At 37.9% G+C, this 234,708-nt stretch overlaps 16 protein-coding genes and 2 long non-coding RNA genes across 34 annotated transcripts; 8 read left to right on the top strand and 10 right to left on the bottom strand.

The window, feature by feature from the left end:
• Positions 1–51,712: 51,712 nt before the first annotated feature.
• Positions 51,713–54,637, bottom strand: LOC100651231 (trypsin-7-like). The gene is made up of 7 exons (XM_012319408.3): positions 54,543–54,637; positions 53,729–53,835; positions 53,550–53,659; positions 53,299–53,437; positions 52,550–52,663; positions 52,292–52,475; positions 51,713–52,105 (listed from the first exon to the last, which is right to left on the bottom strand). Exons 1-7 carry the CDS (start codon positions 54,625–54,627, stop codon positions 52,002–52,004), a joined length of 843 nt encoding a protein of 280 aa, XP_012174798.2. The 5' UTR covers positions 54,628–54,637; the 3' UTR covers positions 51,713–52,001.
• A 6,970-nt stretch (positions 54,638–61,607) lies between these two features.
• Positions 61,608–65,915, top strand: LOC100646811 (trypsin-7-like). Its single transcript, XM_003402868.4, has 6 exons — positions 61,608–62,273; positions 62,348–62,436; positions 62,557–62,698; positions 63,485–63,598; positions 63,860–64,009; positions 64,201–65,915. Exons 1-6 carry the CDS (start codon positions 62,088–62,090, stop codon positions 64,348–64,350), a joined length of 831 nt encoding a protein of 276 aa, XP_003402916.3. The 5' UTR covers positions 61,608–62,087; the 3' UTR covers positions 64,351–65,915.
• A 3,686-nt stretch (positions 65,916–69,601) lies between these two features.
• Positions 69,602–73,522, top strand: LOC100651109 (trypsin-4-like). The gene is made up of 6 exons (XM_048406541.1): positions 69,602–69,612; positions 70,268–70,364; positions 70,997–71,085; positions 71,216–71,357; positions 72,257–72,520; positions 73,228–73,522. Exons 1-6 carry the CDS (start codon positions 69,602–69,604, stop codon positions 73,372–73,374), a joined length of 750 nt encoding a protein of 249 aa, XP_048262498.1. The 3' UTR covers positions 73,375–73,522.
• Positions 73,523–74,400: 878 nt separating this feature from the next.
• Positions 74,401–82,752, bottom strand: LOC100646569 (trypsin-4). Its single transcript, XM_003402866.4, has 7 exons — positions 82,423–82,752; positions 81,937–81,989; positions 81,365–81,453; positions 81,134–81,272; positions 80,356–80,472; positions 79,342–79,488; positions 74,401–74,772 (listed from the first exon to the last, which is right to left on the bottom strand). The coding sequence occupies exons 1-7, from the start codon at positions 82,466–82,468 to the stop codon at positions 74,617–74,619; spliced, it is 747 nt and encodes a 248-aa protein (XP_003402914.1). The 5' UTR covers positions 82,469–82,752; the 3' UTR covers positions 74,401–74,616.
• A 1,555-nt stretch (positions 82,753–84,307) lies between these two features.
• On the bottom strand, positions 84,308–88,013 carry LOC100646690 (trypsin-2). Its single transcript, XM_003402867.3, has 5 exons — positions 87,884–88,013; positions 87,044–87,212; positions 85,935–86,070; positions 85,072–85,179; positions 84,308–84,782 (listed from the first exon to the last, which is right to left on the bottom strand). The coding sequence occupies exons 1-5, from the start codon at positions 87,927–87,929 to the stop codon at positions 84,486–84,488; spliced, it is 756 nt and encodes a 251-aa protein (XP_003402915.1). The 5' UTR covers positions 87,930–88,013; the 3' UTR covers positions 84,308–84,485.
• Positions 88,014–112,334: 24,321 nt separating this feature from the next.
• LOC100646449 (beta-1,4-glucuronyltransferase 1) lies at positions 112,335–148,631 on the bottom strand. Its single transcript, XM_003402865.4, has 4 exons — positions 148,166–148,631; positions 131,348–132,327; positions 130,837–131,017; positions 112,335–117,050 (listed from the first exon to the last, which is right to left on the bottom strand). The coding sequence occupies exons 1-4, from the start codon at positions 148,274–148,276 to the stop codon at positions 116,844–116,846; spliced, it is 1,479 nt and encodes a 492-aa protein (XP_003402913.2). The 5' UTR covers positions 148,277–148,631; the 3' UTR covers positions 112,335–116,843.
• Positions 148,632–148,826: 195 nt separating this feature from the next.
• On the bottom strand, positions 148,827–161,970 carry LOC100650988. Of its 4 annotated transcripts, none has more exons than XM_020868038.2 (7): positions 161,201–161,970; positions 160,699–160,865; positions 159,756–159,972; positions 158,095–158,483; positions 153,887–153,976; positions 151,493–151,555; positions 148,827–151,139 (listed from the first exon to the last, which is right to left on the bottom strand). In XM_020868038.2, exons 1-7 carry the CDS (start codon positions 161,367–161,369, stop codon positions 150,858–150,860), a joined length of 1,377 nt encoding a protein of 458 aa, XP_020723697.1. In that variant the 5' UTR covers positions 161,370–161,970; the 3' UTR covers positions 148,827–150,857. The 4 variants fall into 4 exon arrangements, 2 of the variants coding, with proteins under 2 accessions (XP_020723697.1, XP_020723698.1); XR_007224381.1 differs by having other exon boundaries at positions 151,073–151,139; positions 152,226–153,976; XM_020868039.2 differs by lacking the exon at positions 148,827–151,139 and adding an exon at positions 151,234–151,409 and having other exon boundaries at positions 161,201–161,968.
• Positions 161,971–161,991: 21 nt separating this feature from the next.
• On the top strand, positions 161,992–164,212 carry LOC100645970 (ribosomal RNA-processing protein 8). Of its 2 annotated transcripts, XM_003402861.4 has the most exons (5): positions 161,992–162,140; positions 162,256–162,445; positions 162,609–163,495; positions 163,574–163,810; positions 163,922–164,212. In XM_003402861.4, exons 2-5 carry the CDS (start codon positions 162,368–162,370, stop codon positions 164,133–164,135), a joined length of 1,416 nt encoding a protein of 471 aa, XP_003402909.4. In that variant the 5' UTR covers positions 161,992–162,140; positions 162,256–162,367; the 3' UTR covers positions 164,136–164,212. The 2 variants fall into 2 exon arrangements, with proteins under 2 accessions (XP_003402909.4, XP_048262677.1); XM_048406720.1 differs by having other exon boundaries at positions 161,995–162,445.
• Positions 164,213–164,449: 237 nt separating this feature from the next.
• Positions 164,450–169,427, bottom strand: LOC100645305 (helicase POLQ-like). The gene is made up of 16 exons (XM_012319399.3): positions 168,551–169,427; positions 168,170–168,455; positions 167,886–168,064; positions 167,613–167,789; positions 167,418–167,517; positions 167,143–167,339; positions 166,905–167,050; positions 166,595–166,829; positions 166,383–166,523; positions 165,858–166,275; positions 165,610–165,767; positions 165,436–165,531; positions 165,197–165,370; positions 165,004–165,117; positions 164,793–164,927; positions 164,450–164,717 (listed from the first exon to the last, which is right to left on the bottom strand). Exons 1-16 carry the CDS (start codon positions 168,890–168,892, stop codon positions 164,628–164,630), a joined length of 2,988 nt encoding a protein of 995 aa, XP_012174789.2. The 5' UTR covers positions 168,893–169,427; the 3' UTR covers positions 164,450–164,627.
• A 13-nt stretch (positions 169,428–169,440) lies between these two features.
• Positions 169,441–170,462, top strand: LOC100646087 (succinate dehydrogenase assembly factor 2, mitochondrial). Its single transcript, XM_012319401.3, has 3 exons — positions 169,441–169,606; positions 169,690–169,841; positions 169,930–170,462. The coding sequence occupies exons 1-3, from the start codon at positions 169,574–169,576 to the stop codon at positions 170,198–170,200; spliced, it is 456 nt and encodes a 151-aa protein (XP_012174791.1). The 5' UTR covers positions 169,441–169,573; the 3' UTR covers positions 170,201–170,462.
• On the bottom strand, positions 170,461–178,899 carry LOC105666877 (Bloom syndrome protein homolog). 5 transcript variants are annotated; one of them, XM_048406715.1, is made up of 16 exons: positions 178,770–178,899; positions 176,707–176,804; positions 176,383–176,500; positions 175,719–176,306; positions 174,780–175,611; positions 174,604–174,705; positions 174,362–174,519; positions 174,020–174,241; positions 173,577–173,938; positions 173,229–173,487; positions 172,771–173,154; positions 172,542–172,692; positions 172,277–172,464; positions 171,853–172,177; positions 171,587–171,755; positions 170,461–170,799 (listed from the first exon to the last, which is right to left on the bottom strand). In XM_048406715.1, the coding sequence occupies exons 1-16, from the start codon at positions 178,770–178,772 to the stop codon at positions 170,715–170,717; spliced, it is 4,044 nt and encodes a 1,347-aa protein (XP_048262672.1). In that variant the 5' UTR covers positions 178,773–178,899; the 3' UTR covers positions 170,461–170,714. The 5 variants fall into 5 exon arrangements, with proteins under 5 accessions (XP_048262672.1, XP_012174792.2, XP_048262674.1 ...); XM_012319402.2 differs by having other exon boundaries at positions 174,362–174,516; XM_048406717.1 differs by having other exon boundaries at positions 175,719–176,301.
• LOC100645856 (ethanolamine kinase) lies at positions 178,784–181,300 on the top strand. Of its 5 annotated transcripts, none has more exons than XM_012319405.3 (7): positions 178,784–178,900; positions 179,095–179,233; positions 179,888–180,025; positions 180,104–180,369; positions 180,453–180,679; positions 180,840–181,062; positions 181,207–181,300. In XM_012319405.3, the coding sequence occupies exons 2-7, from the start codon at positions 179,108–179,110 to the stop codon at positions 181,271–181,273; spliced, it is 1,047 nt and encodes a 348-aa protein (XP_012174795.1). In that variant the 5' UTR covers positions 178,784–178,900; positions 179,095–179,107; the 3' UTR covers positions 181,274–181,300. The 5 variants fall into 5 exon arrangements, with proteins under 5 accessions (XP_012174795.1, XP_012174796.1, XP_003402908.1 ...); XM_012319406.3 differs by having other exon boundaries at positions 178,819–178,916; XM_003402860.4 differs by having other exon boundaries at positions 178,858–178,999.
• LOC125385301 lies at positions 181,290–182,280 on the bottom strand. Its single transcript, XR_007224382.1, has 2 exons — positions 182,161–182,280; positions 181,290–182,087 (listed from the first exon to the last, which is right to left on the bottom strand). It is a non-coding gene; the product is annotated as an uncharacterized LOC125385301 (long non-coding RNA).
• Positions 182,036–186,394, top strand: LOC100645428. Its single transcript, XM_003402856.4, has 8 exons — positions 182,036–182,924; positions 183,212–183,385; positions 183,487–183,610; positions 183,729–183,909; positions 183,999–184,206; positions 184,306–184,456; positions 184,535–184,674; positions 184,823–186,394. The coding sequence occupies exons 1-8, from the start codon at positions 182,802–182,804 to the stop codon at positions 184,943–184,945; spliced, it is 1,224 nt and encodes a 407-aa protein (XP_003402904.2). The 5' UTR covers positions 182,036–182,801; the 3' UTR covers positions 184,946–186,394.
• A 407-nt stretch (positions 186,395–186,801) lies between these two features.
• LOC100645546 (eukaryotic translation initiation factor 3 subunit M) lies at positions 186,802–189,063 on the bottom strand. Of its 2 annotated transcripts, none has more exons than XM_003402857.4 (7): positions 188,876–189,063; positions 188,476–188,655; positions 188,289–188,383; positions 187,980–188,198; positions 187,632–187,900; positions 187,414–187,557; positions 186,802–187,094 (listed from the first exon to the last, which is right to left on the bottom strand). In XM_003402857.4, the coding sequence occupies exons 1-7, from the start codon at positions 188,918–188,920 to the stop codon at positions 186,871–186,873; spliced, it is 1,176 nt and encodes a 391-aa protein (XP_003402905.1). In that variant the 5' UTR covers positions 188,921–189,063; the 3' UTR covers positions 186,802–186,870. The 2 variants fall into 2 exon arrangements, with proteins under 2 accessions (XP_003402905.1, XP_020723694.1); XM_020868035.2 differs by having other exon boundaries at positions 188,476–188,669; positions 188,876–189,006.
• A 158-nt stretch (positions 189,064–189,221) lies between these two features.
• On the top strand, positions 189,222–191,627 carry LOC100645661 (serine/threonine-protein kinase RIO2). Of its 2 annotated transcripts, XM_003402858.4 has the most exons (6): positions 189,222–189,447; positions 189,756–189,897; positions 190,032–190,410; positions 190,490–190,774; positions 190,869–191,197; positions 191,288–191,627. In XM_003402858.4, exons 1-6 carry the CDS (start codon positions 189,382–189,384, stop codon positions 191,536–191,538), a joined length of 1,452 nt encoding a protein of 483 aa, XP_003402906.1. In that variant the 5' UTR covers positions 189,222–189,381; the 3' UTR covers positions 191,539–191,627. The 2 variants fall into 2 exon arrangements, with proteins under 2 accessions (XP_003402906.1, XP_012174784.1); XM_012319394.3 differs by having other exon boundaries at positions 190,869–191,627.
• Positions 191,628–193,769: 2,142 nt separating this feature from the next.
• Positions 193,770–197,497, top strand: LOC100645107 (sorbitol dehydrogenase). 2 transcript variants are annotated; one of them, XM_003402855.4, is made up of 8 exons: positions 193,770–193,933; positions 194,695–194,728; positions 194,832–194,992; positions 195,272–195,435; positions 195,585–195,769; positions 195,875–196,074; positions 196,306–196,427; positions 197,041–197,497. In XM_003402855.4, the coding sequence occupies exons 1-8, from the start codon at positions 193,880–193,882 to the stop codon at positions 197,192–197,194; spliced, it is 1,074 nt and encodes a 357-aa protein (XP_003402903.1). In that variant the 5' UTR covers positions 193,770–193,879; the 3' UTR covers positions 197,195–197,497. The 2 variants fall into 2 exon arrangements, with proteins under 2 accessions (XP_003402903.1, XP_012174783.1); XM_012319393.3 differs by having other exon boundaries at positions 193,772–193,933; positions 195,896–196,074.
• A 261-nt stretch (positions 197,498–197,758) lies between these two features.
• Positions 197,759–228,075, bottom strand: LOC125385302. 2 transcript variants are annotated; one of them, XR_007224383.1, is made up of 3 exons: positions 225,880–228,075; positions 225,576–225,803; positions 197,759–199,089 (listed from the first exon to the last, which is right to left on the bottom strand). It is a non-coding gene; the product is annotated as an uncharacterized LOC125385302 (long non-coding RNA). The 2 variants fall into 2 exon arrangements; XR_007224384.1 differs by having other exon boundaries at positions 225,576–228,075.
• Between the last annotated feature and the right edge of the window lie 6,633 nt (positions 228,076–234,708).

Raw genomic sequence — 234,708 nt, 5'->3', positions numbered from 1 at the left:
AATGTATCGAAAGCTTCAATGGATTTTTGTAATCTAGGATAAAAAATACTCCAATTAATCTATTTTTATTAGTCTCTTTTGTTTGAGCTGAGAGAGCAAGTTCATTCTAAATAATAAGGAAGGGTATATCTGAACAAACAAGTAACAAACTACAATATTAGAAGAACCTGTAATATAGACGCCAAGTAAAAGCAGATTCGTACACGATTGATGAAAGGACTGCAACTAAGTTTCTATTGGTCTGTGCTGTGTTTCTCTACAAAATGTATCCAAAGTTTTCGTAGTTTTGATTATAGACGGTGATTAAGAGAAATAATAATAGTCTCAAGTTGAACAACAAGATGAATGTACGAATGTAGCTACGTTGCAATAGGAACAAAATTGTGGAAAGAAGCGACGAGTTAGCAAATAACGTATATAATGGACCTACTAAGTATATCTTTTGTTGATCATGGTATTTTTGAGGGTTAGAAAACTTCAACCGCCAATGAATATTCCTTAAAACGTTAATACGTTTATTGCAACTATGTGCTCCGTTGCAAGATCTCGAAATTTTTCTGGCTAGCAACCGGTCCTTTACGTTAAATTACTATTTTCGATTACGGACCAGCCAGCATGATAAAAGGAAGAGGGAGTCGCGCGATTCAGGAAACAATATACCACATCAGGGAAGGCTATCATATTCCGATATTGTTTCGCCAGTGAGGTGAATTCTCGTTTTACCACGTTCGCCGATAATACGCGGATAATGCGCTAGAGACAATGTATTTGAATTTAATACGACGTATTGTGCGTATGTTTGCCGTCGACGTTTGTCTCATTGATTCGTCAGCGTCCCAGAAACTACGGCTGGGAAACGCGTCTCCCGATCGGCCGACAATTAGTCCGAACGCGAAATTGTTCCACGTGGACCACAGTTACGAAATCGCAGCTAATTTCGCGGCCGCTCGAATATCCCGCTGGCTTATTACGCTCGACCATTGTTCCGTAATTGTTTTCGCGATCGTTCCACCTCTAATCGGACTCAACTATCTCGCGGCATGTACTGTTATCGCAGTGAACTTACGGCCTGTTCTTTTTGTACCGTGCGCATATGAAAGAGCTTTGTTCGGCCTGATTTATTCTCCGCGCTTCTGTCCTCCGAGAGCACTCAGCAAGTGTATGTTTGAAGTTTGTTACGCGGAGTATCTTGCTTCTATGTAGCTGTTAGTATATTTCGTTGCAGATTGCTAATCAACCGATTATATCAGCAAATATTTGGTACGAACGGAAATTTTATAGCATTAGGTACGAGAATTATAATGCGATTGTAACGATCATCTACGCGTCATACGGTAAACAAGAATTAAATTTTCATTTGCGTGTTTCTAATAATTTGCACGTTGTACGATAAGGGAACGTTCATTCTGAAAACATCGCTAATTCTTAACTGGTCTATTTAACGTTAAAACGTTGTCTTCTTAAACGTTGCTTACCATTTCATTCGAGTTAAGAAAACGTTGCGCTCTTAACATCGCGTTTATCCGATTGCTAGAAAGTTTAGGAGCAGCAACGGCAAGAAAAACGTCACGAGCGGAGAAAATATCGCGCCCTGCATCAACGTGGAACGACGAGAAATTCCGTAACTTAATTAAAAGATAATCAATTCGGGAAAACGTGAAACATTCTACTCTGTTTTGAATTCGCCTTAGTTTTACTTAGTTAGACGACTTTGTAAGATAGGTCAACTATGCTCTCGCATAGTTTTCGAATCGTTTTCGATGAACGCAATTATTTTCGTTGCCCATGTCGGATTCCAGAAATAATTAAATTGCCAAATCAGTTTCGCACGGCGTTGAAACGCGTGGGACAACGGCTTTATCGAGGTTAAAACGGGAATGGTCTCGTGGCTGGAACGCAACGAAATTCCATCATGTTGTTCAGTGTGTTCCTCGTGTTTTCGTTTTGGTCTTCCACAAAGCGAACGCGCTGTGCACCTTGACGCGAGGAGAATAAAGAGACCGACGAAACATTGGTAGAAAATGAAACGATCTCGCTTTATCACGAGAGAGGTGCCGAATATTAATTAGAAATTTCAGTTGGTAATCGTTGATTGCATTATATTACATTATTGCGTTAACTATAAATCGCAGTCGATCGCGGTTAATTATTTATTAAAAATAAATTATTATAAATAAATATTGAAGTTCAAATTGTACAAAAGTGATTACGTATGGACGGTGTATAATGAAAAAATAATTATTTTATTTTCTACTACGCAATCATCATACAGATATCTATCTGAAAATAATTGGTTTCTGACAAAAAAAAAAAAAAAAAAAAAGAAAGAAAACTATTTGTTCAAAACGAATACGCTAAACTTATTAACAAAGTTGATAATCTAAAGCATGTTTGCGATGTAAAAGATTACTATTATTAAATTGAGTCGGTCTCAAAGCCAGGATGTGATACATCGTATTTCGTATTACTATTAAACCAACGTAACTTGTACTTTAACCAGCCAGTTCAAAACTCGGCTTGGTTAATAAATGAAAGGAACGCGGCAATGCTTATTACGCGTTTCTTTCTTCTTTCTCACAGACGCTCTCTTTATACAATTTTAAATAGGACGTCAGTGAGTGTTGCCGCACGAACGATTTCAATACGAAGCAGGACACCAAAGTGGAACGCCGGCATCGGGGCAAAAGTGGTATTTCTCGCGTCGACGTCTCATCGACGGTGCCATTGAAAAGGAGAGACGAGCCTCGAGGAAACTCTTGATTCGCGCGCGTGGAAACGCCGCTTTATGAGGCTCGTCCGTTTGTGTCCGCGCGCGATTCACCAACGGAATGCAAAACGATAATGGTGAATTCTATGAGCAAGCCATGCAATGTGTAGTTTAAGAGTAGTCGACGGTTTTAGTGACAATTTTGCTGCTGTTGAATATTTTTCTATAACATTGCCTTTTATCTTCGAATCGAGTTTCTTTATTCTTCTTGTCGACATTTCTTTCGATAAATAACTAACTCAAATTCGTATTAAGATAAAAATTTGCTCGAACATCGAGGGAGCCAGAAAAAAGGATAAATGAAAAATTTCGATCGACGGCAACGGTGTTGCAACTTCGTAAAATCCGGCTTTTCACGCTGTACACATAAGAGAGGCACTCGCCAGAAATCACGGGATCGTTTCGTAGCGATACGACAAAGTCGTGAGCTTTCTTCGTAAAAATTCGCGGAAACAGGATTTTGCACTGCAGCTGGAAGAAAACGCGGTAGAAAATAAAGGTGGCTCCAACTGCGCTCACATGAAATTGAGTTTTGCATACGAGAACTGAAGCAGTCGGGTTCCATGTATACACGTGGATCCAAACGCGTTTACAAATTTCAGTTACAACACGTTTCTACTTACGGCTTGTTACCTCCGCAGAAAACGCGTACATTTGCATCGATGTAATTCTACAACTTCCATTTCACTTCGTTGCGATCTTTGCTTTATCACTTTGTTGCAACTGATATTTTGTCGAACTGTATATTTTGTTGACGTGTGTTATTAAATTTAGTATATTTTAAATTAGGATAATAAATTGTAACGGGAGAAATAATATCGTACTTGTAATTAACGTTATTTAGTCGAATCTTATCTTGCCTTTCATTTTGCTTCTCTTTTATCTCGACCTTTTCTTTCTTCCTTCCCTTGCCCTGTTGTTCTTCCCTCTTATTTCGATGTTTCTTTCTTTCCACCATTCTCTCCTCTTTATCGCTTCATTTTCCTGTTTCTCCTTTATTCGTAACATTACTTTTCATAGAAATATAATTTTTGACACTCGACGCTATTTAACCAACGATAACTACGATTCAAACAAACGTAATCTATTGTCATGATCTGTTCGTTGCAAAACTTGTAACTGATCTGTATACGATTGTTCGAAAATAGGAGGAATAATTAATCGAATCGGATTAAATAGAATAACACGTAGACCGATGTCAATTCAGTAAGAAGCCACCAACGATGAACAGTGATAACTGATATCAACGCGTCCCTACATCGCACTTAAGCCGCCATCGCGCCTTCTTCCTTTATCAGATGACCCAGTTTGCTAACTTTCTTCCTGGCACCACCAGACGTACCTCCGTAATAGATTTACCCGGACTGAACTGTGCAGATAGTAGCTTGCCCATCTACGATAAGAACTTTCCTGTTTTCTATTTAGACTGTCGATGTTATATATAACTGGCAATTTATACATGTACGTATAGGATAGAGCCGTACGATTATAAGCATAATATTCTTCAAATAATAGTTTATAATCAACGATGAGCGCTATTCTATAATACAAGTATTTTAATTCTATCATAATATAACAATATCAATGCATATCGTAATATATATGATGAATTCGTGATTTCTTATTGTTCTATATTGCAAATATTTAATTTAATTAGAACGTAAAACTTTAAATATTTAAATACAAGATATCTAATCTTCCTAATTACAGAAAGAAAACCATAGGAATTACACGTTAACTAATAACCGTCCAAAAAAAGACACAGTTCAACTTGGAGCTGCGTGACTTTAAGTAGATTAAGCGTCGTGTAGTCAGACAACTGTATTATGAAAAATTTGACTCCCATATCCTTCCTATAAAATAACGTTATTAAATATATTTCTTATACTTTGAAGTACTTTACATTTTTAGTTCGACTAACGATCAGTGATTATTAATCACGGGGACTAAATTTTTGTCCATTAGAATTAATGGATACGTTTTCAAAACTTTCACGGGCCGTTGTCAAAGTTCGTCGCGCTAACGAAATTATAAGTTATTATTACCGAATACTTTTAATTGATTACTACTGATTATTAATAAAGAAAAGTTTATAAGACTTTGTATTGAGTTTTTATATAAAACTCTATACACAGGATTTGAAGAAGTTTATATTCATGACGATCGTGACTCACGACAAAAACAATCGTATCGTATTCATGAAATCCAATTTATATAGTGGTACATTTGTGAAAGTCAAAGCGGATAATATCAAATAATTCACGTATGCTTATTGTTATTACTGGTATTAGTACATTGCTGTACTTACATAAATATATGTATGTATATTTGTTTAGTTTACCGAACGAGTTTACGTGGTCAACATAAACGACAGCGGATTACGAAAATAAATTAACGCTATGGAATATAAAATGTATCACAAATAGTTGATAAAAAGATCCGCGTAAGTCGACACGCATAATCACATACATATTTGGGTAACGTACGGATTTTTGTTAGCTTCGAATATGACGAAACTATCGTAGAGATCGGACCACGAATCGGACGTCGAATGATTCAATAATCTAACGGATTTATGGTAAGTAGTAGTCGAATGCTAGTCTCCTGAGTTCATCTAAATTTGGAACTACTCGAGTGTAGGATTTTCAAAACCTCAAGAGTATCGTTGGATTCTATGGGATCAGCGGTTCAGGATTACTGTAAAATTCTACAGCTTCGACTCCTCCATATGATAATATTACCCTGGAGAAATAGAAAATTGAAGTTTCATCTAATAATTGAAACTTTGCTCAATGGAATATTACAGGCATATAATTACAGGCCGAATTTGCAAGTTGCTAACGGTAATGTAACTTTATGGTAAACCAATCAGCCTGTCTGAAGTAAATTATATTCGTTACTCGTAAAACGAAAATTTTTGAAATTTAATTTAAAATTAAAACGCTTTACCGTGCAGACTGTACTCGCATGCACAGATTATTAAATTATTCAACGATAGAAACGAACGGCGCTACTCGACTGTGCAACTGTGCGTTCTGCGCAGTAGCATTTATCGGCGGAATAACTGCAAGTGATAGAGAGGCAAACATAACAAGAGAGCACACGAAACGTGAGAAAGTATTCGACTGTTTTGTATGTCTATTAATTTCGGCCTGTCCTTTACACGCGTGCTTAATTTCAAGAGCGACGCATCGAATACGTTGCCTGGCGTTCGGATAATTCTGTTCTATTAGTCCTCTTTATTCGTCCGATCCGATCGTCGAAACTCGGTTCGAACGAAACACGGCTTTAATAAGTTTTAGTCGACTCGCGAGAAAGCAACTTGTACGAATCTTCGCACCTGTTTCTCGTAGCACGTTTAAGAATCGATACAATGGACGATTTTTACGAGTCAAATCGCGATCGTCGAAAAAGGATAGAATTTTCAAGTTTGTTCGAAAGTTTGAACGAGCCATTAGTTTAGCCATTGCATGAAAATGACATAAATTATAGTAAATTCTAAAATAAGTGTACATAACATAACTATTTCCCTGAACTATTCGATGTATCCAATTAATCAGTGCGACTTCTGAAAGGTTCGATTATCGAAGAAACAAAACAAGAAATTTTGACGAAATATTTTTTTCTCAACGGTTTAATTCAAACTTTAGGAAATCGTTTAAACTCATTTTCTTCTTCTTTCACGAGTGCAACATTTAGTGGCAGCGAAGATCATAAACGTGACAGTCGAAAGTTTTGAATTGTTCTAGAATCACAGCAAATAATGATTTGATCCAATCGATAGGATCTTGATATATATACGTGGACGTATGTAGACAAATTGATATATTGTTTCATACGTTATGGCTCGTATTCGCTCGTAATAGTTCGCGGATATAAAACCTTCTAATACAGAATGGAAATGTATCAAAGTACACAGTTTCGATCCAAAGCTCAGAGAGAGGGAATGTAATATTGGATAAAGCAGAGTAAAAAATACGCTTACAAAAATATTGGATCATTGAATGATTGAAAGAAAATATTGCACCTATCAAAGATTTGAAACCTGGTTTTAAAACTTTTGAAGGTTTAGAGTTTCAAATACTATTTTTCAAATGTACATATGCACTGTTCAAATGGATCTAAAATCTGGAAAAGGATTTCGTTAAAAAACGTAATCTCTTCTGAATCTTTTAAAATCTAAAAATAATACATCGACCTCGAAAATGTTGGAATTATAAATATATATCGCATTCCTACTGAAAAATAGAGTTTTAAATGATAAAATAAAACAAATTATCTATTTTTAAGAAAATCTTCTATGTATTTAAAATGGACCTTTCAACGAATTCTGTCTTATCGAATGCTTTGAAATCTTTTTCAAGCTATCAACTTCGTGCCCGCCCCTTTTCGCTTATTTTATAAGTTGGTATGTTTGAACGTAAATTGGCGAATCCAAAGATGCGACCATGCTTGCCTCGTTTTTTGTAGATGCTGTCGGATTAACGGATCGGTAGGTCCGCTATACCAGCGACCACGAAATACCTGCCTTCGGACATTCGCCTAGAAATCGGTGATTCACCGCGCACGGCCCATAAAACTCACTACGATACATTCCATAAAAATATCCGAACCGCGAACGCAAAAAAAATAGGCGGCTGCCGACAGGTCCGTGTTCGCGCTGCGTTTTATTTCCAGTGATCGCGAGTGATTCGGGATTAACTCTGCGTGTACTAAACGTTAGACACGCACTTTCGTTTCTTCCGGTCAGAAAGCCATATAAACGCCAACAATGCGATTTTGCTGATAATTCGTTTTGATTTTGCGCGTTAACGTGTAAATTAGTGGAATTTTCGGGAACATCGGAAATTAGGTCATACGAGGTTGTTCCGCAGAATTTTTGAATATTTGATATTTCGCGATGCCAACATAGTCCACGATCGATTTCATATTTACGCACTGTTTTATCCGATCGTTTAAAGACTGCCGCTCATTATTATACACGTTGTTGTAGCTAATGTTTGAGAAAATAAAGCAATTCTGTTTCATTTCCTTCTTTTTTTCAAAATTCTAAAAGTCTATGCATACACAATGTACTGAAATTGTACGTTACCAGTAAGTTGTAGCATAGATCATCTTCTACCGTACATTTTACCGATTACAGATTTTATAAAGCTTCGATAATTTGATAAATTACGTATAATGTTTATATTATACCGCGCGTGTATTTTTTTGCACTTGGTTTTTTGTATGCTTGCACGTTTAACGGTACACAAGCAGGCGAATTTCTTAGGTTGAATATCGATTTCGAAAATGCGACGGGTTGTACGCTATTCGTGAGGCCGGAAAATACATATAACGGAACGATCCTGTAACCATCCTAAGCGTAACTTGAATAAAAAATTATCCTTGACGATGCAAACGATGAACGCGGTGGCGGATGTAACGCGTTTTACGAATGAACGAGTCGCGACCCATGATACAAATTCCACTCTCTCTGTACGTATATGACTTATTAATCCCTTTGCGGCCTAGCAAACAAGAGCTACCGCGATGCATTTTAATTAAACGCAATCTCCGCACCGTGAAATCGACCGTTGCATGGATGACTGATCGTGAAAGCTTGGCGAAAAATAATGCAAAAGTACCGTTGAATGGAACAGCTATTCAAGTGCCGTCATCGTAGACCCTTAGGTTACCGAAGCTACTGCTTTGGATGCCTCCTACTAAGCCTGGTTTTTAACTTTTTTATTAGTAGCTGAGCATTTTATGATAAGACGATACAGTAATACGAGTAACCATAAGTTTCTTATGAAATTTTCAAAAGCCTTTCGCCTTCCGATGAAGGTTTCTTTGATAAAAGAAAAGTAGAAAAATGAAATAATTAGGTTAAATAAAGAATTTTGTTGCGTTTCAAAGTTATTTCATTTTGCTAGCCATACCTCTTTCACCGTATCGAGTTAAACGAATTATCATAACGTAATTTATCCGTAATTGTTTCCGACTTTCGACAAAGTATTAAAACTTGAATCTCAAGACTCCTTGAAAAGAACCTAACATTGTATTGTTACAACTAAGAGAATACTAATATATTAACTTTCTCAATCACGGGTAGAAAAAAGAGATTTCTGTTAGAAATTGTAAAAACCTATAAAAAATTCAAGAAACCAGAACCGCAAGTCCACAAGCTCCATATTCTTATAAAATAAATCTTCCAACCGAATGCAACATACATATGTATATTCGTGTATTCAAAAATTCATAAATTCGTAAGCAATACAAAAGCTGGCAAATGTATCCAGCTATCAACGTCGATAATCATAGAATTTCGAAAATCACGCAACCGTAGAATGTAGTTGACGCATCCACGAAGAAGCAACGAGATGTCTTCGTAAACACCGACGATTACGACACGAAATTGCAACAGCATTTCGCGAAGTGTCGATTAATACTCGTCGAGCAGACGTGAGACGCGTTTAATTTGCGACCAGAAGCAGCGGGACATAATTCACTCGAGATGCTCGCACGCAACGGGCCGACGCAAACGAACAAGCCCGGAAACTCGAACAGGCTGAATGACGGGTGTTGGCGGCAGGTGGCGAGACTAATAGGACCTTTCTTAAGGTCGAGTTCAACCGGATTGGAATATGAAGCGGCAGCCACTTAAATTAGGGGCTCGATCTGCTAATGGAGAAGCTACTTACGGTTATTACATCAATTCGAACGTTAGAACGTCGTGGCACAAACGTGCATCCGTTCGTGCAATTAAGACGTTAAATTTTTGCAGCTAGAAACACGATAGATCATAATACGAGCGAGCCATCCGTTCGCCAATAATATTTTTCGTAGCGACGAACTTTCCGAACGACTACCTTCGTTTCAGGTAATTATCTGTGTTTTGCGCCTCTGACTTAATATTACCTCTTACGGACCATAAATTCGTGTCGCGTGGAAAAAGCTCGGCCAATGGAATGTCGTTTACCGTAATAAACGTATCGGAACAACGGTTCGATGGCGCTAACGATCTTAATAAGCGTACTCCGGATTATCCGTTACACGATGAAGAAACAGAGTTCGATGATAATAGGTGTTCGATGTAGCGTGAAAATTTATTTTATATTATAAGCGGAAATGTACGCGTACGAAGAGATCAAATCCGAGAACGAGAAATCGATGATTTGTTTTTTTTTTACATCATAGAGAATTATATCGTTAAGGTAAATTTGTTCTAAAAAATATCTCGAATAAAATATTTTAGCGTGAAAGAAGAGATTGTGAAAGCCGGGGTATCGAATTTACCCTCGGACCGCTGAAATTTTTAACTTGCATGATATCCCGAAAGTAACGTTAGCGGCGTAATTTTACTGCGACGTCATTCTAAACCAGGTAAGATCACTGTCAGATCGACTTATCTTGGTTCATGAAAAAATCTTCGCTGGCAAACGTTTTATTGCCAGTCAAATTACGAGTTAAGCTCGTTCTACCTATCAGTGACGCCTTTCTCAACGTATGCGCGTAACTCGCTTCTGACCTTATCCGTTTCGACTTACGAACAATATTACGTCGCATGTTGATGCTTGTACTTGGTACTATTTAACCAGAAACTGCTTACAAAGCTTTTGTACTGGACGGTTTCGAAGGTTGAAAGAAACTTCATGGAGTGTCTCGTAAAAACGGTCCATAAAGGTGCTACTATCGTTGCAGAGTGCGTCTGTAACTGACGTGGAGGTCCAGTCTGCTGCAAAAATATATTTTATCCACGCCAGCGCAACGTGCTTCCACAATACATTATATTGCGTTACGTGTTCTCAGACATCAAAATGACGTTTTTATTCGCATTTATCAAATCCCCTCCACGTTAGTAACACGCCGTGCGAAACGTTATTTAATCAGATTCTGAACGATAACGGCGATATGGTAATCATAAAAGTTATTCGCGAAAGAGCAATAGCAACCGAACGATTTATTTCGATGGTTTAACAGAGAACACCCTGTACGACGATTATCGGGATCGATATTTCACAAAAACGTCTGCATCGGTGATGAGTAGCGAACGGATATAAGTTATGGATTCGACAAGAATCCTTCAGATTATCGACTCAAAGCTCATCAACGATACATATGTTAATTAGCTATGGCGAAAGCCGGCGTAGCACGTTCGACTGATCCAGACTTTGTAAACCCGCGCTGCATATCAAAATGAGCGAAGGTAATAACAGGCCAAATTAAATCGATGTCGATCATAAGTTACACAGTCGAATGGGGCGCCGCATCGAATATTCTGCGAATAATTCGCCAACCTTGCGTACAAACAATACCGACGAATTTCGAATAAGCTTAAAGTCTACCTCGGGTAAACTGATCGTAACATACTGCTCCACAAAGTTGATTTTAAATCGTTATATTTTCACGTCGATAGAAACTTGGAATTTTCCACAGCAACACTCGACTTCAAAAGTAAAATGTATTAGGTTGTACGATAAACGCTTTTTTATTTCTTTAAAGCTGCTGCGAAGGTTGTTACTTTTGTATAAGATTTATTTAATCAACGAGACGTGTATTATTTTATTTCATTATCTCTTGCAAATAATCGTATCTACTCGTTAACCTATCGAATAATATATTTCCAAATATTGAAGCAACTGATATTTCAATATTAATAATAACAATAAATATTTCAGTAATCTCGAATATCATAAACTCAAATGGAACTCTAATCATTTTTATTGGACGTTACTTTCGTATGAGATTTATTTGATCTACGATGCATGTATTGTTTTATTTCATTGCCTTTTGCAAATAATCGTATCTACTTGTTAACCTATCGAATAATATATTTTCAAATATTGAAGCAACTGATATCTCAATATTAACAGTTCGATATAAATAGATATTTCAGTAATCTCAAATATCATAAACTCAAATAGAACTCTAATAACTTTTATTGAACGATTCACGAAACAACTGTACTAATAAGCAATTTTTTTACTCAACACTTACATTCATTTTCTTCCTGAATCGTTGTCGCTAAACGACGTTCGTCCATATTGTTTGTCATATGTTTGTCCATTACAACTAACACCTGTATAATAATCCACAAGATGTAACGCTAAAAGACAAACAAAATCCAGAAAATCTTTTCTCACGGCAAAACGATACGGTAGGATAATTCCCGAAGGAAGAAGCAGGATCTCACAAAATCAAACGTTACGCGAAGAACACAATGGCAACTCGATATCAACGGCGATTCTATGAGGGGAAGCAGGTTTCTGACGACATGATAAAAAAAAGCTCAATGGCAAGCTGCAAAAAGCGCACGACACGGGAAATAGAGAAGGCGATTTGAAACTGAAAGAAAGATCCGGGTGGCTGCCAGGTGTATTAAGACGAGAAAGAGGAAGAAAAGACACGCTATGTATCGCCATCGGTTTCGTTCGCCTGGAGAAACTGCGAAATTTCCCTCGATGCTTTTAACGATAAACGCGACGCGCCCCTACCGTGAATGTTATCTCGCCACCTGTCAACCCTCATACCCACCGCGAGCACCGCCTTATATTCAGCCTTAACGTTGCACTTACCGGGCTATCAGATGTTACGCCCGAGACGTTAAGGCGCCGTCGTGCACAGATAATTTGCGTACAGAAACGCGAACAGAAATTCATGCCTCCGCCAAATCAGCGTCTAGCATGTGTCGCCGTGCCAGAAACTCGATTCCTTATTCGAACAATATGTTATGGGTAATCGGAAAGAAGCCATTTATTAGAGGATTTATTTGAAGAACACGTAAGGAAAATATGGTACACGGCCCTCCTTTTCTTAGTTGAATTGCCTTATCTCATATTTTTCTCATTTTTCAAAATATGTTGAAATATATCCTCGCGCTTTTTATCTCTGCAGCAATGCTATATTATACGGACTATTGTGAAATAATGACTACAATCGAATAGACGAAAGGCAAGACACGTTACGGCGATAAATATTTCGGAAATATTCAGAAATAGATGAATAACAAAAATACATATTTAATGGCTAAATCAGGTGTTATCGCAAAACAAGTGTTCAAATTCAGTGAATTTGTTCTTGTAGATGTGGTTGTAACAAGATGGTAAAAGACCTGCATAAAATTATCTTTAGTGGAAGATTCGATTTTGACAGTGTTGCGAAGTCACCGTACGGGTCATCGCGAATCAGTTAATTATGCGAACAAGAAGAATCTCGTAATGAGAAAATCTAAAAAATAATAGTATTCCTCTAAAGACAGCATGTTCCAAGGGTGAAAGAATCCGTTTATAACGCCGAATAGGACCATGCATCTTTTCGTCCATGCATTAACACAGGATAAGTAGCTTTACAAAGTAATGGCCATGAATTTTTTTCGCCAAAAGCAATTAATTAATCGCACGACCTTTTGACGTACCGTAATATAAATTACGTCTCCATTCAACTAGCTCTCAGGCGAGGTCCCAGAGAGACCACAGAAATTTTTAATGCATCAGAACTCTAATGTGTCTTGCGCCAGTATGTAATATCGTAGCAGAGAAAAAGAAATTGAGAACGTTAGGATTAATGTTAACACGAGTTCGTTACGTTAAGTTTGTATTAAATTTTATAAGAAGTACATTGAGATTTTTCTCTCAAAATGTATCTACGCTTTTCTCGAGAGATCCTACTATATTCTCTATATCTGGAATTCATTTAACTATGTATTACACTTGGAAATCATTTACATCGACCAATTTATGTAGTATGGTGGACAAAAAGGCCTAAGATATCGGTCGAACCATAAACAATGTCGCGAGAGCCGAGGCGTCGTCGGGTCCATCAATGTGTCGTCGGTCCTTCGATGGAATAGTTTCATAGAAAAGGGTTACCTACGTCACCCTGGCCACGGTTGTTTGCGGAACACATGCGTGGTGGGGCGAAGAAAGGACAAAGGGATGCTAGAGCAGTTAGAGTTAGTTGAGAAGTCAGAGAGTGTCAGTGCAGAAGCCGCATAGTGTGAGTGGAGGAGCCGGAGAGTATGAATCGGGAAGTTGAGAGCCGAGTATGAGAATAAGACGTACGACGATATTGTAATCAGTTGTTGTATTGAGTATTGCTTATTAAACGAAAACGAAACACAACTCTAATTAAAACATCCTCACTCGTCCTTACTCTAGACCCATTTTAGATACTACATCTATTTCACATTTTTCTAAATACTTGTTACATAAATCACGCAAATAAAGTCACTGTTCGTAAGCTCATCTTTATTCCTCTTAAAGGTATTAAAACACATTTAACATAAAGTTGCAATGAAACCAGAAATTCTCCCTTAACTAATTAAATGAAAAAAATAATCATTTATGATAAGAAATGTATGGAAGATCACACGTTATCCAAAGGATAATTGAATTCCACATGCCCTAAGTTAATTCAAACAATCAAGAGCAGGTTCTTTGAGCGCGACACTGTATAGCTGTAAATCGCCAGGGGATGCGAGGCTTCCTCCGCCCTTTGCTTTTCTCTCTTATCTACATTAATCTTCTCCCCCATTGGGACACAGTGCAAAAGAAAATAAGATTGATGAGCAGCATGGCTTAATTAATGCGAGGCATCCGATGTTAGAAAGGTATATCGAGCAACCGAGTCGGAGCTGAAGTGAACAGCGGCTTGATTCATATTTAAAGCTGGGATCTTAATGGCATTGTCGCCATTCATTCACCACCGAGCTTTTCTCTGACAGTCGTCAACGACGCGAAGTGTATTTGGGTCACATTTAAATTGAGAACCACGGGAAACAAAACTGGAAAAAAATGAGAAGATGTTCGTGTATCGTCGACTGGTTAAAATAAACGTTGGTGTGTCCCCAGCCATTCATTTCTCCTGACCTAAATACTTCGTCGTTCGTTTCTCTTCTACGATCAAGATTTTAGAAAACACTTTCATGTAAGCTTCGAAAACTATCTCTCGCTTCCTTTTTTTTATTACGCATATTTTTTATAACATACACTATTTTTGTGGCAGGATTTCTCAGCTTTACGATAACGTTTCATAAAATTTAGCGGAGATACATTGGTTGTTCTGTTTATATTTCAAACACTTCGGAAAATACTTTGAAGCCCGAAAAATAAGTATTTGCGAATAACATTTGCTTGAATAATATTTATATTAAAATTAATAATAGTTGATATTTTCTTTCGTTTGTAGCTTTTTATTCCGACTACTACCGTTAATTTTTCCAATTCCAATTTTTTCTATCGGTGCCCTCTACCTATTTCTTTCGATTTAAGAAATTTCTATTAGAACAGGATTTTCCCTTCAATTATAAGCGAGCAATATAATGATTGTTATCTCTTCACTTGGTACACTTTATATTATCCATAATTTATCATAAGAGGAAAGGTTTTCGTCGCGACGTGACATCTGTTTGAACAGGAGGAACCTATCAATTTCAACGAGGTTTTGTTTTTCTTTGCCGTTTTACCGAAGCATAACCGAACAAAAAGCCGAACATGATACAATGAAAATGAAATGCAAATATGGTTGACCCAAAACGAAAGGAAGTAATCAGTTTTCGATGAAGCCGGTGAATAGAATTACCAGGTTCCATAAAAGGAAACCGCTGATATATAAACGGGTTATGGAAGACAAATTCCAAAATCGCTGGCTTCGTCCCAATAAAGATGATCGATCTAACGATAAACATATTATTCTGGCCGGGTATCGTTCTCCAGAATTCACAATGTTTCTGATTAAATAATATTGTAAATCCATCCTCGCACTGTTTGTCTTCTTCCTTTACCATTTGTAAATATTCAGGATTTCGGAACTTTACATTTCCTTCAACGCGGACTTGAAGATACTATTGGAAAATCTTCCTTCGTATGAATTTCATGAAAGGTAAATTTGAATTTACAGATTGAGAAAATTAAATACCTTTCCCTTGGATCACTTTTTCTATAAAATAAGCTGTTCAGAATATCTCGCGATACTTCTGCCACAAGAAGCTATCGCTGTTATAGTATGTGATATATTCTAATATAATGTCATATAAAGTACAAACTATTTTATGAAGAGAAAAATGACAAAAAACTAGAATAGCTGTATTATATATACATATTTAACAGATATCGTATATTTTTACAGTAAAAATATTTGGTATTATCTCTATATCCGCACGAAAAATTATCTAATTTTATCATAATATCGAAACATTCTCAGCACATCATGCATATATTTTGTAAATACAATATTTAAGTTTGTCAAAATTCAGTAAAAAAGAAACATTGAATCGTAGTAGAGAACAAAACGACATGAATTATATGAAGAAGAAAATACGAAGAAAAATTTGCTAATTTCAAACGAGTTAATAAATTCTACAATCTATCCTTTAGTCACTAACATGATATCCTCTTCATGTCGAGTAATTTACACGCTGTACGACCAAGCAGAGCTTGCGAGTTACAGATAAAGCTTCTTCGGATGTTTTAATGAAGGAGCAGGCTACTTCTGATCCGCCCAACCTCGCACTTATTACCCTAGACAACATAATACCGACGTGCCAAGGCAGCGAAAACACGAATGCAGAGGGTAGAGAGTGCATGCACACCGGGGGATATCCATCTCAAGAGCACAAGGGTTAGCAGAAAGCCGATGTCAAGAATCCAGGACACGAACGATATTCCATAGATTCCATCAACAATTTATTTGAATCGTACATCGAGAGAAGTATGTCAGACTACTCGTATTTATACACCTTGTTAACAAGAAATTGTTGTGTATTTTCAATTATCAGGCGACAACGTTTTGTGCAATAAGCGTAGTGAAATGTTCTAATTAGTTTATTTTATAAAAAAAAGTAAGCCTACGAAACAGATCTAATTCTCTTAATTTCTGACTCATAATTCCCATTTACCCTTTGAAGCTTTTGTAACCTAATATATTTCTACCAAATATCAATTCTCAATAATCGTACCTTTGATTCTTGCAAGAGAAATGCATCACATTACGACAACAGAGAGGAAACGTATGCCTATGAATTTCAACTGTTACACGAAAACACAAAACCTGATAACTCGAAGTTCCTTTGAAATAAGTGAAAGTATTAGAGGAGAGAGAAAGTGGCAATATCTATGAACGCGTTGTATTCAGCCTCGTAGCTATATTAATTATAGTTTAAGAGTTCGGTGCTCATTTAGCAAAAGCCGAAGCAAAAACAGGATGCACGTAATGCCTTCCGAAGTTTGATTACGTATGTCGATGTTTCTCCAAGAGTTGCGAATTTTCGAGTAGGGCCAGGTCGCGTAGTTTTATGCAATCAAGCAGCCCCGGATCTTGCCGCTGGCGCTGAAACAGTAATTTGAACTTTGCGCCGTTCACGCTTGAAAGCGTATCCCATGCGAAAACTAATCGAAAGAAGTTGATTAGGTTAAAAATTATCTGCTATCGTTGATCTTATTGTTTTTGATAAATACTACGAGAAGCATTCGTTATTTCTGATAGAAGAAATAATAGCTTATGGCGACCTTGATGGAATACATATAATAACGTAATAAAAAATATCTAGATATACGTACACAATAGAAAAATAATCAGTACATTATGTTTCCTACACTAAATTCCTATGTATACGTTACACATATAGTCTGTTATTACTTTATATCTATGCAAAAAAATGTGTAAATGTTGCAAGAAGCTGTAGATAATAACATTTATTTGTGACAGAAATTAACATCTCAAGCATTACCCTCAAGAATTAACGTAAATGAAGCAAAATTATTATTGTCACTTACCTTTTTGTAGATTCGATGAGTACTAGCTAGCTGTTGTCATATACTGTTCTGCATTCACGCTACTCTCTAACTGCAACTGAAAATACAATGAACTCTTTTATTTGACATTCTTAATGATATTTCGCAATTGAAAATCGTTTGGCATACCTCTTATGCTGTTTTCGAAAGAAATCCAAGACAATCGAGAAACACGCGCGAAAGAGGTAATTATAGTAGGTAACCTTAAAATGTCAAGTGACACAAACCACGGTAAAATACGACTAATAGAAAAAATTAACGACTGCATTGTGGCCAACGTATTATAGCTGGAACTGATTAAAAGTAACCGAATTCAAAATCTATTTTGAATTGGACAATGAACCAAAAAGCGTATAAAAACATTTGACAACAGTAATAAACGTTATTTACACTCAGGACACGATGCTCACTAACGATTGTCGCGTCACTACGAAACTTCGAGAATCGCGCGGATCGAGAATCGAAAGAGAATCGAATCATTCACGCAGCGACGCTTTAGCAAATTTCGGCAATAAAGGCTTGTTGCTTCCGGGAAAATGCAAAACGTTCACGGTAGACAGTTTGTAGGCGTCGAAAGTCAACCTATACGATTGTGAATTGCAATTTTGTGTGATGGTAACGTTCGTCTGGAATTCGCGACTCGGTAAACTTCGTATCAGTTCGAGAGTGATGCTTGATAATTCTGGAATAATTTACTCGCTGGGCCGACGACCCGTGGAAAAGATACGAGGTCTCCTGGAAGAATCGTAGAAAATGTAAGATGTATAAATCTTGTACCCTCCCCTGCTCGCAACTTCAACGAAGAAAGAGCATTATTCTCAATACACGCGGGATTGAGGAAACGGTTTCCTTTGTTTTACGTCACGTTACTTATCGATTGTTTGAATTGATGTAATGTGAAGTATGTCGAGGAAGTGCGCAAGCTGTTGCATATCCTGAGTCGACCAGTCTTCAAATCTTCGATATCGAGGTAAGTTATTAAATTCTGTGTCATATCCTAGATGGATCTTACGCATTATACAATACTTTCAAGAGATATGTAATAATTACGTATACATCATATAAACAAAATATATAAATACGTATAAAAATCATTTCTGCTTCACTCAGATGTTCATTGAATATCTTTTTATATATTCATATATTAAATTTGCATGTAATATATTGAAATTTGCTATTAACATAGCCTTAAAAGGTCTTTGTTTCTGATCTATTACTACAAGGTGGCAGCACAGTAGTAACATACGTGATTCGAATAATTCCTATGTGCACAACATTACTGTTGATTTACGTAATATTTTGATACTTTGCTTTTAATAATTTTAATTTAAAGAAACGTCAACATAGATATTAATTACCTCGTTAATTTTCTCCTTTCGGACATCGTAATATATTCACCGATTGACTATAATCAATCTCATCGAGTTAACCTAATCGAATAACCAATGCATAATCAAAAAATATTTACAAAACCAACTTGACGTCTCGACGTATTATTTTAAGACCAACATTAACTTCTCGATTCCTGAGTTGTCGATGGAAAAACAACATCGAGACTGTTTCATCATTTATACAAACTTAGACGGCGTTATTTTATTCGAGAAAGAGAGAAAAGATAAAAGAGAAATGTAAAGCGTGTCAAAGAGTTTCTTCGTGTTACCTTCATTCAGATAAAGCGTGTATTTTTCTAAGAACAGGACGTCAGACGTAATACAGTTTTTCTCGACGTTTTCCTTCAACGATTCTTCGCAGGCAGCGTCGGCGATTCGACAGGATTTTCCTTTCATCTATGCTCCTTCCACGACTGCGTAGGTATTTTCTTTGCAACACGATGTGTTCTGCTAGCGGGAGAACAGACTTATACCTACATAGTCTCTTATACGTAGCCTAAGTGGAGAGCTTGCTCATTTTCATGGAAACGGACGTGCTTAGGAATTTTCCCTCCTTGAAAATAGCAACCGTGTTCTATTCTGCAACCGTGTGCTGTATCGGTGTTCTCTGACGGTATTACTTCGAGGAATCGTATCATAAAGCACATCAGAGTTCAACTTTTTTTAAACGCGCCTTTACTGCATTCGCATCACCCTGTCAAATGATTACTTTCGGTTATGTTCCCAGCAACTTTACACTCGAACGATATTATATTTTTTATTATACCTCTTGAATTTGGTTTGTATCGCTACTTTAACATACTTGGACAGATTAATTAAATTTATTAAGAGTCATAAATATATCATGCATTTTTGTATCGTAAAATTCTTATCTACGGTTGAAAAATGTTTCGATATAATAATAGAGGAAATTTGGAAATAACAGAAGACATTCTTTTTCTCGATAGACGTCTCTGTCGTTTGATAATCACACGTACAATTTAGAGATGAAAGAAATTTCATATCTTTTAAATATTGTAATTGTGAATAATTGCATTCTGGTCAATCCAGTTCTAGAAACAATTAACCATCAAATCAGAACCAATCACACCTCAAATTACAATCAAAAGCAATTCAGTACTAAATACATCCACTAATCAGTCCAACTTATCGCCAGAAATAAAATCATTTGACATCAGACAGTTTTCCAATACTCTAATTGGCCTTTCAACTCTGCGGAAACGAATCGGACTGTACCGTGAAACACCCTACCGTACAACAAACTTCAGAATCGCCCTCACAACTTTAACATCACAGTTAACGTCGATATTTCGTTCACCTTTTGTCACATATTTTGCTCTCCGTGAGATTATTATAATCTCGTGCTTGCCAACGGGTAGTCTCGTTCATCTCTCTCTTTCTCTTTTTCTTTTTGTCATTGGACAAATTGTAAAATGTTTCTTGACCCGCAATCACGAGATAGCAGTGGAAATGTATCTAACCCGAGTTTCTCGGAACACTGGTCACGAGCGACACGTTTTATTGGCCAAAAAAGAACCGCGTGTACGCGCGCGCACGCGTTCGCGTTTTTTCTGCCAGCGAGGTGACTTATTGCGCCACCTAAAGCTTTTAAAGTCCCCTCTAATCGCCGGTCCGTTGAACGAGTTTTCTCGTTTCTCTTGCTTACCCTACATCCGATAGCCTTCTGTGCGATTTTTCAACAAACCAAATGTTCAAACCGCGCTTTTTTCACGCGTCCATACATTTTCATTTCTCTGTTACTCGCGATTCACTCGTAAGAATACAAACTTTTATTTAGAATTTATCGCGAAATTGATTGCATACAGATTTTTTATGTTAGAATGTTTGTTTGCAGAGTGATTATGGTACACGTTTGCTTGAGATAAGTCAAAGTGTACAGATAAGCGTGGGTATTTACGCTGTCTCTGTTTGAAGATTTTTACTTAGAATGAAATACGGGACAACGAATAAGTAGTGTTACGGAAAAGGTTCTAAGACTTTGAGAACTCGATGAAAAAATTAATGTTTAGATATTATTTTGACATTCCACGTATCAAGTTTCACTTTGTTAAATAATAACTGGGAGTAGGGAAGCCCTTATTCCAGGGCTAATACTGTAGTACTGTAGTTAGTTTATTAATGATAAGTACATTGAGCAGGTATTAATTGAACAGAAAATAATGTTCGTTAAACACGAACTAATCGCAGCAAACGTATAATAATTAACACAACTAAGTAATTAATCAACGATCCTTATCAACGCAATCCGCACTCTTTGACATCTCAACTGGTGCTGCTGTTAATTCGTTTATTGTCCCTTAGCAACCCCTTGTCTTTTGTCTTAGCTTCACTACATACACGCTCAGCAACCGCTTGCTTATAATCCGCGCAACACCCCCCAGACCCCTCCTCATCCATGATACTACAATACGATTATGGTATTCGCGCTCACGTGCATGATCATTAACCATATAAACAATATAGTGCGTAAGCAACACGGAAAACACGAAGGTTTTATGAGCAAGTATTTGAGGAGAATAAATGGAGAAGTAAAGTGGTATACTATATATCGCGATGATATAAAATAAACGTTAAACCAATGTCATATTAATTATAAAGAATAGGTATAATAGAATATAAGGTAATATAAAAAAATAACTCATAATATATGGAGAGGGAAAAGAATAATTCTTGCGTGTGTAACTACTATTGCAACTTACGTTGAAATGTGACCTGATCCTGAAAATACAATGCACACACACTTACATATATCCCGGGAACATCTTTTACAGTACGTAGTTATATAATTTAAAAACTTTCTGCATAATTTCATATGTAGTGACCGTTACTAAAAGGAACCAAGAGCACAATAAACCGACGTACGTACGTATGTACCATCTCAAGATGAAACATCCACTTTGGAATGGACGTCACGCGCACGCCGCGTAAGTGCAGTCTACCATTAAACGATAAGATTTAAGATTCGCTGCCTTAGAATAGCCCGATATTGCGGCGTTATTCAACCGTCGATTTCCAAATAAAATAAGAGGATCTTTTCTTCAAAAAAAATACTCTTGACTCAAGTGAAATCCGATCAAAGGCACAGAAGCGAACCTTAAGTCAATGGTCCCAACCGAGAACCGAATGAGTAATTAATCTCACCTGATCCTCCTATCTACATAAGCCCAGATTACCGACTACCTGGCGAACGAGACATCGATGAAGCTTAGTTAAACTAAGCTACTAGATAGAAACAAGACTACACTTACTCGACCATGTTTTCAAAGTGCGTATATTAGAAGATTAAGGCACTCTGCATGAATGATGAAGTGGCGATGTATCTAAACAATGAACGCACAATATTGCAAAACGAACACATTGAAAGATTAAATTACCGTTTGCGTTAATTTTACGTAAAATTGGAAATTTTATTTAGAAATGGTTTCGTGCGAAACCAGTCCAAATGTCTTAATGCTCGTGAACCGGGATGTACGTCTGCTATCACTCGTATTATGGATAAGCGGAGGAGTGTACTTTTTGCAAGATTCGTTGCCTCTCGTCCATAAATGTCACGGTTGACAGGAAATGTTTCGTCGATGCGTTGCATTTGATACTCTCATTTATACGTAACGCGTTTTCGACGCGCCAGCGTCTGCCAATAAATCGTTGCGCAGCGAAGCCGGGCGATTTCTGGCGTATACAGCAGCAAGTATGCGATGATCAACGTGCTCGACTGGAAATTAATAATGGCGATCCCTAATTCGATCTACGTGAGTGACGATTTCGCTCTTAATATCGCGAAGCGACTGATTCCATATCGAGTGTCAACGTTACTCTCGTTATTGGCAATCCCATAGAGGCGCTTGGATGCTCTTGGTTGACGCGGAAACGGTTAAGGCTATGGCTTTAGCGGATGCGTGTCCCGATCAACTGTCGTTCTCGCAAATATTCTAGACCAATGAAACAGATGAATTCTTGTTTGTTGTACAACACGTGTAGGACCACACTCTGTTGGTCAGTTTGTGACGTTCGCTATTGTTTGTTAGAGACAATATAATTTCGTTAGAACATGTTGGTTGATTGAAACGAGTTTCATTTTATTTATATATTGTTGGTTGATCTTCTGTCTATTTGTAATTTCTCGATTATTATACTCGATTATTTGGAGATAGAGTAAGGTGGAATTACTAAAATCAGCTGAGCTTCAACTTTAAATTTTCTACGAAATAATCACACTTATATTATGAGACGCTATTGTTCCTTAATATATGTAGCAACCAAAGAGTAAACAAATTTTGTACGCTTTAAGTTCAAGGAAATTTAGAAAAAGATGACTCCTATGGTAAAATTATTTGAGTCTACGAGCAAGTATTATGTAAACAAAAATAAAGAACAAAATAAATTCTAGAAATAATTACGATAATTATTACCGAAAATATTAATTTTACTTGAATAAACTTTCTACCTCCTTGGTGAGTGGAAGTAATATTCTCGTAGAGAATGTTTATTTCTTAAAACTCGTACGCATCTTTATCCTTTATTATTATCCGACTGATACGTGTCTTAATCCTGAACACAGATACGTCATTCATTACAACGAATTAACTTACAAAAATTTCCCTTCACTGGATATCAGTCTTGTGGACGAAGCTCACCCTTGAACGCTCGAAGAAGTTAGCGCGAAAGCCAGAGGGGTTCGTGCAGAAAATACGGTAAATTTGATAACACACAGACATACACACATACACATATAGATAGTATTAATTTGGTAACAATTGCTGGCAAACAATTCCGTGCGTCGACCTTGCCCCGTCATGCGTGAAATTGCAACCGCGGGCTATCGGACAACGGAGCGCAACCCTCAAAATTTTAATTTGGCATTTCCAGTCCACGTGCCACCGGTGGAATTTAGTTGCGCGTAAAGATCCGATGGTCGTTTGATCGTCTGACATCTACCGCCTCTAGTCGAGGCAACAGAGGAATTTAATTTGAGGATCTGTTTTCGCGTGAACGCATCGCGACCTCTCGCTTTGCTCTGTGTCGTTTCACTAATATTTTTTAACGAACACACGTTAACTTCGTACTTCGTTAGTGTTGTTAACAATTATTATAATATTAGCTTTCGTGTTAGGTAACAAGTTGCTACATATTTAACGCTGAACAAATTTTTTCTATCAAGTTTGACGACTATATAACGCTACTCTATTCGTATTATGTCTCAAAATATAGGATTTCGTTAAAAAGAATGAAAATGAAATTAAGAATTCACAATTTATTCTATCCAAAAATGTATAGGGTACATATTATAAATTATACCATTTATCATCAGCAATGTATCTTTTGTAACAATTAAATTTGTAAGAAGTTATTTTTTGATAACTTGTTTTAGAATTTTAAGATTCAAATATTTCAACGTATCTTGAAAAACGAAGAAACGTTAATCTTCTTTGACCTTTTCCCTGATAGAAATCTCAACGAGAGCAGATAACTCGATCAAGGCCCGAAACGTAATCAAATACACGTACCTTAATCCACGCATTGTACGCGACAACCGCTCAATTTTTCTCGAAGAACAAACTCCGTATAAACGTATTTATACGACCGCCGCGGGCGAAGAAAAAAGAAAAGGGAGATTCGTTTCGCAACACGAACGTTACGGCGACAAACGTTTATGGCATATACGAGCGACTAGAAAGATTTGATTGGAACGCTGTGGCAAGACTGCGCGAACGAATAAACGAACGAACGAAAACATTGAATATTCAGGTGGACGACAGATGAACCGAACGGATCTGGCGGTGAATATTCAAAACGACCGAGGCAACGATAAAAATTATTCTAACTAGAGAAAACGTCGTGTCTCAAAGATCACCGTCACCAAGATACTGATTCGACATGGCACTGATTGCGTGATGAATTCCAAATGACTCGGCCGTGTAAAGCTTTTCAAACTGAAACGATTCATAAATAGAATGGTTGACTGATGAGAGAAAAATGCATCATTCAATGGTTCATACTCCTGTTCCATATTTCATAACCGTATTCATCTTTACAGCTGTTAAAAAGTCATCCAAATGGAGAGCTAAGTATTTAATCCTCTTATACTCAGAATAAAGCATCGATTAAACAGTTAATTGAACATCGTGGGATTTCGAGAGGTGGAACCGTGTATAGAAACAGGTGTATCGCAGTTTCGCATGGAAATATTGTTTTGGAATTATTCAGAATAATTTGTCGATACATTTACACGCTGTTGGGGTACAATTTTTAAATTTACCAGATGTACAATAAATGAAGATCTATAATAGTTTCACGTGTGTAATTATATAGTCACCATGAATAATCAGAATATTTGTATGGCTTTCTTCTATCAACTTATACTCTTATAATTTATATAAAAATTGCTGGGACAATTTTTTAATGCAGCAATTATTCTATCGAAAAGAACTGTAGCAGCTCTTTTCTAAGAACTTTCGCAATCTGAAATTGATCATTTTTATAAATTTCATATCTAAAATAAATTTGGTTATCCATCTCTGAAGAAGTGCACTGAGTCACGTCAAAACTATTTTGATTAATTACACGATATTTTGAAGAAACTACGTTTGCGGTTAAAATTTCAATTATAAAAGTGAAATACGTTTCATAGCCACCAACCTAATAATAATTAATTATCAAGATAAACAATATCTCCGCGTCAGCTTTCGTATTTGAATTACCTTCGCGAAAGCTCCCTAGAAAAAAAAAAAAAAAAGAAAAAAATAACCGAGAACTTCTTGTTCAAACGAAAACGACGAAATAGTGTCAATTTCACGGGGGAATAGAGCGAAAACGTCGAGGCAAAAGCGTCGATATTTTTTCTGTTAACCGAGCGTGATCGATGCTGAAGAACTTAGGAGTCCCAAGCGTAGAGCGAGTCTCGTTGAATGTTCGTGCAAACACCTTAAGGGCATTTCGCCATTGGCAACGGCGGGATTAGGGTGTTCGAGCCGTAAGGGAAGCCATACTCGTGGGTCGACGTAATCAACTGAATGAGCAAGTGACTCTAGAGAACCGCGTAAGCCCGTCGCTAGCTACGAGGTTGGTCCTCTCCAGTGTGGTCATCTGAATAAACCATGAGTGCTGCCTTAATGACGGAATCGAAGCTACAAACGGTCTTGCCGTGCTTGAATCGCCCGTGCTGGACGACATAGGTGGCAGAGATAAATTGCGGTACGTTCTACGACGTGTTAGTGTCGAGAAAGCCAAGCTTACATCCAGTCTTGATGCAACGCTTAAGCGTGACTGCTTCGATTCGCGTGACACCATGAGAATTATCGTACGTGGCTCGCTTCATGGCGAGATCGCGATTTTCGTTGCGTATTGGGTGCGTGTTAAAGAACCGATCATTAAGGATCGTTAGAAATTTACCTCGGCGGGATCGAGATTACGTGAACTTGATGCTTAAGCCGACGCCATTTTATGGCCGGCAGGAAAATAATAGCGTAATTGAGCAGCCAGTATATATAAAGTTGAGGGAGTTGCTTTTTATTTAAGAAAAAATTGCTGCAGATTTTATTACATGGCAACGAATTTTCGTTTGGTTGTGTAACAATTTGTCGATATGTTATATCGTTATAATAAATGTGACGCGTTGGTCGTAAGTATTAAGACTCATATTTCTCGTATTTATTGGGAAAAGAATGTGATAAATTGTACGTTATTTGGTACTTTATATTGTAAAACACGTATGATGAAAGAAAAGGCTGTGAAAACAGTATCAAACAGTACTAAAATGGCTGCTTTTAAAAGGGACTCGATCACCGAAATATTTAGATTCGATTTCCCTCTGGATCGTTTTTCTTCTCATGGGAAAACACGCGATTCTAAATTACATCGCATCGAAGAAACAGGTAAACAAAGCAACAGCAGCAGGACAAAAAATCCTCATTTAAATAGATTTCTTTCGCGATACACACATGCCAGTCTGTTCAGCCAGTTGTAATTAATTGCCGGCCGTGCGATCCTCATTAACTGCAAAAGTTCATATTGCTTAAATTACCGGCTTAATTGTCTTACACCAGTCCGCTTTGAAGCATCAACGCCCAGAGTTCACTAAAGCGACGATTTGTTCGAAAACTTCCACCCCCTCCCTGTTTTCCCCACTCCCTCGCTACGAAATAATTAAAATACTTCAATTAGTCGGTTGCCTATTTTCCTGACTAAAGTTCGTTTCCTTCGGGTGGAGGCACGCGTTCCATCGCACCGTGAAAAACTTACTCTAAAAATCGATTTGTTCGTCTCTATTCGCGTGCTACGTCGTGAGAATAGGCCAAATATAATCCGTTTACACGGACAAGCTTCGCTGTGTTTGACAATTGTTCATATATGAACAACGATGATCTGATTTTCTGTCACTAGGGAGTGCGAGCTAAATCGAATTAGACTTAGCTCATAAAAGTAGTCAAACACTACTACAATGATTTATACGAATGTGTTAGTTATGTTATTAATATTATATTCACCATTAATGATCATTGTCAATCAACCGTAGAGTTCATTTCTTAAACTTCAGCGGTATATTTATAACGTGATGCTTGTCAGGTACTATGTAAATGTCAATTTTCTAGACGAGGATAGTATTTTAATTTCTCTGCTAACTTTGAACCGAACGAGGATCTTCTGTCAAGTGGGGCAGGAATTGAAATATAAAATGATGAAAAGTACGGTTGAGCGAAACAGGATCGAGCAGATTAAAAACACGTGAATAAGTACTTGACGAATAATTGATGGAAACCATTAACAAGTTGAACGTTGAATGAATTGCTTTGGCTCTTCATTAAACGAACGTCACTATAAATTTACCTGGAATAATTCTATCAATTTTAACAGAGTCTTGATTTATATCTCAGTTATATTAGCTGTATTACATCAGATTGTAGTTAAATATTATGTCATTTATCTTCCAATATATCTTCGCTAATTCTACGATCAATGGTTCATGACTGAATCCTATTGCATATTACTCGAACAATATACGTGTTTTGTAAAAGTAAGCAAAAAGGATATAGCAACAAAAATGAGACAGTCTCGTGAGCAGCCTACCAACTTCCTCGAGTTTTGCTAGTCCAACCATCGACATCTTCAGATTCATTTACGCCTATAAAGCCGATTCTTCGCGAGCAATACCAACTATAACCGGGTGTCTTTTGCTCCCATGTCACGATACAATTAACAGTCGGCGCTCGGATTTTGCGACGGGGTTACGTTTCCCGTGGCATACGTCGGACTTGCGGGCGCGAGCGTATATTACGGGCCAAACTCAAACATAATATCCCGGGAAACACTCGTAACTCCATTCCGCGGGGGCCACCATGGAACTCATACATTGGCTGCCCTGACTCGATCCGACTTACCCTCGAATCAACCCTGCTGCCGGTTCATCCCTCTCTACCCCTCTTGGCCGCAACAGTTTGACAGGTGTTTAATATTACTTGAAAGTTTTGAGCTGCGCTCATGCACGGACGATACTCGCACTTGTCCGTGACGAATGCACCGCAACTATGTATAGTACGCGGAGACGCCTCGACCGAGCACAGTCAACCAACGAAGGGAAAAAAAACATTTGAAGCAAGGGAGGCGATGTGTTTGACCGTGCGGTCAGCAAACTCTGGAGCTGAATATTTTGCAGACACGCGTCACCGAGACTTTCGCGCGACCGATTTAAGCCGGTCGTCTTCCTTCCCTTGGATCGCCGGTTCGTGGTTTTTGTCGCTCGCTGGCCTCCGATCCGTGGTTTTCGTTGTTCGTTGGCCCCCGATCCATATAATCGCCTCTTAACCCGTGAATTATGTTACGCCATGGAACGAAATTTTTGTGCAACTTTTCATTAATGCCTCTATCCTAACTTTAGCGTATATTTGGAAATGGATAAAGTTGTATTGGTTGGTGACCGTCGGAGAATCGTTTAGATGTTGGTCGTCTAATTAGTAAAGTACGTTTGAGGTGAGCTTTTTCGAAGATTAGTTATGACATGCTATGGTGATTGTTGTGTGTGTTGATAATGGCTATACCGGTGACTATGATGGATATGGTGAGTGATGCGTTATGAGAGATGATTATTATGATTATATTGGTAAATGTTGAAATTAATTTATTAATTAATCGATTAAGGTAATCATGTGGATGATTACAGTGCTAGTAACATTTCAAAATATTCTTTTTTTTCAGTGTTCAAACATTTTGGTGAGAGTATATTTGTTGATCTTTATTTATCTTCAAATAATCGTAGAAACGTGTAATTCGTTGCTCTGGAAAAAATCGTATTTACGTTTTGATTTCCCAGTACTACAAAATTATCGATCCTTTTAATTGTCATATGCGCAAAATGCACAAATTTCATCGTACTCTTCCGATATTCGAGCGTACCAAAGTGTTGACGTGAAAATTTGCGTTGGTCACTATGCCATAGTGAGTTCGCAGTTATATAACGTGTTTACGAATTTACATATTTTGTCGATGTAACGGGACGAACGTAACGCAGAGGCAGATAATTTTAAAGTAAATAGAGATGTTCTGAATGTTGCTTCCGCGACAGAAATCTGCTACAGCAGAGTGTTTCTCTTGGTGTTGAGACAGCGTTTGTGTTGCGCTTAATTGCAAAAGTAATTGACGTTTCCATAATTTTACTATAAATCTTTTGTAAATAAAAAATAAAAAAATTGAAATGCTTTGAAGAGATCGAAAAAAATTGAAGTAGATTGGAAGAGCTGGAGATTAATGTAAAAAGCGTAGATAACGTAAAAGCTAGATTTTTGTGTCGAAATTTTTATCAAAGAGATATTCTTGAAATACGAGAATAAAATAATAGATCGTTTTTAATACATTTAACGAGTCCAGTAGATTTTCCAGGCTTTCTTCTATTATTTATTACAAGCCACCATTTATAGATAATTATAAACAAGTATTTTCGTTTGTGTTTACAATAACTTGAATGCATGACATAGTTACGATATATTCCTATATTTTAATTTACAAACATTACAAAACGTCTTGGTAACTCTTAATCGTAATAATTACAATGTACACATGTACGTATACACGTATATATATGTTATTATTAAAATATTCATCTCATATATTACCTTACTGTCGATAATGCGTTAAGCGTAAAGAAATGAAAATAAAATTTAAAAAATGTCAATAACTGTAACATCTAATCTTTCATGATTCTCATTAACCATGATTCTCGCCGATCATGTCGCCGTGTTTAATCTTTCCTGAACGTAGCGTGTCGATACTCGATAAATATAATTAAACAACTGCTATACTTATCGAAGTATTGAGCGAGAGAGAGAGAGAGAGACAGACAGAGAGACAGAGAGGAGGGGATTCGACGACTTCAAATTATCTCGTATAAATAACATGAAACGGAGTTCGTAACTTTCAGACTTCCGATGTCAAACTGTAGTGTAATCTAATTAAAACTAATGCACAATTAGTGAAAATAATTTGCTTTCAAATACGATACGAAAATAGCAAAGAAAAAAACAATTAGATAGAAAGTAATTTCGCAAATTAATCACGAATTTTCACGAAGTAATTAAAAATGTTCTAACGTATTTCTTATCGTTCATTGTAAATTCCTACCGTCTATACAGACTGCTGCTGTCGATATCTATCGTCTTCAATTCCAACGAGTACAAGAGACACTTGTAAAAGAAAACAACATGAAATATCAGTGAACTGAAAAAATTAAAATTTTTACTTAAGATTAGTTCCTCGGATTAGTTTTGAGTCCCATTTAAAAAAACAGCAATTCAGAAACAGAGAGACTACAGAAACAATATTTGAAGAAGTTTCTTAATTCCGAAAACAATCATTTATATAAACGTACATAATTATCTGCATAAATAAATTATTTTCTCTCTACAGTATTCCCGTATTTCTTTTCCAGCTTTACAGACGTTAGAACTGTTTGGTTATCTAATAATTTGTATTCTAGTTATTTGTTCAACAAACATATTTTACGAGTTGCAAAGCTCAAAAGAAATCGTTTGTTAAATCGTGTCGATCATGGGATGTATGTATGTAAATCATGTCAGCGAACATACAGGATCAATAAACTTGCATCGTTGGGGTAGAATACTTAATTTTTCCAAAATCGACGAGGGAACAGCTTACGAGATTATTTATTATAATCGATAATCGAAGATAGTTTGAACCTGTTTAAACTTACCAATGATAATCTAACAATCGAAGCTTCAACGTATTTCGTGTCTACCAAAGTTTACATTCTAACTTAAGAGAGTTTTCGTAGTCAGATACCCGTACATATATATCTTGTTTTATTTATGGTTACAAAACATTCTGTGCTCGAGAGTTTACTTGCAAACATAATATTAAGTATAAAATTAATTATGGCAAACTTTTGAATAAATACTAAACAAATGTTTCAAGTTAAATCATCGCGAAAGTTGTTGTTCGTAAAAGATGAAATTCTAAGACAACATGTTCAAACGTGGCATAATTTAATTAAATGTGTATTCCTTGCTTAGGAAATTTATTATATGATAAATGATAATAACTTATTATCATACGATGAATAGATTAGATACACTAGTGTAGCTTTTAAACTAGTGTAGTATTTTACCTTCACTACTAAATTAACATTCTTTGCTAATTCGTTATTAAACTAAAATATTTTGTAATTTTTATAATACTATTAAATACGTTTGTTACTGTTCATTTATTTTTAATTCTGAATAAAAAATTAATATATTTAAACAAGCTTGGAATATATAAGATATAAACAGAATTCTGTAACGTTACTGCGCTTGATAGAAAGACCTCTACGAAAAAGCGGAATTAACTTACTGAATTTTACACAATTGCGATAGAATTACAGTAGGATGCCAAAATTTAAGAAGCGTCCCACGACATCCCGCTTCACTCTTCTTTTCGTCATAACGTCATAACATTGGAACTTTTAATCCTATCTATCTCATTCGCCATACATAGCATCATCAATCTATCATTTAGTGTAGTCTTTGTGAAATATTTTTCTATAATAAGAAGCTCGATACTTTAAACTCTAGAAGTGTGCGAAAATTACTTCAGATAATTCATCGTTCAAAATAATAAATTTTTAGGAAGAGCGATCATGAAATTACTCGATGTATGGGGAAAGATAACTACAAAAGATGTGCACATATCGTTTTATAAAATTCTGATGCATCGAGAATATACCGGCCCAAAATTTTTCTTAAATTTCGCAATAACTCAATAATCGTAGATTGTACATCATGTTCTGAAAACACGTCGTTTTTCGTCAACCATACTCCGAAAGCGATTCGGATTCATCAGCCGTGGTAACACCCAGGCTTATCCAGTGCAATCGACTTAACCTGAGCTCGATGGAACTTTCACGAAGTAGATTATCTTAGCTGGTACTGGGGTAGACTCGCGTAGTGTGTCCTAGGCAACACGATCTTCAAATCGAGGAATGGGAACTCCAAATTAACACGGTATTGTCTGTTTACGAAGTTTTGTTATTTTACAACGGCGCAACAGTTTTGATTCGATTCGATCAACAATCCCATCATTCGCTAATCCTTGCGTCCGAAATAATAGTAAATGCACGAAATCACCTGCCATCCTCATAACTTGAGATGAATAATTTTTTAATACTTAAATGACTATTGAAACGAGGGAAGAATTTTGTTATACCGGTTGCTTTGTAGTTATCAAATTCATTTAAATTGCTAAAAATGACTTTTGTAGTCGTATACTTTTTTATTTTATATCATTTTAGAATATATCATAAGTTTTTTTTAGTATAGTATCGTATATTGAACTGTGTAACAGGAATGCCTTTTTCGAGAATCTGAATTTCGAGGGTAAATATGATTAAACAGCTTGTTACATGATTTTGTACGAAAAAATAAAATATATGTGAAGTAATACCGAATTTTAGGTAGCTAGTATCCTGTTAGAAACCTTTTTACATGATTAGGTTAAAAGATCATTATCGAAAGTCGAGCAGAAATTGAAAAGTAAATAGTTGTATCGAATTTGTTCTTGCTCTAACGACAATCCATCGTATATTATTTTATTAATATTTAACATGATTACTCGTGAAATGGAGAAAAACATATGATTTAGTGGAACAATGGAAAACTTGGATAGATATGTTGCAATCTAGGGATTACCAATAGGAAACGATGTTTCTTTGGTAAACTTTAGTAAATGTTATTGTGGCGGAAACCCTGTTCGACGTCGAAACATTAAAATAACGACAATATTATTATTACGAGGATATATATGACATCGAAGATATACGGATTTTGTAAACAGTACATTGAAGAAAACAACGATAATAAATCTGGTATTGATTTGATTTCGTACGGCATACTGCACGCTGTATTTTATGTATGTGTGTTTCTCGGTCTTTGGCGATATAATACATTATATTCCGTACTTAAATAAAAACAATATTTCGATTTCATATAATCCTTTGAAACTGTATTTTAATTTTAGATGTGTCTCATAGAATTTTGTTGAAATTTAGGTATCTCCAGAAACTTTTCTCTCCATAGGCAGACTTTAGAGTCATTTGTGAGTCAAAGAAACTTGCAGCGTTTCCCAGATAAATAAATAAACAAAAATATTCAAATAAACTCCATTGAAATTGTCAGAAAATTCGTGAGTTTTATATTTTAAATCTTAAAGTCGATCGATTATTTGATGTTTATGAATTACTGCAGACGATATAATATCGATAGGTATGCTAGAATGACATTGTTTCTAAAAGTGTATATTCTCTCAAGATAAGATAATTATCCGAAACAATTCTAGTTAACGAGGAGAACTATTTCGAAAACACTCATCTGTATAATTATAACGAATACAAGTAAACAATTTTCCATGAGAGATTCTTAAAACTGAAAAAATATTATCCAGATCGTAAAAAAGCAAAAAGAAAAATCTTCTATTTCAAACCAATTTGCCGGAAAGTCTTTTAGCAAGCGATCGACGTGTAAATTTATAAACGTAAAAGGGTGAAAAAGTCTTTTATAAATTTATTTAAAACGTAATATATTATACCAAACACGTACAACATCAAAATAAGCAACCTGATGAAACTATCTTCCAACATATCAAGACACATTTACATTCTATCCAACATATTTCGCAGTCTAACAATTTGCAACTTGCTAAATCAACGTAAGTATAATCAGAGCGTGCGATATAAAGCATGAGCTATTAATTATAGCAGCGACGACATCCTCTTCTTAATCTTAAGGTAACTGTAATTCCTAATCACCGTCTGAGACGATTAAAACCTCTCTGGCTACGTTTTGCTGGCACGTTCGGCGGGTGGGGCGGAGGAAACAAATAATTCGAGAATTGCTGCACGGAAGCGTTGAGACGAAAGGGAGAGAAGGGGCTGAAGTAGAGGATAAGGGAAGAGACAAGCGGCGACAAGGAGAGACGTGTGTGTTTCTGGCGTTCCACGTCACAGAAGTTTCGTCTTTGCCTTTAACGGCGTTCCGCGATGCATTATGCAGGGTGGCAAGACCCCAAGAAAACGAGAGAGACAGAGATACAGAGATTCCCGTGGTTCTGTCCTCGTTCCGACGATCGTTGGACTGATTCGCCTCGCTTTCAACGTTGGAGAAAGTTGTTTCGGTCCTCCGTGCTTGGAATCGACGAAGGTATGCATAATGATTCAAAGTGTCGGGGACCAAGATCAAACAGGAATTCTTAATTTTCGAGTTACCGAATCTTTGAGACGAGCTACGTTCAAGGGGTTCTTCGTTCCTTCCGCGAAATTCTTGACGTATCGATTACCTCTCTTTTACGCTCTAGGGGTTGTTTTATATTATGCTGAAAAAGTTAATATAAAGTTTATGTACATACTTCGTCCATAATACTTATTGTTGATCCTTTACTTGATATATTAGACTGTGTGATAAATTTGTTCATCTATGAATACGTTGCATTTTGCAAAGATATTATAAAAGCTGTGTTACGTACTCGTGGTATTAATTTTACAGGAGCAATCGTGTGTACGTCGTATCTGTCTGTGTTTTCAGATCTGAAAAAGAACACTGCAACGTTTACGAAACATTGGCGCAAAATACATTCGATTGCTGCCGTTAAACCAATAATAATATATCGTCTTACAATCGTGAAGGTTCAAAATCTAAAATTCACACACTTACGTTAGCCGTAGTGGATAAACATACAACGAGTAATACGAATAAGTATTGTTCGTAATTGTATTACTATTTTAACTAATAATACAGTAATATAAATGATAGTACATCGATATGAGTGTTTCGTAAATAAATGGTTTGTTAGTTGAAAAATTTCTTTTACGGCGTGTCGGAGATTATTAAGCGGTGAAATTTCACTGGGAAAATTCGGAACATTCCGTATATTTCTGTAAACGTAGCATAACGATCGTTGGAATCGTCGGAATCGAGATCGTCTTCACCTCGGCACGCGCTAAATTCTCCAGTGAAATAACTTCGATCTAACTACGATCCCATACATACAGATCGTATCTGCACATAAATCGAGTTGCGTGGCCGATTGGGGCAGTGTAACACGTGTCGCGTGTCACGCGTGTCGCGCGTACTGCACAGCTCGAAGGCATTCGATACTGGCCGCTGTATTGTGCGCAACGCGATCGGTGCGACAAGCTACGTGCTAATATGCATTTTTGTTCGGACCCTGGAGCATGCCTGTCTTGCAGCCTGATTTGTTCCACACGCATTGAACGGGATACGTTCTCGGACTGGTTAGCTTGAAATCTAAGTCCTTACAGCTTGGTTTAAATTTTGGCTCAAGAATATAACGATTATAAATAATCTAAATCTCATTTAAGTAAAATATGTTTGCAAATGAAAGATACGTATAACCATCAGAGAGTATAATTCGAAATACGTAATGTACCTATCCGTAATTCGAATAATTCTCGCCTAGCTTCTAACGAATAATTAACATCGCTGAAATTAACGTGGTATGTTTTATATTTTCGCTGTATTATGTTTACAACGCGACACTCAGCTCTGACTATCCGCTAAATATATTTCCAACAAATTGGATCGCTCGTTTGTTTATGAGGGAGCAAATGTTTTTCCATAGCCGCGGTAAATTGTTTATTCGTCGAAATAGCCACGGTATGCGCTTTTAATTTACACCGCCATGGTGTTGCTGGTAAATCTCGTTTTCGCGGAATGTGCGCGTGGTTGATGGGTAACTTTTAGAAACCAGCTAGGCAAAGAATCGTAAACAAATGAAATCTGCCGCGCGCGTAGACAGTTTTAATTACAAGATAAATTTCACTTAGAGAAATATTTATTTTATGAAATTTTATTTCGCGAAAGCTTGAGAGAGTCGAAATTAGGTTATATCAAGTGCTAAGTAAAAATAATTAATATTCTACTCTAGAAGTTCCAAAAATATAACGTACGTACCTATCGGTATTTTAAGTAATACTAAAATTAAATGAGATTTGCGGATCGATGATTGAATGGAACGTGAATGCAATTTCTTTCAGCATATCTGGTACATCTATAATTGATTACTTTCCCCGATAAATACGAATGCAAATCCTTTGGAATACATTTCTTTTGGAAATCCATTATTTTATTATCTCTGACAGAAATAAATATTTATTAACCCCTTGATGTATAATTTCGTTAAAAGAAACTTTCCATACGAATAGTAGTTAATTCCGTTGATATCTCGAACCAATTTATACCATCTTGAAATTAAAACGGTTTTATAAAATGAATACACGTGATTGATCGTTGTTCTCATTAATATGAGAAATACGTCGCGACGATTCTCAGACGTTATTCGACGTCAAGGATCAATTTGCTGGTAGCTTCTAGCATTAATTGTTTCTAGAAACAGATGTTGATTTTATCTAAGTTTATTCCGATATACCGAGATCTTTGGCCAGTACAGTACAACTGTTCATCTAGAACCTCAATTCCGTGAATCTGTTTTCGACATTTGTGAAAAGTTGTTCAGCCTTCGGGCACGTTTCGAGCGAATGATTATCCTAAGCAAATATTTCCTGTATCAAAATATTATATCACGTTTACCGTCAAAGCGACGGTTTTAACGCGGATTTAACGACCACGTAATTACGCAGCTAATAGGTTTTGTCATTTCGCTAATAAAACACCGCTCCTAAACGTGTCTTATCGAGAAATCCGTCGACGGTAGGTTTCTGCAAACTTTGCAGTAGGGATAGTAACTTCGTAGGCTAAAAACGAAACGTGAAAACCACAAGGGCGATAAAAACACTGCTGTTCATCTAGAAACGCGGAAAATTGACGAAAAAGCAACCTTTGTAACTGACATTAAAAATGGCTATTGACGATGAAGCAATAAGACATGCATTTTCTGACGAACTACTGTTCTTACGAATACCTACATGTGCCAAAACAATCAAATATGTATATGCAGTTGCATTAAAAAAAAAAAGAAAAAAGTTACTTTAAGATTTCGAAAACACCGCCATTGAGACAAAATTTATCATAAATCAAAATTTATCATAAGTCAAAATTTATCATAAGTCAAAATTTATCGCTTTCCCCTTCTGAAACGGGAAAAACTTCCGTCTGAAATATTTTATTGGGATATGTATAATTTTGTGTGCTAAACTATATTGGCCGCACAGTAGTGACACACATATGTGAATATGAGTGTGTGGAAATGTGTGTGTGAGCGGCGTCTCGAAAAACAGATGAATGTAACTGTGTTGGCAGTGTGGTATGGAAGATGACGAGACAAAGAAAGTGCTGAGACGCGTGCAAATGTATATCGACGAAGATCTTGGAAATCGTTTATTAAATAAATCTAAAACTATTTTAATATGAATTCTAAGTATAACCTTAGTGTTCCTTTACTTTTATTTCGGCAATTAAGATCCACAATTCTCAATATATTTTTTTAAACAATGATTAGTTCAGAAGATAATTGCATAGATGCATTAAAATAAGACACGCTGTACAAAAATTTGAGATATCAACGATAAATATACGTACATTTCCTGTGAGACATCCTAATAATTCCTCGTAACGAAAGAAAGATTTATGTAAAATGGTGATAGAAAACACGGTGTGCGTGACGTAAGTCATGCATGTTGTAACGAATGGACACAGGCAGCTTTCAACGTGTGGCACACACATTGAAAAACATATGTAGACTGCTCGCCGCGAAGATATAAAACTGCACAAAATTGTTGCTCCCCTGGCGGAAATAGTGTACACCCCGTTTCCGGAATTTGGGACGTTTTGTGACGTTCATTATTCAGTAGCGGTCGCACTTAAACGAGACCACGTAGCCACTGTGATGTATATGTCGCAAAGGAAATACTCGTTTTTCCCTCTTTCTCTTCCTCTCGCGTGGTTGTAACCACGTGCAGCAGCTCTAATAACCTATGTTCACGTAATATATTATTCACACTTGATTGCGGGAAACGTGAAAACATTGAAACGAATATTTCGTAGACGCGTTAGAACTTTAATCTACGACAACTAGAGTAGTCGCGAGTCTTTTCTACTGCAGGGAAAATTTCATTATTTTGAAGGAAATGATTCGTTTCACTTACATAGAGATTTGTTTAAATAAAGTAGTAGGAAAAAAAGTCAAGAAAGAAGAAGAAATGGAAAAATAAGAAAAATATACTGCTCGAAGCAAGCAAAAGATCGTTGTCCGTCTTACTTTGATTTTTATATTCGATCCTTATATCTGTACATTTTTTATCGTTATCTCCAAGTCAACCTTCGTTATAGTGCCCTTTATACGACATTTCAGTATTTGAGAAACATAGTCAGATATTTGAATCAGAATTTTGATTAAAAATGGAATTTAAACTACTTATTGAAACTCATCGGCGAAGTGAAGGTTACGAAAATAAATTTGATACGATATTCGCCAATCGCGATAACAGTTCATGAAGTATCATAGAATCGATAAAATTAATTCGCGCAGGTCCGATTGCAAATAAATTAAGTGCCTATGAAACAACCTTTTCCGTAAAAGCTTTTTAAATATTTTCATAAAATCATTGACCCGCTTCAATAGCCGCCAATCACCCCTGATACACGTTTTAGAAGAGTGCGCGCCTATTGTTTCGTTCAGTCTGTTAATTAAATAGTATTTTCGAGGCACGAGAGGCAACTTCCGAACGAAACGCGCCGCTGAAATATTACGGAGACGATTCCATTGAGTCACAGAGCACCCTTCGTTCCGTATGGTCGGAGAACCAAAATAAATTACAGCTCGTACCCGTCCGCTTCGTTCTGCGAGACGAGATCTTTACCGATTCCAATTAACCCTGACCTATCGCGCCTAACTAAACGAAATGTCACGAATGAGAAGCTCTATTCAATTCCCTCTTTTTCCGATATACCGTTTTTATAATCGTCGAACGAACAGTTTGTTTATAAATCTGCTAAGAATATATTATTATGTCTTTGTTACAATTTCATTTTTATGTACATAATTCTAGAAAAAGAAGGTTAAAGTACGATATTTTGGATATTTTGATATATTAAGTGCACTTTTGCGCGTTTAAATTTCCCCTTTCTGTATAAAAATTCGTAGTTCAACCATTGGAAATGATATCATCTGATATGATTAATGTTCTTTTCTTTTCTCTTATTCTAGATATATTCTTTTGTAAAAATTGGATATTCTTTAGTTTGGAATTTCATAACGACTATTCCATCTCAAGCTTATTTCTGGAATTATCGATGTATCTTCTTCCAAAATGAAATAAAACTAATACTTCGTACCACGAATAAATGTAATTTATCTCGTAGGATGTAAGAAGATGAGAAATTTAAAACGAAGCTGTTGCAGCTCACCCGCACTTGTCGCTAGAGAAATCCCTATCAGCAGAGAATTCTCAAAAGTCCTCGTCTAATCATCGCATCCATACGAATAAATCGTCTGACCTCTGCTATCGTTGCGTCTACTGATTAGTCCACTAGCTGGGCCCAGAGGAAATCGTTCCTTTTTCCTTTTCCTCCGACCCTTATATCTTTCGTCTCTTCCTTCTCTTTATTACAAGGCTGCAAGTTCAATCGCCTAAGCTTCCTTCAAATTTAAATAACAATTCACAACTCAGAAATAAATCCATTGAAATTATACAACTTGCTACAAATGGAGGAATTACTAACACAAGTTAACACTATTTCAGAAAATCTTAAAAATGTCTTTCTTCCCAATCGTAATTTGAATTTTATGGCTTTTTTATCACCTTGTATCAATACCTACTGTCAAAAGAGTAAGTAAATTATAATAAGGTTGTAAAAAGTAAAAAATTATAAAAAAGGTTACAGCTAATTCTTATTTCTCGAACTATTGAAAAGTGTCAGGAGCTTTTATTATAAATGAAATGAAAAATACAGATTACATTACTATTCTAGAACAAAATTCATTATCATTTTGATATAGTATTAGAGAGAAAAAATCACATATCTGTCACTGTACAAAACTGTCAGTGATTCGCAGAAAATAATGTTCTAAACGAACTGTGATTGAGAGCTATATGAAATTGTGCTTGTCGAGAGACTTTAGCACCTAATGTTCTACCTTCTATCGCGATGCCCCCAATGCGATTTATCTCTGTAAAGGGAACAGAGGCTTTCTACCATACGGGTGGATGAGAGGGTTCAGCATCCCACAGGGTTCGAGCTAGTCTTGAAAACCTTTAGGTATTCAGGTATCGTCGCAAGAACCTCTAGAAACTTCGTGGTTTATGACAGAGTATTTGTTACTAAAGCACGAAGAAAATAGGTAAAATCAAAGTTCATTTTCTAAATCCGATAAATAATTACAGATAGTTTATTTTTCGATGCGATCGAAGTTCTTAGTAGCATAGTCTGATACTTTTTGTGTAAAAATTAACGATCAACTTATCTATTAGGCCATGTTATAGAGCAAAATTCGAAGTTCTTAATATATATAAATTAGTATTATAATTTTATATTTATAAGGAACGAAAGAGGTACGGAGCGCAACGAATTTTCAGACACTATGAAAAATCATGAATGTCTTCATTTTTCATCGAGAGTCTTATGGCCACGTTATCCGCGAAAAAGTGATCGATCAGATCTTCGTATGATTGTAATCCTATCTCTCCGTACATACACAGAGGTCCGTATGATGTGTTACGACGATATGTGAGAGAAATTTGGTGAGATGTGAAACTGGAACGAGTAATCCCGCTTCGTAAGTGATTGGGAAACTCCGCGAAGTAACCACCGGAATAATCAAGGTTCGCGCTTCGTATGTCGGTTCTCGATCGTTCGACCGCTGCCACAGACATTCACGCTGCCGCGCCGTCAGCGTGTAACTTGTAAAGTGTAGATTGAAAACACGAATCCGATTGTGCGAAATACCAGCTACCCGCACGTCTGCTAACAAGCCAATTTCGTTTCACCTCGCAAACAGATGTAAAAGGAACTTACAATTAGTAGATTTTGCTTATTGAAATGATTTGGATAGCCTGAGAAGTAAGTTTTAATTAATACAATGCGTTTTAGAAATACAGTAGCTTGAAAAAGAATATGAACATCTATAGAAACATTTTATGAATATATTTTATGAAAATATAACATTTTGAAATTTCATTCGTGAATCAAATTCATTTACATTTCGTAATGCAAAAATGAATAATCATCGAATAATAAAACAATTCTATAAGGTTTTACGATTACAAATATCAGTCCTGTTATTGCACATTGTATATGTATAATATATTATACTTTGTGCGAGTTATAGCGACCACAATCTTCATTTGTATCTCGATTCACAATGGTAATTTTCTACCTAAAGTACATTTCTTCAAAAGTAAACGATCGTTTAAAATCTATCGCGAGCTGTAACACGTCGCTTTTTAAGGTAAACGAAACACTAGTCGCATTTCGTAGCCCTCTCGTTCGCTATAGGATAAAATCGACGTGGAGAAAATATCGAGCTGATATGCGTACATATCGGCCGTGTTTCCTTTTTAATTCCATTCGTCAGCATTTGCAGAGCCTGTCAGTTTTAATGAATTAATTTAACCGGACAATGACAGCCATGGGAAATAACTGTTCGCGATGCGACGCGATACGTGCACGAGCGGTTTGAATACAAGGGGCAGCAAATCGATCGCAGCAGCGAATAGTTGGTCGCGAGCCTCGTTGGGAATTGAAGCTAGAATCGAGGAAAAGTTTCGTAAAAATATGAGACACGACTAGTGGGCTTAACGAGGCACGGAAGCTAATCGTCGATAGCGCCATCGTGTTCAATTCTGCGTTATTACGGTAGATAGAAATGAGCGTTGCGCGATGCTACGTCAAATGTAATTTACCATCGCATATTATGCAGAAACTCGTGACATTGGTGGCTGTGGCGACGGCGAAGTTAATTAAATTTTATTACAAATAATATTACGTAATATCACGCAGATGTACGCCGAATATTTTAAGGATGACGCAGGCTAGCAGGAATTCGGTTGTGGACAACTGAAATATAAAATTGGTCGCGGGTAAATTATCTCGCGGTTCCATCTAGTAAGTCAAACGACTATTCGCTCTGTAATTAATTAGCCGTCGCATCGTTACATTTTACGTGCTTCCGGATACCGGATTGCATCGCCCTTTAAAGCATTTGCTCAGATGTTAAGATAAACGGTGACGAAAAAGTCGCGACTTTGCCAATAGATATCATCGTTGAATTCCGCTGACGCGACTTGGATTGGAATGGGACAATATTCGTGCGACCAATAGTTCAAAGTCTATCAAATATTCTGTATATATAGAGACACAGACAGGCTAACCCAAACTCTGAAGCATCGAGACATATATACCAAGTTTCGAGGATCAGTGGATCGTACGATATCTCGATGTCCCTGGAATTCATGTGAAATTACCAAAATCACTAGACCATATACGATAAAGTTGTGCGATCATTAAAATCCATAAAGTAAACCCTGAGATCATTAAGATCTGTACAGTAGGATCGGAACTTTGAGATTGTCGAATCCCAGGTATCTCCTTAAAAAATAGCTTTCGATGAACTCATGATTCTAGTATTTATGATCCACCGGCCTTGGATTGATAGTATTCGGAGTGCACTATTCCTGAGATATAGGATTCAATGACCTCGGGATTCAATGTCTTTAAATACTTACCCCTTGAATAGCAAGGTACTAATGTACTGGTACCGACAAATCGTAGTCACCATGGATATTCAAACGTTTGTCAATATGACAAGAACTAACTCAATTATTCGGCTGAACCGCAGAAGGCACGGTCTTAACATTTTCTAGCCACTAAAAATCTTATTTTCAGACCTTTTCTTACCGATGTAGGTTAACAGCACCTACTCCGAGGTAGGCTCGTATTTCGTAGAAGAAAGCAACTAATTACACAATCCCTGACACCAAAAATTATACTCGAAGATTTCTTAAAATCGTGTCAACTTCGCGAACACCAAGTTCTCCGTCATGCGGGCCACGAAACTAATTAGAAATATAACATTTTTATTTAGTCTAAATAGCTATTAATTTTATCGTGTCACCTAATCTTCCGCTAAATTTCACATTTTTTAATTTAACTTGAACGTTTTTAGAATCTCGTACACACGCAACATAATAATTGCTATATATGTATTTACTTTGGCTCTGAAATTTCTCGATCCACGTCGTAAGTAGAATAACTCAAGCTTTGAACCGCCACTATGTTCTGACTAAGGTTGTTGCCTTAAGTGCTTGGTTTCTACATCCCAGTGATAAAACTGTCCTAGCAGTGGACGAATTGTGTTAGTCGATAGTTCGTATTCCTACTGCCGAGACCATGCCATATTTCCAACAGCTAAGCAGGAGGGATAGCACTACGGAGTGGAATCTCGTCTGTGGGTATGTCACGCACGACAGGAGCCACCAAACTGCTTGGTTTTGCGAGGGTCGTTCAAGTGAAATAGAAGGAAGCAGACGGCCAGAGGCGAAATGTCGAGGGGCCTGCTGGGATTATTTGCACATCATGTCGTCGGGGAACTTTGCCAAAATCTCCGTGATCGTATACATCAATCGCGGAATCGTAAATCTTCGACTGATTCGGGTGACTGCTTAACCGCGCGCTCCCTGTCGTTGTGTACTGTTTCAAAGCAAGCACTCGGCGTGTATCGATTTCGGCACTATGAGTGGCTGGGTTGCCTTTTGACGTATCATTTTCTACGTAGTACATGCTGATAACAATTTGGAGAAGCATCACCGATAAGTTTGTAGTAATCGAAACCAAAGTACTTTGGCTGATATTTGTTCGGTTCTGTTTGATAAACGGAAATCGAATTACACAACTTTTTTTTGTTAAATATGGGACTACGACGAAAGTCGTTCGATCACCGTGTTTCTCAGATGCAAATATGCGTATATTGATTGTATGAGAGTGTTCCTGGATGAAAATTCTGTAATTAAAAGGAGACAGTTACTGTGATATAGTCGTCTTTTGAGAAAGATGTTCTTGAAAATGCAACGAAAGGTCTGTGATATAACAGAAAGACAAAAATAAGATCATTTGAATACCTGCTAAATATATTTGTGTATGGTAAATATATTTCAAGATGAAAGTGTCTTCAACAGCGTCGTATCTTGCAACTTCTCTGACACTACTACCGCATTCTAGTTTTTAAACCGTATCTTAGTCTACAGATAGCATTATATGCTTTCTCTTGCGTCCTATTATACACAAGGTGTTGACCCTATAATATCGATTTCACATCGGAGTAACGAAGAACTATTTAGATAATGGAGCGTTTAAGTAGTAGAATGTTCGAATACTGGAACATTTGGATAGCAGGAATACCAATACTGGCAGTTCTGCTGTAATTTGATCTCTACGTGCATCGAATGATAAATTTTATATCAGAATTTCCGCACATAAAGTCTACTTAAATGAACTATCCAGTAGAGGTACCATGTTTACATATCAGTTCGTACGTATGTATCTACATTAAAACGCTAACTTCGACCTAGATAGGAGGATTTGTCAAACTGTCGTCCACTAAAAAACTGTACGTACGTTTAAATTTCCGCGTATTACGTTTCTCCGTTTCGTTCCACTTTTTCAGTCGGTCTATATCGATACAGAGAGCGTAGTCCAGTATTTCAACTAATTATCCCTGCCTAAACGTACTTCCAAAGAGAAATATTTGGATATTCTCGATGCCCATTCTTTTAGAAACGGATTCGTTTCACTAAATTTCCATCCGTAGGTCCGATATCGTGTTTTCTCGCTTTCCGGATAAAGTTGCAACGTGTACGGATATTAAGTATCAATAGGTGAAACATAATGCGCAAGGTCACTGGATAGAAAACGACGTCTGGTCGCTGGCTGGCTACTTTTCATACAACATTAGGATTCAACTCTTCCTCGATGGATTTGAAACGTATGCCGATATATAGGAGCGAATTCGTCCACGTATCCGCCCCCACGGACTCGCTTCTCTCAGTTTTAATATCATGCTTATGATTTATGCATCAAAATACATATTGCATCGGGTGCGTTATGTCGCGTTATCGCGTATCGCATTAACGTCGATGTTGGTTTCGGCCGGAGGACGTTCCTCATTTTCCAACAACGGCAAATTACATGGAAGCATCGTCATTGTGGAAGAATTGTAAAAGATAAATATAAAAGCGGTATTCCGATGCTTCGAGGATTCTTCAAAGCTGGACACTTTTATTTGTTCGTACATCGAAGAAGAAATTAGATACGTTCTATAGAGAAATCAAGATTCTGCGTGGGTTTGCTTAAACGTGTAATATTCTAGATCAATCGAATAAGATTATATCGTATTATCAACAAATTTATGCCATCTATTTGAATGCTCCTATATGTTATTGAACGAAAGGATGAAATGTTTTGGTTGATATATTGGGAATATGATATATAATTGCCCAATTTAAATGCGATATATTATCGTCAATTGTTGCATATGAAAACAATGTATTTGAAACGTTCTCATTTCCGTTGATCAAAAGCATCGATTTATCTTCAAGCGACATTGAGAAGAGGACGGAGGAACGTTAAAGTCCTTACAAAGAAGCGGGCAAGCGTAATCTTAAGTAATGCGTGCCATTCGTCTGTTGTTAAATTTTTATAGCGGCGCACCGACAAACGGCCAACGGGATGGAGTTGCAAATCAGGAATTTGTCACGGAGAACCACTCTTAAACGAGTGTCCCCGCTTTCAGAAGTCGCGAGCATCCCGTCTGATAACGCTTTTAAATTTTCGTTAGCGCGTGCCGCACGCCACGCCATGCCGCATCGCCCTCGCTTAAACGACGTAAAGTAAGAAAAACGGTCACACGGCGGAGAAACACACTAGACATCCTCCGTTCTATTCAGCAACTCCGTACATTTATATTGCTCGTTCCACCGAGATATTCTCGGATCTCGAATGGAGCGGCATCTATGGACCATCGTACGAGTGGATTTTCGCGAACGGTACGAATGTCCTTTGAATTATCCAACGCGCCTCTATTGTAGCCATATACCGAAACCAGCGACATGTCGGAGCTCGATGATGCTCCAACTTGAAATGAAAGTTATAAGCGAAACTGTTGCCGCTAGACAGTAATCGTAAAGAACAGGAATAAGGGAAATGAAAATTGAGGACTATTTTACCCGAATAAAATTTCAGTCTGTATTTTTTTGTTTATCGAAAGATTTGAAATAATCGGTATATGCTATTCGTGACTTATTTCTGCATAAACGGTGTGCATTTGTATCCAATAATTTTTCAATAAATTGTGATATTTATATATTAATATCTGCAATTACATATCTATATAAACTTTGACGAATGAAATAATCAGCGATTAAAATTAATTCTTTAGAAAAGTCCAGAAATATTTACCTCTACATCACTGAATTTCTCTCTGTTCATCAGATCCTACACGAATATATCCGTATACGATATTTTTATGGAATTATTACCTATATGCCTTTTGTTGCTGCACTCGAAAATAATTGATAGCGATCGCTGTTATCCACTCAGGTTTTCTCCGTTAACAAGATATACGCAACGGCCATTCATACGAAACCATTTCGTTCTTTACTCTCCGTTCTTTGCTGCCCCATAATACCTTTTATTTGCGTAGCAGCAAATATGCAAATCTGCCAGCGAGCTGCCTCACCGTATATAACGGACCAATATTAACAGATACGTATCACGATCATTGCATGGAACCAAAAACGATAAAGCACGGCGCAACCGGAACGTATCCATTCCGTGCACTCTCAACGGGGGCAAACAGTAATTACAGAGCTCGCGTAGTCTTGGTCAACTCCGAGAAAATTCCGATACAATCTCCAGACCGTGCAAACTCTGGTCTCTACCTACAGCTTTCCTCTCTTTTATTTCTTCAGTTGCAACCGGCACCAACCTCAAGATGGCCGGTTTCTTCATTGTGCGCGTCCGCTGTTCACTCGTTGCTTCGTTTTATATTATTAAGTTTCTAACGTACCGAAAAGAGCCAGGCGAATGTGTTCCGGGCGTGGGATAACTCGAAGCAACGCTAATATTGCCGAAGATCTTGCCAAATTGTCGCAATAAGTGTCCCCGGCGACGGTGTGGCTTCTTGCGACACCGCATTCTGATATGTTCTAGTCGTGCTGTGGATGTTGCGCGCAACCTGCTTCCTTCTACGGAATGATTATCAACCACCCCGCGCTCTAGAGGTTAATCGAGCCACCACAGGAAGAAATTTCGGCTTCATTGCCCGTCCTGAAACTCCTTTCCCCTATCGTACGCTCGCGATAAAGCCGGCACGCCGACTATTTTCTCCACGGCTTCGTGACGCGACTTTCTTCTTCTCTTTGCTTTCCCCCGCGAGAAGTCTGATTATCCGCGAGATACTTCGTGAAAGATAGGTCGAAACTGTTGTCTAAGATGTTTCGTTGAAAGCATCGGTACAATAGGACGGTGAAATTTCTAACTAAACTTTACAGGTAGTAAAACATGTACAATAACTCATGAAGGTATTTATACTTTAGGTATTTAGGTATTTAGGCTTTACACACTTGTGGAAAACTTTTATGAATCTGCTACGTGTATCGTATGACATTTTTTAAAATTTTGTTATTGATTATTAAGTGATAATTTAACAACAATTATCAATCGTTGCAAAAATCGTCCTATTGTAATATTGTGGCTTATTAGTAGAATGGGTAATTGACTGTTCAAATATTACATTTTGGTGATCGATTCAAGCCCATTTCAAATTTTGCCGATATAATTACGATAGTCGTGTCTCATTACGGTGAAAATAAAATTCATAGAAAATGTCTTAAGTATTCGGATATTAAATGTCCTACTTATCTTAGTATAGAATACGAGCAAAATACTTTGTATTTATTTATTTTCGCAACAAAAGCCCGAAACGACTATCTCACGGATCTCCACTTATCAGTTTTGTAATACTAAAATTAAAAAGTTAAATATTAGTCATAAATTATTCGGCAAAGCCGATCACTCGTATCAGCACAGCTGATCAGACGGAATATCGGAATATAAAAATACGAGTATTTATAATTCAAGAACTTCGACCACACACATGTGAATGAAATACTAAATACACTAATACGGTGATTTTCAGAAATAATAACAAACATGCTTAAGTATAAGAAAGTTATTTATGCATGTATCGATCTATCAACTATATCGAAGGTACTGATATTCAAATAAATTCTTTTCCTCGCTATATCCATACTAACGAAAATCGACGGTAAAAAGTATTAATACACTCTCCAACAATAATTGTATGCTCTCCTCTTCGACTTTCTTTTCTAATTACAAATATCGACTACTTAATACACATACCCATCGCACATACGAACATTAATTTAGACTGTTTTTAATTTAAGCGATTATTTCAGCCTTTGATCTATTTGTAGATCCGAATTACTTCGGATACTTCGTACTAAAAAGTACGTACATATATGATCCATATTACGTTATAAAAAATATATATTGTACGCCGAATTTCTTTCTCAATTGTCTTTTATTATAAAAAGTTTATTCGGTTTCACTATTAAATCAAAGAGAAATTCATATATTAAGGGGTTTAAAATACCAAATTCTCAGTACAAATCATATTCAATGTACTATTCTCAAAATACGCTTCTCCGAGTAAATATCTTACAAAAAGCAATCCTCGAATCCGCGTTTCACCAGCTAAATAATTACACGCAAGATATCAACAGCAACCATTACCATAAATTTTCCATATTCTCGCCAGCAAATGTCAGTTTTTTGATACAGAGAGCAATGTTTTCCAGCTTAATGTGCCTCTTGGCTAGGATTCTTACCAAAACGAAGCAACGCTCTCATGCGCGCTACCATTCTGTAACAGGCGCGTAATACGCATTGCGTCACTTGGACGTAATAACTCTGTCGCAATAGTCGCGATGACATTACCTGTGCATTAAGGTTAATTCAATATCAGCCGTAGTTTCTCATCTTTGGCATCTTTGCTCGTCCGCGTCTCGCCGGCGCGGAGTATCGAACCGGTTCTCCTTTGTCCTCTGACGCTGCGGAAATAGTCGACCGAGTGAAACGAGCTTTCGCGACTAGCGCTCGTAAATGAATAAGGTGTCGGAAAGTTTATTGAATCGGAGCCATGGTTTTCGGATTAATCCTGCGGTTCACTGAGACGCGCCGTGTCGCGGTAACCTGGCGTCGACGAGAATTAAAACGCTCGTGCAAGATTGCTCCAACGATTTTCAATGATTTTCTCGATATAAAAAAGATCGGTCGAATCGCTGCTCCGAATTATTTGTGGAACGATTTACTTTATACTCCCAACGGATAATTTCAACACAGATAGCGCGTCGTTGGTTGCAATTGGCGCTATCGAATTGGTAGCGAAAAACGGCGAGAATGTTTCCTTTGAACGGCTCCTTTGAGACAGGAGCGATATTTCCTTCTAATTTTGTATTTTGTGCGTTACTTCATCGATTTCAGAAATTATGTTATTTAAGGGATTAAGGATTATTACAACTTATGAGATCCATATGGTTCTTTTTCTTTTGATTTTGTGAAGGAAAATTGAAAAAATCTGACAAGACACGCTAATTCTTTTTGCTCGTGAAGTTAAATATATAACTGTACTGAATAATGTACTAGAATAGAAAATTAATACATTTTTATAAAATTAATAGTCTATTTAAATAAATTCTATTCTTTAAAATCGTTAAATATGAACAATCTTCGAGCGTCCAATATTTTGACATTTATTGGATAATAAATAATAGATGACGAAAGTCGACGAAAAGATTGAAATTTTATATAAGCTATATAAGATTCAGAATCATTGAATTCGACTTTACCTTTTATTGTTCTCCAGTTGAATATTCGAAATCGTACGAACCTTAAAATTACAAATTATTTCCTTTTGTTGAAACGTTATTTGCTAAAAGATCATGCCATCAACCCCGGAAAAATAATTCTCAATAACAAAATCAAATATAAAAAATAGTTGCATCTTGCTTTGTACACAATTTGCTTCATTCTCATATGTTTACCTAATTTTCTTCTTCTTTTCCCAATTCTTTACCAATCTCGATTACTCGCGTCCATTACCTTTTACCATTAATTATGATGTCGCTTGAGCTGTCAAAGGAAATGATAATCCAGCGTTGATTTATTTTAGCTTCTCGCGTATCCGTATCCTGAGCGAATATGACCATTGGATCGCGGAATAAAAATAACAGTCGAACGGATGACGGTGCAAGCAGCCAGTGACAGAAAAGTTATTGGATCGTGTCTGCGGTTTAATAGGATTATTGCAATGGCCAGTCGAAAGCTATCAGCTCACGCCGCGACGTCTCGAGGAGGTTCGAAATTAAACATTTCTCTCTCTCTTTCTCTTTCTCTGTGTCTTTCCAATGTCATCCTGGGAAATGTTTCTCTTCTCGGCTTATACGGATTTCTATCAGTTTCCCTGCAGAACAGCATCGATATTTTGTCTCGTACGTTCTACACTCTGCTTCGATAAATCTCTCGACACACAGAATGTTTAAAACATTCTATTTCTCAGCAAATTTTCTCTCGCTTTTTTTCGAAACACCTCGTACATCTTCATAATTCTTGTTGAAGTTTTATTGATTTTCTAATAAGAAAAATGTTCGTACAAATTCACTAGATTGTAAGAATATACAGAGTATTTCTTGCTTTTCTCAACACGTTGTAGCAGCATGATCCAAAGACGAAAAAGGAGGAAAAGAAGTTACACGAAGTTTAGCTGAAAACATTTTATTACAAAGTTACAATCAAATATTAAGTGGAGCATAAAATGAATCTATACGTATTACGGAATACAAAAAATCTACCGTGTTTACTGTATCTGTTTCTCTATAATATCTCGTATCTTGAAACAATTTAACACGACTGATACCTAATATCCTTAATTTCTCATATAAAAATGACATATTTTTGCGATGCCACTGTTGACAGAGACTAGACATCGATAATATAGAATTTATCGCATCGTGGATTTCTCAAAAATTTTTCTAGAATATCAACATCTGACCGAGTCATCTATCAACTTTCTAAATATTCTGCAATACAGAATCCGTTACTTTATTACAATATCCATTGCATGCTACGTTCAATATTTGCTTATGACTTTCTAATAAAGCGTTTGCAGCCAAGCTTCGTGTAAAATTCTTTTCATACTCTCGCACGAGAAAAGCGGGAAACCGAGAAAATAGTCACGTATATCGTGCAATTATATATACAGGATATATACATATTTTATACAGTGATATTACTCATCGAAGATACCATACATCTACCTCTCTTGAAAAATTAATTCACATATTCCCCATTATTTTAAGATACATTTCAAATTCAAGACATTTCGAAGAAGACTGTTCTACTATAAAATCTACAGGAACTTGAAGTTCTTTCAGAATATCACAAAGGAAGCTGCATTACAATGCAGCAAATATTACAAGGGAGTCGTAATATATCCTACATCGCGTTACGATCTCGAATACACGGGAAATCAAGATATACTGGTTATGTCGGTGATCCAATCTTTTAGTTCTGCTATAGCTGTAAAAGCAGTTGGATACTGCCTGTCGCATGATCGACTCCAGGACACCACCCCTGTAAATGTCAACAACGTCGCTCATAATCGATAAACGTGTCGAATATCGAAATGAAACACGATTGATATTGATTTAAAATAATTAAAACACACGGCTGAAAAAACAAGTGTTTTCGAGTCAAACAGAATGTGCTGCATATTATCAAGAAAAGGGAGATCAAATTTTAACGAATACTCAAACTCACCGAATAATGTGCCCTGAAAAATGAGAGGTGAGCCAGAATCCCCGACGCAGGGTCTAGCAGTGTCCGATAAGGCACAAAACATCCTGTTGGTTAATAAGTCACCACCACTAGCTTCCTCACAGTCCTGGTTATTAATTTTCCGCATCGTACTATGTAAAAGTACGTCCGAGACCGGACCGAATAACTGTAATAAACGGCAGCGTTCCTATATACTGTTTCGAAACACGTTAATCCGAAAGTTTTTCGGATCGTAGTTACCTCGAATATACCCCAACCGAGAACTTTAACCAGCGAATCGTCGTCGATCATCGAATGTGTTTTGGGCAATTTAATGGGCTGCTTCGTGCTATCGTACGTTATACTGTCGGACAGCTACGTCAGAAGAAATATTAGTGTAGTACATGTTACAGGAAATAATAAATGATAAATGTAATCGATGATTTATTTAACGAGGTGAACGTGAAATATCTATCGAATAATTCATTTTATTATTACTGAATTATTATCACATCTTTTCAAGATGTTACTAGATTCTTGTTTGAGCTTAGGATTTATTTAAGGGGGATGCAAATTCAACGAAATCGAAAGCTACGATAGACGAAATAGTCTTCAGTGACTATGAATAATTAAGGATGTAATCCCTTACTTAAACTTAACTTACTTAAACTGTCCGTTTCTGTTTAATGCGTTGTGACGCTAAATACTATTTCACAGTGTTCAATAATTCACACTGATAAAATGAATCACGGAATTAAAATACACATTTACGATTACGAACGAAGCTAACTAACAGCAAAGTGCACATTACAACCGATACGAAGTTTCGTTTTTAACAAAAATATCAAAGATGTAAAAAAACTAATTTTGTAAATAACGAATCGATTATTAATTACACCTTTTGATACGTTCTCTGCTTTCAACGTTCGTTTCGATAATATCTTGACACTCGTAGCGGTCACTAAATAGCGATGACACGTACAGTAACGCGACAAGCGAGAATGTATTACCTCAACGAGACCAACGTCGTAGTCGTAATTAATTGCGTTAAAAGCGGGATGTATCACGACGCTTTGGACACCATAAATGTCACCACCCTCGTAATAACGCGACGTGCCCGCTCTCACGTGAAATGCCTTCACTTCTAGCCTGTAAAGCGATAAGGAAAAGGAAATAAAAAATGAAAAAAAGGAAAGACGCGTGTACGAATCGTGTGCACATGAAAATCGTTCGTCGAGAACGCGGTATGTATTAATCTTGCCTGAGAGCGCACTGCGCCGACGTTATTATCCACTTTTCCCCGACGATACTGCCGCCGCAGAAATGCTCAACTTGGTGACCGAAAAACGTACCATTGTTCTGCAACGAGACCTGCGACGAGAGGCAACGATTTTCTAAATGCCAAATCGACCGTGAAGATCGATCGCACGTTATACTAACCGCAAATGGATATTCCTCTATGGCGACCTTCTCCCCTCCAATAATCCTGGATTCTGCCGGTTCCGGGAATCTCGCTGACTCCGAGACGATTCTTTTTCCGTAATCGGCTGTACAACATTCAAATCAGACGAATCGTTTAATGCGTTTCGCGCGATATCGATACGTTGATAAGTTCGCTCGGTTAATTCCTTTGATAGAGGCACTCTGCATGTCCCTGTTTCCTTCCGCGTCTTTCCATTAATTTTCTTAATTATTTACAGAAAATATTAATTTAATTACGCGGAAGATAAAGTTACGATGCATTTAATTGAGAGTTTAAGGGATATAGACAATAGATCTAGTTACAATTTCTGCCTCCAACGGATAAAATGAAATATTTGTTAATTTCGAAAAAGATACCTCTATATCCTACCTATATTTTATGCAACTAATTAGAAGAATTAAACACGATAAGAAAATTTAACGTTGTAACTGATGCGCCGTTATTATAAAACAATTAAAACGAACATCTGTTCAACATAAACGTAAACATAGTACACATAATTAACAGCGTTACTGATTGTTCGCTTCGTTTTATTTAAAGACTATCAAATCGACACTCAAACTAATGTATCTTAATGAATCGCTACATGATATACCTAACAATTCGTTAATAAACAACACGTTAATTTACTATCGGAACGTTGGTCGAATTTAATTGGACAAATTTTCAAATAATCTGTCGCAATCTTTCAAACTTGCCATCTTACATAAAATATAATAAAATAAAATCTAACGCAAATAGAATTAATTATAAAATAAACTTCACTCGAACCATATGTGGAAACCGCACAGAATATCGGCGAACCAAAGGCAATCAAGAACAGCAAAGCGTACATCGTTGCAACGTTTGAGATCATCGAGGGAACCGGGTGTTCCTTATAAAGCCGCAAATACGTAATTTCTGCATAAACAATGTATCCCCGAAATTACTGTCTCTTTCTGGCATTTATCGGCAGAGTGCTAATGCTTTGACATTAAGGCTAAGGCTACGATATTAAGGGTTAAATCGTCATTCATAACAAACGTGTTTTCCGCGTATAATTAGAGAATGGCTCAAGTTATTAAGATAACGCTGAGAAAAAGATCCGTTGGTTGCTCTATGTCGCAACATGTCATAAATTGGATGCTTTGGTAGAACCTATGCCAATAAAATTCTGATGCTCGTTTAATCTAATCGAACAAATATTGATATAACGTCGTTGTACAGACTATTTGCGTTATTTAATGGAAGCAACTCTTTCTCGATTTGTTAGAAAGATGGAAAAGTATAAAGTTTTACTGTTTCTTATACATAATATAGTAACTTGAGGAAAATTCTTAAATTTGTTGTGCTTTTTGAATAATGATAGGCAGAAATTGAAATTGATAATTATAATTTCGTGTAAATGCATTAGCTAAATTTTGTACTGCTCTCAATGGATTTTGTAAGCGATAAATGTAGTCATTATGAAATTTGTAAAATATTTATTTGATTCTTGCACCTCAATGTCTTCGAGCTGTTTGTATCGTAGATTTTTTAATTCGATCCAATACTTCTTTTCAGACAGTATAGAAAAAATCATAGTTGTCGGTATAAAAATATACCTACATAGCTAAATGAAACTTCTAAAAATTTATACGCAAATTTACGATTTACGAGAGAAGCTGTGAAAACTGTCATCGAGTTATAAATAGCTTTTTATTTAAAATTTTCATCTTTAATATCAATATCGCGTTGAAAGAATCGTTTTACGTATACCTTGGACGATTATTCATCGCGGAGCTAATTGACCCGTGCAAATGTGGAGTTAATGTACAGGCCTCCGCCGACTTCGTAAATATGTAATGCATCTGTAATTTCCGTCGTTCTCACTTGTAATACCATTTTTTGGCCGGAAGCATCGAATTAATTAACCGGTCGCGCGCGGACGCTATTATCCCCAAAAATAATTTCAATCACACGTCACGCTGCACGCATTGTCGTAAAACGAATCGTTAACACGAGATAAATACTGGATCTGGCAACGACAGATGGAACATGCATTCCCATATCTCTGATTGTGTGTTTCTCGCGTCAACGAGTACCAAGTAACGCGATATTTATTATTAAATTAACATATATCAGGCTCGGTTGAAAATTTGTCGCGCTGATCATCGTTCGAACGTTCTAATCCTACATGTCAATTCGATCGTTCATTGTTTTTGCTCGTACAATATTCTTATTATCGGTTTCCTGGGGTTTATTTTGTTTGATAAATCGACGATATAGCGAGAATTCCCTGCGTACTGCTTTATTTTAATCATATTCAAAATATCATTGATAATCTCGTTCGTGCTCCGTTTGTGCCATTCATTTAGCAAAGTATTAATGCGAACGATCGTTGCTTCCATTGATTATACACGACAATGAGCGAATTATTATTTCACATGTTTAATTTCGACCACCGTTTTGCAACTTTGAAACGTTACGTTTCAAAAAAACGTTCCAAAAAAACGAGCTGAAATATTTTAAGCTGATTAACGCGTTCATGGTTTCTATGGTTTATAGTTTACAGTTGGATTATCAATCTTTTGTGTTTTCCGTGATGGTTGATCTTTCGCATATAAATATTTGCCGGCTATAACGTAGAATCTTTCTAATTAATCTCGAATGTATGTTAAAGTATTTCTTATTTCAGTCTTCGCGTTCTTCCATCTTTCTCAAACGTTTCATCGTATACCTATAGATAATATCGTTCAGATACAGAAAAAGATATCTAACTAAGAAGTTCAAGCAGCGATCGATAATGGCTGATAAACACGTTTCAACGATCAAACATAAAAGTACATAGAACATCGCACTCTTATATAAAACAGTAACTTCTGCAATCTCGGACAATTCAAATTTGATCGTTATTTATCTTATTATTTCGCACAATATTCCTACCCATATTTATTTTAATATAATTGAAAATAATTACATACAAACGAACAAGCCAAATATTCTTTGAAAGAGGGCACAAAATGTATTTTATGTCTTCTAATTCGTCTAACTCGTTTATTATCAATTATCAAAAGCGTCATAGTGGTACCATAAAAATTCTATCAGCAAAATAATTCTCACGAAAGCTAAAGACGCGTAATGCGGAAGAAGAAGATGCTGAACGAAAACCTTTTGATACGAGTAACGTGCCTAACGAGTCATCGACGAACGCGAAGAACCGAACGCAGACGTTGCGTAAAGAACGTCGTGTCGCATCGACGTACTTCCGATTTCGAAAAGATGGTGAGTGAAACGCGATTTAATCACCGTTCCATGGTCCGCGCGATATCGTTGACCCGCGAATGAAAACGGAGCTAGTTGCTCGATCGTAGATGCGGCAGCAATTTGACCTCACCGCCGCTCGATGAGCAAAAATTATCGCAACGATTCTCGTAACACGTCGGTGTATTTCATTCGGTTGTTTCCAGCTGGGACACTCTATCCATTTGGCCTTCGCCAACCGGCTCTGCGAAAATATTTTAGCGGGATGCGAGTACGCGAAACGCTTGAATTCCTGTAAAATGTGCATTCGTAATCCGACGTAGACGCGAATCCGCCATAAATTTGGATAAACGTCGTCCTTCTCTCCCCTGCCCCTTCCCGTATCTGTCGTTCACCGTAATTTCAATAATCGTATCGCGCCGATACGATGCACACTTCCGATCAGCGTTTTTCTTCTTTCGTTTCTCTCTCCCTTTTTTCTTCCTTTTTTATCAGAAATCGGATTACCGCGGCTGATTGTGAGTCGGAAATTGAGTAAACGCTCCGACGATAAACAGAGTTACATTATTTCTCTTGCCCAATGCTGTCATTGTGATGTGCATTGATTCGTTCGCATTCATGAACTAAAAAAGAACGTGGTTCGAATTGTAAATATACCTACATCCATACGTTGATTCGTAATTTATACATTTTTACATGAATGTTGTATTGCAGGTGAACAGCAGACAAAATACCTCTTGGAGAGGAGAGATAAAATCTCGTGTGATTTGTTTTTTATATCAGCGATATATTAATTAATATTCTTGTAACTAATTGCTTTATTTATATTTAGATATTGCTCGACTCGATATAAATATCATTGTATCAAATACAACGTTTCATCTCAATCTTCGATACTTAACGCTAAAAATATCACACCAGTCAAAGTAACTGTTTCTACAATTTTATAAATGTGTCAACCCTCCTTTAGGGATCATGGTCCCAGATAGATTAATAATACCAAAAATGTACTACATAACATGGAATTCCTTCTGTGACAAGATAATAAATCAATAAATATAAAAATATTCCATTATTACGTATTTTTTAAAGACCAGTCATTTTGATTGGTTTTGATAGAAATAGCTTCGCGTTAACTATCGGTAGTTCTAGTGTTAAATACTTGCTTCATCTTTACGAAACAGAAGAATTATAACAATACTTTAAATACTCTCAGTTCAACGATCTTTCATTGCTTTTTCACTGACGTATGCTAATTTAATAAACGATAATGAAGAAAGGTACATAATTGAATTAATAACCCGACTAAAAGAAGCAGTGAAACTGAGTTTCAAGTTTGTCAAATTTCTTTTCGAATATTCGTAAAGAAATTATTAAAGGGATATTGCTCGATGAACTTAAATTAAGCGTACAGTTTAAGAAGCTCGTGTATCAGCTGAATTCGATGCGAACATACGCCGTTATTACATATGCGTTGTACAAATTTCGCTATCGTATAGATCGCCTAAATATTATCCATTTTCTGTTAGAAGCGCGTTGGAGGCGCGTAAAAACGTATATATATATATATAGCTATCAGCGTATTATGATAAACCGGAATTTCGGAAACTTTAGAGCGTTCAAGAAACTCTTGTGTGTTATGCGTGTGTGTTCGTGTTAAGCCTTTCGTGCAGTGCGTCGTGGGTAGAACCCAAGTATTAGAAGTTGGAAATTTCAACGAAGAGATTACAACGAATTAACCTGGAAGGAAGTTCGCGTATAAGAGGGATGCCGCGTTTACTAGAAGCTCACCGAAGGAATATCGTTCTGTGAAAACTGTTATTTCGCAATAGCGAAACGAATTTCGATTAAATTGTCGGCTCGTTCCGACTATAATGTCCCGACACTGAAATAATCGGCGGATAAAAAAATTGCAAATGTTTTACGAGCGAAGATAACTATTCGTAATAAAATTATATAGTGTAATATACGGGATGCCCCATTTAAATCGGCCTTTGCAAATATCTGAAATTATTCATGATTTCGAACAGAATACAGTAGGTACGTTGTCAGTAATTTTCCTATAGGTAGAAACATAGAGGACACACGAAAATCGATTTTTGTGTTTACCATAAAATTTGTTCAGTTTAACTTTTAGTTCAATTTAGTACATCAGAATTTTATATAGATATTGAATTTTACTAAATTTACCGTATGCGGTGAAACTTTCCAATGAAATGTTCATACATAAAATTTATTAAATTGTATTTATACTATAAATTAAAATTATCCTACGATATCTGCCTTGGTTTCTTTATAATTATTGGGTTTTATTGCTTTTTTAACATCTACATTTTTCTTTCTTTAGTAGAATTTCTATTTTTCTTTTTTCACGATATAGAAATATCTGAAGCATGTAACAACTATCCCTCGCCGAGTCTATTACTGTCAATTGCTGTCTCGCTTATTGAAATTTTTTTGGAATATGAATTTTTATGCCCTTGTGTAAAATTGTAAATCGGTAGCGTAGTTCGCAATGTATATTTTTCCACGTTTTTAATCCATATTGGATATTAACTATCAAATACATTAATTTCTGCGGAGTTCTGTATACTTGATTTAATAATACATCGAATTCATCATTGCTTGGCTTTGTATATAGTATAACGAATAACGAAATTTAATACGGAAATTTCGATGGAAGTTTGAAGCTAAATACGGATCTGACGTATGTTTAATCGAAATATAAATATTTAAATACAAACACCCTGTTTCGTTTAAAGTTACATCGTGTAAATTTCCTAAAAAAATGTTAACATAATATAAAACATTGATAAATGAAACGATCTTACGATTTGCCAACGCTCTTCAGTTGAAAAACACGTTATCAAAGCATAACTATTATATGATGCGATCAAGGTTAAACAGAGAAGAGAAATATAAAAAGATAAATGAAATATATTTCGATAAGCATGATTAATCCTACGAATGGATTACTCACTTGTATAAACTAGTATTCGTACAGAATTTCGACACCTATATGTCAACAGTACCAGACTTTACATATCGATAAATTTCATTCGTCGAAATTTTCCCTCCAAGTCACTTTCGGTTCGAGAACGTTCCGATGTAACGTGTCAGAAGGATAATGGTAACTAAATTCCGGCTGAAACAAAACTGAAACAATACGAAGTGTCGTTCTCGAAGCGAGAGGATTTTAGCGCAGTTAATCAAGGGCTCTCGTCCCATCAGTCGCGGAAAACGCGTGGCGGCCGTGGTCAGGAGTGAAATTTAAATGGTAATTTTCAGCAGGATTACACGCTGTGGAATTATTCGTGGTCCTCACTTTCGCAGCCCCGGCCGGCTAATGCCGCCTTATTTTCATTGCGTTCAGTCGGCCGTGCTATAAATAATACACGTTACTTCCTTTGCGAGCCGCGTTCATCACATTTATAATACACTTGAGATAGGTATCCGCCGTGCATTCGTTGGATACGGCCATCGTATAATTTTAACGCTACCGCCTGGCCTTTTACGTTTACGAGGGTCGTTTGCCATTGCATTAATTTCTCCGTTCGTCCCGCAACGTTTCGAAACACGTGTCCGCGTTTCTGAAACTAGGCGCGTTTCGTTGTTCGCGCCACTTCGTATCAGCCCTCGGCTGCAATCGATACAACACACATCCGTACACGATGGCAAACTGTACGCGTTCATAACGTGCGTTCATTGAATAAATCGCGTCTGTGTATCTTTGCTCCGTTACTCTCTCCCGTTTTTCCTCCTTTTTTTCTTTTTTCAGCTTTTTTCGTTAGCAGGCTCTATTACGTGTGACAAGATTTGCAAGTGTTCGCGTGTACGCGCGAATAAGCGACGATACAACGACGTAGAAAATAGGAGAGAAACCGAAAAAAAGGAAGAAAGAATGATACGCTTTACCAGCCACAAATGGAACACCATTTATCGTCGTTTCAATTGTTTTATTTCCGGATCGGATTTTATTTACTGCGGAGTAATCGAAATTGCAGTCGGTCGTAGTAAAAATTATATAGAGAGCGCGTACGGCGAGAGCGGACGCTGTCGCGTCTACGTTACAGAGTGAAATGTTGCATGGATAAATCGTAACCCGTACGAGGCTAGTTCAAATATTATTTTTCCGCTGTTTGTTCCACGGTAGAGTTCACACTGAAAATGTACACGCGCGGATTAATCAAATACAAGCGAGACATGTAAAAGCGAAGTTACGATAATGTCACCTTTTCGGAGTCGTCGCGGAATTTTTTGGAATAGATAATGTAGCATTCTTATTCGTAAAAAAGAACTAGACGAGAGTAAAAGGAGGAAATTGCCGAGGATGTCTCTGGTTTTCGTCTCGACTCTAGAGGGTATCGCAGATATGTGCAAGATCTAACGGTAACTCGATAAAAGTTAATTTTTATGGTTCGAGCAGGTGATACGCTTTTAAGCGATAGGTCTAAACGCGAACCTGGCCAAACTTGGACACGGTACAACGTACCTAGATTTAAAGAAAAAGAACGCGATAGAATACAATATTGGTGTTCTCCTTACATTACTGTCGCATATTATCGTAATCGTGCGCTCTATCGTAATCGTATCTCGTGATTAACGTGATTTGATATCTATTTAAGTTAGTACTCAAGCATCGATTAATTTTCCTTCCTCTATATGTTTTTCCTCCTACGACCACATCTCCGTTTCGTTCGTCTCACCAACTCCCGATTCACTTTCTTTCTCGGCTCACGGCTCTTGTTTCACGCGAGTTTCTACCTACCGGAAACGAAGAACGTAAGTTCGCACCGTGAGAGTGGTTCGGCAACCTTTCTCGCCCGTTGGAACAAAGAATCAAGAGATAGAGTCAAGAGAAAATTTTGTTACGGGCAATCAATGTCGACACGACGTGGACCGGAAACTATCGGAAAGTTCGCAGCCGTGTGAGACAACGAAGGACGAGCAAAGAGGAAGAGACGAGAAAAATAGGGGGAGCAAACGTGATCGAAGTTTGTCACGATCGTGCGATGGCGCTCACGCCTACGCGACGCACCCACCTGAACGATATAATTTATGTAATATTTCTATGCTCGTATCAAGTCATCGTCAATGTCTTATCAGTTCCGCGAAGAAGTTGATTGTTCTGATTTAAAAGCATACGGTATAGCGTTGGATCTTCAGTCGAGAACCATGTGGCGGATGTTGTTGCTGCTCTGCACGGTGCAATACGCGCTCTGTTTCCAACCTCGGATTATAGGAGGACAGGACGCGTACATCGCCGACTATCCATATCAGGTGAATTGATCACGGTTTACGCAATTTTGTCGCTAAACATCGAGGAAACCCATGACCAAGTTTCTCTGTATTAGGTATCCATTCACGATCAACAAAAACTGTTATGCGGAGGCTCCATAATCAGTCAAAATTGGGTGTTAACGGCGGCACATTGCGTTTCGAGGTTCGTATAAGTAGAGTAATGAAACAATTCGCCACCGAATAGATAATTTACTAATTATCAGGGCGCACGATAGTCGCGTAACGATGACTACTCACACGTTAAATTGTAATTTTCTTATAGTTTAGGGGCCTGGGAACTTAAAATTCGTTTGGGTAGTACTTTTTACAATAAAGGTGGCACGGAGATCAGGCAGGGGCTTCAGGTAATTCGCCACCCGAAATACAATAGCAAGACATTGGATTACGATGTTGCTTTGATAAAGGTACGTTTCTTCACACCTAACTTTCCAAGTACATTCTAATTTTTTGAGCGTACAGTGTTTCATTGTGTTTGGTGTCTCCTTTTCGTTTATCGAAATTTATATACTTAAATCAACCTCTGTTTATTTACACCGCGGAAATTTCTTCTAATTGTTGATAGGTGTTTCCTTTTACTAGTCAAAAAGTATAAGATACGATATTCGTGTTATGATATAGAAAAGGAAATCATTTCTGATCAAGAGCATTTCTAACGATTATTCGATAACATTGTGTTAGTTTGTTTTCCAGTTGTAATACGTACGTATAATCAATCAAATGTTTCTCAAACCTGCCAAAATTTTTCTCGAATAATTTTGGTCACAAAATTTTGATGACCCAAACTAATATACCACGTACTGTGATAAACAAAATTCTACTTATCATGCATCTAAACAGTTACAAACAGTTGTAACATTTTTAGTCTGTCAACATTGATGAAAATTAATCCCTGTTACGTTCCTATCTCTTATCTACGATACATACGTACAATAGTAAGTCACGATCGAAATACAGACTTTTGAAGGAAACTGGAAGATCTTTGATCCGAACAATATCTGTCGACTACATCTTTACTTTATTCTCTCGTATCTTTTCCGCAAGAAATCACGTAATTCTACGAGTACACAAGTACTTGAAAATTTGCCATTAAAAAATAGAGTTAAATCTACACTGTCACCTTAGAGGGTCCTACTCGATCGTAATTTGTAAATTCCATAGACGTCAAACTTAGAAACGATATCTATTCGTAGTTACCTCAGAAGATACCTACAAGCCAAACCATAAAACCGGTCACCCTGGCGTCTTATTCGAGCTCGGTAAATGCCAGAGAAAAAGTAGTGGTGACAGGATGGGGATATGTGACGGTAAGTTTTTGGCTCACCGTCTTGGATAAACCCGCGTTTGACGCGATCGCTTGACAGTTTGGTCAACGTTCACGTTCGTCGAAACTGATGACGTGTAAATATTAAGATTTGTACGTCGATCGGTTGACAATATTCGCTCGTCATGGCAAATATTTGTGGCGCGAGACGCTCATTTGCGCTGCTTCGAACGCGCTTCACGGACGTTCCGCGCTTCGGAACGATATATTATTCCGAAGATAATATTCCATTATGTACTCGTAGGAGAACGGTCCGATGTCGACCTCGTTGAAAAAGTTAACGTTACCTGTCGTAGACCAAAAGGAATGCAAACAGATTTATAGTAACGCAAACATCACGATCACGGACAACATGATATGCACGAGCAGTTTGAACGCAGAAGACGCTTGCAAGGTAAATTTCTAAAAGAATTTCTTTTATTCTTTGTTTCTTTTGTTTCAGAAAGTTTTATCGTATATTATGATATCGAAGGTTTGCTAGATTCGATACTATTAACGAAACTATTGAGAAACGAGATTTATTTTTATTGATATCTTTAATATCGCACGACCCACCTTTGTGATTTACCTTTCCACGTACCACAGGGTGATTCCGGAGGGCCGTTAGTGTATAACAAAGTCCAAATTGGCATCGTGTCTTGGTCCTTGGGCAAATGCACAGATCCCAGGTTTCCCGGAGTGTATACGCGAGTTTCTGCTGTGCGACAATGGATAAAGGAGAACACGCAAGTGTAAAGTTAATGTTCCTCGGCGTCGGCAATCTCACAAGCCTTAAATTTACAAATAGAGTCAGTAAATTTTTGATAAAGACAGAGAATAAAAGTACGTCGAGGAGTTCTATCTATTATCAATCCATCAAATTAATGTACGAGTTTTAGCGATTCAGTTTTATTCGCGTCGTCATTTCGAGATACGATGACACAAATTTAACCGTATATATAGAAAGACAGGAAACGTTATATAGGGAAAATTCTCCCTACACTTAGATTCATCTTGTTCTGTTTTATTCTGTTCTGTTTCCTTTTCTAGAAACGATATATTAGAGTTCTTTAAATATCTCAAATATTGATAATTAAAGGATTCATCAAATAAAAAGGATTAAACGTCAAAGTATGATATGAAACGTCAATGATTATCGATCTAGTATCGAGTCTTTTTTTTACTCTGGCTTATATACATACCTCGCATCGAATAATCTTCTTATGGGTCTGATACGAATGGGACTTTCGGCAATTGCGCGATTCAAATGGTGATTTAGAAGTAAAAAACGAAAAGAAAAGAAAATGAAAAAAGTTAGATGAACTAGACGAACTCATCAGCGAGGCTTATTTAGCAGACTGCGACGTGAATGCGGGAACGTTCAATATTGAAAGGATTCTTCTTTCCCGAGCGTATGCGTGATTTTACTGCTGGTTTGCAAACATTCGAAATTTCGACCAAATTGAAAGTAAATCCAGTGAGTTCGAAAATTTATAGAATTGCAAACAGTTTCCGAACCGTGTGATTCAAATGATTCCCACGCTGAAAAATATAACGTTTCTATTCGTTTTGTTTCCTCGAACCTTCTGTAAGAAACTGAAGGAAAACTTTCGTGGTTTCGTTGCTCGCATTCTTTACCGGAAACGGAGCAACGTTTCTCCTTGTTACGAGAAAAAGAGGATCACAACGGATCGAAAGGAATTTAGTTATTAATAAAGTTAGAGTTACTAGAGATTGGAAATTCTATTTGTTCGTTGCAGTTTTTGATATTCAACAAACACGATGTAGCTGAAGCGAGACAACAGGCCGGCAATAACATACGCTCGTTTTAATCGCTTCGCTTGAGATCGAGACACAAGCATGAAGATTATAAACGTAACGTTAATAGTCACGTTACTTTCTATTAACACGTTGTTAACAACCGATTATGTACATCTTTATATACTTATACATACCTACGTTACAATGGTTCGCGAAAGTAGTAGACACCTTTTACGAATATAATTAATATGTTTTATAAGAGATATTCTGAGACCCGATTAACGTACCGAGACACCACTATCGTGATTAGATTCGTAAAATTTGAAATAAATCTGACAAATCTATCAAAGTATAAAATTGTCTAAATTGTTATCACAGGATAGTTTATAGTATCTGATATTATTAAGCGTTCGAAAAGTTATACAGCTGTTAAATCATATTATTGAAATTTATGTTCGATTTTTTAATTATAAATAGAAACAATTAAAAAAAAATATATAATAGAAATTACGTTATGGATTTCTGTTATGGAAGAAACATTGAATAAAATGAAAACTCGATGGCTCAAATCTGAAACATTCCTCGTCAACGTAAACTTTCCCAACGAAAATTTTAAACAATTAGCGTCGCTGCAAACTCTTCGCCGACATAATTGTTTCCCGTTTCAACAATTAACGTTCTATCGCGCAATCAAGCAATCTTGTCCGAGGCGCACTTTTCACCGGCAAGCGTAACCATCCGAAAACCGTTCGCTCGTCTATTCTCCGCCATTTAAGCTTAATTCTTGCGTTAACTCCGCGGGCGTAGAAATCGGGTTGGATTTTAAAACACGTTAACCGAAATTTGAACGTCAATTAGCGGGTACTTTCCGAAAGTTTTCAACTTAAAAGCGAATTAACCGGGGCACGGTCGATTGTCGTTGCAAACGAAAAATAACTCGACGTAACTATCGCGAAATTCTCGCATCTACGAATAATGAGACGAGCACTTTTGATTGGAAACTGGAAATTTAATTTCGGTATCGCGCCAATCCGCTAACGGCTGATAGAAAAGTCGATCGTTGTCGAGAATGAACAACAATCCCATGCGATTATCGCGATTTTCGTATCCACGAATAAAACTATTTTCGCTCGAAAAATGCTGATAACGAAGCGATCACTTTCCTTCTTTTTCTCTCGGCAAGTGAACATTTTATTTCTCGATACGATGCCAATTATGCGGAGGCGTTTGCGGCGCTAATAAATTATCGGAGGAAGTGTTTCGCGAATGCCGTGAAGCAATTAATGCTTCTTGCATCACGAAGTACGACGATTAAGCAGTTTACTTTCCATCGGATCTGCCAGACCGCAGCCGATATCGCGATACTGTTCATTTTCTTGGAAGAACTACGCAATTTTAAGTGCCTTCGAACCATATCGATGAACGGTTACGACATTATCTTAATGGCGGCAGAACCGGAAGCAATAATAAAGGCCATTCGCCGCGATAATCAATTCGCCACGGATGCCTTTGCGAAATGGTGCTACTGTTAGCTGAATGAAAAACCTTTAGCCTTATGAGTAACCATTAATTTTACAAGAATAATGCAGAGTTTCGATCGATAAAATTTTAAACCTGCTTTTTACTCACCGACAGGCAAAGAAAAAGGAGTTATAGTTTATCGTAAAAGAGAAGAAAAGATTCGAAAGAAGCGAATGACAGCTGATGAATGAAAAGCTGATCGTGCTTTAGGAAGGAAAGTGAATTAATGATAAAAAATAAAACAAGTTAATTTGCAGTTTACGCGTTTGATTTATTTGATTATTTGTTCCAAGAGGACGAGCGTTCGAAAACTTTTTCATGCACTATGTGCCTTGTTTTACATACCACAGTATACAAAATCCAAATTTTTAATCGATAAAGTATTTTTATATAGAAATCCGAACATCTAAATTTCATACCTAATTATTTCATCCTTAAACAATTGCTTTTCTGTAACGACCAAAAAAGTTCTTTTAATCCAAAAAAGATGTTAACTTTCTATTACATATTAGTAAATATTTCCTTAGTCATAAAGATATTTGCTAGTTATAATAATAAATATTTAGGAAGTTTGTGGGAAATGTAAACTCCTTAAAAAGTGTTTTCAGTTTTAAAACAGCATAGGTGCACATTGATATGAAAATATGCACACAGTTACTGAATTTCAACGATACATTTTGAAGAGATAAACTCGTTTAAATATATGAATATACGTACATTTACAAATTTCTTCCATTACATGTTTATGCTCGTAACCGCGCGGTGCGCGTTGTACGATTTATCTTTTCCACATTTACAAAATGCAACTTTTAATGGCAACAAAGTATCCGTTATTATCGTGTAACATTAATCCTCTTTAACAGCCGTCTTGTACTTCCAAAACGAAAACGTCAGTAAGTTAAAATCAGAAACCATTATTTGATGAAAAACACATTACGACATTACTCTTTTTACGGCTAACTTCGTGTTCCAACGAATAAAAATTCGTATTCGAAATCCTTATTCTATCGTTCACAATACGAAACGCTCGAGTAAATTATCCGCGTGAAATCCATCCATTCAAACACATAGTCTAAGCTTTTCAAAGCTAGAAATTATTCCGATTCAACAACTTATGCGGTCATTCGAAAGTTTGGATATACGTATATGTCCCATTTTTATTTTATATTCAAAAGAAAGAAGAAATGAACATTTAAAACGAAATTCTCAGCGTAAAATTAAAAGCATAAATCGCGCGTACCATTAACGATTCCCTCGTATTCTCCTTTAACTTGACAAATTCTCTAGTCAGAAAGCACGAATCGATCAAAAATGACCGAAAGAATTCAACGAGAATTACGATATAAAATTTATAACACTACAGTTCACAGTTTCATCAACTCTCTCTCTCTCTCTCGATCTCGATCTCTCTCTCTCGAGCTCTCCTACGAGAAAGTTAAGAAACATGCTGTACGTATGCAGCGCGATGCAGCGTGTAAGTCGGTTCTGCTCGTTCTCGCCTTTTCTTGTCGGAGGCAGAAGGCCGTTCGTTATCGAGAATTATTAATTTTACGACTGACTCGGACGTGCTTGAGACCTTCCGTCGGTATGCCGTTGCATAAACGATTTTGCAGCTTTGCACAGATGGCTGGCTCGTAAAGGGCGGCGGAAACAAGCGTCGCCATTGTACGTGCCGGCGTTGATCGGCATCTTCGTCTCGTAAAGAGAGCCCGATTCTAACAGAGAATTCACCCTGGCCGATTGCGCGTTCGTAAGAATCATGTCAGACTCGGCATACTAATGCAACGGGCATTACGTTCCCCGAGCAATCGATATCCTTTTAACAACAGTCTGTCGTTGCCTGCCAGTTCGTCGGTTTCTGCATCGTGCGCAACGAACTTGCCTAATGACTATTCGATACGTTCCGTGTATTTCGAATTTCCCTTCTGATCCCACGGGTCGGTTACTACGATTCTTAAACGAGAGTCGAATTGCTGTTGTTGCTTGCGACGTTGCAAATCGATCGTCCTTCGCGCATATTTATGTCAGATGTCTAAGGCATACGAGCAATTACGTTTTAAATGTACGCGGTACGCGATACGTTTTACGCTGTCAAATTATTTCCACTTAATAGAACGATTTCTATGGTTGGTATACTTTAACAAATTATAAATTATAAATTCGTATATAATTGTCTTGTTTCTTCAGATTCCATCTCTAAGCTTCGTTGTTTCGCGCGAAGCAGCAACGATCGTTATCTCATGTTTTTCACATACGTAGCGACAATTTCCAGAGAAACAACGTCTTATAGCGTCAAAGATATACCATAACGCTAGTGGAATAAATATACTGCAATTTTAAACATCTTTAAAATTCTATTAAGCCGATGGTATCAGAAAGAAACGCGTGAAACGCTGGTGCAGAAATTATCGATCCCCTGGTACCGTAAATAATCGACCCACTAAAATGAATCGTGAAACTCTGCATGTTACATACGTTTTTTTTTTTTTTTTACGTGTTACAATGTTTTTGAAGAAGAGAAAAACAGTTGGCTCCAAAAGAAATGACGCTATCGCGCGGTCACGGCGTTGAAATTTTACTTTAGTCTTGCTGCTTTTACGTAATCGACGTGGAATTCAGGTCGACAGTCTGAAACTTTCGTGGATCGGAAATTTTTCTCGTGTTCGGGTAAATTGATACGAACGACAATTAACCCGAATATCGAAATAAAAGAAGGGCGAGCCTGATGGCGACCAGGTAGTTCTTGAACCAGGTTCCCGGCATGTATACGCCGCTGTTGTTATTGCAGCTCGTTCTACTCGCGCTCTCGCAGAATTTTTTCATAGATCGTACGTACGATTGGCCTGTAATTCGATTAAAAAACACTTTGAATGCTTGAAGTACTTACGAAGGAAAAAGCATATCGTTATAATTCATTCTTTCCTTGCTTTCATTCATCCCACGATTTATTACATTTTGTCCGTGATTTAAAAAAGATTCGAAGGATTTTTAAATTTCTAGTTAAATAAGAATTTATTAATTCGTATGGATTTCAATTGGTTAAATCGGCAACATCTTATTGTACGATATTAATTATTTATTTATTCGGTCAGATATATTAAATTAGTGTTTTTGTATCGTTCGTTTATAGTCGTAAATTATTTGCACGTTAAATTGCCTTTATTTGTAAATCTATTAAAATTGTTCTATCGTTGTATTATTTTTCTGTACCTAGATTATTGGCTCAATTTTTGATTTATTAAACCGAGACGAGCACGCGATGCTTTTAACAGAGTACAATTGTCTCTTACTCGCGATTATTCGATAGTTCTCGATTTAAGGGAAATCATTAAATTCTATGGAAATTCATCGAACAATATCGCGCTTTGATTAGTAGTTTTTCAACGAGCAGACAAGTGGAAACGCAAATTCAACTATTGATTCTTCCAGCTGACGAGAGTCGCATCGTAGGAGGCCAGCCAGCAAGTATCGATGAACATCCGTACCAGGTAAGTATTCGAAACGATCGTTGCCGCAATTGGCGAAGATTAATTGGTGGAAATTCATCGGGTGGAAACATTTCGTCTCGCGGCTTGCGCCAAAACAGACCATTAAGGACCGATGTATCTTCGTGTACAACGATCGACGAAGTTTTACGTTCGTTCACCTTTACCTGTCGAAGAAAAACATCGTCCGTCGAGTCCGTCCCTTTCTTTTCTTCCACGTATTATCTTAAGTTGCTCCCAAGTTCCTCTTAAGTTCCCTTCTTCAAGGCGAGCAAAATTAACCACCCGGAAACCCTCGACTTGATTCTTTCTCTTCGAGCCGCGTGTCATCGGAAGAAAAAGAAAAATATCGCGAACGTTTCTACTTGCGTTTTAATTTTCAAATTCTATAAATATGAAAAAGGGAATAATTTAGCGCGAATGCAGCTATAATTTTCTGGTCGTGACCACGGTCACGAGTTCGGCATTTTGAAACCCAGTCGCTCGCTCGTTGCAGATATCAGGCACGATATTAATCCTCGTTTAACAGGCTGGTCGTGTTCCGTATTTCGACGATATTTTCTCCATCACAAATTTCACGGTTGTTTCTGGCCTGATCGTCCGCAAAATTGATACACGCCGACTGAAATTTATAGGTGTCTCTTCGATTTAACAATCGTCACGTATGCGGTGGCTCTATCATTAGCGAGCAATGGATCGTCACAGCCGCGCACTGTGTCCAGAGGTACGTACCCTTTTTCTAGTTTCGTTAACAAGCACCATCGATCTCGTTATGCAACGCGTGTCTATCTACGAATAGCTCTAGTCATGAACGATACGTTAATGAGCGTTCTTTCGTTTTGTTCTGATTTTAGCCCCTTGGTTCGTTTCTTTTCGATCAAGGCAGGCACTTCCGACCTTACGGAGGACAACGCCACTGTAGTCACCGCCGAAGAAATTATTACTCACGAGAGCTACGACAGAAGCATCGCGGATTACGATATTGCTCTGATTCGGGTGAGTAGGATTTCTCTACTATTTTTTATACGAAAACGTTGCCGTCCTTTTGATCGAAATTGATGCGATTTTAGGTTGTAAAATTGTTTGTAACTAATAGTAAAACGAAAGAAACGACAATTCTATGTGAAAGGTTAGCGAGCCACTTATTTTCTGCACCCTGAATTGTCGAATTTCATTGTACGCTACTTTCTTGGTATTTTCGTGCCTGTCTTTTGCATTTAATACTCGTATATCGCGAAATAAGATATTTATTTTTTCTAAATCTACTTTGTTTAACCAGAATGTCGACACAGTCTCATATTGCCCAATCGTAGAACATCATGTAGATTCTAAGATACAGGAAATTTCGAAGCGAATAAAGAATGAAGAGAAATAGTTTTCTACAAAGATTCAATATCTAGCCGTACTGCTTTCAAATCGATTAATCGAAATTCTGATTGATATTAAACACTCGAAAGTTCCAATAATACCTGACTGAACTTTTTAAAGAAAGGATCTTCGCGGATACCTTGTTGCATGTGATACAAAGTATGACTTTCTTAAGAATCGACACGTTCGCGTCTCAACGTATAACCGTTCCCTACAAACTAAACTCGTAAACTGTTCGTAAGACTGTAACGACGATCGAACCTGCAAAAACTTGGGTATCACGAGCAAGGTAAAAGCGTGACGACTTCACGCTCCATTTCGAGGCGGTGGAAAAAAACAAACGGTAACGAAAATCCGGGCGGTCGGTGAAGTTAGGTCTAGGGCAAACCGAGCGTCGATCGACAAGGTTTATTTATTAACGGGCCTCCGTGGAATAAAGCCGAAGAATTCAATTACCGTTTCACAATCAATTCCGCAATGCACAGCCTCTCAACGGTTGGCACCGTTCAAACCAATTACAATTTCAGTTGGAAAAGCGGTTGGTGTACAGTTCGCGGATAAAACCGATCCTGCTGGCACCAATAGCCGATCATTATACGGCTGGCAGCAATGCGATGGTTACCGGTTGGGGAATTTTGAGAAACAACGGTCCACTGACCACACGGTTACGTAAAGTGCAAGTACCACTGGTTTCTAGCGCTCAGTGTTCCCGTTTGTACGTAACCAGACCAATCACACGAAGAATGATATGCGCTGGTTATGTGAATGCCGGAGGAAAGGATGCCTGTCAGGTAATTCGATGTCGTTAATCCGTTAGTAGCTTTCTTCCATGCGAATCGATACACTCGTCATATTAATTCTGTTTTAGTCATTAAGTTAATAATGTTTCGTACCTCGGACCATGATTGATCGCTTACGATTAATCGATCAATTATATTCAGGTTTAGACCAAGCGGACGAACGTTCGCTATTCTTCCACTTTGGTATACTTTGAGAATTAAAACGCCACAAACGAGCGTTCTTTCGCCATTTGACGAATGTTCGGAAATACCGAATCGGAAATCGAGCATTCGCAGGGCGTTCGAACGCCCGGTTGCAGCTAAGAACGCACCAGAGATGTTCGTTAGATTCTTTCAGATGCTCGATTTAATCTTTACGAACGTCCGCTCGCGTCCCTGTTGCGTTCGAACGTTACGAATATCCTGTAGAAACAAGAATTCTAGCGTTATAGAAGAAACCCTAGTAACTCTGTAATTATAATTATAATTGTAAAAAAATTCCGCATACGAGAAATCTGGGATTAGGAAAAGAATCTTCCAGCGAAGAGTGACATGATTATCAGATATCAGTGTTACGTATATTGATACGACGTTCCATTGAAATAAACTCTTCCTCCAATAACTTGAAACCGATATATATATATATATATATGTTATATTTGCCGCGTTAAAGATAAGCAATTTTCTAATTTTTCTCAATAAAAGTATGATCTTGACAGGGCGACAGTGGCGGACCATTGGTGCAACATGACAAACTGATCGGAATCGTATCGTGGGGCTTTGGATGCGCGCGACCATCTTATCCCGGCGTTTACACGCGTGTGACAGTCCTTCGAAGTTGGATCACCGAGAAAACCGGTCTGTGAGCGTTTTCTGTTTATCCTAGTCGCGAACACAGAACGTTATCGAAGCAACTACGATCTCTGAAATTTTTCCTGCAAACAATTCGCGTCGCTACCACGGCCGCCATCCCCTTTGTTTACAAAGAGAGTGGAACGCGTTCCACGAGCACGAAAACCACCACGATTCGCGGTTGCTTTTTCGCAAATAATTAATGTGATCTCGACGCGCTGAAATGTCATCGCCGACTGCTTTTTGTTCCACAATTAGATCACGGGTTATGAGTATTCGATAATAAATGGTGTTCCGTAGCCCGATGTGGCTCGTTCCCCTTTCCACCACTCAATTACCGCGCACGAATCAAACGTACCAATTATCCTTACTCGTCGCAGAATTCTTCTCGAATATTTTATCTCGACGATTGTTAATAAGCGACCAATATTTACGTTACGTTTATAGAGGAAATAAGCACGAACCGAGGAATTGCTGTTCAGCGTTGCTCGTTTAAACGTGGCGAAAGCAGCGAAATCAATAACGAAACATGCGTAAATCCTAATACAAAAACGTAACAAGTGGTCCCGTAATTGATTCGGTTATTTCTCATTGAAAACGTCTATTATTTAATCGGAAATTTCCAGCATAAGAATCTTATCATTTTGCTAATGAACGATCCGCTGCGCAGCAGCGAACGAAAATAATGGACAGTTCTGTAAACAAACCATTTCTGTGTTTTACCGTACGAATTTGGTATTCGTTATAAGGTATACGTACTCGGTGAAACCCGCTAATTAGTTTGTTCGATGGATGTTGTTTCGCAGTTTAAATTCCCGATTTATAAATTCATCGTGTAACAGTTATTTCGAATTTTCCGTCTCTTCTACACAGAGTAGTATTCTCCTTGAAATTTGAACCAACTTATTAGTTTCTGTTTGTTCGTTCGAGCTGAACCAAAGAACGAAGATATAAAAGATGGAAAAATTCGACGAAATGAAAGTGTGCAGTTATACGCGCAATACAGGAGAGGAAAATCGTTCGCGAGGAAACAAAAGACGTACTTTCTAGCTTCGTTGTATTTTCATAAAGCCCTTTTACTACGTTCGACAAATTTATAAAGCGAGATAGCTTTGACATCGTCCTGACGATATACGAACGGGTAGAAGAATCTTCCACCCATTCTGCCATTCCTTTAAAACGGTAGAAGCTTCAGTTTGCCACGACTTCCGGGTAAAGGTTAGCAATGTTGACATTGTAGTTTCACGAATATCGTCTCATATATAGTGGATACCGGAATTTACCGAGATCCAAGCTAGGTAACTGCTGACACGAGTGTATACACCCGGATGTATCATAGTTTTACATCCTAATCCGTAGGATAGAACACCAATCAGCGTCTGGCCTTCCATCAGCGGAGCACCTGGATCACCCTGCAAGCAGACGAGGGTCGACGGTTTCAGTGATTACTTGTAGCTCTGAATTCTGTCTTTCTCGCGTACGATATCTATTTCTATTTGACTGAAATAGATGCACCCGTTATCGTTTGACATTTATCGTTCCAAACTAAACTACTTTGTCAGTTTATTTTTAGCTATTGAACGATTTTAAGTAAACGTTTCCGTGTTTCAATGGGGGAAAAATAATTATTTTGGGAAAGGTATTAGAATATGATAGAAATATATAAGAAAAGAAGAGTTTTTAAGATATATTAATAATAATAATTACAGAAGAAAACAAATAACCCAGTGAGAAGCGAAAGCGAACTTTGATTTCACTTGATTATTTAGATCTAGAGATGTAAATATAATTCGTAACTTTTTTCTAACATCAGTTGAAAATATCGTTCATGCGTGTAATAGAATTCACTAAAAAATAAAATTATTGAGATTGAAAATCGTGAGGGAAGGTAGATAAAACGACCGACGTGAACAATGGCAGAAGGTTATTTCAAATGTTAAAATTTAGCATCGCCTCGTCCGTTATACGTATAAGTATACTATGCATTATGATACTCGCCAATAATCTAGAACAAAGAACGCGAAAATTGCGACTGAAGAACGGTTTGAAAATTTTACTTAGTTTTGCTTCGTTTAAACGCGTTCGCATTCAAAAATTCAGCGTTCGAAATCTCCATCGCGTTTATCTGTTTTGAAAAGACGTGCAGCGTTACATAACTTTCGCGGGATTGTATTTCCAATAGAGAAATATTCATGCGAAAGGGACAAGGGAGGGATACAAAAAAAAATGGAACAAAAATTGGAATCTATTGGCGATAGAGAACCAACCGAAAGATATTTTTCTATCGCTCTGGCGAATTTTATTGTTATTACTATAACGATGGGGCGTGTAGGAATCTCCGCAGCTTTATGACAATTTTCTATTATGCACGATGAATAACGTTCACTTTCTATTCAGCTGACCGTATTCAAACGTTGCTTATAAACCCGAAGTATCTTTTGTGCATTGTATCGGCAAATCGTTAGCACGACGATTCAGTCAGAAATGGAACGCAATGTCAGATATTGGCGTCAATGATACCATCGATGGTGTTTATAATTAATTGGACTTGTTTGAGAAATTGCCAACCTTCTCCCCTTCGCAGAATGAAAAATAAGCAGGAAGATTGAAGAGTGAAGAAAGATATCTAGTAATTATATTCGAATGTAAATCTATTCTAAACTTCTGCCAAATCTTAGAAATAGGACGTTGCAGTTATGGAAGATACTTTCGGCTATGCGTATATTTGAAATCAAAGCCAAATGAAAATTATACGAGCTATTCAGAAGTCACATCGATCACCTGCATAAATTAAAAGACAAGAACGAGAAATTATTCAAAGTTTAAATCTAATTGTAGGAATTAAACTAGAAATTATTTCCAATCTCACGAAAGAACAAGATTTCAACGATGTAGAGATATATGAAATTTTGATTTCTCACTCTAGATCTGATCTATCTTAAAGCATTCGCCCGTGTATGCAATTAAAATCTCTTTCTCCCTTTAAAATACTCAAATCTAACTAACATTAACGCGCGAACGCTAAATTGCGCTTTTCCAACACACAAATGGCAAATGAACTTGCGACGAATCTATAATTATCTGAAATTCCTTGACCCAATGGATACCAAGCGTTCGCCGTTCGTTTCGCCTGCTAATTACGGATCGCATAAATTTTCAACCTCGATGGTCCGGTTTATCCGGTCTTTCCGAATTCTGTCCACGTACGAATCGTTCGAATCTAGATCACTGGATTTATCTGCCCGACGTTATCTTTGCCCTCGACTCAAAGCCTTGAAATCAAGTGCATCAGTTTGCTTGACGATTTGATTCGGTCACCGCGCCGCCCGAATTAGTCGAACGTGTGTCTCGACCCGGCAAACGTTAAATTGTTGATTAATTGTACGACCAAGTGTAAGCAGCCACAGTACGTGCAGAACAATTATGATCGACTGAGACTGTGAGATCGTGTGGAAAAATGGTACAAATGTGTCGAAACTTTTTGAAGCACAAAATAGATTGCGGATATTTACGTAAATTCATATTTTTATAAACACAGCCAAAGAGATAGAATCTATTCAGAGATTTATTTAAATATTTTAATTACTGTCTTAATTTTTAATACTTTTGCACGTTAGATGCATTTTATGCTCTTTTACATCTTCAGATTTGGCAGAAAATGCAACAAATACAAATGAAAGTTTCTAATGAATCCGAATTCTAATGAAAGATCGCATCGATTAATAGAAACGCTATACGTAAGACCATTTGTTCATTATGACCTATAAATTTTCGAGCAATTAATACGTTCGATAATTTCTTTAGATTTTATTTTATTCATAGCTTTTATCAAAACAGACCTGGTCGCTACCATGTATGTACCTCTCTAAGCTTTTCAATTACACAATAATAACAAATTCAATGATTTAATCGTTGTACTACCGATAACCATATGATTGAAACGTTAATCGAAATGTTGACTCTTTGAATTATTATCGCGAACGCGTTGTTAAGAGAAGTTTACAAAGGAAAACTCGAACGAATGCTCGTGTTAATAAACGATAAACAATGCCAATGGAATCCAAGAAATTTCAATAGCCATTGAATATTCAGAGGATAATGTGGTATTGGTGCATGAATCGGGCATTGTTGTTTCACGTATCATTGTTCGTCAAGAAGTACCGTTTCTAAAATTCCAGCTGCATTTTCGTGGTAGTTCGACGAATGGACGATTCCATATAAATTTACGATCCTAGATATATGTGTGTGATTTATGTGGTTGTCTTTTAAGGTTCATACCTTTCGGAGAAAATAGGTAAAAGAATTAGCTGGTTACACGTCGATCCTAAAAGATTTTAGAGGTGATTTTACAAGTTGTAGGTCACAAGTTACCAGTGCTGATAATGAAAAATCGAGGAAAGTTCAGAAATTTATCACGAAATATCCGAGAAATTAATTTTTGCTCTCGATTCTTTAACAGTACCTGTATCAAAAAGAGAAGTAGAGTTCGCAGACGATGCGTAATTTGCATTTCAATGATCTTCCCAAACTCTCTTGCACTCCAAAACTATGAAACTATTCGAACTCCTTAACTCATTGTCAGAACTTCAAAAACTTGAAATATGCAATTCTCAACCCTGTACAGAATCCAGTGCTTCTTCGGCGCTTCTGCCTCGCCTTCGTTTACAACGAACCATAGTAAAAATAACTCAACTTTGTTAAACGATTTTTCTTTGCCCAAGATGCTATCTTCGACGAACAATTAGCTCAACTTTCCCTAAAACATCCACTCGATCATTTATGCTGAACAATCAACCATCCTGTTCGATCCACTAATTGCACGGCAAACAATGACTACCAAAACAAAGTGATCCGTCTTCCTTACCGTCCAACCTGCCAAACCAACCTTCGGTGGCACATTTTTGGGGACTCGTGCCCTGTATTTCGGAAACGGTTGCGGCTAACATCACCGTGTCATGCAAGCAACATGTACGTAACACAGTGTCTCGCATAACTGGGTCAATCACTGTAGCTCGAAAACGGTAGAAAATAGAAAAAGTTTTCGTTAGGCAAAACTGTCTATGTTGGAAATGCTGGTGTTTCGAGGATTTTGGGCTCGCCTCTATCTTTTTAAACGAAACTATCGATCTTTTTATAGGATCGATGCGTTTTGTTATTTTCTATTTAAAATGCTTAGATCGAAAATTGATTGGTTCAAAGGATATTTCAAGTTTAACTTTGTGGAACGAATTTCGTGAAAAACAAGGAAAGACATACTCTCGAGTTTTCTGCCATAAATACTACGAAATTAAAAGTCAAAAATATCTCCCACGCTGATCAGACTTTCGATCTAAGCGTGTATTAATATTATTTTATACAGAATGCAAAATTTCATCTGTCGGTGCAGAAAAACAATTTTTTAACTCACTAATCTTTAAATCTTATCTATAGGGAATAAAAAGACGCGTCGATCGATTTACATATAAAAATAAATTTAAAAATTAATCGACTTTCATAGAGAAATCCTTAATACGTTTTCGTATTAAAAAACGCATCGATTAGTAAAAAAAAACTGGTAGTTCCATCAAACAAGGTATAGGTGACGTCAAAATCTTTGAAGCTCCACACCTGTCCAAGTATCCACACCGAGCCATGTATCATTCGAAACCATTTAACTTTGCCTAATGAAATTGTTTCCCATCTTCTGTCCTACCAAAGCTATAATCTATCCCAGTAGCATGAGATATCCTGTATAACGACATATACAGGTAAAGTGGTGCAACGTATCAGTATCACACAGAGGCAAGCGTCGAGTGGCATCGCATACGACGAGGTCGAGGAATCTCCTTAGCAAGGCCCTTCAGGGCGCTTAACTGCCGCAGGGATGTCGCGGCTCGCGAATCCACACATCTCTCCCTTTCCTCTGTCTATGATCTCGGTTTCCAACCGCTTTCTGCCCCTTGGACCTGCTTCTAGGCCACGTTCTCTGATCTCCATCTTACCTGACACGTCTCTACCCCGCGGGTCATGTTACCAGCGCAGAGCATCGTCTGGAACACTGGCTCGTAACAGGGCATCGTCGAGCTGCAGGTACTCTGATTCACGAGCGGTACAGTTGTCACCGTGAGCCGAGATTCCGCCGGACCAGCCTGAAAATCGTTGATCGATCAAACAGATCACATGGTGCTTCAGGATAGCTAAGACAATGGCTTGACTGGATAGAGCGTAGTGTGTACGATCGTCGATGTGCGTGTATCAGGATATCGATCGTCGTATAAGACTGATCCGAACGAGGCTCGTGCTAAGAACGACGCTTTGTTTATGGAGATGAAATTTTTAGAAAATTTAAGCCTCGATTTAATTCATTGACTATCTTTAAATGTCTCTTTGAACGTTTTCAAGGGAAAAATTTTCATGAAACGAATATCGCGTTGTTACGGTAGGATAAAAATCGTTTGATCTATTGCTTTTGAAAATATCGCGAAATATCGTTCGCGCAATTTTGCCCGGGCGTTAACGAAATTGAAATGCGCGTTGTTGCTTGTTTCTTTATTCGGCAATTGAAAATTGGCCATCATAAAAGGTGTATACATTTGTTTTTTCCGCGTTCGCCAGATATCGTATCAGAACAAAAATGGAATCAGATATCGGGATGAAAGTGAATATTTAGTGAACGAGTTTGCGTTTTAATGATCGCACGATGACACGGAAAGATAATCAGCGCCGAGCATAAAACGAATGTTCGTTTGCTACGATTTTCCAACGCGATACAATGTTAAAAACACGGCACATTTTCATCGTATTTTACCGTGTTATCGGTAGAAATATTTTTACCAATTTATATCCGATTGTTGAATATAAGAATCACGTGGCACGGCAACGTTCCACGATACGTCAAAATTTATAAAATTAGAAACATAGATAAACGATTAACGAATGGTGTTGACACATTTTACCAAACTTTATTGACAGCACGAAGGTTTTATTTTATTAATAACATCAGAAACAGCACCTACCAGAGTGTGCCTCCAGCCTGTCACGTAACACGTCGTTCCATCATCGAGCACGTAGTCTTTCTTTTCCGGAAGTCCTATTGGCAACAATTTCTCGCCGAATTGTACGGGAATTCTCAGCTGTGATCCAGAAAAACACGATATAATTAAATATTTATCTCCAAACGTTTTCTCAGTAGCATTTTATTTGATACGATGTTTCCCTTATAAGGATAGAATCTGTAAATATTTGTTGAAAAACTTATTTTTCGCTTTTCAACGATAATCTCGGCAATTAACATCGTAAACGTCATTGGCACGTTTCGTCTTCAACTTTCCACTAATGCATCATCGCCGGACGTTTATTGAATTTTTCGCGACTACGTTGAACCGTTCGTTTTCAAGTTTCTGCCACAACGGGTAAATATTTCTATACCATTATCCGTTTGTAGAGGAGACAGGAGATATTGGATTTAAAATCGTTGACAAAGAAAAAAAGTAAAAGTATTTCGACGATATCAGGGAAAATTAGTTTTCTATAAATTTTCTATCGTTTTATATCGTGTAGAAGATCGATAGTTTACCGTACTTAAAAATAAGTGAAATCTTCGCAAGGCGGATGCAATTTTAATGGTTTAAGAAAATCTTCAAGAATGGAAAGATACGTTTGATCGAGAACAAAGTCAAAGAGCACAGCGGTATTAAAAAGTTGAAACAAGTATATCATTTGACTTTAAAATTCTACCAAAATGTTTAGCTTTCGTTCGACAAAAATCGCGATAACAAGTCAAATCGTTCATACCTTGATAAGCGCGATATTATTGAGCAGCACGTACTTATCAAAATCTTCATGTACGACGATGTTGGCCACTTCCAATTCATCTCCTCCGACAAAAAGCGTGGACGAACGTACTCGTACGGTCATCGTAGATGGGTTCGAACTGTAAGCAATTACGTTCCGTTATTCGTTGGCTAGTTCGCGCTGATACGCAATTTCTATAAAACCGCGTGCAATTCCGTGCACGATACTCACCCAAAAACGCAGGACGCCGCAGTTATCACCCATGATTCGTGCACTAACGCTCCGCTGCAAACATGTTTCCCGTATATCTCGACGGACACCTGTATCACACGAGCAATCACCAAACGAAACATCGTAATAGCGCATTTTCTATTCGAAATTATTGTACGTAGAATCGCAAAATTGAATTAATATACTTAAATCACAATTTGTAAGTATTTGCATGCATGATGCAATTTGATCGAAAAATGTATATTTTTCTATTTTACCAGATAGCGGATGGACTTCTCTTTGCTGTTAATTCTTTGCTCTTTCTCATAGTTACGATCAAACGTTCTTCTAAATTAAAACTCAAACAAACAATGTCTCTAAATTGCTCTAACTTCGTGGTTATCTATGGTTGATAAATACAAAATATTAGAATAAATTACTTGGTTTGCACATATATGTACAACCATACTACTGAAACGGCTGACATGCGAATACATACTAAGCAAGTTGAACCGAGTTCTTTTAATCTTATCGTCTTGACTATGCACAAATATTGGCGATCTTCAAATGTTACAATCAATATTTTGACTTACATGATAAGGATACTCTATGATGTTCGCATACTTGGTGTTATCGGACGCAAGAACTGCACAGAAAATACAAAATATTTAATCTGGTAATTCGACACTATTAACCCTCGACTGTTATCATTCACTCGTAGATAATTCATCACAGTTAAGACGCAGTTTAGACGCAAATTAAATCAGTTAATTTTAAGGTACATCCTTCTAATTTATACGATAATAATCATTAATATAATTAAATATTAAACATTAAGTAATTAAAAATTACTTAAAATTAAACAACTTAATACGAATCTGGTGCAAACGTGATACAAATGTAGTTAAATGTAAGTAATAAACAAAAATGTATTTGTGATACTTAAGAGTATAGATGTTTATCCACTTATGGAAAATTTCGAGGTGTATAAATTTAACGAGACGAAATTTAATTCCTTCGTGTTCGCAACTAGCGTTTTTCCAATCCAACCGTATTCGTCTAGAGTTAATGAAACTTACCATTTCCAAGAAGGATACAAAATAAGATCAGAATTTTTGTAACCATTTTAACACCGATCGACGAGAAGCAACGAGTAACTGGTTCGGTTATAGAGGCTATGACCAGGTTAAAAGTTGTCGATACTCGTGTGGGGCCAAATATTTCGTTGATATCGCGACGTTATCGATCATTATCCGATGTCCAAGTTCGTCGTCGTTGGAACTTCAAAGGAACCCATTTCACGTAGCCCGATAAATTCGGCGGAAAAAAAACGAAACGTTCACAGATTCCTGGTAAAACAGAGTTTCATCGACGCGTTCGACCATTCGAGTGAGATCGCGATTAGCGATATCGTATCGAGTCTCGACTCGAGATAATGGAACAATCGTGTCAAGATTAGTCACATATCCAATTTGGAGCAATTTGCAACTAATCGATCGGACGTACTTGATAAAACGTATTTCTTGTATTCATCGCGTGTGTACTTTGTGAGCTTTCGAGTGTCCGACCGCTCACGTTTTATATTGTTTTATCTGTGTCTACCTTCAATAAAAGCTTTCAACACATTTTCTTATCGAAAGGTTCGATCGAACTAAACGAAACGTCGAAGACCGCTGTCTATTAGAAATAGTACGTTAAATAAAGTATATTATCTCGCATCGCTTTTCTTCGTTCAGATTTTCATAATTATAGGAATTCCTAATTTTTCGTAATACGTAGATCTCGAATGAAACTTTATACGATAAATAGACTCGAGATTTTCATGCATTTACGAGAAATGCGAAAGTGCGTAAATGCGTATGATGCGCGTGATAAAAAATACTTAGAAATATCTAAAGTAGAATAATCGTTGCAATATTTAGATAATAAATTTCTAATAAAATTTTATATAATAACTTCAGACGATAGAAAAGTAAACTAGATTAAAAGTTATTAGAAACGAATATCGAGTGATAAAGAGAGAAAAGGAGGGATGAAAGACATTTCAAAGAATTTCAACGCTAGTGCAGATCACGGTAGCAGTTATCTTGATCGAACTGTCCAACTGGATAAACTATCGGAGAAAGTTGGCGGTACTCTGGGGATCAAAGGTAGCCAAACGTAAAAAGCATTTCGCGGTTAAACAAACTATTTCATCCGTCAATCTGTCGTCGAACGTCAATATTGTATTCTCCCTTTGTGAAGCGATTGCTGTCGCTCTGTTTTACAATTATAACAGAATAACTAAGGCAAAAGTACGTTCGTACAGTCCGTTGCCATTTCCTTTTCCAAGTTGTTATAATACGAATAATATGGCAGAATATCAGAAAGAAAAATATATCTTGCAGAAAATGACATATCAGGTTTGCAAGTTACAAAGGGAACGATTAATCGTTCGACTTTTGCGTTCGTACCTGATAATGATCTAATTGCAAGAATTAATGAACCAGTTTCAGTATTATTTCTTTAAAAATTTATTACTGATGGTGTTGCACGGTAGCGTTAGTCTATTGTCGATAACGCTCTTGGTTTTGGTTAATTTTCAAACGAAAAATTACCAGCCTTGAGTTACACGAACCAACATTGAACTGTCTTAACGCTTACACAGCCTTCTCCAAACGCTAAGTTTATGTAATCAGTAACGTATAATTCGTTACAAATTGATAAGTATCAGCTGTTTGTAGTCGCTAACGTTCGATGCATGTGTATTATTGCAAAATGTTTCTTGTTCGATGTAGCTGCTAACCACCAACCGTTGGATAAAATTTAATACGTAGTGTTCTAAAAAGAACACATTCTATACGAATCAATCGGAAAATTCACCTCAAGAGAACACATTCCATTACCGTTTTGTATGCGTATAGCTCACATACATATTAAACTGGTATTTTGAACATTAAATCACTCACTCTTATTTTTATAATGATTTATATTATATTTACGCAATAACGTTTACAGAAAAATATTCATCAAAAATATAATACATTCTCTGCTTAAGATATTAATAATATTTTAAGATTATTATTATAGCTACATAGTTATATCAATATAATATTTTCTTGATTACATTGTAATTTAATCACAATTTAAGGATAATTATTTTTTAAACTCCACTGTGAGCCTTGATCCAGGACCGCAGATTAGCAACGTTGGTGTAAACACCAGGATAATTGGGTTTGGCGCACCCATAGCCCCAGGACACTAGCCCATACAGGATCCCATCACCCGTCAAAGGTCCACCAGAGTCACCTTGGCAGGCATCCTTTCCACCTGAGGTGTAACCGGCGCATAACATTCTATCGGTGATCTCGTTCATGTACTTGTAAGCATCTCCACACTCTGATTTGCTCACTATCGGAACCGATACTTTCATCAACTGTGCAGAAGTCGATCCACCTTCCTGTAACCATTCAGGAATTAATTTTCATTAATTTATTTTGCCAAGAAGATGAATTTCGAGCAATTAACTTTTATTAATTTTATATGAAAAATAGTATAGATACTACAAGTTTGGAAAAATACTGGTTAGTAAATCTAATAATTATCCCTTCTCAATATGAAATTTAAGTTGAAAATTAAGTTGATTTGAAATTTAAGAGCTTGTTTTAAAGAGTAACAGTTGAGCAACAAATGATTTTTTAGATAAATAATTTACTCTCGTTTGACAGTTAAATGGTCGATCGACATACCCTAAGCGCTCCCCATCCAGTCACGTTCACCATCTTATTAGGCAAAGGTTCCGTGTTTGCCGGTTCTATAGGTCGCACATTCGTATCAAACTTGATTGTGCCATCAATCTGAATCACAATTTTTATCGCATTAAGTTCAACAGTTCTTTGCTACTAAGTTAAAATGATCGATAGTATGAAATAATTGTATTCGAACTAAACTAAAAAATATCACAATCAGTAGGTGATATCAAGATTTGTGTATGCTATAGTGTTACAATTAATTACAATGCAATATAATATGTTATTGAAACGATTCTCTTAATTTAATTACAAACAAGTATTTCTGATTATCACGTAACAGCGATACTAATCGCAGTTAATCAACAAACTAAAAATATATTCAATGCTTCGTTCGAAATCCGTAGCGACAATTAAAATAAATATCTATAAATAAATTGATGATATTGTACTCGGTATCATTTTCATTCTATTATTGCCTTTCTCTGTTTCCTTATATCGTTCTACAGCATTGGTACAGTGTTATGTACATCTTGTATGTAATAACAAGAGTATTAAGTTTTATGCGTATTTTTTAATTTAACGCGAGTTTTATGAGTGCAAAAACGATACAAAGAATATGTTTCAAAGATACAAAGTATATGTTTACTCGATAGATATTGAAAATTCAAATTCATTTATTTCACATATATATATGTATACATCTGATATTTTATATACATATACATATGATATTTTACATAGACACATACATATGATATTTTACTTTTGGCAATTTTTGTATGGAGAATTCAGAATCGGCATCTTTCTCCCAATTACCTTGTCATAATCGTTTTATAATATGCAATATTTTTTCTACGTACCTCCAAAAGGGCGACGTCATAATCGATGGTTCGCGAATTGTACTGAGGGTGTCGAATGATATTTTTTATTCTATAACGAGTGCCCAAGTCTTTGTGACTGCTACCAACTCGTACAGTATATCGACTCGGAGCTGATCTGTAATCGATAGAGCGTCAAAATACCAACCAGCCCGGATTTCCTTCGTACACGATGTACATACAACGAAATGCACTTTGTTGGTTTTCCAAAATATGCGTACGGTGTTTAACGACCTTATTGTTATTGCATAATGGCCGGCGATCGAAATGGAACGCGAGCCACAAAGCCGATTTAATATCGCGATAGCTTTAATAATTATTACTGTAATGAGCCAGTGAACATTGCGATGCGCGAAAATACCCGGATCATCCGTATGATCGTATCATGGTACTTCACCCCGCTGTTCGCCGGATTCGATTATTCGAAATGGCAAAGTAAAAGTAACATCGACTCGTTGACAACTATAATATGGCGTCATTACAACGAAATTGTGACGTTGTCGTGTAGTGAAAAGGTCTTTAATTTTACTATAAGGATATTCGTTTTCGATGTAATTGATTAATATTTTCTAATTTTTAATTGCTATCGCGGCATCGTAGATGAAACATAGAAACCGAAAGGTCACGTAATTAAATTTTAGACAACTGTATTAGAAGTGATCGAGTTCAACAAATTCATGATAAACGAACAAAATGATTTGAGAATTCTAAAAATAACGATAGAAATTATCATAATTTACTTTCAACGGAACACGATCTTAGTTGCAAACATTCCTGCAACACCCTGGTATCAATAGAACGTATATAGATAGAATTTTATGAAAAAAAATCCCTAGCTAAATTCTTCCTACGATAAACGGTTTTCCTGTTAATTAATTTTAGCATTTTGTCCGCGAAATATCGGTTTAATGGATCAGCCAAGAGATTAACGCGCGTAGGATAAATTCAATTAAAGTTCGTTGAACGCAATCAAAGTCGAGATTACTACGTTTTGGTCCGGAAGATTCATACGCCACCAATGTGAAGCAGACGTTTATTCACGGTTGCTTAACGCACGCATTACTGTTAACTTTATGTATTTGTGTTATTACCCCACGCAATGAGCTGCAGTGATGGCCCAATTACTACTGATGATCGAGCCACCGCAAATGTGTCCGCTAGTTTGCAAACTCAGTTGATGCGGATGTTGACCTATGTCGACCTCGCTTCCTCCGATGATTTGAGAGTCCGGAAACAGAGAGACCGGCTTCGGCACAGAGCCTGTGGCATTAAATTAGAGAAAATGAAGTAAGGAGATTCATTAGAGAAAAACACGATAGATAGGTGGCAATATTTGTTATTCTTTTGTTTGTAATACCACTTGATGATTATGATTAATACGACACGATTAAAACAACCCGTTATGGATCTAAACACGCGAGTCTTTTGAAAATAGCTTAGTTAAAACTTAAAAATAGCAATTGTTGCGAGCAGCATTTTTTTTTTTTTTTTTTTTTTTTTTAAGAACACATGCACACCCCTTTCTATTTCACCCTCGCATTGATATACCACATGCAGTAATGGTATCAAATTACACAGTGCGAATCAGAAAACGAACTTATTTGGAAAATTCTGTAAAGTGTACGACGAAAGCAGTTGTAAGATTTCGATTCAATTTTTCCATCGAGCCGCAGCAATGGATTAAAGGCACTTATCATAATTAATTACTCTATGAAAACCAAAAAGTTATTTATTTCTTATAGTCTATAAAGCATAAAGCGTAAAGGCAACTTCAAAATTTCGATTCGATTATTACTCCTGTCTATTTTACTTTCATACGTTACAATGTAATTACACGGCGCGAAAAGCAAGAAAGAAATGTTAAGTTTGTAACGCGTAGCGATCGTATAAGAGAGTTAAAGGGCTGTGGAAATCCCTTTGCTCGCACTCACCGAGGCACCCGACGATGAAAGCAGCGAGTAAAACAATTCGCAACATCTTAGAACAATATGAAGACTGCGCGTAGCGAACAGCTTTTATACGAAAAACTTGCTACACTGATTCAGCGAAAAATCCTTATCTGAAGACAATGCACCGTGTTTTGTACAAGTAGCACATGGTGCAGACATTCGTAATGTCGCAGTTACAAGGGATGAGCGGGGGAAGAAAGCATAGGGGACAAGGGCGATGACGGATCGCGTGGGAGAAGAATAGCTGTGCCTTTTCGTAAACGCGATTGCAACGATATCACGAGATAAGAGTAGCGTCGTAGTATGCGAGAGGCGCGATAGGATTTTGAATAAGCGCACACTTTGCTCGATAAGGAATTTTCAATGATCTTGCTGCACGTTCTCCCCTGTGCACGTTTTCTGATCACAATGAAGCTCGGTCTTGCGACGAGCTTTCGCGACAGATTGCTCGAACCATGCTGCGTTATTACGATGAAATCTCCTTAAGAATCGAATTTTCCTTGCTGCTGCGCAAATTTTCCATCTTTTTCTTATAAGCACGCTCGCGTTACAAACGCGAATTATAAGCTATGTGGCTGGCTGTAGTGTGTAACACGTAGACTGGGGATTTTTACACAAATTCACATCTTTGTAAACACGAACGACGAAATAAATTCCAAATAGCGATTTTCTACTTTACTTTGGATAATTTATTTATTTCTGCATATTGGCTATGTATGTTCCGTACATGTTTGGATCTTTCAATTTCCTATAAATATATGTATAAATACATCAGATAGGTAATATGGAAATTAAGAGGAGAAGAAATGATAGAAAGAACATTTTTGGTTCGGTCGTGGAAATTTGAAGTTGTCGCACATTTTAATCCCCTCGTCTTTCATCCAGTTACTTTTAAAATATTCATATAAAATTACGAAACTTCGTAAGAGACTCTTGCGATAATTCATGCAAAATTTTACAGTAGAGAAATAGATTCTATGGGCAAATTATTTACTATCGTAGTATATGCTCGCATAGGTAATGATACATCAACAAGCAAGTATCGTGTCAAAAAATAATTTGTTAGTCGATGGAATTGAAGTTGAACGGAGTCGAAACGACAAACTACGAACTATGAATAAAGAAATCGATAAAAATATTACAACTGCTAAATAAATTATTATTACACTCTCTGTGTTAATATCTTCTATCGGAGATTAATTTTAGTTTGAAACGATAATTGTTCGTCTATGTTCAAGTTTATATACATATGTATATAACGATATATAAAAATCGATATATTACATCGAACGTAAGATCTGCCCTCTTACGAATGAAATTTTAATTTGATTTTTCTGGAAAAATCGTTAGAGCCATAAAATATGTCGAGCTTCATTTCTCTCTCATTTTATATTATTACATCACGTTTTCCGGCATATTCTAATTTAGCCTAATTGCTTCAACGACTGACGAAAATATACGATCTCGACATAACGACATTTTTTATCTGTAATAAAGCTAAATCATCTTTAAACGTCGTGATTTATTTAAATTTACAATTGACAGTGTCGCTATTTTCATAGGATGTTATTAGCAACCGGGGACCGATTGCTCGTTCGCGGTTGGTCGTTAGAATTTGAAGGCTAATTGCACACGTTGATTTACACATTTTGTCAGCAAATATATGGATCACTAACGATTGTCCTGCGATTAAACATCCTGCAACGACCGATTGCCGCACGCCACGATTCCATGAAATAAAGCGCAACACAACCAATGTGTATTAGCTCGTAGCAATTCTAAAAGTCAATCGCGTAATCGGTTTCCCCGGCAGCTTTGTACACTTTGTCATCGAATTTTAGTTGCTATCAAAATTAATCATGTTTTTTCTTTATCGATCTGCCTTCGATCAGTCATAGGTTACATTTTATTTCTCGATAAAACGACCACGAGATGATAATACAGCGATTTCTCCCAGGTAAAGATTCGCGCTTCGATTTTCAGAATTCTTTATCCATCTGTTTTTACGTTGTTGTTTGTTTACGAAGATCAAAGCCTCGTTAGAACGTTATTACTCTGCTCGTATCTCAACATCCTTAGCTTAATTTACTTTGTATCTACGATTCCATCTCTCGAACGCCTTTATGCTATTTTTTCTTCTTATCTTTCTGCGCTACTCCTACTTGTATACTGTAATACGAAATGCGATTATCGTTCATTGCATTACCACGGATATGCTGCGTCTAACACAGTCCAGCAGATTCGATCACCATAATAGTATCTAACGCTAGGAACAAAACACGTAGCTCGGAACATGCACCGCTCTACCCTCCTACCCTTGTCAGCTTTTCGCGAGAAAACGCATTTTCCAGAAGCCCCGTTAATCGTCAGAAGCGCGATAAAGAGCCAATGACACGTTTCGTAACCACGTACAGCTACTGCCAAACAATTATCGTATCTTTCATATTTATCTCTTTTAATGCTGAAATCAATTATTTACCGCTTAATCTCCAATTAATTTCATCTGTATTTTTCTGCCGTTTTGTTCGCCCAAGTCGTTGCAGTCAATCGAGATACTTCAATGTTATCGCTGTAATCTATTAATCCGACTGCGTACGATGCGTCGATCAGAGATACGTATCTTGTTTATTTAGTAAAAAAATCAGTCACGATCGATAAGCGAAAAACTGTCTGAAATGTTTAGGACAGTTTCGATAAGATTTCCTTTTTATAACCGCATCGAGGATTGGAGCGGATCGATCGACTTACACGACAGTTTCCTCGTGCCCCGTTATCTCGTTACTAGTTAGCCAGACGTGGCAGAAGAGGAAGATCGGTAAAATTGGTTTTCATCGATGACGATCGAAACGATGTTCGAATTCTTCGACCGGTAGCTCGATTCGTTTTCCTACTGACGTTCCTCGGGACTTTTAATCCGCAAAGAGAAGCGAAACCGTGAAGACAACTGGAAGAGGAATCGAGCGCGAGTCCCATAGCTTTAGTAGCAAAGATTCCATCGACATCGTCTGGCTCATTGCTAATTAATTAGTTTTCGATCCGGCCGACTTTCAATGGCCGCTCCATCCGCTTTTTTCCCCTTCGACGATAACCTCGCTTATTCCACGGCAGAACTTCTCTAATAGAAATTCTTGCTGCAATTATTTCACAGGTAAAACGAGTTGAAAGCCGGACTTACGATCGAGCGGAACGAGTCGCGCTGCTCCGGATAAGGCACGAAGAAACGTGAAATGTTCCGCCTTTAAGGGAACACTTTCGAACGGTCGCGTTGAAAGCACAAGTACCGTGTCAGAGAACGTTCTTAGTCGCCTTTGCTATGGCTGTTTTCACAAAGCGCTTAGTCGGTCGATGAATTGGCGAGTGCGTAATTAGATTTACGGACTCTCCATATGCCGCGATACTTTAACCCGTCAGCGAAATCGTATCTTAAACAGAAACTTCTCTAATCACGGAATTAAAAGAAAAGAACAAAGAAATAAACCAAAGAAACTACACACGTGTTAAATTCTATGCAAAAACACGAAGTTCCATATCGTTGGAAAATTACTTAATTTTAAAGATGATAAGAAAAAAATCATTATTCGTACGCGTGATCTCTTGTTTCAATTTCACGCTAAAGATTTTGTTAAAACATTGGTAGCTCTATTTTCTCCGCGCGAGGGTTAAACGCAACGACTCCCAAACGCGTCACGCATAAAACTTGGAAAACAAACTATTCGCATAAAAAAAAAAGAAAAGAAAAGAAAAAGTCCAGTATATAAATATTTTAATCGGGAAGGAAAAATAGATTCGACATCTCGTAACAATATCTTTAAAATAGCACAAACTGTAGCAAGTGAAACGTTCCGCAATACCCAGGGATATGCGGATCGCGCGACAGCAGGCAGCGCTGTCTACTTATACGCCATATTTCGAGGATTGTTACGACGGAATAAAAGAGTAACACGACAGGCTGTGCACTCGCCGACATCGGTCTCGCCACCAGCGATTAACATATAAATCAAATCTCTGCCAGTGCGACCCATCCGCCGAAAGCTCGACCCGAGCTACCCTTCCTATCCAAGCTCGCCAGATTTGCCAAATCTGGCTGATGCCAGCGTAAGATACGTGTCTCTGGCAGCCTGTGCTCATCCTTTGGATAGCTTACGAACTTTCGTCCCGTCGCAAACCCGAAACTCGTCGTCGATACAACCTACGATTCTGATTGAATATGTCACGGAGATGAAACCGGCCGCCTGTCAAGAATCGACGAGACTTTCGCGACCAAACTTCCTGCAACTTACCGCCAGCGCGCGAGAAGCTTCGCGAAAGGTTCGAGAAGATGGTGATTCGGTATTCCTAGCGATCGTCGAAAGAGGTCGTTTTTCGAAATATCGGACAATTTAGAAAGGATGGAAGCTCGAGTAGTTTGTACGTCGTAGATTGAAAACGGATCGTTCGCTATTTGGGTGTTAAGATTTTCGGGTACGACGATATCATTCGATAAACGCGGAAAATAAAGTCCATCGTCGTCGATATTTTTTACGTTTATGCGACCTAGCGACTGCAAAGAAACGGTTCTCTGATGGAGAAGAGTCGAAGAAGAGAACGATATTATTTTTCAGAATAACTGATAAATCCATAATGCTTTGTAAGAAACGAATATTAGTTTAAATGTTAATTGCGTTATTTAATTTAGTTTGGTCGTTAATAATATCCTTCAAACGTTGGCACGCCTAATCTTAAAATCAAATAAGACTGTAGTAACGTGGAATCGATCGATAGCATATTGAATTTCAAAATTATTTCTCTGTAAAAGATAAATACCTTTTATCATGTTTTTCATCTACCATTTCTATTTCATAATTGAAGGCTGAACGATTTTATATGTGATCGATCAGTCCCACGTTACGCATCGAAATTGCATACGTGGTTTTGAAGTAAAACATTCTTTAAACGTATCGAAGGTATCGAAGATATTAAAATATTGTTCGTCTTAGTAATCATACCTTTACCTTCCATAGAACTTTGTCAACTTACCAATTATTTTTTAAAAGTTCACATCTTTCGAGAAATTGTTCTTATCTTGAATCGTGCGAATGAGCAGACTTAAAAGCAATCTTGCGATCGATGTTAGTATCAACGAAATCGTCAGCCGGCAAAACGGAGCTATTGATACAGCGACGTCAAAATTTTCCAGTAGCTCGAAGCGAGAATTCGTCGACGAGAAGATTGCCAACGTAATTTGAACGGAAAGAATGGGAGGCAAAATGTGTGACCAAGGCGACAGATCGCCGTAAGTCTGCCGTGAAAGGACTAACGAGTGCCATCCTGCAAGAATTCTTCGGCCAACCGCCGCTATTTTCTGCTTCCTGCATTTTCCCCTCGTACCTGCCCGTGCGTCTTCTCGTTTCTTGTTTCTTCTCCTTCTTGTCGTCCGAAGTTTGTCTTTTCTCGTCCAGTTCGCTATTAGTTCATCTTCGATTCTGTTCCTCCGACCGTTTTGGTACTACGTCGATTGGATTCCTTCTACCGACGATGGTCAACGTCGAAGATCTCGTGATTACTACGAGACAGTGTGTAGCTACGTGATTTCGAAATCATCGTCGGTGCTGATTGTCGAAAATTTCGAAAATTTCACACGTACGTGTCGCGATATTTCTTTCTTTCACTCGTGGAAATACAAGGGGAAGAGTAATTTTGAAACGGAGATATTTGAAAATACGACGAGTAGAATGGAAATCGACACGAATCGAGCGGATCGAGTAAATCGGATAACTACGAAGTCACAGTTCATTCTTTCTATATTTGTTGCGTTATTCGCGATATAAATACCTGTAACGAAATTTTAGTCCGCGATCAAACGAGCAGTTTGTCCAATGATTGAACGTAAACTCCTATTACACGCGCGCAAAATCATTGGTAACAAGAAGAACTAGACAAATTTTGTTCTATAAACATCGGTTATTCAAACTGCGTTAAACAAAAGTATTATTTACATATTAAAATTGTTTCCTGTTTGCACGTATACGTATCCGTAAATGGCCTATTTATGCAACCTGCACTTCCATCCTCATAAAATAGCTTTTGCCAGTCAAAAAGTTTATATATTATAAAATGCTAATTCCTTTCAAACTTTCATGAGTAAATATCAAAATTTGCGTAACTTCTTGACTCGTCGAGAACTCGACCAGAAGTTCCCAATCACCGTGTTGCAAATATTTTTGCGTATTACCGAGAGCTATGTTACGTGATAGACTAACTACGTACGCTCTCCATAATTCATATAAACCCGACATAAATTATACGATGTGGTAAATGTATTAAATGGAAACTCGCTAGACACTTTCGATTCTTCCTCCACGGCGGCAACACCACCGATGCGCTTAAACAACTAAAACACGAGACATATTGAATACATAATTGGCTTGCAGGATTGTTGCGAAGTCTCGGAAGGCGCGAGGATTACCGTGAACCTGATTGCTCGGCAGCTTTGTGACGCAATTTGGATTTTCCGCCCTTATCCCCTCCCACGCTTCGTACCTCTCGAGTTTACGTCGAGGCTACACGATACTTCCAAAGCGTCGTACAGACTGAACTCCCTTCCTTATTAAACTGTCCAGTAAATTGAATAATGAAACGGTGCACATCCGAGCAGGAAAACCGGAGAATCGCGCAATTGTAGAAAGCGCGTAATTCCGATTTTCTCGGATCGACTACCAAAAGCACGGATCGACGAATGTCCGACTCTAAAACGCAACATCGGTTAATTCATAATCGGCTCGCGTAGCGTCATCGTCGTTATAGATCTCATAGAATCCAAGCACGGCGAAAGAATATAAGTTCGAAAGAGCGAATCTTTATCGCTGTAACAGCGGGCGCTTTGTGCATTAAATTCAGTCGCTGCGCGCACCATATTGCGATTTGCATGCGTTTAAGACTAAATAAACACGTACAGCTGCAGGGCCGCGGCACAGCTCGTTGCCGAAGTTTAAACAGAGTTTAAGGTTCAAACTCTTATTTTGCGGTGCATCTGTTCCGCGCTGGTGGAAGTAATTTATTACGTCGCAAAACTCGTGTCTCCCCGCGTTGCATAGCATTTTCTGCTGCACGCACACTCGCCTACGAACAGCTAAAGGCCGTAACACGCGAACAAAAACAAAGAAGAACGAAAACCATCGGAACGCCATCGGTTATTAAAAAACCAAACGAAAGAGGCGCACTCGCGAACGTATCGTTTCTTCCATTTGTAAGCGAGAAAACTTGCGTGGTAAAGTTTGCGATACGGAAATTACGCGACGAAGTAATAAATCAAACGGAGATAAACGACAGATGCTGATGTCGCGACAAGGGTGAGTAGGATAGAGGGTGAAACGCAGGACGAAAAAATATAGAAAAGCGCGGAACGTGTCGCCCGTAGGTGAAAGAAGTTGCGTCAAGGGAAATAGTAAGTTTACGGGCGGCGTGTTCGCAGAAGCGGACGAAAAGTTCCGAGAAAACAATGACGAAATAAAACGCCGTAACGTATGTACCCAGGTTTCACGGCAGCCTTGGGCGGTCGTTCTTCCTTCTCGTACTCGTACGCGAACGTTTCCCAACGAGCCCGCTTTTATGCACTGTACGACCTCGGAATGTTAGCAGTGGCAGCTACCGGGTATAGAAATTGTAAGTAAAATTCAGCGACGGTACACGAGGGTAGAATGGCTGAAAAGATCCGAAGTCAACTTTCGGGGTAATTCGTAACTGAAAATACCCCTTCAAATTCAGTTTCCGTGACGGGAAAGCGTGCACGACCTTTCCGTTCTCCGTCAAACCGTCAAAGGATGAATGCTTCCCTTCTTTCCCTTTGTTGCGCGTGTCTATTTGAATTTGTTCGATTTGATTATTCGTCTCGGATAAATTACCTAGGAGTTACGTGAAATTCGGTTTTGGCAAGGCTAGGGGCTGTACTATCGGGAAAAGAAACGCTTGATGCGACTATCGTTCGGGTAAATTATTTTGAAAATACGTGAAACGCCTTTTCCGACGAGACCTCGCGCTTCGGTCGTGATAAAACATAAATTCTAAAACTATAAATTCTCACGAAACTGAAACACACGTATTCGTGCATGTAATTGAAAACACTTGCATATATCGATCCAGACAGTTCTTAACTTTGCTACAAATTGATATTTATAGCGAATTACTATTTATATATAATCTGCCTATATTCGTTCTTGCGGTTTAAAAGCTTAAAATTTTAATTCATGAAATACAGCTACCGTTGCCCGTATATGAATATAAATAAAATGATCGCGTATAGAAATAGTCTTAGAAGGAAAGTCTGTGCAACGTTATACGAATGCCTGCATCTTCTCATAAATACGTTTACTCAATCGCGATAGTATAATTGCTCGTACAGTGAGAATTGTTCAAAAAGCTAGGAATCAAGTTTAACGAGAAGCAAATTGAATAATTAGATCGACGATTAGACGCGGTATACGCAGCTTGAACGCTCGATTCGCGGTAAGACGGTACCCTCATCGACCTCGTCTCGATGCGATTGTTAGCTTATTTACACCATGGATGATTAAAGCGAGTACACTCCGATACAGCCTTTAGCGTAGTGCGCTAAAACAATACGTTATTGTAAGTACAATGGCCTTCGTTACATCTGGCCCGCGAGCAATTAGCTTTTGTATTTCAGTCTCACGTATTGTCCGTCGTACGCAGCATATATGTGTATACTTATGGGACAACGGAATTTCTCTGAAATTTGGTCTACTAATACGCAACATCCGCAAATTTTTCTCTTTTCTCCATACCGATTCGCTAATTACCCAGTCGTAGATGGAATAACACGTATCGAAATAATTTTTAACGTAGTTGAATTTTAACGATGTATTTAATATTTTGTGATATCGATCGATCGATTGCGATATCGTTCAAATTTTCTCCCGATAATCGTTGTTTTATTCGTACTTCGATTAAAAAGTATCCATTGTAATTGATATAAATTTTCAAGCAATTTATAAGCTAATTTATTTGACTTTCAAAGAGACTGTAATATCTTCCAAGTTTAATTCATCAAGTAACACGATTTGTTTAAAAAAGCTTCAATGGCTATGACTTTTGTGGCATAGTATTTTTGGTTCAAAGGTTGCCTAAACATATAAACGCGTAACAATACGCGGAAAGAAAAATTTCCAAACTTTACTCTCGATATTTTGATTTGGTTAGCCTGCTCGCTCCGACTATCTGATAGATAATTTTCGCCTGAAACGTTGTTCGTTTTATTGCCAAATCGCAGTTGCGATCGCGCGCAATCGAAATCAGTCATGCCTTTCATTAGTCATTCGCCTGTCAATCACACGATACAATATATTTCTCATTAAACGAGCGAGAATAACATTGATTTCACGTGTATTTTTATACGTAGGTACATTTATCCGACACGGAAAAAAATGTATCGATCATTTAATTAGAATTTACGGTACAGTAGGATCCATGAAGTGGAATTATAATTTATACGCTCGTATAACTATCGGTGTATATACCGATGTATAGGCGACAAAAATTAATATTTCTTAATCACAGCAAACGTAACTAAAATAATCGTAAATTTTTTCTCGTCAGTTCAATCTTTAATTAACAAATTGATGGAAAATGCTTCAATGGCTTAAACGGAAGGTTCGATAAAACATGGTACGATGGACAATATCACGAAGGATAACGTCGATAAAATATCGTTATGAAAATTCGTAAAATTGATTGCGCTAATGATACTATTGTATACTAATACTAGTGAAATTCGTTTGATTTTTAAAATTCATTATTAAAAGCTAGGAGGATACAATGACAAAGAAGCTTTCGTCGAGTGAAAGTCGTAGGATGCTCTTAATGCTGCAACGAGAGGACATTGGAACGGCGAATGACACACGTAACTACGGAATTCCTACTAGCTCGGTCGCATAACGGAATTTCTACTCTTTGCCGCAACGGGATCGTCGCAACGACCAGGTAAACTTTTAATACGAAATTCCTCACGCGACGATGGCGTCGCACCGATACGCCGGAATTCTTTGCCAACGCAAATGGACACGGAATTAACTTAGCTTGACGCGAACCACAGTCGTAATTAAAACGGCTGCGTGCGATGAGCCTCGTCTTAGGATGGATTAAACGCGATTTAGCACGAATCGAGGAATTTAAATAGAGAATATGAGAGAGAATGGATGCCGATGGTTAACAATGTATAAAGCTTCAGACCATAACCTGGATTGCTCCTCCCCTTTCTTTCCTTTTTAATTTAATACAAATATCTTTTGTTCGTATCGTAAGTCTTAGCAAGTTTAAATTAACAAGAATAACTCGAGTAAAGCCTTTAAGAAGGATTATTTCTGTTTTCGAACGAACAGCTCGTATCCGTGGATTTGTCTACGAATTGCGTCTGTAAATTATTTCTCGATAAACATAGTATTGAGATTTCACTGTCGTCAGAAAGGATAAAAGCGTAAAGGATTAAGGATAATGGAAGTATATTTCACATAACGTAAAAATCATAAAACTTTGAATTTATGGTTTTGCCATATCTCGCACGATTTCGCAAAACATTCGCAACGATACGAAAGCTAGCAATTATTTTGGAGGGCGATTACAACCCTATGAACCGTTTCTTTCCGAAATAGAAAGTGGTTTCGTTTATTAACGTTAGCCGGGCTACGTCTAAAAAACAATTCAAATTTTTCTGAATTTTCGAGCTGCCAAACTTGCCTTGTCGATAATAGCGTCTATATTGGAAAACAATGTACTTTTAATAAAATAGTATTCTTATCGTTACACTGTACGCCTATACAATTTCAACATATTGAAATATCGTACGATATTATCAAGATATGTTTCAGAAAGTTTAGCTCGCATGAATGAAACAACCAGAGTAAATGAAAGTAAAACTCGTTAAAAATAAAACGTAGAAACAAGGATTTCGAATCGACGGAATATTCCATACGTGCGAATCTCGTTACAATTTTAATAACTCTCTTATACGAGGCGGTATTCGTTCGGGCGCAACTTTGATTATCACAGACAGGAAATACATTTTTTTTCAGAGAGTATCGAGTAAATTCTCTTAGCGATGCATAAAGAGTTAATGTCTCGAGTTAAGTAGTTGGTACCTCGAGGTAGTCAACAGAACGGTCGTTAGCCAAATATATACGCGGAGACCTGAATAATTTCCGCGTTTAAACTTCGCGTACCACGGAATTTAGACTTTTATAGCCACTTTGGTATATGAGTTAACCAGTATATTTCTTGATGTATTCCTTGAAACGCTATTTAAAAACTGACTCGTACGAAGGCAAATATCATATTTATTGCTTTGTCGCATACTATCCGTGCATATCGTCATAGTTTATTGCCTCTGCATTATACGAATTTAAACCGAGAATGTTGTTTTCGGAAGATCAGCTTTGCCAAGATTATCCTATTCGACGTTCCATTTTATTTCAGAACGACGGAACGAATCAAATTGCATTCATCTGTAATCTACAGTCCAGATATTGCAACACGATTATATTCTATACGTCGTAAATATACCGATTAATATAACTCGAGTTAAAGTAAATGTAGAAACGCAGAGATTCCCAGAGACACATACGTAATTGATCCATCAAGCTCTCCAGACTCGCCTAAATATCCCCAGAAATAAACGGATCTCATGAAACTGAAATAGAATACAGATCGGTACGTTTTATCGAAACGCCTAAAGATAATATGAGCAGAAATTTGACCCCACTACGTCTTACCTTTAATTTTTACGTTTGCGTTTCATTACTGTTCGACATTAGTTGAAAGGTTATCGTTTGCGATAGTTACGAATAATATCGCGATAGCTCTGGATATCAGGATAACTTCTAAAGATTAATTTATATTACCATTTATCCTATTAATCGATAAATATATATCCCCCGTACATATGTATAAAACCCACAAAAAGAAACGTATATTTTTCTAAAAGAAGACAAAGAACGAAAGGGGGAAATCAACAGATAAAAACATGTACAAAGACACTGATTAAAAAAAGTAAATCACCTGCCATTATCTACAGTCATATATCATGATCACAATCTCAATCAACTGATTCTATTGAAAAGAATAATCTGCGAAACATATTATATCCTCTTGAGGCCACAATTCTAAGAATATGTCTGCGAGTCTGTACACCGTTCCTCGTATCAACGATCTCGCAACATCCCTGCGGTAAAATCGAATCAAACGACTACGTATAACAGAGCGGGAAAGGAGAAGTGCATTGAAGAAACGAACTGAAGAGAGCTAATGACTAGCTTATTGTTAAAATGCAAGAGGTCTGCGAGGTGTCATCAATAGCAGCCGAACAATTCCCGTTGGAATTACCGCATGCGCCGTATATAGCGCACTCTATTTCCGAGTACAAGGCCTTTGGGAGGTAACCAGCAGGTTGGCCCGAAGCTTACGGAACCGGATGGCTAACCGCGATCCAGACCTCGCATCCGGCCAACCAGTCCCCTCTCGATAACGTTCGAGTTTCTGAACTTACACGGTTCGCTTTTCTATTACTAGCTGCCAAATGAATTTCAAACGGCCGTGACCAGGCTACTGCACCTGTAATTACCACACCTAGCGCGTATACAAACACGCGAAACGACGGTGAACGTGGCACGACCACTGCTTCGTTCGATATCGATACACGGTAAATACACATATCGCCATACTTTCGTTTGTTTTCCATTTTCGGATCGGATCAGTATCGAGGAATTCAATTACCATATCTCTCGTTTTCTTTAGAACTAGCTGCCACGCTCGACTGCTGCTGGGTTTGTGAGAAACTTTGGCGCAGTTGTTAGACATGTTGAAAAATTATCCGTAGACTGAACTTTGTGCATTTATGGGAAATTTAAAGGTAGATACGATACGTAAAAGTATACAAAATAATCAAACTACAGTACTTGTTATAATATTTATTAGATTTCCTGAGTTTTATTTATAAAGGTATGGATTTGTTCCTTCTCGTGCAGCAAATTGGAATATTGGCGAAGAAATATAACTCTTAATTATAGCGACTGAATATAGGCTAATATATATATATATATAAAATACATTTGTTTATTAAAAGGTCATACGTTGATGTATTAACCGCGATATTATTTTCCAATAAAATTAATTTAGTATACACAATTATCGAGCAAAGTTTCGACAAATTTTGTTAAACTCTATCGAGGCTCGTGTAATATTTTCCTTTATGATTTTAAATACAAAAATAAGAATCAAAATATTATCGATATATGTAGAATTGATACAAGTATTTCTTTGCTAATATTTCCAGAGGAAATACACATTATTCGTATACAGAAACGTTATAACCATATATGTTACGAATAATTATTAAACATTCCTAGGCGTTGTATTGTTTCATTCCAATCGTTTATAAAACGTACCCATGTTAATCAAATTTCACATGTTTATAGAGGAAACAAGTTTAAATTTTACACAGTACGTTCTATTCGCTGTAACGAGTCTCCAAAAATCAAATTTTCGCCGCTATTATATCGCTCAAAAGAAGCAATAAGATTTCGAACGAACGTTTCGTAAACTTTCCTAGAAATTAATACACCGCATCATTACTAAACGTATAATACTCATTGTCGTACAAATATATTATCAAATGTCAAATCAATTTACGAAAACAAGTTTCAATTTCAAAAAAACGGGGAGAGAAGTTTAAATAAAATTCGACTGACCAAAAATTACGCAGATAATTTTATTGTTAAAATGGTTAAAACGTTCCCGTAATACCTTATTTCAGCTTCATTTGAAAAACTTTCCCCGGTTTGGATAAAATCCAATTGCTGTCATTGAAAAAAATAGTCCAATATCGAGGACAATTCGGCAAGAAGGAACGACCGCGTAATGGTATTTTCGCGCGGGATGTCGCGCTGCTGGATACATCGCGTGCAATTATCTGCCTTCGGATGGTGAGGTAATCAGAACCACGGTAATTACCACGCTCAGTAATACCGCGAGTTGCGAGTCGGAGGTCGGGGACCGTAAAATGGGTTGGCTCGCGCGAAGACAAGCAACGAGTCGGTGAAAGGGTGAAGATACGCGGCGAAACGCGTTGCAAGAGACGCGTGCACGCGGTAATAGAAAGGATGCATTCGATGTAAACAATGAAACGAGAATTTGTACGTTGTTCAAATGCTTAATGCTTATATACTCTATTCCCTAAATTCTGCAACTTATTTCGGAATGTACGAAAAGCGGGTCGACGCTGTTTCTTTCGCGTTCGCTGAAAAACTATTAATTAACTAAATAGATTAATCCTTCTGTTTTCGACAAAAATGTTCTCAAGTTGTAGTATAGTATTTCCTATTCAGAATATCACCGAAGAAAAAATTATTTCTTCGCAATCTAAATGGATTTACGATGCAATTTATATTTCTTTGCTATATAGAAACATCTTCGAAGGCTATATATGTAGTTCGTAAAATATATATATATATTTTAGACGTAAACTTACGGGGTAAGAGTAATTTGATTGCAAAAGGAACTATTAAGAATATTTGATTCGTGAATAAGAATATTCGACCTTTTTTATCCCTTTTCTTTTCATTTCCTTCTTTTTCACATTGTTGTTCTTCCTCTCGGGTTTTGTAGATTTTATACAAGCTCGTCTGCAAATCTATATTTTCCTTTTGATACGAAACTGCGTGTTCGTTGAACAAAAAATCTAGCCAATACACGAAATTCAAAAGCAAACAAATTCATCCTATTCTAGACACCGTATCCTAGAGACCGTTTCGATCGAAGCCACCGTGGTGTTCGTAAATCGCGCGATATGTGTACACGGATAAATTAGAACTATATAAATATTAAATATTATTCTCGGTTAAGTATGATAAATATCATGGAGTACCGCAATGACCACTGGCAAACCGCGCGAAGCGATACAAAACAATAACATTCTCTTGTTGCGAGGACATAACGTACAGAAAAAATACGAGACGTGTATAAATCTTGCGTTTTAATTGTTTCTCGCGAGCGTGTTGGCCGATTTTCAATGTCTGGCATGAAAGCGAACGCCAAAAACGGTCGGTGTTATCGCGTCCCGCTGAAAGGGTAATCCTAGCGATCGCGGGCTGCATTTGGCACGACTCGTGCAAACATATTTACTCGTGACTCGTAATTTGCATTTTAATTACTCATTGCCAGGACAAATATTGCGGGCTTCGTTCTGTGGCGGAGCGTAGGTTTCACTCGGACCGCGTCATCTCCGCTCGCGGCCAACCCACGGAAACAGCATTTTCACCTACCATTCCCTATGGAATCTGACCAGTTTACGGTCTTCCAAAAGACACTCATCGCATCGTGAGCGTCGTCGATCGTTTGTTTAAATTCGATTTTACAGATCGATCCTCTGCTGTACTTTTATCAACGATCTATATCGCTTCTATATCGATGAAATGAAATTGAGACTGGTTAAGATGATAAATCGTAATTTTCGAGCGAGGAAATTGGACTCGATATCGTTATGCCAATAATTGAGACGCAACTTTCAATTTAATTGTTTCGACGGTTTTCGTTAAATCAACGATAGCTTCTTTGTTACCAAAACTGAATTATTATAAATGGCTAGACTCGTTCTTGTAATTGTTTGGTACGAAGAAAGACAGTATTTTCTAGAAATATGTTGTATCATGCACCACGACAAGCCATGGTAATTTTCAATAACACTTCGCTATGGAAACCATAAATGAAAATCCTTATTTGATAAACATCGTCCAAGAAACCGAATAAGCTATCGAGCTAAATAATCGAAGCTGTCTAACAAATACTGGCATAACGACGACGTTCGATTGTCAGAATCGTTCGTACCACAAAGCACGCTAGTACTTGCTACAGACTTACCACTACCGATTATTACTCGAGGAAGCTGTACTTGCACGTTGATCGTTCGATCGCAGAATTCACTTACGTAAATTCATCTCTAAACGTATTAGGCGTCGAGAACGATCCAGTCCGACGCGTATCGATATCAGTGATGACAAAATTGCCCGGGCAAAAGTTTCAATTTACCAAATGCATTATCATAAAGGAAGAGCCACGCGGAGAGAGGTTGGAGAATTTTTGAAAAACGAATCCAGGCAAATATCGTTTCGTTTGGAGGGTTGGTAGCACGTTGGCCGAATCGAAAGGAGGTCGTTCGTTCCGGTACGATTTCGCTGACTCGATTATCTGCCGGGGCAATGCTTTTTTGCATGCACAGGGTTCTCTGCGAAACACAGATTTTTACAGCGGAAACGTGGGCGTTGGTGTAAAAATCTCGCCGCTGTCTGTTCGCTTTTGGACGAAAGAATCTGCCGAACGGGAATTTCGTTTCTCTTTTTACCAGAGGCGACGATAGAACGCGACCTAGACGCCGTATCGTTGAGTGATCAGCCGTAAAATTCAAAACAAGATGACGTTCCCGCACGAGCTGCTACGAAATCGCGCAAATAAAATTGCGGTTTCGCTTCTCCGTTGCGAGAACCCTCCCGAACCAGCGAAATAAAACTGTCTAGCTTCTATTCGCGCGGATCCCCCTTTGTTTGTCGCTTTGGTCCTTTGATCGTGATTCCGCGTGGAAACGATAACGAGTAAGTTGAGACGGGAAAGTTGAGAAGTGGAAATAGAAGAAACAGCCATATGGCGCGACGATTCTGTAACGAACAATGTGTAATTGGTACATCGTACGTACGTCGCCATGCGAAAGAAAGTCAAGAAGGAATATTAAAGCAAAATTTAAGGGAACGATCTACGGAGAGACAAGTAGCGATTTTCACGAAGCGAGGACAACGGTACGCGACGTGCACACTTTATGCTTTTATATTAATTTTCCGATGAAAAATAAAACGTTTATGTAGAAAAGGTGTGCTGGTTTCGAATCAAGTAACGATACTCGCTATCTCGTTCTGACGTTACGATTCCATCCGCAAATCATTGCTCTTCCCATCAAATCGGTGCTGTTATGCAAATGAGGAAGCCAGCGAGCTCCTTAAACCGGAATTAACCGCAGGAGAGCTCGTTTCTGGAGAATTTCCGGTATAATGCGCAAACGTATGCGTCATTCTGACAAATCGTAGGACATGGCCGATAAGGTCGAGCACGGCTGGCCATGCTACCCGGACAGAGGTAACCTTACGACCGATATTAATCGATCGGCCGACTGTCGAGCCACTAAGGCTAGCGGCGCATAATTCAGGGAGGCTGCGGACCACTTTAGAAATTAGCCGCATAATCCATCGAGTTACCTAGCATCGACGATCCCTCTGGAATCGTGTGTGTCTCGAACGTTTCGAGCGTGTACGCTTTACATGCATGAACGTACGTACGTGTGTGTACATATTCAACAAGGAAATCGTGGCACGTGCACTTGCAGCAGCTATCCGTGCAATCGTGTTTGCGAAACCTTACGGAAGACCATGTGGCTGAGGGTGAGCAGAATGGAGAAAGGGAATACTTAAATGCGAATAGGAAGAACCAGCGAAGGAAGAACATCGAAGAACATCGATGTGGAAGAACAAGGGATAAACCAAATTGGGTAAGAGAAAAGGTTGCGAGGGTCGTCGGGGAAGAGAAATCGTCGGAGAAAAATGTGTAAACACGACACGAGGTGAAGAAGTTAAAAAGATAGACGGCAGTAAGGCGGAAGTAAAACCGACTCCGATACGAAAATATGGAAACGAAGATTGCAATGAAAAGAATGGAAGAGCTTTTTCAACAAAAAGTCAGCAAGGGGAAAGGAATCTAAAACCACGGGGTAGAAAAAAAGATATTGAAAAGTGATATAAAATTAATTTTATCGATGCGTCGAATCTACTAGAAAGAATCGAGATGAGAAGAAACGCGAGCACGGAAGGAACACGAGTAGATATCAAGGCGAGCAGGACGAAATAGAAAACGAGCAAAATAAAAAATGGAAAGGAGGAAGGACAAAGAGAGAAAAGAGCAGTTCGTACAACAGGTATATACGCGACAGCGACAAGAAGGAATGGCGAGAGAACAATCGAGGCACTCAATTTCTCTCACTTCCGGTTGCACGGTAGGCGGTAGCCCGGTCGACAGCCGAAGGAGCTCGAAACTTTGACGTGCAACCAAGTTCATGTAGTTCATGCTCGCGGCAGCACTAATGGAATGGTATTTACAAACGCGAACAAACACTCCTATCAATTACAAAACGATTCCGCTGCTGCAGGCATCGAGGCCGTCTTCCACAGCCCCGAAGGCCGATCCGCGCGCTCTACCGCACAGCCACCGTCGTTTCCACCCCTTATCCAGCAACCCCCTTCGCTCACCTATCAACTCTTCCACTGTTCCTCCTCCTCTTCCTCCTCCTCCTCCTCCTCCTCCTCCTATCTACCGCCTCCCGTGCCAGCGAACGTCCCCTCCCCCCTTTCTACACGTCGACGACGAACTTTTGATCACCCGCATTCCCGTGTAATCTCGAGAACGATCGTGCCGAGCTCCGGGCTTCGCAAATATTTGACACTCGAAAGCCGGGAAAGAAAAGGACGCGGTCTTTCCACATCGAAGCAGACTGAGCGGATGACGAGCAGCCGCCTACGATGAAAACGGAAATCGTTAGACAAAAGGACGAGACGACCGTGAATCGGTGGAACGAAAGAATACGAATGGATGAGAGAGGGGTGCGTTGGATGTAAGAAAGGACGGCGAAGCAGGTAGACAGGGTGGATGACCAAGATTAATTTCTCCGAAATCGACCGAAAGACAAATACCAAGGTGGAACGGAGCGAGCGGAGAAGCGATGATCCCTTAAATTATTAGGTAAGGCGGCGGCCACCGCCGGAATCCGCAATTGCTTTAACCGCATCACCGATCGACCGATCATGGTTTCGGATCGTCAGCTTGCTTCCCGGTGCGTTCGAGCGAACTCTATGCGCGTTACGTTCGAGGGCTACGAGCTTCACGGCAATAGAATGTCGGCTAGCGATCCTTGGTGAAACGTTCGTTGGCCAGACAACGTGGAACGAAAGATTCATTTCGACGTTAAGGATAATTTCGTAAAACGATCGAACAAATTCGTTGAACGAAAAACAGTACGTTTCGATTAACACCGTCGAGTCTCAAGTACCAGGCGAAAGAAGTTGCATTATGCAGGCAACAAGTCGCGGTATGGAAGCTTGCGCGCCGTCTCCGCCAAGTTCCTTTCGGCTCCATAAAACCTACGACACCGGTTCGTCCGTGGATCATTAAACGTCGCTTTCGGTACGCTCCCACCTTGGGAAAGTTCACGGTTAATGGACTCGGCCCTAAACACGAGGGCATCCCGATCACGCGACTGATAGTCTCGCGATGGTCCGTGAAACTCGGATTAGAGCCTTAATTCAAAGTTGGAGGTCGTGGTAAAGTGGGAAGTTCCGTGTCGTGAATATTCGTCCTGGCAATTTCTCGAAAGACGTTCGTCGTGGCTGACATTAAATGGTTCGCTGAGATTCCTCGCTATTCGTCGTCGATGTTCGCCGTCTGACGGAGCGAAACGAACCTAGGCTCTGGTCGAATCCGACCGACGAAACCGAGCATTGTGCCCACCGCCTTTTCTCGTCTCTTTGCTATTCTTCGTTCCCGACGAGCTCACTGGCATGGGGCTTAACAATTGAAATCCTAGAGCGTTGGACAAGACGTTACGGAGGTATTATTCGTAACAACCATGCCGGGATCTGCTGCGTTTCAAAGGAAACCTCGAAACTCCCGTAAACGATGCTTTCTCTTACCTTGTCTTACCGGAGAGAGAGGGCGGTTTTTCCCAGAGACTTTGCTCTTTTTAATATTTTTTATACTTCTTAAGACACTCTGCCACGGACCAGACGATATAGGGGACTTGTTTAGTCTACAGATCCGCTGCGTTATTAAACGTGAACGTTTAACTGCGACGAAACATCTTTAACTTATAGGATGAAATCAGTTTTTTCGTCGCCTGTTTCACGCGTTCCGTCGTTATATTTTTATGTCGCGTGATGCGCTTTGCACAAAGTCGTCTGGGAAATTATCGAGTTAATAGAGCGATACTAGAAACTACGAAAATTATCGGTGTATTTGTCTTCTTCGTTTGTCTGTTGTGAAATGTATTATTCTATTAATACGATATTTGATGTAAAAAAATTGTAAAACGAACGAACAGGTATCAAGATATTGTTGCATAGAGTTTGAAAATATTTTGTACATACGTTCATAGATTTCACAGCTATGGAAAGAAATAAAAGTCCGAAAGTTTTTTTGCCGCTCGGAAACGAGAAGACTGGAGGCGAGCAGTCATCAGCTTCGTATTTTTCAGCCTTTTCGAAAAACATTCCACGCGTCGCTGCCAGCAGTATTCCATTTTAATTGAATCCTTTTCTCTTCGTTCGACCGAACGGATACAAATTTACATCGCGATGAAATTAAATTCGTTGACAGAATTGTTTGTGCACGCAGATCATGTTTTCCTTCCATCGCGGCAACTTTTCGACGAATTTCGCACGCCTCTCCGATGAAATAACGAATTCCACCAAGTCTCACGAAAATTCCGACCCGAATAGATTGAAACGAACGCTTGTCATACGGAATCGATCGCTTCCGTTTCGCGGAATGCGCTGCGTCCATTCTCTCTCTCTCTCTGTGTTGCCGCGCGGCTAATTTTACGAAGCAACATTTTTCAAGTTTTTCTGTGAAAAAATACGCGCGCATCGATACTGTCCTTCCTTTCGCTACTCGTTTCACTCTGATTTAATGTATTAAATCACATACGTGTGTATATATATATATATCGAAGAATTCGTTTAATTAATTTCTCAGCAACTTTGAATAATTCGGAAGAACGATCAACCCTCTGTAACCAGAACACTTCTCCTTTGATCTTTGTTTACCGTGTGATACTTTAAAGCTAATTTTTAATCAGAATTATATTCCCTACACGCATAGATATGCAAACACCAGAAACAGCTTGTCAGACCGTTCAACGTTTAGACGGAAGTTTCACGTTCGTAAGACGTGAATGGCGGATGAACGCGTGCCACGTTCAAAGGGACAACGTTTAGCACGATTAAATGGATCAGTTCCATTTGTCAGCGGAAAATGCCGGCGCGGAGGAAGAGCTCGGTTTGTCGCGCGCGCAGTTTTCGTCGGAACGGAAGATCGACGTTCCGTTTGAAAGCGGGTCGTTCCTGACGACGAATCGATCGACCGACGATTCCAGCGACAGCGGTGCGCTGTTTCCTTTGAGTCTGGGAGGAAAAATTCTGAAAATCCGGACGAGCATATTCCTCGGAGGATCGTTGAATGCCCTTCCCGTCGCCGTTGATTCCGCTGCACGAACAAAGCCCATTATTGCACGGTTCGGAGGAGCACTTTCCAGATTAATATTAAAGGATGTACTGAGATAAGATAGGAAACCGCGATTACACGGTCAATTGTTGCACCCTTGGAAACCTTCGTCTTCGTGAAAGCTTGCCATCCGAGCAACCCGCTTCTGTTCAGTCTAACGAACTCGGGAGATTTCCTATGACTCGAACTAACGAGGAATTACGTAGATACCTCGATGTTAAGATTGTACACCATATACGGCGTGTGTACGGGCTTGGTACGATTGTCGTACTTGTTGAATGCTCGCAAGCATAGATTATGTGTCTGTGTCGATAGCACGCAAAGTTTACAAGTATTCCACTCTTGCGAGAATTTTTCTTTCGACAATGCCCGCGATTTGTTTCGTCGACAGATTCGCTGCCAATCGATCGCGCTTTCAGCCTTCCTCTCAGTCGGTCGAGTTTTGGTCGATCGAACGTAGATGCCATCAAACTCTCTCTAATTGAAAACGAACCTATTGCGGCGTCGTCGCCCTACGAAGCTGTCGTTAGATTGCACAAGATTAGCGAAGATTATTCGAGATTAGATAGAATTAGTCTGGTCCTGGGACGACGACGACGTCTACACCTACAACCACTCGCGACATCTTCGTCTCGTGTTTCCTATTTCATGTTCCCATGAAACACGTCGATCCTGTGGCGCGAGTGGCAAAACGAGCAACGCGACGCGAGGCAAAACGGAACGGCGTTCGTTTCGCTTGGTAAAGCCCGGTGAAAGCGGCAAAGCAAGCCGAAATTGCACAAAGCGACGGGAACCGTGGGAACAACGGGAACGACAGAAGTATGGCCCGCTCGCATTCTGGTATGATCCGCGTAACCGCGGTTTGGTTTCATTCGATTTTGTGTTATCGAAACCTGCGGATCGTCGTGCCGATTCAATGGCGATGAATGTCGCTGATCGTCCTGCAAGCGTACACGCGATTACTGGTTCGTTGCTAAATCTTAATCGCTCGGTTTCATTCGTTATCAATAGATATGACAGCGCCGCGATGTTTAAAAAGCGTGGAAATCGAACGTGAAAAATAGTGGCATTTTTCCTTCGATGAAAATATAACAAAAGCCTGTTACATAGACACAGATATCGTTCTTCCTTGCAGTTATATGTATAGTTGTAAGCTTTTCTTAAGCCAACTGAGAATTTACTAAGATATCGATATCGAATTAAATCATTGAGCTATAAAAATATGAAAAGTTAGAGATTAGGACGAAAAGTCTTGTCTTCGAGATTCGTTTCTTGCGATCTAGTTTCTTTGCTTCGTGGAACCCTTAATTTATAAAACGAATCACTTTGACATTTAGAAAGTTTTATTTATACGTCGCGAAAAAACAAAAAGAAAAAGTAGCGAGTAACTTATAATAGACAACAGACGTCGAATTTACATTATCGTATAAGTGTATGAGTAAAAAGAAATTCCTCTGTGTCTTACGTAAAAACAACGTGCTGTGTAAAACAAAAGGTATAGAAAAATCCGCTTATCGTTTACGGATTGGAGATGCACGTAACAGGACTTGGTAATCGCAACAGCATCGATCGTATCAGCTCGACCGCAGTACCTTTGTGAAATACGTTAAGTGCGGAGTTTGGTTACAACAAACTATTGTCGTACCGCGTTCCTGTCGTTCGATATTGGCACGGAACAAAATCGGATTACCCAGCATTATGACAATTTCCTCGAAAATAGTCTGACATCACAACGTGTTCCTATTTGTCTCGTTGCAAGAATTGAAATCGAAACGTCTGCTTCCCTCTCTGCGCACCGTACATACTTGATAACTGCTTCTTACTATATGGTATACGTACTTAGTTCGACCGAAGAAGGAGCATTACAATGAAGATTAACGATCGAATTAACTCGATAGAAATAAAGGAGGATTAGAAAGAAACAATTACGAAGTTAATAATTGTACGTATAAATTGTGAGTTTATAGAAAATGTTCTGGATTAAGAGATAAGCGATAAAGAATGTCAGAAATGATTTTCTATAAGCCGATAGAGAAAGTCAAACCCAAGGTTAATATCACGTAATCGATCGATCGATCACCTCCGTTTATAAGTATTAGGACACTTGTAGAAAACGAAGTAAATCTAGAAATGAAAAGCGAATGAGTTCATTGCGAATTTCTCATCCTTATCGCGTTAAATAGCCAATAAAGGCAATCGTTCAAAAACACAAAGGATAAGAAAAGATTCGTTTTTTTTTCCAAATTAACGCAGTAACGATCTATTGTCTATAGAAAGAAAAATGGAATCGAATTACCAGGATATTCTTTCGTGTTCGAAAATAATAAAGAGACGTTACGTCCCTCGACTGTTCATCACCTCGGAGCACGAAGAGACGCGATACCTTATCGATATCCGTAGACATTCTTCGCGTTTCGATAAGCGCGGTCTCACGATGTACCCTGGATGCAGCACGGGAAAGAAGCGACGAAAAAAATGTAATAAAGCACATTCTTTGGAAAGTTTACATACCACCTTGACTGAAAACACTTGCCCCGAAACCAATATTCCGAGCGATTACAAAGTTTTCGCTTCGAAGTTACATCGAGTCGGTGGTGAAGTTTGCTAGTTACCATCGGAAAATAATCCGCGTATCATGAGCGCACCTCGACACCGTGTATTTAATTGCTTGTCCTTTTTCAAGCCGTTCTAGTTTCCCAACTAGGCGAAAGAATTATTCGCGAACACGTTATCAAGCATAGATCAAGTTCTGCGAAAATAAATGGACATTAACTTGCAACTTGTAGCCGTTTCTTTTCTGCTTGAAGTTCCAGCTTTCTTTCTAAGATCTCTATACGTTAAAATAATCTTGTATCAGCCATATACGATATATCGTACAAATTGATTCGCTATGACGTAACAATATTGTTCATAAATGTTCTTTTCGTCCGCCTACGATATTTTTGGTTATTTTAGATTTATTCCCAGCCATATAATAAAACACATTTTACGTACAACGACTGTCATTCGAGTGGAAACGATTTTTCATTGAATACGCTTGTAATTGGTTGATATCGAAATGCATTGAAGAGAATATTTCATATCCATGCTTCGTACTGATTTATTGTGCCTCACCTTTTAACAGTAATCATCTCGTGTTACAATCATTTTGGCGGTTTACACGTATTCGTAAAAACATTATAATATACAATAACTCTGTGTCATAAAATGTTCCATAAATTACACAAATCGGTTTACTAGTGACGAATCGTTGAGCAATGTTCTTGCTGTTGAGACGAGACAACGGGAAGGGAAGGGAGCTGAATAGGATTCGAAAAGACGCGAATGCGAATAGCTCTATCAAAATCTCACTTTGTCTCATTTTTCTCCGTATTCTCGTTTCGGGAAACTTGGGATAATTCGATAACATTGGAATGTCGCGTGATAAGTGGCAATAGCATCACCGAAGAACCGGATAAAAAGATCGTTCGCTGCACTTTCTCGTTCGCCGCGATATCGCGGCCTTTCGAATACATCACGCGTCGATCTCGTTTGTATTTCACTTGCGTGTATGCTTTTTGATCGAGGATGCGCGTACGATGATATTGGAACGGTAACAGCCGCGGCTGTATAGATAATTCAAAAATGAAATCGGAATTTGAGACTTCCATTAGCGTCACTGCCTTACGAGTACCGCGTAATTTCATTTTCGAATCGTCAGCGAGGATCGCAAGAACCGAAACACGAAGATTTGTTTCACGAACTTCTAACCTTTTAACAGCGTATTCTGAGGAAGATTCGAAAAACTTGCGAAATATAGTAACTATAATCGAGGGATTTGCGGCAATAAGGAGGCAGTTCCAACATTTCATTTTTAAAGCGAATTTATCGTAAGAAAAAGGGAAGTGTAAGTCTCGTATTCCAAAGCGCAACAATTTATAACACATTCCGAAGAATGATTTGATTTTCATTGCTTCTGAATTGACTTTTGTTGGTTTACTCGAATTACTGTAAAGTGGAGCTGTCTTCCTATTATCAACAACTCTGTCGATTACGAATAATATTTATTTTCTACAAGAAATTCAATATGTACGTATGTTCGTATCTGATACCAAAAATGCAGGAAACCTTGAGAATAAACAGATCGTTATTTTCTAACATTCATTTCGAATTCTTTCCTATTTTATTACACTATCAAATGGTTGATCGATTAAGAAATTCGTTGACAGCGATCTTTTCGTAATTTTGTTAATATACATGTCAATATATATACATGACAATTATACAATTCCGTTTCTTTCTCTGACAATATCGTGCGTCGAATATAACGACACATCGTTCTCCGTGACTTTTCGAATGCGCGCTTGAAAAGCTTTCGCGGCTCCTTCTTTTCAGCCGAGATCGATCCGTCGAACTTAAAACTCTTAAATCACAGATAGCTAACGAGGTACGTTCGCTTAAGTTCTACGACCTCGTTTCCCCGTTCGTGCACCGTGTACGTGCCGCGAAACTCACCGGCAGATATTTATTCCGCGATCCCGCATGGCAGTCTCTGATGACTCTGGGAATCCGTGAGTGGAAGCAGCAAGCGAGCTTAGTTTCGTTTAGGACGAACCGATGAACCAGAAGCACCCATAAGTACGCCACCATCCCCTCGACGCTGATCACGGCTACTTGATTGCTCTACCCTGCATCTCCACACGCGAACTCCTTTCTTCTTCTTTTGCCTTCGTCCAAGTTCTCATTCTCCTCCCTTTAAGGATTCTTCTCTTCGACACAAACAAATACGAAATATTCGCAACGATTCGCAACGCCTAAGCGATCCTTCGTGTTCCTTTCGTTCGTTACGTTTCTCTTTCATTCCTTTCACCTTCTTTCGATCCTTTATACTTTTCAATAACGCGATTAACACGATCCAATCGTTACACCGACTCGTTTAAGCTGTTTGTCATTCGCATCTTTCACCAGCGATTGAGACACGCTACGTTTATCCTTATTTTCTTTTGATTTAAATCGTAATTCGATGTTGTGTTCGAACAATTCGAACCTACTTTCGTCCAAATGCTTTGTTCCTTAACTGGCATTCCCTCGCATTTTTCCGATCACGGGGTAGTGGGTTTGGTTCCATTGGTAAGGTTTGCTAAGTGCTTTCGCTACTAAAGTGATTCCGTGAATAGAAAATGGACATTGTCGTATCGATATGTAACATTAAGTAACATAATCAATATCAATCATAATACGCGTCTTGAATAAAGTGAAAATACTTTGATCTTAATAATAAATAGCATTCTTCTTCGCGACAAGTTCCCAAACAGATGCTCGTTTACGTGGAACCCACTGATGTATATCTATGACAAACACCTTAGGCCCTGGAATAGCATCGATCGTGTCAATTGTCTTAGTCTGGTCTGTTGTATGTTGCGAAATCGATCGATCATGGGCTAAAACCATTTCATTGTTATCATTACCTACGACGTTTATACGGTGCGACGTACAATGGCTCAGGAAAGTGTATTCGTAGAAAGATCTTGTCAATATGTTACGTGCGTTATACGAAATATTTTGAAATTTCGTCAGCGCTGTGACTAAGCCCGTCTATAGCCATCGTATCGATAAAGTTTGAAAGAAATCTGAAAATTTACATAGAAGCTGCAAGATGTTTCGCGCAAATATATATTTCACAGAGATCGCAAAGGTATCGAAAACTATCAATTATCTACTATATCAATATATCACGATATTTATTGGGATCGTACTTAACACTCGTTAAGTACTTAAGGTGTGACTACTCATCTTTTATTATAAATATGTGTTACTGTAACAAATATCTTGCAATTTCCATGTACATTTTCAGATTCTCATTAGAGATCTAACTAAATCATAAAATCTTTTGTATAATACATACAATATATATATATATATAGCAATTTTTATGATAAGTATTCAAATACTTTCGCGAGCCGCTGTATATGCAGGATTAAAAGTTGTCGACACGATCGAAACACAATCTTGACGTACGACCTGTACATCGGACTGTACCAATGTTTCTCCTTCGAGCCGACAGAAAGACAGCACGGGTCTCAATTTCTCTCCAGCTTGAGACGATCTATATACACGTGATATGTCACCGATTTACCGGGACGGATATTACCGGAATGACCAGCGAAGATATCAAACGGGAACGAGGAAAATACTATTCGAAAACGAAAGCTTTCGGGCTATGATTTCAACATCCATATGCGCATGATACAAAGCGGCAATCTCTGTCCAACGTATGAAATAGCACATGAACGACACGTATATCGAACTTTGATAGCTTGAAACGTTGCAGAGGCAAAAACTGTTCGTGGGTTAGCTCCTATTTCTGTATAGAAGTATTAAGAACACTGAAATCGATATTGATCCTGCCTCGTTAACCGTTGTTTTAACTGAAAAGGAAGATTTTTTACGGCTTAGTAAAGTCGTTAACGTGCAATTTAAACGAAAAAGTCAAACGTATCTTAATAGATTCGGACGAAGGTAGACCACTTTCCATTTTCGACGTTACAACGGCTGGTATATAACTTGAAAATTCACAAACGCGAAGTTTAATGGACTGGAATCATACGCGAACATCAAACTCTTTGCAAGCAGGAAACGTCGGATACGGGTGATCACCCAGTAATTGATTATTTTGTCGATAATGACAACGGAATATGAAGGGCTATTAAAGCGATCCTTTAACGTACAAGGAACACGCGAAATTCGCCGGGATAGCAGGAAGGTTCGAGATAGTTGATAAGGTCGCTTTGAATAACGATCGAATAACGACACATTAAGTAAAACCATCATGTTCGAGACGACAAATCTCTTCATTTTTCAAGGCCCGTGAAAGGTTAAAAAGGCCATAAAACTCGCTACACAATGGATGGATCAATTTCTCGGCTCGCTTTGCACGATTGAACTAGTTATTAGTGAAATTTTACAAGTCACAAGTTACCAGAACTAATAAACTCTCTCTCGTAGCGGTAACAATTTCCGTAATGTAAGAAATTCAACTGTAGAAATAAATTTAAGAAACTACACGCCGTACGATTATTCTACGTGATGCGAAATTGCAAAGTTGTCAAACACAAGTCTATAATCTACTACCTGTGACTTGTCAATTTATTAATATTCTTAGTCAGTAAACTATTATGCAGAGGACCTCGAATTAAACGTACACCACCGGATGTTTGCGCGCAGCAACGCGGACAGACGTTTTTCAAACTATTCGTCTTCCAGTATTTAATACTAAAATCACGATATACAAGTTCACTGATTGTTCGAAGTTCATGATACGATACAAAATATATAGAAAACGATCTGGTCTCGGTTACAGTGAAAAATAGAGCAATCGATCGATACGTTCCTAATCGAATCGTTGACACGGTCGATGAAATTGTTCGTCCGTTTAAAAACTTAAACCTTATGGCACCGTGTCAGGTAGAGCAATTAGAGCCCAGCATCGCCCTTGAGACAAAGACGCTGAAGGTTGTCCCGATTGGTTCAGTGAGAGCCCCGCGCGACGAATAAAAAGGACGGCGATCAAGATCTCGCTAATAAATTAGCGAAACCTTCGACGAACTTTTCGTCAGTGAGGGTTCTTCATCATCTTCAAAGGATCGCGCATGTAACGGGCGAAAACTTCCTTCTTAAACGTCTCGAAGTGCTTCCTGTTGGCACTGTTCTGTCGTTCGCGCCAAGCTGGTCTGGTCTTTCTTGTCTGTAGACCCCAGTGACCCGTGAATACTGGAGAGAGAACCTTGAATTGATATCCGGCCACGTACATCTCGTATACCTAGTCAGAAAAGAGAAATCATTCTTTAAAGGTAACAAGTTTGTGACATTCTGTCGTCGTTGATATTGACAGAGCTTCGGAAAATAAGTTTCGGGAACTTTTCCTGGAGATTTGAAACTTATCGAGTTCCAGAGTCCGAGGACTTATCGTAGAAAAGTCTGACGAATATAATATACGTGTGAAATTTCGATTATCGGTGAAATTTCATTAACGCTGTAGTGAGATACACTACTAACCGGCGCTATTATACATTTGGTAAAAAATTAGTATTTACACTACATTGGTATAAACAAACAAACAGATGCTAAAGAAGGCTCCTCTAAATATTGAGATTTATTAAAACAATGGATAACTGACGGTCGAATGTATCTTTTTCAATGAAAATCTTGTAACTCTTGCGTATTTAATGTCAACAAATTTTTTAAATGTTTCATATAATACATGTAATATATTCATAAAATGTCGCTATAAGTTTTTGAAGTATCTTTGTGGCTCACTGTCACAAAACATTTTCGTAAGCTTCCTTTTGGAAGAAATATTCCAACATTTTACAAGCATATCAAGGATAGAATGATATTGAATACAAACGTGATTTGTATCCAAGTACCTCAACCTTTTACAGTGTCGTAAATTTATACAGAATTTTATTTACAAGTAGCGAACGTACGATATCGAAATTTGTATTCTTTGTAAGTCGTTGTAAGTAATTACTTCAAGAAAAACTCTACATCTTTACTTTTGTATATCCGTGACCTGGAGATCGCTATTACGAAGAGAATAGAATTTAGAGAAAATTTATTGTGTGTATTATTGAATATAAATTATGTTTTGGATTACAAGGTCTAAAAACAAAGAAGCTACAAGTAGATTTCTATTGCTGCTTCTTGTAGCCTTTAGCTAGAGCTACAAGGTTAACTTTTTTGGTAATATCCTTTGCTATAAATATATGAACGTCCTCCCTATCGCTTCCATTGTATTGTAACACTATAAGAGCGAGGATCTGGATCAACATACATTATACTTACACTTATACCTTCATTTATTTCAATATATTTTTCTATTACAAATTCATCCATTCGTTCTTCTGTCAGTCAACCTCAACATAAGCGATACGTGAAGACCACAGGGCTCATTTAGTATTGTTACATGGAATATCTTGTTACACGCCTCCGAAATCCAATTTTAGGATCGTATATTTTAAGATAAAGTATAGAAGAAACATATTAAATATATTGAAACATATGTGATAGAAGCGTGTATGCAAGCATGCGAAAGAGAACGAATTCGATCGGTTTGCTGGACCGAAATTCGTATTTACATTTTTCGTTTACTCGAACACTGCTCATGACAATCGGGTTACCCAAACCCGATAGTTAGATTCACGGTAAGCCGAATATTTTAGACGACACAAAAATATAAATGCATCGTTTCGTTAAAACATATTTTAAATAAGGAATTATGGGGAGATATTAGAAAAGAATGGATATTATGGTCAGAAAAAACCCACAGCTTTGAAATTTCTTGTTGATGTAAAGTATTAAAAAATCAGTTATCTATAAATTATAAGAGTTCCAAATGCTTAGTCCATATATTCATTGTAATTAACATTGATCTAATTTTTGTTATACTTTATATGTCACTGCTGATAGAAGATAGATTTATAAATACTTGCTTACACTAATTGTCCATGTATCCAAAATATATATATATATAACAAAATCATCAGTTTCAATAACACGTCAAATATCTAAGTGTTCCACAAATTCACCGCTCTTAGATTGGAACGTAAAATAAACGTTAGCAAGATATTTGTCAGAAACAATTCGTTGCGCTTCGTGTCCTCGCGCGCTTTTAACTTCTTCGTGAAATTGAAAAAGTAGTTTTGCGCGTGCTGCATGCACCATACACGAGAGAAATACTATGGAAACGTAGCTACACAATGGCTGGCTAAAGCTAAAATTATATTGCCCCGCAGTTTCTTCCGCTTAGTGCGTTTCGTAAGTTTTTTGCATTGTGGCGTGGAAATCACGGCGAAAGTTTGAGAAAATGTGCCGTAGATATCGCTCGAACAGTGACATTCCCACGGGAAACACGGTGTTTCCGACATTACAGCAACAGGAATAGTAAGGAGGAAGAGAACACGGCTGGCAATCTCGCCCCCGGTCCGCCAACCGAGACAGGTCAGACAGACCTAACAGACGGGATCCGGCATTTCTCTTCTCCGGTATAGATGCGTCTTCGTGAATAATCATACGTAACAATGGCGAGTCATACGTGACAGCTGCACGTAAAGCTGGTAGACACGTTGTGATTATCAAGACGGAAATGATATTGTAGCTGTTTCGACGTTTGATTCGTAATTGTACGAAAGTTATAGCTGTACAAACGTACCGAGCAATACGAAATTGTGCTATTGTAATACATATACAAAATAATTTTCAATAACAGAATGTAACATACATATGTGAATCTATCGATCGGTGTAGGTCTTAAAGTAACATTTTCTTTGTCTAGCAAGATTGGTCAGATATTTTTTTTTTTTTTTTTTTTTTTTAGAGATATGTTTATTGAGATATGTATAATTTTTGTGCTGGACTAGATCGAATGCGTAGTTGAGATGTTTGCATGTGGATATCAGTGTGTGGAGATATGTGTGCTGAGAAACAGACGAATGTAAACAGTTCGGTCGGTTAGCAGTCTACAAAAGGTCGGGTGTGGAAGAAAGTGCTAAGACGCGTGCAAGTGGGTATCGATGAATATTCTAGAAATCGTTTATAAAATAAATATATGTCTACGTTAATAGTAATGCCCAATGTAAATTTAATGTCTCCATAACAATATTTCGGCCATCAAGATCCACAATTCTCAACAATGTTTCGAAAATGATTGTGATCGTAAACGTACGTAACAGGGTTAAAAGTGCGTTCAAAATTATAAATAATACTGTAAGTATAAAACGTCGTTCATATCGGTGCACCGATCAACGGAAAATTCGAGACTGGTCTCTTGCAATTGAAAGTGAAGAATAGAAATTGGAAAATCTGCCGCAAGCGTGTTTATTGCGTATATTTATCGCGTTAGTTGTGTTTATTAATACTTATAACATAGTTTACAATAAATGGTAGAAAGAAAGTTATTCGATTATTCGAACAGAGTATTATCACGATTAGTTCAGATATAATCTGGACTCTATATTAATAACTAAAATTTAATTTATAACTAACAATAAGCTGAAAATCTAGGTCGTAATCATATTCAAACTTTTAGACGATACAAACGTTACCGTTTTACATCTTCAAGTTCTAATCTGTTTCGTCCAAGAAAACAATTAACGACAGACTTTTCTCATATCACAGTGTATTTTTAAAAAGTATTTTTAAAAAGTTATAAATTAATAATTCATAATTACAAAAGATTTCAAAAGTTTCGTAATGCATCGCGAAGAAAAGTATGGTTCTATGCAAATAGTTCTTCAAAACAGATTTTAACGAATCGCGAAGGAGATAATGAAAAGAAGACGGCTCCAGAAGGATGATATAATGAGATTCATTAGACCGCACACGACGTGGGTATGGTCGTAATTAATGTAGAGAAATGCAGGATCCGCACAGCGGAAACGCGCCAATAACGCCTCTGACGACGTCCAAAGTAATTGATAGACGGCGTCTAATCTTCAGTTCACTGTTTCGGAGACAACCAGTGAATAATTATATGTACGCAGCGGCAGGATGACATAGTGCTATGGTTTTCGAAATGAGAATTGTATTAATCACGTCAACTTTGATCGTAAGAACAGAGAGACATCGTCGAAACGTCATCGTCCAATCAACCGAACGTAACTTCATCGACGCATCCATAAATGCTAACAAATTTTACTACGAATAATTGATAACGATTTATGGGCCAAACATTAATATAATTATAGAATATAGGTAACAAGTGAGAGATATGAAACAAACTATCAGAATTAATTAACTTAAACAAAGTGAAATTAAATATCTTTCAATTAATTAATTTTAGAAAGTCTGCTTTTTTATTGCTTTAACTTCCGGAAAACCTGAAATATAAATTCTTGGAAAATTTTGAAATACTTATCGATATTATATATTTATTCGTCGTTATATTTCCATTGCGTTAAATATTTGAAAGTTTCGATAAAAGTAAAACTTCCGAGGTAAGGAATTCAAGAGTGAAATTCTTCTTAGATCCTCGATAGCCCAATTTGCCTTCAAAGAATTAATAAATTATCTAAAATTAAATTTAAAAAATCAAGTCAAATCGTACAGTTAAACTAAATTTGATTCCTAGATTAAAACGATGTGTTCATTCAACAAAATTTACTAAATTATCAGTAGAATTTCTAGGTACATTATGAACTTTAATCAGAGAAGTCTGATGACTAGGGGTCATAAGAACAGTATGAGACTGGAAATATTAATGGCGTACAATGGTCAAGGTGAATTATGCCCGAACCTCAGCCTTGATGTAGGCACTTGCTTCGTTGATTAGTAAAACTGAATTACCCACATAATGAGCATTACACACGATTATTCGTCTTAATTAGTCAGTGGACGAGAATTAATTCCCTTTACAGCATTCCCGCGGGACACATTCTTGCGGCCACGGTGTAAAACATTTCTGGCTCTTGCAGCACAAGCTACTCATGGGGCACCTGTTTGTGCCGAGTTTCAAGAGAACACAGATTGCATTAAACAACATAACGAGTTGACGTATCTTCCTAATTACCGAGACTGGACACTTTGCTTTGATCGAAGAATCCCATTTCCGCGTCACCAGAGTCTGAAATAATTCCACACTGACATGACACGACGAGGAAAGTTTCGAGTTAATCTAGTAGTAACGAGTTAACAGCACGATTCTCTTCTTTCACGTAGAACATTTAGAAAAAAGAGTGACATACGCAAAACGCTAATCCGCAAACATTACACGCAAAATAACAAATCAATTACTATTTACATATTGATCGTTTCATAATTTGACGACACGTTACATCTTTCTTTCGAAACAATCAATATATGCAAAAGTATAATTGGACAAACCGCAGGAAGCAAATATCGTACAGAATTGATACATTAAAGTATAATTTATTGATAGATAGCTAACTATTAACTATTATTTGTAAGGCCAAATTAAATCGTATTAAAAATTTTCGCATTTTATATTATTTACGTGTGTATACATATGTATGTTCTATTGATAGAGAGAAAAAAGGAGAGCAAAGTAGAGATATAAAAATTGTATAAAAAAGGGAAATGAAGTTCGTTCAATCAGACCAATTAAAATGTCCGAAATAACATAAAAATATTATACAAACATGGTATTTTTTAGAATGTTAGAAATATATCATTTCATGAACTATTTACTACGAATCTCGAATCTTTATTTAAACGATAAATATTTACATTTATCGATAACCTAGCTCCGAACATGCACGATTCACAAAAGAATTTTTCTTCCTTTCTACAAACAAACAAATTATTCATTCCTACCCGCTCGCGTAACGTAACCAACAAAGCTTTGAATATTCGAAATTGCGGTTAGAACAAGCCACTAAAACTTTTGAAAAGCAAACGGAATTATTCAAGGAATTCAACACATACTTCCACCTTCATGTGGCAGTATATTCAAACGATATTCAGCCACTGTATTAATGTAAATTTACACAATTTCCGTAACTGGTAATCGTTCTTTCGCACGGCCACTAAGGGCATACTCCATTCGGTTTTGCTTGTTCCTCTCTGGATCTCTGCATTACGAAGAGAAATACAGAATGCCGAAGCGGTTTGTGTTCTCGCACTAATCATTAACCTTCGCGCGCGCACACACACGAGCACACGTGCTCACGGAATACCGAATATCCTGATTATTTACAAGTATTTGCGCGTATACTAGTTGGCTGTGTGCATGAGATGCGCGTAACATTATCAAGCGGAACATGGCGAAATTATTTCTAGTCTAAAGGGAAAGGATGCGGATGACGAAACGAAGGAAATTCCCCGTTGTTACGCTTTTGCTCCCAAGTATTAAGAATTTGCAGAGCAAGTGCAGTCGACGCGCCTAATTTTCAAGAAATTACAGCTGATGATGAAGATAGTTAAGCGCAAAAAAATATATATATTTTAGAAGAAGGAAAAATTAAAGAAAAAGGAAATGAAAATGAAAGCTATAATCTTTCTATTGTATTCTTTTATTATATAGTTGGAAATCTCTGCATCTAGTTTCAGTATACACTGCATCTCATAGGCCGATATTCCAGCTTTAAAGTCTCGGGACATTTACTATAATTGTTGTAACATTAGAGAAGGCTATCGATGGATTGTGTTATAATCATTAAATCATTTAACTCGATGCTTTATACGATAAAGGAAATTTAGGCTGTTAATATATTAATACTTTTAGTAAAAGATGCGTGCAATTTAAAATTCATAATCTACGCCAAATATACAAAAAATAGAAAAATTGAAGATGCTCTGAGACTTTTGTGCGGGAATGTAGATACAACGCGTCAAAATCTCATTAGATCAATGCAAAATCGAGTAGATGAACTTATTTGAAAGTGGAGTCACGTAATACTGAGCTACCCTTAAACAAATTTGTTTCTATCGTATCCCGAGTTCAATATTTGAATAATAAAATATTTTGTCATGCTGATTCTATAGTCATGAAACTAGAATAAACTTCCGCCTCTCTTCTATCCAGGGAATATAGTCTTCGTCTTTCTGGAGACAAAAATAATAAATTATTTCTCAACATCTATAAATCTCAGATACGGAATAGTTGGTTCCTTATCGTATTAACCACAACATATAAGAATGGAAAATCTTTGAGTGATTATAGTCGTGAAACACGTCGTACTTGATATTCTAAATCATCGAAGAACGAAAGTAGTGCTGCTAAAGTTCAACAGGTTTATAACATGCGACTCCTTTTGGCCAAGCTTGAAACTCAATCTTCAAAGAACCATAAAGTATAAATATAAAAGTACAGAGAGCAACAGAGTATTACTTTTAAAAAATCGTAATCTTGGAGTATAAATTGAAATGTTTTACGACTACTTCCATCAATTTTATATCAAAACCATTAAATTAACGTTCTTTAAATTTAAGCCTCAAAATATCTATCATTTAAAACGATCGATTATCAATAGTCTATATCTATCGTCAACGATGCCCTGCTTTAGAAGATAATATTAAAATCAGATTTTATAAAAGAAAAAATTAAAAGCAAGACTTTCTAAGATAACGATCTTCAAAGAAACAATCTTAGGTTTATGAGTTGCTCGATAGTCGTTGACAAGAAATCGCAATTTTATAGCACTCGTGTCTGTCGCAGATGAAATATAAAGGAAATAGGATCGAACGTGGGTTGTTTTACATCGCGTGTGCCTTGGGGAAATGTGTTTGGGTTAATTTCACGGTTCAGCATCGACGGAGGCCACCATTTCCACCGCGGTCCATTACGATCATGACATGCCACGCTACCACTCAACACACTTTATTCGATTCCTGTGTTCCTAGAATTCGGGTGACTAAATTTAACGAGGGGATAAAGACATTATCCGCGTTTAGAGGATTATGTTTCTGTCGGCTTACAAGTTCGTTTGAACGAAGATAAAAATAACGATATCCACGATAACATATGATCGTTTCACGTTGCGAACTTTGAAAATGGATTTTTGATGCGATAAAAAGAAGAAACACGTAGCAACACGTCGGTCGTACTACTCCAAAAAATTTAGATTTTTTACTTAGATACTTAGGGATCGTTTACTTTCAATCAGACGTAAAGTTCAATATCCCCCATCCTCTATACCGTATTCGAAAAAAATATCCCATAATCCGAGCTCACAGAAACCTCGTCTCATCTCATAAACCACGCAAGCCCACGTAATAATTCAAATCCAAGCTAGAAATTTGTAACATGTGCCTGAAAAACTTGCGTTTAACCGTAGCAAAGTTCCATTTGGTTGATCTACGACCATGTACTCAAGCTAAAGCAGAAAATGTATTTTTTTCTTTTTTTTTTTTTTTCGAAATGGCGCGACCCTCGCTCGTCAGAGTTTCCCGTATGAATACGTTCGTACGGAGGCCACGCATTAGGGCCACGCGTGACGATGCATTCGTAGGACCTGGGAAGTTTGGTAAACAGCGACGCATAATTTTTCAACGGGGTAGCAGAACGGCGAGGGTGAAGGCTACGCGACTAAAACCGGCGAGTGAAACTGGCGAGTGAAACCGGCGAGTAAATCTGGTAATTGAGTTTTATGCGATCGCACGTCGGTATAAATCCTGGCGAATAAGGCGGCTCCCTGTAACGTGTCTACACTTATCTTACATTTCCCACCGACATCAACGAACCTGGAGGCGGAAGGTGTGCCGATGAATAAAACCACCACAGGCAGAAGAGCGGACTGCGAAACCCCTGCATTTCGTCCGGTTCGACGCGATGGATGGGCTTAGATCTCTGCGTGTGATTTTAATGCGGGGATTTCTGTCGGTAAACTCTGTTAAGGAGATATAAGCGACTATTCTTGATGGAATCGAATAATTGGAAAAGAGGATAAATTGATCCATTATGGTTCGACGTGAATGTATAATTAATTTGGATGAATGTAATGGAAGAATTTGACGGAGAAATATAATTGAAGTTCCGTTGTGTTCGCTAAGAACCTACACCGAAGCTTTGCGCAAGTATTTTATTACTTGACAAGCGTTTTATCTTCCGGTTCTTTAATCAGTAGATGTTGAATTACATTCAAAAAAATTCTTCTAAACTGATACGCTGTTGCCGCGACCATAGAAAATACCAAATTGCCAATTATTAATTCATTGTTAATTTTTACATTTTGATCAAATTAATACACCGTTGATACGAATCGAGTAAAGTGTTTGGACACTTACAAACGACATCGTGTATCGAAATGATTAAATATAATAAAATACACAAAACGGTCGTTGTGATAAACTCTTCGATACATGAATTCATTACTGTCATTATCACGGCCGTGTATAATTAGAACAGATCTCGCACTCGGTAATACGTAGGAAATACGACAGTGACGAATATGTTCAGGATGGAGACAATTATTATTTATCAACAATGATTTATATCGAAGTTAATAAACATCGTACGATGACGATAACAATAAGCTATTTTTCGTGACGAAACTAATTGCGAGCAGGAGCATTCGGATCTATCGAACACGATGGTTAAAGCATCTAGTACGTTCACTGAACGACAATAATCGAATATCCATCAGAGTTAGCTTCTATATAATATACGCGGGTTATTCATACACGAAAGGAGCGTATTGAAATCAATTTTTTTCCCCCTAATAAAACTTGCTAATAACGAGAACCATCGCGTACGATTACTATTATAGTCAATCTATAATTATCAGGCACAATAAATCTTTCGTTAAATACGTCGGACTCTGATAATTAGTATCGATCGTTCGATTTCCATCGAGAACCTTCATTAAACTTCAATTTTCACGAGCATCTTTCTCAACCGCGTCTGTTCTTCGCTCGAAAACACTTGGATCATCTGTATCGATGTATCTGAAGATACTCGTGCACGGTTCATCGTCAACAGTAAAGTCTTTATCGGAATCGAGTTAATTACAACATATCGATAGCAGCCGGCATTCAACTGGCAATTTTATCCGACTAATAAGCAGAAAACAGAAAAGAAAGGAAAGGGATATCGTGGAGAAATGGATGCGTAAGAGCGAACAAAATGCCTCGCCCCGGGTTTAGAAACAACGAATCAACCCGGTAAGCGTTTAATATAGTTTTAATAGTTAATTTTTTTCACGAACTTTCATTCGCTAGACACCTACGGAAAAAAAGAAAAAAAGAGAGAAAAGGTGAGGGAGGGGGGAAAGAGAGAGAGAAAGGGAGGGATTCCCTCGATCCGTGGAAATAACTTCGTGCTTCGTTCACTTTCAATAAACTCGAATCGTCGAATCGTGCCATTGAAGCCGAACTGCTTCCTGATTGAGGACTCGCGCCAACGTAATCGCTCGATCGACGAGCACGAGCGAACCAAACGAGGCCGACCAGCATCTTCCTTTCCTTCGAATCGCGCTACCTGCACGCGGCCTGACCGTACCACGGACACGCTCGCGTGTCTCGTCACTCACGGCTATGGAATGCCGCGCTGTCCAATCAATTTCATAGCCGATCGAAAGTCAATCTTCGAAATGAACGTCGAAAGATCAATATTGAAACGAGTCGCTTCGAAATTCATTGAGACGACGAGACGTTTGTTGCGAGAGTGCAATATTTTGAAAAGCATAGCTCACGAGCTGTTCCTTCGCGTGTGCATTCGATCGTATTGTTGGGACAAGAGTCGCGAGTAAAATGTTCCGTTGTTGGATTTTCATTTTTCATAAAGATGAATCGATAACACAGACTTTGAGTGAGAAATACCGATTGAAAACTCGATGCATAATTCAGAACGCAATCTTTGTTTGTTGTGTAAATTTGCCAGATCAAAGATTGACAAATGCAATGCAAAAATTGACTCTGAAGATTTCTTCATCTCCGTGTTATTCGATAGTTAAAATAATGTGCTTGAAAGTCGCATAATTTAGAAGAAACAGAACGAGCTGTTCGGTTCGAAGATACGAGCTTTTAGCGGTAGACGATATTCACGATGTTTTGTGAAAATACTAGTAGCATATCTAATATGGAAAATGTGATAATTAATACTTCTGAAATCGATATATTTCGAGAGAGCTGAGATTTTAATATTTTTGATGTAAATATTTTTCAAGAGAACTCCATAACCAACTGTAATAAAAAGACAATTTAATTCGTGTGTGACTGGTTGACAAAGTATTGGATATTTAATCGCTCTCATATGAAGAACGAAAAATGTGACATATCATATTTCTCGCTTGTGGTCTTAAAATAACGTTAGCTTTTGACAACTTACAAATATCATTTAATGTGAAATATTTGATCAAATATTTGTTTAATTTATTCATATTATTGAACCGGTATACCATTGAACCGAACTAATCAAAAACGTTACTCCAATAATTCATTGAAACGATTTCTATTAAAAGACTCTATTAAAAGACTGCCATCGATCGTATTCACGAGCCATCTAATTGTCTAACCCAACATACAACGAGTCTCGTGTCGAATCACCGACCCCGAAAAACCCGTGGCAGTCGATTCGATTTTATCTCGGCGTTCGTACGCGAAGCGCCGGAAACGTGTTGCTCTGGTCGGAGGCGGCGAAACAACGTGCGTGCCGAACAAAAAGGTGAAAAAAGCTGGTGTGCCATGCGTTTGGCGACGGATGGGAACAGGATAGGTGCGGCAAAACAGGCAGGAGGGAAAAGGACAAAACGGGGAAAACCGAGGAGCACGAAAGTCGAGGAAAACTGGTTGCTCGGCGAAAAAATAGCGCTACAGGATTGTATCGGATCACGAAGGTGAGAGACGAACAGGCGGGCGGCTGTGGGTTCAAGTACAACGAAATACAAGAGGGTAGGAAAAGCGAACGATATCCATTCTCATTCCTCCATGGGGAGTGGATGTTGTGCGAACGAACCGCAGAGAAGACGCGAATACCAATGTACGGGGCACGTAGTTCTCGGCACGAAGAGCGTGTTACGCTTGCAACCGTACACCAGCTTACATTCGCGCCTGTGTACGCCTGTTTCGCGCCGGTGTTACCACGTTACGTAGCCATGTAGATTTATACCCGTTTTATTGCCGTCGCTGCGGCATACTTGCTTTTACGAATACGGCGAACTACGGTCGCCGTCCGGATTTTCACCGCGCGATGGAATTTCGTTATTTCCACCGAGGCAAGCCCGAACGGCACCATTCCGTGAACGTCGACGTCGTTGGAAAAACTTCGATACTTTATCCCATTGGTACGACGCATCGCGCGTGTCTACATGCGTTTTCACGTCTTCTCTTGTATCGTTAGGTTCTGCGGTTTAGTTTATCACCGGTGATCGGTGATGATATCGCGTTACGAGAATACCTACCCGTCTTAAAGGTAAAGGCAAGGATCTCGTAAGAGAAAGCTTACGACAGAAAAGTAACTTAGAGAAATTTTTTATTTAGAATTCGCTGTAAAATTATTGTAGAAGGGAAATCGCGTGGAAATCAGTGTGGAGTAATGGTGCCAGAGAGTGGAAGATTTATCGGTCGAGATACTACTGCTACGCCGTCTGACCTATGCGACCTTATTCTACTGCAGTGCGAGGAACGAGAGATATAGAAGTTTCGTTCGAGTCTCGGATTTTTTTCTATGATGCATTGAACGTAACGTAGAACACGTAGAACGTCTCATTCATAGTCTCTAGCAGCACTGTGCGTGCGTGTTAATGTGTGTATGTGTGTGTATGGCACTGGCACAATACGGAGAGGTACGGTACTTTTTCATTTTGATATAATATACCAATGTTTTCAGAAAAAAGCATACAAATGGTATTTTAATATACAGCTCAATCGTGCGTAGTAAATCTCACTCCAATAATAAACAAACCATTATGTACAGAATAAAAATGGTTAAACATGAAATTTGTCAATTTTTCCAACAAAAATGACCTATACTCTAACTTTCAAATGAAGCGTTTTTCTATCAGATTCTACTTTTCACTATCATAGTACCAAATTTTTGTAGCCATATGAAAGTACCACTCGATGCTACGAAACTTATTATTCTCGAAACTAATAAATTAGTATCTGAATGCTGTAAATAATAAATAGGATAGCGTGTCATTTAAAATCCAATCAAAGTCACGTTTCTAAACTATTCGAGGAGACTGGGAGAGTCCCCAGTCAACCTAAGTTTAACAAATTACTCGATGCTCCTTCTAAAACATCAACGAACAACGAAAATGCTGTTTGGAACGCGAATTAGCTCGTTTCCGGACACTAAAACGTAAGCAACGTCCGTACTCGATATACAAGCGTTCAGCGGGAAACGTATCAACTTTAAATTGAATAATGCTTGTACCGTAAAATGGGCCTCCATAGCGCGATAACGCCTACAACGATAATATGAAATTCGATTAATATCCTTGGCGCGTGGGAGTTGCTCATACTCCCGAACTATCGCGTGTGCCTCTCGTGTACTCGATCAGTTTCCTCCCGATATTCTTCCGATTCTCGTTAATCGTCATTCTCTCTATGACGACGGTTGTGCAAATATGAATTTATGTTATATTATCATTTCATCAGGTTTTATGATCGCCCGGTTCATGCACGAATTTATACTCTTTCGAATTTCCTTGACATCGAAGAAGTAAAATCGCAGAAGTAATTACACGCTTTATATTTTAGTTCTTTTACGCCCGATGCTACATATACGCATAATATTAATAACATTGTACTATATACAATAACGTTATACTTTAGCAAGTTGTTGATTAATTAAAGGAGCAATGTATTTATCGTTGATAAAAACTGGTTTCGTGTCTCAGTGTGTTATGTTTTCCTTGCAACATTATCCAAGCGCTATCCAAACACTGTCCGGAGAAATAGACTTCTGCTCTTATTAAGTAGCGAGCAAATAATTTTTCACTCAGGTCAAAAACAAATTTGATCGTAAAAGAATTAGAACCGTCGAACGAAGGAGTTACGAAATTCTATTTAATATTCGATGACTATTTGGTCGAGTCGCAGATGCATAATTGAAGTTCGATGTCTTAATAATTGGTTACGCTAATATGACGTCATCGATTAAAGAGAAATACATAAAATAGAATAAGAGCAGCATGAGGAATACATACCTGAGTGTTTCTGGTATATCCATAACCCATAAACCTCTCGTCATGAGCCGGGACAATATCCTTTGCCACGTAAAATGGCTCGTAAAGGAATTCAAAGTTCGTCACATCGTGACTGATGTACACCTTGCCAGTTTTTACGTTGCCGAAGTTTTTATGATTCACAGATGTATCTAGTATCCACCTAAACGAACAAAAGTATGCACGTTATAAATATATAAAATTATTCGTTATTTGGGAAGAGAGTAACAAAAGACGTAAAAACTAATAAAAATATTAGCAAGATTAACGCCGATATATAGCCCTTTTCGTATCTCCGTCTGATCGCGCGAAAACTTTCAACGTTTGAAAAAAATCTTTTGCATAAAATTTGAAACAAAAAATTACGCATACCGATAACAATTCCTTTATACTTTCTTCGAAGTTTGCAAACTTTTGAAGAGTAGAAAAAATTAATAGATAAAATTGCAAACGATCGAAGGACTTAAAAGACAAACGATTAAAAAGTACTGACCTGGTAAAATTGGTGGCAAACTGATTGTGGATGAAGACCTTCTGATGAAAAGGCCTGGCCAGTCCCTTTCTCGCTAGCCTAACCAATTCCGTCTTGTTTTGTGGAAATCTGACGCGCGAGTCCAGCTCGTACGTTGGTATCACGTAGGCGCACTTATCACAGGTATCAGTCCTCAGAAATTCGTCCAGAGCGCCGGTCAAATTAAAGCTCGGCACGATATCTACGTCCGTCAAGAACACGTAATCTGACTGGCAATTTTTCCTCGCCAAGTTCCTCATGTGGTTCTGGGGATAGACGTTTCGTATCCGCCAGTTTGTCTGCTCGTTGGAAATCCCGTTCATCAACTCGTTCAGTGTTCCCTCTGGTTTGGCACAATCTACCACCTCTGGCAGCTCGAATTCTCGCGGCTGCCTCTTCGGCGGTCTAACCCTTGGCACAGCCAAGGAAAAAGCGACTCTTTCCCGTATCGGTTCGTAACACTTCCTAAGGTAAATCAGGTACTTCTGAAGAACCTCGAACTCTTCGTCACCAGCTGCGTACAAAGCTACCGACATCGGCCCCGTCCAATGATGAGCCGCCTGAACGACCGAATGCAGCTTCTCGACCGAGCTCTGTGTGGCCAGGCAAACACGATACGCCTGTGATAACTCGACGAAACTAGATCCAACGAGAACGTGGTCGAACGTTCGAAACATTCTACGAGCGTCCCATCTGCCGAGCTTTATGTTCAATTTTAAACCATTCGCGTCAGCTGGCAACGGTTGGTAATCTTGTGTAACGCAGTCCGACTGCTGTTGCTCCTGCTGCTCTTTGATTAAGGTAGCGAGGTTCCATTCGCTTACAGCGTTTGATTCCAAATCCCTGGGTACTTCGTCCGGGATGCAGGTTTCCGACTGCAGCAACAGGAAAGTCAATAGCATATTTGAGAGAGCCAGGACAACCACGCTGGTCAGACTGAGGTTCCATGGTCGACATCCCAACTGCATATGAAAGTCAGAAAGTTCGCTAGTTTAATAAACCGTCGATTACCTTGACGTAATGGTGATCAAAGAATATGCGAAAATGAAGCAATTAACGCGATCCCGTTCCCTGCAAACTATCGGTTCGCGGACGAATAGATCTTTTATCGAAATATTATTTTCTATGTTGCTCGAACAAGGTACACTGGCTACAAAAAGTATCTGGACGTATCCTCATTTTCCGATGGAATGTTTTTTTTTCAGGTTCTACATCTCGCTCTCCTACTATAAAATTTGCGTAGTCACACGGGCAAACTATCAAACGATACGAAATTCAATATATGTACTTGAACCTAAGCAGTTAGTACGTAAGTATCGTAGTAAAAACGATTTTCTTGATTGAACACTTTTTATTGCAAGCTTTTTCAAATATTGTATTATTGTAGTATTGAAACAAGTTAAAAATATGTTGGTACGCGACAAGAGAACGAAAATACGCTTATTCTTAGCAATAACAAGCGTAAAGAGAAAATAAAGAAAGTGTATCGTTTATATCATACGAAACTTAAAGGTCGAGCGAAATATGAGCTGCGATTATGACTTTCGAAGTTTGTTCACCGGAGTTGCCAAGCAAAAATCGTGCCACAGCTATTTCACTGCAAAACACCGAATAAACAAGTTTTACGATAAGGAACGAAGTCTTTGGCAACGGTATATTGGGTCTGTCTAAAACAGAGTCAGCTTGCCTGTTTTATCGTCCTAATTACCACGTCGTCAGTTTCTTGTTACTACCAGCAGAAACGCAAGAATAAAATATCGAACATTCGTAAACTGGGAGATGTTAAAATCTAACTCAACATCACTGCATTTTATCTTCCTTGCAATTATCAAACTTCTCTTCCCCCAGTTCTAATTTTTACTAACAATTTTTACTCTTAACAAATATGATGTATGTGTTAGATATGCTGCATGATATATAACTAATTATAATCAAATATATCTATTAACACCCTCATAATTAATAACAATCCGCATGATTAAAAGCATATATATATAAATTATTAAAAATTCGATAAATAAGAGATAGATAAACAGTAAATACGATCTAATTGAAAGAACGTAAAACGTATGGAATAAGTGAAATATATTTATATTAATTTGCTTCATTAAATATATTTAACTTTAAATTTAAGCGCTCGTAGCGATAAAAATATCGTGTCTGAGAAGATGACTGATGAAATGTGGAATGACTTTTATAAAATCGTGTTTCAGGGGAAAAAACAATAAAACAGAACGTACCTACGTAACCTACAGGGATTGCAAGGTTTAATGAAGTTCTACTACGCAAATAGTATCTTTCTCTTCCATGATAAGACTTCATTAAACATTCCTCGTCTCAAAGGATTCTATTTCTGCTACCGTGCATAAAATAAAAAGCAGCTTAAACAATTACTTTGCGCAAATTTTATGAACACCACTCGATCCGATCTGTTTAAAAAAAAGATAAGAACGTAGCATCGGAAACAAAATAAATTTCTAACGAATTCCTTCATGTTATTATTACCATTCCCCCTAACATTATATTTTCGTTTCATTTTACAATTCTTCTACTTTACCTTCTCTATACAAGAAACTAAAGTCTCGCTATACTACACTTCGCAATACGAAAATACAATATCTTTCCGCTAATTGAAAAATGAAAATTCTATCTCCATTTTAATTATACACATTTATAACATCATTAAATGCTCTTTCAACGATACTCTGACGTTAAATCGGTCCGCTAACAACGAAATTACTTCACTCTGGAAGAATACTCGAGGAACAAACACACGCATATGTATGTACGTACAATGCACGCGCATTCGATAATTTGCTAGAAAGAGTTTGCAACCGCATAAATACCTTAGAAATATGTAGGAGTCGTACAGATGGACCGCAACATTCCTAATAATAGCGCAATTACGTTGCTAATCGGAAGAAACAGATTGTAGGTATCGCGGAGCAGCCACCAAAATGCACGGCAGAACTCCCGGAGGAATTCAGTGAAATTTTGCTTGGAAACAGAACGGTGGCTAGAACGATAATGGATCGTACGACTTCCCAGGGCCCGTTAAAATCGCGCTCATATATAAGCCGTGACGTCAGAACAGGCCAAGTATTTAATGAACAAAATAGTTTGCACCTCGAGCAAGATAATCGCCATGTCCAACGATGCTATCTTCATTGGGTTAGGTGTAAAGCATCGCGTATAACTTTTGTACCGCCGATCGCACGTGCAGTATATGATTCCATTTACTGACAATCTTTACGCGCTGTGTCTGTATTAACACGTTGCCTTCCACACGACCCATTGGAGGATCGTGCTGTATTTACCAGACTCATCAACCCTGGATCTGGGAATTGTTTTCCTTTTATGAGTCATTCGTTGTCCACGATATAATAACAACTGCCCGTGTAGGTTAATAAAACAATCCTTTGTTCAGTTCTGATTATCTTCCATGTAATTTATTGTATATTTTGGAAGTATATGTATACTATACGCGTGGAATTTTGATGTGACAATTACACATTTTGACGGCTAACAAATTGAGATTTTTAACTGACGTTTTCTACGATAGGTTTTCTAAAATAACATTTTTTTTTTTTTTTAATTTTACAGATTATAAAAAATGTATAGATAACTGTCTTTGTAATTATGACGAAAAAAATCCGTTTAAAAAAAATTCTGGCGCATTAAACAAACGCAGTTTTAATTAACTGAACTGTTTAGTTAGTCAACAGATTCTTTCTCTAGTTTCTCGCATTGAGAAACTAAACAGTTTATTAATTTAATATATACTAAAATAAACTGCAAAAATAAGCAACTGGAAAAGTTACTTTATTAATTGAATTATAACTGGTCATGAGTAAATTTATTTCTTTAAATATAAATATAAATTGAAGATAGAAAATTTTAGAGCTTTCTTTTATAACTGTCGACTGTACTTGAGATAAATAAATGCAATTATGAAATATATACTGAATAAAGTAACAGATGAATGTAAATATTTATCTCATCTATATATAACTCAAAGATATCGTCGTAAAAACGACGATAATTTTTAATCATTTACTATCTTTATCCTTGTCGCATGCTCGAACTTTTCGCGCTTCTCGCTGACTATCGCAAGCTCGCGTCAAACGTGCTGGTTAGTAACAGACGCTAACTCAACAGCTTTTTTTCTGGAACGATATACGCATTTCCTGAAAAAAATGTAGATCACTTCGCTCGCAAGGCCTTAATCCGTAAGCGATATATGGACACACGAGACACTTTGAGCGTACAGAAAGGTAACTTTTGATTATAAAACCTTCACTTCCCTCAGGCAATTTTTATACTCAAATTTGAAGTGTTTTCGTGACTTTGCTTTTCGTTTTTCTATCGACTTCTTCTTATGATTTAACCTTTATGTGTGCAATCAAAATGCTGCAATTATCTAGCCAGTTCTCTCTTCGACGAGCAGAACGATTCTGCCAGGTTTCAATTTGACAGGCTTACTAAGTTTTGTCCTGTTGACTACATTATATACCAGGCACATCGATGAAAAAGAAATTTGCTATAAATGACATATACTCAACGTTATAAATAATCAAAATGTTAATGTAATTGTCTTATATAAGCCTATGAAAAACATAAATGTAGCATTTCATTCGCACTATTTTTTAATTCATAAATTATTTTAAATGAAGCTGCAAACGAAGAAACTATATCAACTTTACTTGAAAAATTTCTAGATTCAATATTCGTTAAACGTGACGTTTCAAAGAAGCTACATATGTACCTACGTGTAGCACAAGCTTTATTTGAAAGAACGTTTCATACGCATCGATTTAACGTCGCGAATGGAATATTTAAAAGTTCGTTTCCGTGTAACTCGATATGGAAATATTCCCCAACAATACAATTACTTACCAAGATCATTATCCAACATGGCCCAAAACTTTAACACGGTACTATATATCCGTACGTGTCTATATATGTATGCATGTATGTACAGTGGCCACAGGAATGGTGACATTACCTTAACACTGCAAGCAGTCGCAGTTCTGCCTACTTGTACGCGATCCTAAGGAGAGAAAAGTGGAAAACTCGGTTGCGTCCGCTACAGCCGAGATTTTTACAAGCCGAAACTAACCTGCCGTACAACTGTGCACTGCACTGTAAAACTGTGAGAAAATTTCTGCCGTTCCTCGTACTACCTAAACCTTGAGAGGCGTTCCCATCGTGTTTACGCAGACTTATTAACTTATTCTGACGCGACGTGAAAAAAAAGGCTGCCAGTGGAAAATAGAAAGAAGAAAGAAAGACAGACGTCTTCATATTTAGTTTACGGTATTTATTTGCATACTATTTACGGGGTATTCGTTTGCATACTATTATGACGTGACGAACGGCTCGACGAGAGTTGCTCGTTATATACATATATATCATATACGTATGTGAGCGTGCACGTTGAATGAACCCACACGGTTTTTTAAAAAAAAAAAAAAATACAACACTATCAAATAATCAATATTTATGGAGATGCGCGGAAATATTACACGTGGAAATTTCGTCATCCCAACTTGCCGATAAATTCCATGTGAGATCACTATTAATTAAAATTTGTTATGAATCCTTTTTATTAACATTGGATTTTTATTTATTACATCTAAAAACCATATATATTTATATACAATATATATACACACACATATAGGGATACGATAAAACATTTTTATTGATTTTTTGATTTCGATGTCCCTCTATGGAAAGAATATTTTAATACGAAATAACTACAAAATGAAAAGAATTTGTTAGATCCAAAGATATAAAAATATGATAATGCAATATCTTAATATCTTTTAAACTTTTAATGTTATAACGAGCGATATTTTTAAATGTTATACAGAGGCTGGAAAGAAGTGGAAATTATATATCTAGTATTCGTATATTTGTATAAATTGAAGACAAAAAACAAGACGCAAAACGAGTCACGTGTTTCTCTCAATAAAAAAGACAGATCACGAATATTTATTAATTCTTATTAGCCTTAGTCGGTAATTAAATAAAATCGACAATTTGTTTACCTATTTCATTATTCTCGCGCGAAAACAAATTCCAGAAGGATAATATGATCTATCCTCGGTCATGCACATTTCAAAACATGACACCGTAACAAGACGAAGCGAGGAAGAAATAGGAGAAAGGGCATGATTGATTATGCAAACACGTTGTTATTACTGATTCAGTGTGCCCTGAGCACCGCGTGTAACACGGCTGGCAAATGTGTGCACGTTACACAGCTAACCCATTATCAAATTGTGTACTTGGGCTTTCGTTAGGTCACACACGAACCACAGTGCAGGCTTTACCGGCGCTGAATGTACGATGCAGGACGAAAGCTTGAAAGCACGATTCACTATACCTGTACCTCCCGTATGTTTTCGTGCGGAACTCTATCCTTCCTGTAATCGCAATTTCACCGTGTAATCAACGATACAGGAAATACATGCAACGACGCCAAAGTGCGGTGTCGCGCATTATCGAACTAAACTTTTGCTACACGATAGAACGATATCATACGTTGGCCGTTTGTGTCGTCAAAAAAGTAACAAATTGAACCGCGCATACGATACAGGAAATACGAATATATTAGATAATTCTTTCCATTAGTATTATGAAATTTGCTTCAATTTGTACGTGTATTTCATTTCTAGAAAAACGCTTTATATGCCACGGAAAAATTAATTAACTGGGATTTTCGAAATTCTCGAATTTTGTAAAATGGAAATATTTGGATCATATCCATACACGACGAAGTAAAGTAATATGTAACTTTCGAAAACAAAGTAAGCTATTGAAGATGAAATTTTATATGTTTACAAATTTTTATATGAATTAATTGATAGAGCATAATCGAAGAAAAGATTTGCAGAATTAATCATCTACAAATAACATTGACTCGCAATTCCAATTCCGTAGGTTACTCATACGTATAATATTTCCTAAAAAAAATGTTGAGTTGTAAATAGAATTCTACTCGATTGTAAAGTAACTGCAACCATATACGAAGCAAACAGTGGATTCGTACAATTGAAATCGTTTCGCAGAACTAAAAATTGAATTAACTAACCAACAATAACGAAGGGTTAGAAAAAAAAGAAAGTAATACTGATCGCTACAAATTTCTCTTAATTTTCCATTGCGGTATCCGAAAACTCAAAGCACCTCTCTCATGTACTTCGTTCACCATATATTTCACGGCAAATAGAAGTTAAATTTGGCCCGAACCAGAAAATCTAACGCGTATCGCGATGATAGACGGCAGCGCAAAGGAGGATGATTCCGTTAATGGGAACCACATTCACGGGGAGTTCGGTTACCCCTTGAAAACCGTGCTCAAAGGCGCTAAATGGAAAACACATCGAGTTTTTGCTCCACGTTTTCGATTTACTCGTTAAGACAGGAGAGAACGAGAGAGGGAGAATCGCATTCGCAAGAAGAGCGCATAAGTACCCATAGAAGAGCGACAACGAAAGGGAAAGAAGACGTAGTAGAAAGTGGAAGGAAAAAAGAAAGGAAAAGGGAAGGGATACGAGAGAAGGAAGAGTTAAAGAACCGTTATAGGCTGGGAAAGGAGGAAACGGCTGCGAAGATCGGAGCCAGGGATAAAAGGTAAATTCCGCCTTTCAATTTTGCTACAGTCCCATTTTACTTCTAGTTCGGTGCTTGGATGCCGGTACCGACGCGATGCAACGTCGGCGGCAGCGTAACTTAGCCCAGAATAAACTGAATACCATTCATTACGGCAGCTCTCCCTTCGACCACCATCAACCTCATCCCCATCCCTTCCAACCTCGTCCCATTCCCTTCGCCTCTTCCTGTTTTACCACCCTTCGCCGCTCTTCATCCTTCTAGCTCTCGCGCACAAACGAAGCGTCGAAGGCGGTGGCGGTGTTGAAAAGCTGAGAATTGGAAATTCTTTGAAACTCCCTCTTCCTCCTTTTCTCTTCCACCTTTCTCTTCCCGCTCCCTTCTCGTTCTTTCTCTCGCTACGACTGAAACGACGTAACCACTTCTATGGCCTCGGTCTCTCCTCTATTTGGATACACCCGGTGAAAGGGGTAGGTATTGGGAAGAGATGCGGTTTGTGATAATAAACGAATTGCACCCGTTCCCTCCGTGCCACTTTTCGCCCAGGAGATAAGCAAACGTGCGTATTATCGAACTCGCGGAAAATACCTCAGGCTGCAAAGATAGCCAGGAGAAGATTTCACGGTGAGTGGCGTCGAGACGTCCGTTTAAAAAGTTCGTGAAACGATTTCGGCGAGAAGACTGGATAAAGTGACATAGAATGATATGGCGATAATGAATTTGTCCGATTTTATGGAACTAGAAATGTAACGATATGGACTAAAGGTGTAGTTGCAAACCGACAGTGTGAAACGTAACCGATTCGCGTTTTGTATATGTACAATACGTATAATATATTCATAAAAATTTTCTGTGACAGATGTTCAGATGTTTTCAGATGTAAATTACTGTACATCTCTACTACTGTACTGTTATTGATTTACCTCCTTTGAGGTATCAAACATGTATCAAAAAGTTTAGTTGACCCTGTCGATTAAAAGATATTATTAGTCGACATTAAGTGAGAAACTACACTATAACAACATGAAGAATCAAGTACGAAAGTAAATGAAACGAAGAAATTACAAATGTAATATTCATAAATGTACCTACTTTGACGAATCATACGTAAACCACTCGTAACAAATTAGCATACTCCACAACGACCGATAATAAACGAGCAGCGTAAATGCGAACATTTCCATCCGTGGTTGAAGGTTCTCCTTCTGTCAAGCTAATTGCAAACGCTCAATTCCGGATGTACAAAAAGAATCGTGGAACAGAGTAGAAAAAGAAAAAAATAGTTAACCGTCCTCGATGGAATCTCAAAAAGGAATTTCTTTTCATAGCTAGGGGTCAGGCATAACTGTCGTAGTCCGGAAAGCACGAAAGCCACTTTTGTCGAGTGGTGAACCGCTGCAATTAAACGACTGCCCTTCTTGCCCCTCCTCCTTCCGCTCTCATCCGTTCGTGTTCCTTTTAGCCTAGTTCTTCTTCTCACTTCTTCTCCTTCTCTCCGTTTTCCCCTTTTTCCTCCTCTTCGCCTTCTTCTTCTTCTTTCTTACCTGCACTTCCTGCTTCCTTTCTTACATCTTTACGCGGTAATTAGCAGGTCTTCAATTTTCCCCCTGGCGCACGTATTTGCTTTGCATAATTACCGAGATAATTAAACAAGCTGTGATTCTCAGATCTGCCACGAACAGACCAACGCTGGAACAGGAAGAACCGGAGAAAAAGAAGCAGACAGACTGTCGTCGTGAAAATATGCGCTCGTACGAAAACTCGTGTCTCTCCAACGGACAACCTTTTTGCTATCTGGAAGTGTAAATCGTGTCAAGAGACGCGGCGTGGCGCGTGCTTCCTCGCCGAGTAATTAGCGAGCTTTGTTATGCACGGAAACTAAGTAAGCGGGAGTGGCGTTTCGTAGAAGAATACGGAAGAAACAGCTGTTCAATTGCGTCTTGCTTCGATACTCGCCGTAACTTGTCAAGTATAGAGCAAACAAAACGTTTACAGAGAACAACGATCAGAAGACACCGACACGAAATAAGATTTTTCTAGTTGGTGTTAATTAACGTTCTTTAAGTAATTGCAAATATTTAGACGAAATTGCGTAGCAACGTTCTTCAACGGAAGTATTTTCGTTCCATCAAAAGTAATTTGACGAAGATATCGTATCTTTTTAAATAGCGCCTTATTTTTATAGTATTTTTATAGTAGTCCAAAGAAGCAATTTATCACTATTTAATTCTCGCCTGTTGGGGACGTGGACATGGAATATCGAATGTTTCGTTTTATAGCGAGCAGAAAGCCAAACGAAAGGAATTTGTATTTCTCTGTGATAATAAAAATTAGTTTAAGAATGAATTTATTTGAATATCGTAACTTAGGAAATAATAAACGTGAAATATTTGGAAAAGTGTGAAAATTTAGCCCGCTTCCACTCTCGGAGGGTTGATAAAATAAAAGTTGACGAACAAAAGATGAGGCTAAATGTAGAAGTCAAAGGACAAAAATAAGAAATGTCGGAGAGAAAGATAAGAATGAAACGAAAATCGTGTCACAGTGATGAGTATAGTGAAAGTAAAAGTTATGTTTGACGTGATTCGCGATTGAAGTGATCTTGAGTGGCTAAAATCCTTAATCTCCGTTACAAGGAGTCTGAAGAAACACTTCTCCTTACTTTCCCTTTCTCCCCTTTCTTTCTGTATGTCAGTCATCAAATTTCAAAAAGGTTTAATTTTTCTATCGTTGTTTAAATATAGATCGAATCCGTACAACCACAGAACGGTCATTAATTTATTTGTCATTGTAAAACATGTAAATTTTGCTATTTCTATACATTGCATGTAAAATATGAAACAGTTGATTCCGAACTTAATTTTTCACTTTAAGTAAACTTTAACAACGTAATTTCTTTCAAGTTCGTTTCTGTAACAACTCTAATAAAACACCGATGTTCTCCCTTGGCAGCACGAAATAACCAAATGAGAACTGACCTACCAGCAAAGTGTATGCAACGTATTCACAATTGTATATTATAATTTGATAGCTAAACAGTTGAAAAACTACATTTTCGGTCGATTGTACAAAAATAAATAGCCATAAGAGTGGAAGCTAATGAAAAGCAAACGTAATTAGCCGCTGTCTATGGTATGCATACAAAAGTAAGTGAAACACTGCCAGTTTAAGAACAGTTAAAAACAGTAATGACTGCGTCTCTCTGAGGATTTGCAGACAAAAATTCTTATAGTAATTTATATAGTGATAACGTATATCGAACATACGCTCTCTTTCGTAAGATTGATTTTCTAAATGATTTAACCATATTTAAATGAGTTTTTAAATGTACAAACATAGAATTTGACGTAATAAAGTACAAAGATGATTTGAGAAGATATTTAAGATTAAATTCTAAGATATTGTTATCTGTCATAATAATCGCGTTCTTTAACCGTAAAGTAAAATAAAATAGATTAATGAGAAACGTTTGGTCCAAACAGATCGTACAAAGTCCAACGTTTCGTCAAGGTGAGCGAAGAAAAACATACCGCGTTTCACGGAAAATCCATAGACGGTCTCCGTTCGATGAAAAACATTGTATGAACGTTGACGAGCGGCGAACGTCTCACTGCGAAAATAAATGAATACAGCGTGACGGAGGCGCGAACCAGCGAGCGTCGAGAAAATGATTCAGTGAGAGTGCGTGAGATTATATCAGACGATACCATTGGTACGCCATGGGACCAACGGCAGTAGATGTAATTCAACATTTTCGATTTGTATATACGGCACGTCGATCCCATTGGAAACGCTCGGAAACGATAAAACAATATACTCCGGTAGCGTTGGCGGCCTTCCAGTTAAAAACACTTTGAAAATCTATTGAAAACACTTGAAAATGATTGAAATCAAACAAGTTACCAAGCGGACAAGGGAAATCTATCTATCGCGTCCACCCTGTTCGCACACTCTGGTCCCGTACGCGTATCTGGTCGAATGAATCATTTCGAATACTCCAACCTGACGAGATACCATCTGTGAGACGAATAGATTGCACGCACAACGACTGATCGGGACACGTTCACCGAATTTCAAAGTATTCTAGTTGCCAAATGATCGATCGTTCCCGCGTGTCTGCCGATGAATCGTTGATCAGCTGTGAATCCTGAGTTTTGACAAGTATTTGTTTTTTTTTTCGAGAAAAAGAAGTATGTCTGTAGAGCTGGGAAAAATGGTAGAGTTGAATATTCAGCTTAATACAGATTTTGCGACGGACGGATGATAAATTTCTGAATTCGATACCTACTGTTGAAATTGGAGCAACAGAGGTGAGGGACAGGTTATACGGTAATAATGAGATTCTGCGATAGAGTTTGTTCGAAGTACAAAATCGAATAAACTCGATCATTTTTGGTAGAGACTAAGCACAGTAAATATAAAATTAGGTATTAAACATTTATCTAATATTAGCCAGAATTTCATATCTTATGTAGCTATAGTATTGTATTATTACCTGTACTATTTATAACTATTCTCCTATTTCCTTATATTTTAACGCGTTTAACAACTTGTAAGAATATGGCTATTAACAGAAAATATGGTTAATTTGTACTTAGAAAATATACATTTAATTTCCAAAGTATCTAATATATTTTGATTATAATTACATTTACAAAAAAAGGATACCGTGGAATGTTAGGAAAGAATAACAAGAGAACAGTTTATAACAGAACAGAAAATATGGGCAAACGAAAGATGTACAACATCTATCGAGATACGATATTTTCTCTGCTATGGTCACGTGTGACACGTCTGATATATTGGATATTCGTTGATTTATAAAAGGTGATGCTATCAAGCTGAATCGATACTGTGAACGAACAGATGTATACACTCTTTATTTACGTCTAAAATATATAAAACAGTGATACGTTCCTAATTTTCCTTTTAATTTTGTTTCAATTAATTTATAGAGCATATTAACGTTAGAACAAAATAACGAATTTCAAACCTTTTTCTTTAACAATTACTTGAATTATGTAGATGCTTTAGTAGCAAAGCTAATATTAACTTTTATTCGGATAAAAACATAATCGTGTACATCTACTTATTTTTATCATATCTTTTTAATTGCAATTATTTATGTATAGAATATTTAGTTATACTTTACAAACCGGTAATTTCAGTATTAAACGACATTTGAAAATATTCATTCAAAATATGATCGATAAAACAATTTAGCCATACATATTTAAATACTTGCTAATCAACTACCAGTCATAAAGACTGAAGCAGAATCATCGTATCCAATTCAATGTACAGCAAGGTCTATTTATGCTGCGCGAGCAATTAATACGTTGCCACCAATTATTTTGATAGGGAGTCATTAAGTAAGCTGCCATAACCATAATCTGATATGAGGCTGCTACTAACAGTAGGAGTCACGCATGGGATTACAAGCTGCTACCCCTCTCTTTCGCTTAAAGCTTTAGTAGGATCCATCACTGAAAGAACGACTTCAGTGCGAATTGAATCACGTTGAGAGACAGGCACGATATTTTAAATATAAATATCGGAAAAATAACAAAAATAAATAGACGAGAACCATTCATCGGCAGACATTGATTAACCAATTATACAGCTTGAATGAAGTTTCTAAAATTGAACGACATTTCCTTAATATGTGATCCCATCGTATTTTGTATTTTGTATTTTAAATAATTATCACCATATGTCGAAATATTTATAAAATTGTATATATAAATAAGATATAAAGTTACGTTGATTACGAAGAGTTGCTTTGGAAAATTACAGATTTCATATAACTGTCAGGAAAAGAGATTTTAATCGGATAACAATAACTGAGATTCGCTTTGCTCGTGTAGATAGCGTATTTCATAACGAACAACGCGAATTTTTTTATTTCGTTTAAACGGATTTACCTCTGAAAGAATGATTTATACAGCTCGTTTACCAACGGAATCCCTTTGCTCTATTTCTTTTTATCAAAACACGTTTACTGCGAGCATTCTCTGTTCCGAATGTTTCGTCAAGAATTTATTAGAAGAAAAGATTTATTTCTTGTTAATTAACAATTGCTACGCAAGGGGACTCGGATAGAAAGCAGAATTTCTCACATTATTCAATTCCGCAAATTCCCATTCCCCGAATCGAGCGAGCAATTTTCGATCCGGGCTGAATGTACCAACTGAGAATGGCATTTGCGCTTCGTTTCTACCCATAATTTTATAGCTATATCGATGATAGACGATCATTCCGTTTGGCTGGCTGGCCACAATAATTGGCGGCGGTCACGAGAGGACACACTTCGATACTTCTCATCCGTCAATTCATTAAGATCGCTTTCATACATGCTTTTCATACATGTTGCTCGCTATGATTGTTCTCTCGCCCGAAGCGATTCAATTATAGACGTCAGCTTGCGCTTGCGCAAATATTTAGATATAAACATATACAGTACGTGCACATGTACGAGCATGAAAAGGGGATGAATATGGAAATGCAAAGGCTACGAAGACAAAGAAGGAAATGGGAAGGAGGAAGACAAGATAATTCTCATTGTTCAGCAGTGGACGCCCTCGAGGCGTCCACCACTTCAAAGCTATTCGACTCTCCGTAGCTCTCATCGAACCAGAGTCCGGCAGTTAATGAACTGCCCTTCGGCGTTGCAATGCAGGTTGGTGGTGATACTAGTCGTCTAGGAACCCGGCCAAGTGCTGGGGAGATCTATTATCCATTTACATAAAGGGCCGCAACGAGCCAGCTAAGAGTTTACACTGTTCCCTTAATCCCCAAGAATTTCCGAGGAGTCACGCCAGATTAATACGTAGACGCGTCAAATCCACCGATACGACATCATTATTTTTCGTCCAGCTTCCAGTCACCCAGCCTTTGAAATATTTGCGGTCGATCAGCTCGACATAGTCGATGTTCAACGAAAATCGTTCGATATAATGATTTTTCGTTTTAAACGACGATATCGCTATCCCAGTATCGGCCATGTAAACAGGTACCATAAAATCACGATTGTTATTGGCCGATATTCTCGCTACTTGTCGGATATAGGATAACTGTAACTAGTCTGAAAAATAAACAGTTCGCTGATATAGTTATATGTATAACAATAGTTTCGACTGAAATATTCTTTCGGAGAATTGCCGTTTAATGCAGATTAGATGTTTATATGGTAACGATAGCGGGGAATGAGTGTAAATAATGGCAGATTTGGATGCTATGCATGAAAAAGAGAAATTTACTTCATGTCGTTTACTACTTTAGATAATTAGATTGATTAGAATACGAAGTGGGCGAAATATTCGAATCTAAATTCTAATCTATAGTAGTCGCTTGTTTTCTTCTTGCGCGTACAAATTGAGTTGTACGTTACGTTCCAATATATCTCCAATTAAATGAAACATCGCCAAATCGTTTTCTGCTACTTGAATGGTTTTGTTCAATACTTCTAGAATATTTGAATTTAGTCAGATGGAAAGATCATTTGCTTTTCAGAAATCTGTTCAATCCTTGTTAACAAAACTATAATTTTGCATATCGTAATAAGTAATTTTAATCGTAATTAGGCACCACCTTTTTGTTAAAAAACAATTTGACTTACTCATAAAAGTAACGATATTTTTCTTATAGTTGTATCGAATGTCATTATTATTAAGCATATTGCAAATATTTCATTGTTATGGTTTCTAACTGATCTTTAATCGGTACTACCAAATAGCCTTTCAACGTCTTACTCTGTTTAAAGAATCTTTTAATCAATAATACAACATAATATTACTATGTCACATTGGAAATGTATACTCTACAAATTACAACAAAAATATACTAAACGTTAAGTAGAAATACGCGATAGATGAAAAAGCAAAGTTGGATTAAATTGCACAGGTCGAATGGATCCAATCGATTTTTTGATGGCATCTATTGAAGTGGTCACCACTTCTACGAAAACTCTACGTCTGGTCTTTTTAGTTTTCTCAAGCGCTGAAGCCATCGACGGCATATAGACAAAAGACTAGCATGAAGGCAGACCATAAACAGTAGACAGGCGACGTTGTCTTCGGTGTTTTCAGTTATAAGGTAACACTGCTAGCGTGCGGATCTGGACCAGCTCAAATTGTATTCCTACTTATTATTACAATTCTCTATTAAATTAAATATATATATTTTGGACCTTACACTTTATCCACGCGTTTTCTCTCTTTATACATCTAATAACCTCAACAGCATCGAAGCTGGTTTGAAGTAAAATTAGCAAGTGTCGTGAACGAACGCTGCGACAAACTCCATCACGAATTCTCACACCAGTGTGCTAGACGATCACGCGATACAAGAAAAAACATGAAACGAATACTGTAACAAGATCAAAGACTAGCGTTATCAAATCGATTGAAGAAGTCTATGTCAGTAGTCAGGAAGTACCTGCAATAGTTACAACTTACAAATTGCGAACTAAAACCCAACATCATTAATTGAAAATAAAGTGCTCTTCAACAAAGAACGTTAATATCAGAACTATCAAACTGATCAAAATATTATAACTGGTAACGATTTTTTGTTTTTCCAATTACTAAAAATATACAAATGTTTTGTTATTTGTCAATGTTATTTGTTTTAATTTCAATTAGTTGTGTATATTTAGATACATATTGTAAAAAATAATAAAAGTCCTGTGTTAAAAAATCTAATGCAGCTTCCTCATGTAAAAATCATGACACTTATCAGGACATTAGGAAAACGATCCAGAAACGCGAATATCAAAAATCGTATACCATTCTTAAAAATGCCAATACATACAAAAATTACCACACCCTTACAGTACCCTTAAATTCCAGCCTAAGCATAACAACGAAGTGATCTACATTTACACAAAATGTTTTAAAAGGAAACCCCGGCGAACACCCTCAAAGTTACCCACAAAAGTGCAATGATACGAAGTCAGTGGCTTAAAGCCACGTGACGCAGTTATACCTTCCATCTCGCGGCTGCCGCAGTGGCGACATCTCGGACGCGATGGTCGTTTATTCGCGAAGCAACATATGACAACAACGTTCCCTCGTAAGCTAATACCGCGCGAAGAGTCTCGAAACATCGCGTCTTACAAACATCAGCGATTAACTTCGCCGTGAATCGTTTGAAAAGTAAGGAATCACTCACGTCACTCACCTGAACCATTGATGTGTGTTGGCACGCGAGACAGACCTCCCCGCTTGGCGGCAGTCTGATGGCGAAATCAGTCCGTGCCAACCCCTGTCGTTGGCCTTGCGCCCCGTGCATTCAGCATCAGGCGCGCACAAACGCCGTTACACGCACGCACGCACGCACGTGAGCACTATTCACGTCACTACCACGACCACGCCCACGCGCCACCGACTTTTCCTTGTCCACGTAGATAGTTCACGTAGTGTTGTTAACTACCACTAGAGGTGCTGGCCGCGAGTCGACGGCCGCGCGGGCGCAAGCAGGGAAAATCGATTGTTTCGACGCTCTCTCCTAGGGTCAATCTTAATCTGGTCGCGATAAATCTATCCGGGATGCATCGCTAATTCACGCGCACCGGCTTCTTTTCAGACAGCTCGCGGCGCGGTGCCACGACTACTAGTTAAGATCCCCTCGCGAACCGTCGCGTGTCGAGAATTCCACTACCGATTCACGCACCCTCGACGAATATCTCTGTTTACTACGGAGACCAGTGGACAATTTTTATTTTTCAATTAGAATTTCTACTATAACATGAATTGTTTATCAGATATACTCTGAAACGTGGAAATTAGAATATTGTCATTCCAAAGAGGGTTGGTAATTATAATGAGGTTAGGGAGTTAAAATGGGAAGATTTAAAAATGAAAATTGAAAACTTATCGATCGCGATGATCATACGAAAAGTAACTAACGTCCGAATATATGTTATAAATTTCTATTTATCGATGCGAGTGAATTTTCTAGATGTAATTAAACATTTTTTAATTATTGGATAAATCGTGGATTCTGCGAATTTACGAATCTTGAAATTCATCGTTTTACTATACCGAGAGATTTATATTGTTACATATTAGATATTTGTATATTAGGTTAGAAATTTAAATAAAATTTTATATTTAGATATTATTAAACATTTATATAGACAGTAGAGATTAACAAAAAAGATATTTATAGTATTTAAAAATGTACTATAGAAGAAATGTACTATATAGAATAAAGAATTAATTTTAGATGCATTTACTATTATCTTTTTTTTTGTGCTTAAGCATTAAATTAAACGATCCATTCGATTTCAATTCAATTAGTCTAGTTAAAATTCAATTTCACCGCCTCAATACTTTCACGCTCGAATTTCAGTACAGACATTTCCAAGGGGATCTCTCTACGCCGGTATCCTTTGAATAAATGTCGAGTCCGTATTCAATTTAACTTCTGTCCAACGTTTAAAGCCTTAGAAAACCATGGACAGGTGTTATCGTATTTGCATGATTACCTTTCTCCTATCCCTAAGATAACACGTTAAAACTCGAACTTGATAATAACAGTCCGCCACGCGGAAATTAAATAGCTGCGTCAGAATCCAACTTTTCAGACAGTTGTTACCCGTTGCATGTTCAGTTTTATCAAAAATTTTCGCCAATTTCTTGACAGTTTCCTAATAATTAATGAACATCCGGTCTTAAATTATTAAGAAAGTGGAATAAAAAGAGTTAAAACGTTCGGCACGCCTGAATTAAAGTTGTTTTTGCAATGACAATTTTGTGCAAACCCAATTACCTATTCATGAAACCGCTCGCGATACACGAGGAAACGAACTCGCAGAAGAAGGAGACAGATCGGAATTCTTGATCTCGGGAACCACTAAATTCTTTTCCTGCGGATAATCCGGTGGATGATCGCGGATAAAAGTGGTCCGTGAGTCCGCCTAGTGAAGCCCTAACACGGGTTAACATTTCTGGCAAACCAGACCGCCAGGTACTCGAGACGTCAAAAAGTGTTGAATAATTTCTGAATTTGCCGAGACAGCTTGCGGGATCCCGCATTCCCCGGTGTATCATACAGTCTAGTTGCCGGTATGAATAGAAAAGTATACATAGTTATGCGTGACCGGCTGTATAAGCGCCGTCATGGCAACTAGTACCTATACTCCATCAACCATGAACCCTGAGATAACATTTAATGAATAAGTCATCTAGATGGAATTAAGTTTAAATATTTCATCGATGGACTAATCTCTAGGGTGTACGGCATTGAAGTGTAATTTATTTAAAAACGTCTTGTCCCTGATAAGAGAAGACGATTGGAACCGGAGATCCTTGCGCAAGAAAAAGAAATTAGAGAAATTCGGAAGCAGCCGAAGAAAAAGATGGCAGCTAACGAATGTACCCGTCAGTGGAAGTTGATTTATGTAAATGCTTTCACAACCGCTTTAAATGTTTAGCGAAACTCGTTTTTCAGTGAAAATGTAAATGTATCCTTCATTGAAATAATCGATATTTCGTTGTTATCGTAAAGAAAACTTATAATAATAACATAGTTCCCGTAAACGAAAACAAAAGTAACGTAGTTTTAATTATCGAATATGAAGGAAACTTCTATTAAAAAAGAAAAATGTTATATTAAAGTCCAACTGTGCTGTTTTATAAAAAAGAGTATCTCTTTTATCATTTATTAGTATCTACTTTCCAATTCTTTTCTATCTACCATTCCAATTATCTCAGCCTTGTTAAATTGCTTGCCTTGGTCTGGGATTCATCCTATTAAATGAGTTAAAAAAAAGATATGCTTATGTGAAATTTTTCAATTTCCACACATCTCGTATTCGCAATTTCTCGGAACAGGAACTAAATTATTCACGATGTTGTGTTCCCTATAGTTAGGAGCACAGTGTTTGGTTTATAATACGGTCTACCATCTCCTTCTCGTAAAGATGACGTTGCCTTAGGGATTCCAAATATGAATCTTCAATGATGTCGTACGAATTTAACGACGAACAGAAACTCGACGTTCGTTCGAATTTCCTAGACGACCTCCTTGATGACGATCTCTTGCAAACGTCGCGGTTCTTCTTTGAATACCTGTCACCATCTATATTACTATTTTTTTGTGCAATTTCTTGATCCTCGAATATCGCCAAAGACATCGAATCATCCTGTATCTATTATAATAGAAATTATTGTATCGATAATATTACTTCGTGTAATAAAGCAATTATTTAGGTAAGATTTGGAAAAACGAAATATATTTCAATATCAAGGAAGTAAGAGATAAATATTTATTTAAAAATATAAAAATAAAACCGATGGGATTTTTATTTTCCTTTTAAATGCACGGCATAGTCCTGCATTGAAATGCAACGACCACTATCGATCTACCATCAAACCAATAAAAATGCTAAGATAGTTGAAAGCATCTCAGGAAGAATCCCCTTTTTTGGACAATCGTACAAAGAGATATCAGAAAAAGAATCATTGTTGAGCGTTCACAAGAGAGTAAGGACTCTTGATTTACCTTTGCATCGATCTGCTGATCCTTCAAAGGCAGGAAACATTTTTCAGCGATAGTATCCTTCGTCTGTGGACATAAAGGAAAAGTCAGTAGTTAAAACGAGTTCAAAAGTCTTTTCACATGCTGTACCAAAATAAAGCAGAAAGATCAAAAACTTTCAAATATCCTCTGCACTCTGGCAAAAGGTGAAAAATCAAAAATTTATCTATACAATACAATATAACACAAAAGTAAGTAATTTTCAACTTTAACTAAAGTAACTTCCTGGAGTCCTAAAAGGCAACGAACTTCCACTAATGATAACGTTAGTTCCCGAAACTATTCCGATGTCAATAAAATCGATCGTTTCCTTAAAAATTTCACGTCGCACATGGAAGTTTAGCGCGAAATTATTTTGGAATAGTTCCCTGTCGGCGGGATCGGTATTGAGAACCGTCGCGAACCGTTCCAAAATTCCTTTGTAAATTGTTTTGCAGTGACCGGTACGTCGACGCAACGGGAGAACATAGAAAGTTCCGAGCAAACATGCATAAAGAGCGTAACTCGTTGAAATTCAGACCGCGATTATCAATAGAGAGAGACGGGCAGGACAGATGAGGATACAAGCAGGGACCACTCTCACAACGACGAAAGTAAGCAAAATCTAATTCCGGTAACGGTAGGCGAGTCACGGGACCCGGTCGCCTTTTCAGAGAGATGTAACGTAGGTTTATCCACGTGTAGAGAATTTCTGTACCTTCTCTCGCCCTCGTATCCTCAATTCCTGCCCTGTCCTTGTGGTAGTTGCGGCGTGCAACCCTCGCTTTGTGCATATAATTGGATTTAGCTTCGGATACCGGTCTCTACTTTGCCCGCCAGCATCCACACGGCAACCCTTCCTTCGTCCTTTTCCCGCCCTTTTCGTCCTTCCTCTTCAACATCGGCGTCTTATGATTAGATCTAACTCCACCTAACGGCTAAGGACTAATTTTGCATACCGTATCACCGATGAACGACTGCTTGATAAGGAGCGTGTAATTAAAACAAACTACCAAACACGTTTGCACCTATCCTACCTGTATTTCTCTTGATTTCCTAAACTCGACTGAATTATCATTAAGGAAACTTAATTTCCTTCACGATGAAAAGGAACGTAACGTACTCCGACGATGGATGCGTATGGAACACGTATATCTCCGATGTAATTACGATGACGAAATCAAGTAAATTTCATATTATAAGACCAATGAGAAGCGATAAATTAAAGAGTCACGATTCATTGTGTAACAATTATTACATCGGTGTAGTATTCCAGAGGTGCACTCTCCAGTCCTCCGCGAAAATAAATCTAAAAGCCCAATGACGAGAGTTGTATGACGTTAACGATCCTGTAACAAACGTTGGAACAAAACGCGTAACCGAGGGAAGATGAAACGAACGACGAGTAGAGGGGGAAAAAACGAAGAGGCGCTCGCCATTGTTAACGCGAAAGTGATACGTACGTAATTAATTTCGCTTATAAATCTTCCGGAGGACCATTACGAGGCTTGACTTTCGCACGCTGAACAAGTAAAACGAATCAGTTTTCGTCACGATGCCTCTTTGCGTTCTCTAATTGGCAATTAAGTATCGAGCGTAACGCGAGCAAACGGCGAACGATGTTAATTCGTCATCCTGTCATACCTCGGTTGTCCTTTTTCTACGTTATTATAGTTTCGAACACGGATAGTTGATTTTAATTCGCGCGGCTACAACTCGATTTGGTTTTCAAATTTTTATGAATTTAGGGTCAAAATAGTGATAATTTTCCGCGTTCGAACCGAAAAACGTTGATATTACGTTTTGCAAAAATTGTTACAAATTGAAATTATCACACGCGTATGTATCGAATATTTCCAAACTTTTGCTTCAACCTTCTGCATTCCGGTAACGTTTTTGTATAAAATAACAAAAAACTGGTCGACGATAAAAGTAATTAAATGTGTACAATTATTTACGAGCATCCTCGAGTGCAAAAATGTTGCGCGTTTTAATGTTTATTGCAAATTAATTTCGAGTAAAGTGTAAAACATCGTCAAAACAAAAAAGCAAAGGAATAACGCTCTTACGTAGTTTGTTTTCATTTTTTCACAGAATTTTTATTTCCGTCCTGACAGAGGCTAGCTTGTTATCTTTAATAGAAATTTAGTAAATAATACAAACGTAAACACTAAAACAAACTTGTCTATGTTTCTTGTACAAGTTCGCTACTAATCACAACGAATAACGCAAGATTATGATCTTGTATTCTAAACAATGTTGCAAAAAATAATACTCAAAACTGAACAAGCAAAGAATCAATCGTACTACTTTGCCTTTGAACGTAGCTGGCAGATCTCGACCGACGTTATACATCAAAATTGTGCGCATGACCCGTACCTTGATCCTGTGCGCTCGTAGCAGTATCCGTTGGCGATTTCGCGCGCTAACTGAGTTCCCGTATGACCTTCGCCGCATCAGCCACTCTCTCTGCAACAACAAACAATCCCTGAAGCTGCCATCGTTTCGATGAAACTTTCAAAAAACTAAACAAACCGGGAGGTTCGGATGGACGCCAAGGGTTTTATTTACCTTTTACGAAAACCCCACGTTGCGATCTCCGTCACCTCTCGACAAGTTCCCGGTAGCGCGATCACGTACACGTACAACCTCTATATCCGAGAAGCGTCTGACAACGACATACTTCTCTACCGTCTATATGCGTATATGGTATCTCTTATTTCTCTCATCCTCTCTCTTTCTCTCTTTTCCCCTTATTCCTTCCTTCTTATTCTTGCTTCCCGCGCACGCACACACACATACATTCGCAACCACCGAACATCCGGCGCGGGTTTGCCCGTTAAAAGTGCAGTAAGATCGATCGATCGAGCTACACCGAAAATCGTCGAGTGCCGACTCTTCCCCGGCCGAATCCAGCGAGTAAAGTAGATTATGCAAATGCTCGTCGAAAGAGGAGGACGATGCGAAAGGAAAGGATAGGGAGGATGGGTGGGAGGCAGGTGGTAACCGGACCGGATAGAAGGGAAGAACAAAAGAACCCGAAGAGGAAAAGAGGAAATTGTATCTGGCAGAAGAGTCAGACTCGATCGCGTTGCGTGAACTTATCCTTAAAAGTTAAATAAGCCAACAAACGACGTTTCAATGAACGACCTTGCCTATTTCATCCTCTTTTCCTCGATCGTCGTTTCGAGCCTCCTGTTTTGTCGCGCTACTCTGTTTTCCTTTGTAGTATATCCCACTATTCTTTTGTTTCTCTTGTTCACACGTTGTGCCTCTCGCGAAACCACAACGTTAATGCATGTCGGTGCAGTTAATATCATGGAAAGTTAAACCGCAGGCAATATTAATACAACCTTTTGGGTGTCTGTGTAATTATGGGAATTATGGTGTGCCTCCGCTGTCCCCTTGTTCCAGTCCGCTGACCTCCTCCGGCGCGGTGTTTCATTTAAACTGTTCCCGACGGTGCGTCCACCAAGAACAAATTTATTCCCGTATATCGGTGTACTTATCTATACCGGTACCAAGTTACTCGGTAATCCTGGATAATAGCGAAAGTATGTACGACAAATGTGCGGCTGTAAGAAAGATACTCGAATAAAGTCGGTATTTTTCACTGGGAGCAACTTGCGGCCTGAAACTTCTTTTTGTGTCGTCCACGTACGTGCACTTCCTTCCCTCGAGGAACCTTACTTCCTTCGTGTACACTGGTTTAACATGAATCTTCCAGTTAGCTCGAAATGTTTAACGCAATTATGCTTGGTATCGCGACTCGATTCGCTGTGTTTAAGAAATTACAAAGCGATAAATAAAGAAATATAAATGTAAATTTTGCACATATCAAAAATTCAGTTCACGTCTACGCATCGGTGAATGATCAATCTCCTAAATGAATACTGACAGCTTCTCTCCAACAGTTCTCTCGCAAAGTATTATTCAACGGTGTGCTTGCCCGAATTCATAAGTTTGATTTTGCTCGCAACTGAAGACTAAAATTATCCTCTAGCTACTAAATATTCCAAGATACATCTTCTAAAACTATACTCCAGTTTAAATAGAACTGCTCCGCTGTAACGCTTCGCCCGTATTACAGTTCCGTCGATTTGATATAACTTTGTGTTGCAGTAGGTTAGTGAAATATCGTTTATTGTTGCAAACAATACAGTCTTCGAAACTTTTGTTTCTATTCTAACAATATGCTGACAACAATTTACATCTTCGTGCACAAAGAGGAAAATATAACAAGATAAATTTGATGTAACACAATTTCTGTATTCCATAATAGAAATTTAAATATCTCCGCATTTCACGAATAAATCTATTCGGATGTTTCAAGAAATCTTCATTCCGTCGTTCCTTTTAAAGAAAAAAGACTAAAATTCCTTAAATAAAATTCTCGGTGGTCACCCAAGCGTTTTTCTCAAACCGTAAATAATCGTAACTGAAGCCTGCTTCCAGAAGAATGAAAGAAAACGTTTAAAATTCATATGCAGTTTTGATCAAAGAAACAGAAGAGTACCCAGGTAAATAAAAGTTGATGAAAAGTCGTCGCTGAACCAATGGATGAAATTTTAATTTCCAATCCGCTAAAATCGTTGCGGTAATAACGACTCGTGGTTGGACCAATGGAATTCCTTCTCCTTAAAAGCGAACAAGAATGCGAATACGTGTCTGCAAGAGAATGCGCGTGAATCCACGGGTAACCATAGCTATCCACCTTCCCCTTTCCCTCATTCTTCAGTCGAGTTCCAACTCGCGGTGCTAGGAACTCTGAAAAATTTACAAACCGACCTTCTACCTCTCGAGTATTTAGCTCAAAGGCTTCTGGAATTTACTGTGTCTCCGAGTACGACGGCGACAACTATTTCCTCGTCGTGTGGCTGGCGTCGCGCGACTGTCGAAGCTGCACCGGCACGCTCGACCAAAATGCCATCTCAGAGGAACAGCATTACTGCCGATTTTTCCAAAGCATCCGCCGCCTTACGGCGCAGCACCATCTTATTAGATGGTGTAATAACTTAGTTTTCATTACTTCAAAAGAGTGTCAAAAATCGTTGCTTTCATTTACGATCTTGTTTCTATAGAAAGCAAGGTAAACCTAACGAATCGTTAAATAATTAAAATTTTTAGGAATTATTACTTTATTTTTTATTAGATCGTAGAGAAGTATGTCGTGTAACTTAGATGATATTTCCCTAATATTGCAGAAAATATAATATCGAAGAGCGAACGAACTTATTGCGCAACTTAGATAGAAGTTTCGAATATTTTACAAGTAACATGCTACATATAATATAAACAGCTTGGAACGTTTAAAGATAAAAGTTCATCCCACTGCTGATGTGTACATCGATGACATAACTGACGATTTATATACCGGAAGTTTGTGTTAAAAGGTACCTGGCCGGAAATCCATGAAATTCTCCACGTATCGTTCGATGTACGAATTTGATAGGACTCGCACGAAGAAAATAGAGGACAGGAAATGATAAGGTAGCTGCAAGGAAACGGCCGCATGTTTATTAGATTGAAGTTACGAAGACGGGCGACAAGCTAACTCGCTTTAGGTCTTCCGTGAAATTGTAAACTGTGATGGGTCGACGGAAGCAAAGTTTCTTCTACTTCGCTTTCTCGGCTCCGGCAGGTTAACTTCCGGTGGGACAAGGAAACGAGATTGCTAGATGTCTCTGTTCGAACTTTTGCTAACTCGACTTTAACCCGAATAGCCGTGCTCATCCACGAATCGTCAAAAATACGATTCATGTTTTATGAATACGAAAATGCATATCGAAAAAGATTCCTTCTAATGGAGATATATAAGAATTGAATTCCTAGTAACAGTGGATTCTTTACTAGAAGCGTTATTCTCGAATATCAAGATACAAAGGGAAACTTTTAAATTAATTTAATTAGGGTGGATAATTGTAGCGAAATAATTTTCATTTCTATTGTGCATCTAATTATTCTGAAAGTTTTCGTACCACTCACTGAAGTACAATGAAAATACCTTGCAGTAATTTTTAAAGTAAAAACGTTGAGTTCATACGACTGAACTCCTAATAGGATCTAATTGTAAAACAAGCAGTTAAATTTATTACTTGATTGTTGTATCATATATTGCTACTTACCAATAAAATAGGCAGAAACTATCATATATCATATCTTGTATCTATTCTAGTATACACATATGTATATTTTTCCCACTTTAGTAAATACATATAATACACCATGTAACTACAGTATTGCATAGGGTCTACCGATAAGTTGTGTTTTAATATTTATAATTATGTGATATTAGCATAAATACTATACTGAATAAAAATCCAAGTTCCTCGTAAATCATAAAAGATCAAACATGGGTTTAAGAAGTCGTCAAAAGGAATACGTTTAAGAAATACGTAATAAAAATCACAACTCGTACGACCTTGAGTTACGTAAGGTTGTTAGCAGAAATCCTAACATTTTCAGCCAATCTGTTTCCAATATCAAACTCCTCCATTCTCCGATCTCGATGTCGCAATGAATAAATCCCAGCTCAATTAAGTACGGTCAAAGGATGTACTAGAAGGGAACAAACGAAACACACCTACCTTCGCTTGCATCTCAACTTTATCGGGCCCAAGAGATCGATCGAGCTTCGGTATCGACAGAGTCTTGTACTCCTCGATGGTATACGGCCTGTAGCCGAGACTCTTCGATTTATCGTCAGACGTGTTGTGTTTAGCCATTTTCGAGCTACAGAAGATAGTGTTCGTGTCTTGGAACGCTGATCCACGCACAGTTTTAGTGGATCGGTTGGCAAGGGCCGTAGGATCGGTAGATCCCTCGATTATACGCCGATAAAAACTCAACTCGCTTTGATCGTCCCTCGGGGTTGCCAACGAACGTGTATCGTCGTCACTGAGCTCCTCTCGTTCGCTGTCGCCGCAAACCGACAAGGTGGAACCCTCTGGGGATCGAACCTTGTATTGTGGTCCATCTGCGAACAACGAGAAACGAAAGATACATCTTGGTCCAGACGTTCTTCAACCTACCGGTTTGAAATTAAAGTAACGATCGCTATTTTGGATACGACTTGCAGCAAAGACATTTCCAAATCTTTTGATATTTAATCCTCGGACACCTAAGGATAGGGCAGTTTTGGCTCTTACAAATACTTCGCCTTTCTTATTAGACTGTTGCACACAAAGATCGCAACAAAAAGACGTGATAAATACGTTTTTGTTAACTTTTTTCGCTTTAATACCATATTATGGCTAAAAAGAAATATTTTAATGTGAAATAATTAAAAGTAAAAAGAACATAGATGACGAACTTTTGGAAGCAAACGATGTCTTAATTTTTTCAATATTTTCACATTACAAGAAGCAATATTTAGAAACTTACGAAGAAAACTATACATTATACTTTAATTAATATTATTTTCGTGGCAAGTTTTATCAAAGATTTACCCATTTCATCTAACACTTTTTGAGTTATACTTACCTACTTTTATTCTATCAAATTATATAAACGACTCAATTTTCTAAATTAATTTATATAATAACAAATAGTTATATAGGGATTGGGTAAGGGAATATGCTAGTAGGTTGAGCCAGTTCTTTGCATAATCGCTACAAAATAAAATATCCAACTCTCGTGGCAACGGTAATCTATCCTATGCTAGACGAGGGTTAATGATCTTTACATTAATAAAGATCAGTCTACATTTACAACAAAACTTAAAGCAAATATTTGGAGATCGTTAATATCAACCTGACAAATTCTTCGTGCTTCCACCTATCTCAAAGCTTTCGAGTCAAATCCCTTCGGTATTAAACTACAGCAATTCTCGCGTAATCTCCAGGGCGTTGTATATACTTTGTCACACGTAACCTTTTAAAAATAGCCACTCTCTCAAAAACAACGCTTCTTCCCGTGGAGAACCGGAACTAGTGGACACACCGCGCTTTGAATTACAAGAAAAATTCAACGCGTCCAAATAACAATAAAGCAGGACCATGGCTGGACCATGGGCAAACAAACAAGAAAGGACGGTCCTGAGATGACCATCGTACGTTCTAATCCTCCGCGTAGATATATATCACCGGCGTCGAAAAGACATCTAATCACGACCAAAGTAAACGTTCTCTGAGGAAAATTGCATCGTTCCGGTGGCGTTTCGAGCGGCCTCGCGTAAACGTATTCTTCCCGCCCCTTGTGTCGGTCACGAAGCAAGAGGAAGAGTAACATCATTTCGTTTCGGACTAACTGAATCTCCGACGATAAAGCTCCAAATAGGAGCATGGTTTCCTCGCCTGCTGAATCTTCGGGGCGAGCACGTTTCCGAGTTTTTTGTCCGTCTTCATAGCCATCGGTATATCCTTCGGACAACTTCGTTTCGTTGTAAACGTTTTGGAGAAACGCTTGGTACACCTTGCACTGACTCCCTTGTTGACGCCGTCTTCTCGTCTTGAACTGTCCGTGTTCTAAAAAATAGGAATAAACAAGTTTGATTTAGCGACCGAACTCCGATTTGAACTCATTTTGGCTCGAGTATCCCACGGTTAGACGATGTCAGCTGTGGTCGCGTCGCTGCAACCGTGCTTTCAAAGCTCGATCATACTCTTACGTTCCGCTACCGAGGCTAATGATCTTTCTTTTCTTCGGATAACCGCTACCCAGTTTTCGTCTTTAACTAGGTAGCCGTTGTCTGGACCCGATCGGTATAATGTATTACACATGTAATACATTACAGGACATTCTTATTTAAATACAAATCTGTTGTTAAAATTTCTTAATGGCGAGGGAGTGTAGAAAGTCTGAATAGAATGGAACTATTTGTGTCATAAACAGATAAATAATAATGTTTATATATTTCACCAATAGAAACTTTGAAATCTAGCTTGTTTATGAAAAGTTGTCCTACGATCTGTAAGCTAGAAAAATTTGTGAAGTGGGAAATCATCCTACGATCTTTAAATTAATAACAAACCAAGATTTTAAAAATATCTTAATTTAAACAGTACAAGTTCGCAACAAAAGAGATGATTTTACCTATCAAACAGTTGAAACGAATCAAATAAAAGATAATAAAATAATATAAAATTGAAGTCCTTGGTTTATATTATAAAATCATCAAAATGTCTCATCTGAAATGTGTTGTAACCTCGAAATCGAAACGGTGCCTCATCACGCTACGCTCGTGATCTTACGTTTCTCTTAAGCCGATCCGCGACGTCTCGCTTTCCGTTCCTCGAAGACGCCGGGCATTGTCGCTTGGACGCGTCTACGAGTCCTCTGTTCGCAATTATTGCATTCCTGCCGCTGGCTGTCCCGGTGTCTTTGTGGGTATTCGGCGTAGTTTCATTAGATCCAATATCTGAAACGTTTCCGGTAAAAAAGAAACGAGACGAAAGACAATACCCTCGTGTGAATCGATCTCACCTTTTCATGACTGTTTCTTAGCAAAGGTATTAAATATCAGAGAATAATTATGTATTACCTAAGAACTTAAACAATAATTGGAACATAATCTATTTGAAACAACAAAAATTAATACTAGCGTTTCAATATCGCTTAATGATATTATATCATAATGATTAAGTAGCTCTTAAGCTATTTATAATCAGTATTGTAGTGATTAAATGATATTAAGAACGTTAGAAATTATAATTTTACTGATAGTAGACAAATGTAAACACTGAAATACTATACATGTTTTACCCTTCCCTCGTTTCTGAGTTAATGACAGATCAGTGGGTAAATCAACATTACAGATTTTAGTTGGCTTTAGGTTAGATCCACTTTTACACTTTCCGTGTAAAGAATTCCTTGACGAGATTTCTTTAGCATCCTCTAGCGAATCCGTAGAATACTCTGACATTTTAAGAACAGTTTCGATTTATTTACTTGACAAACCCGCTGAAAGCCACGTAGAAAGCTATTGCAGATAATTATACACTACATCGCAGTACAAATCAAGCGAGCAAATGTAAATTGGTTACGTAGCTCAATTCAAACAGTCTCTTACGAGTATTTTATGACAAAAGGATCATATGGTCCAAAAGTATGAAGATATTTAAGTAAATATGAAATGTGAAACGAAAGATCCCTAAAACAGTGAGTTTTATCAATATTACTATCCAACGATCAAATCGACCAATCTACGTGTCACACATTGACATTGATTTCAATTTTAATATCTAAACAGATATTTTTAAGTATAAGGGGCATATGATTGAATATATTTTATAGCTAAATATACATAGTAAGGATATATAAATAATTAATATAAATAATAAAAAAATAAACGTTACATTCGAAAGAAATAATGTCCAAAAGTAAGTTAATATTATTTATTATTAACATAAAACAATAAGACAGATATACATTGAGTATCGTTTACTTGTTCTACATGGCAGCACCTACCAATTACTATAATAAACGCCATCTATTGTGAAAGAATTAAACATTTTTATGATATAAACCATAGCTTCGGAACTTACTTCGTCTGTTTGATGATAGATATGATGCTAAACGTACGCAGCTAAACAACTAACTATACGTAACTTTCTTCACTATACTATACTATACTTAACTATACGTAATTGTTTGCTTTAAAAAAGCAGGTTTAAAGAGAGGGAAATTGTATTAAGTATGTTAATCTTCTTTTGAACTCTCCATTCTTGTAGCAATAATATGTGGGGGGGAATGAACCCGGGTAAAAAATTCCTTCCACAGAACTGATATAATTTATTCATTTGTTTAAGAAATTAATAACGACTGTTACAACGTACGTATACTATAGAAGGTGAAGAGTAGAAGTACTTTTTTATTAATATTTATAATTGTGTACAAAAAAAAGTATAATAAAAAACTAATATGGCTAAAAAGTTAAAGAAAAATGCCACTAATGCAAAAAATACTGGTAAAAATGTTAGCGCAAAGAATAACCGTCAGGTGAGTTAGAATAGGTTATACAATATATATATTTAGAGAACATTTATATATATTTATACTTTTATACACGATATAAAGTAGAAAACATTTGCAATCACATCAAATCATAAAACATCCGCTTTATGCCTATTATATCTAGTTACATTTACTATACATATTTTAGACAAGGAAACAAACGGAAGCTGACAAGAATAAACACAAATCCGCTATTATTAAAGATCACAATTTGAAGTTCAAAAACAAATCTACGAAAAATAAATTAACTAAAACGGTCAAACAAATACACAAGAATGGAGAAAAACGTGCTTTCATTAATATTTTGAATTCTGACACTGTAAAAGTCGTAAATGTAAAAAACAAGGACAAAGGTAAAATAAGTAGACAAGTTCAAAATAAAAAGAATAAGCAAATTGACGACAAAAAACTAAAACAGCAAAAACAAAATAAAAAGAATAAAATTTCTGATCAATCTAAGAATAAACTTAGTAATGATAAAGAGCTTGCAAAAAAAGTAAAATCAAAATCTACAGGACTTGAAACAAAACAGGAGCAAAAGCTTAATGAGAAAACGAAAAAATTGAGTAAAGTATTAAAAAAATCAAAATCTACAGGACTTGAAACAAAACAGGAGCAAAAGCTTAATGAGAAAACGAAAAAATTGAGTAAAGTATTAAAAAAACAAATAAGACAAAAAGAGAGTAAATTTTCGACAGTGCCAAAAAAAAAACATAATGATTCACAAGTAATTATAAACCGTAACTTAGATATCAAGCATTTGGAAAAATTGCTTGCTAATAAACAAAAAGAACAAAAAAAGAAGGAAATAGATATGAAACCACAATCTTTAAGACAAAGAATGATGACTAAATTAAAAGCTTCTAGGTTCAGATATCTAAATGAAACACTTTATAATAATGAAAGTTCAGAGTCTAAAAAATATTTTAAAAATGATCCTGATGCATTTAAGGCATATCATGAAGGATATAAACAACAAGTCGATCAATGGCCTGTAAATCCTCTTGATATTGTAATAGCTTCAATTAAAAAAATGTTAGTATATTTATTACAATTATAAATTAATATATAATTGTTACATTGAACATTATATAAATATTAATCATGCCATAGGCCAAAGGAATACATAGTTGCTGATTTTGGATGTGGAGAAGCAAGGCTTGCTACTGTAGTTCCTCATAAAGTACATTCTTTTGATTTTGTTTCTTTAAATAAAAATGTAACTGCTTGTGACATAACACATACAAACCTATTAACAAGTAGTGTAAATGTTGTTGTATTTTGCCTATCACTTATGGGAACTAATCTTAAAGACTATATTATAGAAGCAAATAGGGTTCTTAAAAAAGGGTAAGTACAAAAATAAAGGTAAATAATATAAATGAATGTATTTTGAGTATATATATTGGTAAACTTTAATATAAATTAAACTCTTATAACAAAAATTTATTTGCTTTGCAGTGGCATTTTAAAGATAGCTGAAGTTGAAAGTCGATTTGAACAAGTAAAGGATTTTATAGATGCAATTAATAGTTATGGTTTCAAAATTATCTGGAAGGATTTATCTCACAACTTGTTTTACTTTTTAGACTTTGAGAAAGAAAAAGACATTAGAGGTAAAAGAAATAATCTACCTCCTATTACTTTAAAGCCATGTTTGTATAAAAAACGTTAGATAATAAGTAGTGATTAAACACTATATTTTTTATATTTCATAAAAAATTGTGTTTTAATAAAATTATTATTTTGTTATATTTACTCTATTTCGTCCAGCCACAACAGTTTTATATCAACATAGAAAATGTTCCATAATGTTTTAATATCAAATGACATTCTCCAAATGACATCAGTCACATTTTGGACATTTAATATATGTGCCAGCTTAAACAATGTATTATTCTTAAAATACATTGATCTGTTTGGCACATTTTTAAAAACTTGGAGATAATACAGTTAATAATAAATTATTCATAAGTAACTTAAATAATGTATTATTTTAAAAATATTAATATATTTCACACAGTCTGCAGGAACTTCAGAACAATGAACAAATATATCGATTTTATTTGTAATTAACAAAATTTTATAATTAGATTATATTGTAATATACTATATAAATCTTTAATTTTTGTTTATATATATATATCATATTTAAAAATTATACAATTTAAAATCCCTTTAAGGCATTCATATGTATACCATCTAAAATATCTTCTCTTTCTTCTTTTAAATCTTCTATTTTTTCCATTATTCGTAACTGCAAAATATAGTGAAAATAAGATATAATATAATGTCATTAATACAAACATAATCCAAAATGTAACTTATTTACTTTGGCAGCCTCTATAATTCGCCTGGCAGTTTTTTTACTTAAATATGGAATTTTTTCTTGTAAATCCATTGGTTGAGCTTTAGCTATGCACTGCATTGTTTTAAACCCGGCATTGTACAACTGACGCGCTCTACCCTATAAAACGAAATTGGTATCATAGTATAATTGAAATAAATTTTTATTTTATCCCTTAAGTAAAAAACATTCTTACAATTTTGACTAAAGGCAAATCCATCAATGCCTCTAACTCTAAAGGGCAACAATACGACAATCTTTTACTAAACACATTCAATAAATCCTTAAATGCCCAAAATTCATCCAATTCCTGGAATATTCATCCACTGAAGTTTTACGAAATGTTATACATACTAACTTGCTAACGCTTACCAACTGCACTTACTAACCTGACAAAATCGAATTACAGAAAATGCAAACGATGATACAGCAGTCAAAAGATTTTGTATAATACCTCGATTTATTTCATATTTTTCTGCTATATCATATACTGCATGTTGACACCACAAATCATACAGTATTAATGTTATATAAAATCTATGTATCACTCTCGGTTCCACATTCTGTCACATACATATAAAATATGAAGATAAATTCAATGCAAACGAACTGAGTTTTATATACATACCTTAGGCATTAATCCATCACGTATTTTACCTATGTTTACTTCATTAATTCCTAGAAGTCTTGCTGTTTTCATTTGTGTTTCTGATAAACCAGTTACCTACAATTTTTATAAAAATATTAAAAAGTTATCGTTAATAACGATAAACATTAATAAAAATTATAAATTAAAAGTTACCACATCATAATAAATTGTTCCTGTCGGCTTTATCTGAGATATTAAATTATAAGGAGTAACAAGATATAAAAGATGCAAATAATCAATAAGAATTAAATGTTCCTGAGCTTTTTTTAAGTCTTGGTACAATGTATATGCACACTGCATATCAATGCAACCTTCAACGTGAAAAAGTACACATATAAAACTATTTTATACGAAAAAATATCTTATTAAATGCTTAGCATTTAATTTAACATTATTTCTACCTTTCATAGCTGCACGTCCGAGACTACATAACTCTAATTCAGTTTCATTAGTAAGCTTTAATATTCTTTTTCTTTTTGTTTCTATAATTGTGTCATTAGAAGATATAGTTTGTGATGGAAAAACAACGCTTACATTTGGTTTGAATATATCAAAATTTGTCTCTTTTTCCTTTATTTTCATTACACTAGCTTTTAAAAATTCAGTTAGTGCATCATCCACGATTTGTTTAACATTCACATTTAAACGTTTTTGTTGAATATTAAGTAATGTTTTTTTCGCTATTTTGTGTAGTTCACATCTAGTTGTTGCTATATGTAATAATATAGCACTTAAAATTAAATTATTTATACCTCTATCTCTGTCTATATGTATTGTGCTTAAGGAATCATCCATTTTAGATTTCAAAAGTTCTGTTACCTATGTGGTAAATATATATTAATACATAATAATATTTTTCTTTTATATGACAGATATTTATACAATAGGGGTACATGAAAAGATACATAGAGATACGTTGTTCTTACCCTTTCTAATTCATTATTTTTGCATATTAGTATACTTTCTCCTACATCTCCCATACCAGCACGACCAGCTCTTCCTGTCATTTGTTTGTATCTACTTAAATTTAGAAACTGATTGCCAACATATGGACTTCTTAATATCACCTATTAAATTTTTTTGATGAGAGTGAAATATAATTAGCTACCGTTTCAAAAGCGAATAATGATTAAAATACCCTTCTTGCTGGTAAATTTACTCCAGTTGCTAGTGTTGATGTACAGCATATTACAGAAAGAGTCTCTGCTCTAAAAGCATCTTCCAATAACCGTCTTTCTTCAGATGTAAGGCCAGAGTGATGATAGGCTACACCCAATTTTATGGTTTTGTGTAAGATAGGACAAAGACCTTCTTCACTTTCAAGTGCATTTAATAATTTTTGTTTTTCATCTCTTTTGTAATCTTCCAATGATCTACAAATTATTACGTATATAAGTAATAAAATCTATAATAATATGTAAATATTTAAAATATAAAAAAGTTCTAACTTGAATAAAAGTTTAGATAACAATAGAGCAACATTTTCACAATTTTTACGACTTGAACAAAATATGAGACATGAATTTTTTGGAATTACATCCATTACCAAACCTCCAATTCGATCTGGATCTATCATTGCTGCATCATTTGAATACTTTTAAAACAAATGAATAATAATTATTGATTGCTTAATAAATATACAAAAAAATATAGCATTACAACATACGACAAATATGTATTTCTTACACGATAATTGATCTTTTTCATATCTGTCAGCACATCTTTTGTTTTTAAATCAAGTAACCAAATATTTTCTTCACATTTCACATATTCTTTAATTTCAACAGGACGAAAATTTGCAGTATATAAATCTGCATTTAAGAATGTTGCTATTTCCTCTAAGTTACCTATTGTTGCACTCATTCCAACAATATGAACATTACCTAAAATAAGTATAATATATAATATATATAACGATTTATATATAAACTAAATATCAACAAAGTTAATATTATACCTACTACTAATATACAATACTTTTGTTAAAAGAACTTCCAATGTAGCTCCTCTTCCTCCAGATTCTCCAAGAAGATGTAATTCATCAATAACTATAATACCAATCTAAAATATTTTAAAATAATCATATTATACAGTAGTGTAGTATAGTATAGTATAGCAAAATTCGTATTGCCAAATTTCTCAATGTTTTTACCTACTTCATTAAAACGATTTTCTTCTATTAAACTATTTATCAAACCCAATGCTTTCTCTATAGTACACATGTATATGCTATTTTTTTTACGACGCTTTTTTGGGGGAAAAGTTCCTCTTGATGCTGCATATTCTTCAACTAAAAAATCTAATTCAAGTGCAAATGGTGTCATTGCTTGAACCTAAAAGTTATAGACAAATATGTATTTCATATAATTAGTTATCATAAAAATTGTATAGTTACTCGTTTTATTGTATTGTATAAGTATTACGCTTACTTTTTCTTGTACTATAGCAACAAATGGCAATATAAATATTGCATTTCTTTTATTACATATAAGCTCTTGCAACATTAGTATTTCTGCAACCAATGTTTTACCCCCGCTAGTAGGAAGTGCATAAATTAAATTTTTTCTATTCTTTACTGCATCTAAATTCAAACAATCGTCTTGCCATTCTAAAGATTAGCGATTAACGCAAATGTAGTATAAATAAAAATGAAACTTATAAACAAGTCATTAACAATGAACTTCATTATCTTTTTAATAAATGAAATACTTACGATATAATGTACTAATACCCCTTATTCGTAAGAAAAGTTCCTTTGCTTTATTTGGTAGACCATAAAATGTATCATTGTTTATTGAACTTTTACGATGAATGTTTGTACTTTGTTTGGTCATTTTATCATTTAAATGACATATTTTATGTGGGATTGCATTACTATAATCAATTGAATTTCTTTTTAATGATTTGATATTTTGTTGTTCATTATTTGTCACATGTACTGAACTTATAATTTCTGTGGGAAGTGTTTCTTCCAAACAATTCTCAACATTTTGAGTTACCTATTTTAAAGGATATAATAGTCATATGAATTTAAAAAATTTTGATATTAAATAGCCCTACAAATAATTTTACAGATATTAAAACTATTAATAACCTGCTTAAAGCACTCCAAAACATTATCTTTTACATCGTAAGAATCCAATTGTGTAAATGCATTTAAAAATGTATTGTCCTGCCAATGAGTATCTGTTTCATTCTGAGAAAAAGTTGAAGTATTTTGTTTGACAATTTCTGTTTCTAAATCTTTTTCTTTTTCTTCTTCTTCTTCATTAACAACATATTGTATTTTAATATCATTTTCATTTCTTTCAAATATATCACAGGAACTCCATTCATGTGCAAGACTATTTAAGGTCTTTTCATGTATATTAGGACTAAGAGCACACATCTTGCTTTCATCGTCATCTTCAATATCTATTAACATTGTATCATCCATCGAAAAAATAGAATCAATGGCTTTTAATGATTTATGAAGCAGTTTATTTCGCTTGAACTCTTATTTATATTTACATAACTAAAATTATTATAATCATTGTTCAATAAAAAATTTGTATTTGGCATAACAATTACATTAACAATCGCACAAAATTTATCATCAATTGCATAAATAAATTATTGCCCTAAAATACACAAATAAAACAGTAGCACACCATTGATTGATAAAAGATGCTAAAAGGTACAATTATAATTTATGAAGTAAAAAATATTTGCATCTTCATATAATATAATAATACCTAAATTATTTTGTTTATAATTACTTGAAGAAATTACATTTATTATACATAAATAAATCTAAAATAACTACAATTGTAATTAATTCAACAAACGTGATGACATTATCAACTGTGTGTCAGAATAAGTTAAATTTACTCATTTATTTGACAAACGTTAATTGTATATAAGCGAAAATAAATAACTCAGTACATGAATATTAATGATTATTGATAATATAGGTAGGTATAATTAACACAGAAATATATTTAACCTACCACTTGATTTTATGTATTGCCTGGCATTACGAAAATATAGCTATACATATACATACATACAGATTGTAAAACGACGTAATAAATTTCATAAATTCTAAATTTTGAATATAAAAAATAAAGAGACAAAAATGAATGTTTTTGTAAAATCTCTTGTACCAGTAGTAAGCACAAATAATAATATGTCAACAACAATTATATTATTATCAAATCGTGTAATTAAAATGTTCGTAATATGTAATTTAAGGTTAAACCAGTATCTCTGGTAAAATGTATTTCAACAACTTGTGCGCATTACAAGGCCGATTTTCAGGATGTAATTCATCCAGAAAGCCAAAAACTTGACATACCATTATATGAGAAACGTAGTGAAGAGAATAAAGATGTTAAAAAAGCTCGGTAATATCAAAGATACACAGAGGTTAAATATTATTTGTATTAAAATATAACATATTTCTCAATATAATTTTATTTTTGTATATTTCAGACTATTATATCAATCTCGTAAACGTGGTATGTTAGAAAATGGTCTTATTTTAAGTACATTTGCTAAGAAATATTTATCCAGCTTTGACGATAAACAATTACACTTGTATGATTGTCTTATCAATCTGCCAACAAATGATTGGGATATATTTTACTGGGCGACAGGTGCCAAACCCACTCCACCTGAATTTGATAATGAAGTTATGGATTTGTTAAAAAAACATGTCAAAAATGCAGACCGTCAGACAAGAATAATGCAACCTGAACTATGATTATTATAATATTTAGTTATAAAGTATTTAACAGCCTAAATTTTTATTTTAACTTCATGAAAAAATAAAGTTATACTGTAATAATAAGTTATTTATAAAAGTTATTAATTTAATTAACGTTATTTAGCATTATTTAATTATTTAAAATTGTAGATAAATATGTTGTATTTATGGTAAATATAACATGTAGAATATAAATAAATGATAGATAATGTATATCTACAAAAGTAAGTTGTTACATCAATAAATAATTGGAAAAGTACCTTTCAATAGTTTATTAATCAATATACATAATTAAAGTCAGTCATTATTAAAAATAAAACATTTTATTACAAAATTCTGTACAATTCTTCTTTTAGAGATTCCTTACGAAAACAACATACATAATACTGCTGCATTATTTTGAGATAAAATGGCAGAAATGCCAATTTCGTATTACAGATACATTGTATCTTAAGTTATACAGAGCATTACACTCTTATAGATACAAATATACAATTCAAAAACGAGTATATTAACTGAAACTCACAAGTCCTGGGCCTTTATTTGAGTATGTGGTTGTATTTTTTACTTTTGTTGTTGCTTTTCCTCTTCGCGAACTAATAATAAAGTAAGAATTATTAAAAAGTAACATGATTTATATTAAAACTATTGTAATAATCATTTTATTAAATTTAATATTCGGTGACCGAAAAGATCGGGACAGAACTTATACTACGTGCTAATAAAGTCAAGTAGGTAAAAAAAGTTCATGTAAACTTACATTCGAAAATGCTTTACTGAAGAGTTGTAAGAGTTCAAATTTTTTATTAATTATTTTGGCAATTATAATAAATGTTCCAATCCTTTTTCTATTGTAAAAACGCAGGCTTCCATTTGTCAAACTCTTTCGAATATTTTTACCGTTGTAGAAACAGTAGTAAATGTATTTTGAATATATTCCGAAATTTTCTCAACGTTAGATCTGTTGACTTCCTAGGTCAACAGATTTAATTCCTCTGGATGGCTATTTACGGGCTCTAGTGAAACAGTTGACTTATGAAAATATGAGAGAAATAGAAGACCATTTTGAGGAAATATCCAAAATACATTTACTACTATTTGTACAACAGCAGGAATATTCAAAAGAATTTGACGAATGAAAGCCTGCATTCTTGCCGAAGGAAGACATTTCGAACATTTATTATAACCGCCAAAGCAATTAATAAAAATTATTAAACGCTTCAATGAATAATTTTTCGAATAAGTTTATAGTAAGTTAGCGTTATTTTATCCCAACCCTTTCAGATATTGTATATATACGTATATATATATATATATATATATATATATATATATATATATATATATACGTATATATACAATATATATATATATATGTCTTACTTTGACGATGTCCGCTTGTACTTTTTATTTGTATTTCGGTAACTACTTTTACATTTACGTTTTCTACCACGGACTGTGTTGGATTTAGCGGTAAAAGTAGTAGTATCGTTATACCATGTATCATCATCAGCGTCGTTATTACTGTCTTCTTTCTCTTCATTCATTAATACTATTAAAAATCATAGTTATTAATTTCAGTAATTATTATACTATGTAAAGGTATTGTATTTATATATTCAAATCATTTAAGTATAACAGCATTTTACCATATTTCTCTGCAGCATATTTTTGTGTAATATCTAATAGTGCTTTTCCATATTTTTCGAAATTTGCTTTAGTTACATGTGGGATTCGTAACATAGCTTCTTCACTATCTGGGAGATTTTGACTCATTGCCCTAATTGCAATCATATTCATAACCGAGGATGCTGAAATATCGAGCGCTCCAGCAATTCCTTTTATTATTTCCATCAATTCTTGGTAACATCGTTGTTGTAATTCCAGAAGTACTTTGTCAATCTTTTTCGTAACTGTAGATACTGTTGCTACAGCAGTAGTACTATTATTGGACGATTTCATAGGAAGCATTACCTATATTATGAAACTATATTTTAATAATCTATTCTTATATTTCATTTTTAAGAATTAAGATTTGTAAAATAAAGTAAATCTATGCATTTGTTATTCTACCTTTATATCTTTTTTTGTCATGAGTTCACTGGCATTCGGTCCAATTTTTAGATAAGCACAAGCAATTTCATTGTTTATATACATCTGCTCCTGTAAATATTCTTTAAGTACCATATAATGAAGTAAACGTTCTATATCGTGCCTATTCCATGATCTTCCACGGCCGTATAAAGGATTCTTAGTAAGACCTACATAAATATTTGATAGCTATATTACATATTACATAAATAAGTAACATACAATAAAAAATTTGAATTTTGCTTACCTGATTCCCTTAGTTTTTTGAGGTCACTTCCTTTAAATATGTCTGTAAGAAGTACTAATGTAAGATTAGAATTTCTTGATTGATTAATGTCACGTACAGCTCTCAAAATATGTTTTGCTTCATCTGTTGTGTCTAACATAGTGAAATCATCCTAAAAATTTTTATATAAGTTATAAAATATTTAAAAAGTTTTATTTAACATATATTTTATTGTTTTAAATGTACTTACTTTACATCTACAATTGTCACATGATGTAGCTTTGTTTGCAATGCATTGTTGTCGGTCAAACATTTCTCCAAAGTAATGAAGTTGTTGTGCTCTGCGACAATCTGTCTTATTTTCACAAAATGATACCATTTTATATAAGTTATCTATATGAGTCTTTGTTACGGTAGGGTTTGGGTTGTCTAGTTCGATCATTTTTCTAATTCTGTGCATATCAGCATAATTATAAAATAATATACAGTCTGCATTTTCTCCATCGCGTCCAGCGCGTCCACTTTCTTGATAGTAACCTTCAATAGATTTTGGAAGAGCTGCATGAATTACAAATCGTACATTGGGTTTATCAATCCCCATTCCAAATGCTATTGTTGCACAAACAACTTTGATCTAGAATTTATTTGCAATTAATAAATTATATAGTTATAAGAAAGAAAGTTATGAAATTATTTGTATTTTCATACTTCTTCTGAAATCCATCGGCCTTGAATATCAGTCCTACTACTATCTGTATGACCAGCATGATAACTCAGTGCCTTAATGCCATTTTTTCTCATTTGCATCGCATAATCATCACAATCTTTGCGAGATAAACAGTAAACAATACCGCACTCATTCTTGTACTTCATTTTTAGCATAGCTATTACTTCATCTGAACAATTTTTTCCTTTTTTTGCAATTATACTATATCTTAAATTAGGCCTATTAAAACTTGACATAAACCTAGACAAAATAAAAGAAATGTTATTATAAAAAGTTATAAATTAGTTAGAATTATATGTAATAAATATACTTAAGATCAAATTACATACCATTTAGGTACACTGAGACCTAATTGATGTAATATATCAGTTCTAACTCTTGGTGTAGCTGTTGCAGTTAGTGCAATCACTGGTACTTTAGGATAATTTTCTCTGAGACGATTTAATTTTTTATAATCAGGACGAAAATCATGACCCCACTGACTAACGCAATGTGCTTCATCAATAACAAACCTTGCTAATAATCCCCTTTCATATAATGTAGTCAAAAGATTGCAAAATTTTTGAGATGCAGAAATTTTTTCTGGTGTTACATATAATAATTTAAGAGATGGTTCTTTTTTTGAAAGTTCTCTATATATTCCGCTTGCTTGACTATCTGTTATTCCACCAGACATATGTGCGGCTGGAATCTATACAAAATTTGTTAATAAATTATGTGTATCTAACAATATATAAGTATATGTATATAAAATAATACTTGGAAAATTTACATCAAGAGAAGTAAGTTTTTGAACTTGATCAAGGATGAGACTTTTCAATGGTGAAATTACAATTGTTACTCCAGGTAATAAAAGTGCTGGGAGTTGATAGCATAGTGACTTTCCTCCTCCAGTTGGCATTAACACAAAACAGTCAAACCCTAAAATTGCAGCATTAATTGCTTGCAATTGGTTTGGTCTAAATGAATATAATCCAAATTTTTGTCGAAAAACCTTAAAAAGGTATTATGTTTGATATACAACAAAATTTAGAATGCTAAATTTATGTATATTATCATTTTGATTAATTCAATTTTACAAATTAAAATAACATTAAAGAATAACATATTTTACCTTTAACATTTCTCGTGAATGCGGATATGTTAGTCCATCAAATTCACCACTAACACCATCATTCTTATAACTTCCAGTAAAGATACCTATTGCTGAATTTATTTTATCTTTTTTCTGTTCTTTTTTACTTTCATTATCATTATTTTGTGTAGCACCTGCTTCAAACAAGACAAATTAAAATAGGACTTGTACAATAATAAAAATGTAAATAAATAAAAAATGAGTTTGTGATGCAAATTTACCTGATAAATTCAGCTTTATATTGCAATCTTTACTCAATGTGGGAAATTGATTAAATTCTTGAGTTAAACAATCAACTATCTCTTCAGAAAATGAAATTTTGTCTGTAATAAATAAATAATCATATATGTACTAAATTGATACATATATACATATAAATATAATGTATTAAATCTACCTTTCATATATGGCACATCCGTTACATTCCAATCATCTGATTTATTTTCACATCCTAGTTTTTCAGAAATTTGAAAATTTTCTCTTTCTTTCCATTCAGGACATGCACTTTCACTAATTTGTACTTTTTCTATATTATATGTATTGTCAAAACTGGTATTTGCATTTAAGTTAGAAACTATAGTTTTAGTATTAGTAACTTTGGACCCTTCTTCCTTTTTCCATATTTCTCCTATTTGTTTAGAAAGTTCAGAACCAGTTGCTTTAATGGGCCTTTTCAATTCAAATGTACTTTTTTTTCCTTGAACTGGAGAATCATCTGATTTAATTTTTACAGAACTCTGTAAATCAATACCGTTCTTTTGATCCTTTATTTGTGATTCAGTTTCTTTTTGTAAGAAGTTGGGGAATTCTTTTACTGTTGACAAGATCGTTTGTGTCTTCGCAGTACAACTTGATTCTGCATCTAATAAATTAGTATTAGATACACTAAAACTATCATTATCTGAAATACTTATAACTGACTGCTGATTTAAAGTTTCAGATGTTTTAAATAATGGAAAATTATTCGTAACATCAGATAATTCGTTGTCAGCAACTTTTTTGTTTTCATCAATTTTAATATGTGCTAACTTTGTCTCAACTAAACGAATTTTGGCTTTAACGTGTTGATATAAAATTTTTAATTCTTGAAATGAACGTGCATTAAACTGTGGAAATTTTTCTAGCACTGGTAGTGGTATTTGGTCTAATGCAGTGTAAAATTTACTAAGAATTTCTATTTGAAAATCTTTTAAATGCTTATGTCTATTTTCCAATTCATCTTTTGTAATCTAAAAATAATTGCATTATATATACTTTAATTATGTATTAATAATAATATTACCAATATAATAATATATTACCAATTATATTATATAACAATTATATTGATACTTACCGGTATTGAAGCCATTATTGGTTTTCCTTTTGTAGATTGTATCCATGAATCCAACTGTTTTCCTAAGCCTAAAGGTTTTAAATCTAATTTGAAATCTGGCCCTATCCATCCTTTTGTAGAGGTTCTTTTTAAACTTTGTTTAAAATTTGGGCTGCTATCTGAATCTGATATTATAATATTTTCTTTTTTCTTGAAGTTTGAACATTTTTTTGGTGTTCTTGGACTATTACTTCCAATCAAATATTTTTCTTGTGTTTCTGTTTGCATATTATTGCTCTCGGTAGTTGTATGCAAAGATACATTATCAAGTGGTTTATCCCCTTTTGTAGATAATAAACTTTGATTTGATATTTGTTCTTCATTGCTACTATTAAGAACTTTTTTTTTTCTATTTAAACTTAAAGTTGATTTTATCACTATATCGTCATCACTGTCTGATAAGTAACTATGTCTAATTTGTGATTTTTGTACATTTCTACATGAATTCTCTCCTTTAGAAGTTTCTTCATAATTATCTTTCATATTGCTATCATTTGCTTTTGTGGTACTTTTAGTAACATTGTAATACATTGAGTCCTCAGAGCTATTCTAAAATACATAATTATATTAAAATTATATTATATTATAAAATGACATATTTTACATATAATAAAGATATTCTTACAAGAGATATGATAGACATTTTATCATTTGTTTCTAATTTTTCAGTATTGATGAGTTTAAAGTCCATAGATGTATCTAAATCACCTGGTTTTACATTTGTATTTGATGACTTAGGAGTGCTATAAATCGAACAAAACATTATACATTTATCATATTTCATATGTAGTAAGATATATATTAAATGTAATTAACACGTTTAAGGTACAAATACAAGTAGAACAAAAAGGTTATATCTTATGTAATACTTTATTCTAACTTAGGTTGTATCTTAAAAACTTTTATTAAATGTTGTTGGTAGATTACTTTGAATAAATATTTTTCTTACCTGGATTGTACATCACGTTTACTTTTCATACGTGCAAGAAATCCTTTGAATGTAGGTTGTATTTCATTCTGACTAAGTGGAACCTTTCTTGACATTTTCTTGAAATTTTAGTGAGCATTAAAGATTACAAAATTTTGAAAGTATATACAACTTTCACGGTAAACGAAAGTTATTGCTATATTTATTTATTATGTTATTTACGTATATATATAGAATGTGATATTGAAGAAGAACACAAAAATAAAACGCAATAAACACCAAAGATGAATGAAATATTTCTAAAAATATACATTTTTCTTAACTTCATATATTTTTTCAACACGCGCAATGCAATATTATGATGAATTTTATGAAAAAACACAGATTGTATATAAATTCAAAGTATTAAATTAAACAACTAATTAAACATTTAAAAGTATTTGTTAAAAGACTTTTAATTTTATGTATAACATTTACACTATACAAAATAACATTCATAATTTATAATTTTACGAGTTCTTTTTCACATGACTGTGGTATTTTCTATATTCTAGGCGCCAGAAATTAATCACAAGCATCACTTGATTTAAACTGATTTGAAGTTAGCCGAATAAATAACTACAAATTTTTCATCTTTGAAAAAACATGATTTGTAATGCTTTATAATATGTATTATACTTGTACATAGCTTGATAAACTAAATACGATAATATTCTTAAACTTTATATTTTCTAAATCAATAGTTCGTAATCTTTGAAATTCCTAAATATATACTTTCCACAATAAATTTTTATTCTTTGCAGTTCTATAAACCTCTTATAGTAGCAGTTCCTATTTCAATATTAATTTAAAACATATTTAAAACTGCTATTCCATCTTAGTAAATTTTATCACCTATTAAAGCAATTTAAATTTTGTAATTCCCAACAAAACTTAGTAATAGAACCTATATATTAATAGTTTTTTGAAGAATAATATTTGTAAACAAATGATGAAATATAAAATATCGAATAGTACATTATAAGATCTTTGTTTTCGGTTAATAATTCTTAATGAGACCTATATGGTCAAATAGTCGTGCAAATGCAATCTTATTTTCATCGAGTAAGAGTGAGTTAGTAAGTTTTGATTAACTGGTTTATTTTCCTCTTCTGACATACATCATTGAGTCAGTGAGTATGTGATATATATTTAATAAGCCAATTTTATTTAAATATTAATAATTGTAATACATATTAAAATTAATAAAAAAGATTTTGTTCTAAAAATTATTTATAATACACCCTACTCTTTTTATGCAATAGGTATTAAGAGTTGCATAATTTATTAAAAAATTAATTACCAGTATTGAGATAATTGTCTTAACATTTTATAATAAAATTTTTGATATCCATTATAAAACTGAGATCAATATCTATTTTCAGGGTGATAAGTTATGTACTATTGCAAAATTTGTTAATCTTAATCTTCTAATTATTTCTACTTCTAAGTAGTAATGTTTTATTTATTTATAAATATCAACAAAAGATAATGTTATTACAAAACTTACTGAATTCATTGCCTAGGTGTAAAATTAAATACAAAATAAAAACAACAATTTTCCTATTTATATATTTTAATTTTTAACCATTCATAATAGTAAACAAACTAAATTAAAATTTAAATTTCTTGAAATTTTGCGCATTTATGAACAAAGCATCTAAAATATAGTCTAAAATATACTCGGTCCCTATATTCCTATGTTCGTGGGTAAAACATATTACTCTTGCGCAAATTATAAAATCAAATGAATATATGAAAATCTATATCCTAGATATCCTATATCAGAACCTATATGTATGTGAAAATATAAAATTATATTTCTACATATTTTAAGATCTAGATGAACAAACAAAATCCTGTAATAATTTTATTATTCAATATGATTAAAAATAATTATAATAGCAATATTTATGAAATAGTATTTTATAATTTTTATTTTTATGCAGAGATACATATGTAATGTACGAAGTCATTTAATATGGTAAATGAATATAATTTTCGTAATCTAATGGAATCATAATGAATTCAAGGTTTTACATTACCATAGTCTATCATTGCTTATTATGTCATTATTATCATATACGTAGCAGTGGCAGTAGCTGGTAGTAACTACGTAGAAATTCACATGAACATCTCAGCTCCAGTCTCTAGTACAGCAGAATAATTCTACACTGTACCTCGTTTTCTAAGTGACACATATATTTCAATGTTTTGATAGATCATAGATATCACTAGTGTTAAGAAACTATTTATTTATTTCTAGCTTATAATTGTAAACAAGATTTATATTTTTAGTAAATTATTTATGATACAAAATTTAATCCTTAAAAGTTGATCCGCAAATGAAGTGTCATTTACGCGTTACAGATAAGATACAACTATGGACCAATTATGCGAAGAGCAGCATCTTGACATAACAATTGATGAAAGTGAAATTGTTGATGGTGCTAAAGAAATAATTAAGAAAATCAGACCAACATGGCCTTTGGATAAATTGCATTTTAAGGTAAAACATTTTATGAAATATATTGCAACTTATATAGTATTTTTTACATACATATATGTACACACATATATATATATTTTATAAAGGTTTGATATTATGTACTCATTTTTTCGATTTATTATAGCTTCAAAATACAGTAGCTGTAAATTTTTAAATGAAATACAAGTTGTATTTAAGTATTTACAGTAAGTACTAATATTTGTTATAACTATATCTTCAAATTTTTAATGCAATAAAAATTTAGAATTATTAAAATTGATGCTATAATAATACATAATAGTGTATAATAATGTAGTAATGTAATAATGTAAAAAGGATATAAAATTTAAGATCATTTTATTCATATCTTGTGATGATGACCTTATCTACTGATAAATGTGTTTTTCTCGGATTTGTTATTTAAGAGCAAAGATGTATCACTGTATCATCAAATATTTTCATTCTTCTGCATCTTGATAATTAAATCTATTCATATATCTATGATTTTTGTTCACTATTAAGTCAACATTCCATTATAATCATTGTTAGTTATTAAGATTTATATTAATTCTAATGAATTTAAATTTGATAAATATTAATTAACTGATGTATATTTTATTGCAGGAAGATAAATAGAAATATGTATTTTAATACCACGATAAATTTTATTTTTAGATATTTACAGATGGAATCACAAATAAACTTATAGGAGTATGGTATTCTGAGCATTACAATGAGATGGTATTAGTTAGAGTTTATGGACATAAGACAGATCTGCTCATTGATCGGAAAGATGAAACAAGAAATATTCGAGTAAGTACAATATTAGAAAAGATAAAAGTAAAAATATATGCATATGTATGATCAAGAATAAATTGATTATTTAAACAGGTATTACACAAAGCAGGTTTTACACATTCCATTTATGCTACATTCAATAATGGTTTAGCTTACCAGTTCATTGAAGGTAATATACTTACAATAGAAACAGTCAGAAACTCTGACATATATGTATTAGTTGCTAAGAGAATGGCTCAAATGCATAGACTTAAACCTGATGATACTGAGATGCCCAAAAATGCTTGTATTTGGAAGAAGTTAGAAAAATTTATGGAAATTATGCCAAAAGAATTTTTAGATGTTAGCAAACAAACAAGGTAATATACTGGATTATAAATTCAAATATAATTATATTTATTTGCAGTATTTGCATTATAATTATTATTTATTATCACTTTAGGTTTGAGAAGCTCATAAAGCCATTTGGTGTGTTAAAACAGGAATATGAAGCATTGAAAAAGGAATTGATAAATTTGAATAATGAAGTAGTGTTTGCTCATAATGATTTACTTCTAGGGAATGTGCTTTATAATGAAAAGGAAATGTCAGTAACGTTTATTGACTTTGAATATACAGGATATAACTATCAAGCTTATGACATAGCTAATCATTTTGCTGAATTTGCTGGTAATTTAAGTATATGTTCAAATATAATACTACAAATGATATTTTTTTACAATATAATTTGTATAATCAAGATATATTTTCATTTATAAAGTACGAAATAGGTATATGAATAATAAAAATAAAATTTATTTACTTATAATTATATACAACTTAATTTTAGGTATTGATGATCCTGATTATTCACTATATCCTGAAGAACAACTGCAGAAAGCGTGGTTAAATATATATCTTCAGGAATATAACAATGTAAAATGTGTACCTGAAAATGAAATTAATTTACTGTATTTACAAGTAAATAAATTTGTTCTTTTATCACACTTTTTTTGGGGTTGTTGGGGACTCATACAAAGTGAACATTCAACAATTGACTTTGACTTTTTAGAGTAAGTATATGTGAAATATATAGCTTCAAGTCAGTTCCATCATTTTTATCGAAATCCACAATGTAATAAATATTCTGTTTTAAAATCATCTTTTTATCATGATACTTTTAAAAAAATTATTTTTACCTGTATAATGCTTTATAGGTATGCTGCAATACGATTTAATGAGTATTTCAAATGGAAAGAAGAATGTCTTAAGATAAAATTATAAAATTAAAACTAATTTGTTATATTTTTATTGTTGTACTGTTATGAAACTAGCATTCCAACATTTTTATTGTTTGTAAATAACATTCCTGTAGATACATTCCGTTTTAATTTGTTACATAACAAAGATTTAATAAAAAAAATTTATGATTATAAATTTATATATAATGCTACTGTAAATTTATACAATTGACAGTATTATAGAGAGTAAAAGGAGTAAAAGAATATATATATACATATATACATATTTATAAAGTAATATATGTAAAAATATTATACGCAAAATATAACAGTTATTTAAAATAAAACATGTTGTTCCTTATAATTCATTTATAAGTATTTTTACACAGCGATTAATATCCCTATTTACATTTTTGTTGTTAACAAGTTGATAGTTCACACTGTGTTCTGTTTTATTATTCTTTTTATACATGAAAATAAAGTTGGAAATAGAATGTTTTGAAAATAAAACTCGAAACTGTTTCAGCTTCCGAATACATTTACATTAGTTACTCGTTTCAATCAAAAGATATCTTTTTAGCATTTTATAATATCATTGAATAAATAAATGTCTATTTCATTAGTACTATTCTCGATTATAAAAAGAAATAGAAATTATTTAATTAAAAAATAAAATTTATATATCGTGTAAGTAATTTCAAATAACCTTGTACCTGTATCTATGTATATACATATATGTATAAGCATTATACTCTTATACTGTCAAGATCCTATGTCATATGGTAAAGTCAGTCAATTGACTAGCAAGTGTGTTTTTGTCTGGGAGCTGGGGTGATCACGTACGCATCTGCACATACCTATAAATCAGTGTTTATTTTTAGTAGAGGTTCCGAACATTTTCAAAAATACTTGTAAATACGTGTGTTATACCTAAGAAATGTAGAGATAACTACTTAATCCAAGTGTGAAGAATCTTTTACTATCAGTTATACAAAAATTCGGGATATTAATATCCAAAACTATCTCTTTATACGGTGAAAACGAACTCTCAAACATAAATACATATACATGTGCATGTATTCGACAGAGCCATGAGCTTCGGTAATTCGTTTACTTGGCTTTGAGTGTGTGAATCTGTCACAGTATATAAATCAACTCTCCGATCAAATCAGATAATAAACTAATCCGTCGCATCCAAAATATAGATAATGTGCTTAAGTTACCTTTCTCGAAAGTAAATAGCTTTTCAACAAGGTCTTTAACTAAACAAAAACAACATATTTGAAATTTAATAATAGCGCGAAACTTGTGATATTATAACAATATACTCCTTAAGTCAAACTATCGTTTTATATTTTCTATTGTTTCGTTGTAATTATTTATGAAAGTCTCGATTAGTTTTAATTGTAAAAGTCGAAAGTGGTTAAGGGAAAATTCTGGAAATTTATTTCGAACATTACGAAAAGTACTATCGAGTGAACTGTATACGTGTATATGAGTCCCGGCATAGTGAAATAGTGTGCTGGTTTTTAAAGTTTCTTTTAGAAAACATTGTATACTGATTGTGTAAGATGCATATAACATGCAAATGTTTAAATGTGTCCATAAAGTCCAGGGGCACTGAACTGCAGAAGGTCAACATCAATGATATTGAATTGACACCAGAAGAGCAGAACGACGGTTTCTTTCAGCAGGTAAAAATTTTCCGAACAATTATCATACATTTTTACAAAACACTCAATTTCAAGACGAATTCATATTCTAATAACAATTATTATTGAATGTTTTGGACTCAGAAACTTTCCTATATAAACGAAATAATAAATTCTAAGAAAAAATTTGCAGTAACTTAGCTAGTAAATAGCTGATAAAATTATACAATAAGTCATAATATTTACATATCTGTTGATTCAACAATGTAATTATAGCACATTATAATAATATAAATCTTCCATTAAAAATATTTATCTGTTTCCAATAGAACCTTGCATCAATACCAGAACTTGAAGGTATTACTAAGGAACAACCAGGTTTGGTAGAGATAAGAAATGTAGGGTCATGGGTTATTCACCGTTGTTACAATTGTTCAATATATACTCATGCTGTGCATAGAGATTATGGTGCTGCTTTAGTTCTTATTAATACTGATATTGTTGTGAGTATTACATTATTTATAATTGCTAGAGAATATGAACAAATATCATATATTCTTTTATTATTCAAGTATATGAATACTTTGTATTCTTTTTGTTACAGAGTTCTCCTGAAGAAATAAACAAATTAAGGTCTAATCCAGATTATAGTCCAGTGTTTAGAATAGTAATCACTCATAATACTTTGGATGAACTTGATTATTTTCAACAACCTACCAAATTCTCTGGTAAATTGATATATTATGATATATTAATTAATTAAATATAATTCAAATAAATGCCTAAGAGAATAATAAATAACGATATATTTTATTCTTTTTCATATATTTTAATTCATCTGTCCAGTGTCACAGTTACCTAATAATGTACAAGTGGCTTTGGGTGGTCTCCAACAGCAGCTTGAAGAAGCTGTTCAAAGACAGTCTACAGAAATAGAAAATAAAATTCGTGCTTTTACATCTGAACAATATCAATTGTTAGAGCAATTTCGTGAAAGAGCTCATAATGAACATAGATTATTGAGAAGGTTTCATTTCATAATATAATCATATTTTTAATTTAGAGTTATATTTTTAGGTTTTATATGTATTTTTTTAAAATACATATATGTTTCAGGCTAATTTGTAAAGGAGAAGAAATGAATAGATTAACAAATAACATAGAAACTCCTCCTACAACTCCAGACAGTTTTACAACCAGTTTAACTACCTCTACAACAAATACAGTAAACACATCACAAGTAGTATCAAATGAGACGAAAATTATTGCAAATTCTAATGTTAAATATGAAACTGGTGCTAAACATTCTCCTAATCTCCTTTTTGTATGTTTTTTTCGTGACTTCTTTTAATGTATATCCATGAATAATTGTAGTTATAAAATTGTAGTTATAAAATTTATTAATTTTTTAACATTTTTTTAGAATGGTAGCATAGATAAGAAAGATCGAATATACATATACACTAAAGAACCAACTAGTTTTGACACAGAAGCATTATTTCCTTTGGAAGGAATGGAAGACACTCTTAATACTGATCAAGTTCAATCCTCAGAGGAAGGATCTGATACAGATGGTTAGTTTAACTTCCAATTTATGTAAATCTTAATTTCGATGTAAAAGATTTAAATAATGTTATTTTTATTGTACTTAGATTCAGGTCAAGATGAAGGTATTCACATGCCAAGGGGACAAAGAGGCGGACACCCTACATTAGCCAAATCGTTACCAGTTAGTGTTCCATCTTTTCCGTCATTTGTCCGTAAAACAGTTCAAGATGAAGATGATGATCAGGTATAAATATGTATAATATGTGTAATATACAGCTATTCATATTACAAAGCTATTGATAGTTTTATAATATTTATTGATGCGTTTGCATATGTATAAGTACCTTACAAGACAATATCTTTTTACTTAAAACAATAAAATGTTATTGCAGCTCTCAAGAGATCCGCATGATCCACATAACATTCGAGCTTCGATTAAAGCTTTAGCAAAAAGCGTTCATGGTGATACAGTATTTGGAGACTTGCCACGTCCTCGTTTCTCTACTCAAATCTGACTTTGCAATATTTTCAAAGAAAGAGAATGAATTCACGTTAAAACTTCAATATAAATATAAAATACCTATTATTCATAACTGTCTTTCAATGAATGCTACAAGAGTTTAGTGTAAGCAAAGGCAGAATAAACATAGAAATATACGAAATTATTGATATTTCGCGTATATTTTGAATATATTTTAAGATAAAATATTATTTCAAATCTTAGCTTTGTTAGTATATTGAGTTCATAAAAGAAAAAGATTTTCATACCTGCATATACTTGAGGCTATGTTATATAAATGTGCTATATATTTGTTACTGATTGTATAACGTAGGACGTAAAAAAGAAAAAAAAGATATTTAGATTTCAAGAATCAATCTAACGTGAGATTTACGATGCCATATCTGAAGTAAAATTGTACTAGAAAGAAAAAAAAGGGCAAAGAAAGTTTTTTACTTATCAATTAGTGACTAAGCTATTGAAATAATTTTACAATAATAGTTATTATTTTTACGATGCATCATTATTATTAGATGTAGAATAATTGATTATAAGTTACGCTATATTAACTTCATATTACTCTTATAAATTGCACTGATGTCATACATAATGTTTTATTACATTAATTCAACTCTTGATACTTTTTTTGCATGTAAGAGAATTTTTTGTTAGTTAAACAATATTTTTCTAAAGTAACTGTATGTAAATTACTGCGTTTGGTTCAACTAAATTTAAATAGTAATCGAAGATATTCGTTCAAAAAGTTTAGATTTCCCTCTTTACATATTATGTTGTAATGCATCTTTTAACATGTCTATCTTTGATGAATTGAATTATTAACAGAAAAATTGTAGTATAAAAATGTACTGCGATTCAAAGAAACATTTTTGTTATAATATATATACATATATTGTTTTTGTAAACATGTATACGAAGGCAGTCTTAGAAGAACATATATATATATATATATATATATGTATGTATGTATGTGTGTGTGTGTATATATATATATATGTCTATGTTAAATATTAAAAAATTGTATGTGAGACATACAGATAAAAAAATGTTTATACAAAATTTCGTTTACGTATGTTTTTGTACGAACATATAATGATAAAGATTTCAATAGATATTCTTACTTTACTTTTATATTTTGAATTCGCTTAAAGTCACTTGTGTTAATTTTTTATAGATTTATATCATTAATTTTTTAAGGTTTGTAATTTTTGTACCAGTTAACAGTATCATGTGATAAGCAACAAATTACAGATTAGAAACAATTAAATGAATTAGTACAAAAGCCTATGTGACTCTTTTGATATGTAATGCACAGTTATAAAGTTGTATATGAATGTTCTACTGATCAAATTGTAGAATGTGAGAAATGCTCCAAAAAATGTCAAAAATTCTCTTTATCATATATAAAAATTAATTAATGAAAATAAAATGTTGCTGTACGAAAAATGTAAAAGTGTATAATTGAATTATTACCAATATTTATATTCTAGGATTATTCACACTGCAATTATGACATATCTCAACTTTTTAATTCTTCATATACAAAAATGTACAAGAAAAGCATGTTGAAGAGTATATCAAATCATTTATAAACTATTTTATCAAAAATAATACAATAAATGATTCTTTTTTTTAAATTTATGGAGGTTAATGTTTTTATGGTTTTCTAATTAAAAACTAAGATGATGTAAGTATATTGTACAATTTTAAATAAACTGGTAAGATTGAAGTCCTATAAATAATTTTTTGTCATCAGATTTTTAATTATGTAAGTAATTTAATTATGAACATAATACTGTACCACGTGACGTATATATTTATTCAAGTAAGGTTGGAAATTAATTAAGAAATTAATTAAACTTGATTTCCAATCAATATTTGTATGCACAAATTTTAAATTACATATGCACAAGTTAAATATCATCAATGGGTAATAGAAGTTTTGTTTTTTCCAGCAAGTTCCATTTGTGCAGCAGCTACAGATTTCATACCCTCTTGTACAGCAGTTAAATTTGCTTTCCAGGCTGCGAGTAAATCGCGTAGTTGCATCCACTGTTGTTTGCCAAATGTTCTATGCATGGTACTTGAAATGAGAACTTTGCGACCAGCTTGATCCATACGAGCTCTAACAAGTTTCGTTTTCAATACTGAAACATAAAAAAATGGATATTTTATATTCTTTTATATGCTTCATAAATATAAATAACACCACACCAGTTTAATACATAATATAATTGTTGAATACTTCGATAACTTAATAAAAATTTAATTTCACTAAGCCAGTACTGATTCGTTAATATACCCTGTACACATTGCCTCTACTTTATAAAAAAAATATAGAGGTTGATTTTATTTATGCAGGGTAATCATACATTTTTTGTATGAAAAAAATATTTTTATAATTGCACATATATATATTCCAATTACATTGGAAGCCTTAGTAATATAATTAATTGAATAATTTACCATCAATAATAAAACTTTCTACTTCATCTTCATTAATTTGTAATTCTTCCTGAATTGTATCAAATGACATCTCAGGGTTTGTTTCTGCTAGTTGCATAAATGTTAGTAGTCTCATTTTTTTCATGTTTTGCTCATGATTTAATCCTAATAAAAAAATATATGATTTATATTCTCAATAAATTCGTATTTTTTATATCTTTTATCAGATGCTTACATACCAAGTTGATGTTCTACAAATTCCTTATGATGTTGATAAAAATCTAAGTATGCAGGTAACTTGTCTTGTACAAAGACAAGAAGTAAATCATGAATGAGTTCCCCTTCCAAGAATCTTACAGGTTTTAATGCTAACAATGGGTCAAGCAGGAATGTATTTGGATCTGCCAATGCAGCTAAAATGCAACGTTGCGCATCTTCTCTAGCTGCAGAAGCATTTTCTGCTGTATAAGTACCTAAAAGTTCTACCATAACAGCAGCAGCTTGTTCTCTATTACAGTAATAATAAAGTTTCATGAAATATATTGCATCGTTAAATATAATGTATCATGTAATAAAATTTTATTTACCCCTGTTTGCAACTTAAAAGTACTTCATGAAGTAACCGAAGTAATTTCTGCATTTGTTCATTCGATGGTGGAAGTGATGCAAACTGTTGCTTTAATTGATCTATTCCACCATACACAGCTTTTACTTGATCCACATTGCGAGCAATTTGAACTAAGTGATAATAGACATGATATCTCATTGGAGAGTCATCAGGAAGAGATTGAAATAATAACCACAATCTGAGAAAATATAAAAAAATTAGTATTAGTTAAATATAAAAAAATATATATAAAAAAATTAGTAATATTACTGATACTCATGTAACTTACGCTTTTAAACATACTAAACCAAGTTTATATCCAGGAGCTTTTGTTAATTTCTCACAAAATGCTAATATTAAATTTTCTGCACGTTCAGTGGGGATCTAAACCAAAATACAAGAAATTAATTTAAAGATACTAAACTGTTTAAACATATGTTAACTTATTATAGTTTAAAAATATATAAAATATTTACCACAATCATAATAGATACAATGTCATTTAAGACTGTTTCTATTTCGCTTTCATTTCCTTCCTTGAAGCAAGCTTCACAAACACCAATAATTTTATGTAAATCATCTTCTATTCCTTTAGGAGATTTTTCTTCACTTATTTCAGCTCCCAAATTCTTAAAATATATTCTTAGCTCTTGCGCCTAAATATAAAACACTAATTACAAATATATTTAATTTATTAAAATTTGTTTTAGAGTCCGTTCTGTCAGAATATATAAAATGAAACAATAATGAGAAGCTATAGAAAACTGAATATAACCTATACTTTTCATTTAAGAGTGATAGTAAGGACGCTATTTGAATTTTACATAAATTTTTCTTCGACTTTTAGATATTTAATATATCTTCATCATCAATTACCTGATCTTCTAAGGGTAATTCCATAAAAATCGGAGGAACCTGCATCTTACCGAATATTACCACGTTTTCTCAATCGCAATCACGACAAAATCAAACACAATCTATCAGAAAATTACTAGTTAGTCAAAGCTTGTTGTTTTCCTCATAATGGCCAACTACATAACAGAAAGTTTCTTAGATCCTTTACATATGTTAGAGACGGAATTTAGTTGTCTCCCGCACGAGTTATAACCGCGATCATAGTCTCCCAGTACAAGTGCTGCACCAAACGGTCAAGTGCTGCAAGTTACGAATCTATTCTGTTTGGTTCCATCAGGTTTCACCCTAGCGTATACAAGAATCTATAAACTTTCTATTAGTATTTGATACGAATGAGGTTCTGTACTTTGTCGCCACTCATCGGTAGTCCATGCTATTAATCAATGTCCCCATCTACCGTATATCCTGTTCAGTATTTGCAAACGTTAATAAGATAAAATATTAAAGTGGAATAACCTGAGATAAACATGGGGAAATTAAACGTGACGATTTTACGATATTTAACAAAAGATGATTTTCGTGTTTTAACAGCGGTAAATATATGTTATCAATTGCCTATAATTAAGTTAAGCACAATTGAGGGTTATATTCAAAATTTCGGGATTTTTATCTTTTAATGTACAATATGTATTAAAAGATGAGGAAATAATTGTTTAAAGGGATTCTCGAATCGAATCATGTGTCATTATTTGTACAATGTGTGTAACTTGTGCTAGAAAATTATGTTTTCCTATTGATTGTTATTTTTAAAATGAAAAATAGTACTAAATTTATTAAACGTCAAGGTTAAGTAATACTATTAAATTTTATTAAACAGCTTTTTTGATATTTGTTATTACAGATTGAAATGGGAATGAAGAATCATGAACTTGTTCCTGCATCACTGGCTGCGCAAATAGCAAATTTGCGTTATGGTGGTGTACATAAATTGTTGAAGGAACTATGCAAACATAGACTTCTCAGTTATGAACGTGGGAAACAATGTTAGTTCATTTTGTAGATCATTTAATTAATACAATATAATATAACATAAATTTTGATAAAAATTTAATTTAAGGGAACTGCAGAACAGAGATAATATGTGTTTGTATATAAAATATTTTCTTTGCCTTTTTAGATGATGGTTATCGTTTGACAAATGCAGGCTATGACTATTTAGCTCTAAAAGTTTTGGCACAAAGAGGTATTATTGCTTCTTTTGGTAATCAAATTGGAGTAGGAAAAGAATCTAATATCTATATAGTTGCTAATGAGGATAGAAATCCAATGTGTCTAAAACTGCATCGATTGGGAAGGACTTGTTTTAGAAATATCAAAGGTAAGAGAGATTATCATCAACATAGAAAATCGGCATCATGGTTATATCTATCAAGAATATCAGCAACAAGAGAATATGCATATATGAAAGCACTTTTCGATAGAGGATTTCCAGTACCTAAACCAATTGATTTCAATAGACATTGCGTTATTATGGAGCTGGTTGAAGGTGGACCTCTGTAAGTAAAATTATTATTATTAGTAACTTTTATATCATGTTATTTTGGACACAGTGTGTATAAGACAGTTTTGTTTTAGATGTGGTGTATACAAACTGGATGACGTTGAATCGTTGTATGACGAACTAATGAATTTGATTGTAAAACTGGGAAATCACGGAGTTATTCATGGAGATTTCAATGAATTTAATATCATGATGACAAATAGTGGAAAACCCATTCTTATTGATTTTCCACAAATGATTTCTACCGAGCATGTGGATGCTGAAACTTATTTTGAAAGAGACGTAAACTGTGTTCGTGATTTTTTTAAAAGACGTTTCGCTTACGAAAGTGAGTTGTACCCGACGTTTCAAGATATTTCGTAAGTTACGATAAAAGTGCAAAAACAAACGTTAAATACAATATCAACGATAAAAGCTTTGCAGTTTAAATTATATAAATGGAACTATCTTTAGGAGAGAAGATTGTATTGATGTTGAAATTAAGGCCAGCGGTATTACAAAACAAATGGAAAAGGATCTTTTGAGGGAGATGGGGATGGTCGAAGTTGAAGATGAAGAAATCGAGGAGGATTGTAACGAGGATATGGATGAAGAAAATAGAAGTATGAATAACAGTGAAATTAATTATTTACAACTTCAAGTCGAGAACTCGGTCAAAAATGAATTTACGTGTACATCAAAGAAAACATCCGAAGACTCGGAAGCAAATGAGAAGAAAGACTCAACTGTTTTATCCGTAGAAGATCGTATTTTAGAAGAAGGTATTAAAAAGATCGATATAGGTAAGTCAGTGGGAAACCTAATAGGCAAAAGGTCATATGATTTAAATGTAAAGCACAACAAAGAAATAAGCAATTCGTTTCTTTTTACAGAAACATGCAATCCAGAAGATGATGATGTAGAAAAATTTAATGATTTGGAAAGTATGTACAGTAGTACGACAGCTGCAACGATCGCCCCTGAACTTATTAAGAAAAAGGTGAAAATAGCTTTACAAAAACGTGAAAAGAGGGAGCAATCCAGAAGAATTCTCGTGAAAGGAGAGGCAAATGCGATAACTAGAGTTAGGAGGGAGAATAGGGATACGATTAAACAATCAACAGGGATATGGGGGTGGGAATAAAAATGATACACTTTTGCTACTTATTGTAGATGATCTATTTATAAATAAAAAACAACAAAAGTAAAAAATAAAACGAAGCTAACAAATAATATATTTTTATTAATAAAGCTTCGATCATTTCTATATTATACTTAATTCCCTAAAAGAATTTATTTAGATATAGCATAACGCTTTTAAATATCTAAGTATCCACTTCACTATCGAAAAAGATTAGCACTATTTCCTATTTTAAGTAACTGGCAAGATGAAGATAATAAAAGAAAATGAAATTAACATGAGAATGAAATTCAAATCATGGTCCTAGTATATGCCACTGTGTATTTATTAAATGTGACACGTTTTAATTCTTCGACATATTGTTTCTTACATAACATTCGACATAGCAGAGGATACATCTGTATGATTCTTTGCACTATTTGCACAGACTCTCTCTCTCTCTCTCTCTCTCTCTCTCTCTCTCTCTCTCTCTCTCTATCTATCTATCTATCTATCTATCTATCTATCTGTCTATCTATCTATCTATCTATCTATCTATCTATCTTCTTTCTCTCTCTTTTTCTCTTTCCCTTCACCCTGATTACATAAGTGTTAGATGTATAGTAATGCTTAAACCTCTTAATAATCATCTATAAATATATAATTGGTTTACCAACAGAATATATTTGGAAGAGATTCGAATATCAATTGTCGTTAGAGATACATTCAAATATAGACGTTCATATATATTTAAAATAAGTTAATAACGATTTACGAAAGAAAGGTAATTAAGAGAAGAGATTGCAAAATGATTAATCTAATATATTATGTGACTTGATGATTGAATCTATGTTTCCGTCGCAATTTTCGGTAGTGCATAATACAAACAAACATTAAATATTTATACAAGTAAGTTAATTTTATTTATCCATAAGGGTGCAATATGATTACAGGCTATAGATATTAACATCTTTATTAGATGTCACGAGAATTTTCGGTACTTTTTAGTCATATAGTAACGAGAGGATTAGGAAGAAACAGATCATTTTAAGAAGAAATGTAGCATTTCGTATGTAGTACGAAATTTGCATTAGGCAGATAAGATAGTTTGAAATTAGATACGAAGGTCAAAAGTTGCTTACATTTCAGTAAACATTAATTTTGTTTATATTCGGAAGTTACAACTGTTCGTTTACATTGGTGTTAACATATTTTACCTGTATGTATGTATATACGTATGTACATTGGGACATGTTTGATGATTAGAGCAGTTAATTTTTGCGATTGTACCTATAAAGTAAATTTTCGCGTCTAGTTTCTACGGTATAGAAATGTCGTATTTCCTCAAGAAATAATTTCCAATTTTAATTTTCGATCGTTAGATTCATATATACACGCATATAGAGCGAGTCAATATGAAGTACTACTTAAAATACCTCGTTACCTAGTGGCCTTATCGAAAAACGTCATAAACGAATCGTTGAGTTTAACGTATTAAAGACAAGAAAAGGCTCGAAGTATTATTCTTGCATTTACGTTATCTTTATCTTTCATACGTTTAGTTTGATAGATTAAAATTAAAATATCTGGTTTTTCGGTATAAGTAAGTTAATGCTTCTTTACAGAGTATGTTCATGTATACGGTGTCTATAAAAAACTCAAGGCTAACTTGATATCTTAGGAAATATAAGATATAGAAAAATACAATTGCATCATTAGGTTGCATCAATAGGTAACGAGTTATTTTAGATAGTACATACTTTTTATTGATTCACTCTATATATATAAAATGAACATTCTAAAAAGTATTTTTTGGGGGAAAATTATATATTGTTCAATTATTTAATACATACATGTCTATTGTAACTATTATGTCTATTATAAAGAACATCTTAAAATTTCAATTTTTCAACCTTTGAATAATATATCTACTATAAATGTATTATTTTGCAATGGATCAGCGATCTTGAGCTTTGAACCGAATCGACGGAGATTGATTGGAGGTTTCGCTCCAAGGGTCGTTTGATTCGAGAAGAAATGTTTTGAACAGACCTGAATATTTTACAAAAATCTTGCAGAGTGACAGAAACGGAAAGAATATTTGTGCGAAAATGCGAACAAAACAAAAGTAGTTTATCGAGAAAGTTCGTCGAGCACATCGATATTTTTTAGGAGAGTAAAACGATTCCACAGGGTACGAATGATAAGGTTGCTTGTTGTGATGATCGCGACAGCTAGACTGCTCATATATAAGCCGCGCACGCTCTTCTCTTCTAGTTTGAGTGTCATTCTAGTGCTCTTCGCGGAATCTATTTTAGTATAAATCGTGTTCGTCGATTGCTCTAACGACTTCTGCTTTTTTATCATGGCCAAAGACAACCTCACAGCTATCCTCTATGGTATCAACGATATAAGACTGGTCAGTATTAGAAATTTAGTAATAAATTATACAAATATCTCATACATGTATGTATACCTATGTACCTAATATGAGATGAATATCCTAAATATGAAATATTCAGTTGTGATCATTTTCTCGCGAATAATCGCGATTTATTTATCCGAACGCGTAATCGGACGATTATAGAAATGTTTTAATATCTTTTGCGTTACCCCAAATACGTAATAATATGTAAAATAGCTCAGCCGCGCATCGTAGTTTATCTCGATTTCGTTAAAGTGTAATTTGGAGCAAACGATTATGTCGATTTAACTTGTTTCTTTGTCTCCTCTGTTATTACTTGAAACGGTTACTACCGTTAATACAATTAACATATGGAATGGTCAACGAATAGAGACGAGACAAATCGCCTGTGCACGTACAAGGACAAACTTCGCTATTTTCGTCATTATTCCTTCGTTATTTGCGATTATACGCGGGGTCAATCTATTTCATGTTACGTGCACACAGAATGCGCTCGCTAAAGGCTAGCGCATTGCTATTCTAACGTTATATCGTTTCTATTTCCAAACGAAATCTTATTGTATCTAAAATCGAATACACCCGTTATTCTTTTATTCCTATTTATCGTTTTGTTTATTGTTACGTTATAAAAGTAATTTAAAAAGTTTTAGAAAATTATGCTTAATGAAATTTTAAAGTTGAACCAATCTTACGAACCATAAATCCTACTCTTCTATGCGATTGATAGCTACAGTTCTTATCTGTTTCCATTATAGGAACAAACTCCGATCGAGGAACCCGACCAAAATGGTAAGAGCTTTTTCATTTTATTAAATGAAAGTACAGCAAGGTATAGTAGAAGAAAAGCGAATGTTTTTTTTTATGCTTTTTTCGATCATTTTCTCTCCTTTAGAGGTACTTTTGCAAATGGGTTGCGTTGGAATTTGTGGTTCCGATGTTCATTATTTGGTAAATGGTAGAATAGGTGACTTTGTGGTGCGGGAACCTATGATAATAGGTCACGAATCTTCTGGAGTGGTTGTCAAACTTGGAAAAAATGTAAAAAATTTGAAGGTACGTGAGAACGAATAACGAATGTTATTCTAACTATTGAAATAGTTTTTTTAAGATAATAGTAAAAAAAGAAAACAGATAGTTTGGTCTCATTTATGTATGTGTCATTCAGTCGTTAAGTTACGTATACTCTATACGCATGTATGTAGGTATATGTATACATAGTAGGTAAAAGGATAAACAAATCGAAGAATTGTCTATTGCAACTTGTATTTTAACGAAATTCGATTAAATATCATTCTTCTACACCGATCGATGTTTAATAAATATCTAACTTAGGTCGGTGATCGAGTGGCCATTGAACCCGGGGTATCCTGTAGAATGTGCAAATTTTGTAAAGGAGGACGTTACAATTTATGCAAAGAGATGGTATTTTGCGCTACTCCTCCGGTACATGGTAGTTTAAGACGTTTCTACAAGCACGCTGCCGATTTTTGTTTCAAGTAAGTATACGTAAATACATTTTTATACCTTTATCATCCTATAAGGATGTACAAATTTTTATATTTAATTGGATATACATATATACGATTTAAATATTTTTAAATGATATTTGACCTGTAATAGTTGAAATTGTCCGGTTACATTACAGATTACCAGACAATGTGACGTTAGCGGAAGGAGCGCTACTGGAGCCTTTATCAGTCGGTGTACACGCTTGTAAGCGCGCGCACATCGGTATCGGTTCGAAAGTTTTGATTTTAGGAGCCGGACCGATCGGTTTATTATCGTTATTGGTAGCGAAAGCTATGGGAGCTAGTAAAGTCGTTATTATGGGTATGCTTTTTCTCTATCGTACGATCAATTGAGAATCAAGGGTTTTCATATATATACATAAATATACGTAAAAATAAAACGTTTGCAATTTACAATTTACGATAGTTACGGAACGATCTGCTTTAGATCTTTCACAAAATCGGTTAGATCTTGCAAAGAAACTTGGTGCTGATGCAATATTATTGACGACAAGGGAGGATAATGAGTCAAAAACTGCGGAGAAAATTGTCCAGCTCTTGGGTGAAGAACCTGACACGACGATCGACGCGTGTGGGGCACAGTCTATGATTCGATTGGCGATTCTCGTAAGTCTTCCACTTTTTGTCCATACGCGCATCTTTTCTTTCTTATCGACTGATTTTTCAATAAGAATCACTGTCGATATAATCAATTAGACGTAACAGTAATATCAATTAATCGAATAAATATACAACACGTAGAGAAATGTAGCGAAATGAAATATATGTATAATAGACGCGCCTATATACTTATCGTGCATCACATGCAAGTTAAGCGTACATGCCGTGGATTTTTAGGTGACCAAATCGGGTGGAGTGGCGGTTTTAGTAGGGATGGGAGCACCGGAGGTTCAAATTCCGTTGATGAATGCACTTGTAAGAGAAGTTGACATTAGAGGTGTATTCCGATATGCAAACGAGTAAGTACAAATATTTTTCATTTTTTGCCGATAATAGCGTACTCGCTATTGCAGCTGTTGATACACGCACATGTTACATATCGATTGCCGATGAGTTTTTAGTTTCTACGGACGAGCGTAATTAAACTTAAATTTGCAAAATAAACGATAACTTATCATTATCGTCATTGGATGAATAAAGAAATGACAAAATTCTACCATATAATGATATTCTCGCTAAAAAAAAGAAAAACATATAAGCGTATAAAGCAAGGAATTAAACTGTGTAATCTCCTTGATGTTAGTCATAGCTTGGTTGACTGTTTCTTTGTACTAATTGGGTTCTACATTGAAACGAAGAATGAAATGAATTAAAATTTGTTCAACATGTTATAAGTTACGCGTATCTTTCTATCGAATCGAGTATAGTGTATCGTATCAATGCAAATATTTTGCTTACCTCTGTGAATGGCGTTGATCTTGATTCCACTATATTTAACATATTTATATACACATGTATCGTTAAATGTATATATATATGCTAGTATATATATATATATATACGCAATGTTAACGTTCATGTGGTGTTAACAGCAGCATTTTAAAAGATGATGTTTTTCGTTCTGTTTTTTAGTTACGGCGATGCGCTGGATCTCTTGACTTCTAAAAAAATTGACGTGAAACCACTGATAACTCATAATTATAAGTTAGAGGAAACCGTTCAAGCTTTTGAAACTTCCAAATCCGGACAAGATAATGTCGTTAAGGTTATGATACATTGTAACTAGGAAAGTAAATGACGAACCAAAGGGAATTATTTTTTAACAACCCCAGGTTGCAATAAATGTGAAACATGCGCGCAAGAAATTGAAAAATAGATGATATTATTAATATTAAGGCAGTAGTAAGTCTTTTATACGGAATTGTTATCGGTCACAATAGGATTATTGACAAAACGTAAATGAAATGTATGCTTTCTGAATTTCCGAAGCTAATGATAATTAGTATTCGCTAATTGTTCGTATTTAGTTACGCTCTGTATATACATGTATGTAGGTACATTTTTTAATTAAATGACATATGTACATATATATAATCATATACGTTATGCTAAAGCGGTATTACGTTGTACGCGGCTGACACGCGTAGACACGAATATTCCTTCCTCATCGATGTATTTTAAGTATTTTAACATTTGACGATCCATGTATCTATATGATAGAAAATCATCGTTATTTTTATTACAATTATCATCATTTAAATATCTGCTTATTAGTATTTTTGTTATCGTTATTAAAATACTAGTATCGTAGATATAGCAATTGACAAAAATTGGAATTTTTATGTTTAAAATCAATCATACGATCGTTTGTTTCGTTCGATTCAAATGTATCTATATGTGATTAACATTTTATTGTAAATTTAAATATATCGCAAATAAAGTTTTCGGAATACGTCTATATGCCTAATATAGCGTAATATACGCGCAAACAGGTAAACATTTTCGTAAATAGTTGAAAAAGAACAAAATTCCATTACGCTGTGTTTGTTAACAATCGTTTATTTTCAATGATATTGACTATTTTATGCTCTTTCTTGTTTTATATCGTATCGAATAAATGAAATTCATGTACGCTCGTCGAAATTGTATTGTAGCGTTAATCGATTTTGGTAGGCAAAAGCAAATAAAAATAATACTTATAAATCGAAAAAATGAATATGTTGGCCAAAGTATCGTCAAAATGGAATGTAAAGATGCAAGATGAAAGGTATATGGAGCGCTGCTTTTCAACGGTTTCAATGAATCAGAAGTATTAGCGAGGAGAAACTTAACCATCTGCGATATTGTCTGCTAACAATGACACTGCATGACTTCTTCTATTAGCCTTCTACGTTACCCGAGTGGTACTTGAAACGTACAGTCTGTTTTCGACTTACTCTCGTATTCGAGTTTCCTCTTTTGTCGAAATATGCAACACGTACGTACTTACAGATACGCGTCGCTACTCTATTTTAATTTTACCAATTTATACACAGTGTAATCCATTAAACGATCTTCCTAATTTCATCGAATTTTACTTTCAAACGTTTCGCGAAGATAATTTTCTTGTGAATTCGATATAAAATATATACGTACGATTTTATGCCGATATCTTCTAAGTGGATATATACTTGACTCTTATCGTCTGTAGGAAGGTTCCAGTGATGTGGAGAGAATAACGAAGTAACGATTATCGACGCAACCGTTTGAAAGAAGATTTCCGATTAAAAAGGGGTGAGGGAGGAGAGAGGGGGGACTGCGACCGGGAGAAAGTAGCGCGTTTGAAGAAGCATCGGGTGGTGCATTATTGGGGACGGTTTGATAATTAATTAGAGTGGCAGTCGGGAATGTAAACAGAGATATTCGGTCGGACGAGGCGAAGCGGTAGATTTGATTCGGTCGGTTGGAAGATTTCGGTGTACGTATTCGGTTTGGTCTTTGGGGCAAACATAATCGACGTCGATGCGTTTCCCTTGAGAATCGGCGCCAACGTCACGTCGATGTCGACATAGTGCTGAATGGCGACGAAATGGACGCGCGAATAGTGCTTCTCCTAAGCCACGAAAAGCGAAGCTTCTCCATCAGCCAGAAGTTGCCGCTCTCTGTTGAAGCAATCGTACCAATGGTCGTCCGATCTTTTGTCTGTTTACATATGGTTGGTCATTTTCGTACGCGCGCGGGCACAAGTATCTATCTAACAATAAATATACATACATACGTACATACATATATATATTTGATGGTAGATGATTACATCAGAACATTTTGCAAGAATATGCCGTCGTGTTATCGATCATCGCTAGATTCGATTAGCGCTATTAATGTGCAAAGGTATTACATACATACGTATGTATGTATAAAAGCGTATGCAAATAAACGTATTGTTCGTGTCTCTATAAGAAGTTTAATTCTGTAAAGATCGCGATTCCAAAAATTCGATCGTATGTCGCGATGTATCTGAGAAAAATACAGCGACCTTGATTCTTATCGCAATGGTAACTTCTGCGTAAAAATACTGCACGCGAACACCGTTTCATTTGATTAAAGTAAATAAAGTTCGTTCGTATCTAGTTATTACACGATATGTCTCACCGTTTCCTTCCATGTTATCGCGATAACCGAGTTGGCTATGGATCCGCAGTTAAGTAGATGTACATACATTCCGCGTTAATTCCATTTTATTATCGTCTTGTCGTTATTGCACTGCATTTCGCGGAATATTTCAGAGGAGATACAAGTTGATGGTCGACACAATCGAAAATAAATAAAGATGCAAAATAAAGATTGGCGACGGTGAAGTCGATAAATATCGATGGAAAGGAAACGTATTTAGGGTTCAAGCGGTGCGAGTCGATCAGAATTTGCGCGACCTTTGTACGATTCATTTCGGTGTTTAAGGCTAAACGTGAAAACAATCGATAGACCGTTCGATCGTCAGGCGATGTATCGGGATCGCGTTAATGGAATCAGTTGGAAAGTAATCCATTTTCCCGAGACAAGAAGCAGACTGTAGCGGCGTGCTCGTAATTGCGTTAGAGTAATTACATACGTTATAGATGCGCGAATAGCACTTTTCCAAATAATAACAGCAAATGGTATCTCGCATACAGCCTGCTTACGCTGTTAACACGAACAGTCTGCGCGACGATTAGCCTTCGAATTGCAAAACAGCTTTAAAGATTTTCTTTTAAAACTCGTAATTCGTTCGTCCCGTTGACGTGGAAATAAAATCGGTCGAGTACGCTTCTGAACGGTCAACTGATCATAAATGCGTCTCGTAAACGGTTTTTTCAGACGAATCGTTCATAGCTAAGAATAATTAACCGTGTATTTGCATTGTGCGAACGTTCGTCGAGCTGGTAATCAAGATAAAGAATCCGTAGTACTGGTACTGGTTACGATCACGGTCATGAGACGACGAGTTATCGAGCAAGGAACTTTCAAAGGAAATTCCAAAGAAAACCGTATAGGAGAGCGGTTATGACTACGACTACGGCCACCGTAGAGGCGAGTATGGTAGGAAGAACGGTGTGTGTGGTATGGAACTGGTAAAGGACGAGTAGGGTAGGGATATAGATGCTGCGAACGGCGAGCGAAACCCGGAAAAGGTGGAAGGGTGGTAGTTATCTCGCGAGTTCGCGTGGGAGGTCACGTTGGATAGAGGGTAGGTGAGGCGACCCACGACCTTCGACCAATCACGATTCTAGCTTGAAACTGGGCTGCCAATGGGGACGCTGTCGGGGTGACCTCGTGCGCGATTCTCCTTGCACTTTATCACCGAGAAACCACCCCCATGAAGTTGAAAGGTGGAAGCTCACCTTTCTACGGTCGCACGCGCGAGACAACGCGCTCCCTTCGATAGAACCGATCGAATCGGCCGAAATTCCCTCGTCGGATCGCTTCTTTCTCTTTTCTTCGCTACTTAAAATACGATTCGATCGATTTCCGATATTCCGCGGCCGTTCAAATTACGCGCACCTTTTACATTTTTATAAGAAACAATTGAAAAAGAAAGAAAAATGATACGAAAGGGCGAAGCGAGGACCGGCGAATCGACTTGTCGTTCCATCTTTGTCATTCTCGGTATTTAACTACCGATGATCTTCGATCGAAAGAATAAAAGAACGCGAGCGTACAATGCCTATCATCTGATGTTTATCGCGTTCACCGTACTTTCGTATCATCGAGCCTTGGCGAATCGAGTAGCTCGACTTCCGAACGGAACGAATCGTCTGCTTTCCAGCGTTTTTATTTTTCTCCGTACCAGATACTTTGTCGCATCTCGTTGAAATAACTTGTCACTTCCATTGGTAGGAAGGTAAATCGAGCAGAGGAGGATGAATTGGAAGGATTTATCTGCGTACAAGGCGATTAAGAATCGATAGAGAACGTCGCGTCCAGAAGGTTCTCCGGAGGTACGATCCGACGTTTCATTAGCTTCTTAATGCGTCCGGTATCCTGCAGGTCGTTGTTGCGCTCGGGAAGGATCAACACTTTTTTGCTTCGGAACGGCAACGATGCGTCAGGGATATGGCTGTTATGTACGTGCCGGAGTGACTGATGAACCGTCAGCTAATTACCTCCTCTATGTGCCCCGTAATACGAACGTATTAATAACCTGCATTTATATATCCGTGAAAAATGACCGCTTATCTCGCTTCACGAACATAAAAGAACATTGTTGGTTGCTATATCTAGAAACGCGTCAGGAATACGAGAACCGGGTCGAGTCTCTTTCACGGTAAACGAATAACGATTCCGAACGAAAGCTATTTTCGTCGTTGTAATATTGTTTTAGTACGTACAAATCGGAGTGAAATTTATCTCGCTGTAATTGAAATAATCGTTTGTTCGTACGTATATGCACAACGTATATTATATATCCGTATATAGCGGATTTCTCTTATTTAGTCGTTCGATTCGGAAAAAGTACTTAATAGATTCGAAAAGACGTTCTCAAAGATCAAAGCATGCGGTGCGCGAGCGCGTTCTACTTTGGCTTTGACTGAATAAAAAGCGAGCTTCGCGTTTTTTACAGACGACTGCGCTTAGAAAGTGACGAGAGATAGAAAGTTGAACGACCACCACCTTGGTCTTAACCGTAATCCCGAAGAGTGACGAGCGTCAAAGCAACGCAGGGATTCTTCAACGACATTACTACCCTCTATGTCGTCTTCGTTCTTCCTCCTTCTCTTTTTTTTTCCCCGGTATTTTTTATCTCGGGGTTTTAATCGCAATCTCTACTTTTGCTCGTAAAATTGTAAAAAAAACGAGAGAAACGGGCAAAGAAGAGAGGAGGACAGAAACTAATCGACCGATTACGATCGATGTAATTACATACTCGTAAGTATAATCGAGCAAGTCGATTCCGTCGATCAAAAAACGTAGTCACGTTCGATAGCACGTAATCCGTAAATCAGTGGATTTACTGTTACTACGGTGGAAGCACTTTGGAAATATTAAACGGTAGCTGACGCAGGAGCGGCGCGTTGGTGTGTCGAACGTGGAACGTAGGGCGTAAGAGATTCGCGACAAAGCTGCGGCAAGTTCAAAGCATTCCTAACTCGGTACTACTGCTTTACTCACGAGCATTACTTTAGCACCGTTCTTCTCCCATCGTCGAACGTTTCATCGTCGAACCACCCATCTCGAATCTCGTTTCGTCGAGCTTTTACCGATCGTCCAATTTGACGAGCCTCGAAACGAGTGGCGATTTCAAACGTTATACGAAACAACCATGTAAGGAATGTGTCGGCGAAATGGAACGACTTTTATGGAAGTTGAATGTCGTCGTTGCGCCAAGTTCGACGATTTAGCGAATAAAATCGAAAAATATTTGTCAGCCAGCAGCTGTCGACCAGTGGTTTAGAGTTTAGAGCGTTCTCGCGCAGATTCGAGCTACGACTCGTAATATCCCGGATATGCGTGTATCGAGCGGCGCGGACGACCGACCGGAAGTAATTAGATCCGCATACAATGCTTCTCCGGGAAGGGTCGATTTCTATATCGAACAGATTTTTGGAGGCAATAGTCGAGAGCCTAACGACGAATCATCGAGCAGCGACGGGGGCGTTGGATCGACGAGTTTTATCGTGCTTTTGCCGACGAATTCTTTCATTCGCTCGAAACCTGTCTATCAAATTTACGAAAGGGAAATTTTCCAAAAATTGTCCCCTTCTTCGAAGCAGCTTCGGTGTCTTTGACGCTCTCTTTTCCCCTTTCCCTTGCCCGTTGCTTCCCTATTTCGTCGTTTCTTCAACATGAAATATCACGAGAAGAAAAATCTCCCTGTCGCTAACTTTTTATCGCGGACGATTTTCGCGCAAGAAATATGAATTGTTAATAGGAGGTAAAAGCAATTTTATGTTAGTCTACGTAACGGCGCATCGATATATTCTTAAACAGCGGTGTTCCCCGTTGTTCGCGCCGCGGCAAATCGAGTCGGGCCGCGTCGGTTCGCGCGGACTATGTAAATCGAGCCGATATCCCATCCACCACCATTCGCATACATTAGTTTTTATTTCGTTTCGCTTTTTCTTTCCTTAAGTGGTCATTTTCATAAAAGGCTGTTCGGTTGCTTTCCTTGGCGGACACTCTCGACAGGGTAAAGATCGTCCTCGCGTTACCATTCTCCGCTTAAAATGGAATCACAAAGTACAACGAGAAACATACCGCGGCAAACGAGACTGTTCAACTTTTACGGCAGGAAAAATTTAATAGTATCGGTCGGATGATCGATGTAAGATAGTTGACACGGAATGGCGAAGATTAGGTGTCGGGGATGGAGGAGGGTCTCGGTTGAGCGGGTGGATGGTACGACCGCATCGGGCGCACTGTGAACAAACGGTATTTCGAGATGAGCGATCGTTCCCCCGAGAGCAAACGAGACTAAACGGGAAAAGACGAGATGGAACGAGACGCGAACGCTTCGGCACCCTGTCGAAAGTCGCTCGCCTTATCGTCTGCTAAGGGTCTATTGTCGACCCAGCCTCTAATGGAACGATACCCAGCAAACGTCGGTTTCGGTAGTTTCGCGAGGCTAGAGTATCGCGATCTCTACGATCTCGGCTTAGAAAAGCTTAGAATCCGGTCCTTCGAATCGTTCTGTCGAATAAGCAACGAAAACGAAGAGAGGAGAAAAGAAACAGAACTTTATAGAGAATTCATCTTTTGTCCGTATTAGAAAAAGGTGAATGATATTTTCCGACTTTGATAAAAGTAGTATACGTACACGTGCATATACGTCTGTACGTAAGAGAACGCGAATGCGAAGAACGCGACGAATGGATGGTAGAAACGCCAATAATAGGTAGACAGGCCGACTAACGAAACGAAGAGAGAGTCAGAGAAAGAGAGATGCGTCGGTTGGTGGGCTTACGAGTACAGGGTGTAGCTGCAGGTGTTTACGAACGAGTAACCGAGAATCGGAAACCGCGAATCGCCAAGCCGATCGAACGGATCTAGAATGGCATCTGGGGGGGACTACGATTCTCCGATGTGACAATCGCGTCGCGTCGCGTTGCGTCCGTCAACGAGGAGGGAATAAAAAGAATAGGGAGGGTTTCGTTGGATGGAAGGGGACGAGGGCCAGCGCGGAGAGCCCGACGAATCGACACACAGGGTGTTTTAAAACGAGTGCTATCGATAATCGAAATCGCTCGGGGGTTGCGGTTGCCCGGGGCTCTAGGGTAAATCTCACTGTTCGCCCCCTTCCTCCTCCGATTGTACGGTTGTTGGTCGGTCGGCCGTACGATCCTACATGAGCCTTGCTAGGACCACCGTCGCATCGCGTCGCGTCGCGTCATGCACGATGCTATTACGATACGTTCGCTTCATTAGCGTAATTCGCGTGATTCGATTTCAATTCTCGTCCAGTCCGGTATCTCAGTTGGTTGTTCGGATCTTTCTTTGAAAATTTGGTCCTTGGTCCGAGTCGAAGGTAACGAGTTAAGAACGATTTGCGATGGAATCGCTGCGCCGTCGATGCAGATGGTGACTGTCGCGCTAACAGGTGGCGCAGCACGATTTACGCGTAGCCGGTAGTCGTGTCCGAACGGTGGCGTGTGAACGCGTTCCGATTTTCCAACGAACATCTGCGTCTGGCGATAATTATCGGTCTGTACGACCGGCGATGGATCGCTACGCGATCGTTTCGGTCACACGTTTCGGTTGACAACCCGACGATGAACGTTACCGCACGGATACAAACCGAATCGGGTTTTGTGCTTCGTTTCGCCGTATCTCGAATAATCGAGCATCGGTCGATCGCTTATCGGATTTCCTGTTGAAATATCTTTCGGCGCACTCGAGTCGCTGGCCGCTCGCGTAATACAGGCGGACGTTGGAGCGTCGCGATACGCGTGCCGTAACTAGGATACCGCGTTGTCAGTTTTCAAGGAAAATACGGAAGAACGTGCGAAAGAGGAGCATCGAACTTTATTTTATCCCTTGTTGCAACTTCTCGGTCGGTACGGCGCGGCAGAAAGATTCTTCTACTTGGAAATCCTTCCTCCCGTGTTGTTCCCGCCGGTGAAACGATGGCGAGTTAAATGTACCGAACTTTAGATAATAAACAACAATAATACGCTGTCGAAATAAATAACGGCCGACGAATACCGCGGGAATACGAAACTTTTGTCCTCGAGTGGCACGCACGGTCGTTCGTCATTCCCGAGAGTCGTTCCACCGTGCTGGAATCGATAGCCTGCGAAAGAATATACGCGCGTCTTTTTTCCTTCCTGCTTCCGCTCTCTTTCTTGCATTTCTAGTTTAGCCGTTCTCTAAAGAGCGTAGGGTGTCGAGCCCGTAGTTGTTCGTACGGCACAGAAAAGCGAGTACAGCGACAGAAAAGAAAAAAGGCGGATGAAATTGCGTTTGATTCGAAAGAAGCGATCGGTTTGGCACGCGCGATAACGATCCTTGCGCCGCGACGGTGACGACTCCGAACGGAGTACGGTACGTTTGCGGCAAAGGAAAGGGAGGTAGAAAATACGGAAGACGTATCGCGGCGCGTTTGTGCGTCGACCGACGACGGAAATACAGAGACGAAGACGGAGACGACGCAGATAGAGACACGAAGGTAGACCGAGTAGTCGAAAGAGAGGCAGCACGGTTCAATTTGACGAGATGTAGGTAAACAAGGGAGATCCGACAAGTTTGTTTGGCCGTGGAGGCAACTACGCGACGTCCTTTAATTTACGTTACCACGGTCCGTGTACGCACACGGCACTTGGGATCGGTGCTCGTTGCGAAGATCGTTGCGGCGCGGTATCTGAATATGCGCAACAACCTAATCGTAACCGTTCGCCACCGCCTTCGACCGTGCTCCGACTCACGATTTCGCACAGTCTGTGCAAACGAAAGGGGTGCCCTTCGACAAATAGTTATCGTTTGGTGCGCCGTTGGATCTACGGCGAGCCAACTTCAACGCACTCGTATACTCGTAGATTACGGGAACGACCTATATCTCATCCCGATTAAAACGATATCTATTCTCTTTCGTTCTTTTCCTTTTCTTCCTTATCGTTTTTCTTCTCCTTATCGTTCGTAGTATAGCGCCTTATCATACTCGTTTCCGAAATTACAAAAATTCGAAACGAACGAATTTGTTCCAATCGAAGTTTATATCGCGGTGTCGGGTATCGAAGAAATTCACTCGGGAACGCGACGATTAACCAAGGAAATCCGTCGACGAATCGTCGATGCGAAGAAGCTTAAAAATGACGCTGTTGAAACGGCGACGAAACGGTAAGCCGACGCGGAGGAAGAGAAAGAGAATAAAAGGAACAAGGAATATGGAGAGAAGACGAGGGAACAAACGGAAGAGAAGAAGGAGAAAAGAAAGGAGGAAGAGACGGAGGTCGGAAGGAAGGAAGGTTGGAAGGTAGAGAGGAAGAAAGAAAGGAAGGTAGAAAGGAAGGACGGAAGGTAGGAAGAAAAAAGATAGGCGAGCGTATCTTACATTCAAAATAGCAGGGATAAGACTAAGCTCGGGGATGTGACGAAGGCGGACAGTGGCAGGAGTGTCGAAGCGGTCCAAGTCGAAAGTCTACCGCGGGGGAAAATCCGTAAGGTGGGGTACGTAGGTTGTAACATGCAAATTTGAACCTTAAGGGTTTTATGTCGAGCGATATCTCTGAATCATCTCCCCTTCTCTCGGGCCGCGTCGATGGTGGCCCTTGGAGGATTTCGACCGATTTTATCCCAAGTAGAATTGTCTGTCGCGTTCGGAGAAGGAAGAAGGGAAAGAGATCGTTTCGGTCGGCCGCGGTTGGTTCCTCTCTTTCGGAGATCCGCTCTTGGTTCCGATCGGTAGCGAACGCGTCGTTAGCAGATGGTATCCGACAGTTATCTTTCCGGTTGTCGGTTTAAGAAACCTCGCGTATACTCGTAGTCGATGATCGTCGATCGCAAACGAGCGGGTATACGTCATCGAGAGAAGATCGAACGTAGAATTTCGAGAGTATCGGTGTTGGTGAGCGCGAACGAGTCCCCTCCAAGTTTCAAAGTCCCACCGATCGTTCGGTGACTTGTCGGAAACGCGTTGACGCGCTGATATCGGGACTTTTCGAAGTTGATTCTGGCAGTGGTCAGTGGAGAACGACGTAAAAATATTGGCTGGCCGTTGGCTGGGCTTCGTGTTGCGCACCGTGTTTATGAAAACGCTACGCCAGAACGTACTCGTATCCGATTCAATTTAGATCGTTATCTCGATCGGCGCGTACCAATAAAAATGCGCGGTCCTCCCGTCGCATGAATTACGAGGCGTCGTATTAAAATGGTTCGCAATTCCCTATCTGATTCTGCGTTTGGTAGACGCTATATACCTATAACCGGCTCGTTTTTCTCGACCGGGGTTAATTTTTTCATCGGTTTTCCCGATTCTGCCGTAGGGCAATAGGTACACGATAGCAACGAAAGTAGCGGTGGCGCATTATCACGTCGGTGGTAATTATCGTCGAAACTTTGCGTTGGTCGGTGAAACGTTCCACGAGCGGAGATTGGTGTTGACGCAGCGACGATTCGAGAAAATTTCACCCAGCCTTCTTCCCTCTTTGTCTACGATTCGTCCAGTATCGATAGCTCCGTCTATTTAGATGTCAATTTTCGCTGACGCGTGTATTTACGCGTATAGCGGAACACGAACGTAAAGCGAAGAATCGGGTTAAAGTACTTGCGGCTGATACTTGTATCGCGGTACGTACCACGTACATACGACGTACATACTTACGTACGACGTACGACGTAGATCGATCACGCGGATTTTAATATCTCGGGCCACATTGACCGAGCATTCGGTAGTCACGAGGCGCTTCGCCCATTCATCATAGTAACGTAGTAGGTTACAGCGCGGAGGGCGCGCGATTAGAATCAGTTACCCTTTACTTGCGCGCGTTTGCCGTCCCCGCGCGATGGTGATGGGTAACCCTTGATATCCTGGACAAGGATATCCCCTCGGGTGCCATCTGCCAAGGCCCGTTCCTTCTATCTTCTACCCCCTTTCGATCCACTATTCCACCGTCGCATCGCGTCCTCGTTCCGCTGCGAAAGACCGTACTCTCCAAAAATTAATAATCCCTGGCTCTAGCTCCCTACCACCTCCCGCGCTTCCCGCGTCTTCTTTTTCTACACGACGCTATCTTGCAGCGAACGGTCGCGTTTCGATTCGCGGTATTCGTTCTACGTAATGCTTTAGACACTCGAAACGCCACGCGAAATCCGTCGATCGTCTCGGTTTTTCCTTAGCTTCCGTCTCACCGAGCGTCCTGACTTTGAAACACTTTTCGATTTGACGAAAGCACGCGTCGAACCGCATATTTGCGATACGTTAGGATGTTGTAACAACATCGGTCGTTCAGGCTGATTTCCGCAGATCTGAGAAAATCGAAGGCGAAGCTAACCTCGGTAAAGAATGGGCGCAATAGCGGCACGAAATTAGAAGAAACGCGAATAACGAAGAATATTATAGTGCGTAAGTCGCGAGGCTGAGTATCGAGTGGCGCTCGGTACGGAGCTTATGGGAGAACGAAAGAACGGGAGAGGAAAAATCGCAGATTCGCGCTCGCGTTTTTCACAAACTACTCTTTTGTTCCTTATTTATTACGACATGAATAAAACACGGAGGTAGTAAACGGGCACTAAGAAGGGAGGCGAAGGAGGGAAGGATGGTGAATTAAATGCGGTATAATTTTCAAATTTTGGGAAATAAATAACGGGTAAGCGATAGGTTGACTCGCGTGCGGTCGCTCCCCTACTCTTCCGCGTTCTCGTCTCCCTCGAAAACGCGCATAAATTCTCAGGGACGGAACGAAACTCGAATCCGAAGGAAAATTCTCTCGGGAACCGACGGAATTGCTTTAGAAAGTATCGTATTATGTTCGGATTGTTGCAGCGAGTCAACCAACAAGTGTTTCCCATCCTATCGGTCGTGACAAATTCTTAGCGAATGACGCGTCAAAAATTTCATACAAACGTACGTTGTACGATCGCTTGGCGATTAAACGAGAATGCGACGAGTAAGTTAGCAAGACTTTCTACTTTTATGAAACGAAACGAACCAGAAGAAGGAAAGAAGGGAGGAAGGAAGGAAGGAAGGAAGGAAGGAAGGAAGAAAACGAGTAATTAACGAACCAAGACGAGAATCGGGCGAGTAAGTAAAGGTGGATGGAAAAAGAACTCGTGACACACGGTACAAACGTTTCTACCGCGTTTCTTTAATTGGTGGCATTAATCACACGTAATTACCAAGAATCTTGTAACCGCGCTAACGGCTGGTTCGTAAGCGTTTCCTCGGACGAGTTTACCGCAACTCTTTGACCGCAAAGGCGTAGCGATCGTGGAAAAGTAGGCGTTTACGCGTCGCTTCCACATCTCCGTTTCTCGTTCTTACGCCGCTGAGGATTAACCCCGAAGAGCAGTAACCGGCATCCGTGGCTGCAATTAGTACGCTACCGCATGGAGTGGTTACCGACACTGCCGTCAAAAGGGGTCGCCAAACCCCGACATTCTGGCTAGCAACGTTCTGATCGTCGGAATTAACGAACGGATAACTGCGTTTTAACACGGCACGCACACGTCCAAACGTGGCCAGTCTCGCTCGCTTTCTTTTTCTTTCTTCGGCTTTCCTCTATTTTCCGATTATTCGAGAAACAAGGTTGCGCGTAACGCACGAAAAGAATGCGCTCGAAACGTTGACTTACGATTTTACGCGAGCGTCGTTACGAGTCGGCGAGTGGAAAACGCGGAAAGCGGATGATTTTATCGCGACAACAAAGTCGAGTCTGTGGTAGAAGCGAGGCAAGGGTTGGCATTAACGAGACCGGTGCGCATTAGCTCGCATCCTGCAATATTAAACAGAACACGAGTGTTTTGTACCGAACTTGGGCTCGACCGTACGAGCTATCGATTTTAACCCGTAGAACAGGCGAGGTCATCGGCGCGGTCGTTTCGGTATCTCTCGTTTTGTTCGGTATCGCGACCGTTGTTCCACGAATCAACGCGAGCTTTTCGTTTCTTCCAATTGATCGTAGCACCCGCGAAAAAACACGCCAGCCCTGTCACTCTCCCTTTTCCCTTCCTTCGTTCTCTCATTTTTCATCCCTTCTGTGTTTCACCGACGGGCACGGCGTTCCAATCGAGTTGATAATTAACCTCGACCAAATTACGAAATCACCACGGCTTAAACATCCACTCTTATCTACAAGCGATACATCTTATCTTATCTAACGATAAAATCGTACTCGCTCTCCTCCGTTCGCGGTTCCTCGTGATTCAGTCAGCGAGAAGACGTAATTCTTATCCGAGGTAAGCCTCTCTTCTCGTTCTCTTCGCTCTCTCTCTTTCAGCAGGTACATTTAGCGAATTTTCAGCCGCTTAGGAAGCCGTACTGGATTGGACAGCCTGTACGCGGGCTCGGCTCATCACGGCAGAAGAAGATGAAATATTCAAGTGGTCTCCATTAACGGACCGGTTTATACTTATCAAGGATAAAGCGAAAGGGGTGATTCGGCGAGTCACGGTTCGAGTAGAAAATAAAGGGTGGCTGTTTTGGCCTTTTCTGCGGCGAGAGATAGAAAATAAAAAAGAGAGAGAGAGCGAGAGAAAGGGTGGATAGGGTCGAATCGTAGACCAAGCGGTGTAAAAACGGAAGAAGCGCGAAACAAAACGAATTTGGCGGTGATAGATCGCGCGCGAGTAATAGGTAATGGGTAACGGGTAACGGGTAATGGGAAGCAAGTGGTGGGCAATAGGCAGTCCGGGCTGCAGTCCGGAGCGGAGAACAGGTTGGCAGGAGCAGCGGAAGAGAGCCGGTAGCGAAGCGGTTTAACGCGGTTGCCGTATGGGGCGTAATAGTTTAATTCATATGTAAATGGAGTGGCGAAGCACGGGAGAAAAGTCACAGGGCTACGTGGAAAGGGTGCACGAGTGATTCGTACACGTGTATGGCTGACCTCGTAAATCTGCAACGGGATACTCCGCGTAATTAGAATTACACCCTCGACTACCGACTGCCACGTGCTATCACGCCTTCCTTTTCTTTGAAATACTCTTGCTTCTTATCGAACGGCCGACCGACGTTCTTTAAACTCGAACGTTCTGCAGTCGTACGCGTTCGACGAGAGCCAAGTGCGATCTCGTATCGTTGGTCGATCGTCGGTAGGGGCCAAAGTTAAGAGAGAAAAAGGAAGAGAAAGAGAAAGAGAGGAAAAAAGAGGAACAGCGGTCGAGAGAACGAATCGGTGGCGTGGCGAACAGAGTGTTCGGCAATTAGTTTAACCGAACCGCGCGTCGAGCGGATCATCGTCGACAGTGAGTTTCACGTAGGTACGGCCGTCCGGTCGTCCCGTATTCCGTGATTTATGTTTGCCATACATTACCCACCGAATAATCCCACGAAAGGGTATACCGCGCTCGAGACATCCCCCACGCTCGACGTCCAGCAAGCGCCCTTTCGTCGAAGGGTCGCGCACGCTACTCGTCCCACCAGGCGTTTAACCGCTACTCGCTGATCGCTCTATCTGTTTCAATTAAAACTACGCTTGCCATTCACGCGAACAGCTAGTCGCGCGGCCAACTATCGCCAATCGAATCCGATCGCTCCTTGATTTATGATTTTGTTAACGCGTGATCGCCGCGCTGTCAACTTATTCGAAGCGTCGCGTCGCTTACGAATCGACGACTTTAGATCGCGTTGTAGTCGTAACCTATCGTATATCTGCGAATCGGAGTAATTTACTTAGCGGCTGCAGCCTCGAGTATGATCGATCGCGTAACGCGTGACGAAGATCCTACGCCACTCGTTATACTCGCCAACTCTCTAAACTCGATGATAAGACGTCGAATCGAGATCGACGAGTAACGAGAATCTTGTCGAAGAGCACTCGTTCTACGCCATCGAATAGCTATTGGATTTGGAAACGAGAAGGGGAAAGTTTCTGGCCTTCTTTGTCGCAAAACGAGCAAAAACCCTACCGATCCTCCACCGTAGTAAAATTAAAAAATCAAGGTGTAAACAAGAATTCGACGTATCTGCTATGTTCGAACGGCAGCTTCGTTTTTTATATCTCCGTGGTTTTACTCGTCGTTTCGTTTAAGCGACACTTTCGTTGGCCGCGAATGCATAATCGAACGGCGAACAAACGCTCGTTTGCACTTTCATTTTATCAAACTTTACCAGAGTGGGAGAAGAGCGAGCGTTCGCTCGGCTGGCATGGACGCACCGTAATAGGCAAGGTGCTGGTAAACGTAGGCATACGCCGTGACCTATCGACGCCGCGTTATCGAGGATAACGCTCCTTGACGCGTTTTCAAAGGAAAAACGCTCCTCGTCTTTGTCCACGGTGTTGCTTACCGGCAGTGTCGGGTCGTTACCGTCTGGATTAGGCACTTGGGTTGCGATCGCCGCGAGAACCAAAACGTCACGCCGTTACGCCTTCCAAATGGCTCCGTACTCGGCGGAAGCAGTCATTTGCGATAAGGGCTGGTTCCTGCGATGCGCGAGAGACACACGAACCATCGCCACTTTCTTTCGTCGACGTCGTCGTTGTCGCCGTCGTCATTGTCGCGAACGTGGAAGTGGATGTAGTTGGAGAGACGATGAAACTCGAGAGGGAGAAACAGGGCGAAACGAGGGTGAAAATTACTGGCAAAAACGAACGTCGTTGCGGTAGCGATGGCGGTTGAGGTTGCGGTTGCGCCTGTCGTTGCAATCGCGCTGTCTATCCATAGACGGAACGAGAACAACGCCGCAAGAATAAAGAAGAAGGAACGAAAAGAGAAAACGCCTCAAAGTCGGAGAAGAACGACAAAGGAGTTGCAATGGAGCGCGATATCGGGTACGAGAGCGAAACTGAATAGGAACGTCATGACCGATGCGATGCCTTTCGAGAAGAACCAGAAGATTTGGGACACGGTCGTTGGTTCGTCCGTCGGTGGTGTTAATTCCGCGAATAATCTTATTTTTCCAATCGCACGCGTCAAGAAAACGAGGTTTTGCTGTTCGGAAGACGATCGGTGCAATCCGGCATCGAGAGAAAGATCGCTGAACGAAGGTACTTGTTTAGCTATTGCGCTAAACGTGAAAGTACGACGCCACCGACAACGAGGACGAGTAGTTTTTCTGGAGTGGCGTGGCACAGAGAAGCAGGACGGAGTAGGGCGAGGCGAGAAGCGTTGCGACCGAGCTAAGGCGCTAGGGAGCAATTCCCTTAAATGCCCTGTCGTCCGCAAAAAGCCACTTCGTGTAAAAAACAGCCTGCCGTGGTGCGTTGGTGCGCGTTCCCTCGATACCGTGTGCGTGTCGACACCCGCCGTCGTTTGGTCTATCGCGTTTCGCTCGCTCTTTTTCCTTCTCGGGATTATATTAGTCTTTATGGCATCGATAAAGTGCACCGTCGATTCCTCTACTTTCCGCGACTCGACCCTTCTTGCGCGCGCCCCTCTACCCAATCGACCGCCTCTTTTAGCCGAGTGTCTGAATTTGACATCTCATCCCCACCTCTGACCTTTTCCCATCGACCTGCGATTTTTTTATTCGATCATCCAGACGGCAATCCTTCGACGAAAGCATAAACGCGTTCTCGCGGATCGAGCACGAATCCACGCGTGCTTTTACGTTCACAGATCGCGATCTTTGTCGACCGTGTCTGCATTCATACGATTTAGAACGTTATCGTTACAGCATCGTAATATCATCGTATTTGGATGTGGTTGGCGATAGTTGGCGATAGTCGAACTGGTCGGTCGTTCGCCGATAGCTTTCCTCTCTAGGAGAATCGAACCGGGTCGTGCCGGGTCGAATCGAGTTTCACGCGAGTCGCTGATAGAAACGTCGACGAACCGATTTTTTCAATTTCATTATAAAACACGTTCGAATCGCTGATCTCGCGGTAAATTGAACAGCGCAAGATATTTCCAATATTTGAAGCTATTGCGGAAATCGCAGTCGCTTCAGGAAATGAAACGTGTGTCTAATTTCCAATGCTGGTTCTCGCCGGGTATGTGATCGCGTTCGCGTTTGCGTTGCATTTGCATTTGCGTTCGGTCTCCCTCCCCTCGACCCTTTTTCCGCATCGGCCAAACTGCGCGACCCAATCACCAACAGTCTGCGCCATCGAAATTCAGTCATCTTACCGTTGGTTACGCTCGAAAAGAACGCGATAATTACTCGTTCCGCGAGACCGGACGACGAGACTTCGTTTTGGTCCGCGACGCGCTGCGTCGTCCGGTACGAGTCTCGTTTAAGGTTTCCGTTGCCGAAGAGGCTCGATCGCCGAGGGTGAAATAAACGACAAATGGTCCGGAGGCTACCGGTAGACCGTGATTCTCGTTCGGTTTCATTTTCGATCGACGCGACGAGATCGGCGATGCAGTTGGCGTACTCACGGAGTTTGTAGGTGTATCTACGCACGTTGGTCTTTGCTCGCGAGCGAGAAAAAGGGCGGGGGAAGCTGTGGCCGTGGTGGAGTCGTGGAATCGTCGGGATGCGCTGGAAACTGGTACCTTGGTTGGGGTTGCGCGTCGAGGAGCTCGTATCCATCGGTGAGCGGCTGGTTTTCCCATCCCTCGCTCGGTTCTCGCATTACGTATGCGGAATGAAAGTGCCCGATCCGTCGCGGCAGACCGCATTATCGTCTATCGAAAAAATATGAATAAGCTTTCCAATTTCCGACGTTTCGTGACATTTCGCCGGGAGGCTGGCTGGTAGCAGCGGTGCTTTACAATGAAACGCCAACTATACAGCGAAACGTCATCCGATATTTCGTTGCGTTCGTCGCATACGAGATCCAGCATTTACTTCTGTTCGGGGGGCTCGCGTCTCGTCATCGCGATTCTCTTCCACCAGACTTTTCCACGTTTCGATGGAATCACGCCGATACGCCGAGATGTTTGCGCGATGCGAATGATTCGCGAAACGAAGCCGAATCGAAACGCGATCGAGATTCCGCGAAACTCGAAAGTTGGAAATCGATCGTCGAGACGAGCGTTTCGTTCAAAGCTCGCGATCGTTTTAGGAAGGAATGTTTAAGAGTGATTTTATAGTGTCCGGCGCAGAGGTCAACCTATCCTCGGATACATCACCCCAAACCCTTCTGTCTTCTTGATGGATCGCGGTTCTCGTTCCCTTCCTCGCTCTCTTTCCTTCTCCGTTCTCCTACCTCGTTCTCCCTTGTTCCGCCGGCCACCCTCTTGCCCACTGCCTCCTTTCCCGCGTCCTAGCTTCTCCTGCCCTCCTTGCCACTTGCTTCGAACCATCGCACCCTCCGCCACTTCCTCCACCACCGACGCTTTCGACCTCTCATCCCTCCCGATGGATTATGCATCGCGTTCTTATCTCTGTTCTTCCTGTCCGAGCAGCACTCCTCCGGTTTTGACTCGATACGGATCGATCTCGATCGAAAATCGGATCGCGACGCGTGCAACCTGCTTTTTCACGGTGAAAAGAGCCGCGTTCCTTTCTAAACGAGAGACCGTCGACGACAAAAATCGTTCGAGCAACGACGACAACGACGACGAACCGTTTGAAATCCGGAATGAAAACGAACAGCTGGGAGAGAGCTCGAGGAGCTAGGACACGCGACGACACCGAAGCTCGCGTACCCGGAGTGCAATTTCTCGGCAACGGCAGTACCTCCTGTGTACCCTATCTTTTTATGTACTTTGAAATTCCGTCGATACATCACGCCTCTGAAACTTGGCTCGCCCCGCCTTCGCCACCTCCACGCTCCGCCTTGCCGCGCCAACCCCAACCTTTTCTTCGCCTTCTTTCACCTTTCCTTCTTCCCCCTTTCTCACTCTCGTTCTTCCGCTCTCTTGGTCACAATCTCGTTATTCCTTTCCTTCGATGCATGTATATATATATATATATATATATATATATATATATACATATATATTTCATTTCTCTGCGAAATTATTCCCGAAACGACGTGCAAGCTTCGAGAACGAATAAACTTTTACGATCGATGATATTCTCGCGAGGCATCGCGTCACCCGAACGCGTGCACGTAGATACACGTAGGTAACTTCGCATAGAAGGAGTAAGGAGAAACTGAAAAGCGGAACGGAGGTTGCGAGAATGACTCTGAAGGAGCAAAGAAAAGCTACGAAAATGGCGTTGAGCGAGAAAAACCATAGAGGTAAACGGTGTTAGCGGTTACGTGGAAAGCCGCGCGATAATAATCTATTAAAACAGCGGATAGAGAGAGCGGAGTATAAGCGACGCAATTGCCATTCCGAATGTACAGAAGAAATCATATTCTCCGACAGACGGGTTTGCTCGTTTTCGGCGAATGTTCGCGAAAAGGCAAAAGACGTTTCCTTCGGGACTCCGAGCCGAGCACCCTTATCTCACACGGCGTCGCTATCTCGCAAATACCCGGACCATCTCCGCGCTTTGCTCTCTCGCCTTCCTTTTTTGCTTTCTCGCTTTCCTCTGCCTCTCTCTCCTTCCCTCTTTCTCGTATAGCTATATACTCGTACTTGGTTACATATGTACGTACATACATATACCACGTAGCTGCTAGGGTTTCTTTTCTTTTTTCAGTTCCAACGACTTTCTGCTTCGGACGAACCACGCGTCGGCTTTTCCAAACGATGCTTATTATCATTGACCTCGGAACGCCTGCTCGCCGATCCTTCGATCTTCGAAGAAAGGAGATAATGGTTCCAGCAAACTGTGTGTACATAGATAAAATGGCGAGCGAAGATGCGAACGATTGCATTCTCTTCGTTCCTTATTTTTCATTTTCCATTTCTCTCGGAATCGGAGCAGAATGGCGAGAATGAAATTTGTCGGGATAATTTGAGCTTTCTATCGGAACATCGACGCGATACTCGCGCGGAAACGGCGAGCACGATTTCTTCGTAAAACTGTTTCCACCGGCTCAGATAAGATTTGAAACGAACTTGACAGTTTATAAGTGACAACCGGTCCTCGGACGCGTTGCTTTTCAAAGGGGAACAGCGGAGCAACCAAGTAGAAGTTGGCGTAACTTTACGTCGACACGGGAACATAACTTTAATTACAGAAGTTCGTGCATTGTCTAGGAACGTAGGCACGGCAAGAAACCGAGCTCTTTCTCCGGCTAAAGTTTTCCGCGTGTCTCGAGACAAAGCAGTCGGGACCTACCCGCAAAGAGGATCGCGAAAGATCAGAGGGAGAAGGACGGGGCATTGAATCAAGCTCTCTCTCTTCCTTTCTCTTTTTTTTTGTTCCCCCTCCGCCCCTCTTTGGCTTTCGTATTAATACGTGGCCGATAGCAAAGAGATGAAAAGACCGATTTGAAAAGATGCTAAAACGGAGTAAAGAAAGTGGAACAAAGTGAAGTCAGGAAATACGGGAGAAGAAAATATTAAAAGGAGTGTACATATTTGACGCGGAAGGATACGTCGTTCGTATCGTCGAGAGATTTCTTCGCGGCGTCGTCAAAGTTGATTTCGTTCGTACCACGTAGATCTTGATCCGACTTTCTCGTCTTTGCCAAACGATGATCCGTTTTCCGCTGTATCCATTTACACGAGAATACGATAAAAGTTTCCGTTAAAATTTCTACTGAGAATTTTGATTTTTCCACGTGGAACGGTATTCGCCGATTACGACGATTCCGACAAACGATGGACAAGCGCTGGAGGAGAAAGAGAACGCGAGAGAAAAAATATCGAGAGAGAAAGGAAAGAGATGAGCGAGATCTCGTCCGACACGAGTCGACACCAGCACGCGACCAACAAAAACCCAAGTCCGGGTTCTCCTACTCCTACGGTACTCTTAATTATCTCGTTAGTCGAGTGGCTGGTAGCCGCTGTTTCTCCAAATAGTCAACCTCTCCCTTTGCTTCGAACGAGCAGAGTCCCGTTTCAATCCAAAATCCGCGGCTATCCGGTTGTTATCTGGCGACGTATACAGGAATTTCAAGATTAGGAATCGTTCTACGACGACGACTCTGCTCGCCGGTGCGTGACGATGCTGCTAAACGATGCAAACCGCGGTCGGATGTAAATGGACGAAAATCGGTACATCCTGGCGATACATGGAAGACCGGTCGAGAACTATTTTACCGTGTTAACCGATCGGCGACGCGTGATCGCACGGTCGTTTCGTCGCGTTATTTTTCAACGAGTAACAACGGTCTGCATGTTCGAACGTAAACGCTTGCGTTATTAAACGATTGCCTCAATTCAAAGGCAAATTAACGGACAACGGGCTTAAGCCGACTGCTTGCTAACATGCAAACGGTCCCGTCCAATTGAGGACCACCCAAACTGTTCCTTTCGTCTCGAGACGATTCGTATCCCGGTCCTATTGACCGACCGTTCTAGAATGCGAGTCCTCGTCGCGACTCGAATCGAGATCTCCCGTTCTTTCTCTTTTTACTATCTCTCTTCCATACCATACGAGACACAAAGAGCGACGCGAGATTCTAAACTTCTCGCTCTTAACGATACTACGTTCGCGCATCGATGGTAGAAATCGGACGTTTCGATGTGCGGGTATTTAAATATTTTGTAACGAAGGGTGAAAATATGGGCGTAAACCAGCAACGAATCGTATTTCTTTTGCGGAAATCTCGAACAGCCGTGGCTATTCGAGAAGGGTCGAGAGAAAAGCAGACGAATATGGCACGCGCGATGCGCTATGGATATGCTGGTAAGAAAACGATGCGACAGGAGCAACCGGCACCGCACGATCTGGGTGTTTAACGCGTTCGTTCCAGTTGAATTCTTCTCACGAGGTCGATAAACCTCCACTCACGATGACGATATTTCGTTTAATTAAATAGTGGCGCATGCGGGATCGACCCAAAAACGATCGAGTGTTTTCGAACGACGGGACAACGAGCCGACGAATCCTTTCTCTTCTGAATTAAGGTTTATAGAGCTACGTTACGAATTGGGCATGTTATCGCTCGTCGCTTTCGACAACGTGCCGTTCGGCCACGTGGGTGTATACACTACGTACGAGCAAGCTTTCACGAGCTTGTAGCGATAAACCGTTTTCGAACTATGTACGAAACCAACGGAATCGAAGACAATTTTAGGAGTATTCTCGTGTAACCTGCCACGGTTCGGATCCATCTCAACTTTGCCCGTTCCCTAGAGCCTGTTCTTCTTTTACTTTTCCCAGATAAAACGACAGCTAATCGATAGTCCGTCAAGTTTCCCCTTTCCTTCTTCTATTTTAGGCGATAATTTTTTTGTCGCTGCCCGAGAATCTTCATTCTTACGTTTTTCCTTTATCGTCCGCGATAATTTTAATTATCCAAACAACGTCGATTTACACGCTCGAGATGCTGTCGCATAGAGCAGATCGATTCGAAGAAACTTTACGCGTCAACTATTTAAGAATTATCGTTCTTTCTATGACGCGATAAACGATCGCGCCTCGGAAGTTGGATTGGACGTTAAACGGGCAAAAGCACGCGCGACCATACGTAGTTAATCTAGAAGAAGGGGAGAGAGAAACAGAGAAAGAGAGAGAGAGAGAGAGAGAGCAGAGGAGAGATTCGAAATGGGTTAGGTGGAGAGTAATCGGGAGCGAGAAATAGGTAGATACATATATAGACAACGTGGTGTAGAGTGTAACGCAACGCGCGAGGGGTGAACGCGCGCGTCGGCTAGATGCGATCGGACAGATGCGATATTGCCGTCGTAGCCCGAGTTGGTTCCTCGTGATCTTGACATTTCCTGTGGCGCACATCGCACACGCCATCGTCGTCCCGTGTATACGTACGCGCCTACCGCTATGCCTGCGTACCCTGCCTACCTTCCTCTCTCCTCCAAAAACGACGCGTTTCCGTTGCTCTCCTTTCGCCTACTACTTATCTATATCTGTCCTTTTGTCCGCTGCTGTCCCTATCCGCGCGACTGCCGTCCGATCTAACGCTCTCGCTAAATTCCCCAAGGATTCCTCGCGTTCACCCCTCGGGTCGTCAGCCTTGCCTCGCCTTAGCAGCTCCAAGTGTCGCCCGTGTTCGCGCTCGCGTTTTCGTCGCTCCGATTCGTCTCGAGCCGCACTGGCCGCCAACATTTTCGTTTCTTGCGGAAGTAAACGCGTTCTCACGGCTGTTTGGTTTTGTACGATCGTCGACGACTATCGACCTCGAAACGGAAATCCTGTCCTACGATTCTGTCCGTTTCGACGTTACGGCAAGCCAGAGATCGTACTTTCCGCGTCACCGAAACACGCTCGATCGTTCGATCTCGATGAAAAGAAGAGACGAATCGTACACAGATCGAAAGCGGATCAACGAACAGACTCGCTTTTAAACGGTGAACGATAGGTGTGACCGTCCCTACCGATGGCATAAAACGACCGTAAGAAAGAGCGAATGACCGTTTCACGAAGACGTTCTAAATCGGCACGAGCTGTGGTCGAGCAATTTGCGATAAAGTGTGTTAAATGCGATGGACGGACGGAAGAAGGGACCGTTTTTGAACGACAGGGAAAGGTGGAAAAAGGAGAAGGAAACAGACAGCAGCTGGATATAAGCGTGGTGTGGTGTGGATCGGCATAATTGTTTCGTGGGCGTGTACGTTCGACCGGCAAAGTGGGCGAGTATCGACGTAACGAGCTTCGAACGTCTGCCAAATATAGCGGAACAATCGGCCGGACAGCTAATGTTCCGCTCCTGGCGACAATGAAAATTCGAGGCACATAAAACGTCTGGAAATCGGTAGAAAAATCTTCGGTTTCGGACGGCACGCGGTCGCATTGACCCCACGCTTCACTTTCAAAAGCCGGCAAACGTCTCACTTTGTGCGGGTCACGCCTCGTTGCAACGAACCGTTTAATCGTTCCTTTCGGCGCAACAATGCCTTTGCGTGTCTTGGGCGACTTTGTCGCCGCGCGAACAAAATTCGGATCGTGAGAATAGCACGGTAGGAGGATACCTCGAAGTCGATAGTATCGTTTGCACAACGATATAGAAAAACACGCATTATGGGAAGGCCGATGGGATAAGCTGTAAACGGATAGATGAACGCGTGCGTGTGCTCGCACACACACGGTCCAGCAGATAGCGGAACGACGGTTCGTGGAAGGAGCGATCCTCACCATAAAACACGGAGAATCCGCAGCTTTATTTTATTTCATTCAATTCTTCTTCGGGGCGACAACCGCCGCGGGAATATGGAATCGAGTTGTTACGCGACAGCTCTCGCTGGATGACGAGAGCAGAGAGTAGGTAGGAGGGTAGGTGGATATCGGCGGTTTTGTTCGCAGGGGACAGACTTCGGAGTCGGACGACACACGGCGCATAAGCAAGTGGCGCGGCCACGCGCTACCACGCTTTATTATACGCTACTCTTCGCAATCGCCGTCGTTTTTTTCTTACCCTTACCCTTACGCTCCTCCTTCTCTCCGAAAGACATTCGTTCGCGTATCGGTCGGTCCCTGGTCTCTGACCTCTGCTTGGAAGAAATCGTGATTTTGACTTTCGAGTTAGCTTTGGATCGTGTCACGGTGATTTAGTCGTTAGGTCGAACGTACGTCGACGGCCGGATGGAACGGGAGGAAAAAAACGGAGGGTATTTTGCGAGGAAAAAGCGAAAGGCAGCAAGGTATACCTAGCATGCGTCGGTAGTTGCGGTGCGGTGGAAGAGTCGCAGGATGAGGTCGAGGGAATGAGTCGGAGCAGTCGGAGAAAGAGGAGGAGGAGTGGGCGCAGGAAAAAAGCGATGCCGTAAAGCACTCAGCAGGGAGCGTGATCCGCTTACGAAAGTCAGGTGGGCCTGCGTTACTGCGTTACCAAGTTACCGTTTTACCTAGCTGTTCGCGGCACATCCATATACGCGTTACGATACGGGACGTTGACGATGTTTCACTTTTACCCTGCTTCAAAAAAATCTGCAGGCTTTTACGTCTCGGCGTCGATACGTGCCGGCGATTGACGCCTTTAAGTTCGTTCGAGGCAACGAACAATGCGTGAAAATTGTTGCGCGAAATTGTCGGCCTTTTAGTAGCGCCGCGCTGCTCTAAAAGAAAGTAAAGGAGGGCGTGCCAATAATCGAGATGCTTCCGGGAATCGTAGAAGGATTTTCCGCTTTCTACGAGCGTTGCTCCGTGACCAAAACGAAGCTGAATCGGTGGTGGTCGAACGATCGAGGAAGATCGCGAAAAATACTGGCGTTTCCTCGGGACGAGAGTAATCTCGTTAAAGCGCAACGAACGAATTTGCTTGGCGAGCGTGTCGTTCGCGATCTCTTCGTTCGAAAACGCGTTTAAATAGCGAGATAGCCGCGTACCGATGCAACGAGTATAGTCTGGCATCGGCATCGCGAGCGTTACCGCGATGCGAAAGACCTTTGGTGGTCTGTAACGGCATTGTAGCTGGGGCGCGCGATGCTTTCCATAGCCGGTGCTTCCAGCCTTCCAGAAGAGCGTGTCGTTTAATAAGTTAAGCGACGACGGCGCAGCTGCTCGTCTTAATGAAACATTAGCTCGGATCTCGACGCAACGTTGTCCTCCATACTTTCCTGGTCGGCCGCTCTCGGTCGCCTCGTAAACCTTCTCTTCGCGTTTCTTCGATCTTCGTTCTCTCGCGCTCTGCCCCCATCTCTCTTCCACCGCCTTTTTTTACTCTGGTCGCAGGAGCGGTACGGTCGCGGACGCGAGTCTCGTAAATCGAGAGACGTGCGAGTCCCATCGATGACACGGTTATATAAAGAGACGACACGAAACGTTATTGCTAAACGCGTTCAATTGCCGTTCTAGGACACTCCGATTCTCGTTCAATCCGACCCGTGATCAACATCGCGACGCGACGCAACCAACTTGGTTGCTGTGCAGCGCCGCATCGTTGCCGCTTTGCCCCGGATTTTCATCTCGATCGTTCAATCTCCGCGTCATCCTCGACTCGCGAGGTCAACGCGAGCATTTAGCCGCATCTACGGTTGCGACTGCCAATCATCGAGCTCCGCCCTTCGTTTCGTCGGTTTTGCAGCCAGTTTCTCTTTTCTGCCGCGAAAGAAAATAAGGTGGAACGGATACGATGTACGTGACCATTGAAGCGGACGAACGGACGAGAGCTCGGTGTTACGGCGTAACTTGGGACAAAAGCCTTGCGGAATTTTCGTCAACTTCGACTGCTCAAAACGATCGTCGTAAACGACGATCGTAAAATTTCGCGGTACGATAAATCGGTAGAAAGTGGAAACTCGCTTTGAGTTATCCCTGTCTCCGAACTGAGAAAAGATGTTCGCGTCATGGCAGAAAACATCGCAGGAAGCAGAAGGGAAATACGATTGTTTAATACCCGACGTAATAATGTAATTATTGGATTTACGCGGACGCGCACAATGTTGACGATCGAAAGGGGAAAGTCGAAAGGCGGATAGAAAAACGGAGCGTTCGACGCCACGAAAAGGTGGAAGATGAAGAGGGGAGAGGAGACAGAAGGCAATAGAGTCGGGCATATTCGCGCTATAGATAGGAGCAACGAGCGTACGACCACCGGCTACGGACTACGGGGTAGTAGTGGCTACCGGCTTGTCTCGCTCGGAGACGCAACTTTTTTTACGTTCACCGGCGCGGCGGAGTCGCATTATTACGGGTGTGTACCGTATCGCAAACTCTCGTTCATCGTGACTCGTATAAAGGCGTATACGCGAGACTGGTCTATTCAGAACGTAATTAAAAGCTGCATTCATACGAGCTGGCTGTTCCCTCGCGGCGAGCCTTTCCTTTGCGACAGACTTCTGGAAGTCAACCACGACAATGCATCTCTTCGTGGCCTATTGTTCCTTCTCGTGACATCTCTGCCTTTTTTACTGCCACTCGAGTCAGCGTCGGCGTTTATCGCTTAGCGTACTGCCAGAAAAGAAGAACTCCGTGTCCACGTTCGAACGTGCCGCACCGCTCTTTGATTCGCTTCCGAATCGCTGTATGAAAAGCCGGTCCTGTGTTTTCGCGTTCCGCCACAGCCCGTTCACCGTCTAACTTTTTCCCAAGCCGTAAAACGGAACGCTGTCCAAATCGATCGATAAAAAGATCAAGTACTCGAACGTTTTTCTCTGCAATCGATCGGTTCGATCGACCGACCGACCGATGGTCTAACCACTAGCGTCGATGTCCTGGCAAATATATGGGTGACATCAGCATATGCATGAAAGAAGGGTAGACGCTGTCAATGTGGGTGCTCGCTATCGATTGCCTCTCGATTCTTGCACGTTTCGTGTTACGATTCTAGCGAACCTAACCCAAATCTAACCCTAGTTGTTCGTTCGAAGGGAAAACCAAAAAGATGCAGCCAGCTATCGAAACCAATATACATACATACATACATACATACGTACGTACGTACAATATTTTGCATCGGTTTTCTCCATACAATTTTCTCGTTCCCTCCGCACGACGATACGTAACAGATGCAAAACTGTGGCGATCCTTAATAGGGTAGGAAACTAGGCAATATCCTACTAAATCTTGCTAAATCAGAGTTAACGAAGATGATTCTTTTGTTACGCGTATAAATCCTTTCATTTGCTACGGCTAGACCGATTTTATACAATTTTCGTTTTGCATTTTTTACGCGTTACGTTGCGGTTAATTAGAAAAAGTCGATTTATATTTATGAGGCAGACGGTTCCGCGAAACATTCGAATATTCACAGCCGACAGATCTCAGCTTGCTCGAATTCGAAACGTTCGAATTACCGAGTGCTATTCGTTGTTGGAAAAATCCAAGCGTAAGTTATACACGCGTAACCCATACGTGTAACGAATCGAAAAACGATAGGAATCGGTGTTTTTCGAAAAATTCGACGCTCTTCCTTTCCGTCTGGAATTTCTGCGTCGAGAAAAGAAGAGCGCCTGTTGTCGGGATAACGAAAAGGAAGGAAGAGACAATACTTGACTTTGATTGTGGTTCGTTAGTGACTCTGGGGAGTTAATTAGCGAAAAAGTTAATTTCTTGTTCGCTCATAATCGGACGCCCCTGATGAAATACGAGCTTGATAAAGACGGTTGAAACCAGAGTTTTTGGAAGGTGGGGAAAAGAAGGGTATGTCAGCTGGTAAATAGATTAACGTCGTTCCACGGAACGTACAACTAAGTTTACGCCGCGTGGTAAATACGCCGCGTACCTACGTCCTCGCTAAGACGAAAAAGAACCGCGTAAGTAGGTACATACGTACATAGTCGTATCGTATCGCGATGTTTATCAACCTTCCGATCGATCCACGCCAGCCCGCTCATCCTCTCGGGATGTAAACGCGTCGAATGCGTGTAACTACCTTTCCCGTCTTCGTCATTTTTCTTCGTTTTTTTCGTCCTTGGTGCGGCAGATTTTTCACGAAAGAAGGAAAGAAACGTCGGGGACGAAGAAAAAGAAGGATAACGATGAGCGATGTTACCTGGAGGTCCTGGAAAGAAAAATATTTTTATTTCGTTCCGTCCCGTGCGGATCGCCCGTTGGCGATGAACTTTCTGAATAATTACCAGCGGTATGAGCTTGATTCATCACCGAAGTTCGCCTACCTAAGATGCTTTATCTGCGCGTCGCAGTCTCTGCGAAATTAATATGCTAATACCCGTGTGGCTCCCTCTGCTTCAACCCCGTACACCCCGAAGCGCTAGCTCTCAACCTTGTCGTCCCTACTCTCCGCTTCTCTCTGCTATCCCCGACCATCGACTCCCGCGTTTTCAGTCCACCACAACCAACCCCTAAACCGCAACGGATCGGCAAACACGAGTATGGACTGTCTCATTTACGAGCTCGTTTCTCGATCACGCTAATTCCCAATACTCCGCCTCCCTCTGTTCCTCTACCTATCGCTTTTTCTCATCTTACGTCGCGTCCTTGATTCTTCTCTCGTCACGCGCCTATAGATTACTCGAACCGACCAAGTTACACGGTTCCGTCCTAATAATACGATGCAAAATCGCGCGAATCCAAGTGGCGATATCCGTGGCGATTCGCGAGTTACCAACAGTCGAATCGTTGGAATCGTTCGGACCGTGATTAATCGGGGTGATTGCGCGTGACGCGTCGTTACTACGATTTACGCGTACCTACGTACGTACGAGATATAAAGTGGCCAGTAACGCGGCAATTATCGCTCGTTTGCTTCAATTAACGGTTAACAGCTTCTCTAAGAACGGTATTAAATCGTAGTCGACAACAACTCGACTCGTTCCATCCGTTTTATCGAAATAACGAATACCGCAACCTTGCTCTTTCTCTATCTTGTCCTATTCGTTTCTTTTCTACTTACTGCGTCGATATATAGCCAAAGCAACGAAAAATGGTAGGAAGGAAAAAAAAGTATATAACGATGCAATAGATAAGGATAAATTGTTCGAAATTTTCAAACGTCTACCGTCGTGCGTAACAAAAATGTTAATCGCAGCGCATACCACCGGTACGTGTACGTAAATGTCCGTTTTTTTAACGTTACACGCGATCCTTGAACGTTTCCAACGATAATTTAACCGAAGAAAGTTGGCGTATTCGGATGGTTTCGAATCGATCGGCAGTTCGGCTGGAACGTGCATCCCTGCGATTAACCACGGATCACGGTAATTGAACGAGGCTTCGGTGAAACCACGAAAAAATTGATCCACCGACGGCTGGGCTATTGTGTAATTTAGTAATGAAGTCTGTGCGTCGTTCGAGCGCGCGCCACTAAATCACAGGACGTAGATTGGGGCGCGCTCGGCCAGCTGTGACCCAGTGCTTTCCGCTAATTTGCCGTAACTCTCGTCCTCTACAGCACCTCTATCTTTAGCCTACTGACAAAAAAACATACCTACGTTTCACCAATCTTCTCAAAACCTTCGGACAATGTCTGTTTATTATCTATCTCTTTATTCGAACACGACGGAGCGTTCTACTTTCGCCAAATACTATGAAAAAACGCTTCTCCGGAGACCGATGAACACGCGGATAGTGCGCGCAGCGCAGAGTCAAAGGTACAATGGGTTTATGCCTTAACTCAACGTATTGGAACCTAAGGAAAAAGGAAGGAGAACTCGTAGAGATATGCATGTGTACGTTATGTGGTTCGTGGTATGTTGAATATGCTTGCTATGTCGACTCGTGTTCCGGTTTTGATGCGTGCGCGAGATAAGCTTGCCCTTTGTTACCACGACTCGTGTCTTCGAGACTCAGGAACCACCACCGCGGCTTTTTACCTACGATCTTTCTTTTTTCGGTGTCTACTTGTTTCTCTTTTCCTCCTTCGTCGTGGTCGCTCGTACCTTCCTCCTCCCTCTTACTTACTTTCTTCTCCCTTCGTACCCTCTTCTTCGGTACCATGCTAGATTCTGTCGAATCGTGCACCTCCCGTGGTGCAGCATAATACTTTCAGATCGCGCACCATCGTAAACTTTCGTCGCGTTACACGTTGCTTCGGCCAAACCACTTTTCTTTCGTTTCGCCGAATACTTTTCACTCGGTTTTGTATCTGTCTGGATAATTTTTTGCAACTTTTCATCGGCAACGCGCTATACGCGCGTGATCGTCGATTACTATCGAAACGGTTTCGTCGGTTTCGATGTTGCTCTTTGAACAAACGACCACGTAATACAGAGGCGATCGACGCGGACAAATGAAGCGTGACAAATGTATGGAAATATGCGTTTAACGAGAACGAAACGCAACCGACGTATCGTCTCGTTGAACGTTCGAGAAGAATCGAATCGGAGTAGGTTTTTCAGTGGCAAATTAACACGCCATTGTCGGTTATCGGGTTAAATTAAACGACAATTTAATGTCGACGTTGTTACGCATTTAGGATTCGCAGAAACAAACAAAGAATAACGTATCTAGCGTTTATACATACGATTTAAATAATCAAAGATACCATGCTTGTTTTGCATAAAATTTCAATGTTTTCCGTTTTAACGTACTTATGTAATCACGGGTCAAAGGTTATCTCCGTTCTTTGATTGGTTATTGGCTCGTCGATATCGAAGCGAGGACAATCGGTCGTTTTAAACGTTTTTTCGATCGAAGTAAAATTATAGAAATACGCGAGTAGGTAGGACGAAAACTTGGTCGGAAGGGACGTCTTTTTGTTACAAATCGAAGAATTTAAGCGATCGAACGTGATCGTCGTTGTTACGTAATCGATGCGACATGATTTCGATGCAACGACACAATTCCACTCGATAACATAATCTGTCGAAAGATAACGTTACCAGAGTCTGGTTTCTTTTTTTAGCAGATTTTAGCAGAAAAACGTGAACGTCATGGAGCAACGCCGAGTAGGGTTAGACCGCGTCGAGCAAAGAACGGAGAATGGAAACAGGGCGTAGCGAGGAAAGGTAAGACAGAGTGGGATGCGCAGAAAGGGTAAGTAACGCGAGGTAAGGCGAGACGAAAGGAGACAGAGGGCGAGAGAGCAGGCACTAGGCAAGGCCAGACGAGTCGTGGAACGGCACAGGATACGCCGCATGCGATAGAACGGACGGGACGGAACGGAACTGCAACGTAGCGCAGGGCTGGGGTTCGGTATGGACGCGAGTGCGGGTACGAGTACGAGTACGAGTACGAGTACGGGTACGGGTACGGGTACAGGTACGGGCACAGGTACGGGTACGGGTACGGGCACAGGCACGGGCACGGGGCACGGGGCACGGGGCACTGGGTACGGGGTACGGGGCACGGGGCACGGGTACGGGGCACGGGTACGCCGGTCGAAGAGAACCGAGCCAGGGCATCGTCGAGATATGCCCTGCCTACGGGTGCAACGACCCCGATGACCTTTGTCCGGTCTGTGCTCCGGCCTGGCCCCGCCGGTACCACCGAGCCGCTCGATCCACTGTCTCCTACCTCCGAACTCGGACTCGAGGGACGACGAACACGATGCATCGCGGCACCGAACCACCGGACGATTCTCGACCTACCACCGGCGAATCTCCACTCTCCTTTCTACCTGTGCTCGCAAACCAGAATCGACGATCGTTTCTATATATATAGATACCTATTTACGATATTCGCTTCTCTAGCGTACGATCGTACAGAGAGAAAGCTCGATCGTCTCTACGTCTGTCGCTTTCTTTTTTGATATCTCGGTGTACGTATTTTGGCAAAATCGTTGGAACTAAAATCTAATTACCAAACAGCCGACGCAGCTGTCGCCTACGATTAGCATATTTTATGCGTCCGTTAAAGAAGATTTGCCGTTCGATTTTGCAACGAGGCGGGGGACGTTGTTACTTCGCACATTTCGTTATTCTTGTTTGACCAGGGAACGTTAAAGTCGCAGCTCGTAATTAAGGTAAATTCGTGGTAACGGTAAGACGGAACGAAGATCAACTACGTTCTAGTTCTCACGCGAGATCTGGTCGCGCGAGAAATAATCGGGGCAACGCGAGTTACCCGGTGAAAAGTATCCAGGAGAAGGACGGGTCATCTTTCGAGGTGAGGTTTAATGACGCTATAAAGATCTGGAGATGGTTAGGTGGACGAAAACGAGCAACAGACAGAGTGTGCTTCGCATTTTTTCGAGTACAATGACCGTGTTGCTCGCGATCGTGGCGAGATCGTGCGACGTTTCCTTGGAAAAGTGGTATTGTACCGGTGATACCAACCTCCGTTATCCTCGTCTTTTCTCGGATGCGTGAAACGAAAGATACTCGTTAACCTTCGCTGGCCGCTCTAGCTGTGTCGTGTCATCGTAGGACATAGCCGATTAAAAACCAAGTTTACAGTCGATCGCTGTTCCATCGTTGCGAAGATACGCGTGTACGAGAAATCAAAATCGATGATCGACGCGTTCGAATACCGCGAACTAACTCTACCGTCGTGAGCGACGAACGAAATCGAGTTCGCAACGCGCAGGTGTCGTTACGCTAATTTACCAGCTCGTTTCGAAGGGTAGACTAATTATCGCGCATGGGAAAACATCCTTCGAACCTTCTGACTAATTTGTGTAGGGAGACCAGAAGGAAATGGAATAGGGCGAAGAAAGAGATAGATAGACAGAGAGCGAGAGAGAGAGAGAGAGAGAGAGATAAAATTATTTCGCGATACTTTTAGCGTACACAGCATCGATCTTCGTGACAACGCATATATCTTGTTATCTGCTTCTTTATCTGTATATCCGTTTCTTTCGTTTCTTCGTCGCACGTTGTCTGACAAACGAACGTTGTTCCGGTATATACGTATTTGGTTACCATGGACGTTGAATTTGCCTCCACGGAGTAACACGGACAATAAGAGTTTTCCAACGTTTTATATTCGAAAAGAACGTCGCGCGTTATCCGAGAGAAATTTAACGCGCGTTTAAGTACTCCATGCATTCAAACGGTTGTCTTTATCATCAACGATCGCGAAAATCGTCGACGAATTTCCGTTTCGTACTCGGAGAACGAGACAAAAAGGACATGAACGTAGCGCTACACGAGACTTTGAGAAACTACGTATCTCTACGATACTCTAAATCGCTCGAAATTGTTTTCTAACGACACGACGACACGTGCTTTGTCAAACGCGTGGGATTCGTCCAGTTCGGCGCCCGAGCTCGGCTTCAGTTTGCCACAACCGTTCGCACCAGCGGTCGTATCGTCCTACCTTTCCCGTGTATCATTATCGTACCGTCGAACAAAATTTTAATATATCTCCCGTTCTAGAGATTCCTAGCGTTTTGACGAGGAATCGACGTAAAATTCGACCGAGAAAGTTGCGAATCGTTGGGGTCGCGTAAACGCGTACCCATGGTTGCCTCGGTGATCGTATAGACGGAAGAAAAGGCAGCCGCTAGAAAATGATATCACATCGCATCTCTCGGCTCGACTCTCTACGTAACGCGCATACGTAATGAGGAAACGAACGACCGGCTGAACGAGAACGCACATGCCGCGTCCCTTTCATTTCTTCCCCTTTGCTTCTCCATCCTCGGTTCTTCTACGCCGCTCTCCTGTCCGTCTCCGTTTTCGTCTTCGTTTCCATCCATCTTCCTTCTTATCCTTCTCTACTTAACGATTCGAGGTAAAATACGGTTCGTGTAAAATACGACCACGATTACGCACCTTGATCGCAACGAATTTATTTTGCAATTCGCGTGAAATCTAATCCGAAAACGAACGCGCGAATAATCGCGAGGACGATCAGCCGGTCGAATCACGACGTCGATTAGCCGACGAAAAGGCGAGTAACGACACCGAGTTGGAACCGCTACGGCAGTACCAAACGGTGGACAAGCGAGGAAATTGCAACGATCGCGGGATCTACGTATAAAACTACGAACGAAAGGTGACTACCGGTATAGTTGGAAAGAATCATGCAATCGCGTAATTATCGTTATTAGAGCCAAGCACGGAGTTGAGAGCAGCTTGCCTTCAACGATGAAACGAATCGAGCGGAATGACTCGGTAGCGCGCACTCGCACCACCTCCTAAACGCTGTGCCATGGGTTCGCCGTGACACGTCGATCGCATCGATTCGCTCGATATCTAGAAATCGATCCTTTCTTTTCTCGTGCTGATGTTTCGAACGATGACATCGCGATGATATTTCGAAACTTGCTCTTGCAGTATTCCGAAATCGATGGTTGTCATCACTGTTATCATTGCGTGTTTCTAAAAAAAAAAAAAAAAAATTGCGTTCCATGCGAGCGACTATTAGCAATGATTAGTAGTTTCTTGCGCGTTGGCTTGTCGTCAGCCGTGTCGACATTGAGCGTTCGGGCTCTATCTCTTTTACGATAGAAAAAAGATACAGGGTCGTGTGCTACGTATTCTCGTTGACCTTGCAGTTTTTGTAAATTAATCGATCGGAGATGAAAAAAGCCGCGTTAGATCGTTTTCGAGAAAAAATAATCAACCATACGGGTTCCAGGACGTAACAAGAACGCCCGTTCGTTTCGGGTCATAGTTGGGAAGCGCAGGGTGGTTGGTAAAATCGACTAGCGCCTCTTAAGGAGGAAAATCGCGTAGAATAGAAGTTCGTAGTGAATCGTTAGCGCGGCGTGGCGCGATGTATCGAATGGTGCGGAAGAAAAAACGTATGCAAACGTGGAACAAAGAATGGAAGGAATGCACGTAGCGGTCCAGATACCTGTCGGCGATCGAGCGAGTCGAGAGGTTCGCGGCAGCCCCTCTTTTACATATCGGCGAGCTATACGCTCGCGATAGATGCGATGTGGCGATATCGCGGCGCCAACCACCACCGTTCACGTATCGCACCCGCATCCTTCTTTCCTAAAACGTCCGCGCGCCAAGAAACCGGAGGAGAGCAGCGGAGAAAAACGGAGAGACGCTGGACCGACGAACCAGAAGCCAGCCAGAAATGGACGAGGACATGGAGGAGGAGGAGGCGAACGAGAGGGAAAGAAGACGAGGAAGATGAGGAAGATGAAGAGGAAGGAAAAAAAAGAGAGGAAGAAGAAGGAGAAGGGGAGCGGCGGGGTGGAGGCGAAAGAAGATTGCAAGGGCAGATGGTGCAAAGATCGTACCATTGTTTGCTTTCTGACAGCGATAAGTTCACAATAAAGTTACATTCGTTTCCAAGTAAATGTCTGTCCTCTGTTTGCGTCTGCTTCATCTTTCTTCGTTTTAACCAGTCGAGTATCCTGTCTCGGTCGCATTCTCGACTTCTCTGCTCGGTACCGCGACCGCGTCGAAGCACCCTCGCATCCGACGATAACCATAACTCTCTTCGCACCCGCGCGTCTTCCGCTTCTTTTTTACTTCTTCTTCCTATGGGCTTGCCTCGCTTCGTTCCACACGGTCCTCCCGTGTTGGGACCTTTTTCCTTTTTCCTCGCCAGTCTTCCCCTTAATCCTTTTCCCTTTTCCCTTCTCGATATTCGAGCAGGCAGCATTTCGAATCGAAGTTTTCTTAAAGTTCGCGTTTCGCGTTATCCAAAATGACGCGAAGAATAGCGCGTAACGAGAGGGCGAAGCAACACCGAAACCACTGATGGAAGCTATAAGATCGGAACACCCGGTCGTGCGTCTGATCAACGCGTTGCGTCGGGTTGCGTCGCGTATCTAACACTCGTACGTGTGTATACGCTTAATATCGCTCGATTAGCCTCAATTAAACGAACAGTTAAATACACATTCCGCGCATAGCGAAGTGTTCGCGAAGGCACGCGTGTCGAATCGAGCCTCCCTTTTGCCACCGTTCGAAACCTACACCCTTCCGTAAGTTTCTTCTTCCTCTCCTCTCTCTCTCTCTCCCAATTTCTTCTCTACCTTGATCTCGTTATTTTACGCTTGTATTCAAGTACGTGGAACACGCGTAAACGTCTCCCAACGAGATAACCCATCGACTCTCGCGAACCACCCGGTCGTAGTGCGAATTCTAAGGCGATGATTACGTTGGCGATTCAAAGCGATCGATTAAAGAAGAAGGAGAACGAAAGAAGCTATTAGATATTAGATAAAGATTTGATGATCAAGTAGCGATATTAAGGAAGCAGGAGTGACGTAGAAAGCGTTTAGAGGTCGTTCCAGAGGACAGAAAGAAGGAAAGAAGGAAAGAAAGGAAGGAAGGAAGGAAGGAAAGAAGGAAGGAAGGAAGGAAGGCAGAGCAAAAGGAAGAGTTGCGTACGAACGATGCATCGGGTGGGTAAGGTGGTCGCGTAGCTGTTGGAAGCCTGTTTCGAAACGTTCGACGCATTCCGAGAAACAAGCGGTCGTTCGTGGGAATAATTTAAGAACGGCTCGCATCTGCGCCAGTTATGACAGACCGAGCCATTAAGTGGTCGTGTTTATTTTTAGAGGGAGCCGAGCTAGCGTAAAGTGGAACTCCTAATTGTTCTCGTTAACGCTCCACTCGCATCTGTCTGAACCCGTGAACTTAAGACGAGGATCGAGTAACCTCGATGTTGCGACGTCGTCGCGGCCGATCACGAGTTTGCTCGCGCGGTGACGAACAGGCGTCGTTGCGTTAATCGATCGACGAAACGCCGAGCTGCTAGAACAGCATAAAAATATGCGCGTATCGCGAGCCTATACGCGATTTCCAATCGACCCAACTGTTTTTCCTTTTGCAAGTGGACATTGTCCACTAGTCTATCATCGAAGGATCGCGTTTACGAGTTACCCGTTCTACGCGAGAACGTACAAACAGACGATTCGTCGGACGAAAAGATATTTTGCGTAGACGATATCTAATTGCGAATCGACGTGCTCCTTTGTTTTGTCCGACGCTCGGTATATAAAAATGCGATTGTTAGAGACGCGAAAGTGTAATTAATGCAACGGAGTAGCAGCACCGATCGTGGGGAAAATAATCGAAATACACGTGGTAGTCGGTACGGAGAAGGCGGTCAGTGCGAGGTAAAACGACGCGTCGATTCGTAACGCTTGAACA

The sequence above is a fragment of the Bombus terrestris genome, chromosome 6 (assembly GCF_910591885.1).
Source record: "Bombus terrestris chromosome 6, iyBomTerr1.2, whole genome shotgun sequence".
In the NCBI taxonomy this organism is placed as follows: domain Eukaryota; kingdom Metazoa; phylum Arthropoda; class Insecta; order Hymenoptera; family Apidae; genus Bombus; species Bombus terrestris.
Note: the sequence above shows the minus strand (reverse complement) of the source record. Positions and strands in the feature narration are given on the sequence as shown.

Bases quoted from the DNA above. Each gene is read 5' to 3' on its own strand.
- LOC100651231 (XM_012319408.3), bottom strand. From the start codon at position 54,627: ATGATCTCAAACGTTGCAACGATGTACGCTTTGCTGTTCTTGATTGCC. The intron at 53,438-53,549 runs GCAAGATTAATA...ATCGCTTTACAG, and splicing joins TCGGCGCAGTGCGCTCTCAG to GCTAGAAGTGAAGGCATTTC. The intron at 52,106-52,291 runs GTGAGTTTGAGT...TGACATTTACAG, and splicing joins TTTTCAGGGCACATTATTCG to GGGTGGTGTCCTGGAGTCGA.
- LOC100646811 (XM_003402868.4), top strand. From the start codon at position 62,088: ATGTCTTATCAGTTCCGCGAAGAAGTTGATTGTTCTGATTTAAAAGCA. The intron at 62,274-62,347 runs GTGAATTGATCA...TCTCTGTATTAG, and splicing joins TCGCCGACTATCCATATCAG to GTATCCATTCACGATCAACA. The intron at 64,010-64,200 runs GTAAATTTCTAA...CACGTACCACAG, and splicing joins ACGCAGAAGACGCTTGCAAG to GGTGATTCCGGAGGGCCGTT.
- LOC100651109 (XM_048406541.1), top strand. The intron at 70,365-70,996 runs GTAAGTATTCGA...TGAAATTTATAG, and splicing joins TCGATGAACATCCGTACCAG to GTGTCTCTTCGATTTAACAA. The intron at 72,521-73,227 runs GTAATTCGATGT...TGATCTTGACAG, and splicing joins GAGGAAAGGATGCCTGTCAG to GGCGACAGTGGCGGACCATT.
- LOC100646569 (XM_003402866.4), bottom strand. From the start codon at position 82,468: ATGGTTACAAAAATTCTGATCTTATTTTGTATCCTTCTTGGAAATG. The intron at 79,489-80,355 runs GTAGGTGCTGTT...AACGATTTTCAG, and splicing joins CAGGCTGGAGGCACACTCTG to GCTGGTCCGGCGGAATCTCG. The intron at 74,773-79,341 runs GTAAGATGGAGA...GTCTGCTTGCAG, and splicing joins GCGGGGTAGAGACGTGTCAG to GGTGATCCAGGTGCTCCGCT.
- LOC100646690 (XM_003402867.3), bottom strand. From the start codon at position 87,929: ATGTTGCGAATTGTTTTACTCGCTGCTTTCATCGTCGGGTGCCTCG. The intron at 87,213-87,883 runs GTGAGTGCGAGC...TTAATGCCACAG, and splicing joins TTTCATCGTCGGGTGCCTCG to GCTCTGTGCCGAAGCCGGTC. The intron at 85,180-85,934 runs GTACGTAGAAAA...ATTGTGATTCAG, and splicing joins ATGACGTCGCCCTTTTGGAG to ATTGATGGCACAATCAAGTT.
- LOC100646449 (XM_003402865.4), bottom strand. From the start codon at position 148,276: ATGCACGGGGCGCAAGGCCAACGACAGGGGTTGGCACGGACTGATTTC. The intron at 132,328-148,165 runs GTGAGTGACGTG...TTTCATATGCAG, and splicing joins AACACACATCAATGGTTCAG to TTGGGATGTCGACCATGGAA. The intron at 117,051-130,836 runs GTATGTATTCCT...TTTTCTGACTAG, and splicing joins GATATACCAGAAACACTCAG to GTATACGAGATGTACGTGGC.
- LOC100650988 (XM_020868038.2), bottom strand. From the start codon at position 161,369: ATGTCAGAGTATTCTACGGATTCGCTAGAGGATGCTAAAGAAATCTCG. The intron at 160,866-161,200 runs GTATAGTATTTC...GAAACGTTTCAG, and splicing joins ACGAGGGAAGGGTAAAACAT to ATATTGGATCTAATGAAACT. The intron at 159,973-160,698 runs GTAAGATCACGA...CCTATTTTTTAG, and splicing joins CGGATCGGCTTAAGAGAAAC to AACACGGACAGTTCAAGACG.
- LOC100645970 (XM_003402861.4), top strand. From the start codon at position 162,368: ATGGCTAAAAAGTTAAAGAAAAATGCCACTAATGCAAAAAATACTGGT. The intron at 162,446-162,608 runs GTGAGTTAGAAT...TACATATTTTAG, and splicing joins GCGCAAAGAATAACCGTCAG to ACAAGGAAACAAACGGAAGC. The intron at 163,811-163,921 runs GTAAGTACAAAA...TTTGCTTTGCAG, and splicing joins AATAGGGTTCTTAAAAAAGG to TGGCATTTTAAAGATAGCTG.
- LOC100645305 (XM_012319399.3), bottom strand. From the start codon at position 168,892: ATGGATGATACAATGTTAATAGATATTGAAGATGACGATGAAAGCAAG. The intron at 168,065-168,169 runs GTAAGTATTTCA...GCTAATCTTTAG, and splicing joins GGGTATTAGTACATTATATC to AATGGCAAGACGATTGTTTG. The intron at 165,118-165,196 runs GTTAGTAAGTGC...TGAATATTCCAG, and splicing joins CTGTAATTCGATTTTGTCAG to GAATTGGATGAATTTTGGGC.
- LOC100646087 (XM_012319401.3), top strand. From the start codon at position 169,574: ATGAATGTTTTTGTAAAATCTCTTGTACCAGTA. The intron at 169,607-169,689 runs GTAAGCACAAAT...ATGTAATTTAAG, and splicing joins TAAAATCTCTTGTACCAGTA to GTTAAACCAGTATCTCTGGT. The intron at 169,842-169,929 runs GTAATATCAAAG...TGTATATTTCAG, and splicing joins AAAGATGTTAAAAAAGCTCG to ACTATTATATCAATCTCGTA.
- LOC105666877 (XM_048406715.1), bottom strand. The intron at 174,706-174,779 runs GTAGATTTAATA...TATTTATTACAG, and splicing joins GGATGTGCCATATATGAAAG to ACAAAATTTCATTTTCTGAA. The intron at 174,242-174,361 runs GTAAAATATGTT...TACCTTTTTAAG, and splicing joins ATTCACGAGAAATGTTAAAG to GTTTTTCGACAAAAATTTGG.
- LOC100645856 (XM_012319405.3), top strand. From the start codon at position 179,108: ATGGACCAATTATGCGAAGAGCAGCATCTTGACATAACAATTGATGAA. The intron at 180,680-180,839 runs GTAATTTAAGTA...ACTTAATTTTAG, and splicing joins TCATTTTGCTGAATTTGCTG to GTATTGATGATCCTGATTAT. The intron at 181,063-181,206 runs GTAAGTATATGT...AATGCTTTATAG, and splicing joins ATTGACTTTGACTTTTTAGA to GTATGCTGCAATACGATTTA.
- LOC100645428 (XM_003402856.4), top strand. From the start codon at position 182,802: ATGCATATAACATGCAAATGTTTAAATGTGTCCATAAAGTCCAGGGGC. The intron at 183,910-183,998 runs GTTTCATTTCAT...TATATGTTTCAG, and splicing joins GAACATAGATTATTGAGAAG to GCTAATTTGTAAAGGAGAAG. The intron at 184,457-184,534 runs GTTAGTTTAACT...TATTGTACTTAG, and splicing joins GGAAGGATCTGATACAGATG to ATTCAGGTCAAGATGAAGGT.
- LOC100645546 (XM_003402857.4), bottom strand. From the start codon at position 188,920: ATGCAGGTTCCTCCGATTTTTATGGAATTACCCTTAGAAGATCAG. The intron at 188,656-188,875 runs GTAATTGATGAT...TTTTATATTTAG, and splicing joins AATTACCCTTAGAAGATCAG to GCGCAAGAGCTAAGAATATA. The intron at 187,901-187,979 runs GTAAATAAAATT...TTACTGTAATAG, and splicing joins CTTTTAAGTTGCAAACAGGG to AGAACAAGCTGCTGCTGTTA.
- LOC100645661 (XM_012319394.3), top strand. From the start codon at position 189,382: ATGGGGAAATTAAACGTGACGATTTTACGATATTTAACAAAAGATGAT. The intron at 190,411-190,489 runs GTAAGTAAAATT...GTTTTGTTTTAG, and splicing joins CTGGTTGAAGGTGGACCTCT to ATGTGGTGTATACAAACTGG. The intron at 190,775-190,868 runs GTAAGTTACGAT...AACTATCTTTAG, and splicing joins CCGACGTTTCAAGATATTTC to GAGAGAAGATTGTATTGATG.
- LOC100645107 (XM_003402855.4), top strand. From the start codon at position 193,880: ATGGCCAAAGACAACCTCACAGCTATCCTCTATGGTATCAACGATATA. The intron at 195,436-195,584 runs GTAAGTATACGT...GTTACATTACAG, and splicing joins GCTGCCGATTTTTGTTTCAA to ATTACCAGACAATGTGACGT. The intron at 196,075-196,305 runs GTAAGTCTTCCA...GTGGATTTTTAG, and splicing joins TGATTCGATTGGCGATTCTC to GTGACCAAATCGGGTGGAGT.